General features: G+C 42.2%; 1 protein-coding gene and 3 long non-coding RNA genes across 5 annotated transcripts in view; 3 read left to right on the plus strand and 1 right to left on the minus strand.

The window, feature by feature from the left end:
* Positions 1-760: 760 nt before the first annotated feature.
* LOC129620933 (uncharacterized) lies at positions 761-159,037 on the plus strand. The gene is made up of 6 exons (XR_008698879.1): positions 761-817; positions 43,371-43,412; positions 87,423-87,702; positions 101,955-102,052; positions 112,243-112,406; positions 158,715-159,037. It is a non-coding gene; the product is annotated as an uncharacterized LOC129620933 (long non-coding RNA).
* Positions 159,038-234,792: 75,755 nt separating this feature from the next.
* LOC129620964 (uncharacterized) lies at positions 234,793-240,407 on the minus strand. The gene is made up of 3 exons (XR_008698959.1): positions 240,222-240,407; positions 236,368-236,418; positions 234,793-234,897 (listed from the first exon to the last, which is right to left on the minus strand). It is a non-coding gene; the product is annotated as an uncharacterized LOC129620964 (long non-coding RNA).
* Positions 240,408-241,876: 1,469 nt separating this feature from the next.
* The window catches only part of LOC129620857 (leucine-rich melanocyte differentiation-associated protein-like), a 745,168-nt gene continuing 712,989 nt past the window's right edge, over positions 241,877-274,055 (plus strand). Inside the window, exon 1 of one of the 2 annotated variants that reach the window (XM_055536634.1) lies at positions 241,877-242,127. In XM_055536634.1, the coding sequence (XP_055392609.1) occupies positions 241,958-242,127 (170 nt within the window). In that variant the 5' untranslated portion in view covers positions 241,877-241,957. Of the gene's footprint in view, positions 242,128-263,374; positions 263,516-274,055 lie in introns of those variants that run through there. The other variant, XM_055536625.1, reaches the window with a different exon arrangement.
* Positions 242,176-250,601, plus strand: LOC129620917 (uncharacterized). The gene is made up of 3 exons (XR_008698859.1): positions 242,176-244,026; positions 245,177-245,279; positions 249,945-250,601. It is a non-coding gene; the product is annotated as an uncharacterized LOC129620917 (long non-coding RNA).

The raw sequence follows: 274,055 nt of genomic DNA on the forward strand, positions 1-274,055 counted from the left end.
ATGGAATCTGTTCTGGGGCAAATTGGTGACTTTCCCAGTGACCACCTTAGTCCTCCCTTGTACTTGTTCTCAGAGCCCTCCCTGTTCATGTAGTTATCCCTTCCTATCAGTGAAGAAGCTTCCTGATCTATCATGGAAAGCACTTCCTCCTGTCTCAGAGTGAACCATGATTGGTCCTAGCAACTCTTTTCTCCTCTTCTGTGATTGGTTTGGGCATGGGCATATGATCTTATTATGGTCAATAGTAAAGAGAGAGCCTTCACTAATTGTGGTTGTGTCTACATATGATGCCTGGAATTGCAGAAGCCATGAGGGGAGGTTTTGTGTTGAGGGTGGTAGAGCAGAAAGATGGGCAGCATCTGGGTCCATGGTGATAGCATGAACTGGTGACCTGACCTTAGAAAGCATCTTACTTTGTATTTCTTTTGGTGTTATATAATAAACCCTTATTGTTTAAGCGAGTTTTTTGTTTGTTTCATATTCTGTTACTTGCAACCTAAAGCATCCTAGAGGGTGCTTGAAACAGTTCTTTGTCCAATGCACTTCATTTAAGATCTGTTCAAATGCTGTCTGAAAGACCTTCTTCAACTCTGTAAAAAAGGACAGAGGTGGAACTTCAACTCTGATAACGGGTTAAAAGTCTTGCACACGCCTAGGTTTAAACTAGGGCGTGGCCTCCATCTGTCTTCCATGCCCAGGAAAGGAGAGCATGGGTGCTCCTTGGTGTCGTTTGGGACTGAATCCCCCTCCCCTGCTGTCTGCTCAGGTCCATCTTCATAAATGGTGATTTCAGGAGCTCATTGGCTCCATGTAAAAGGTGAGTGACTCTGCTTATAATAAATTTCCTTGTGGTGTGTATGCTCTCATTCCCTTCGTTTGACCTTGGTGGGACGGGCTGATGGATCAGTGATAAGTACAATATGAAAAATGAGTAAGCAGAGCACAGTGAGCGGTGAATCCATCTTGTGTGTGATTAGCTGTGGAAAATCTCACCAACGTGACTCAGAGGACACTCTTCTTTCTCTCCTTTCTCATCCCCTCTTCCTCCTCCCACAATACCTCATCAGCCACCCCGCAGGCGAGCTTTCCCACATGTGACTGTCTCATCCCCACCATCAGTCATTGGGTCCTTACAGGGCTTCTTGGATCGACAGCTATCAGGTAGGGAAAGGGGGCTCGGACGAGGAGAATCATCTTTTTTTTTTTTTTTTTTTTGTGGGGGGGGGAGGATAGAGAAGCAGCTAATAGATCTCATCTGAAGCCTTAGGGAGTCCCCTCCAGGGGCGCATTGAGAAGACATGAGTGTGACAGAATGACTCAATAGGCATTGTAAATCTGCAATTACACCCGAGGACTCAGTGACTTGTGGTTGAGGTCTCCATCAGTTCCATTCGCAGAATCAAGCCCTATAAAAACAGGGCGACAAGATGGTAAATCAAGCTTCTAGGGGAATCGTGGGATCCTGCCGCAGAAGGCCTGAGCATGTAAAACAGAAACTTGCCTTTAATGGCAGTGGCTCTTATTGCCACGCTGCAGAAGCCACCTTGGTGACACATCAAGGGGCTTTTGGAAGAGAATTTCCTCCTGCATTTGGGCTCTTGTGGGGATGGTCTGCATTTGTGTCCCATTTGTGGGGCACCAGTGTGTCAGGAGGCAAGCGGGGTGATGAGTGGCTGGAGGTATCTCATCATGCTAACCCAACTGGGCAACTTAGATCACTGTTCTATCTTCCTGAAGAACATGAGATGTTGCCTTCCTGGCCTTCCAAGCAGAGAACATATTCATCCTAAGGGCCAGCACAGGGAAGAGTGTGGGTAGGAAATGGGCACTTGCTAACAATTCCTCTGATGGGGGATGATGGAAGTGTCATTCCTTATTGTTGAGTTCCTGCCCATGTGTGCTCTGACCTCTGAGTAAAGGTCCGTACTTGAGATAGGTGAGGTCAAGCTTCATCCTACTTATTGGATAAGAAATTAAGCTGTAGATTTTCAAAATATTTTACTGTTTCCAAACGTAGTCCTCAGCTGGCAGGGAGAGATTCTTAGAGGATGTGTTAAACTTGTACTTGAAAGAACACATTGTAATTAAAAAACTTTTCCTGTACATGGTCAATTTTGCTCAGGGTGGCCCAACATGACCCTGTAATCTCAATCGCTCCATTTATTGCATGTGAGCCGTCACAGCAACAATGCTCCTCTCAACAAATCATTTAACACCTGGTGGCATTTGGTGATGAGTAGTTATTGCTACATCTCAAGACTGCAGATGCACTGGGGAAGCCCTACTTCATGTAACAGGTCTGTGCGCTGGTCTGCCTGCTCTCCTCCTCGTGTCTGTTTTGTCTGGAACCAACAGATGTCGGAGGCTCACAGAGGAGATGCATGTCCGTGTAGGGCTTAGGTTCAGAACTGGCCCCCTTCAGTCCATGTCCCATGGTCCTTATGAGGTCCTGTGTGGCATGATGATATGACACACGGCATGTACACGGAGGGTGAAAAACAGACCAGTCTTGCAGCGCGCTATTATTATCATTGGCTGTGGCATGTAGGATTCTGGTTCCTGGACCAGAGAGTGAACTTGCACCCCCTGCAGTGGAAGCCCAGAGTCTTAGCCATGGACCACTAGAGAAATCCCACCCATACTTGTTTAGTCTGCATGTAGTTTATTAAGCACCTCTCACGAACCTTGTTTGGTTCTCCATCAAAAACAGGACAGAATTCCACTTCACTCTTATCCAAAACTTCTGTCTTAGTTGACCAAATGAGATTGTACAGTAAAAATAGTGTGGGTATTTAGTAAAAGTATACCAAGAATTAGAAGTAGAATTTAGAAATATGAGACTGATCAGTATTGTTGGGACTGATGGGATCAGTCCCATCATTGTGTGTTCTTTATTGCTGCAGCCGGATTAATAGTCATGTTTATGATAGGTGGTTGCTGACAAAAAGGGTAAATATTTCAAAGAGGACAGATACCTCCATCAGTAAACATTTGCTCCTATCCTGGGTCTTGGTTGTTGATTTTGGTTATGTGACTGACTTGAGCTTGTGGAATAAAGTGAAGCAGGCTAACAAATCATCAGAAAGAGCCCAAAGAGAATAAAAAGAGAAATAGAGGAGGGTAAATTTTCATTTGGCATTCATTTCCCCAAAGATGTAGTCATACAGCAAACATTACAAGATTGACAGTTGGGTAATAGATGCATAACATGTCCAAACAGTTAAGCTATTCTTCAATTAACACCCAGCCCTGTAATGCCATCTGGTCTATTGGGTTTAAGAAGGATGTAGGAAATTTGGCTCAAGTCCAGAGGAACTGTAGAGATAACAATAATTTATGAAATGATATATCTGAAAAGCTTTATGGGCTTGGCCTTATTTACCTAAATAAGAGCAGCTAGAAGAATATTCTTCTGATGTATGTGAAAGTGAAAGTTACTCAGTTGTGTCTGACTCTTTGTGACCCTGTGGGCGGTAGCCCACCCAGATCCTCTGTCCATGGAATTCTCCAAGCAAGGATACTGGAGTGGGTTACCGTTTCCTTCTCCAGTAGATCTTCCCGCCCCAGGGATAGGACCCAGGTCTCCTGCATTGCAGGCAGATTCTTTACCATTTGAGCCACCAGTGTATAGGGTTGGTTTTATCTGAGAAGGTAACTGGTGCCTTTGCATTTTAACCAGGAAGTGAAAAAAAGGAAAAGGTTGACATTTAGGTGTGTTTAAATTAAGTTAGATCTGCAAGAGAATTTTGCTAACTTCTCAGGTTTTGTAGTGGTGACCCAGAATTGTTTCCAAGTTGTGGAGTATATCTCCAAAAGAGATTTAATTTTTAACTTTTTAAGTGGAAGAGAAACTAGTTCTCTTACAGGAGGTCATGTATTATTCTCCCTGGAGGCAGGGAGTCTGAACCTTTCTGGGAATCTGTTTCTGCATGTTGAAGGAGAAAGTAGGCTCTCACACAGCATTTTCAGAACACTGGATGAGGTAATGAAGGTGATAATACCCTCTGGTCTGGTTCCATCTCCTTCCTATCCTGGGAAGGCCATGATCTATCTACTCAGTCTGAATGGGTAGCACATGGGTTCTATCACAGAGAGCTGTAAAGAGTGTTTGAGAACTTGACTTTCCCAGGGAAATGGAAGGTCCATTTTCCCAATTAATTTATAAGCTGGATATGTTAGAGATCATTTGAAGGTTCTTAAGGGGTTCCTTTCTCTGTATATTTTAATGTTGTGGGGTTTATGTAAAGGCCTCTTAAATTAAGCTGAAGCTCAGAATTCCTCTGCACATCTCAAATACACATGTACAATATATTTCTTCTCTATTTAAAATAAGATTCAAAATTTAACAAGGAAAGTGGCAAATTCTTCGTGTTGTTTTCCACTTAACCCTCAATTACCGTACATCATACTCCAAGATCGTTTTCTTAAAATTTGCAGTAATATAGATTATCGAGTTTATGTCTCATCATATAATCCAAAATTTGAGAAGTCTGCAATAGTACATTAAACCTTAGTAAAATATGAAAATTATACACATGGGGAAGGAACGAAAAATAAGCAGTGAATAAGATGGCACAAAAAGGAAGCATTTGGTGTAGTGGAGAGGATGCGAGTGCAGGAAACCTAGAATTTAGTTTCTTCCCCAGTGGTAATGAGACCTTATGTGAATCACTTACCAGCATGTCTTGGTTTTTCCATCTGTGAAATAAAAGACTTGGATTAGGTCTTATGATGCTTGTTGGTTCTGAAAAGACCTTTGATCTATGGTTAAAACTCCCTTGGAGAAGATGAGTTTGTTTTCTTATGCCCATTCTATTATTGAAAATCCTCTCAAAGTAGCAGTCTGTATTCAGCTTAATTGACTGGTCCTCAGGTTAGTTAAGGATAGTGTGTTGACTTCCGAGTTCAGAGTCATGAGTTATCAGCATTTGGACCATCTCTCTCACTCCTGTGCTGTCAGTCCATGTGGCTAATTAATTATGGCATCTTTTCCTGTTGAGCCAAAGCTGTGCCTCTGAATCCTTCTCATTACAGCCTGCCATGACCAGGGGGGTAGAGTTGGTTCCTCAGATAAAAACCTATTTACTCACTCTGGCTTATTGTGTGAAGACTTCGGAAGATGAAGACAGTGTAATCTAGGAGAAATAGGTGCCCACCTGAAAGACCTTCCAGTCTAGAGAAATGGTCCAAGGAGCATGAGCAACCATGGTGGTGGGGGGCAGTCACTGTGGGCAGGAATTAGTTTGGATTTTCATCAAGATGTTTCAAATTATGGGCCTGTTTTAACTGTGCTGTCTCATATTGTGGGTACAGAGAATGCTGTGGAAGATAGGTTGAAGTGATTTAAGGTGTTTGACTTTTCAACAAATACGTGTTTGAAAGTCCATAGTCTTTTGCATAATCACTTCGTGTGGGCTCTGATATGAGGCTGCTTGTAATTTACAGCATGTGTGACATTAGTCTTCAAACTTAATAGTTTCAAAGCAATCCAAGATTTGGGAATTTCATTTAATGCCATGGATAACTCTCTGCTCTGAGCATCTTTTTTTTTTTTTAATATCATAGAGGGCATTTATTCATTTACACAGAATGTTTCTTTAGTTCTGATCATTTCTACAAATGTGCACACAGAAATAAGTCAAATATGTGTCTCAAACTGAATCCTCCAGAAATTTAGGTTCATATTTGACTCTATAATTATATCTCAAAAACTCCCATCAACTCCTCAGGTCAACATATCCTTCTGCAGTCCTGCACCCCGGCTGGGTCACCTTTGCTTTTCTTATCACACTAAGCTGATATCTGAAACCAGGTGTGTGTTTTCCCATCATAATGTGCTTATGTCCTAGATTTCAGTTTTCAAGTGTCCAGAAGAAAGCTTTTGATAGAAGCAACCAACTAGGCAGGGTATTACAATATTATGTATTGGGACTCAGGTGCTCTGAGCATCTTTGAAGACCAGGCTGAGAGTGGGTAGAGATGGGAATAATTTTGTATTTGGTGGCACAGAGACGGAAACAGTTTTTATATGGGTATATGCATATTAGAAACATAGCGTATGTGTAATTTCTGTGTATTTTAGGAGGAATTTATTACTCTACATGTGCCCTATTTGAAATTTATGGTAAGAATATGGCAAAAGAGAAAAATATATTAACATTTGGTGTTTCATTGTATTCATAAAATGCTGTTGTCACATCCCTTGACTTTTTACAATGAAAGAAAACGTTCCTAGTGATGGAGCATTAGGGTTTCTGGATCAGGCTTTAGAATTTGAGCAGCACTGGGCTCATCTCTGTTCCCTGGCTCAGTTATGCACAAAGGTCCTTTTCTAGGTGACATATCATGTTGTATTCCAAAGTACACTTTCTTTTAATTTACAACTTAATTTTCAACCTAATTCAGAAGATTGATACCATAATGCTATTTGCAGAAGTATTGAAATGTCAGTAAGTTTTATTGTAGTAATAAAGAGTATTCCATATATCACAGACTCTATAGGGATCCTTGCTTTTTGCATAGATCTTCATAGCAACAACCAGTGGCTAAATGCTGGCAATCATTAATTTTTAAAGAAGACATGGTTATGATGAGTTGAGGAATTAAGGCTGGTAGTGAAGAATGAACTTTAATTTTTTGTCACCTTTTTTTTTTTTGGTTGCATGCTTAGGTGAAGCGACAGCAAGATGATAAAAAATGGCCCAAATCCCAGGTTCCTAATACTTAAAATGCTGTCTGCTCATAAAAAGATTTCAGTTAGGGAGAGGCCATCTTTGAGCTCCCGGTAACAAATGGGTATCAGTGGCCCATGAAATAATCAATGCCACTAATCCATCCTAGGACCTGCCAATATGTTAATGGCCCTGGTGCATCGTTATTGCTACAAGACCATAAATCATTCCAGGACCAGAATGCATCGCTGTCGAGGCCTCAAACCCCTTGCCTAGAATAAAATGCTGCCTCCTAACAATTAATGTCCAAACATTTTGCAGCTTTGTGCCTTGATTGTTTTCAGATGCTAAAAAAGTAAGTAGGACAGATTGTAAATCAATAAAACTATAAGACAAAGTGTTTTAATAATAGGAAGGTTCAGAGTAAATCATAGTTCTGTGTTTATTATTGCTTTTGGGGTTATAAATAAAGTTACTTTCTACTACCCAGTGAGGCTACTGAATTAACATGGGTGACCAAGGCCAGGGCTAACCTCTCTGAATGGGGTCCCCTTCTCTTATATCACCCCGAGAAGCCAAATCAAGCCAACTGGAACCACAAACCCAACTTTATATTGGAGGGCAGTGTTGAGTATACAGTGGATCTGTTTTAGAGACAGTCCCTCTTGGAAATGGCAAAAGTAGCTCAGTATAAAATGGTTTCTTTGGGAGCATCAGATTTCAAATATCCAGTATGGTGAGGTTTCAGTGTATAGTTATTTATTAGCCATTGCTAATATGGGTGATGGAATAATTTTTACATTGGTACCCAAGTTAGCTTGGAGTTCCTAGGGGCTTTCACTCATGCTTCTTTCCATTAAATTATCTAACTTAGGAGGTTGACTTTGGCCATAGAAATACACTGTTGCCAACCACAGGCAAACCTGAGAAGATCTTACTTAGGAAACAGAGTTGCATCCAATTGATCTGCTTCCCTTTGGTCAGTGTCAATTTAGTTTCCTATTGAAGGTGTGGAGAAGCACACAGGATAGAAAGTCATTAACTCCATCTTGTAGACACAGAGTTTATTTGCTCCCATTATGGTGTTCCTTGTTTTGCAGCTGTACTTTCGACATGACGAAAGGTAGATAGCCATCCTGGAAAGGTGGGCTTGTCACTTGCTTGGGGAGTCACAAATCAAAGGACAGCGGCTTGTAGTGTTAACCATGAACTGGCTGGCGAGCGGGATTCTGACTATAAGTGGAATTGAGACATTGAACCTGGTTGAGCCTATTTCCTGTGTCAGGTTGAATGTGGTAAGGAACCAAGAAGGTAAACAACCAAATGAAAATAGTGGAGCGTGGGGTTTGGGGGTGCCTCTAGCATTCAGTTAGAGCGATGATGTTGAAAAGACACCACGTCCCCACCACATGCCCTGAAGTGCCGTGCTCCCAAACACGCGTTCAGCCACTGTCACGTGGCGGACACCCCTCTCTGGCACTCGTATGTCCCTTGCCCCCAGTTCTGGTGGGTGTTTGTAGTTTATTTTGGTGCTCAGGAAATAGCACAGGAAAAGGCCAGAAAAACAATGGCTCCGTATAGACAGAAAGACAATTAAAACTGATATGACTCTTAACAGAAGTGGCAAGAGCAGGCAGGATGGAAGTAATTTATTCAACGAATTGTCCAAATACATAAAATTGCGCTGATGTATGGTGTAGCGGTGGGACAGTGGAAAATTTGATAGTCATTTCCGTCGTATGAATTACTCAGACAGGATGCCTTTGTGAAGTATGGGGGTTTGTTTAATGTTCTGACAACAATTTAGATCCTGTTATGGTTATTGCAGTGTAATGCCGTAGTAAAAATTGAACATGACACACCAGCAATTTATTATTTGTGTGTTTTTTAACCTTGAGTATCGGATTGTTTGTCCAAGCATATCCTTTGATTTGCTATGAAATTTATTGTTGATAAAAACAATCAGATTTCCATTAGAAGCAAAAAATATTATTATTATTTTTTTTTTTGCCATGAACCATGGATTTAGGGAAAAAATTCAAACTAGGCTACAGGACTTATGACAGGTAGACTCATGACATTATATGGTAATTCAGCATGAAAGAATAATTGTGACACTCTACTTGGTTGTGGAGTATAATCGTGCTGTGAGGTTCAATTCACTGAAAGGCCAAATTATCTTCAACTACATTAGTCTGACAACCTATAATGCTTTGCAGAAGCAATTTGTAGACGTTTCACAGAGTGCCAGCAAACAGGGCTCCCCATTATGCCACCCATTAACAAATTTGTGTAGGGAAAAAAGTAACTTTTCCATTTTCCTGACTGTTTTCAAGCTTTGCAACATAATAAATAGCTAATAGTAGTATTTGCATTGCCATTTACTCTCTTCGTTTTAAAATTTATCTAAGGCATGGGAGGAGAGATTTATATTTGCAGCTCTGCAGCCTGAGAAATATTGATAGTTTCTTTGACTTAAACAATAGCATGGTGCAATGGAGAGAACGTGGCGTTTGGAGGTGAGTGGTCTGGATTGTTGTTGAAATTCATCATCTGCCCCCCACCCACCCCTGACCGCCCCGGCGAGACTTTTGTCTTGCCAGGTTTTATAACCTTATTCACTTTGGACCTCAGTTGCCCCATCTCTAAGTTGGGGATTATGTTCCTCTCACCTAAGAATCTCTGTCTGGGGATTCCAGCCACTGGGAAGTCTATCTGGAGTAGTTGTGGAGTAGGGGACTGTCGCCCCTTTTGTACTGCTGGTTTTAGGGAACGGAACCACGGGATGGATGAGTATGAGGCGCTCTCAGCCCTGTGACTCAGCTAGAATTTGCTCCTGAGCGTGTTTTGCTTGACTGCATCCATCTGTAGAGGCCCATTTCCGAGCAGAACCCAAGGCCATGTCAAAATAGATTGTTTAACTTTTATATTCTCAAATACAGAATAAGCAGTTTTCTTAAAAAAAAAAAAAAAGATTGAAAAAGCTACCCATGTGCTACAGAAATTCAGGGACACAGCATACAGCATATTTGATGAACTTAAAAAAAAAAAACTTTCTTCATAAAGCACGTTGGATGAGTACTAAAAAAAGTTGGTTTTGTTTGCAGGTGCTACTGCATGTGGAGATGTACAGAGCTGTGTGGCTCCATGTCCTAAATATTTAATAGAGCTTTTCCATTTTCACCTGGATTTTGGGCACTGGAAGAAGCCAGGTGTGTTTCTCCTAAAGGCCGGTGTCACTTGTATGTTTGTTCTTTTTAGTTCCTGTGATTTGCTGCTTATTTCCCGAGCCGGGCACTCCTGGATTGAAATGGGACTTACAGGAGGGATCGGTTTGCAGAGAAAGGCTCAGCACCAGGAATGGTCCCTCCTTGTCTTTGTCCCCTCCATTGCAAGGGTTTCCATAACAGTCTCACACCACCGGAGTGAATGGGCATGAGGATAAATCACTCACTATCTTCAGTGATGGATTTATAATTTATGATTTTAAGAACCATCAAACTTTCTCCACCATTTTTGAGAAGGGGTGGTATGAATCCCTCTGTGTCACACGGTGGTGTTAGTTTCCTCATCAGAGACTGGCCCTTCATTATGACAGGCCATTAGGCCTCATACCTGCTGCTTTCAGAGGAGGTGATGGCTTTTCCTAAGGGTCAGTTTGAATTCAGCCCTTCCTGTTAGAATCTAAGAGATAAACCATCTTTTTGGTTTTTTAACTTGATCTTTGGCTTCCCTGGTAGCTCAGATGGTAAAGCGTCTGCCTATAATGCAGGAGACCTGGGTTCAGTTCCTGGGTTGGGAAGATCCCCTGGAGAAGGAAATGGCGACCCACTCCAGTATTCTTGCCTGGAGAATTCCATGGACTGAGGAGCCTGGTGGGCTACAGTCCATGGGGTAGCAAAGAATCAGACATGACTAGAAAAAGAAATAGGATGATAAACTTAGTAGCTATTTCTAAGGACTTGACCTACCCTTCTTGTTTGACTGGGTGGGAGGGTTTTTACTTGATTATTAAAGCTCTTTTTTATAGTTAAAAAATGAATTTATTTTTATTTTTGACTGTGCTGGATCTCTGTTGCTGTACCCGGGCTTTCTCTAGTTGCATTGAGTGGGGGCTGCTCTTTGTTGCAGCACACCAGCTTCTCATTGCCGTGGCCCCCCCTTGTTGCCAGGCACGGGCTCCAGGGTCCACGGGCTTCAGTAGTCGCAGCACATGGACTTAATTGCCCTGCAGCATGTGGAATCTCCCTGGAGAAGGAATCAAACCCATGTCCTCTGCATTGGCAGGTGGATTCTTAACCACAGGACCACCAAGGAAGTCCCTAAAGCTCTTTTTATTTTAGTGAAACTTAGAGGATATTTCTGGACTCTTGGAATAGAGATGTTGAATCAGTGGTCCTCGGTTGACTGTTTCTCCCTTCATAAGTTGAAAAAAAAAGTGTATGTTTTTCCTGCCTGGTGGCCCTATGCTCTGGGGAATTGCTTTTCCAATGTGTGACTAAACATCTCCAGGCGGACTGTAAAGAAAGTATAAGGAGTTTAGTGCAATCAGTCAACATTACTGCAAGCATCACCTTTACTGTGGAGGGAGAGTTAGTCATCCTCGCTTTGGTACGAAGGGTGACCCATGGGCAGCAAGCGCGGGTGAAAACAGGAGGGGCCTCGCGAGTATGGAGGCCCTTAGAGTAAGCATGAATGCAGTTACAGTGGGAGAATACATATGGAGAAGGAAAAGAGTTGCAGGGGGGTTGTTGGTGAGTGGGGGTAATGGATTATTCTGAAGGTCTGGGGTCCCAGGAGTATAGTTACGGACAAGCTGGAGCATCCATGTTTACGCATAGTGCTCTTCAACCTAATTTTGGCTGAACTGTTGCTGACTTCCTTCATGTTCCTTGGTCACCCACCTGCAGAAAGGGCATGGAGGGAGATGATTGTTGACTTTATGGTTATGGAACCCAGCTAATCGGTGCTCCCGCTGGGCTGTAACTTGTTATGCCTGAGTAGTTCTTACACCAGGTCTGAAGATTTTTTACTGGCAAAAGAGGAAAAAAAAACCCACTCATTTCTCATGACCCAAGGCCCCTACTGGGAGGGAAGCTCTCATCTCACATGGAGGGAAAACACAGTGATACCTCCTGATACAGAGGTTTCTGGAGTGATTTAAATATGACCAGTGTAGCTCCTTAGCCCTGCTTTGGAAAACCATGGGGTTTCACAGAATGAACGCTTGTGCAGCCCTGTTTGATAAGCCTGCAGTGGAACAGGAGACATCTTGCTTGCTGTGTTCTAGGGTTTTTGAGTCAACATCAGTAACTGCCCCCCCTCACCCCCTGCAACCCACAAGCTGGGGAGCCAGTGACAGGTACCTGATCCACTTATAGTCATTCTTCATTCAGAGCTGTAGTTACTTTCAGACATGGAGGATATTTTTGTTCTGGTTTTCTCAGGGTTGGATCACCCAGGGTTCTAGTCCACACAGAGGCCAGCATGTGGCCAGCATGTAGGTGGTGTAAGTACCACCTTACAAACTGCTTTGATCTTTGGCGTTCTGGTAAAGGCTGGTTAATCTGGCACTGTGATTGTCTGCTGCACCAGCTCTCCACTAGCTTTCCTCCCTTGAATGATTCTGTGAAACGTCCCCTGCGTTCAGGTTCTACTTGCTTCTCTGGTATGTATCGTTGTCATCCTTTACCCCATTTCTCCCTGTGCTGATTCTGTGGTCATGTTTTTGTGGGATGGAATCTCCATCAGATAAAAAGCTGGAGGAGATAGGAAAGGTCAGCACGACAAATCTGTCCTCTGAGCGCCTGCGAGTGTGTTTGGGTAGCTGAGCTCAGCTGACCACGAAAGACAAATAGGAAATATGAAGGTGCTTCCTCACCAGCCTTAAAGTTGAAAGCCAAATATCTACTGGGAGAAATAGGAGTGTTAGAGTCTCATATTGGAGATTCAGGAGGAGATACATTCTTGCCTTCATTTGGAAAGGTCACAGGCTTTATTTGCAGTAAGACATGCATATGGTTATAGCTTGCTTTTATTTTCCCTTTTAAAATGTGTATTATATGTCCACACCATGTTTACATTACAATTGTGTATTTTAACAGCACGCATAGTCTTTAACGTGACAATACAAAAAAAAAACAACAACAAAAAACAACTTCAAATGTTATTTTAGCGAGTTGTTTTACATAACGAGAGACGATGATAATCTGTGGGTGTTTCTGTTTCTCTCGGTTAATTTCTTTTCTGTTTTTATTTTGTGGAATTAAAAAAGGACATTTCTAGTGATGGTGTAAAGCTCTTCTAATTTAATTTTATTGTTGTATACCTGTCTCCACTAAAAATGCAAATATCTGTTAGAAGCTGTGTCTTACATTTCATTCTGCTTCATAGATGGGTTTGTTTCATGGAGTTATCTGTTTTGGGGGAAAACATTAGACTCAAATTTGCAGTAAGGCCATCTTTGATTTCTTTTTCCCTTAATAAGAGAGAAAAGGGAAAGCGAACATATTTTTTTTAATGTCTGCTATAAGCCAGACAATAACATGCATTATTTCATTAAATTTTCATAATAACCTTTTGAGGATGTTATGATCCCAATTTCACAGATGAGGAAACTGAGGTTTAGAGAGATGAAATGACTGGCCAGGGGAACACATCCAACAGTGAGTGAAACCGACTCCAAAGCCTGTGCTATTTTCCACGGCACCAAACTGCACAGTCTTCCCCCTAAAGGCACAACTTCTCTTGCTGCCATTGAAGAGATCCATCACTCTGAAAAGTAGTAGGGAGTATATATAGTCTTTCATAAGAAATTACCACTGTTGTTAAAAAAAAGTCTCAAGTACCTTTGAACATATATTATGTGCCTAGTTCTTTCTGTACTTGGATCAGTACTGTGTGTGTGTGTGTATGTGTGTGTTTAGGATGCTGATACAGAGAAAGTGGAAACTGGAAAACAGGGTCCATGTCCTCAGGAAGGGCAGAGAAGATGAATCTGAAACTTGAATGAAGGGTGAACACCAGTTTACGAAAAAGGCTAAGTTAAGGGACAGGTCAGGGTGCCCTGGGGAATGGGTATTGTGGTACAAACCCAGAAACTCTATCAGAGCCTTAGAAAAAGAGTGTCAGGTGATACAACCCTCAAACGAGTGGCTTTGCTTCTAGGACTGGGATGCTTTAAGCCTGTGTGGAGAAAGGGATGATGAGATAGTGGCTGTTGGGGGTGAAGTGTATATTTAGGGTAGATGGAGAAGTAGGTCTATGGATTTGTGAGGCCAGGGTGGTGGTGGTCTCACCAGTTTCTCCATCCTTGGACGTCAGCCATGCTGAGCCCCTCTCTGTGTGTCTAAGTCCCTTCTACCTTCTCACCTCTGGGCCTCTGTATCTGTTGCTTTCTCTAGGTAACTCCTCTTGATCACCCTCGAGGTCTAAGCTAAAATGTCCTTTCCTCTGGGAAGGCTTTCCTGGTTTCCCCCATTACATCTGGTTCTTTGTTCCCTTTGACTTCTCTATTCCCCCATCATAACATTGATTATTGTTGTTTAGTTGCTAAGTTGTGTCTGACTCTTTTGCCACCCCATAGCCTACCAGGCTCATCTGTCCATGGGATTTCCCAGGCAAGAGTACTGGGGTGGATTGCCATTTCCTTCTCCAGGGGATCTTCCTGACCCAGAGATCAAACCCATATCTCCTGTATTGACAGGCAGTTTCTTTACCACTGAGCCACCTGGGAAGCCCTATAACATTGATTATATTTTAACAACTCATGTACTTGTCTTTCTTTCTAAACAGTAAGCTCCAGTAAAGGGAGCACAGTTAGCAAAGACTCAGGCACATAGATAGTAGGTGAGCAGATCATTTTTGAATGAGTTAATGAATGAGTGAATATGTTTAAATTTCATTAGTCAACTCATGAAAGCCAGGTCGGTCCATGTGTCTCTTGAAGTCAGAAGGAAGGTTTATTTGTTGTTTCTCTGTCAAAGGAGGGCATGCTCCCCAGATGAGACAGACTTGTCATCAGGTCCCCAGGTTTATCCTTCAGTATCCTCTCAGGAGTTTTATCCAGTGGTCGAGGTACTGTAATGAGAGCTCCTGGTATGGATACTAGAATTGCTCAAGCAGTTTAAATGTAGTCACAGGGACATAAAAGTGTTGTGTTTTTGCTGGAGTGGGAGGGGCAGGCAGAGAAGCCAAGTCATTAAAAGTGAGGGTGGGTGGGGGTTCTTGTGCACGGGGAGTGTTAACTTCTGTGGGCCCTCTGGCATCTCTGGTGACATGTCGTGATTGAACAAGGACAAGACACTGTAGATTGGCCTATGACAAATAAAGTGATGGGATGAACCCCCCCAGTCTTGTGCATCTGTCTGCTTTTAACTCCTCACAGTGCCATCCTCACTTTCTCATAATGCATCACTAAAAATTTCCTTTCATATTCTACCTGAAAGCCACCATGGCGCCAGCTTCCTGGCACAGTCACTGAATTTATTTTTGGCTGCACCACAGAGCATGTGGGATCCTCGTTCTCCCTGCAGAGATCAAAGTTCCCTGCAGTGGAAGCATGGAGTCTTAACCACTGGACCACAGGAAAGTCCCTAGTGACTGAACTTAATGACCTAGACATTTTCTTATTTGAGGTGATAAGAACTCAAGTTGTTCCATAGAGCACTGTCTCTCTCTTACTCAAAGTAAGATTGATCTTGTAGGACCTTTCTAGAAACTGTCTTGTGAACTCTTCGAGCTCTGTTTATGCCTCCCTATTTGGTGTCTACAAAGACAATTACGTGCTGCTCCTCCCAGCATTGACTCATTAGCAGATGCACAGTGGTCATGGCCCCACCACTCAGCCCTTTAGGCTGGCCGCGACTTGTCCCACCCCACCCCGTGTGGTGTGGACACTGGACACCTGATTCTGGGTGAGCTGCTGTAGCTCTTTGAGTACTACTAAGGTGAGTTTTGCTTTTCGCTTCTCTTCTTTTCACAGCTCTTTGTAAGGCCTCCCCAGACAGCTATTTTGCTTTTTTGCATTTCTTTTCCATGGGGATGGCTTGATCCCTGTCTCCTGTACAATGTCACGAACCTTAGTCCATAGTTTATCAGGCACTCTATCAGATCTAGGCCCTTAAATCTATTTCTCACTTCCACTGTATAATCATAAGGGATTTGATTTAGGTCATACTTGAATGGTCTAGTGGTTTTCCCTACTTTCTTCAATTTAAGTCTGAATTTGGTAATAAGGAGTTCATGGTCTGAGCCACAGTCAGCTCCTGGTCTTGTTTTTGCTGACTGTATAGAGCTTCTCCATCTTTGGCTGCAAAGAATATAATCAATCTGATTTTGGTGTTGCCCATCTGGTGATGTCCATGTGTAGAGTCTTCTCTTGTGTTGTTGGAAGAGGGTGTTTGCTATGACCAGTGCATTTTCTTGGCAAAACTCTATTAGTCTTTGCCCTGCTTCACTCCATATTCCAAGGCCAAATTTGCCTGTTACTCCAGGTGTTTCTTGACTTCCTACTTTTGCATTCCAGTCCCCTATAATGAAAAGGACATCTTTTTTGGGTGTTAGTTCTAAGAGGCCTGGTAGGTCTTCATAGAACTGTTCAACTTCAGCTTCTTCAGCATTACTGGTTGGGGCATAGACTTGGATTACTGTGATATTGAATGGTTTGCCTTGGAAACAAACAGAGATCATTCTGTTGCTTTTGAGATTGCATCCAAGAACTGCATTTCAGACTCTTTTATTGACTATGATGGCTACTCCATTTCTTCTGAGGGATTCCTGTCCACAGTAGTAAATATAATGGTCATCTGACTTAAATTCACCCATTCCAGTCCATTTGAGGTCGCTGATTCCTAGAATGTCGACATTCACTCTTGCCATCTCTTATTTGACCACTTCCAATTTGCCTTGATTCATGGACCTGACATTCCAGGTTCCTATTTCAAATTTCAAATCCTGAAAGATGATGCTGTGAAAGTGCTGCACTCAATATGCCAGCAAATTTGGAAAACTCAGCAGTGGCCACAGGACTGGAAAAGGTCAGTTTTCATCCCTATCCCAGAGAAAGGCAATGCCAAAGAATGCTCAAACTACCGCACAATTGCACGCATCTCACACACTAGTAAAGTAATGCTCAAAATTCTCCAAGCCAGACTTCAGCAGTATGTGAACCGTGAACTTCCTGATGTTCAAGCTGGTTCTAGAAAAGGCAGAGGAACCAGAGATCAAATTGCCAACATCCACTGGATCATTGAAAAAGCAAGAGAGTTCCAGAAAAACATCTATTTCTGCTTTATTGACTATGCCAAAGCCTTTGACTCTGTGGGTCACAATAAACTGTGGAAAATTCTGAAAGAGATGGGAATACCAGACCACCTGACCTGCCTTTTGAGAAATCTGTATGCCGGTCAGAAGCAACAGTTAGAACTGGACATGGAACCAGTCAGACTGGTTCCAAATAGGAAAAGGAGTACGTCAAGGCTGTATATTGTCACCCTGCTTATTTAACTTCTATGCAGAGTACATCATGAGAAACGCTGGACTGGAAGAAACAGGCTAGGATCAAGATTGCCAGGAGAAATATCAATAACCTCAGATATGCAGATGACACCATCCTTATGGCAGAAAGTGAAGAGGAGCTAAAAAGCCTCTTGATGAAAGTGAAAGAGGAGAGTGAAAAAGTTGGCTTAAAGCTCAACATTCAGAAAACGAAGATCATGGCATCCGGTCCCATCACTTCATGGGAAATAGATGGGGAAACAGTGGAATCAGTGTCAGACTTTATTTTTTTGAGCTCCAAAATCACTTCAGATGGTGACTGCAGCCATGAAATTAAAAGATGCTTACTCCTTGGAAGGAAAGTTATGTCCAACCTAGAGAGCATATTGAAAAGCAGAGACATTACTTTGCCAACAAAGATCCGGCTAGTCAAGGCTATGGTTTTTCCTGTGGTCATGTATGGATGTGAGAGTTGGACTGTGAAGAAGGCTGAGTGCTGAAGAATTGATGCTTTTGAACTGTGGTGTTGGAGAAGACTCTTGAGAGTCCCTTGGACTGCAAGGAGATCCAACCAGTCCATTCTGAAGGAGATCAGCCCTGGGATTTCTTTGGAAGGAATGATGCTAAAGCTGAAACTCCAGTACTTTGGCCACCTTATGCAAAGAGTTGACTCATTGGAATAGACTCTGATGCTGGGAGGGATTGGGGGCAGGAGGAGAAGGGGACGACAGAGGATGAGATGGCTGGATGGCATCACTGACTCGATGGACATGAGTCTGAGTGAACTCCGGATATTGGTGATGGACAGGGAGGCCTGGCGTGCTGCGATTCATGGGGTTGCAAAGAGTTGGACACGACTGATCGACTGAACTGAACTGAACTGAACTGAAGGTGAGTTTTTTCCAGCTCATCATAAATGCATCCTATTGGGACCAGGCAGAGTCCTGCTGTAGTCCAGGTGAATTGCTATCTATTGCTTCTCTCTTATCTCCTCAGCATGTCACTCCATCATAGAAGGAAATTAAATTGGCTTGGCATGGGTTGCTCTTCACAGAACTTGCTAGTTGTTCCCTATACCTTGGGCTTCTCTAGGTGATTGCAGATTGATTGCCTTATGATTTATACACCAGAGCTGAAAACTTTCCTTTTGAGACTTGAGGTTCTTACACAGATCTTAAGCTGGAACCTTTTTTTTTTTAAAGAAAGAAAATGAATTCTTTTTTTTAATATAAAATTAAATATATGGGAGACTTGTTGGGAAGGGGAAAGTGGAAGAAAAAATGTCCAAGCCCACCTCTGCTCATACTAATCTATACTTTTTAGCAGTTATATCTGAGAGAGTGATTTATTTACACTGACAGCTTGTTACTTATGGTAGCTGCTGCCAGCTTCTGAAGTAATCTGATAACGTCAAAATGTGAAGAGAAGCTATAGGCTTTGCCTTGACTGACTTGCTATAAATCATGTACATTGCTGGTGTCTATATGAGGATGCTTGGGTTGATACTGATGGAAATACAAATCAAATACAACACATGGTAACCCAATTCAGAGCTAGAGATTTTGGATTAAGCCTATTGGATTCATATTTTTAAGTGAAACAGAGCAGACATACCTGGTTGTGTATTGAAACTTCGAAACTGTCTACTCTGGTAAGTTCAAGGACAACAGCTGCCTTTGAAATGAAAGTACAGACTGGTGGGCTAGCATGGATTTTTATTTCTTTATTCATTCAACAACCATTTATGGAACACCTACTATATATATATATCAAGGGGAACGTATGTAATTTAAATTTTTTCTTGCAAATTTGTTGGCTTATGTAAGCTTCATGAGGGTAGAACTTTGTCTTGGTCATCACTGTATCCAGTTCTTAAAATAGTGCTTGGCCCACAGTAATTTCTCAGTAAATATTTGTTGAGTGAGAATAGGAAGCCCAGAGTCTGAATATTAGTGCTGTCAAAACCTGGAAGTTACTCTCTAGGCAGAAAGAGTCATTCCCTTTTCTGGACTCTCTATGGAGTCCTCTCTAGTCCTTCCTATAGATTTCTGGCAAAGTATCTTTCATGCATGCAACCACGGTCACTTGCTTGGTTGTGTCTGCCTCTTTGCAACCCCTGGACTGTAGCCTGCTAGCCTCCGCTGTCCATGGGATTTCCCAGGACGAATATTGGAGCGGGTTGCCGTTTCCTACTCCAGGGGATCTTGCTGACCTAGGGATTGAACTCATGTCTCCTGCAGTTTCTGTATTGGCAGGCAGATTCTTTACCACTGAGCCACCTGGGAATCCCTAAAAGCATATTTCATACCATAATGTAATTATTGGTTTATACACTATTCTCTTCAGCCATAGCACAAGCTTTGTCTAAAAGGGCAGAAATCATGTCTTACTCACCTTGGACTTCCCAGTGGCCTGGCATGTGGGTGGTACCAAATAATTGCTTATAGCCATGGAATGACATAATTCTTATAAAATTAACCACCTATATCTCTGTGTTTTCACGTGTACATAATGGCATTTAAAAAACCCTGAAGTACAAATACTGCTGCATGCCCACAGTGCTCATTTTGTCAAGTTCTAGAAAAGATGATTTTTATACCATTCCTTTTGTTTATCTCCTTTTTCTAATTTTTCTAGGTTAAATATTATCTGTGAACTTTAATAATAAAGGGGAAAACCTTTAGTGTCTTTTTCTCTAACCACTTCACATATGAAGAGATGAGTTTGTGAGATTTTGTGTGTGTGGCTTTCCTGGTGGCTCAATGGTAAAGAATCCACCTACTGAGTGAGACACAGGTTTGATCCCTGGGTTGGGAAGATCCCCTGGAGAAGGAAATGGCAAGCCATTTCATTAATCTTGCCTGGGAAATCCCATGGACATAGGAACCTGGAGGGCTGTAGCCCACAGGGTCTCAAAAGAGTTGGACATGACGTAGCAACTAAGCAACAGTAATAATGAATTTTTATCAGTTGGTTCAACCAAACGCATCAAGGGAGTTTGCTGAATAATGGGATCCTTTAGTAAATGGGGCACCTACTCTCAAATGTGTCTTTGGTATAAAAGTGTATTTTTATATAAATCTGGACACCCAACTATTGGGTTTGCTTAAAGGGAGGCACGCCTGTGTTGAAGAGGAAGCATGAAACAGCGTGGAGTCTTAACCGTGATGAGAAACGTGAGGCAATGGTCAGATTTATTCCTAACATTTACAGATTCTTGGTTGAGTACAAGTGGAAGGCTGCATACCATATATCTAATTATGTTATATCTTCTTGTCATGAAAAACATGTTTTAATTAATGACTTGAAATTCCAGATTTTTTTTTGATGATTTTTTTAAATTTTATTTTATTTTTAAACTTTACAATATTGTATTAAAACCCCAAAGAGGTGAAGAATTCTAAACTGAAATTCCGGATTTCAGTTTAGAATTCTTCACCTCTTTGGGGTTTTAAGCTGGAACATGGCAAAAGAACACAGCCTACCCTGGGTCCACTGCCTGTTCCCCTTCTTGTGTACCCCTAGCTGTCTTATCCTGTAAGGAGCCTATTGCATCTGTGTCTGGAAACTCCTACATGTCCATTCTCAGCTCATCATAAAGAACCATCTCCCATGTTAAGGTTGGACACTGGTTTACTTTTCCAGGATGGATCAGGGATGTGCAACTATAGAAGTGAGTTCTGGGTCATCTGGGCAGAGAGTGGCGGAATTCTGGATACCCAAAATGCATCTTAGAAAGTAGACGATGTACTCCGGAATGTTTCTAGGCCTGTATCCCATGGGGGGAAGGCACAGCCTAAGGAAGGCTGAAGCCAGTTCAGGGAAGCGGCCTCCTCTAGCTCAGGCTTAGGAGTGTTGCTGCCACTGGTGGACATGCACTGGAAGACTGCTTCATGGCTCCCAATCTAAAGACAAATCCATGCTTCCTAAATTACAGGCACAAAGATCACCTTAGATTTGGACCAGTGTTAATGATCCAGTGGTCTCAAATTTTAACATGTGTCTGAGTCTCTTGGGAATGGATCAGAATGAATACTCGGTCTATGCTTTGATGAACTGCTGATGCCCCATGAATAATTATGACAGCCATGCCCAGGCCACTGCCAAATTCCCAACCTCGAAGAGAACATGCATGGGAGATACTTAGCACAATGGTAAGCCCTTAATAATTGGTAGCTGTCATTATTGTTATTATTATTACAATTATTATGAGTTGATTCCCATGTCTTACCATCCAAGAGAGGCCAGCAAGTTTGTGTAATTTTCGCTTGCTGAGTGAGAACTAAGAAGGAGTCTGTATGTTTCACATTTGTCACTGTCATACTTGTCATGCTTATCTGTCGTCATCAGGTAAACTGTCCCCATCCTATAAACATGTTATTCATCTCCTTGCCCTAACTTCATGGGCAAGCTCACTTAGCCTTTCTATTTTGGTGCTACAGTTTGACTTCGTTTTCATATACAGAGTGGACAAAAATTAGTGGGGCTTTCTTATTTATTTATTTGTTTTTAATTTAAGGGACTCTCTTATTTAGATGCCCATGACTGAGGCAGAATGAAGGATCATGTGTTAGTTTCTTACCTTGAAGTTTAGTTATTTTTGCTTTTGCTAGAAAGAAAAGGAAGTGGGAGGAAAGTTCTTTCTTGAGGAGTTATTAAGGAGGAGGGAAGCAATTTTCCTTCAAGAAACAGACTCATCTTATAATGTTCTTTGTCTTTAAGGAGGGTGGTGAGTGGGGGAGGATAGGATGTTGGAGATAACCAGAGCTTTCTGTATACCACTGGATTTGTCATTCAAAGTAGCTGATGGATCATGAGGCCTAAGGAAGGTGTAGAAATGGACTTTCCTTGTCAACATTCTTCTGGGAAATAGGAATTTTCAAGAAAGAGACTTCTCAAACGCTTTCCCTTTAGGATTCTTAGCTTTGTCTGGAGCTGACTCTGATCTTTGGCGTGTCCAAGAGACACAAAGGAGAGGGTTTCTGGATTTATATGTTAGTTGATAAGTCCAAGACAGCAAGCTTCTTCTTCTTTTGACTGTCTATGGGGTATTCGGTTGTCTTCTGCTTTCCCCTTTGTGTCAAATGCTATATTTGGTTTGCTTAGATGATATGAACCTGGAGGAGTAAGGAAAAAGTTAAAAATAGAATGGGGAGGGAGGAGGGAGGAGGGTTCAGGATGGGGAACACATGTATACCTGTGGCGGATTCATTTTGATATTTGGCAAAACTAATACAGTTATGTAAAGTTTAAAAATAAAATAAAATTAAAAAAAAATAGTAGGATTTAGCTCAAAGTGGAAAATAAGTAGTGATTATTGAGGAACCAAAGTTATACACATGGGGAGACAGAGAACAACCAACAGGGCCGTGTTGGAGGGATAAAGAGAACTGCCATCCTCTGAGATACTCTACCGTGTTAAAGAGTAAAAGTCTTGTCTCTGAAGAGTAAAAAGTCATATGATGAGTACTTAGGAGAACTATAGTCTAGAAAGTATCACTTCTGCTCTAGGTTGATTGCCTCTTTGTTGCAACCAAAGGATCTTTCATTTCTTTTCAGTTCTAAGAATGTTATTTTTATAAATATATTTTATATAAGACATATGGTAACCAGAAAGATCTTTTGTGTAGCAGATACACAAAAGATTAACAGAGGATCAAATCATACTGCCACAAAAGTCATCAAATCACAGAGCAAGGTAGCAAGAGAAGAAGCAAGGAACCAAAGAACTTGAGAATAGCCATAAAATAATGAACAAAATGATAATAGTAGGTCCTTATCTATCAGTAATTACCATAAACATAAATGGATTAACTTTTCCAATTAAAAAAATGGCTTAGTGGATAGATAACGTAGATCCAATGATATGTTGCTCACAAGCTGAGAGTCAAGGGATGGAAGAAGTTATTTCAAACAAGAGATAGCCAGAAGAAAGCAGGGTTAGTTATACATACAGCAAACAATATAGACTTCAAGCAAAAACTGGTCAAAAGAGACAAGGAATGTAGTTATATAAGAAAGAAGTCAATTCATTAAGAAGGTATAACAATTGTAAATATTTATGTAGCCAACATTGGAACACTTAAATCTGTAAAGCAAACACTAACAGAACTAAAAGGAGAAATAAACAGCAATAAAATAATAGTTGTGGGCTTGAATGCCTCACTCTTAAGAATGGATAGATAATCCTGACAGAGAACCAATAGGGAAAAGCAGATTTGAACAATACTATAGACCAAATGACTTAATAGACGTATGCAGAACATTCCATCCAACCAGAGAAGAAACACATTAAGTGCACGTGGAACATTTTCTAGACGAGATCATGTGTTAGATCATAAAGCGAGTCTCAACAAATTTGAGACGGTAGAAATTATATCAAGTGTGTACTCTGACCACAGTAGTGTGAAACTTGAATAGCAAGGGAAAGCTGAAAAATCCACGGATATGTGGGAACAAAACAGCACACTTGTGAACAACCGATGGATCAAGAAGAGAAGGGAACTACACATTGTCTTGAGACAAATGAAAATGGGAACACAGTGTATCAAAATTAATGGGATGCATCAAAGTCAGTTCTAAGATGGAATTTTATAACAGTAAATGTATGCTTCAAAAAAAAAAAGAGAGATCTTAGACAACCTAACTTTACACCTCAAGAACCAAAGAAAGAACAAGGTAAGCTCAAAGTTACCAGAGAGAATGAAATAATAGATGAAAGCAGCAATGGGTGAAATAGAGAACAGGAAAACAATAGAAAAGATTAATGAAACTAAGTTGTTTCAGAAGATAAAGCATCAGACCTTAAAATAACCAAGAAAAAAAAGGACCCAAATCAGTGAAATTATAAATGAAAAAGAGAATTACAATGGATGTCATAGATATACAAAAGTTCATGAGACTACTATGAATAGTTATATACCAATAGTTTGCCTGACCTAGAAGAAAACAGTTGCTAGAAACATACAACCTGCAAAACTAATACAATTATGTAAAGTTTAAAAATAAAATAAAATTAAAAAAAAAAAGAAACATACAACCTATCAAGACTGAATCATGAAAAGTAGAAAATTTGAACAGACCAAAAACAAAAGATTGAGCCAGTAATCATAAAGTTTCTAACAAAGAAAACCCATGACTAGATGGTGTCATGGTGAACTATACCAAACCTTTAGAGAAGAATTAATGGCAATCCTCCTCAAACTTTCACAAAAAAGTGAAAAGAAGGGAACATCCCCAAACTTGTTTTGCAAGGCCAACAAAGTCAGATAAGATCTTCTTCCAACAAGAAAAGAATGCTACAGGCCAGTATCTCTGATGAACATCAGTGCAAAAATTGTCAACAAGATACTAGCAGACCAAACTAAGCCACACAGTAAAAGTATCATAGAGTGTGATCAAATGGGATTTATCCGTGGAATGCAAGTTTGGTTCAGTATATGCATTTCAATATGTGCAATGTCATACATCACATTACTGGAATGAAAGATAAAATCATATCACTTCAATCAATGCAGGAAACACATTGGATGAAATTCAATATCCATTCATGAGAAAAAAAAACTCTGAGCAAATTGGGTATAGAAGGAATGTAGCTCAAGGTAATAAAGGCTGATATGACAAACCCACAGCTAACACCAGACTCAGTGGTGAAAGGTTGAATGCTTTTCTTCTAAGATCAGTAACAAGACAAGGGTGTCTGCTTTCACCAGTCTTATTCTGATAGTAATGGAAGTCATAGCCAGAGTAATCAGGTAAGAAAAAGAAATAAAAGGCATCTAAATTGGAAAGAAAGAAATAAAATTGTCTCTGCTTGCATATAACATAATCATATATATTAGTAGAAAATCCCAAAGATCCCCCCAAAACCGCTAGAACTAATAAATCCAATGAAGTTGCAGAATGTGAAATCAACACACAAGGATCAGTTTTATTTCTATACACTAATAACAAGTTATCTGAAAAAGAAGGAAAGAAAGCAGTCCTGTTTATAATAGCATCAAAAATAATAAAACCTTTAGAAATAAACATAACCAAGGAGATAAAGGATCTGTACACTGACAACTATAAGAGATTGATGAAAGAAATTGAAGAAATAAATAAAATATACTATGTGCTCACAGACTGAAAGAATTAATATTACTAAAATATCCATACCAAAGTCATCTATAGACTCAATGCAATCCCTATCAAGATCCCAATGGCATTTTTTAAAGTAGAAAAAAGATCTTAAATTTTATATAGAACCACAGAAGACTCCGAATAGGCAAAGCAATCATGAGAAAGAACAACAAAGCTGGCAGTGTCACACCTTCTGATAAAATGTCGTAATCAAAACCCTATGGTACTGGCATAAAAACAGACACACAGACCAAAGGAGCAGAATCACAAGCCCAGAAATAAACCCATCCACATACAGACAAGTAATATTTGACAAAGGGCTCAAGAATACTTACAGACTTCCCTGGCGGCTCAGATGGTAAAGAATCCACCTGCAATGCAGGAGAGCCAGGTTCGATCCCTGGGTGGGGAAGATCCCCTGGAGAAGGAAATAGCAACCCACTCCAATATTCTTGCCTGGAAAATCCCATAGACAGAGGAACCTTGTGGGCCACAGTCCATGGACTCGCAAAGGGTCGGGCACGACTGGGCGGCTGAGCATAGTTCAAGAATACTTAATGGAGAAAAATAGTTTCTTCAATAAACGGCGTTGGAAAAACTGGATATTCAAGTGCAAAAGAATGAAACTGGAGGCTTATATTATTTACTTACAAAAGTTCCTTGATACTGATCTTGGCAATGACTTCATGAGTATGACATGAAAAGTACAGGGGGCAAAAGCAAAAATCTGTAAGTGGAACAGTATCAAACTGAAAAAACCCTGTTTTCTTCTTTTGAACAACAAAAGAAATCAACAAAATGAAAAGGCAGCTTATGGAATGGGAGAAAATATTTGCAAACCACTTATCTGATAAGGGATTAGTATCCAAAGTATATGAGAAACTTAGAACTCAGTAACAAAAAAGCAAATAATGCAATTGAAAAATTTACAAAGGACCTGAATAGACATTTTTTTTCCCAAAAAAGTATTCAGATAGCCAACAGGTACATGAAGAGGTGCTCAACATCAATAATTATCAGGAAAGTGCAAATCAAAACCACAAAAATGGCTGTTATCAAAAAAATAAGTGGTAGCAAGAACACGGAGAAAAAGGAGCTCTTCTTCCCCACTTCTTCATTCCCACTGTTGGTGGGAATGTAAATTGGTTCAGCCACTATAGAAAGCAGTATGGAGGTTCCTTGGAAAATAAAAATTGAACTCACATATGACCTAGTAACTGCACCTCTGCATATATATCCAAAGGAAATGAAATAATTACCTCAAAGAGATATTGGCACCCTTGTGTTCAATGTGACATTATCTATAATAGCCAAGATGTGGAAACCTAAGTTATTGATGGATGAATGGGAAAAGGAAACGTGAGAACATATGTGTGTATATATGTATATATTTATATATGTGCATTATAAACATATATGTATATAAATATTATTCAGCCATAAAAATAAAGAATTCTTGTCATTTGTGACAAAAGGGATGAACCTTTTGGGCATTTTGCTAAGTGGAATAAATCTGACTAAGAAAAATACTATATGATCTCACTTTATGTAAAATCTAAAAAAAAAACTGGACTCATAGAAACAGTATATATCGGTTGTTGGTGGAGGTGGTCTGGTGGGGGAAATGGGTGAAGTAGTCAAAAGGTATAAACTTTCAATGATAAGATGAGCAAGTTATGGGGGATGGAATGTACATCCTGGTGACTAGTTAACAATACTATATTGTATATTTGAAATTTGGTGAGAAAGTATATATTTAAAGTTCTCCACACACACCCCCATACACACACTCACACACATAAATTAAAATGATGTGAGGAGAGCAGTGTGTTAACTAACCTTGTATTAATAATTTTACAATATGTATATTAAATCGTAAAGCTTCTTTATCATGTGAGACACCAGGGAAGCCCAGACTTGTAAAATGTTGTATGTCAGTTATATCTCCATGAAGCTGGTGGGGGGTAATTTATTCATAAAATATTAATTATACCCTTATTTAGGGGATCATTTCGGGTGCTGTGAGTACAGAAACAAGTTACTGTCAAATCACTGTGTGCTCGTTGACTCTGAGTGTTTGTGGAGTACCTGCTCTTTTGTAGGCACAGTGCTCCTTGTTGGGATACTAAAGTGATTAGAGATATGGATTTTGTTCCCATGGCTACTGTCCCATGTTGCCATGTAGCTACTGTCTTGCAGGAGTGCCTGTCCACTCAGTGTATGCTGATCAATGGATCTTGGTATCAGAAAATACGGTGAAGGGAGTGCCTGGAATTAGGAGAAGAAATGTTAGTGATTTAAGGCATTTACCAAGCATTTTTCATTCTTTTTAGGTTTTGGCTCAAATAATCACCTTCTCATAGAAGCCCACCCTGGCCACTTGATTTTGTACTACAGTCTCCACTCTTTGAAGTTCCTGATCCTCATATTCTGGTCTTTTTCTTCTTCCCTTACTACTGCCTGTTACCACTGATTACTTTCCAACATGTGATATAATTTACTTATTTATTGAAATTTTTGGAGATGATTCGTGTACCTTGTGCTAAAATACGTGTTCCACAAAGGCTGAAATCTTTGCCCTCCTTGTTCAGCAATGTATCCCAAGTGCCTCAAAGTGTAGTGGGCACTTGAAAGATATTTGTTGAATGGATTAATAAGTGACTGCATGAATGAGGCATAGAGTGTTATTACACTGTTGGAAGACACTTGGTGTATTATTCAGTAAGTCATTAATCTTGAGACATTGATGGGCATTAACCTACTAATGTGAAAGTCTTTTGTTTTGAGGGGCGATGATGTGTAATGGCAAAACAAGATGTATTTTCTTTGGTAAAGTATGGCTGACCCCCGGGTAATTCAGCATCTAGCTTTGCTCAGGGAAAGCCCTCAGCTGTTGACTTGGTTAAATTGGGCTGAGCTGTCAGAAATATCTTTGCTTCATATAAATTTTAGGATTACTTGTTCCTAGTTCCATGAAAAATGTCTTGGGTAATTTGATAGAGATTGTATTAAATCTGCAGATTGCTTTGGGTAGTATGGCCATTTTAACAATATTAATTCTTCCAATCCAAGAGCATGGGATATCTTTCCATTTCTTTAAATCATCTTCAGTTTCCATAATTAGTGTTTTGTAGTTCTCAGGATATGTCTTTCACCTCCTTGGTCAGGTTTTATCCCTAAGTATTTTTTTAATGCAATTTTAGAGGGGATTACTTACATTCCTTTTGTGGTATTTCATTGATAGTGTAAAGAAAGGCAACCAATTTCTGTATGCTAATCTTGTGTTCTGCCAGCTTACTGAATTTGTTGATCAGTTCTAGTAGTTGTGTGAAATCTTTAGGATTTTCTTTATATAGTATCATGTCATTTGCATATAATGACAATTTAATCTCTTCCCTTAAATTTGATTACCTTTTCTCTTTACTCCTTTGTACCACAAATAATCACCAACAGCACATCATCCAGCCCAAACTCTTCGATTAGTACTGATGTGTTCTTTTGACGAGGATTGCGGTGATGTGTTGTGTGTTGACTCTAGGCTAGCCACCCTGAGAGCCCCATGCTCCTGCATGATGCTCTGACTTGAGCTCCAGGTCCCATATTTCCTGGTCAAAAACTTTTCTTCATATTAACGCAGAGTATACTTTTCATTTTGCTGAAATAAAGTATTTCTCCTCTCTTGGTCTTATATGATGTGGTTATACTTGCCACCAGGCAATAGAAGGTGTTATAAGATGTCCTCTCAGCTGAGATTCCCAGTTTTCCCCTGCGCCCACTCTGAAGCATCATGCCCTAAACCCATGAACCTACTCACGTGTTTGTGAGATGCAGAAAGCCTGATACACACCACTTCTTAGAAAAATCTCATACCTTTGATCACTGTAAGTTGCTTACACGTTAATTGTAAACTGTGTGTGTGTGTGTGTGTGTGTGTGTGTGTGTGTGTGTGTGTGTGTATGTGTGAGGGCGGGTAGGAAGATGGGCAAGACTGGAGAGAGGGTGGCCAAGAGTAATTCTAAGTGACCAAATACATCAGCTTCCTCCCCAAACTCTCCTCCTTGTTTAGTAAGTGAAGACACGTGAAAGTGGAACATTTGGCGCTTTGCACCAATATTATGGTGTAAAATTAAAGTTAGGAATATTGTGTAAAAATCGTAATAGTTTGCAGTTATAGCTATGGTGAGAACAGCAGGCAAGACTATAAGCTTTAATTTATGTTGTGCTTTGGACATTTTTCAGAAACTATTTACCCATTACCTCTTAGGTCAGTGGCCTAATAATGCAACAAAGCACTTTTTGAAATTGCAGATAATTTTCAGTGCTCAGATCTCTGTGTAGTATTGATGGGGAGGGTGGTTGATTAGGACCTTGGGAATTGTGCTTGATGGGAACAATCTGGAAGGAGTGAAAAATTATTAAACACACACAGCGGGAGATGGAGGATTTACCATTGTCGTGCGGTGCTATTAATTCTCATTGCTCGGTACAGCGGCTTGATTGCATACTGTGAATACTGTTTATTGGAGAATGGGTACAATTTTGCTGCAGTTGTTGTAATGTAATACTAAATGCTAATTAGGCTTCTAACAATAATTAGAACCTCTTGCCAGACTTAGAAATAGAAACACTCAATTGAATTTACAGAAACAAAGACCTTTAAGCTATGCCAGTAGCAGCGTCGACTTCAAAAGTTTTTTACGTTTTTAGTTACAGAATTGCCAACACATATATATTTTTTTATGGTGTGCATAATGAGTTCATTTATGTTCTCAATAGGATTATTTTTAAAATGAGATAAAGCAAGCCTCCTCCTCCCCATCTGATGAAGAAAATCTACAAACACAGGTATAAACAGAAATGCACCTTTGTTACCATGCAGATGGCAAGTACGGTGCTCCTGGGTGTGTGGGGAAGGCGGGGCTGCGCTGGGAGCTTGGCTGATGGGGGTTTTAGCTCCATTGTGGATACTTTTCCCTTGAACCCATCCATGTCCCCTCTCTACACAGACACAGACATGCACAGACACACACACAGACATACACACACACACACACACACACCAGTTATCACCTGATTGCCTGAGTTATTTCATTCTTTTTAGCTGCTTTGCTTTGTCAAACTTCTCAAGTCTACCAGGATGGCAGAACTCTCAGCAAAGTAGGGAGTATGTCAGGTTGAGCTGTGAGCAGTAATTAGCTGAGAATTTCCCTGGCATTCTTTGGGCCTTGTGGTTTTACCGCATCACTGCTGGGCTGGAGGCTGGGGCGGCTCCCAGAAATGTGGCCATGGACAAGTCAAGAAGGTCAGCAGGACCTGGACGTGTTTTCTTGGCCATGGACACTGTTGCAGCTTGTGACCTGGGTTTGTTTGGCAGCACTTGACGAAGGCCATTGTTGTTGGGGGTCTCAACACTATATTTAATCTCCTCATCTTGTTTTGTTTTGAAACCCAGAAGTACAAAAACTTAAGCAAACTTCATTGAACCTCCCTTCGTAAATACATCACGTGAAACAGTGGAGAATGCCTCTCCTCCTTTTAATTTTAACCGAGCTGAAGTTGATGAGCTGGTCTTTGGTGTGAATAATTAGCTGCTTGACATGATGTATCATGTTACCCTTTTGTCTGGAGCCGTCAAGGTAATAGAAATAGAATCCTGAAGCCCTGTTCTGAAACAGTATTAAAACAATGTAAGCTCTGCTGCTGCACAGGTGCCAACTTTCTGGTTTAAGTGAGTTCTCACAGGTTTCACTGGCTATGGGGAAACAGGTTTTATGATGGAAACACTGGAAGCCCAGTTTTGTGCCAGCCTCCAGCATGAAGCATGGCTAGCAAAGAAGCAGTTTCTGATGACTCTCTGGTTTTGGTTAGAGTGGTCATTTATAGAAGCTGTTAAAAACAGTAAAGAAAAAGAATGTTCATAGAAACTTCCATTTTCATGCCTTTCTTAATATTTCACCAAGTTCTCATCCAACTTAACTCCTTCCCCCAATTAAGGGAATCAATCATTCCTGCCCCCAGCCCCACCCTCCTCTGGTAAATTTTTGTGGTTTTTTGGGTTATTGTGTGGCTTCCTTTGAGTTCCTTTCATTTTTGTTTTTGACCTTCTCCACTTGTCTCCTCCTTACCAAGTGCTCCCCCTACTGGTGGGGCCTTTGCCTTGTGGGTGGGCATGTGCTCGTGCTCGTGGCTTTAGTTGTGTGGCCTCCTTGTGACCCCATGGACTGTAGCCCGCCAGGCTCCTCTGTCCATGGGATTTCCCAGGCAAGAATAATGGAGTGGGTTGCCATTTCCTTCTTCAGGGGATCTTCCTGACCCAGAGATCAAACCCAAGTCTCCCGCATTGCAGGCTGAGCCACCGAGGGCCCCAAATCAGAGCTGCTTATTCAGGTTACCCAAGCCAGGTTCTTTTCTCAGAAATAACGTGATCCATGTTCTTTCTCTACTTCTCATTGGGTTGAGAGAGGTTTCTCTTTCTTTGTGTCTCTTTTGGATTCCCCGTGGCCTGTATGAGTTTGGTGACACGACTTGATTCTGTCCTCTGCCTGATTCTTAAACAGTGGTGGTGGTGGTGGGGGGGGGCATCTCATTGTTTAACTGGGAGAAGGTCAACTGTTTATAGTGATCTCCTGATTTCACACCAGATCATATTCAGGGTGGAAGAGGGCATCAATCAATAGTCAATGACCCCAAATCCTTGAGTCCAATGGCCAACTGCCTCCGTACCCAAGAGTGCTGCATGAGATGAAGCAGCCGAAACCCATGTTTGGTCCTAATGGGGTTAAATCCAGCTCCGTGACTGGAGGCGGGTGGCGTACATTTGCCTGTCTGGCAGGTTCTACGAAGTATGCCAATGAAATTTCTAAGGAGGCACTGTGGGAGCATTTTAGTTGGCATTTGAGCAAACACACTGGATTGCCAGAGGTGCTCACGGTGTGGCGGTTTCCCTTTCCGAGGAGACAGTTTTGCTCACTCTGGTCTGCAGAGCGTCTGTGAAAGATGGGGCCTGAGCGAGTCCCATGCTCGCTTTCTCTTTTATGGTTACATTTTTCTCGTTCACAAGTCAGTGGCACCTGCAAATGGAAGGCTCGCTGAGGTAGCACCTGGCTGATTAGCAACTTGTGCTTGGTCCCCTGTCACACACTGCCCATTAAATCACCTCTATGCTGCGGGGGCCCGGCAGCCGCCACCCAGGGGCCGGCAGAGGTCACTCCAGCATGGCGGCCACGGCCTGCGTTTTCCCCCAGCCTGTCACATGTAGCCGGCCCGGCGACTTTGACAAAGTACCGCAGGGTGACCTGGTAGTCTCGGGTCAGAGTGAGAGAAATTGGTGTTGTACTAAGATGTATGTTAATACATATATTATTTATATGGGCATTAGCGAATGCTATTGTTGCCTCAGCACAAACCCAGGCCCAGGGATTGGCCTTGGGGGTTCGGCAAAGCCCACTTTCTCATGTTCCCCCCCGCCCCCTCCTCGCTCATGAATAATTAAAAACTTAAATTACTTGCCATGTACAAAATTCATATGCTGGGGAAAATAGCTACATGAAAATTAATTTTCTGTTCTGTGAGACTGACGGGAAATCAATTAATCTTGATGTATTATTTTATGCAGAACAGGGTGCGAGAACCTGCAGAGAGAATGACTACAGCTGTTCTTGTTGGTCGGGCCATATATTATCGTTGGCGGGTTTGACAGCTTCTGAAGGAAATGGCTGAGGGGTATCAGGCAGGTGAATCAACTGTAAAAATTTATTGGAGGATACAAACTGTTTCCAGGGGACTGATATAAAACTCACACTTGAGAACTGAAGTATTGAATGTTTTTGTGACTGAAGCAGCTTGTTGTCAATATTTATAGCTTTTCTCTTTGTTACATGTCCTATTTGTTTGATTAACTAGTCAGATGTTAGTGTCTGTCTGTAATTTATCTGTTGTGCCTTCTGTAGCATTTTTGATACATAAAGATTTACCACTAGATAAATAAGGCAGCTCACACAATGCAATATGCTAAATAAAATGACAGAGCTGTTTACAGCATGTTACAAGTTTTATAACTCACGAGGTAGATCAGTAACTTTTGTTTACGGGTGTCAGTTAGTTGAAACCTGTCTCAATGTATTAACTACTATGGGGGTAAACAGGGCCCTCTTAAATAAGCAGAGATTATAATCAACACATACCTCATGGTAAATCATTTAAGAGGCTCTGTAAAAACATTTATGTACAGCCATACATTATGCATACGTTTCTGAAATAAAATAAAATAAATGTGTGCTTTTAGAATAGGATGTAGTTACATTCCTTTGCCTTGCCGTCGTCATCAATTTCCCCCATGGATGATGGAGATGCGGTGTTCAGACAAATGCTGACGCAGACAGACGGGAGCAGGCTGCCGAGGGGTGGTGGCTGGCAGGTGACTTCAGGAAAGGCTTCTGGGAAAGCTTGTGTGTGCCGGGGGCATTACCCGGCAGCATGGTGGCTGGTGGGGCTGGGCAGTCACAGCTTCTCATCCTCCTTCAGCCCTAGGGTGGGTCCTTGAGGCTGATTACATGGCCCTTCGGGAGCCCCTGCATGATCTGTGGATCTAGGGAGACCCCATGAGAGCCAATGTACAGAATGCTTCACCAAGAGCCCCCGTGTGACTACCTGCTTCTCATCTGTCACCAGGCAAGGTGGGGGCTAAGAAGCAGGAAGACTGTTGGCCTCCTAGGAGATTGGCATGAGCACCAGGGTGCCTTCATCCCTACATCAAGGGTCGAATAGTTATCTCGTGCTGGGTGGGGTACTCTCCAGATGTCAGGCTCAGGGAGTTGCAACTAAGAATTCCAACTCCTATTGGTCAGTGTCAGACCGCCCTCAACAAATAACCTTTGAAACAGATGACATGATTTGTTATTCAATTTCTAATAATTCATAAATGGCTTTCATTAATAGGACTTAATGTGGAGGACATTATGACAGTTTACCACCTTTCTCAATAGAAGAATAGAATGGGTCGTGAGAGGCACACTGAGGGTAACTTGCGTTGGTCTACTCTTTTTACTCTTTCTGAAGCCTCTCATATATGTGGAATGTAATTAATCAGGATATTAAGGTATGTTTGCTAATTTATAAGAGGGACTTTTTTCGTCTAACCAGTTTGAGGGCAGTGGTTGGGGGTGGCTCTGTAACAAATTACCGCAAACTTAATGGCTTGACATTTATTTATTTAATGTTTATTATCTGTAAGCGAGGCAGTCCTGCCTAGGTTCTTGGGTTAGGTCTTTTAAGGCTGAAATCAAGATGCTTATCAAGATGCATTTTTCACCTGGAGAGTCTGGGAGCTCAACTTCTGAGCTCACTCGGGGTGTTGGCAGAATTCAGTTTCTTATCTTTGCAGGACTGAGGTCTTCATTTTCTTGGTGGCTGTTTGCTTGAGTTCACTCTGAGCTTCTGGAGAATACTCTCAGGCTCTTTCCTCAGGTCCTCCTCTCCCCCCGCGCCACTTCTTCAAGTAAGGTCCGTCTCCTGTTGACGCCTCCTTACACTTCAAGTGGTTCTGACTTTCTCAGAGAAAATCTCTGCTTTTTAAAAAAAATAAAAAGCTCACATGATTGGATTATCTAGTTAATTCTCTATATCTTACAGCCAATCGATGAGTAAGTTAACTGTAGCTGCAAATACACTTTTACTATTTGACATAATCATGGAAGTACAACCAGGGGGCAAAGGCTGTGGAAGTCATCCTCGAATACTATCTACCAAGGAGTATTTGCTGTGATGTTTATGATGTGGATTTTTAGAGCAGTGCTGTTCTTAGTCTTTTTTGCCTGATGTACTCTGCATGTAAGTAAATGGGGTGACAATAAATATAAGCAGGCTTGACATACTCCTTTCCCAATTTTTAACCAGTCCATTTTCCCAAGGTCCATATAATCAAAGCTATGGTTTTTCCAATAGTCATGCACGGATGTGAGGATTGGACCCTAAAGAAGGCTGAGCATCAAAGAATTGATGCTTTCAAACTGTGGTACTGGAGAAGACTCTTGAGAGTCCCTTGAGGTATCAAACCAGTCCATTCTAAAGGAAATCAACCCAGAATATTCACTGGAAGGACTGATGCTGAAGCTCCAGTACTTTGGCCACCTGATGCAAAGAGCTGACTCATTGGGAAAGACCTTGATGCTGGGAAAGATTGAGGGCAGGAGGAGAAGGGGGTGACACAGGATGAGATGATTGGATGGCATCACCAACTCAGTGGACTTGGATTTGAGCAAACTCCAGAAGATAGTGAAGGACAGGGAAGCTTGGCGTGCTGCAGTCCATGGGTCGCAGAGTTGGATACAACTTAGGGACTGAACAACAACAGTTCTTAGTCTTTACCTTTCTTTTTGAACCCACAACCTGGCCTGGAAAGAAGAGGGCCAGCTCTGTGGGTTCTGTCAACAAATATATGTGGAATGCCTGCTATACATAGTGAGCCCTATGAGCAGGAGCTAAAAATCTCTGTAAGATATACATTTCTGTACTCTCTCCACAACAAAGCTTTTCATACACATACACTCATCCTGTGAGATCATTAACCAATCAAGGCACTTAAGGACAGGTGCGAAGTGAAGTGGCCTGGAGTGGGAGGGTAAACCCCTGCAAAGTGAAGTGGACAGGAGAAGGCTTCAAGGGAGCATGTGGTCAGCAAGCTGTGAATCAGCCACACAGTTGGACCAGCTGGAGAGGAAGGGGCCATGGCACAAAAGTCGCAGAGAGGTTACTGTTGGGGAAGCAGTGGGAAGTTAAGTGGAGGTGGAGTAGGGAGTATTTTCCCACTTTTGATTAGACCTCTACCGACTTGTGGAGGTGGGTGGGAGGTACACTGCTGTTGGTGATGTTCAGCCAAAGGAGGACAAAGAAATCACGTGACATTCCTTACTCTTAAAGAAGCGTCCCGAAGGATCCACACTCTCCATCCTTGCTGACAAGCCTTGTGGTGAGCCTCGCTATTCCTGGGGTACAGGGTACTCAGTGTGATAACTTGGTGTGTACCAAAGGTTTGCAGTTTGGGCTGCATGATATAATCCCATGGGAAGCTTGGAAAAAATTTACTAATGCTCAGAACAAAATTGTTCTGGATGGGGTGGGAGATCAGCGTTTTATTGAAAAGTTCTCTGGGAGGTTTTAATGCCACTCAGGCAGGGTGAGAACCACTTTACTGTCTTACAGGGATGCACAAAGTGCTGGGGGATCCCTGCTGTTCTCTGTGTATACGAGGTGACTTTGGAAGTGGGGCCTTGAAACTTGAGAAGGACTTCACCGAGTTGACAGCGGGGACGGGGCATTTCAGGAGAAGGGGGAAGGAGGTTTACAGTCTGCATGGAGACTAGTGAGAGCCCAGTGGTTCATGCACAATGGAATTGGGATGGCTGCTGAGAAACAAAGCCAGAAGGATGGATCCGGGTGAACCTTGAAATGAGTACACTTGCATTTTGCAAACAAAACAAAACAAAACAAAGCAAAACTCTTTACTCTCAAGGCTTTGTGTTGATCCAACTTGACCTTCCCCTACAAGTTAATCCAAATGACTGAGGTTTGACTCCCATGTTCAGTTTCTCCAGGACTGGCTTTGATTTTTCTCAGAAGTAGAGCTGGTGTTTATTCTCCTAGCAGCTCTGTGTACACACACTGCCCATGGAACTGCCTGAGCTGAGCTGTGGTCCCTCTGAGAACTGCTTCCTGTTTGGTATCTCCTAAGCCTGCCTTTCTTTCTTGCAGTCTGTAGTTGTAGAAATATGCAGTATTTGAAGTTTGGAGGAGATCAATTTTTCATCCTTTCCTTAGTGGGGTGAAGAATATTTCAAACACCACTGGAGACCAAAGAGCTCTGAGAAGTTTTGAAAAAGCTTGGGAAATAGGCCACATGCTTCACACTTCATTTTCTTTTCCCTCTCTTTTTTCATTGTTTTACTTAATTAAAATATTGTAATGCAAGAAGGAGAGATGAGGCAAATATTTAGAGAAAGGAAAGGAAGTGGGTTCATTTTTAAACTGACTTGAAACAGGCATGGCGTTCATTATTTCATGGTTTGAAATAATTCTGAGTGTTTAGTAAGGTAAATCCCGAAATGTTCTTCCTGCCTGTGAGGCAATAAAAACTGAGCTGGAGCCGGATTGTTCCTGAAAACCCTCGCCAGCGTGCCCCCCCACCCCCCATCTCCCTCTCCCAAACCAACGGAAAAATTGGAACATTTTTGGGTCCAAGTTTCACAGATGTTAAGCATTTTGTGATATTACTTAGGGGGTTTCCTGAGCTACATTAAAGTTGAACCACTAGGGTGTTGAAACAGTTGGGCCCATAATAAATAAAATATACATGAAAAGGAATTGCGAGACATTGGCTGTTATATGCTGGTGACAATTAGGTTACTGCTTTAAAAAATACATATCCTGGACACATCTACAGGAGTTTTTTAGGGAATTTTGAGTAGAAGCAGAGTAAAGGCGGTTGGTAATTTCTCTGGTTGCCTCTGGCAGGTGGACATAATTTAACAATACCCGTCAGATATGACAAATTGTTTGTGAGTTACATTAGGGCCTTAATAAGATCACATCTGTTCATATATCCTCCTTAACCACAGAGCCTGATTTAGAGAGTTTTCATACTGGTACAGTATTGTTGTTTAAATATTTAGAGGGGTCTAGACATGTATCATAAAAGAATAGACTCTTGTGTATAAAAACACAGCCCTTTTATTCTCAGTGTTTTTGCTTTCACGGACCTGCATCATTCTCTCAACTCGAGTGAACCACATGTTGCTCCCGAGAGCCAGGAAACATATTTCATCCCCTGTCGGAGTTAGCATCTTAGAGCTGGAAGAGGCCTTAGAGACCATCCTCCACTTCCCCTCCTTTTCGGGGTGGGATCTGAGACGGAGGCTGAGTACGGGACTTGTTGAGGGATTCTCACCACACTTGTGGTAGAGCCAGAGTGAGGACTTAATCTGCCAATTTGTACGGTAAGTCCCCTACATATAAACCTTCAGGTTGTGGACTTTCGAAGATAACAAAGGTGCCCCTGTATGCCAACTCTTGTACTGTAACACTGTACAAGATTAAAAATGTAAGATTTTTAAGCTGCACTGTAAGATTAAAAATATTTTCTGTGTTTTTTTGTGTTTGTTTTTTTATGTATTGTTTGTGTGAAAAGTATTATAAGCTTGTTACAGTACAGTATTATGTAGCTGATTTTGTTATTTGGGTACCTGGGCTAACTTTGTTGGACTTACAAACACATTGGACTTATGAAGGCACTCTTGGAACAGAACTTGTTCACGTGTCTGGGACTTACTGTATTTCTCTGATCCTTCCATTATGCTCAAACTTCACTCCGGGCTAGAAAACGAGGCATCAGCTCAGGAGGACTCGGTCATGGGTCAGTGTCACTAGCGGCTGCAGAGCTCTTCCAGAGGACGTTGCTGGCCACTGGGAGGCCGGGCTCTGTGTCATGGCTTAAACTTCAGGCCTGCCCACAGCCCTTCTGTGAGCAGGGTGTCCTCTGTCACTTGCCTGCCCCCTGACACAGGTGAATGCCCGCCCCGTCCCGACCACATGGGGTGTGTTCCCGCCTTCACTCGCCCTGTCCCCTTCTTCTGCAGTATGTGCTGCCTGCTATCTCCAGTTCCCTTCATATCCAGCCTGGAGAGGTTACATTTCATCATGAGGTCTTCCAGTCCACAGCTATTGATTACGTTGACTCATATGAAAATGCTGGTTTGTAGGTTGAAAATAGTCAAATGATGGCAGTTTCATAAGACTGAATGTAAGCTTAGTGTCTTAAACCCCTGTACCTCTTACTGACCTATTTTACTTACCTTCTTTCTCTCTGTGTATGGGTGTATTTGTGTGTGTATGCATATGTGTTAATCGGAGTGAAAGTCACATAATTGACTTCTTTTTATAATAAACTTTGGAATAACTGATTTTATAAGAAAATTTCAAATTCGGTACAGAGAGTTCCTATAAACCTCTAATTCAGTTCCCCAATGTTGTCTTTTCACCTCAGCAGAGTACATTTGTTAAATTTAAGAAAACAATTTTGGAACCTGATTAACTAAAACCCCAAGCTTTATTTGGATTCCATCAATTTTTCCATGAATGCCCTTTTCTGTTCCAGCAGCTGATTCTGCCTCCCAGGTACCACCTCGTGTTTTGTTGTTGTGTCTGCTTAGTCTCCTCTGGTCTATTAATTCAACCTTTTTTATTTTTCATGATCTTGACAGTTTTGAAAAGTACTAGTCAGCTGTTTAGTAGAATGTCTCTCAACTTGGGATGGTCTGCTCTGTTTCCTCATGATTAGATTGGGCTATGGGTTTTCAGGGAAAATATCACCTTACATGGTTTATTATCCCATTATCTCAAGGGGTCATGATCTCAACTTTGCTTTTCCTGGTGATGTTAACGTCATCACTTGGTTAAAGCATTTGTTCAGTTGTTGGCCAAGTTTCTCCTCTGTAGAGATACTATATTCGGTCTCTGTTCATTTTTACATGTCACCACCAGCTAGGCTAACAGTTCTTCATTTGGGAGCAGAAGCATGTTAATTCCTTTTGTACCTTTCATTGTACCTAATGTTTTATACAGTGTACATGCTCACAGAAGTTAGTTGAGAGGTCATTAAATTCATGATTTAATATCAGTCTGGTGGAGGTGTTTTGTTTAAACAAACCAAATCAGCAAAATCCCATCCCACTGCATTCTCCTTACAACTAGTTTGGTGGTCTTTGTTCCCTGTACTTAAGGGGTAAATTGTAAAATGACTTTAAATATTTTTCATCTAAACTACTATAAAGAAGGGATTACTTGCTGTCTTTGCTAAGATCAGAATTTTGAGGTCAGAACTCAGGAAAATCTAAGTGTAAATTAGGCATACACGCACGCACGCACACACACACACACACACACACACACACACACACACACATTTTGTAGCTTCTGCTGACTTGCAGCAAGGGTTGTCCCTATATGCAGAGACTCAAAATATTTGTCAGAAGTTTAGCTGATTCTTGAATGTGTTGCCCACAGGATTCCTAATGGTGCAAAGAATTGCCACTGTGAATGCAGTTATCAATCATTTTTAAGCTATTTATCTATAAAGGTGTTTTGCAGGGCATGGGTGCCATGCTTTTGAGGGACTTAAATCTGATATGGCACTTGAAGCTTTTAGGACCTAAACTAAAGGAAAGCAAGAATATTATATTAGAGTTGAAAACTAAATGCTGTAAAAGTCAGACAAGAGGAGAGAGGGAGTAGTTCTTTTACAAATCCCTTTGACAGAGACCTTACCAGCTGGCCTTGTAGGGTTGATTCTTCTTTCTGCTGTGATTGAAAAGTTGGTATTCTATTCTGATGATTTAACCTTGGTTTGAAAGTTACACACAGGAATTAGTATCCCCTGATTTATTACTCTATTTAAAGAGGTTTCTTCTTTTTATTTAATTTTTTTTAATATGGGTGAAAAAATTCTGGCTTTTCAACAGTGTAGAATTAGTTCATGCTAGTTTTTCAATCTGAGAGTCTCATGATAGCTACACTTGCTTCATGCTTTATAATGTAATTTAATTTTTCATAACTTTCTTTTATTAGCTGCAAAGTAGGTTTAGAAAAAATAATTAGATTATGAGGTTAAACCATAGTTAAGATAAAAATGATGGTTCAATAAAAATAATGTTCAATAATTCCTATCTTCTGAAATAAAATACAGCCACTAAAAGATTTAATTATGGTTTTATTCAAGTAAATTTTGCCTCTACACTGAAAATACTCAAGAAAGAAACCCCAAGAAAGGCACTTGGTTAGCATGAAAAAAGTACTATAATATATAGAATTGTAATTTATGAGATAGGATAGGAGCCAGACTTGAGAAAGAGTAACACACCCGAGTGGCTTGTCTTCCATGGAAGGGGATGCACTGGGATTATTTGAGTTGTTGTCATGGTGAGACTCCTAAGCCTGGTCTGACTTTTTATGTGCAAAATTGGGAGTTTTCACCATTTGGGTAATCTTGGAATGCAGTGTCCCTTCATTAAAATTATCTGAAAATCACCACCAGATATTTCATAGTCACAGGGTCCTAAAATACTATGGGTAGAAGATGCTCCAGACTCTAATCCTATGTTTTACCTTAGAAGAAAGCAAAGCCCCAAAGGGTCAAGTAACTTTCCTGAACTCACCGTGTAGATGACAGATCTTCAGGGCCTCCATCTAGTGTTTTCTCCATTACATTGGATTGCCATTAGGATTGAAATTTTTGATTAAATAACTTTTCTCAAAGTAAAGCATGAATGTGATTTAAAGAGTCAAATAATATCCTTATGCTTAAGACTTAAGATGAAAATGAGTTCCACTCCATGTCCTATTCTTCCTTAGCTCTGAATCCTATCCCAACAGGAAACCACCTTGAATTTTTTAAACTTATCTTTGGCAATGGCACCCCACTCCAGTACTCTTGCCTGGAAAATCCCATGGGCAGAGGAGCCTGGTGGGCTGCAGTCTCTGGGGTCGCTGAGAGTTGGACACGACTGAGCGACTTCACTTTCACTTTTCACTTTCATGCACTGGAGAAGGAAATGGCAACCCACTCCAGTGTTCTTGCCTGGAGAATCCCAGGGACGGTGGAGCCTGGTGGGCTGCCATCTATGGGGTCGCACAGAGTTGGACACGACTGAAGCGACTTAGTAGCAGCAGCAGAGTCGGACATGACTAAAGTGACTTAGCAGCAGCAGCAGCTGCTACTTAGCTTCATACTCAGATATTTAAATAGAGGCTTTTACTGTTCTTTAGCAATTAAAGAAAAAAAATTAGACATCTATCAAAGTTGTTTCCCCTTATATTTCCTTTACACAACTGAAGTTGTACATTCTTTTGCAACTTGCATTCTTTTGCAATTCTTGCTGTCCCATTATAGAAATTCTATTTATTTAGCAAACATTTAGGGCTAAACTGCTCATTGTTTACAACTTGAGGGGGGTGGCATGAAATGCCAGCCGCTGTCTGGCTCAAGATGACTCCGTCGTTTTCCTGCTTATGATTAGAATTCTTTTAATTCAGTGTTTTTCAAGGCGGGAGTTGCAGCCTGTTAGCTGTAAAATCAGTTTAGTGGGTTGTAGTCAACATTATAAAAATAGAAGAGAATTGAAAATATCAGAGTTCAATTTTTAAAATGTTTGATATAACTTTCATTTTTAAAATAAAGCCATTAAGAGGTATAATTGTGGCACATAATTAGGATAAATATTGGTTTATGAAGCTTTCATACTAGATATACACATTTGTGTGTATATATACACATAAATATACGTATCAGAATATTTATATTCTGTATTTGTATGTATACCAGTCAGAATATTTGTATTCTGTATGCGTGTGTATGAGCTTCCCAGGTGGCATTAGTGGTGAAGAACCCGCCTGGCAATGCAGGAGACAAGAGATTCAGGTTCACTCCCTGAGTGGGGACTATCCCCTGGAGGAGGCATGGCAACGCACTCCATTGTTCTTGCCTGGAGAATCCCTCGGACAGAGGAGCCTGGAGGGCTACAGTCCATAGGGTCGCAAAGAGTCAGCTGACACAACTGAAGTGACTGAGCGTGCACACTTGTGTATATATATATGTATGTATATATTTTGTATATTGGGTCCAAATGCGTTAATTTGAACATATGAAATTGCTATTTCTGTAGGTAAAAGACAAATATGGGGAATTTCATATGGTTTAACCTACTATGTCTTATCTTAGGTCATGGACAAAATGTTTGGGAGACATTTAATCTCAGTTGTCTTATGCCAAATAATGAACATTGTTTTTTTTTTGGCTAAGTTTCTTAATCTTTAAAATACGAATTATAATTGTATCTACCTCAAAAAACAAAGAATGGACACAAGGAGACTTTGGGAGATGGTGGGATATGTTTATTACCTTGATTATGGTGATAGGAACTTGGAGTATGGATATATCTAAACTCATCAAGTCATTTATATTAAATATGCAGTTTTTTATGTGTGCTCATTGTATCTTAATAATGATGTTAAATTTTTTTTTTACCTACTTCAAAGAAAAGATGTGAAGATGAAATTACTTATGACCCTTTGCCTATAGTAAGTACTCATGGTCATTAACACCATCATCCCTTTACTTACTTCCCTATGATGATCTTTATTTCTCATTTACTCTTGAGAGATCCTTTTTCAGCCTCATCAGAATTATTACATCCATTGCTTCTCTTCTTATATGGGTACCTCCACTCATCTTCAGTCACCGAGTAGTAGAGCATTAGTGGAGACCTTCAAGATTGTGTGCTGAAACCAGTATTGTCCAAGGTGGGATATGCATCTACATTTGTGCAAGATGGCTTGAGATGGCACACAGGCAGGGCATCCGCCGGCACGGGCCCCACCATGGAGTTGTGAACTCCTTTTCAATTTGCTTGCAATCCTTTTGGTTCATCCAGGAAAAAGCACCAGTTTGGTGCTGGTCTCTCTTTAATACCTTCCTAACACTTGGTAAGTTGTTGTTGTTTTTTTTTTAAGCAGAGATCAGGTTTTAGGCTCAGAGCCTTCAGTACTCATCTAAGAGCATTGCCTAGAATTTAATAATAGGATTTTGTTCTCATGTTGCATATGTTGTTGTTGTTCAGTCGCTCAGTCATGTCTCACTCTTTGTGACCCCATCGCCTGCAGCATGCCAGACTTCCCTGTCCTTCACCATCTCCTGGAGCTTGCTCAAACTCATGTCCATCAAGTTCATGATGGCATCCAACCATCTCATCCTCTGTTGTCCCCTTCTCCTTCCACCTTCAAACTTTCCCATCATCAGGGTCTTTTCTAATGAGTCAGCTCTTGGTGTCAGGTAGCCAAAGTATTGGAGCTTCAGCTTCAGCACCAGTCCTTCCAATGAATATTCAGGGCTGATTTCCTTTAAGATTGACTGGTTTGATCTCCTTGCAGTCCAAGGGACTCTCAAGAATCTTCTCCAACACCACAGTTCGAAAGCATCAATTCTTTGGCGCTCAGTCTTCTTTATGGTCCAACTCTCACATCCATACATGACTACTGGGAAAACCATAGCTTTGACTAGACAGACCTTTGTTGGCAAAGTAATTTCTCTGCTTTTTAATACACTGTCTAGGTTTGTCATAGCTTTTCTTCCACGGAGTAAGTGTCTTTTAATTTTATGGCTGTAGTCACCATCTGCAGTGATTTTAGAGCCCAAGAAAATAAAGTCTGTCACTGTTTCCATTGTTTCTCCATCTATTTGCCATGATATGATGGGACCAGATGACATGATCTTTGTTTTTTGAATGTTGAGTTTTAAGCCAGCTTTTTTACTCTCCTCTTTCACTTTCGTCAACAGGCTCTTTAGTACTTCTTCACTTTCTGCCGTGAGGGTAGTGTCCTCTGCATATCTGAGGTTATTGATATTTCTCCTGGCAATCTTGATTCCAGCTTGTGCTTCATCCAGCCTGGCATTTCACATGATGTTCTCTGCATATAAGTTAGATAAGCAAGGTGACAATATACAGCTTTGACATACTTCTTTTCCAATTTTGAACTGGTCTCTTGTTCCATGTATGGTTCTAACTGTTACTTCTTGACAGGTATACAGATTTCTCAGGAGGCAGTTAAGGTGGTCTAGTATTCCCATCTCTTTAATAATTTTCTTTAGTTTGTTGTGATCCACACAGTCAATGGCTTTAGCCTAGTCAATGAAGCAGAAGTAGATGTTTTTCTGGAATTTTTTTTTTTTTCTTTCTGTGATCCAGTGGATGTTGGCAATTTGATCTCCAGTTCCTCTGCCTTTTCTAAATCCAGCTTGAACATCTGGAAGTTCTCGGTTCATGTACTGCTGCAGCCTAGCTTGAATTACATATGTGGATGTGTATATAACTTTTGGATCATTGGCAAATGATATTGGCTTTCATTTTGGAGATGATACAAAATTTCTTCTAATAAATTTGATATCAAAATATTCCACAAATAGTATATGTGGTATACCTGAATATAGTCAAATACAGTGTACACTAATCACACAAGTCTAGCCCAGGCTGATTTAATCCTAAATGAAGTCCAAGGAGGTTAAGCGACTAACCCAACTTGAGTGAGAAGCAGAACCAGGGCCAGCCTTATCTTGGGTGTGTTCTCATCTCTCTCTGTAGTCATTGTGTTAGACTTGACATTCTAGGATGGTGTTAGAGAAAGCCTGTGTTAAAATAATGTGCTGCTTTCCTTCTGATGTGCTTTTTTTGTTTAAGAGTTTGTTGTTTCTGGGGTTTGCCTTGAATCCACTCACGCCTGCAATTCTGATATCCATTCCAGTCTGAGTTGGATCATGGGTAGCTACTTTGAGCTATCACTGTCTACACGCACCTTATCTCTATTTTTCTCCTAGTTGCACAATACTATCCATCTTCCAGTATTGAGTTGTTCTTTGCTTCTTAGATGTCGTCTGGGATTGTATCAGATTCACAACCTGGGTCCTTGGTAATAGGAAAATGGCACAGATGGTGTTAAGAGCGCACTGCGCTGTGTGCTAACCGTTACTGAAGAGGGGTTGACTTTTTCCCCTGGCTCTGTTCTTCTCTATGTAAAATGGGTGGGGCTGGGTAACCTTGAGACCTGTTCATCTTTATCACCCTCTCATCTCATTGTTCAGTCATTCTGCAGGTCTTTATTGAGCACCTTCTCTGTGCCAGGAACTTGTTGGAGCAGTTGAGAATGCTGGGCATGTACCAGTGGATGGGAGAATTTACATTCTCGTTGGGGAATTTATAGTTGGAGAGGATGATGAATAAATTAAAAAAAAATTTAAATGGGAAAATTTCCTATGGTCCCAATAAAATAGGAAGGTGGATTAGAGAGTGACTTGGAGGAAGAGGCCTGATTTTGACAAATGGACCAGGAAAGGCCTCTTCAGAAAGGCAACTCTTGAGTAAAGATGCAAGAGAGGCAGGTCAGGCAGAAGTAACAGCAGGAGCAGTGACCCCAGGCAAGTTCAAGGGAGAGAAAGACCAGAAGGGCTGGGTAGTAATGTGGGGAGAGGAAGGCTGAAGGAGGAGAAGGGGGTCAGAGCCAGTTTGGAGATGGTGAAATCTGGTAAGGGGTTTGTGTGTGATTCTACATGCTAAGGGAAGCCAATGGAGCCGGTGACAGGTTTTGAGTAGTGGAATGATGGAATCTGATTGGTGTTTTTCAAAACCACGCTGACTGCAGGTTGGAAATCCAGCAAGCAGAAATAGAAGCAGGGGTCCAGTTAGAAGGTCATGGTGGTAACCTCTGAGATTAGATGTGGTGGTGTGAACTAGGGAGTGGGCAGTAAAGACATAAGGAAGTGGAGAGACTCAGGCTGTGTTTTTAATATCAATTGAGTGCTTGTAAGTCGATTGGCTGCAGGAATGGAGGAAAGACAGGAATCAAAGATGAGTCCTAAGACAGTGATGACATTTATGGCTCTGGGAAGACAGAGCTCCTTTTGCCTTTGAGGACCTCCTTGTGCCGTCAGTTTGCCTGGTCTGTTTATGCACATTGCTGTGTCTAGCCTCTTCCAGGGAACAAGAGTCCTCAGGTGCCTCTGGCTGCCTTGAAGGCTCTCAAATTCTTCTTTATCAGACCTGCATTCCTCATGCTGAACATTAGGCCTGGGTTATACCCTCTGAGGAGGTGGTTATATCGAGGTCCTAGTGGGCAGGGCAGATGGCACTATTAATTCATGCCTCTGTTATGAGAATTGATGGCCAGTAGCCAGGATGCCCTGTTGATATTTATGACTGGTTTCTATGAGGAGTTCAGGCTCTCAAAAAATGCATTGTATTCTGTTTTCCAAGGAAAAGTTGAAGAGGGGCTATTTTTTTCCCCCTCTCATTTTCCCCACATATAATACAAGTTGCATTACAATAAATTCAGTCGGTTCAAATATTTTTCATCTGAAAAATTGAATACATTCCTTTTTTTTCCCCCCGCCTAACTGCAAGGGGTGAACTTTTATATTTTTATGAGCTTTGTTGTTTTTACTTGTCACAGTTGCTGGTATTAGTTCACTAGTAAGTAATGACTTTTCTGTATTGAGAAAGACAGATGACTTATTAGATGTCAGAGGCCATCTGAAACATTTTCAACTCAGCATTTTTAATAGCTGTTCTTGCTTTGATTTGTTTTCCTTTTTTCTCTTGTTTCCCCTCCTCCAGCTCGCCTGCACTTTTTTGTCCCCCACCCGGCTCCTTTCTCCTTTTCTCCCTCAGTCATCAGCACTTCTGTATATCTTTTGCATGTTTCTGCTGTATCATATCCCCTAGTCCATGGGAACCATAGACAGTTTGTAACTTTTCCTGCAGTCATATTCCCTGGACTTCTTGCAGAGGACATATGTGGGTTTGAATCTATCCTTTAAAAAAATACATATATGTGTGTGTGTGTATACTATACATACTGGATTGTGTCTGGGGCCAGCATATACTCCTGACCTCATGGGCAACTTCTTTTAATCCTCTGACTGCTGTTCGCTTTGGGGGTCTTTGGATGACCTAAAACAGTCTCTCCTCCCTCCTTTTCATCTACTGTTAACATGGATTCAGTATGTTACTCTACCAGACTCCTTGATTGTCATTTTGTTGTGCTCAGAGTCTCAGGAAAGTCTATTGATTAAATGGACATCATTCAAACAGAAATGTCAGTGTGGGTACAGTCCGCTTATGTAGTAAACATGGACATTGGGTGGGGCAGTATCATGTCGTTATGTCATTGTACCTAGCACACACCAGGTGTTCCGTGAATATTGTTGTATTAATGAATGTCCACTTCGATGATAATTAGGAGTTTCAGTGGGTGGGATCGTTTTAGGAACAGTGAGTAAGACGGACATTCCTCTCATGGAAACATGCATTCTAATAAGGAAGGAGACACGCAAACAAGATAGATGTCAGAGAGTGATGAGTGCTAGGCTGAGGGTTGAGGTAGGGAGATGTGCTGTTTGTTAGGGAGGGTGTGACCAGGGGGTCAGGGAAAGCTCTGATAAGACGGTGTTGAAGTCTGCGATCTGAGTGACAACAAGGAGCCTGTCAAAGGAAAATCCAGGGAAGGAGAGATTCACGTCCAGAGAACAGACAGTGCTGAGGCTCTGGGCGGGTATGTTCAGTGTGTGACTGAGGCAGCAGCCAAAACCAGCCCCGTACTGCTGTGGGAAGCGGCCCACTGTGGCATGCTGGGGGGGTCAGGGAGGTGCACAGAGCCAGACCAGGTGGGACCTTCTGCCCCAAATAAATCCACACTCCTTAATTTGATTGGCAGTGGGAAGCCTTTCAAGGGTTTTAAGTGGGGGCATGGCTCAAATTTTTAACATATCACTCTGGCTGGTGTGTGGAGAATGGATTGTAGAGAGGCAAAGTAAAAACTGCCATGGTATGTACTGGGTATTTGCATTTTAAGGATTTTTTTTTTTTTAAGGATTCACCAGAACTTTGGATGGGGAGTGTAGTTTGCTTGCTTTTACTCATTGTTGTGCTGAGGAAGAGACTCTGGTTGCTTCCCTTATTATTATTATTTTTTACCTTATTGATTCTCTCTATCCTTTTACTAACAAAACCCTTGGTTTTCAGCTGTGTGTACTGCCACCGCCTCCTCCCTCTCAGCTAGGACCTAGATGCAGCCATATGAAAATATTATGGGGAGCTTCCAGAGAGTTGTTTTAAATGGGATAGGTGTTTCTTTTCTGTTTTCTCCCATTCTGCCGCATGGAACTGGTCGTAATGGCTGGAACACCAGCATTTCTGTTGGATCATGAGGACTAGGGCCACATGCTAGGGATGGCAGAGCATAGAGTTGGAAGGAACTTGTGTCTCTGATGACCTTTTGGAGCTTCCATGCCAGCCCTGGACTGGCACAGCTTTGGACGTCTTTTGTGTACCTTTGGACTTCTATTCTGCAAGAGAGATAAACTTGTATCTTGTTTAGGCCATTGATAATGTACTGTTTTGTTTTTGTTCCAAACGTAATCCTGATACAGGTATTCTTTTGTAAAAGACTTAACAGGATAATGAGAATAGTAGTATTTGGGGTTGTCTATGTGCTCATCACTGTTCTAAGTACTTTACCAATGTTTTCCCTTAAATCTCACTAGAATTATTTAGTACTTATATCTAGGACTCCATGGCACAGAAATGCTTAGTAACTGGCCCCAGGTGACAGAACTAGTAAACTGCAGGACCTGATTTCAGCTCTGGTTCAACTGAGTCTGGACTCTTCCTGCATTACTTTGCTAAACTGCTACATTCTTGGCAATGACTCTGAAACCTCTTTTTCAGTCATTTAGAGGCTAAGGCCAGAGGGGTGATTCAGCAGGCAGATTGGTATCATGTATCTGTCAGGGCAGGCAACTGCTGTAACCAAAGTTCCAGGGCTTAACACAATAGAAACTGATTTATCACTGACATAAAGTCCAGCTGATTTGGGGGATGGAGAGAGGTTGTGTTCCACACAGTGACTCAGGGACCCAGACTCTTTCTGTCCTTTCCCGCTTCCTTCTGACTCCCTTCTCCCCATGACTGGGGCCTCAGAATTCTCTGCTGGAGGCTTTTCACCAGTCAGCACCCAGAGGAAGAGGGAAGATGTGGAAGGGACTCTCTGGGAAGTTTTGATGGGCCAGGCTTGGAGGAGGCATATGTCACTTCCCACCTTCTGTTGGCTGGAGTTCAGTCATACGCAGGGAGGCTGGGAAATGTAGTCCAGTTTCATGCCCAGGATGTAGAATAAATGAACTGGGATGAGCACACAGTAATCTCTGCCCCATGTGGCTGTTAGGAGTTGGGGTTCTGACATCAGTCCCCTTGCATTTATATCCCTGCCTTGCTGCTTATTAGCTATGTGACCTTGGGCGAGCCACTTAACCTCTCTTTTACTTCTGTTTTTTATATGTACAATGGAGATAAGAGTAGAGCTGTTTGGGGGATTAAATGAGTTATTGTGGGGTGTACAGTCCTAAGAGCAGCGCCTGAGACATGGGACGTGCTCTGTAATTGTGAGCTGTTTTTATGTAAGACAGGGCACTTTACTCAGACCTAAGTTTGTGGATCTCTTTTTGAAGAAAATTTTCTTATTGAGCCCTGGTGTGGATGTGTACCACAGAAAATACCCTGGGGACCACACATCCCATTTTAAGGGAAAATGGTGTGAGAGTGTCAGGGGTCCTGGGACTTGCTCTTCTCTCCCCTATGTGAACGCCCTCAGCCCCTCTGGAAGGGCCGGTTACAACTGCTTCCTGGTGCTTGATCTGTAGGTGGAGTTGGAAACTGAAGTCTCATGTCCAGTCTCTTGCCTGCTGTGAGGAAACTGGCCCAGGCAGTTCCTCCCACTTGGATCCCTTCTAGGACAACCAAAATCTCACGTGCTCTTGAAAGCCCCAGCTCAGTGTCATCTCATTCTTAAAGCCCTGGTTGGAGCCTGCCCAGCACTGCTTACTCCCTTCACTGTGATCCTTCTAGTCCGGCACTGACCGCCCCCTGTCGCATGGGGATGTGTCAACTACCAGACTGTGTCCAACCAAAAGGAAGCTTCCTGAGGGCATATGTCCACCTTCCTCTTCCCCATGTGCCTCGTTTTCCTTGTATACAGGGGAAAGCCCTCCATAAATGCTTGTTGAGTTCAAGTATTCCTTTTACTCTGTGCATACGTGTAGAGTTTTGTGAATGTGGTCTTTATTCTGAATCAGTGCCAGATAAATTGGTAGGTAGTTGGGAATAAAAATGAGTGGATTCTTTTTTATTTACACTGTTTAATATTCGTGTGGGGATTTTTGCCTTCCTTCAGCTCAGCGGTTGTAAAATTCTGTTTTAATTTCTGCCATTATCATAAACAGCATCCTCTGGTTATTATCTGGGTAGAGGATGCTGCAGCCTAGGACTCTGTTGAATTAAGATGAAACAAATGACCAGGGGAGGACAGAGAACCATTGTCCTTATTGCTTTGCAGTTCGTTTCCTTAGTTAGGAAGTCCACTCGGTGACTGGTGTTGGTACACTTCACCTGTGGGTTTGGGGTCCCATCTATGCACATCTATCTGTTTTTGGTAACTCACAGGAAAGCTCTCACCTTTCTGTCTGAGTATTTGTATATACACACATCTATAAAAATAAAATTACCAGCAAAATCACTGAATATAAAGGTTAGCAAATCCTGTTCATGGAAACTGCAATATATAGTTTAAACAGGAAATGGAGTTTAGTTATTAAGCTTGTGTAGATTCCTTGGTATACTGAATATTTCTTGCGGTTCTATTATTTGTATTTTATTCTCAAATATTTTAAGAAGATAAGCTTCTAAATTCACTTTGGGGCTCTGTGTCATCAAATCTCATCACCAGTCACTTAGATCCCTAATTAACTTATACTCTATAGACCCATTTCTTTGCTTCTATTTCTCTCCACTCTCTCTAATGTGCTGTGAGTTACACTGGAAGGAACAATAAGATTTAAGAGAAGAATTAATTTAGAAAGTTAGGAATAGAAGAGATAAGGGAAAATGAGAAAAAGCGGCTTAGTATTTTGTCTTGTAAATGGCTTTCCTCTCGTAGGCTAAGAAGCCCATTTATTCAAGGAGAGGAGGAATGTTAATGAAATAGATCATGAACATAGCTATTACAGTAATGAATTTTAACACTCACTTTGTTATGTGATATTTTATTTATGAGCTCCTTGATCATTCAGATAAAGACAAGAAGTTTATGGCACTAGATTATGTCTTGTTTTCATAAACATATTCAGTAGTTTAATAAACATAATTTATTTTTTTCTCCTTAAAAATAAGCAAAATTTATGAGAGATTATCTTAGGGTTAATGAAGTCTAACATTAAGGAAATATTACCCTATAATATTGGAGCCTTCAGAGCTGGAGTTGTAATTGCTTAATGCTTTTTTCTACAGGCTATTTTTATAAAGTACATGCTTTGTACCATTAATCCAGTTTTTACAAGTTACACTTAGACCAATTCATTGGGAATTATGTATCCATGTTTATATTTTTCAGTCACTGCTTTCATTAAAAGATGTAGTAAAGAGTTGAAAATTTAATGTAGAAAGAGGGGGGAAAAGATAATTATGTGTATTTGCTCGTGGGAAGGTGCAGCGCATATATTATCACCGCTTTCCGTCTTTGAAACCAATTCCCCCTTGTGGCTGTCTTCACTACAGGTGAGAATTTAGTGATTGGTGGTCCCCAGGAGGACAGGAATGTAAATTCCTATTGAAAGCCGTCAATAGTTAAAATTTGGAGCCCCATTAATATAGTTCAAGTCAGAATGCACTTAAGTAATGAAAAGCCCAGACGGTGGCCTGGAGTTTCCCCTTCCTCCATCAGGCCTGCCAATTAGGCCAGAGTAATGGATGCCCAGACCCCAGGACAGGACTGAGAGTGGCTGGAAAGGGCAGCTGGGGAAGTGCACTATGGATTTTGGTCATGTGTATTTAACTGTGTCAGCTCATTCTTTTTTGAAATTGAATTTAATGTGTTGAAAATACCCTCTTGATGAATTAATGAACTAAAAGAGGTATTGATATTCAAATAGCGGTGGAAGCAAAGCCTCCCGTCACCATCATCACCCTTCTCTGGCCCATCCCCATATTTTATAATAGCCTAGCATGGGCAGAGCGGAAAGGAATCTTGGCTGGTTTCTCACTCCTCACTGCTGATGCGTAGATACAGAAGGATGAGGTGGTGGATAAAGACCTCAGGTCCATCAGTGAATCTTTCCATCTACAGATGATGCTTTACTGAGTTTTCCCCACACCTTTTCATGCTGGCATTTGTACTATTTTAATATTCTTTGGCATCAAGGTAAACATGTTCCTGGGTGTGTATTTGTGATAGAGAAAAATCAGGGATCGGGGAGGCTGTGTAGACTTGAGCTGTACTATAGGCTCTGTGAGGAGGTATGTGCTATCTTGTCCCTCACCCTGGAGAACTAGAGTTTGATTTGATCATTCATTCATTTATAAAAATAGTCATTGAGAATTCAGTGAGAAATTTTATTGCTCTAGACCTAAGGATCCAGTTTTTAAATTATTTTAATTTTTTTAAAAAAATTATTGAAATATAGTTCATTTACAATGTTGTGTTAGTTTCGTGTGTACAGAGAAGTGAATCAGATATACATAAATGTGTAAGGCTTTGTGTGTTTGGAACTCACTATTTAGGTATGTTCAAACAGCATTTAGAAGTTAAAGAAGCATTCCTCAAAAAGTTAAAGATAGGATTACTGTATGATCTAGCAATTCTACTTCTAAGTATATATCCCCCCAAAATTGAGAACAAGGACAAGAACAGATACTGATAGACCCATGTTCATAGCAGCATTATTCACAATAGTTAAAAGGTAGAAACAATCCATATGTCTGTCTGAGGAAATGATAAAATGTAGCATGTACACCCAGTGGAATACTACTCAGCCATTAAAAGGAAGAAAATTCTGATACTTGTTACAGTGTGGATGAGCCTTGAACATATGCTAGGTGAAGGAAGCCAGATTCAAGAGGACAAATGTCGTATGATGCCGTTTATATGAGGTACCTAGAGCGGTGGCATTCATAGAGACAGAAAGTGGAATAATGGTTACCAGTGGTTGAGAGAGGGAGGATGGGGAGTTATTGTTTACTGGGGACCGAGTTTCTGTTGGGCATGATGAAAAAGTTCTGAAAATGAACAGTGGTGATACTTGAAAACAATGTGAATATATTTAATGCCATTAAACGGTACATTTCAGAATGGTTATGATAGTAAATTTGATGCTATGTATAATTTATTGCAATATGAAATGGAGGACTATCTGAGAAGGAAGTGTGTTAGGAAAATGTAGCCTAAAAAATTATTTCCCAGAGGTTTTGGCATACCTTTTTGAAGGATATCAAAGTTTTGCTTCTCAAAGAGCAGTAGGTGAATAGGGTAATGTAATGGCACAAGGGCTTAGGCGTTCTTTTTAGTCACTGGGTACGTGTCAGAGTCATGTTTAATAAAGGTGTGCAGTGCCTGGGTTCTTGATTGGGGTGTTAACACAGAGGCCTGGGTCACATTCATTTTGTAAAATGTTATTGGTTTTGGAGCCAGATCACCTGGATTTGAATTGTGGCTCCCCCAGTTACCAGCTGCTATACTTGAACAAAGTACAAACTTCTCTGAGTTACAATTTCCTTATCTGTAAAATGGGCTTAGTAAGAATATCTGTCTTTCAACAATGTGGGGATATTAAATAAGGCAACACAGATGAAGTTATTAGAATACACAGTACACAGCGCCAAAGAATTGATGCTTTTGAACTGTGGTGTTGGAGAAGACTTTTTTTTTAAATTTTATTTTATTTTTAAACTTTACATAATTGTATTAGTTTTGCCAAATATCAAAATGAATCCGCCACAGGTATACATGTGTTCCCCACCCTGAACCCTCCTCCCTCCTCCCTTCCCATTTGGGAGAATGGCATTGAAACATGTAAAATATCATGTATGAAACCAGTTGCCAGTCCAGGTTCGATGCACGATACTGGATTCTTGGGGCTAGTGCACTGGGACGACCCAGACGGATGGTATGGGTATGGAGAAGACTCTTGAGAGTCCCCTGGACTGCAAGGAGATCCAACCAGTCCATTCTGAAGGAGATCAGCCCTGGGATTTCTTTGGAAGGAATGATGCTAAAGCTGAAACTCCAGTACTTTGGCCACCTCATGTGAAGAGTTGACTGATTGGAAAAGACTCTGATGCTGGGAGGGATTGGGGGCAGGAGGAGAAAGGGGCAACAGAGGATGAGATGGCGGGATGGCATCACTGACTCGATGGACGTGAGTCTGAGTGAACTCCGGGAGTTGGTGATGGACAGGGAGGCCTGGTGTGCTGTGATTGATGGGGTTGCAAAGAGTCGGTCACGACTGAGTGACTGAACCGAACTGACTGAGTAAACCCTCAATAAATGTTATATGTTATTATTATTGTATGGGTAACTAACTGTGTATAATCTCAACTATGATCAGATTTATTAAAAACTCCAATGTAACCTGTTCATCTACTTTCTACCACTGTCTTTGCCAGAGAGGCTCTGTTTTATGGGCAGTGTTAATTTGACCAGAAAGAAGGGACACCTCATTTCTTCCTACCAGCAAAGAATCTGACTCCCTGAAGAAATTACCATCTATTTTACTTCAATCAGCTGATGGGTGTGCATACATTATCCCATTCTTATTTAAGTTTTCAAATTTTGCCAGAATGCCCAGGAAACACGGTATCTTTGATAATTTAATTTTCTGACTAACCAATGCTTACGAGATACTACTTTCACTTCAGGTTTTCTTTGTGAGAAGTTTTTCTAAAATCCAGCAATGATCTTTGTTTCCTTAGAAAGTATAGTGGATAATACAATTTAATCTTCCCTTGACAATGAAAGATTTCAGAACCATTTCAAAAAATCTGTTCATATTGGCCAGAAATATAAATGTTCATCTAGAAGATTGGGCTGCCTGTATACTGAGTCAGGACTATCCAAAGACAGATTTTTAATAATGCCCTTTAAAAAACACAAACTCAGTCTTTGTAGCTTTCCCTTAAAATTGGAGTATGGACAAAAAATCATGATTGCTAGTTTTGAATTTAGTTTTCTTCTTAATACATTTTGGGAAGATCTTTCTCATCACAGCCCTTCAAGTAGTCACAGATAGTGGGTGTTGCCTTGAAAAGAATAACTGCTTTATTATCAGAATCAAAAATGAGAGTGAGGAAAATGTTTAATACCTGGGTAAACAAGAGACACCCAGTCTAGTATAATAGAGTTAAAATAAGAAATCTTTCTTATTCCCCCATGCAGCAAGTTCTACCAAATTTCAGGTCAATATAAATGTTTATTTTTGGGGGGAGGGTGGGCTGAGTTGGGGGAGGAATCTAAAGCCTGGTTGGGAGGGGTGTTTTGCATTGGATAGAGCATTGGAGTTGGGGAGCTTGAATTCCAACCGTAGTCCCACCTTGCTTGGCTGTGTGACCCTGGATGGCTGGGGTTCTCCCTGAACCTCAGCTCTTTCTAGCTGAAGGTGCAAAGGTGCTGACTTGATGCTTTCCAAAGTGCCTTTTGCTTGAACATGTAGACTGAGCATTACTGTGAGGTATCAAAGTTGCTGTCTACCTTTACTCTTTCATAGTAATTTGGAGCCTTCTGAAACCAAATGTCAATGAATCTGGCTTCATAGAGTTGTTGTGCGAGGGGCTGGCAGAAGAATCCAGATTCATTTCAGTCTTGCTTTCCCTATTCTTCAGTCTCGCTCCTGCCTGGTTTAGCCTCTCATTTTCTTCCTCTCTTTCTTCAGTCTGCTTACTCCTTCCTGCTCTAGGCTCCTCCTCAGCCCATCTTGATTATTGATTAGAAATCACCAAATAGTTTCCGTAACCGTGTCATCAGTGACTGCCAAGGCTCTGGTCATTATTCCAGCCACACAGGGGGAAAATGACTGGGGGGAAATGGCATTTTCCAGCTCAGGTGCAAAGCATTCTAAAGTGTGGCTTAAGCTGGCGCTTTTCACTTAAACCTCTTCTGAAAGTGCTTATGCAAAAGCAGCCGACTCCAGCCAGTGAACTATTTCCCAAAGCCCCCAGTTTAGATTCTCTTAATTTTCCATATTTCTTGAGCTTGCCCTTGCTGCTTTCCTGCCTGATGCACGCTAGAGAGGAAGTACACAAAGGAATTGTGCAAAGTTTGGAAGCAACTGGCAGGTGGGTTTGCATTTTTCCAGGTTAATTCACTTGATGAAAAGCTGCTGTGGGTGATGTGTCATGTATCAAAGGCAGGGCATCAGTAATCTTTGCTCAAGGGCACGGCTAACAGACAGATAGACGGGAGAATGAGATGGAAAAAAGCAACTCATCCTTTTCTGCTAACACCACGAAGGAGATAAAGGAAGATTTATGAGTCATCTCGGACCACATACCAGCAAGCAGCATACCGTATTTTTCACATGTTCCCAAAATTGGTGGTGGAAGGCAGTATGCTTGTCACAGTGTCCATCCGGCCTTTTTGAAAACAATGGGATCCTTGAAGTCTCTAGCTGTGGAGTCAGCTCTTTGCCCTCCCTGCAAAGAGGTGTTAGAGTGTGTGTGTGTGTGTGTGTGTGTGTGTGTGTGTGTGTTCAAAGCATCTTTGCCCTCTCTAAGCACATGGTATCATGATCTGTAGTTTAATAATGTGACCTCTACAGAATAAAAAATAAGATTCCCTGAAACAGACATGACTGATTTGCAGGCACTTAGATGGTGACTCGGTAGACTTTTTCAGCTGCCTCTCTCCTAGTGAATTTCACTTTGGTGATAGGCAGCCTCACATACGGACTGCTTTGTGGTATAAGGAAGCTGAGGAGATGATTCTGTTGTTTTTCTTTTCCTTTCCTACCTCTCAGATGAGTCAACCCCTGCCGGATACAAACAAAGATTTGTAGCCCAGGTTGATTTGAATGGGCCATTTTGTGTGGAGTTAACCAGAACACTCGTTCTTGGGAGGGCTCAGAGCTTCTTTATTCAGGCAGCTGGCAGCTGACTCGGGAAGTGTTGTGTAGAACAATTGATGGGAGTGGGAAGAGGTTTCTTAATATTACTCTCCCCAGCTTTGAAAAAGGCACCTGGATTGCAGCTGGATCACGTCTAGGACTGTGACTATTTACTTCACATAGCAGTTTTAAAAGTATGGTGAATTAAAAACAAAACAGATTTTGAATTTCTTCTAAGGCCTCTGCAGTATGCTTTTTTTTTTTCTTTTTGAGAGGCACACAATTAACATTCTGTGCAGAAGGGCATGATTGATTCTGCACAGTGGTGGCTATATGAGCAAACCTCATTTAGACAGCTGAGTGAAATATACAGGGTAGAGGAATTTATGGGACCCAGAGAAGCTCACATGCAGAATGAAAAGGAGCCACCTTCCCCTCTCCTCTCCAGCCCCTGCATCCCCATTCTTCACGTGCTCAGAATGGCTCCCCTCCAGCCACTAGGGTGCCCACTCGGTGTGGAGATGCTGAGCCTGACATGACCCGGCAGAGAAGATGGAATGCCACTTCATCATGCAGCCCTCCTGGGGGAAGCATGGAGTGTGTAATCAGAGAGATAGGAGGAGCTCTCAGAATCCGTTATGTGAGGCTGACAAGGTGAGGAGGTAAATAGTGGCGGCTCTAGGTGCTACACCATATCCTGAAAAACAGCTTGCCCATGTGCTCTGGGCTTCTGCACTGACCTTTGCAGGATAGATCGTTGGGAGGCTTGAGTGTCTACCTCAATACAGGCCGCTTTCTTAGGAAAATCACCAACTTTGTTTTGCAAAGGAAGTTCAGGAATCGATTTGGGCATGTGAGTATCTGCCACATAGTAGGTCCTCTGTAAACAGTTGCTGCAGTGAATTGACTTAATTCTCGTGAGGATGTGGCTCTCACAAGAGGAAGCACTTTTATCCATTCTCTTGCATCCTGTACATAACATTTGCTCAATAAGCGTTTGTTGCAAGGAATGAAAGAATGAACTTGCAGATTGATGTTTGGTAGTCAGGGTTTCTCATTTCCCTTGTGGCTTATGTGTAGGATGGCTCTCAGCTAAGGTAGAAAATGAAAGGGAAGTTTGTCTGTTTTTTATTTTGAGCCCCTCCCTGGGGTTCAGATCCTTCTCTACTGCCTTGTACCTGGCTTTCATGCACCTGCTAGGGTCCTCTGCTAGGCTCACCTTTAGGTTTTGATTTCTTAAACCAAATTCATGTCCATTTAATGACTCTGTCTTAATGCTGCCTGGAAGACTGATAACATTTATTCATATCCCAGCATAAATTAGGGTATGAATTATTGTGATTTCTACTTCAAGGAATAATTCAAATTTTTAAGAAGCTTCTTTTCCTGATCTATTTGTCCTTTGTGTTTTTGGTACCTCTGGTAGACTTTAAAATGCCCTTCCCCAAGATGTGAAATTTTAGTCCCGTGAACCTGTAAGCACTACCTTACATGGCATTAAGTTCAGGTCCTTGAGATGGGGAGATTATATCCTGGGTTATCTGAATAGGTTCTAAATTGAATCACATATATCCTATGAGGGGCTTCCCTGGTGGCTCAGTGGTAAAGAATCCGCCTGCCAAGCAGGAGATACAGGTTCGGTCCCGGGGTCAGGAAGATCCCCTGGAGGAGGAAATTGTAACCTATTCCAGTATTCCTGCCTGGGGAAACCCATGGACAGAGGAGCCTGGAGGGCTACAGTCCATGGGATTGCAAAGAGGTGGACACGACTTAGCAACTGAACCACCACCACCATCCTTATGAAGGGGAGGGGCAGAAGGATATTTGATCCATGCACAGAGAAGGTGATGTGAAGGCAGAACAGAGACAAAGATGCTGGCCTTGGAGATTAGAGGAGGTGGCAGCAAGCCAGGGAGTGCTGGCAGGTGTCAGAAGCTGGAAGGGGCATGGAACAGGTTCTCCCCAAGAGCTCCTGGAGGGAGTGCGACCCAGGTGAAATCTTGATCAGGCCCAGTGGCACTGATTTCAGACTTTTTGCCTCCAGAGCTGAGGAAGAATACATTTCTGTCGTCGGAAGTCAACATGTTGGTTGTTTGGTATCCCAGTGATAGGAATCTCATACAGCCCCTAAAGGCCTAGAGGCTGAATGGGTATCAGTATTGGGCAGCTCATTTTCCCTCATTGCTATACTTTATAGGTGAGGCCCATAAAGAACAGAAAAGGGGCAAATTATTGTACAAATAGCCTTGGTAATTTCTCTGCTATGCTTTATCATTATTTTATTCCCTTAAGAACCTTGTACTTTGGGTGGATAATAACCACCCCATTATACAAGTAAGGGAACCACCAGGTTGAAATATATTTAAGATATTCAGCTGGTAAACACTGAAGTTTGTATTTGAATGTAAATATTCCAGATCTTACTCCAGTGGGTTACTCCTGACATGCTGTTAATTTTCATTTCTGTTCATGTACCATTTTTCAGAGTCTTGAGCTAAAGTCAGACACAGATATTTCTCTGCTTTGTCCCTATTCTTAGATTGTAGTCCCTCAGTCTCAGCTTCTGTTACATTAAGTCAACCTCACTGAACCTAGAAAAGTCTACCATTATGTCACAATGTCAACTCTGATAGCCAGGTAGCTCTTTGGGGTTCTTTAGTGTGAAAAGCAGCTGTGTTATATAGTAAAATCCAATGGGGTGTGTGTGTGTGTGTGTGATTGGGGTTGGAGAGAGAGGGAGATTTGGAATAAATATATAGGTATAATTGTGAGTTGCAAACTAAAAATGCTTTTGTTGTTCAGTCACTAAGTCATGTCCAACTCTTTGTGACCCCATGAACTGCAGCACACTCTTCTCCCTTATCTTTCACTATCTCCCAGAGCTTGCTCAAACTCATGTCCATTGAGTTGGTGATGCCATCCCACCATCTCATCCTCTGTTGCCCCCTTCTCCTCCTGCCCTCAATCTTTCCCAGCATCAAGGTCTTTTCCAATGAATCAGGGTTATAATTTCTTTTTGAACTACTAAACATAACTGGTCTCCTAGACAGCCTTTTTTTGCAGATAGCTAGCTTTTCTTGACCCACTCCAGTGTTCTTGCCTGGAGAATCCCAGGGACGGGGGAGCCTCATGGGCTGCCGTCTATGGGGTCGCACAGAGTCGGACACAACTGAAGCGACTTAGCAGCAGCAGCAGCAGCTTTTCTTGACCCAGCCAGTGCTTGCAATTCAGACCTGAGATATCAGTGTTGAAAGAACACTTACTCTGAGGAGAAGTCAGACTTAATGGAAGCTGGAACTCATCAGGGACGGGCCAAGTGTGCATGTCCTATGAAACCTGTGGGATTTGACGGAGTGTTTTGATTGCAGAAACTGCAATCAGAGGTTTGCTGCAGCCTTCATGCTGTCAGATGGGGGAAATTTAACTTTGAGTACAGCTACTCGAGACACACAAATCACCATCTTCGCGTGTGGCAGTCTTTGTCACTTCCAGCAAGTTACAAAATTACATCAGAGGAGCGGGGTGTGATACCACTGCTTGGATGGTTACTTAGAAGAAAAACGTTCCAAATCTGAGAATTATTAAGAAGTGAGAAAATCCCTTAATTGCAACAAGTTACCCACTGCACAGAAAGACTCTGTGGCAGAGAAAATTGGCAGTGTTCTGATGATCAGATTGAACAGCTGGAAGACTCCTATTCAAACTACTTTTCGAGTAATAAAGCTAATAATTTTTCTCACAGACTGCTGCGATAGCCATAATTCTGTTTTGTTAAGATGTCTGTTCTCTATACTTGATTGAATACACACATGCTTATTTTTGGCCCATCATAAGTATAAATAATGTGTGTGTGTGTGTGTAACCGTAGTTTTCAATTTTTTTGTATTTTATTCCTTTTCTCCTTTTATTTTTTTATGAAGTGTCTCTCTCCCGGTATTTTAAAGTTTTTAATACATCAAAAATGGCTAGGTGACATTAATCTTTGTTTTCAGTGGCTCATGCCAGGCAGAGCACCTTCTTTCCTATTTATCTTGTGTATCTATTCGATCAAGAGCTGCATTATAAACATTTAATTTAAAAATTTACTGAAAAACATTGTTTCCATGGTGGTAGTGGTTGAACTCTACAGTTAAAGATGGTTAAAATGGAAACTTCTGTTATATATATCATACCACAATTGAAAAAATAGTTATATGTGCACAGTGAAAAATGCAAAAGGTATCAACAACAAAAAAAATCTTTTTTCCCCAACAAGCTTCCCTTTCCCAGAAGCCAGCATCACTAACAACTCTTGCGTAGCCTTCCAGAAACTTGACGTTTCTATTCAAGCATAGGATTATGTTCTGAAAGAATTGTGTAATGGGAAAATAAAGCCAGATTGGTTCTGTGCAGGCTAGGGTAGAGGAGGGGAGGGAATGATGGATGAGAGAGGGAGATGGGTGGGGGAGGTGAGACTGGTGTTGACCAAGTTCTAATTCTGAACATTTGTGTAAACCCTTCTCCATGGTCTCACGCCATGCTGTTTCATCAAGGGTTAGGGAGTGGAATTGGGAAGTTGTGGGAAGCCAGGAAGAGAATGTGAGTTCCAGAGCTGTTGTTTGTTGTGGTCCAGAGGGAGAGAGCTGTGAGTAATGGGGCGCAGTTAAGCAGAGAGGAATTTAGGCTGGGAAAATCAGGACAGATTTCACAATGGGGAGAGCGTGTGGACATACCCCTGGGGAGGTCAGGGAAGCCTTGCCATTGGAGGGGCTGGAGGCAAGACTTGACACAAAGCACGAGAAAATGGATGACAGGGAGCCATCCCTGGGGGTTGGTGCAGTGACCTTAATCAGGCTCTTTCCTGCTTAGCTCTGGATTCACTGATTCAATCTCAAATGATCCAAGGGAGAGGAACAATTGCTTGGAAAATGGCCTTAGGGAATGATGGCTATTGACAGTAGATATCAAAAGACTCTCCCACACAAATTAGCTCCATCTATCCAACCATCCATTTACTCACCCGTTCATCCATCTATCCATTGTTCGTCCATTTAACAAATAGTTTTTCAGTGTCTACTAAGTATCTGTATTGAAGGTACTTTGAATAGGCTGATGAGAAAAGTCACTTATACTGATACTTGTGGATCAGATGGAAAGAACTGGAGATAAACATTTCAGACACATGCGAAGGCCACAGGGTATGAGAAGGTTTAGCAAGTTTGAGGACCAGAGATAAACAAGTGAAGAGATTGAAAGAGGTTTAAGATGAAGAGGTCAGTTCAAAGTGAATCTTTTCAAGATATGATGACTTTTGTTTCTTTATGCAAACTCAAAGCTGAAAGTACTCAAATAGCAAATACTTGGATAATGTGTTACCTAGCTTTGGAAGGTCACAAAGTGTACAGAGTACATCATTGGCTTTCAGTATCCTATATCTAGGTTAATACAAAACTAGTTAGTATCTAGTTGAGTTTAGGTCTGAATATATGACTTGCTTGAGTGGAGGACACATTTCATAGCTGGAGTACCCCCTCTCCTCCGTGTACCCTACTTATGGGGCAGGAGCACGTGGGGTGGAGTCATCAGAGCTGCATGGATCAGGCAATCTCACCATAGAAAGCACCTTGGAAGTTGAGCTGAGCTTCCTGGAAATTGATGGTCAGGATCAAGTTTAAGAAAGTGTTCCCTCATGTAATGTAGATATATTCAGAAAATATTGAGAATGTTAATATTCACTGCATCACAGTCTCACCAGTATTGATATTGTAGGCTGAAAATTATTTGTTGTAGGTGGCTGCCTTGCTCATTTCAGGACTTTTGGCTGTGTGCCTGGTCTCTACCCACTAGATAATAGGAACACATCCTCCTGTCCTTAGTGACAAAACAGAGATGTCTTCAGGTATTGTCAGTTGTCCCTTAGGGGACAAAGTCCCTCCTGGTTGAGAACCACTGATCTCAGCGTGGCACAGAGGGTGCAATGGAAAGGTTGTAATATGTCAGGTAGGTGAAGGGCATGGCCACTTCCAGTTCTGACTGATTTGATGGGCTCTTTTTTATTTTATTGTATTTTTTAAAACTGAAGTATAGTCGATTTACAGTGTTGTGCAAATCCTTGTTGAACAGTAAAGGAACTCAGTTGCACACACACATACATTCCTTCAGTGAAGGAACTCAGTTACACACACACATACATTCCTTCAGTAAAGGAACTCAGTTGCACACACACATACATTCCTTCAGTAAAGGAACTCAGTTGCACACACACATACATTCCTTCAGTAAAGGAACTCAGTTGCACACACACACACATTCCTTTATACATTCTTTCCATTATGGTTTATCACAGGATATTGAATGTAGTTCCTTGTGCTGTACATTAGGACTTGTTTATCCATTCTAAATGGAATAGTTTGCATCTATCAACCTCAAACTCTTAGTTTATCCATCTCCCTCCCACCCTTCTTGGCAACCACAAGTTTATTCTCTGTGTCTAGGAGTCTGTCTGTGTTTTTTAGATAGGTTTAGTTGTGCTGTATTTTAGACAAGGGCTTAATTTCCAAAATATACAAAGAATTCAAACAACTCAACAACAACAAAAACAACACAAACCAGTTGAAAAATGGCAGAAGACCTTGGCAGACATTTCTCCAAAGAAGACATGCAGATGTCCAGTAGGCTCATGAAAAGATAATCAACATCGCTAATAATTAGAGAAATGCAAATAAAAGCTACAGTGAGGTACCGCCTCACACCAGTCAGAATAACCATCATTAAAAACTCTACAAATAACAAATGCTGGGGAGGGTATGGAGAGAAGGAAACTGTCCTACACTCTTGGTGGAAATATAGTTGGTACACACACTGTAGAAAATAGTATGGAGGTTCCTCAGAAAACTGAAAATAGACGCGAGCATATGATCCAGCAGTCCTACTCCTAGGTATATACCCAGACAGTACTATAGTTCAAAATGATGCATGTACCCCTGTGTTCATAGCAGCACCATTCACAATAGCCAAGACATGGAAACAGCCCACATGTCTACTGACAGACGAATGGATAAAGAAGATTTGGTACATATATATAGTGGAATACTACTCAGCCATAAAAAAAGAATGGAAAAATGCCATTTGCAGCAATGTGGATGGACCTAGAGACGATCATACTAAATGAAGTAAGTCAGAAAGACCAATACCAATTTATGGGCTCTTAAAATAAGCACAGTCGTGGGAGCCAGGGGTGGGAGTTTCTGACTCATACAATGATGAACCTATTAGGGTCCCTCCTGTTTGGGTTTGAGAAGCAAGTTGAGTGAGACAGGGACCCTGGGAACTTTAAATTCCAAGTCAGATGGGGCTCTGAGAAGCAGGGAGAGAAGCAGTTTGGAAGGAGGAGTCAGATGGATGCTCTCCATGCTTTTGACCTGAGGGAAACCTGAGGTCCAGGCCTTTGGGCCACTCCTTTCGGTGTGCCTTTCCCCCATATTTGCTCAGCCTTTAGGCCTGTATTGAAGCTGCCTCTCCTACTGGAAATACCACTGGCACTTCTTTTTATCTTTCTAAACATGGTTTTACCTTTAGGATGCAGCTACAATTCTAGCTCTTGAGTGGGGCAAGAGCTTAGTTCCTCTGGCTCAAATTTAGTTATTCCTGCTCTAACCTTGTATATTACTTACTCACTTACTAGTAGGTCTCACTTGAGCATTTAATACAAGACTTTTTTCATTATTTTAAGATTTTATACACCTCTGTTGTCCCCACAGTAAGTTTTCAAGCTCGTCTGAGTCTGAATCTTCTATTATATCCTTCATGTTACATAATACAGCATGAACTCAGTAGGTTCTCAGTCAATTCTAAGTGAATTGCAGTAAATTGCAGTAAATCAGCTTGTTCCTCTGCTCAGCATTGTTTGTATCCTGCAGATCCTCTCCACACACTTGAGCCACAGCTCTTTAAATAGTTTAAGAAGACAGCACATTGTTTGACATTTCCACAAACATAAAAAATAATTTAGCTCACACTTAATTTTTATCAGAACATACGCTTAATATTTTCAAGCATTACAATTTTATTTTAAGTTCTTACATTCTTTCTGTTTCTCTTAATGTCATTCTGGCTTCAAAGGGTATAATTTTGAAATGATGAGTACTGTTGGACTTGTTAGTATTTCTTCTTTTGTGTATATAATGTTTCAAGAACTGTTGATGGCTAAATGTCATTTTTATACTTTTTAGATTCATAACAGTTCAATTCCACTCCAAAACAATTAATAATATTATGTATCTTAGAAATAGCTGTCATGTATCTTCTGGTGCGTATGACATATTGTTAGATATTTTAAGTTAAAAGTTCTGTATCCAGTCCAAGTTTAGAAAGATGAGGAGCAGACTGTTTCATAGACAAGCAGAAGGATATAGTAAATTTATGACAAAGCGTATTACCATAATGTAACCATGCTTGGAAAACTGTGAGGCTTCTCAACTGAAAAAAAAAAGATAATAAAATAAACCAGGGATCAGTAGTCTATCTCAAACACTTTTTTTTTTTTTTTGGTTTATTTATATCTGGTTTCATTCTGAAAGCAGCAAGACTATCTGACAAGTCAAAGGAGAAGATATTACCACTAAATACAAACCACTCCAGGCAGTTTTCCCAGATTCTTGAGAGATGCTTTCTCCAGCTCAGACATATTGGCTCTTTGATTTTTCAGAACTTAAGCTGGGATGAAAGCTCTCCATAAAGGGTCATTGTTTTCAGAATGAAGCTCTCTGGGCTGGAAGGAAGCAGAGCTCTCAAGAATGATGTCAGCAGTGGTAGTAGGGATGGAGGAGGGCCCGGGGCCCAGCCCTACTCAAGAAGTGCAGTTCATCTACCTGTCCACTGGGACGAGCTGAACATCAACCCCGTCTTCACAGAAGTAAGCCACTTTGTGGCTTGATCTTTATCTTCAGAGATTTTGTGAGTCCCCCCATTCCCCTTCCTCCCCACTTCCCACCCCCCCCCCCCACCACTGACAGGGGCCCAGCAATGACATTAGGTCTGTTCAGTTGAGGATTTTCTAATATACTTTCATAAAGGTCAGATTCAGCCTCATTCTTTAGGTCTGTCGCACATGTGCACTGGATATTTTCCTCTTGTTACACATTTTGAGGTCTTTGGTTTGCCAAAGTATAAGTGACGACTCTGTGCTTATTCTAGCAGTGTTTTATATTCAAGTATCAGAAAGTTCCCAGTAGTCAGCGTCGGTTGTGGTGTCCCATGTGGGGCCTTCAGCACGGCCTGTGTGGACCCCCCTCCCCAACCATGGATGAGTTGTATGAATGAGGTGATAACCAGTCCTTGTACATGGGGAAACCTCCCAAATTTCAGTGAGTTGGGTCTCTGCGGGAGGGGCTCCAGAGCCATCTCTTGATGACTCCATAGAAAGTCCTCTTGTTCCTACTTCAGTTCTTCTGGCCTTGTTCATGGGAAAGTTCCTGCTTCTCTTTGAAGGGACTTTTTAGGAGCTTTAGGAATCCCTGGAAATCTCCAGCATGAGGTAGAATTGGAAATAAGACAAGCACAGGCCTCAAGGAGCTGGCAGAAGATTCTGAGGCAGGAGAGCCTTGTAGAAACACATACTTCCTGCTCCCCTCACAACTGCCTGGGAACTGGGATGCTGCACCAGCTGTGGATACCCAGCCAAGGACCTCAGTTTCGTAACTAGAGACTTATCGTTGCTTTAATGTTGCCTCTTTCCCTTTGCTATTGATGTAGTTAGCCCTGCCCAAAACTCGAGGAGAAGTGGAGAAGAAGCTATTTAAAACTACCTTTTCTATTATTCATTGACTGAAGACCATATCTGTTCAGCAGAAAAACATTGTGGACCAAAGATAAAGCAAGTGTTTTACTCATTTTTCACTTTTTTTCTTCTTGAGAATCGTGTACTTTTGATTCTCCAAGAAACTCACAGAGATGATTCAGTTCAGTAGTTCTCAAAGTTCTAGAAATCTTTTGGAGGCCTTTTAGGGCAAGAAGGTGGCTGGTCCTCCCTCAAGGCTTTCTGGAGTTTTCCTGTAGTCTGTTGGCCTGGTATTGGAGAAGAGCTTCTACGTGTCAACATGAGCCTAAAATACAACCTCGATATTTTACAAAGAGGAAGACTGAGGTCCATGGGCCAGAAGGAACTTAAGACAGCAATTTTGGGATTGTTGCCCATTTCATCTTTGGCAATGTACCTGTCATATTTTCCAGAAGTGCTACTTTTAGATTCTTACCAGTTACCAGAGGTCATTTTCCCGGAGTGAATGATTTGGACACTATTAACAAGGGAACAGCATGCTGTACATTATACACTGTCTTAGAGAGAATAAAAGGTCCTCTCTCCTGTTTGCATATCTGCACCTGTTTAAACCTTTCCATAGAAAAGTCTGAAAGGTAAACAGTTGGTTTTGGAGCAGCTATAACGTGGTATTGTTTAACATGGCAGCTTATTGATGATTGTCTTTAATTATGGCCATGCTGTCAACTCCCGAAGCCCCTGCTCTTTGTTGTTGATCTGATATGACGTTTGAGGTTTTCAAAGCTGCAGAGATGAAAGAAGGAACCGTCAAATAACTGCTCGTTCCGATATGCTTGAGGAGGGAGGAGGGGACATTGCCCATAAGGGCTGAGAGTATGGGAGAGAACGCCACTGCCCCCTCTGCTTTTGATGACAGCGTCGATCGCGAAGCCCTGGTTTGCTCTCCGTTTACGGTGGAGCAGGGCCAAAGCTGGAGGAAACGGAAATGATTTATTCAGTAATGGGAAACAAGCGAGGGGTGTGGGTTGCTGATCTTCTCAGGGCTGGTGGGAATGCTGTCTGTCTCTTGCCTTGAGCCATTTTTACATTAGAGATGTGAAGCTCAAAACGGACCCATCAAGGCTTTCTGGAACCTCTTCCCACCCTCTTCGATATCCTTTGCCTTCAGTGTGTGTGTTCTGAAGCCCTCAGAGCTGTGGGACTGTGTGTTCCCGGGCCCTCAGATGCTCCTGCTGTGCTGGGCTCTAATCCTGGGATAGTCCCATCTCAGACCAAAGGTGTTCGCTTAGGAGGTGGCCTCTGTCCAAGCTCCCGTTACTGTTAAGGAGTGTTGCACCAGCTCTCTTCTATGTAGGGGCTGCCCCTTGCATTTGTGGCTGCTGGATCAGTTCCCTGCTCCTGCTACTAGCTCCTTTGTTGAAGGGCTGTCTCTTTAGAGTCCATTTAAGTTGTAAGCCCTTCTGCCAGATACTGTTTTGGCTGAAGGCTTACTTTTCTCACCTCCGCTCCTTCCACTTAAGAGACATTATAACCTCATGGCTGAGTACATGGACTCCAGAGTCAGACTGCCAGGATCTGACTCCTGGTCTTGAGACTTACTAGTTCTGTGATTTGGGGCCAGTTAACCACTCTGGGTTTCAGTGTCTTCATGGTAAGATGCTGATAACAAGAGCATCAATGTTGTGGAGTTGTGAAGACTAAATGAATTAATGTGTAGGTAATAAGACCCTTAGAATAGTGCCCAGTACAAAGTAGTACAAAGCAATTTGTAACACATGCATATTATATAACTTATGCTATACCATCGATAGCATATAATTTATTATCATGCCTTTGTACAACTATGAGTAAGCTTTGCTGACCCAGCTGGGAAAGGGGTATGATAAAGAGACCACTAGTTGTTTATTTATGGAGGGATCCATCAAATCCCCAGAGTGGAGATGAAGCCTCCCATTTTTGGGGCCCATTTCTTAAATATTTCAACTGCTGTTTCTCCTCTCTCTGCATGTACCAGCTAACTTTCATACTAGCCCACTAATTTGTTGCTGGAGGCCAAATCTTGTCTTAGTCACAGGAACTTTCCTTCCTCTGTTTTCTCTGTGGTTGTCAGTGAATTTGCACCTTTGGTCAGTTTGGCACTGTGCTGACTCCTGTGGAGTTTATAGAAATAGGATAAGGCACAGTCCTGTATTCAGAGAGCTTTCAACCTAATTGAAGGATCAAAATAACTCTCCTCGAGTATTTAAGAGCAAAACCAAGCTGGTTAAGGAGATTAGCCAGTTCATCTACTATCTTGGAAGCCATTTCCGAGAAATATACTAATATTAATAGTATCTAAAAGAATGGACTAGGGAAAAGGGAGAAAATGCTCGGGGGTCATCAAGACCAGTGGTGAAGACCATGGTTGTGTGTAATCTTAGCTTTCATCTTGCTCCAGAAGAGAAGAAGGTCCAGGTGGGAATACATTGGCCAGTTTATAGGAACAAAGGGAGTTCACCTTTACCCAGTAGCTGCTATGATCAGAACACTCAGCTAAGCTTGTGTCTAGTTTCGTTTACTCCTGAAAGGCACTTGTGGAAAAGGTGGCATTTACTCCCTTCTTCTAAAACATAAGAGAACTAGGGCTCTGTGATAAAAGGTGAAATTCAAAACATTGTAGCTGTTGAGTTTAAGAAACTCAAAAATTGGAAATTTAGCCCAAATCAGTATGACTTGAAACCTGGTGTACTTTTGCAAGAGAGGGGCACTAGCTACTGTTTTTCTTGGTTCACTTTTGGATGAATGTAGCTGGAAAGCATTCACATTTGACCCCTTTCTCTCTCTTCCCTGCCCCAGTAAAAGCAAGAACTAACTCACACTGGCCACCGCATTGTCCTCTGAGACCTGTAGAGAAAACAGCGATGTTATCAGCAAAGCCTCATGACACTCTCCAGGGAGCACACGAAACCTCCCAAAGAGTCATATCCAGGCCAAGCAAAGCTCTGGGAGAAATTCCTGGGACACTCAGCATGAGCCACCTAAAAGGGCTTTTGAGCAAAAACTGAACCCAAATGAAAACATTGCCTGTCAGCCCTGGGCTTGTAAACAGTGTTTGGATTGCAGGAGGAGGGCACAGGGCTTGAAGTAGTAGCCAACTCAGGCTGGGCTCTGCTGCTGTAACAAATTAACCCTGAAATCTCAGTGGCTTCACACCACAGAGTTTGGTTTTCTGCTCACTGTATATGTCCAGGGAGGGTTCATGTTGGGGAATTCTGCTTGACATGGTCCTTCTGGGATCTGGCTCTGACATCAGGTGACTGCACCACCTGGATCCTAAAATGGGAAGTGATGGTGTAAAAGCGTTAGTTGCTCAGTTGTGTCCAACTCTTTGTGACTCCATGGACTGTAGCCTACTGGGCTTCTCTGTCCATGGCATTCTTCAGGCAAGAATACTGGAGTGGGTAGCCGTTCCCTTCTCCAGGGGATCTTTCTGACCCAGGAATTGAACCTGGGTCTCCTGCATTGCTGGTAAATTCTTTACCATCTAAGCCACTAGGGGAGCCCTTTTAGTTCAGTTCAGTTCAGTCGCTCAGTCATGTCTGACTCTTTGTGACCCCAGGGACTTCAGCATGCCAGGCTTCCCTGTCCGTCACCTTCTCCAGGAGCTTGTTCAAACTCATGTCCGTCAAGTTGGTGATGCCATCCAACCATCTCATCCTCTGTTGTCCCCTTCTCCTCCTGCCTTCAGTCTTTCCCAGCATCAGGTTTTTTTCCAATGAGTCAATTCTTTGCATCAGGTAGCCACAGGGAAGCCCTTGAGGGTGGGTTAAATATTGACACCCCCCCACCTCCGCCCAGATACACGCCTCCCTGGAACCTCAATGTGAGCTTATTTGGAAATAGTATCTTTGCAAGAGAGAGAGAGGATTCTTTACTTAAGAGATCTTGGATGGATCCTAAATTATACTGCTTTTAGGGTGAGATTTAAGCCCTAAACCAGTCTTTTCATGAGAAAGGAGAGGGAAACTTGGACACAGACACAAAGAGGTGTGAAGGCCGTGTGAAGACAGAGGCAGAGTTTGGAGTGATGCTGCCATAATCCAAGGAACACTGAGAGTTGCCAGAAGCTGGAAGAGGCCATGAGGGATTCTCCCATAGAGTCTCTGGATGCACTGTGAGTCCAGTGACACCCAGGCTTTGGACTTCTGGTCTTCATCAAGGTGAGAGAATAAATTCCTATTCTATCAAGCCACCAGGTTTGTGATAATTAGTATAGAAAATTAGGAAACAGATACAGAAAATCTGCACTGATGTTTTTAAGGGCCAAGCCTGAGAGTGGCTCATGCCCCTTTTTTCTTGTATTTACCAGAACCCCAACTGTCAGGGAGGTGATGAATCGTTGTCTCTGTGCCCCGGAAGAGGAGAATGAAGCAAGACTTGGTGAGCTGAGCATTATGCTTGCCTCACTTGTGCTGGAAGTACGTACAGGGAGCAGGAGGCAGGGGCATGGAATAGAGAGCCACCCACAGTAACAGATGGTTTCAGGAGCCATTGGGTGGTCCATAGGGTCACTGCAGGTCAAAGCAGGCTGGCTGAGGGAGAGAAGGCAGAAAGCCGGAGGACAGAGCTCTCAACTCACAAGCGGGTGATCCGTGGTCGCACCAGAAGCCATAGATAATGCAACAGTAGGGTCAAGCAAGAAAGCAGGCACCCACATCAGCAAATTGGGTGTGAAGGGCAGGGTCAGAGGCTAAGCATGAAGCCAGAGTGCTGCTCAGTGGGGGCAGCTACTCACAGAGCATGAAAGCAAGTAAGACCACCAACTCCCCTCCCCGAGGGAGTGTTGGAATACTCTTTCTCATGGCTGTGTCTCCAGTTCTAGCACAGAATAGAAACTGCAAACACGGCAAAGGTTCATGAGTCCAGCCTTCCATCAGGGGATGTTGCTAAACCATGGGCCATATCAAAGTGGTTTCAAGCTTAAACCTCCCCATCATCTCAAGGAGTAAGTCTTCAATCTACAGGGTGTCTTTCTTTTCTTCTTTATTTCTTTATTATGATACATTTTATCAAGTTTTGTTTATTTTCTAATGCAGTGATGGTTTTCCATCCCCAAACTTATAATTCACAATAATGAAACCCATAGACTAAATATCATTAGATGCAAAGAAAGTATTCATAAAACTCAATATTCATTCATGAAAATAATTTTTAGAAAATATATGTAAACTATTTTGCATATCATATTTTATGAAGAAACATTGAAAACAGTAACTTCCCCTTGTCCCTGCTGGAGCATGGGATCTCTCTTGGGCCCCTGTACCTTTGCACCTGGTATTCTCTCCTCTGAATGACCTTTCTCTTCCTTTCTACCTGTTGAGGACTTGCGCATCCTTGAAGACCCAGGTCTCATGTCGCCGTAGTGAAATCTTTCCCAAATTCCCCAGATTGTCATGCCTTCCCTTCCTGGCATTCTTAGTACCCTCTGCACTTAACTCAGGTGGTGCCGCAACATTGAAATCCTTTCTTGGTTTGTCTGTCTGTTCTACTTGGGTGAATCGTGCATTTTCCATTCACTTCCTTGTCCCAATGCCTGGTTCATCATAACCTCCAATTTGTTGTGAAAGAAACATTAAGTTTCTGATATTTCTTCAAAACAGCCGCAGAAGCAACTATTAACAGTTATAAGGAATAAAGATGACATTATGATTTTTGATAAGTTTATGTTTATTGATTCATTATTCACTATAATAAATACAGATGGGAGAAATAAATAAGCAAAAAGATCAAAATGGGTTGGAATATTCCATTTCTGGAGAACAACAGTAACAACCACAAATGTTTGTGCAGATTTAAAACTGAAAGTGCTTTCACGTTAACATGATCTTGTTTGTTCTCACTGAAACACAGTGAGTTCAGTTCAGTTCAGTCGCTCAGTTGTGTCTGACTCTTTGCAGCCCCATGAATCGCAGCACGCCAGGCCTCCATGTCCATCACCAACTCCTGGAGTTCACCCAAACTCATGCCCATGAGGGGAGTATGCTATTGGGACTGCTCTCCTTTCAAGTGGAGGACATTGAGGTTCAACATGTAACTTATCTGAAGCTTGCTCAGTTGCACTGGTAGTTAAGGGTCTATGCCAGGAGTCACAGCTTAGCCTGGTAACAGTAAATCTTGTGTTTTTCCTGTACCTCTTCTGGACTCCTTTCTCATACAAACAGGTGAGCCAAGAGGAGAAGAAAGGGAGGGGAAGGGGGTTTAAGTAAGGAATAGTTGCTTTATTTAACACAATTTTTAATATCTACCAATAGCTCTGCAAAATAGACATTACTGTATCCATTTTGCAGATAGGATAAGAGTTTGGGGAGGGAAGAATAACTTGCTCCAGGCCTCGCAGCCTATCAGTAGCACAGGTTGGATTCAAACCTGGGTTTTCTCCCTCTTTGAAAACCGTTCCTATGCTCTGCTGCCCGAGTCACCTGCTGGGCTTTGGGGTGACAGGAGAAAAGGTTCTATCTGTGTCTCTCCTGTCCCCCACCTTCCTTCCTATGGGAATTGGTTGGAGGTTCAGAGCTCCAGGGATTTTTTTGTTTTATTTTTAAATACCTTGTCCTTTGTGAAGCATGTTAGACCCATACATTTCATCTCTGCGAGATTTAAAAGGAATCGCTGATGACCTGCTGAGGTATTTTCATTTTGTTCCTGAAAATGATTAATCTTAAGGCTTTGTGATGGCTCTTGTCACAAATAGCTTTCCTGAAGCCATAATTTCCCCACTTCCCTTTAAGGTAACAGTTTACATGTAAGTAATAAAAAGAAGCAGAATAATCCTGCTGTGAGGACATATTTATATTGTATATATGGTACTGATCAAGGTAGAACTTTACCTAAAATGAATTGGAAAATTGTGTGTTTTCTTTTAAAGCTCAGTTTTTGTCTCTTATGGTCACTCTGTTTCTGTCAACCCCTACTCTTTCTTGTGTTTTTTTTTTCCCTTCTTCTTTTTCCCTAGCAGATAGGATAAAATGTTTGTTTTGTCTTTCCTAGGTGATTTTTCAGATACTCTTGCATTTTGTACTTAGTCACTTAAGGTCCTGCGAGACCAGTGATTTTAGCTTGCGGTCTCCTGCGATCACGTGATTTGGGACAGAGAGGGAGAGGATGTTTCTTCCTAAGGCTGGGAACCACATGCTCCCAAGCTCCTTTTTACTCTTCGCTGCATGTGCAGTTCCAAGTAGGGTCAAGGTAACGCAAGGGCACTTTTAAGAAGAGAACTGGGGCGCAGCTCTGAACAGATGTTCTTTGATAACTACTGAGCAAAGAGGATCTGACTGAGAGGCCTGTGGCTTTCACTCATTGAGAACCTTTAACCAGTGCCCACGTGTGCGTTTAGTTTTATTCTTTTCTCGCCCTTGCCCCCAGAGCCATGGCATACCTGCTGTCGCTCTCAAGCCTCTTGCCAACAGTGGCATCTGCTCAGTGTAGCCATCAAGAATTTGAATGTCAATATCTTTGCCTTGAAATGAATGGAAAAGTATTTGTCACTCAGCGGCAATCATTCTTCAAATAAAAGGTTAGCCAGACAGGGCCCTTAATCAAAGAGTCGGTCTTTTCTGTCAGCAGTGCCTTTTAAATAGCAATGATGAAGGCTGGCTGTCAGGGTAGGACTTGATGAGCCAGATGATTGATCTGCATAAATCATTTTCTTTTAACATTGTCAGTGAAGAGTAAATTGGTGGGACATTTTGGGTATTAGCTGTATTGAAATTAATATGCAGTACCCTAGGTGTGTCCTCGTTCACGTAGCCCTCATGAAAGAAGGTAGAAATTAAAAAGAGGCTTCTTGGTGTGCATTGTTCCAACAAGAAAGTTGCACCATTCTTACTGCTGTGGTCATCATCTTGCATGCTAAATTCGGAAGTTGAGTGTGTAGCACATTTTACAAGCTCTGAAAGGAATCTAGTTAATTTGGGAATTAGCTAGAGTCAGTAGCATTTAACAACCAGTAAATCTGTAAAGACTCACTGCTCAGAGGGGGAAAAAATCTAAGAATGGTTTCTGGTTTTAAAGAACAGGATATCTACTACCCAGCATATGCTGTCACAGACATAGCCTCTGCTTCAGGTCAGGCTGTGGCTTAAGTCACCATCATTCCTTGGTGAGTCTCCTGGACCAGGATGCTTAACCTTTCTGAGTTTGTTTCTTTGTCTTTAAAAATGAGATTGTGTTCATTACCATTGTTGGGTTTGCTTTTGTATTAAAGAGTGGTGTAGGGAAAAGCACCGTGGATAGACTTGGCATCTGGTGAGGAAGCACTCATAACATTAATCTCATCCCTTTCTTTTGGTCAAACAGAACTCCTGACTAGATGTCTAGAACCCTCACTGAGATGTCTGTATGAAGCTCATGCCCACGTGGTCAAAATAAACATTAAGTTAACTGTTTAGGGTTACTTCTGTGCTTGCTGGGACTTCAAATGGCCATTTCAACATTAAAAAAAAAAGTTTCAAGGGAAAAAAAGAGACTTCATTGCAGATTACTAGGGGTAGGATATGAGGTGGAAGACATAGGGGAGAAATGTGGCCAAGAACACTTAGAGGGTTTTTCTTTACCATTGCTCTCTGCATTATATGTTGGGATGCATATGGTTCACCTTTGGAGTAAACAAGTAAATCCTATGCAATATAGTGTTGGGTTAAAAGCAGGACTGGCAGAGCCGAATTACTGGGTTAGATCCCACATCTTCTACGTAATTGCTATGTGACTGCAGACAAGATAATTAATTGCCTTTCTAAGCCCTGGTTTCCTCACCTCTATTAATAAAATGGGCACAGTGATAGTACCTATCTTACAGCATGTTAATACATAAAAAACAAATCATGTAAAAGAGTGTCTGATATGTACATGGTAACTGTGGTTACTGTGAGTGAATGATTGGTCAGCTGAGAAAGGTAAATATTGCTAAGATTCAAGTGAGCTGAACGTATCAAAAGAAGAGACATATTTTAATATAGAAGTTCATGATAATGGTATACCGGGGTGATACTTGCTTCATTTTGGAGAAAATTCCCTACTGGAGGAATTTAGAGCCGGAATGATTCTAGAAATATCCATGTTGCAGCTGGACCTGACCAGCCCTGGCCCTGACTCTGCTTGGGCCTTGGTGGAATCAACTTCACTGAGTCTGTGAAGTGCTAGAAAAGAGGTATCTTAGCCAAAGGGGCAGCCTCATTACTCCTCGGCTGATTAGATAGTACCTCACTGCCAGTGAGTTATTCTAACAATACTTAATGTTCAGTTACAAGATGGATATTTCTAGAATTATCCTGGCTCTGAATTCCTCCAGAAGGAGGAAAATCCTTCTTTTCCCACTGGAGGAGCAAAACTGGATTGAGGTGATTCTATGGTCAGAATAACACAGGAGAGGATGTTTTGCTGGTTTATTTATTTTTTTAATGTTATTGATTGAATATCTAACTCATTGAGAGACTGGTTTGTAGGCTGTTCTGGTAATTGGTCTATTTGCTGTCTGGAATGCAGAGATTAAGGGAACACTGGTCACCCAGGTTCTCCATGTGCCTTCTATGTTGGTGAACTCATGTCAGTCTCTGCTAGTGGCAGCATGGCACGGATTTGTCAGAGCCTTTGTAACACGTGTGTGCTGTGCCCCTCTGTTAACAAGTGTTGCCCAAAGAGCACCTCTGTCCCTTGAACATTTAAGATGTCTTCATTCTTGGAGATTTGCATTTTTTTCTCAGGCCAGTTTTTAGCTGATATGATGAGTTTGTATTTGGGCCTTATGTCTTTCTCTCTCCCATCTTCTCAGTTTATTCCATTTTGAGAAGCGTCTTCCCGCATAGTGAGCGAAGTTGCTGCAAGAAAGTCCCAGAGACATTTCCCCAAACATTAATTCAATGGAAGTCCTCCAACCGGTCTGGGGTCTGGAGGCAGCAAAGGTCTCCCTGTTCTTGGGCGGCCAGGGATGCAGATTTGAGCTGTCTCCAGTCTCAGCTGTTGGAAAATGCTACTAATTAAATCCTCAGTATTGGTCATTGTATTGCTTTTTGGAGGACATTGTGAAACTGTTCTGTATCTCCTCCAAAGGCATAATGCCTGTACTGAGAATTTCTAGAAAACATTCTCTGCTGCTTTGGCCTGCAATGCTGTGGGTTGCAGAAGTGATGAAATTGTTCCTTAGACTCTTTCCTGATTTGGTCTGTATTAGATGAAGCACAACCTATGTTATCTAACTGGCTACTTCATGGAGTCCAGCCATACTGGGTGTGATATTCTGCTCAAGATTAATTTCCTGTAATGAAGATCTGAAACACGATGTTTAAGAGCCCCTCTAATGTTTCTTTTATAGCAATCTATCAAAACGATAGATATTTAGCCTTCTTTATTGGTTATGAAACATTAACTTAAAGCCAGTGCTGCTTTCTGTTTTAAATACCAATATCCATCATGTGTTTCTCACGGTGAGCATCTCTTACCCTTGCCCTCCATTCATCAAGCATCATGAAGAATCTGCTGCCACTTCCCAGGGGGCACATGTCATGGGCTTGGCCCTTAGGTTACGATTATCTGCACCTCGGACACCTGACCAGTCCTGGCCCTGACCCTGCTTTGGCCTTGGTGGAATCAACTTCAGAGTTTGTGAAATGCTAGAAAAGAGGTATCTTAGCCCAAGGGGCAGCCTCATTACTGCATAGCTGATTATTACATGTTTTTTCAGTGTTAGCTGGAGAGTCTTAGAAAAGTCTGAGCTGCTTTTCCTCCTGACACCTTCCCATTTTCGATAGTATGAGAAACATGGATTTTCATCAATTCTGATGAGCAACAGGAATCCATTGTTTAGCTTATGAGGGCACTTAGTTTGGTGTTTGAGGCCGTAGAACAAGTGCCCAGGCATCTAATTTGTGCACATTTAATGTTTGTCCAATTTATGAATGAAAGAATGAAACTTTTCCCATTTTTCCTTCATCATTATTACCCATGAATGTAGTAATATTCTCTTCTCTTTCCCAGTTTTTTTTCTTACTACTTTTATTATTCACTGAAAATGTATATTAAACACTCGTTGTTTGCCATTTTCCCTTATGGAATGAATTGTTCCTAAATTTTTTTCTTTTTTCTGCCTCAAATGATGTCCATCCTTCAAAGCCTGGCTGAAGACTCATATCATGCACATACCATAACTGTATTCTCTCTGTGATTTTTTTCCATTCCTCTTTGCTTTTTTCTTTTCTGAATTCTTAACCACTAAGGTAGGTATATGTATCCAATATTAGATGGAGGTTCTCTAGGTATTGTTGTCTATGCACAGCTTGGCTTCTTTTAGAATGTAGCACCTTCAGAAACAGGGATCTAATAAGCTTGGGGCTTCCCTGGTGGCTCAGATGGTAAAAAAAAAATCCTGGAATCTAGGAGACCTAGGTTCAACCCTGGGTTAGGAAGATCCACTGGAGAAGGGAATGGCAACCCACTCAAGTATTCTTGCCTGGAAAATCCCATGGACAGAGGAGCCTGGTGGGCTACAGTCCAAAGTAAGCTTAGCCACTCTTCCATGGCACACATCCTACTCTTGGACACAAAGGGTATCACATGGAGCCTTGTGACGTGACCTGGTCAACCACTTTGCAGTTACTTCTGCCCTGTCTTTGTATAAGACAGGGCAGAAGAATCACACAATGATTGGCTTTGCAGTATGTCGCTCTCACTGTAATCTTTGTGACCACCTGGGGGGTTTGACTGTGAAGACACCACTAGGCTGTGCTTTCCCCAGGGACTTTACTAACCACAGAGATTGCTGTGTGCAGCCCTTCCTGACTATCTTTGGGCCGAGAGACTCAAGTGGCTCCCTGTTTTCTTGTTCTTCTCAATGCTTGCTGGTTCAGTGCTCTGTCTTCTGCTTCCTTGTTCATGCTTCTGGGGTCCCCTTAATTGGGACACCCTCACTGTGAAGCCCCTGCTGTTCGAGCCAGGAGGTGGAGTCTTGCGGCTCTCCCTCCTTTGGCGGGTAGGCTTCATGGGCGTTTTCTTGGATTGGAGACGTCAGCCTGGCAGTACATCCTGTGCTTCCCCATCACCTGCTGTGTGTTTCACCCAAGGCTCATCTCAAGAGGCTTTGAATCTTGTTTGGCCAGAAATCTTTTTGGCAGTTTGCAAACTTGGTTGGATTCCAGTCTATCCCTCTTATTTTCAGGACATGCCCACATTGTTGGTTTGCGTGCCAGGCATGTGATTTTCCCTGGTCTCCTTTTTCCCTCTGGCTATGATCCTTAGATACTGTTGCAAGAATTGACAACTAAGGACCTAACCACTAGACTTAAATTTTTTTGGTCCTGTTTTGTTTGCAAATAGTGCTGAAAACCTTTTCCCTGTAAAAGGTACATGTAACAGAGAGGTGAAAGCAAAGTGTGAGGATCTCTGCACTAGTTAGCATGTAACAAAACTAAAACCATGAATGGCTTTAAAATAGGAGTTTTACTTTCTTTTTTCCAATGATGAAGTAAGAGTCATGATTTAGCTTCATGAGGTCAGCAGAAACAAGGCTTCTCTTTTGTTTCTCTACATTCTTTCTGAATCATCATCATTTCCTAAGTTGCTTCATGACTCAAAGTAGCTTCTGGAGGTCCAGTCATATCTGACTTCCAAGCAAGATGAGGAAAGAATGGAAGAGGGGGGGAAAAAAGCACATGCCACTTGTCCCACTTGCAAAGAAGGAAAAATAGCTAGTCATGTGCTGGAGCTGGTTCATCCGTGGTTGTGAGAATTGATGAGGTTTTAGGAGTTTTTGTGAGCCATTTGGCCTCAACTTGGTAGCTTGAAGTTGGCCATAGTGGGAAAATTTACCCCATAGAAGTTGGTGTAAGGAAGAGCTGGTTGTTAAACATATATCAGTACTTACCTACCCCTGGCTGAAAGGCAAACTGGGAGTGCAGCCTTTGCTGGGTGCCCTGCCACCCTAAGTAAAATCAGTTTTGTTACTAAGGAAGAAGGGGGAACATCTAATGGGTAAGCAAAGTCCTTTTTTCCACCTTCCCCACTACTTTGAATGGAATTTTCTCATTCCATAGCATGGGTCTGCTTTCCTGTTTAGATTGTTTCCTCTTTCCTCCTTTATAGATTATGCAATAGTAAACATTTTGTGGCATATATACTTATATATGTATGTGGGGTGTATGTTTTTCTGCATGTGAACTAGTGTTTGTAGATAATAGTTTAAGGTGGATTTGCTAGGTCAACGTGTGTGCACACTACTTGCCTCTTTACAGAGGGTTCTATTTCCTCCTGTTATAGAGTAAGGTGAAGAACAAGACTGGAACCAGACACACAGGGTATGAGCACTCATTCTGACCCTGCCTAGCTGTGTGACTCTGGCCAATTTACTTAACCTCTCTGGGCCTCCCGTTTTTCTCCTGTAAAATGGGGGGATAGATTCTGCTTCTGTAGGGGTTCTTTGACATTGAAATGAGATCATGACTACAAAACACTTAGAGCAGAGCCTGGCAGTTTGTAAACTCACAATGAATGTAACTAGGGGTCTTTGCACATGGAGAAATGTGTTCATACAGATGTAAAACATTGAGAAGAATTAAAAACAAAAACCAAGCCTTGAACATTAAAGCTGGAATCATCATGAATTGTAGGGGGAAGCATAAGATAGGGAAGAAGTGAATGTTCGATACACAGATTGGAAAGTTATTTCACTGACTCAAGGGGCAGCAGTAGGTTTAATTGATGGTTGGAAAAACCTCTGAGTAAATCAACCATGTCCCCAATTCATACCTGCACATTATAAATATATTTAAAATCATCTTTATGATTGTTTAGTTTTAAATTTCCTGGGTGCATCAGATGCTTGAGTCATGGAACTTGACAAAAAATCAACATAAATATTCTTTTTCTCCCCCAACTATATTGAACATCGCACAGATGTGTAGTTAAGTATTTATTATGAACATGCAAATATTGATATCCCCAAGGCCCATTCTTTGATTTTCAAACTGCTGCTGCTATATTTGGAATTGTTGATTAATACAGGTCTTTGCTCTGACACACAGCATGTCTGACTTCAGGGCCGCTGACAGCAGCGTCGAGAAGAAAGGGGAAACCAGGGCTTGATGTTCATGGGGTTGGACACTGTTTGAGGATGGGAGTTGCTTTGGGAAAATGGCAGTAGGCATCCAAATCTTGAGGTAGTTAAGGATGTGCCTTGCACAGAGCTTTGCCCATGGTAGGTTCTCAGTAAGTCTTTGCTAACTTAAGGAGGCAAAATATATGGAGAATAAACAGTCCTGATTGGGGGGAAAAATTCACAGTAGACTAGAATCTTGGCACTATGAACATTTTGGGCTGGATAATTCTTATTGGGGCGACTGTCCTGTGTATAGTACAGTATTTGTACTATACAAAGCTAGAAGAGGTTCTGAAAAGAGTTATTAATGCAATGGTTAGGGAAGATGGCTTCCCTTGTGGCTCAGATAGTAAAGCATCTGCCTACAATTCTGGAGATGTGGGTTTGGTCCCTGGGTCAGGAAGATCCCCTGGAGAAGGAAATGGCAACATATTCCAGTACTCTTGCCTGGAAAATCCCATGGACAGAGGAGCCTGGTAGGCTACAGCCCATGGGATCACAAAGAGTCAGACATGACTGAACAACTTCACTTTCATTTTTTTCCTTGGCCTCTCCTTATTAGGTGCTGGGAGTGTGGCCCTCCACAAGTTATGATCAGAAAAAAGGCCTCCAGACATTGTTAAATATCTCCAGGGCGGAGGTCAAAATCATCTTCAGTTAAGAACCAGTGGGCTAGAAGAAAGGATTAAACAATTATTAGGAGTTATTAAATTATTAAACAACAAGTGCGTACCAGATGTTTAACTCATTTAATCCTGGCAGGGGTTGCTGAAATCATTTTTGAAGGAAGGAGAGGTGGAAAGAGGTTGAGAACATGACCCAGCGTTGGCCAGAGGGGGTCTGATTATGGGATGTTCTTTTGCTTGTTCTTCTTTCTCCAAATAAGAGTCTCTTATCAAGTACCATACGAGCTCCTACTGTTCTTCTTGGTGCCAATGACTCAGACCTCACTTCCTGATGAAACACTGGGAAATGCACTGTTTGCAAAGAATCTTGCACTGCTTATGTAGGGGTCGTTGATATGGTTTGGTTTCTTTTTTTTCCTGTTTGTTGGTTTTGCTGAGAATATGAACTGGGCTGTTTGTTCTCCAGTGAGGGGCCACTGATAGATAAAGGGACGTGTAGTCTTCTTACTCTTTCAAGTCTCCAGAGAAAACTCAAATGGGGCCCATGGGGAATTTCCTTTGGGAGGGAATTAACCAAGAACCAATGATGTCTCCTGTGGGGAAGGGGCTTTTGCTGTAATGATTCTTGGGGATATTTAGTAAACTAAATGGAGTTTTCTTCTGGGGAACACTAAGACTAGCTGTTTGCCTGTATGATCTTCTTCTTGTGATAAATTTAGCTGATTGTAAACTCTGGTCCAAGCAAAGGGGGCTTCATTTTGAGCCATAGGTGCTGATTTTGTGAGGTGCATTGTGGGGGAAGACCCTTCCCCTTTTGGGGTGTACAGCTAATTATTAGAATTATCAGAAAAAATAATAACCTCCCATAATCACATGGGAATGGAGCACTAGATTGCTTTCTTCACAGAGTTGGGATAGTTTAGGGGGAGTCAGGAAGTGAAGGAGTAAAACTATTGTTCATTTTTCCTCCCCCTTTTTATACCATCAAGAGAATATAAACCAATAAAAGAACTAAATGTTGGCAATCCATAAAATTCTATAGTGGTAATAAAGAAAAACTGAAACTATATTGATATACAACCAAACAAGGTAATTATCATTATTTTTTAATAAAGCCATTTATCATCAATAAATACCAAGGGGGATAGGAAAAATTGCAAGCACAACAATGCCATCTTCCATAATTATAGCTATTAACAATTTAAAGCATAATTATGTGAGGAAGGAAAAACTTTTAGGAAAGCTTTGTGCCATTTTCTGCACAGAGAAGCCAAATTCTCACATTTCCAAATAGTCAGGATTCTATAAATACTACTGAATTGATAGAGCTTGTCCCAACTTAGAGTAGCTCATTTTCTAATGATCTGTAATTTGGGTGTTTGTCTCCATCTCCAAGCTGGCCAGCAGCCCTGGAGGAAGGGCTGGGATCCAGAAAAAAGTATATATGGTAATTATCTGTCCACTTCCTAAATGCCAGTAGTCAAGAGGACTTTATTTAGCAGAAAGTTTGGTTTTGAGGAATCAAGGGTGTCCTTTATCTCATCTAAACAAACCCTGATTTAAGCAGCTGATCCAGGGAGCACAGGAAGGAATGAGATGCTGTCTTTTGCTGCTGAACACCTTACACTCTCAAAGGCAGACGGACCTGTCTGCTCTTAGGGTTTGAATGCAGAGTGGAGTGGTTAAGAGTGTTCCTTTGGACTTCCCTCATGGTCCAGTGGTTAAGAATCTGCCTTGGGAGTGCAAGGGACACAGGTTTGATCTCTGGTCAGGGAACTAAGATTCTGCATGCTGCAGAGCAACTAAGCCCAGACACTGCAATCTAGAGAGTCCATGAAAAGTGAAAATGTGCAAGCGTTAGTCGCTCAGTCGTGTCTGATTCTTTGTGATCCCATGGACTGTAGCCTGCCAGGCTCCTCTGTCCATGGGGTTCTCCAGGCAAGACTACTGGAGTGGGTTGCCATTCCCTTCTCCAGGATAACTTCCCAATCCAGGGACTGAATCCAGGTCTCCCACATTGCAGGCAGATTCTTCATCATCTGAGCCACAACGAAAGAGCCCACGTGCTGCAACTAAGACCCCGTGCAGCCACATAAATATATAATTATTATTTTTTTAAAATGTGCCTTGAAGCTACTAGCCATATCCCAGCTCTCCCATTCACCACCTGTGGCATCGTGTACAAATTAAGTCATGTCCCTATGCCTCATGGTTCTTATCTGTAGAATAGAGATGATACTAGAACCTATCTGTCAGTTGATAAATTGAGCTGAAATTTAATGAATCAATAACATGAAACCTGGCTCCTGATGAGTACTGTGTAAGTTATCTGTCATTTAACCCAATGGGGTAAGTTAACTACTGAGATTAAATACCTTGGATGTGATGTGAGAGCAGCCATTGGGGTTGTTTGATCCTTGGGTCTGATGCAATAGTAGTTAAGTTCTCTGTGACTGGTGATCACAAAAAACTCTGGATAGGATAAGGACTGTACTGAGTCTTAAAGGGTGAGACTAGTAGGAAAAAGGTATTCCTTACAGTGAAAACTCAGGAGCTAGTAGTTTGGATGGAATCCACCAATGGTATGATATGCCTAGGTGATTATAAGTGTATTCCAGCATGACAAATATGGAACCAGGGGCAGAAAGAGATGAGGCTTCAGGGTTTTGGAGGTTTGGCAGAGTCTGGATTACAGTCTTGGTTTTTTCTTGAGGACTAGAACTCCTCTTGAGAATATTAACCCTGTAGGTGGTGGTTTGTCAGATTTGCCATCTAGGGCCATCACGAGGACAGAAAGCAATGTTGACTTGTTTTTAAATACTGAGATTAGAGCCAGAGGGAAGGGTCAGAGGCATCTTTTAGAATTTCTAGGATTAGGACTTCCACCCAATAGGACAGTATTTCAGCAGAGTTATGCATGTTTGTTGGAAATAAACACCTGGATTGATTGATTCTCAGTGTAATTGTGGTAGTCATTAGTGCTGTTTGACAAATATCCTAGTCCTGCTCAACTTACAGGAACATATATAAATAAATGGTGGGGTTGTATTCTCTGGTCCCCTTGTGAGAGTGGAGCCATGGGAAGAGCTCTGGCTCAGGAGTTATGAGGAAAAGTGATGCATTACTTTGGAGCCAGATTATTTAATCACTGGTGAAGATCCTTCAGAGCTTGATCATTTCCCTCACCACAGTGACCAACGTCATTACTGAAGTCTGTTCCATCAGTGGGTCCCACAATGAGGATGACATGGAGCAGAACTCCTAGCTGTCGCCTGATTAAACATGGAGTATGAATGAGCAATAAACCTTGACAGTTTTAAGCCAGGAGTAAAAAAAAAAAAAAAAAAAAAAAAGCAAACTTTGTAAAGAACTGGATAGAAAATATTTTATTAGGCTTTTAGTTTTCAGGCAATCTTTGTCCATTTTAAAATTGGGTTATGTGTCCTTATTATTGATGTATAAAGTGTTCTTTGTATATTGTAGCTGCAATTCCCATATCAAGTGTATAGTTTTCAAATATTTTTGCTCAATCTGGATCTCGTCTCTTAAGTATTTGTAATGGTATGTTTTGAAGTGTACAATTTTTAGTATGGATGAAATACAGTAGATCAGCTTTTTCGTCTTATGCATAACGATGTTGGTGCTGTGTATAGGAAATTTTGCCTAACTCAAGGTTGTGAATATTTTCTCCTGGATTTGTACATTTTATTAATATTTTAAAAGAACCACATTTTGGCTTTGTTAATTTTCTCCATTATCTGTCTTCTATGGCATTAATTCTTTCTCTTTTTGTATGTTTTGTGGGTTCTTATAGCTTATTAGTGTGGAAACTTAGATCATGATTTTAAACTACTTTTCCAATGTAAGTATTTAAAAATATAAATAACTTTCTTGGACATTCATTTATCTGTATCTATTGATATATTGTACTTTACTAATGTGCCATTCAAAATATTTTCATGTTTTCCTTGTGTTTTTGTTAATCCATGATTTTTTTTTAAAGGTGAGCTGTTTAGTTTTCAATTATTTTAGGTTTTCTAGGTATTTTAATTTTTATTGAATTCTAACTTGTATTGCTCTCAGAGAATCTACTCTTTAAGATTTCACTATTTGGATATCTATCAAGACATTTTATGGCTCATCACATGGTCTGTCTTCATGAATATACCTTTTGTACTTGCAAACCATGTGTATTCTGCAGTTCTTGATATTGTGTTCTATAAATGTCAATTAAAGTTGTTCAGTAGTGTGTTAAAATCTGTATCTTTACTGGATTGTTCTGTCATGTGATTCTATCAGTAACTGAGAGAAGAGTTATGCATTCCCCAGCCATGGTTGTGCATCTGCCAATTTCCCCTTTTAGATCTAATTTTTACATCATCTATTTTGAAGCCTTGTATTTACATGCACACACATTTAAGCTTTGTATGCTTCCAGATGACCTAACCCTTAAATCATTACAAAACATTCATTTTAAAATCTTTCATCATAGTTTTTTGTCTTATAGTTTACTTTGTCTGGTATTAGTGCAGCCATGACACTTTTTAATATTTGTATTTCCCAGAGTATATATTTTTTCATCTTTTTACTTTCAACATTTTTTTGTGTATTTACATTACCATTGCACCCTTGTAGACAGCATTCAGTTGAGCCTTGATGTTTTATTCAGCTCAGTGATCTTTTCCTTTTAATCATAGTGTTTTGTCATTTGTATCTCATCTAATTATTGATTGGGGCTTCCTTGATAGCTCAGTTGATAAATAATTCTACTGCAATGTGGGAGACCCTGGTTTGATTCCTGGGTTGGGAAGATCCACTGGAGACGGGATAGGCTACCCATCCCAGTATTCTTGGGCTTCCCTTGTGGCTCAGCTGGTAAAGAATCCACCTGCAGTGCAGGAGACCTGGGTTTGATCCCTGGTTTGGGAAGAACCCCTGGAGAAGGGAAAGGCTACCACTCCAGTATTATGGCCTGGAAAATTCCATGGACTGTATAGTCCACAGGTTTGCAAAGAGTTGGATTATTGATGAGTTTGGGCTTAAGTCTACCATTTTGTAAGGGATTTTCTATTTGTCCCAACTGCTTTTACAGTTTTGTTCTTTTTTTGCCTTCTTTTAGGTAAGCAAAATCGGAGAAGGCGATGGCACCCCACTCCAGTACTCTTGCCTGGAAAATCCCACAGACGGAGGAGCCTGGTAGGCTGCAGTCCATGGGGTCGCGAAGAGTTGGACACAACTGAGCGACTTCACTTTCACTTTTCACTTTCATTCATTGGAGAAGGAAATGGCAACCCACTCCAGTGTTCTTGCCTGGAGAATCCCAGGGACGGGGGAGCCTAGTGGGCTGCTGTGTCTGGGGTCGCACAGAGTCGGACACGACTAAAGCGACTTAGCAGCAGGTAAGCAAAATACTTTTTAATATTATATTTTAATTTCTCATTTAGCTTTTTAATAATTTTATTTTTTGGGGGTTTCCAAGACATTTAATCAGAATCAATTTATTCTTTTTTTTTTTACTTTACAATATTTCATTGGTTTTGACATACATCAACATGAATCCACCGCGGGTGTACACGTGTTCCCCATCCTGCACCCCCTTCCCACCTCCCTCCCCGTACCATCCCTCTGGGTCATCCCAGTGCACCAGCCCCAAGCATCCTATATCATGCATCAAATCTGGACTGGTGATTCATTTCATATATGATATTATACATGTTTCAATGCCATTCTCCCAAATCATCCCACCCTCTCCCTTTCCCACAGAGTCCAAAAGACTGTTCTATACATCTGTGTCTCTTTTGCTGTCTTGCATACAGGGTTATCATTACCATCTTTCTAAATTCCATATATGTGCGTTAGTATACTGTATTGGTGTTTTTATTTCTGGCTTACTTCACTCTGTATAATAGGCTCCAGTTTCATCCACCTCATTAGAACTGATTCAAATGTATTCTTTTTAATGGCTGAGTAATACTCCATTGTGTATACATACCACAGCTTTCTTATCCATTCATCTGCTGATGGACATCTAGGTTGCTTCCATGTCCTGGCTATTATAAACAGTGCTGCGATGAACATTGGGGGTACACGTGTCTCTTTCAATTCTGGCTTCCTTGGTGTGTATGCCCAGCAGTGGGATTGCTGGGTCATAAGGCAGTTCTATTTCCAGATTAATTTATTTTTTATTGAAGGATAATTGCTTTACAGAATTTTGTCGTTTTCTGTCAAACCTCAACGTGAATCAGCCATAGGTATACATATATCCCCTCCCTTTTCAACCTCCTTCAACTATTTTCTTTTTAGTTTTTCATGGATTAGATGTTGCATCCTCAGTTATAACTAATTCTCCATAGCCTACTCAAAAGTTAAAATTATACAATGTCATATAAATGTAACAACCTCACAATAGTTTAATTCCATTCTATTTACCTTCTCCTCATTTTTTGGTGCTGTTTTGTCATTTGTTTTGCATCTACATGAAAAACCAACCTCATGATATATTTTTTGTAATTTTTGTATTAAGCTGTCAGTTTACATTTAAAGAGATATTGGCAAAAGATAACTTTAATATAAATATTTCCCATTTCATATGCTCTTCATTCTCCCTATAGATATGTTTTTGCCTAGGAACACTTCTGTTAAGTGTTAATAGAAGCATAATTTAGTATAATGAAGGTCATCTGGTAATAAATTATCTCAGCATTCATTTATCTGTAAAACTCTTGTGTTTTGTCTTCATTTTTGAAGGATATTTTTATTGCACATGGAATTCTGGATTGATGGTTTATTGTTTCTTTTAAAGATACTTTTTTATTGACTTCTCACATTCATTGTTTCTAGTAAGAAGTTGGCTATCAGTTGCTTTGCTGTCTTCTGAATTAAATGTGTCTTTGTCCTTTAGATACTTTTTGAGCTTTCTTTCATTGATAGAACCTTGGTGTAGTTTTATTTACATTCATTCAACTTTAGTTTATAAAGCCTTTTTGATCAATATGTTGTTGTCTCACAAATATGGGGAATTTTTGCCCATGATTTGTTCAAATGCTGTTTTTGCCTCATTCTCTCGTCTCAGCTTTTGGGACTCCAGTTACATGTATATCAGACCACTTATTGTTCCATATTTGACTGAGGCTCAGATCAAGTAAATAATATTGATCTTCAAATTCTAATGGTCTCTATTCAAGTTGAATAGTCCCTTTCCCCCATAGCATTCCCATCTGCTGTTAATATCATTGAGTAATTTATTTTGTCTTTTTAGATACTTTACTGTTATAAATAGAATTTGGTTCTTTGTAGTTTAAAATTTTATTTTGAAATTCCCACCCCCCCCTTTTTTTTAACTGATTTTGACTCTCTTTGAATTCCTTGAAAAGATTTATAATAACTTTTTTAAAGTCTTGTTTGCTTATTTAAACATTTGGATTATCTCAGGGTCTGTTTATCTTGCCTGATTTTTCTTTTGACTATGAGTCATTTTTCTGTGTAGAATTTTTTTTTTTTTTTTTTTTTTTTCTGTATACAAGATGCAGTGTTAACATGTTGCTAAGACTCTGGATCCTCTTATATTCCTCTTAAAACTGTTAACTTCTGTTGTAGATTGATATTTGCACTTACATTACTGGCTGATAACCTTAAACTTCTGAAGTCTTCTTTTTAGATCTTCTTAGGGAACTCTGTTTTAATTTTGCTATTGATCTTAGTGCAAAGTCCTAATCCTGGGGCACAGTCTGTACATCTAAGTGTTTCCATTTGAGGGTTTTGATATAAAGCCAAGGTATTGACCAAGTCACTTCACCTTGTCAGAATTACAACACTGAACTCTGATCCCTCATGATGGGCAATTTATGAAATGTCTAGAAGCTCTTTCAGCCTTTCACTTGTTAGTTTCTGCCAGGCTACTTGGAATTTTCCTGGGAATCCTCAGTTAAGGAATGAGCTAGGGATTTGTGAAGTGGTATATGCAGATTTCCTATCTCTGTAACTCCTCTCTTCTGGGATTTCCCTTTATAACTTCCAACCACTTGGTCAACCCTGATCTCTGGCTCTTTAAGGTAGTGAGTTTACAGATTTCATTTTGAGTTCTAGCTGCCGTGAGCAGTGCAGATTGCAACATGATTTCAATGGAAAAGCCATTTAAACATTGATATCACCTGATATGGTTCACTTCTTTAATAAAGGTCATTGAATTTCTCCATTTTCTGCCTGCTTTGGTAGCTCTCCAGTGCCTTCAATTAATTGTTGCTTATGTTTTCCCCAGAGTTTATAATTTATATCTGTGAGAGAGTTGATCTGACACAATTTACTTCATTGTTATCAGAGTCAGAATAGCCTTCTTATATATTCTTCTATAGGGCTGAAAATAGGGCTAGCAATATGAAAGAACTTTGGGGTTCTTTTTGCTCTTCTTATTTTGGGACTTGGGTTATTTTGATTATGCAAACCCCTTCCAGTGAGCATAGGTCTTCAGGTGGACCCCTGGCTCACCTTACCTCTATTTTTCCTGGTGAATGTCATTTAATAAGAGTGACCTCCATGCTTATTGGGGGAAATCTCCAGCTGTGCTCTCTGAAGATGCTTGGAATTAACTTTGATGCTTTGACTATTTTCATCACTGATTTTTAACTTTATTTTTTCTTGCACATCTGGATGTATTCGTCCATGGTAGATTGAAAGCCTACTGTGCATGAAGCACAGTTTTAGCATCTGTAGTTCAGCAATGAATAAAAACAAACAAACAGAAAAAACAAAGTCACCATTTCCCGAAGCTCCCTCTTTAGTAGGAAGAAGCAGACAGTAAACAAATAGTAAACAGCTGTCATCTTGTGATCAGTGTTTTGAAGACAGAGGAGTCCAGTCAGGAGCTGGTGGGTGTGTTTGTGGACGTGCTCAGAGAGCATGGTAAGGTAAGAACTTGCTGCTGTGGTAAATCCTTGTGCAGAGAGCAGAAGAATGAGAACAAGCCTCCCGTGGGAGGATTTAAGGAAGAGCACTGCAGGCAGAGGGAACAGCAGATGCGAAGCCCTGAGCAGGAGTGTGGTCAGTGAGCTTGAGGAGCAACCAGGAGACGTGTGGTCTGGAGTGAAGTTGACATTTTGGTTCCTTAGAAGCCATAGTGAGTACTTTGGTATTTACTCTGGGAGAGACGATAGAAAACTTGGATGGTTTTGTATAGAGAAATAACGTCATTATTTAAAGCCTTTATCTTAGATTCTAGGGAGTAAGAGGAAAAGCAGGGAGACCAGTTGGAGAGCTGTTGTGACTGATGACAGATAATGAGGATTGATTTGTTATTGTTGTGTAGTTGCTAAGTTGTGTCTGACTCTTTTGTGACCCCATGGATTGTAGCCTGCCAAGCTCCTCTGTCCATGGGATTTTCCATGAAAGAATACTGCAGTGGATCCAGAGGATCTTCCCCACCCAGGAATGGAACCTTCAGTTGCTGTATTAGCAAGCAAATTCTTTACCACTGAGCCACCAGGGAAGGATTGATTTTGATCAAATGATATTATTTGCTAAGAGCTTCTTCTGTCCTCTGGGTGATGCTACCCACAGAATCAGTTGTGTTCCACACTTACTTCTTGCCCTCGCAGTAATCAGATCTTGAAGAATCTCCCACTACATAGGAAAATACACATGATAGGGAAGAACACTTGAGTCGGGGAGGCAGACCTAGCATGAAGCTTTGGGCGTGGTGAAGTATTAGATTATGTGTGTGTATAGCCACATACCTCTCTGGTTAAGTCATAGCAAATGTCATCTGGCTAATGTCCATTAATGATTAGTTAATTATAAGATTGCCATTTCTGTCCTTGGTCTGACAGCTGGTTTACTTTACTGAAGGCAGTGTCTTTGGTAGGGTGTTCTTTTTTTTAATCACATTACAGAGGATATTATTTCTAAAAAGTGATAGTTTCAAAAACAAAGAAGATTAGGTACTTTCTATCAAATAAGAGAATCAAGTCCAGAACCTGGCACTTAGTAAATGTTTAGTGTTACTTGAAATTAGATTTACTGCTTTGTTTGATTAAAAATATCCGCCCCTGCCATTTAATATAGTAAGAGCAGCTAAAGAGAGCACCAACAATCAGTTAAATAAACAGTAACTTAGGTTGAAACTAGAAGTAGCAACTCATGTACATTTCTTAATTCAGTAATTACTTAAGCTGCTGGTGATCCTGTCTAGATGTGTGCATTGATGTGTGTACTTTCCCAGCTCCTTTACTTCTGCCTCCTGGTTCTCCTCTTCTCCTGCCTTCCCCTGCCCTTCCCCCTCCTCCCATCATTTGTGGAGGACCGCCAAGCCATACTGACCATTGGTTCCTGACAACTTGAGCACAGAGACTTCTTGCAGCCTTCAATTTTGTGTGGTCATTTGAGAGCATAACTGGACAGTCAGACCCACTGGGTTCTAATGCATTCTGTGAGATCAGAGAGTTTATGAAGCCTCTCCAAGACTCAGTTTACTTATCTATAAAATGGTTTCAGGGTGTGAGTGAGAGGGTGTAAGGTCACTTAGCTTAGTACCTTGTAATATACTCCCCAGGTCTCATGATCATGCCCCCACTCCCCACACATGAGGAAGCCGAGACCCTGGGAAATCCCAAGACTTGCCCAGGGATACACAGTATCTCTCAGGTCCACCAGCCCCCTGCTCTTGTTAAAAGGGAACAAGCACGTGTAGCGGAGTGCTGCCAGGCCAGCACGAGGGGCAGCAAACTGTGATGTGCAAGAGCACACCTCAGTGGGTGAAGGTCCTAGCCCTGCTGCTTACCAGCTGTGTGCCCCCAGGCTAGCTATTTAACCTATCTGTCCCTCAGTTTTCTCACCTTTAAAATGGGGCTAATGATGCCACCTTGCATAGAACTGCACAGAGGATTAAATGAAGTCCGATGTGCAGAGTACTTGGAGCAGCATTGAATCACTGCCTGTTAATATTGACATTGATTGTGAAGTGTAATTGATCGTTGCTGAGAGGTTGTGTTTCCATCAGCAACCAGTCCAACTGCTCACTTCCTCTGTGGTGGGTTCAGACACCCCCTTTGCCATCCCCCACTCTTTGCCCCGGGTCTCATTTTTGTTTGATCGGGGTACTCGTTTTTCCCGGGTGCCCCATCACTACCTTCCTCCCTGCTCTCACGGCCCCCCCCTCTGGTTCTGGTCTGCCATCTGCTGCCCTATTTGCCACTCCCACCAGGGCAGAGACCGCGAGGGCTTCGTGGGGTGCCCAGGCATCATGTCATGTCCCAGCGCTGTTGTACATCTTGTTTCAGAAATATTCTGCTGTAATGTTCTGTGACCTTTTCCATTGAGTGAGGTAGTTGGAGAGGCACTCAGTAAGGGAAAATTGAGCTGTTTTATTCCTCCCCAAGGAGTCTCCTGTTTCCTTTCCACCATTCATTTGAAAGCTATCATTTTCTTGATTTTATAGCTGAAAAACACCATTGATTCACTGGGTGTTAGATGCTAAGAGTTCTCCTATTGACATGCCTATTGACAGTTTTCAGTATATTCTGCGTCTAATTATCACTCTCGGCTAAATGATACACCTTGTGGACTTGAGCGATGGAGTCGATAGCTCTCACCACATTGTTCCAGCCGTGCCTATTGAGCCCAGTGTCAGGGTGATGTGATTTATGTGATCAGAAAGAAAATTTCTGTTGGTGTGCTGCATAATTAAAGCAAGTGCGGAGTGACTGGTGACAAAAAAGCAAGTCTGCTGATGTCATCCCCAAAGGAGGAGAGATTTCTATGGTAAGCAGCTGTGACAGTGAGGGATCTCTTCTGGCATCTTGTGCTTTGCAATTTTCAGGGGTGCGATTATTTTCTTCTCAGCCCCAGCTGAGGATCCCTCCACTCTGACTTCCCGTCTCCTCATGTTCGAAGCCCCAGGATGTGCGCGCTCTTGCTCCCCAGGACTGGAGCCCTGGGGCTAGCTCTGGGAGGGGCTTACTGTTGGGATGTGTGTGTTTTAGGAGGAGATGATTCATTGAATTGAGGCAGGTAGAAACCCATCATGAGTAGGAAGGATATATGGTTTAAGAAAAAAAAAAAATCTTGTCCTTTGTTTTGGCTAGTTTGAGTTTCTTGGGTTTAGAGTAAGGGTTGAGAAGGCCATCTTCTCCATGCCTGAGTTGAATCATCCCTGTGTGTGGATAGCGTGCTCTGAGGGGAGTGGATGGAGGGTCTTGCCAGCTGCAGACAGGAAGGCTGGGGAAGTGTAGGAGGCTGACAGGAGGTAACGCTGGCTTGTGGTAAGGAGAGAACTCTGGTGTAAAACACACTTCCCTCCTCTTGTACTGCCTTTCTGGTGATGCTCTTCACAAATGCCCTTCAGGGACTCTGAATAGTCAAGAACCTATTTCCTCCAGTGCTGGTTGAAGGACATTTTCTATGAGGCCAAGGGTCTTATTATTTAGCCAGTATGGACCTCAGTTTTCTTATCTGTAAATTGAACCAGGGAGCCCATTTAGCAGTCAGGTACAGAGGCTTAGTGAGCTAGAGGCTTGAAGAAGGGGTTGGAGAAAGTACTGGTATTAATCTGAGTCATTCTTGGACGAATTCACTGATGAGGTCATGGTTGGTCAGAAAGAAGTATGGTTTACCTAAGATGCACAGTCTGTATTTCATACAGGACTAAAGGATCTTTTAAGAAGAAAATGTATCACAGTGAGACATATAAGGATAGATGTGAATGGAGCATCTGAATCAAAAGGAAGGCATCGATATTTCCAGGCACCTGATTTGGCAGTAAATTTGGCCTGGTGGCTAGGAAAATTCACAAGTAGAATTGGCCTTGGGAGTTGGTGGGGTGGTTGAGGCCATGCAAAGGGATCAGGAGTCTGGGTATCTATAAGGTGGTGATGAAAGGGGCTTTTGAAGTCATTGATTCCAGACAGGTTACTTTCCTGGAAGCCACAGAGGCCTTATGTGATTTCTGTAACCATCAATTCTTACTGAATGAACCTCTGGATGTGGTACTTTTGCAATTCAGATTTTTAGAATGAGAGTGAGAGAAAAGCAAGGAGGGAGAGAGGGAGATTAATATTATGGCCAAGACATAAATAATTTGATTTGAGAAGGCTCACCCCATGCACAAGACCAGAGGCATCGTGATTTAAGTTCATATTTTCATAATTGGAATTTTTAGAAGATTTATTTATTTATTCTGTTTTTTGGCTGTGGCAAGTCTTTTTTGCTGCACCCAGGCTTTCTCTACTGGCGGCGAGCAGGGGCTACTCTGTGTTGCAACGCATGGACTTCTCACTGCAGTTGATTTCTTTTGTTGCAGAGCACAGCTTCTAGGTGCTTGGCTTCAGTTGCTGCAGCGTGAGGGCTCGGTGGCCGCAGCTTCAGGCTCTAGCGGGTGGCATGGTAGTTGTGCCCATAGGCTTAGCTGCCCCGTGGCATGTGGCGTCTCCCTGGACCAGGGATCAAACCTGGGTCCCCAGTGTTGCAAGGCAGATTCTTAATCACAAGCCCAGCAGGGAAGTCAGTAATCAGAATTTTTTAATAGAAAAGTTTTAAGACCACTGTTATCTTTGAGAATTCACTGATGTTTTGTGATGGGAGCGGCAGCAAAGTGCTTTGTCCTGAATGTGAGGTAAACCATGCAGCAGGGTTACTGAGAACTCAAGAAATCGCCTAGATTTTATTTCTTGTTAATCATTCATATTTATTTAGATCTGGGCTAATTCTCAAGCTGTTGATGGTCCTGGGAATGGGGAGACATCCCTCTACAAATATGGAAAGCATCTTTGAACATTCTTTTAAGAGTATGGATTTTCTCTCAATCTGTCTGTCGTAACAACCAAACACACTTCTGTGAAGACATGAATATATTGAGGTATGGTTACTGTAGCACGGCACTGCCGGAAGATTCTGGATGGCCAATCAGGGTAAAGTTGATCACCTTTCTGTTCAGGTCCTTTTTTCCCATCCTTGACTTGACAAGTGATCCAGCTTACAAGCCCTGACTCCCCCTAATAGATCACAGGCTACAGTGATCACCTGTGGTTTTGGGATAAGATGGTTGCATTGTGTGCTGGGATCCCGTGTTAACCACGGTTGGTTTATTTAGACAGTGGAAATTAGGGGAGAGAACGTAGCTTGGGGTTCCTTGACCCACAGTTCTTCCTGTTCAATGTCCTGGGCTTCTAAAATGCCTCTCCTTCCTGTGTCCTGCGTTTCTCTCCCTCCAAGACCACCGCCTGCTGGCAGAGGTGTCACCTGGTGGATTTTAGGGCGGTTCCAGAATTGTTCTCATTAGGTTGATGTGTACTTTGCGTTTCCTTGGGCTCCTTCTGGCCTCTCCATGTTTAAGCTCTGGGATCCCTGTTGGGGGGTGAGTGTGCAGAATATGTCCTCACCTCTCAATTCATTGTGACTTTAGCTCGAGGTCCATCCTGTGGCTGTTGCTGCTGTATTGAATCGCAGTGAGTGGAAACAGCATGGAAGATGGAGCGAGCAGTGAGCATATGGCCGGGGTTTGTGTGTGGAGGGGCGTGTGGGGCATGGATGGGAAGCTGCATTCTCTCTCCGGGATTGTCAGGAGAGGTAGAGCCTTCTGAGGAGATGATGCAAAGGCACAGCTAGCCCGACGGGGGTGTGGGCCTGGGCAGTCCTGGGCTCATCTGCTGAAGGGTGAGGTGGAGTGGGCGACATGGCTCGGCCCCGCCATCTACAGAGAGTCCAGAATTCAGGGCTTCCCTCAAGCAGCCCAGATCCTTAAAACGGCAAATTATTCTTTTTGTTCTTTCCTGTCTTTGGGATTGTTTATGCATCTCAAATGAGCTGTAAAGGGAATTTTGTGCATCCGACAAACTTTTGCTTTAAAGGAGGCAGGTTGGAACAAGGCGCCGTCACATTAAATGCTGGCTATTGTGCTTTTCATCAGCCTGATGAACAGTGGCCGAAAATGGCAGGGGATTAAATTGATGTAATGACAAGAATTCATATAGAAGACTGTGGGAATGGGGCAGAATAATGCCGAGGCTGTGCAGTATTGTGCCGTTCTTTGATCGGCCTTACATGGAAAACATAATATACCTATATTTATGCTGATTCTAAACAGTGAGTGCATAAAGAGAGGTGTGTTATTTTTCCTACTGTCTTGGAGGTGAAATTAAGGAGCTATCCATTTTGAGCAAGGGACATATTTCTGAGTAATGAGTTAAGTGCAGTTTTTGAACATTCGGATCGTATTATGCATCACAATAGAGTGTGTTTTTGTTGCTCAGTTGGGTTCTTGTTAAGCAGGCCTGCCATACATGGACATTTGTAAATTATTTATTTGTTAAAGGACGTTCCTTTTATTTTTTGGAAAAAAATCACCCTTGTCTTGGTGAATTTAAGCAGTATCAAGCCCGAGTAGAGAAAACACCTCCTTTCTCAGTCTAGGTCTTTGATGCCAAAAGTCACAGATGAGATGGTCCTGCCTTCTGGAGAAATACATATGTGTCTTTCATCTGGGAAATGTCTTTCTGGGGTAGTACCAGCTGGAAGATGTCAACTGGGATGACCAGATACTTGATGGATGGATGAGGGGTGCGGCAGAGGTGGCTGAGGGCCATTCACATGCAGTGTGTTTGAAAGCACTTTGAAAAGTATAGTGTGCTTAGCGTGCATTTGTATTCGGCGCACTATTTTTATTCGGCGCACTTCAACATATGGTTCCAAAGAAGAGGAAGGTGTTGCACTGTTTTCAAACTTTACTCGTGTGTGTGTGTGTGTTTTCCTCCTGTACACAGAGAAGCATCTTTAGGCATTGATTCCAGTAATGATGTTTATCCTTTCTAAGGCTTCGGAAGGAATTGCCCTAATTTCTTAGAACACTGCTTCTGTTACCTCCACACTCACTTTGGGAAAATGTGAAATTCCTAGCCCACTTTTAAGGCTTTCCACAGTTTTGACTGACTCTACCCTGCAGTGACGGAGAAGGCATTGGCACCCCACTCCAGTACCCTTGCCTGGAAAATCCCATGGACAGAGGAGCCTGGTGGGCTGCAGTCCATGGGGTCACTAGAGTTGGACATGACTGAGCGACTTCACTTTCGCTTCTCACTTTCATGCATTGGAGAAGGAAATGGCAACCCACTCCAGTGTTCTTGCCTGGAGAATCCCAGGGACGGGGGAACCTGGTGGCTACCGTCTGTGGGGTCGCACAGAGTTGGACACGACTGAAGCGACTTAGCAGCAGCACCCTGCAGTGAAGCCCTTGTGTCAGAAAGCCCTGCCTGCCATCATTTTCACATTTCTACTTCTGTTCATATCATTCCTTCTGTTTGAGCCCCCCTCCCCTGACTGTAGCCCCCCAGATGTGGCCCATCCTCTGGAGTGCTGCTGGCTCAGCTCCTCCTCAAGGCCTCCTACAGCCTGTCTTAATAGTGGACGTGTTCTCTCCGCAGCCCCCTGTGAGAATTATCCATGGCCTTGCTGTGTAGTATCCTCATCTGACGTGCTGCTTTCTTGGCATTAATGGTACAAGGTATTGACGATAATGGTAATGGAGATAATAAAAATACTTATTCAAAATATTGTCCTCTTTGTGAAGATTCAAATATTGCGACTCAGAGAGGTTAATTAACTTTTCCAAGATCACACAGCTAGCAAGTGGAGGAGCCGGGTTTTAAAGCCTGATAATTTCAGTCCGGGGCCCAAGCTCTTAACCACTCTGCATACTGCCTTCCTTATGGCTTCCTCACATCATGTGCAGCTATTTGTACTTAGTGGGTCCTTAGAAATCCCTTACTGAATAAATAAATATAAAACATTGGATGAAAATAGCAGCATATTCCCATATGAATAGGAGATTTTTGGAGGAGGTCCTAAGGCCTCAACATGTGAGTAAACATGGATGGAATTTAGATGGTTGGCTTCCTGGTTATTTTCATAGCACTTTTCTCCTCTACTGTTAAGTACCATCCCCGTCCCTTGCTGAGGTCTGAACTTTGTACATAGCCTGGGCTGACATGACAGCAGTTTATCCTGCATGAGTCAATTGATAATGTATCAGGTGCTCTTTGCAAGGTACTTGGGACTTCCCAGGCAGCTCAGTGGTAAAGAAGCCATCTGCCAAGCAGGAGACATGGGTTTGACCCCTGGGTAAGGAAAATCCCTTAGAGAAGGAAATGGCAACCCACTCCAGTATTCTTGCCTGGAAAATCCCAGGGAGAGAGGAGCCTGGCAAGCTATAGTCCATGGGTTTGCAAAAGAGTAAGACATGCCCTAGTGACTAAACAACAACAATGTTCTTGGGGTGAGGTTTTTTTTTTTCCTCAGTATAAAAATGTGTTTATTACAGAAAATTAGGCTCAAATAGACATAAGAAAAATAAGTTTTAATCATAATAACACTTTAAAATAAAGATTGCCTAGTCATACTTCTGCACAAAAACATACATAAATCTTTTAAAATGTATATCATAATATCACTAGTAAGAAGATTGAATCACTAATCAAAAACCTCCCACAAAACCAAAGTCCAGAACCAGAAAGTTTCATTGGTCAATTCCACCAAACATTCAAAGAATTCTACCAATCTTTCTAAAACTCTCCAAAAAATAGGAGGAGAGAGAACACTTCCAAACTTATTTTACAAGGCTGGTATTACATTGGTACCAAAAACAAGCAAAGATAATATAAGAAAAGAAAATTACAGGTCAATATCCCCATAACAGAGATGGGAAAATCTTCAACAAAATAAATTATATGATACATTAAAAGAATCATATACCATGATTAAATGGAAGTTATTCTAAGGATGCAAGAATGGTTCAATATCTACAAATCAATCGATGTGATACACTACATTAAAGTAATAAAGAATAAAACCTACATGATCATCTCAATAGATGCAGAAACAGCATTTGATAAAATTCAGTATCAGTTTGACTAACTCTCAACAAAATGGGTGTAAGAGGAAACACACCTCAACATAATAAGGGCCATATATGAAAAGCCCACAGATAACACCATACTTAATGGTGAAAATCTGAAAGCTTTCCCCCTAAGACCAGGAAAAGGATGTCCACTTATTGTGTTCTTGGGGTGAGTTTTATATAATTTTGGCATTTTAGGGCTAAGAGCTGGCTTGGCTGCTGCCATGCACATTTCTGGCAACCCTGGAGCACATGGCTAAGTCACCAGGACACTCTTTCCTGCTCTGCTTGGATGCCAATTCAGAATCCTACTCAGCACAGGACCCCTTTCCTTTTAGGATTCAGGAGACTGAGATCCAGAGAGGTGTTACTCCAGCAATCAGAGTTAGCCTGCAAAAGTACATCTATGTGCTCTTGCTGGTCTAATAGGAAGCAAAGAAACTAGACTCAGTCTCTTTCCAGGTATGGAAGCTGAGGGCCTGGGGCAGAGGGATTCCCTGCTCATTGCTGGCAAAACTGCAGCCCACACCCTCATCTCTACTTCCTGATTAGTCTGTGATCCCTCCTCGGGTCTGGAAGCAGATACACTTCCTGTACCAGCTCATTCAGTAAGACTTAGCACATTTGCTTGTGTGCATGCATTTTTCATCAGCTGCCCCCTGGAAATTCCCTCATCATGAATGTGGACAATGAATTGAGTGATGTGGATTCTGTTTTATTAGGGTTGCCTTTTGATACAACAAGTATTTATATAAGGCTTCCTGGTACTCTCTGCAATATTCACCCTGGAAATACAGTATTTTATTCTCTGTGCCCTTGATGTTGAAACGAAGCATATTGTTTCCCTTTAGGACGCCATTAAAAGTCGATGATGACCTTTACAATGACTAATAGTTTTCACAGGCTTTAATTGTGACTTTTTTTTTTTGGCAGAGCAGCATCCATCCACTTCATACATCTTTTGTATCAGGGAATCAATAAAAACTGCCGCCTTTTGTTGATGCTAAAGGAGATTTTATGCCGACGACAAGGGATTTGATTTAATATTCTCTTTAAATAAGATCAACACTGCTGCAGTTATAAACTCTTCGAAAAATTGTCAAGTCCATCAATATAGCATGAAACAAAAAGTTAGCAGCCTGGTATAAATTAGTACACGCACTGTGTCTTTGGGAAGGGCAGTAGATATTTATGATTGTATGCTGAAGTATATATATATTTAGAGATTTCTTTCTGCTCTTTCAACCGTGAGTAGGAATTGCAGAAGAGCATTTCATTACTACCATGTTCCAAACTGCAAACTTTCTTTGCCAGTTAATGATTTTCTGGGGGCAATTCTGAATGTGGTGACATGATATAAACAGGTATTTATGATCTGTGGTACAATCCTTATTGAGTATGGATTTATAGTTAAATGGTGAAGTGGGAATTCAGCCAGTGATTATTGCCAGAGCTTCTAGAATCTATATATATATTTTTGTTTCCATTATTCACATACACTTTCTTCTGGGGCCTGATTATCTCTGTGAGTCTGTTTTGCTAGTTTAGTTGAGAGGTGAATAGGAGACTTTGCAATTCAGGGCCATAGGCTCTGTGTGTTTGTCAGCAAGTGGGACACCTTGTCCCCATTACTATTCCCTCATACCTCACCATTTTTAGACTGTAATTATGTTATATGATTATTCCATCTCTTTGGCTCTCTTCTAGGTGAACAGGTGACCCAGTAGGAACAGATCTGATTGACAATAAATAACCGGAGTGAGCTTGTGTCCACAGGTTATGGCTGTGTCCTGGGGAGAATCCACAGTGCCCAAGATGAGAGACGCTGTGGCCCTTGGAACAAGAGCCAGCTTCCCCAGAACAGCTTCAGACCGGTGAGCATGTCACATGTGTTATAGATAGCCTGGGTGACATGGGTCACGTTAGCAGAACAGGAATAGGCAAGAGGCTGAGGCCTAGGCAGATCTGAGGTCAGGTGATCCGGGGGAGCAGGGTGTGCAGCACACCAGGGAGATGACAAGAGAGCCATCTAGAGCCCCAGCAGAAGGCAGTGGAGGCCTCTGATTTTATGAGGTTCTCTTTTAAGAGCAGTCTACTCAGAGTTGTCTGTGGCACCTGACTCATGGGGTGAAACCATTAGACCAGAGTTTGTTGAGGAGTAGTCCATAGACTGCTTACATCTCAGTTACTTGGGACTTTAATGAGACTCTTTCATGAAGAAGCTGAGTCTATGTTTTGAAAAGCTCTCCAAGTAAGTTCCATGCATATCAGTAAAGCTTTAGAACCATTGCTCCAGATGTAAGGATGTTTGCCAAGCTAGAACAAGCTCAGATCTCCTTTTAGCTTTTTCCAAAAGATTCAGGATTCATATTTGGAGAGAGTGATATTCTTTGAGTGGATCTGGGATAGAGATGTTTTATTCAACAGGGCTGTTTGAGAGACTGACGTTCTTAAGAAAACACATAATACGGTTGACCCTTGAGTATCTTGGGATTGAACTACAAGGGCCCATTTCTAGGTGGATTTTCTTCAGTAGTAAATACTACAGTACTGCATGATCTGAGGTTGGGTTGAACATGTGGCTAGGGAATCACAGATATGGAAGAACTGCATAAATGAGTGGCCCGCTAGAAGTTACACAGGGCTTTTCAACTGAGAGGAGGGTCTGCACCCCTAGTGTTGGTGCTGGTCAGGGGGCAAGTGTACCTGTGTCCTTTTCTTGTCCTTAATGTCTCATGGACATAAATGTGCATGTAATTTCAGATGTCTGTGGTACCCTCATCATGAATCCTCTGTTGAAAATTCTTGATTGGAAGGCAAGGTTGTGTACTTGTTACTTTTCACTGATCACCATGTGCTTGTTCCAACAATTGAGTTGAAGGCGTGATCAAAATGTCACCTCTCTGTATGGTCCTAGAGAAAGCTCTGATCGATGGAAATGCCAGATTTTCATCGCCGTGAATACTTCGGTGAACACTGTAACACGCGGCCCCCAGTGTAGATAATTAAGCCGTTTGTCGCCATTGGGAAGCATTGATGTTCTTGAATTTCCATTTGTGTTCTCCTTTGAATGGGTCCTTTCTGTAGCCCTAGTCCTACATGTGCGGACCAATTGTGTCACTTGTGCAGGGGGAAAAGTGAAGAACTTCCTTCTCTAGGACTCAGAGCCCTTGAAGATCCCGCTTTTTGGTCTGGTGGATAGGGCTCTGACATGGAGTGACTCACAGAAGCATGGATTAATGTTTTTTTTTGAGAGTTCCTCATCGGCATGAGTCACTCACCAGACCACACATCAGCTGTCTTCTGCCCAGTGTTTTTGTCATTGTGGAGGAGAAGAGTGTAAACTGATACTATCTCTGCTCATTTTCCTGGGTGGTACTTAAACTGCCTGAGTGTTCCTTTTTGGGATTTATTAAAGATTTTCTTTTCAATAAACATTTATAGCATGTTCAGTGAGCTTTCCTAAGGAGGGGAGGATCATTTGGCAGTCTCTTCAGTTATTGGATCTTTTTTTTTTTAATCTTGGGACACCCTTTTCCCACTGAGTCATTCAGATGTGCCTTCCTCTCCCTAGACTTGGCCCCACTGCCTGAAATGTTCATGTGTTTTGCTGTGAATACCAGCTGAGTGCAGGCGCCCGATTGACACAGCCAGATCAAAACGCTTTGAATTTTGAAAATGATCCCCCTCTTGGTATTGAGCCCAGTGATAAAAGCAAAGCAGTTGTCATCTTGAAAACAGAGCTGTATACATGGCAGAGCCTTTCCAATTAGCACACTTAAGATGCATGTTAGAAGTGACGGGAAGTGGGATGTTACAGAGCGAAATGTGGGTAATAGGGCTTTAAATTTTCATGTTTCAGTTGATTTTTTTTCTATTGCAGTTTGAAGAAAATTGTTGCACATTATTGGAGCTCCTAAGTGCATTTTAACACTGCTCTTTCAGTTTGCAATAATATCTTCCAAAAACAACAGAAATACTGGTCACAAAAAACGCTTGTGTCCATTGATTTTCCAAGTAGAGAGAAAGTAATATATTATTTAAAAATTACTACTAAATAACAATCAGTTTACGCCATTCTCCACGTACTTTTCTGCCTTTTGCCAAGCAATTGGTTTGATGGGATCCTTAAACTGAACAACCTGGCATTTTTGATGTTCACCAGATTCAGCATCAAAAATGAATTCTCGCCATACACATGTGCAGAGAAATTAAAGCCACATGTCCAGCGTAAAGCAAGGGGTTTGTTATCTGCAAGAATCCTATCAGAGTTATTTACATATGTGACATACCCCCTAGAACGTGGGTGTCTAGCATAGGGTCTGATATAGAGTGATGATAGTAGGACGTAGTCATGGTCAGTGTCTCTAGTGCTTACCACTTTCCATTTCGGGTTCTCCTCTCCTTCTTTGTACATAGGAGAGTTACACCTCCCTTCCCTCTTGAAGTTAGGTGTGCCTTGCTTTGGTCAATTCAATGGAGTAGAAGTGATTTGTGTCACTTCTAGGTGGAAGCATTTAAGACCCAGTAAACGGTGCACGTTTCTTATGCTATGGTAAACGCTAAAGCCTTTTATTGAGAGACCAATGTTATAAGATGCTGGAGACTCTGTAAGCTTGGTTTCCTAAGTGGCTGCAGTGACCAGAGCCCCCCTCCCCACTAGCCAACCCACACTAGACATGTAGAATGAGACAGAACCCACCCCTTGTTGCTTTAAGCTGCTGAGATTTAAGGTTTGTTTGTTCTTAAAGAATAATCTAGTCTACTTTGGCTGATGCACAAATTGACATTTATTCAGTGCTTTGTGCCAGGAGGTTAAAGTGCTCTCTGTGTATTAATTCATTTAATCATCACTTATAACTAAAGGAATGCTGGGCTGGAAGAAGCACAAGCTGGAATCAAAATTGCTGGGAGAAATATCAATAACCTCAGATATGCAGATGACACCACCCTTATGGCAGAAAGTGAAGAACTAAAGAGCCTCTTGATGAAAATGAAAGAGGAGAGTGAAAAAGTTGGCTTAAAGCTCAACATTCAGAAAACTAAGATCATGGCATCTGGTCCTATCACTTTATGGGATATAGATGGGGAAACAGTGGAAACAGTGTCAGACTTTATTTTTGGGCTCCAAAATCACTGCAGATGGTGACTGCAGCCATGAAATTAAAAGACGCTTACTCCTTGGAAGGAAAGTTATGACCAACCTAGATAGCATATTCAAAAGCAGAGACATTACTTTGCCAACAAAGGTCCATCTCGTCAAGGCTATGGATTTTCCAGTAGTCATGTATGGATGTGAGAGTTGCACTGTGAAGAAAGCTGAGCGCTGAAGAATTGATGCTTTTGAACTGTGGTGTTGGAGAAGACTCTTGAGAGTTCCTTGGGCTGCAAGGAGATCCAACCAGTCCATTCTAAAGGAGATCAGCTCTGGGTGTTCTTTGGAAGGACTGATGTTAAAGCTGAAACTCCAGTACTTTGGCCACTAATGCAAAGAACTGACTCATTGGAAAAGACTCTGATGCTGGGAGGGATTGGGGGCAGGAGGAGAAGGGGGCAACAGACGATGAGATGGCTGGATGGCATCACCGACTCAAAGGACGTGAGTTTGAGTGAACTCCTGGGGTTGGTGATGGATAGGGAGGCCTGGCGTGCTGCAATTCATGGGGTCATAGAGTCGGACATGACTAAGCGACTGAACTGAACTGAATAACCAATGAAAGTTACTCCTGTTATCTCCATTTTTTTTTTTTTTCCCAGAAGAGGTGCTGAGATGTTAAATCACTTTCTTAAGAATGTACTGGTGAGGAACAGAAGTGAGATGGAACCCAGGCAATCTGGGGAATGCTCAGTAAACATGAAATGATTGATTCAAGATCAGAGAGGGTTTTATTGGTTTGGTAGAACATACAGTCTTCCATGTGGTGTTATTGGAGAGGGTACCAGTTGGCATTATCTATCCCAGATGTCTCCAGCTGTCTGTCATTTTGCCAGTATGGTTACTTATTTTTAGGTCTTGAAATGTTGGGGCTTTTTAGTTGAAGATGGTTGGCAACACCCTATAAAGGTTTTATAAGGTGAGGTGCTCCAAAAGAGCCTATGAGTCACCAGAAAGGAAGTCAGGGACCCCAGGGGAAAGTAAGAAGGAACCAGGGGCTATAGTTGCTCTTTGGCTGAGGGTTGCCCTCATTAGGATTAGTGTCTGCTGTGTTGTGCTGTGTGCTCTGAGAAGCTGAAACTCTCATGGGACGTCCCACCTGTGGGTTGATTCAGGCTCTCAAAGGGAAAGTTGGGGATAGGATGACTGCAGCTTTGCTTAACTGTTTATTGCTTTTGAAAGATATGGGTCCATTTTCTTATGTGGGCAGAAAAAGGAGTTATGGTGTGGCAAGGGAACTCTAAGTAGTGTGATTTTGTGCAATCATTCTAATATATTTTAGTCAAGGGTAGTAGTTAATCCATCCCATTCCTTTGCCTGCAGCTGGTTTGTCTCAGAAATGACTTTCATAAACACTCACACATACTCTCACAGAGTTAGCTGAAGAGCCTTGGCCAAGGTTCTTTTGGTTGTAAGCGACAGAAACCTACTCGGAAACTTAGTCCTTTTGAAGCAAAAAACAGGAATTGGTCTAAAGATGTGAGATAAAGAGTCATCTTACGGAACCCCAACACTAAATGTATGGCCATGGGGGCAGGGACAGGAATCTAGAAAGCTCTGCAGAGCTACACCTCCTTCTGCTCATAGAAGTTGTGTGGAGGTCTTCTCTATTCTCTCAGTACATTTGCTTTCTCTGCCTCCATTCCTTTGCCCTGTTAGCTTTTTCCGCTGTTGTATGTTCATGGACAAACAATACAGTTCCTGAGCTTATGGACCTTCAGTTCACATTTGCATTTGGAACTGATAAGCAGCCTTAATTCCCAGTTCTACAAACTGGGAAGAGAAAATTTGAACCATGTTGAGTCTGTTCTTAGCTGCTATAGGCGATGTTGACGGGGTTAGATCTCTCATGTGTTTAGGAGTATAGGTGCCGAAGATGGTCAAGAATCTGCCTGCAATGCAGGAGACCCTGCATTCCTAGGTCGGGAAGGTTCAATTCCTAGGTTGGAAAGATCCGCTGGAGAAGGGATAGGCTGCCCACTCCAGTATTCTTGGGCTTCCTTTACAGCTCAGCTGGTAAAGAATCAGCCTGCAATGTGGGAGACCTGGGTTTGATCCCTGGGTTGAGAAGATCCCTTGGAGAAGAGAATGGCTCTACCCATTCCAGTATTCTGGCCTGGAGAATTCCATGGACTGTATAGTCAATGGGGTCGCAAAGAGTTGGACACGACTGAGTGACTTTCACTCATTTTACGTGCCTAGGACGTAACAGTCACAGTGTTAAATGCTGGGGACACTGATATGGATAAGGCAATGCTTCTGTCTTTGAGATAGTTCTACTCTGGAAGGGGATGTGAGTCCAGAACTCAACCCAGAATATCCAAGGGTTGGATATAACCTAATGGTTATAAGACTCCTTACAGGAGTCACATCTTGTTTCAATAAAAGATTCTAATAGAGTAATGAACTGCTCTTTTAAAATGGCAAACTCCCTGTGCTGAAAGTATTTAATCTGAGATAGGCTTATCATCTCTATTGTAGGATGTTACCTGAGTTAAGTCTCTCCCTATCCAGCAGTTTAGACTAGATGACCCTTGTTCTCTGATTCTATTATTTTTATGATAAACCTTGTGATACACAACCTCTGAGGGCTATAGAAATGAATGGGGAAGAAATGGTACATTCTAGAAGTGATCAGAAAAGGCATTTTAGTGTAATTGTGCCTTGAATTTGGCTCCAGAGAAAGGCGAAAAGGTGAGTAGACAAGGCAAGAAGAATATATTCCAAGTTGCATGGCAAAATGTGTAAAGACCCAAAGATGATGAGTGTGGTGTGTATGAGAGACAAGAGACACATGTATTTGGGGTCTGTCAGGAAGCTGAGGCAAGGCAGGACAAGTTGAATTTTAGGAAGGTGTTGAAATGATGAGATTAGGTAGTTGAATTTATATTCATAATACTGTAGAACCAGAGGGCATTGTTGTGGGTAGAATACTCTTTACCATAAAATAAGGCTCAAGAAAAAAGGGTTTAAGCATGGAGGACATCTTTATGTCACAAGAAAAAAGCTAAGTGAAGCAGTTAAGGGCTTGGTCCAGTGATTGACATCAAGGATCCAGATTTCTTCCATCTATTTACTGGCCGATTTACCATATTGGCTTGGTGCTTAGGCTTCTGTCCTCATAGCCACAACCTGAGTGCAAGTGTTCCATGAATCAGAGACAGACACGATAATCTAATGTTGAAGAGTTGGGAGGGATGTTTCCTTCTGTGTGTCCCTTTCAATTTGAGATAAAATGTCTCCCAGAAAACATCCTTTCATGTCCTGTTGGCCACAGATCACTACCCATGCCTTAGCTTTTGGGGAGAACGAGAGGGAAAGGTCACCTGTGCCAGCAAAGATGGAGATGCTGCCCAAGGGCTGTGGAGTTAGCTGCCAGCAGCATCTCCCCAGCCAGCTCATGCAGGACATCTTGTATTATCGCCTAATTTCACAGATAGTGACATGTAATAGCTGTCATATACCCAGTATCCTTATATTGTCAGGGACTCTGCAGTGTCCTGTTTTTACCCTTTAACAGTAACCCTTCCAGGTAGGTGGAATCATTCTCACTTACTGTTGAGGAAACTGGCTGTGTGTGGGTAACTGGGTTTAGTTAGTGTCTAGAGGGATAAGACCTTTTTAAATCACAGTCATAGTCTTGGGTTTGAGAGTGGCTTTAGGCCAGCCTGCTGCCTTCCTCCAAAGGTGCCCCCCTCCACTTCCCATGTCCCTGCCAAGTGGCAGTGGAGCCAACCCTTGAATGCTTGTAGGGACAGAAGTTTCCTAACTGCTGGCCCCATGTTCTTTCCAGTCCACATCCCTGGCAGAGCACAGACGTGTCATGGATTGAGGAGGACTCCTGGTTTTCTTCTGTTGCTCCCCTTCTTCCCCCAGGAGGTATCTTTTATAGAGGCTGGCTGCTAGTTCTGGTGACATCATGGCACTGGCATCATGGGGCATGCTGAAATCCCTCAGCTGGTGTTCTCTCCTCTCACAAGTGAAGAGGGGGCCACGTGAAAACTTAGTTTGGCCTCCCCAACTTCCTTAGGCCTGAAGCCCTGTGCCAGGTATTGCTCTTTTCTATTTGCTAAATGTGAGTGGAAACAAAGCTGTTTTGTTTGGTTTGTGTTTCCCCGTGGAAAAGATTACTTTAGGCACATTTTAGAAAATGCTTTTAAAAAGAATCTTGTGTAGGTTGAAAACATAGGGAAAGAAAGCAAATGTCTTGATGGCTTTTTATTACAATAAAAATTGTAGTGAAAGCTCTCTCAACTTCCTCCCTCCTTCTATCCCACTAAACAAACCTTTGTTTGTGGGAGGAGGATTAGGTTTAAACAGCAGGAGCAGAGAAGAAATAGCATCATTTGGGGACCCTAGTACTGAAAAGGTCACCACCAGTGACATTTCCTGAATGTTTGTCAAAATTCAAGAGGTTCTTTAAGAGTAAGACTTTGCTGTTGGTGGTAGTGGGAAGGGGATACCCGTGGATCCAATAGGAAAACATTTTAAGTCTGTCACATGACATTTGAGGGGTAGAAGGAGGATGGTGGAGAAGGCAATGGCAACCCACTCCAGTGTTCTTGCCTGGAGAATCCCAGGGACGGGGGAGCCTCATGGGCTGCCGTCTATGGGGTCGCACAGAGTTGGACATGACTGAAGCGACTTAGCAGCAGGGGGATGGTACTGGTGATGGTTTAGTCACTCAGTCACGTCCAACTCTTTGTGACCCACGGACTATAGCCCACCAGGCTCCTCTGTCCATGGGATTCTCCAGGCAAGAACACTGGAGTGGGCTGCCTTCTCCAAGAAGGAGGATAGAGACAGCAAAATTCAACCAGTAAAAAGTGTTTTCGTTGCTACTGTTTTTGGGAAAATGCTTTTCGTATTCAGCTGCTCTTCTCAAGTGCCTTTAAATTTGTCTTCCCTTTTTTGACTAATAAGAAGGGCCTCTTGTAGAAATCCGTCAATTATGTGAGATCTTCTCTCTATAAGCCTTCTCTGAAGTTTGCTGATTGGTGGGCAGGTCATTGTGTTGGCAGCTGCAGTACCGCTGATGTCCTAGATAGGTCTATGGCTTGGGACCCATCTAGGCAGGGGATGATGCACTTAGCCCTTAGTGGTCAGGAGGACCCTGACTGCTGATGTCCTAGATAGGTCTATGGCTTGGGACCCATCTAGGCAGGGGATGATGCACTTAGCCCTTAGTGGTCAGGAGGACCCTGACTGTTTCTGCACATGACACCTGCAACATGAAAGGAAATGTTTAGGCTAGAACTTCACTGTCAAATGTGGTAGCTGCTAGTCACATATGCCTGTTGAACAGCTGAAATGTGGCAGATTGAGATGTGCCATAGGTGTAAACCACACTGAGGACCTAGTGGGGAAAGAATGCAAAATTCTCATCACTGCCCTTTAATTTGGATTACATGTTGAAATGGTAATGTTGTAGATACATTCAGTTCAGTTCAGTTCAGTCACTCAGTCATGTCCGACTCTTTGCGACCCCATGAATCGCAGCATGCCAAGCCTCCCTGTCCATCACAAACTCCCGGAGTTCACCCAGACTCACGTCCATCAAGTCAGTGATGCCATCCAGCCATCTCATCCTCTGTTGTCCCCTTCTCCTCCTGCCCCCAATCCCTCCCAGCATCAGACTCTTTTCCAATGAGTCAACTCTTCGCGTGAGGTGGCCAAAGTACACTGGAGTTTCAGCTTCAGCATCATTCCCTCCAAAGAAATCCCAGGGCTGATCTCCTTCAGAATGGACTGGTTGGATCTCCTTGCAGTCCAAGGGACTCTCAAGAGTCTTCTCCAACACCACAGCTCAAAAGCATCAATTCTTCAACGCTCAGCCTTCTTCACAGTCCAACTCTCACATGCATACATGACCACTGGAAAAACCATAGCCTTGACTAGACGAACCCTTGTTGGCAAAGTAATGTCTCTGCTTTTGAATGTGCTGTCTAGGTTGGTCATAACTTTCCTTCCAAGGAGTAAGGGTCTTTTAATTTCGTGGCTGCAGTCACCATCTGTAGTGATTTTGGAGCCCAGAAAAGCAAAGTCTGACACTGTTTCCACTGTTTCCCCATCTATTTCCCATGAAGTGGTGGGACCGGATGCCATGATCTTTGTTTTCTGAATGGTGAGCTTTAAGCCAACTTTTTCACTCTCCACTTTCACTTTCATCAAGAGGCTTTTTAGTTCCTCTTCATTTTCTGCCATAAGGGTGGTGTCATCTGCATATCTGAGGTTATTGATATTTCTCCCGGCAATGTTGATTCCAGTTTGTGTTTCTTCCAGTCCAGCGTTTCTCATGATGTACTCTGCATATAAGTTAAATAAGCAGGGTGACAATATACAGCCTTGATGTACTCCTTTTCCTATTTGGAACCAGTCTGTTGTTCCATGTCCAGTTCTAACTGTTGCTTCCTGACCTGCATACAGGTTTCTCAAGAGGCAGGTCAGGTGGTCTGATATTCCCATCTCTTTCAGAATTTTCCACAATTTATTGTGATCCACACAGTCAAAGGCTTTGGCATAGTCAATAAAGCAGAAATAGATGTTTTTCTGAAACATACATTAGATTAAGTAAAATACATTATTAAAACTATTTTTGCCCATTTCTCTTTACGTTTGTAATGTGGCTACTAAAAAGTGTGAACTATCTTTGCATTTCTGTTGGATAACACTGGTAGGTGAGAGTTCAGCAAGTCAAGGCCTGTTTTCATAAATAAAGTTTTAAGGGCCACGAGTGCTGGTCAGTGTGTTGTCTGTGTCTGATTTCATGCTACTATGGTTCACAGAGCCTAAAATATTTATTTTCTGGGCTTTTACAGAGAAAAGTCACTAAACTGTGGTCTAAAGTATTCTGGAAAACATGGCAGGACCTAAAAGCAGTCTGACAAGCCCTGATTCTTACTCCCGCAGGCAAGGAGAGAGAAGCAAGGATGCCTTGATGTCTCAGAGGTGCTTCAGTTCAGTTCAGTCACTCTGTTGTGTCTGACTCTGCCACCCCATGGACTGCGGCGCACCAGGCTTCCCTGTCCATCACCAACTCCCGAAGCCTACTCAAACCCATGTCCATTGAGTCGGTAATGCTATCCAACCATCTCATCCTCTGTCATCCCCTTCTCCTCCTGCCTTCAATCTTTCCCAGCATCAGTGTCTTTTCCAGTGAGTCAGTTCTTCGCATCAGGTGGCCAAAGTATTGGAGTTTCAACTTCAGCATCAGTCCTTCCAATGATATTCAGGACTGATTTCCTTTAGGATTGAGTGGTTTGTGCTTCTCTCTCTCCCCAGCCTGTTCTCTTTAAATAAATGTGAACCTCAAGCCCCTTCACTACTGAGAAGAGAGATTGTAGAGCCAGACAATTAACTCTGGATGAAAGGCAGAGTTTGAACCTTTTACCATCCAGTAGAGGGGTATGGAAACGTTGCTCCTGATTGCTGAATCTCTAAAGGTTTTATGTTAGAGACACAGTTATGGCTGATAAGTAGGATAATGACATGGAGTGAGTTAAGTGGCCTACTTGCTCCAGTGAGCTGCCATCAAAGTGCAAGTGTTTAGTCGCTCAGTCATGTCCGACTCTTTGTGACCCCATGGACTGTAGCCCATTGGGCTCCTCTGTCCATGGGATTCTCCAGGCAAGAATACTGGAGAGGGTTGCCATTTTCTTCTCCAGGATAGAATCCCTACCCAGGGATTCAACCTGGGTCTTCTGCATTGCAGGTGGATTACTTTACCATCTGAGTAACCAGGGACTTGAGCTGCCATAGTACATGTCAATAATTTGGGGCCCTAAAGATATTTTACACCTAAGAGCTCCCATCAGCAAGAAGCTATTTCAAGGAAGTATGCATTCTTCCCTGGGTTGGGGAGATTTTCTGGAGTAGGAAATGACAACCCACTCCAGTGTTCTTGCCTGAAAAATCCCATTGACAAAGAAACCTGGCAGGTACTGTCCATGGGGTCGCAAAGAGTCGGACACAACTGAGCTACTGAGAACACACTAAGATATTTTACACCTGAGAGCTCCCATCAGCTAGATGCTATTTCAAGGAAGCAAACATTCTTAAAACCTTGGTTATCACTTGATACCTTGGGAAATGAGTTTTTACCTGGCTGAGTATAAGTTTTGGAGAGTGGTAAAAACTAGAGAGGTGAGATGGATGGACACAAGGGCAAATGGCACAACAGGCCAGAGCTGACGCCACCCAAGCTAGAGCATTCTCCTGGGGCCACTGGTGGGCAAGGGTCTCGGGAGGGTAACAGAGTCTTTGTTCCAAAGTGCAAATTGGTGTGGCACTTCCTTAAAATTCCTTTCTACTCCCCCACCCCAATTTAAATGCATTTCCTAGGATAAGACCCCGCATCAGAGTCAAATTCCCCACAAGCTTTGGGTGGTATTAATGCCGCCAGCACAGGGTGAACCCTGTTACAGTGAATGGAGCCACAGTATTCAGGATGAATTACAGGATGTTAGGCACGTGATTTACCACCTATAGTAAACAGGGCTTCACACATGGTGTATTTCTGCTGCATGGGTTAGTTATTAACTGCAAAAAAAGGGGAAATTCATTTAGAAGACATGCCCATTTTTTATGAGGTAAGGCTGCCTGGAGATGCATGGCATTTTAAAGCAAACAAATTCCTGGGAGAGCCTGAGCTTACCACCCAGAAATGTGGCAAGGAATAAAAACATTTACACCAGTTTAATATGAATGGTTGAAAAAAATATCTATTGCACATTGAACGAGATATATGAAACCATAACCTACTCTTGTGTAGTAAGCAACAGAACCATTCACCTAACAGATGACTATTCGAGTTGACATTATTCTGCATCTTTTCGATCTTCTCTTGCCAAGTGCTAGAGACTGTCAGGGAGAGCCTGCCAGATACATAGGCACTGTTGGCCTGGGGGTTGAGAGCTCGTAAGACTCTTGAAGGTGGAGGTTACCCAGTGATCCTCGTGCTGCAAACTGGAGTGGAAATCAAGGGATGACAGCCAACATAAACAGCGGCTGCATGTGGAATGTCAAAGTGAAGACGGATAGAGGTGGGACTTGCTCGGTCTCCTGCTCCCTTTCTAGTCTATAAAATGGAGCTTATTTCCTATCTTCTGGTAGAAGAAAAAGTACCATATGACTTTTGGGGGCCTCTGAAGTGATTCTCAGTTCATTCTTATAACATAGGTGGAATTTGACCTCCTCCAAAATTATTCAGGGGTGATTCCTGCTTAATCCTACCGTGATTTATCTACTACACACGAGCTATTAAAGCTAGGAGGAGTCTTGAGAGATGTTTTTGTGTAGCTTTCTTCTTTCACAGACCAAGAAATCGACACCTCAGAAAGGTTAATGAATTGCCTAAAGTTAAGTGCTAGCTGAGTGCAAGCCTGGTCCTAAGAACTCAGAGCTCCTTCCATTCGACTTCCTGTGTCTGTTCACACACAGAAAGTTACGTGGGATCCCTGATTTTAAAAAGTAGTGAAATTAAAAATGTCCTCAATCCCGTCGTTTGATTCGTAAATGACCTAGGTCATTTTCTGTGTCAGGGTACCTTACCTGGCTGGTTCAGGTTCCTAATGTTTTGTGATGCCTGGCCTGTGGAGCTTTCTTTTAATTAGTGTCTTGAAAGTTTCAGAGTTCAATTCACTCATCTCCTCTGGGGATGATAGTAACAGTTTCATATTTGGGAAGATTAATAGAATTTGGGAATTTTAGAGAATTAACTTTCCTGTCCTATACACTGGCGGCATGTTGAAATAAACTTGAGAGGCCATTCCTTGTGAAAGCAAAAGAGTTTCTTTGTAGAGTGCAATTTATGGGCTTTGACATTTCTATAATATTTAAACTCAAGAATCTTACTCTGATGGTGTGTCTGACATCCCCATACTCTTTAAGATCACTGTAGAACTCTTGGTTTGTATTAATTCCATTTCATTTGTGTATTTTATGTGTTTAGTGGTCATATTTGAAAAACATCTCTTGTGAGTGCTCCGCATAATTTTGGCAGAAAATTACTTTTTTTGTGTTTCTGCGATGATCCCCTGAGATCATTTTTGCATAAATCCAGCCTTCTATTTTCAGATACAAATCTGTTGTACAGATGATTCTTCTTAGAAGAAAAGATGCATTTGTAGCTGAAAAATGTAAATTACTTTTCTTGGAAAATACCTCTCTGGGCCCCCATTTCCAAAATGTGATGATTGCACATTGCATGTTTTTGTGCGTGCTCAGGAGACTGTTTTCCTTACAATTAGAAAACTCTTGATTGTGTGGCAGGTACAATATAGTGACATGGTTGCTTCAGCCACAAGCAAGTCAGGGGTGGGGGTGGGCAGGTAAGGGGAAAAACAAAAGATTCAGTATGGATGTGGTACTTAGTTAAGGGGAAGGGGTTTTGGTTTTGAAGTGGAGGGGTGGGAGTGGAGGGTGTCATGAGCATTCTTTAAAGGATAAGTGTGTTAGCAAAGGACATTTCTAACTGGGGTCATTTAAATATAATTACAATCCCCCATTTGCAGTTCATCTTTGCTTTTGCTTTTTCATTGAGGATTCAGTTTTATTGGCTACCTTATGGAAAGGCTTTTGGGCCAACTACCCTCCCCATCACAAGTATCACGAAATGAGGAAGGCCAGCAGACACATCTTCCTAGAAAGTCTTCTCTTCACTCCAAGGGTTACTCTCTGAGGCACTCTGGGGGCACTGCTGTAAAGCAAAGTGTAAAATCAACGTATTCAGATTTGTGCCAAAGAAAGACTCAAGTTTGAGAACATTTACATCTGTTTTCAATAACTCCTCACATATGCTGCAGAATGTACGTTATCCATCTTGTTATCCAGGAAATAACATTTGTTGCAAACAGTTTGCCAATTCGTAATTTTATTGAATTTGTTTATCATGCTGTGGCTTCATATGAGGTCTGAAAGATGGTGATCTTTGGTGTTCCAGCTGTTGTAACATTCTGCAGTGGGGCCTTAATTCTGGGCTTGCCTGGGATTCTTTGGAGGGTTTGGACTTTCTTAGAACTGTAGATGAAGAGCTGGCGTTGTTGATGGGCAATTATTTTCGGAGAACACAGTAACTTTACTCACACACTCCTCAAACCCATTTTCATTTCTGGCTTTTAAATACAGTCTTGGGACTGACGTGTTAAATAGAGCTCCTTGTGTGCCCCATACCATCTCCTTTGAAATCTGCACAAACTGTTTTCATGTTTGTTTGAGAAAACATTACTCCTTGGCAGGGGGTGGGGCGGGGCGGGGCGGGGGGGGGGACTTGATTCTTAAGCACTGACCCAAACTATCTCAAGCCTAAAAATAGGAAAAATTTCTTTCTGTAGGGAAGCTATGAAATATCTTTTTGCTGCATAAATATTATTATTTTCTTAAGATGTTGTTGGTAGATGAAAAGCAAGTTCAACTAGGTCTAATTTTATCATTTTCCTATTTTCTTTAGCCGACGTTTTCTTCACTGAGGTTTATATTGTCTTTGCCAAAACTGAGAAGAAGAAAAAATAATAACCTTGAAAGCTCTTTCGATCTGAATTACTCCTAAATGTTTTTAACAGTTTGTTATAACCACACAAATGTGATCTTGGGGCCATTTTGAGGTTATTGAGTTTCCTTGGAGATGAGACTTGGCATTTTCCAAACCAGAGTTTGCTTTTGTGGCCTAGAAGTTGTGAGGCGCATATATTTGGAGGGCTAAAGATTATTCCCCACCAAGAAGTTTTGTCAACCTGACCTTCTCCACTCTTCCGATGCTGCGCACACAGCAGTAATCTCTGCAGAGGAGAGCAAATAAAGTGAAGAAATATAGCAGTACGTGTTATTTTTACATCCTAAAGTAAATTCTCCAGCATTAAGGTCGACTGGGAATTTTCATCTCAGAGTCCTCATGAACGCTGCTCCACTTCGCCGTTGTCCTCTTGAATCTCTCTTTATTATAGGTCTTTGAGGGAGGTATTTCTTGTAGTAATTTACTCAGCCAGACAGATAAGTGAGATGTGGAGCTGTGGAAATATGGGGCTGGCAGAAGCCTTAGGGGGTCAGCTGGCCCTGCCATTCAGCCTGCAGGAGTAGGTGCCATGGCCAGCCAAGTTGAAGGACTTGTTTCATTATATTTAGAGAACCCGTGTCACCTAGAATCCCTGTGACAAGGTGACCTCTAGCACTAGAGTCTAAAGTTAGTCCCAGTGAAATGAGCGTTCTGTGGATGTTGTTTGAGCCAAATGACTTTAGATAGTCTGCTGAGCCCTTTCTGTGAGGTGATGGTCCAAGAATCACAGACATCTAAGTTAGGACTTAGAAGGTTATCCTTTCGAGCTCCCCATCCCAAAGAAGGAATCCATCTGATGCTACCCCTGTCAGTTTATCATCTCTGGTTGGAGCCGTAAGCAATTCAAGAAGCAGCTGGGCCACTGATGAAAGGCTGTCATGAGAACTTTCTTCTTTCTTTTGGTGGGATGTCTGTGGCCCTTCAACTTTTCTCCACTGATGTCAATTCTGAGAGACACAGATTTTAAAAATCACTCTTCAAAGGGTAAAAAAAAATGAAAAAGTATAGGACATTAAAAACAAGCAAACAAAGTCACTTTTTCCACTTAATTTTTTTACTCCATTCTGCTGTTCAAAATCAACTTTCAAGGTCAATTGTGTCAGTTTTAAAGAAAAAATAGATTTATTTATTTTTCTTTTTTAGAATATGTTAGTAAAACAAGAATTCATTCATCATTTTAGGTTTTCCAGAAGGAAGATTCAGGTAAATTAAATTGATCAATTCTTCCCTAAGTTCTTTGTTTTTAAGTTCTTTTGGTTGTTAAATCATGTTTGCTAAGTTACTTCAGTCGTGTCTGACTCTTTGCGACCCCACGGACTGTAGCCTGCCAGGCTCCTCTGCCCATGGGATTTTTCAGGCAAGAGTACTGGAGTGGGTTGCCATTTCCTTCTCCAGGGGATCTTCCTGGCCTAGAGATCGAACCCATGTCTCTTATGTCTCCTGCATTGGCAGGAGGGGTCTTTGCTACTCGTGCCACCTAGGTATTTTGGTTGGTAACTAACTCATCAATCGGCCTATAAAATAAATGCTTACTGACTAAATGTTAAATATATAATTCATAAATTTTTGAATAAGCAAAACCTTTGCTGCTGAGAGATGTCAACTGACTCATATCTCATCTTTATTTGATTGCTTATCATGAAAATAATTTTACTCGCTATTGCCTTCAAGAGTGTCTACTCAGCCTGTGTCCAGTCAAAAGGTTTTTCTCCTTCCAAATATTTCTCATCACAAATATTCTATAATCAGTTATCACTGGATCCAGTTATTTGGCAGCATGGTAGATTGGGAAGTATTTTGGGGTTTCAGCCCATCCACCTACCTGTTTATGAAGATTACCAGGGAAAATGTGTCTAACCTCTTTGTACCTTCTGCTGAGGGACTCCTGTGAGCAAAATGATCTGTGTAATGCTCCAAGAACCTAACAGATACTTAGGAGTAGAGATACCTATTTTTTTGCTTTAGTCTACTGCAGTTGACCTTAGGTTTCTTACTGATCTTCATGTATATCAAGGATTTGAGTCTTGTCTCCAGATGCCTGAATTTTTTTATGAACTTTGATTCTGAGATGCCAAATACATCATCACATTCTCTCTAGTTTCCTGGATAAATAAGGTGAGCGCATATCACAGAATTTCTGTAGCAGTCTCATTGTAAAATATTTCGTCCCTTTGTCCCCTAAACTGTTGGAATGTCTTAGAAATCTGAACATTTTGATATCTAGTTTTGGAATCTCCTAGCCAATCTCTTGTGTCAAAAATAGCATAGAAACAGTTGTCTAATGCTTTCTAATTTAAATCAGAAAGTACCAATTATCCTATTTCTGACATGCCATGGAATACCTTACTGGCATAAGACAAAGAAGAGTTTTGAAGAAATAGTGCAGCCAGATATTAAGGCATGAAATGCACTCTGGAGAGCATCTCATGTTTCAAGATCTCTGCTTGCTAGGATGGTATAGCAAGAAGATAAAGATGGTTCCTCCCTACTTCCAAGGGCTGTGATCTCTGCATAAGTAAGATCACTTGTGGTGGAGGCCTCCTCCTCTGGTTGCCTTTTCTCTCCCTGATTCATTAATGTCTTGTCACCGCTATTACAAAGTAGTAGGACAAAACAACACAAATATACTCTGTCTTTGTCTCCCAAAGAATTATGCCAACCACACGTAAAAAAACACATTAACCTATTGCAAGGTCCCCCAAAGTCTTAACTTTTACAGGTTCAAGTCCAAAATACCATCTAAGTCTCATCAGCTCAAAAGTACCAAATTTCATTACCTCAGTCATCTATATGAGCTATGAATGAAGCTTGGAGTAGAATCCATTCTGTGGCAAAATTACTCTCCATCCATGGACTTGTGAAGATAGAAGCAAATTCTCTGCTTCCAAAATGCAGTAGTAGGAGAGATGAGGGGCTTCCAGATGGCGGTAGTGGTAAAGAACCTTCCTGACAGTGCAGGAGGCATACGAGATGCAGGTTTGATCCCTAGGTTGGAAAGATCCCCTGGAGGAGGCCATGGCAACCCACTCCAGTATTCTTGACTGGAGAATCCCTTGGACAGAGGAGCCTGACAGGTTACGGTCCATAGGGTTGCAAAGAGTTGGACACAACTGAAGCAACTTAGCACACATGCAGGATAGACGAACGGTACCAGTTGTAGACATTCCATTCAAAAATGGAGAAAGGAGTAATTTACCATCCCCAAGCAATTTTTAAATCCAGCAGAGCAAGCTCCATGAGGTTTTCAGGTCTGGGAATAATCCTCTGTGGCTTGAGGCTCTGCCTTACAGGCCTTTGGCTCCATTGTCTGGGTCATCCTTCCTTTTTTCGTAAAAGATGGCATGTGTTTACAGCTGAGTAGTTACATTAGTGTGTCTCTTGTTTATAGAATTGTGGTTACCTGACAGAGTTCTTTCAGTTCATATTATTTTTCCTTTCAGTTTAAGTGGTGGTATTTCTGCTGATGAAACATTCTCAAAACCCTTGAGGTCTCCAGTGTATGTTATGGAATTCATTCTGTGAGACAAGAGGGTCATCCACAGATCTTTTCTGGGTAATCCTGTCTCTGTTTCTGACTTCTGCTGAGATGGGAATTCATCAGAAACATGCTTAATCTCTTCAAAGAGCCCTCTGTGTGATTAAATACTCTGATCTTTTGATCCTTCTGAAGCACTAGCCAAAGGTTCTATAGTTATACCCTTTGTTTTCTCTCTGGGGCATCCTTTCTTGAAGGTATATCCTTAAATTTAGCATCTTTTGTGATATGAATAGTCTGAGAATTTCCCAAATCATCAGGCTTTGGTTATTTTTTGCCTGACAATTCTTTCTTTAATTCACATTTTTCTTGTATGTCACTCTAAACATTGAGAGGAAACCAGGTTTCACTGTCCGCATTTTGCTTGGAGGTGTGTGTGGGCTCAGTTGCTCAGTCGTGTCCAACTCTTTGCAACCCCATGGACTGGAGCCCACCAGGCTTCTCTATCCATGGAATTGTCCAGGCCAAGACTACTGGAGTGGATTTCCATTTCCTTCTCCAGGGGACCTTCCCAACCCAGGGATTGAACTCACATCTCCTGCATTCTTCTGCATCACCTGGGAAGCCCCTTGCTTGGAAATGCTACTGTGCTGTGCTTAGTCGTGTCTGACTCTTTGTGACCCCATGAACCATAGCCTGCCAGGCTCCTCTGTCCATGGGGATCCTCCATGCAAAAATACTGGAGTGAGTTGCCATGCCCTCCTCCAGGGGATCTTCCTAACCCAGGGATCGAACCCAGTTCTCTTGTATTACAGGCAAATTCTTTACCATCTGAGCCACTAGGAAAGCTCCTTGGAAATATCCTCAGCTAAATAGGAACTTCACTGCTTACAAGTTATGTTTTCCATCTAACTGTAGGACATGATTCAGTTAATCTTTTTTGCCACTATGTGAAAATGATTCCCTTTCTTCAGGTGTCCAATAATGTGTTCTTTTGTTTCCTTCTGAGCATTCACTAGCAGCACCTTTAACTTTCATACTCCTATCAACAGTCTGTTTATTACTGTTTAAGAACTCCCTAAGAGAATATTGGTTTTCTCTACCACACTCCTCACTTCCTTCTGAGTTCTCACTAATGGACTCACTAATGCTAATATTTTACTAACCATCTGCTTAAGGCAATCTAGCTCTTCTCTTACGTTCTTCAAAAGTTCTCCACTCTCTCTACATTGTCAAACTCCAAAGCCACTTCCACATTTTTAGTTATTTGTCACACTAGCACCCTGCTTACTTCCCTGTTGCCATTGCAATAAATTACCACAGATTACTGGCATAGCACAAATTAATTATCTTATAGTTCTGGAGGTCAGAAGTTTAAAGTGAGTTGTACAGGGCTAAAAGTAGTGTGTCAGTAGGGCTGGTTCTGTTGGGAGAGTCTGAGCGGAGAATCCGTTTGTCTTTTCCGGCTTCTAGTGATAGCCTACATGCCTTTGTTTGTGGCCCCTGCTCTCTCTTCAAAGAGTATCACTCCATCTGTTTTTGTCATCATGCCATCTTTCTCTGACTTTGGCACCTCCTGTGTTTCTCTTAGAAGGATCTTTGCAAATACATTGGGTCCACCTGGATAATCCAGATCCGTTAATGTCCCATTTTCCATGTAAGGTAATATTCACATGTAAGGTAATATTCACAGGTAAGGCAATATTTACAGGTTCGGGGATTAGGATGAAGACTGCAAAAAAAAAGTGCATCAGTCACTCTTTGTGACCCATGGACTGTAACCCACCAGGCTCCTCTGTCCATGGAATTCTACAGGCAAGACTACTGGAGTGAGTAACCGTTTTCTTCTCCAAGGATCTTCCTGGAATTGAACCTGGGTCTCCTGAATTGCAGGTGGATTTTTTTTTTTTTTTTTTTTAACCATCTGAGCCACCAGAGAAGGCTTAGGATAAAGACTAACTGGGTGTTATTCAACCTACCTCACTGCTGTTTTTTCAGTTCTTCCAACTTTTAGGTTGATAAACACCATGTAGTTGTGGAAAGGACTAATTTAGGAGTCAAAAGTCTAGATTTCACTCTCACTTGTCCAACTAAAAGTTCTAACTAAAAGTTAGAACAAGCCATTTTACTGCCTCAGACCTCAGTTTTGTCAACTGTAAAATGAGGGGATTACACTGAGTGATTGCCAAGGCCCTTTAGGACTCTTCACTGTTTGAATTCTTTGGTTCTGGGCTTTCGCTGCAATCACATACTTCTTGAAAAATAAGTGATGATGAGTTTCCATTGTCAGAGAGTTAGGAGTGAATGAGCCCAGGTGGCACTGCAGTCTGGTGCTGAGTTTCAGTTGAGGTGACTTCAGTATGCTGTTGGTGTTCTTACCATATTGTGGACCTGTGACACTCAGCACCTTGAAGCAAAAGCATTCTCAAGCATAGTTTCTCTTAGGAGGTGCTTGGATGGAATAATGAGGAAAGATCATACTGTCTAGTGGACAGAGGGGTTGCTGCTGCTGCTGCTGCTGCGTCGCTTCGGTCGTGTCCAACTCTGTGCGACCCCGTAGACGGCAGCCCACCAGGCTCCCCCGTCCCTGGGATTCTCCAGGCAAGAAAACTGGAGTGGGTTGCCATTTCCTTCTCCAATGCATGAAAGTGAAAAGTGAAAGTGAAGTCGCTCAGTCGTGTCCGACTCTTCGCGACCCTGTGGGCTGCAGCCCACCAGGCTCCTCTGTCCATGGGATTTTCCAGGCAAAAGTGCTGGAGTGGGGTGCCATTGCCTTCTCCGGACAGAGGGGTTAGGATGACTTAAATGGTAAAAACTAAGGTCTGAATAAAGAGTGTCTTATGCTCTCCAGGGTGGATAGTGTGGCTGAGAAAGGCTGCAGGTAATGCAAAGGTTTGTGTCTCCTATTGGAGACAGAGACCTTTAGAATGACTGTGTATTGGCTTTTGCTATCTTTCTGCAGCTGCAGAATGGGCTGCAAGAGCCAACACAGGTTATAGAACTCCAGAGAGTTGGAGGTGGTGTCGGGCTCTGAGCCCTCCACAAGCAAAAGAGGAAAGTTAGCTCGAGCTGAGACCTCAACAAATCACGTCGTGAAGTTTAAGCACTGAATCTAGGAGAATTCAGAAGAGGAAATTAATTTTTTTCTCCTGTCCTCTGGGACTCTGTGCGACTGGGAACTCACAGGCAATGTTTCCTCTTGTTTCTAAAGGACAATACGCATGATAATGAGAAGTTAGAAAGAGGCGCCTTTGGTAAGGACATAGGATTTTCGAAACTGGCCTGTAAAGCTGGCTTAAATCCTGTGTTTTTAAAAAGAGGAATTTCTCCTCTTCATTCAGATGATGGAGCCTTCATAATTTTTCTTCTGTTATTTCCTCTGCCTGGAAATTTTTGCCCATGTCTTCACATGCTAACACTATTCTCTCTCCTTTAACTATTGGCCATGTTTGTAGATAGAAAGTTTTATTTCTTCTCTCTCCAAATGATTCTTTCTTTTTCTTAAACTCCTATTGTATTTCTAGCCTTTAATTTTTAATGGGATTGGTCATAGTAGGTATTGAATGTATGTTTTTCTCTCAGTCACATTATGGTGTCAAAGATGAATTTATTTGTCTTTGTATCTCTTATAGTATCTCAAGCAAGGGAAGGGGCTTAATTAATGTGTTGAAAGAATTAATAGAATAAAGATCTACTTACACTTAAGCTTAAACTTACTGGATATGTAAGATACAATAAATGAGTATATTGATATACTGATATTGATATCCATATTGATAGAGAGATAACTTAGTGTTCAGAGAGTGCCGAGTATAGATAAAATGGGAGATATGAAAGAAGTCTAATATGAGATCTGAGGCCTTAGTAAAATCATGTTATAATTGTAGAGAAGATCCAGCAAAAGGTCAATGAGCAATTGTGCTGGGTAGGGTTAAATTATACGGCACAGATGGTCACCCTGCCTGTGTTTCAGAGAAGAGGATGATGCGAATGGGCTAGGGTTGTTAGGAAGATCTTTATGGAGGAGGTGGAATTTAGTGGGCCCTTGAAGGGTGTTTGCATCCAACACTTAAGGGTTGAAGGTCTTTTTTTAAAATGTCAGACATTTTCATGTTTGCCTACATGACAGTAGTTACATCTTTACTTTTGCTTGTTTATAAAACAAAATAGAATGGACAAAAATCAGTTGCAAGTTGAAGATTAATTTATACCTATTTTTACTGTACATTTTTTATTCTGCCTCCAACCAAGCTTGTGACATATATGGATCCAAGGGCTCAGGAAATTCCAATGCTCTTTGGTGGACTGTGGTCCTCAAGGAACCTGTGAAGTACTGCCTGATAAATACTTGTGTATTGTTGATGGATTCTAGTTAAGAGTTCTTGATTTATGATTTTGACCCATTCTTCACAGCGTCTGCTAAAGTTTGGCTTTGTTGTTGGGTAGGTATGTTCTAAAAGCATTTTGTACCTGATCCCAGAAGATTTTTTTCTCAATTAGATGGAACTGTATTAACAATTTAGTTAATGAAGTACATAAAAACCACAGCCACTAAATGGGACATTTTAAAGAAGGTTAGGAGAAGGAGAAGCAACAAAATTTGATGACTGAAATGTTTTCCTTGAAATGTTTGTAACATTATGAGGAGGGGGAAAAACCAGATACCACTGTGGTTGAAATCCGTGGTAGGATAGTGAGGCTTTATGGAATATATGCTATAGTTATTCCATTTGTAAAGTGTTGGGCAGTGCAGGCTGAGTCAGGTGCAATTCAAATACTAATGCAATAAATTCAGCATTGCAAATACCGAGAAAACCATATTATCTTATGAAATGGAATTTAAACTGATTTCCAATGATTCTGAATATTTAATACAGAGGAAATAACTTCTTCTTCATTTTTTTTTTTCCTTTTCATGCTTCTGGTCAAATGACAGGAATAAAAACAATCACTTGAAAATAAATTCTGAAGGATTACTTCTCAACATATTATAATACTTTTGTTGTTTTGAACTCTTGGATTCTAGCCTGGTTTCTGTGGCTCATTCAAATGGTGAGTTCAGATTTTCCTGGGGTGAAAAAATTGAGTCTGTTTATTTGAAGTTTCTGAGTTTGTGATAACCTAAGTATCACTTTATTTGTCAAAACTAAGTAGGCATCTTGGCTTTCTTCTAGAGAACTGGAGAAAATTACTATCGCTCAATTTAATAAGTATATATTTATTTCCTCCTCTCTGATCTAATATGTTTTAAGCATTCTTGGTAACACAAAGAGTAGTTCCTAATTTCTTGATAACTTACTAGTTGAAAGTCTTGCCCAACAAAGAATAAAGAAAGGCACATATTTAAATACCATGCTGTGTGATAGAGATTCCAAGAGTGGTAGGTGATTAGAGAAAGGAGAGGAAATCCATTGCTAGGGTAGGATTCTGTAGGTGGACCACAGCCAATGGTACTCTGACCCCAAATATTCTAGGCAAGGTCTCCCAGCATGCCCTCTTCAGGACCATGGCTAGTGAGTGTAGAAATACAATGCGTGGCGTGCTAAAAATTTCTGGGGGAGTCAAAGGGAAGGGGGAAAAAATCCTCCAGGCCTATCTTTCACTTAGCTTTTTATTTTTAACAAATGAAAGATACGCAGAGCAGTTGTCATTTGTTAAAGTGTAGCAGAAAGAGCGAAACAGGCCAGTGGAGGCTTCATCAAGAACGCTCATTCAGAATGATGAATGTGGCTAAACACACATTTGTTCGTAAAACTTGCAGAGTGGCTGAGCATCATTAAGCATGAGGAATAGGTGCAGCATGCTGAGAAGAGAGTGGAGCAAACAGATGTTGTGAATTTTCACAGGCATCCTTCATCCACCAGTCCATCATTAATATCGTTGAAGGTGATCCTTTCTTTTTATTTAATAAGCACAAACAAAGTGCATGTGCTCTGATTCTGCTGAACACACTTCTTTTTCTGTGGAAGGAAGGGCGTGGGAACAAGGGGGCAGTTATCTAGGTACATCAACTCTCTGTGTGCTTGTATGTGATACCAGCCTGGGGGCTACAGCTGGAGCAGGGGACCTCTTTTATTTTCCTTTTTTTCTCATCCTGCAGAAACCCAAACTATCCCATCACCTGGTTTTGTTACTTAGAAGATTGTCTAGATTCATTGGAGAGGAAAAAGCTATATGGCTCTTAAGTTTGATATTTGCGTGGAATTATACTTCCTTCGCATGCATCCAACTTTTGCAGGGAGGTATTAGAATTTATTTTCTGAAATCGGTTGGACAGAAACATCTTGTTGTTGTTGTGCCAGATTTCTTCAACTTTACCTGTATCATCCAATTCTACTTCTTCTCCTTCCTTCTCTTCCCTTTTACTTTCCAGGCCTTTGAGAGGATAGATTGTGGCCTACATATACTTAGAGGTTTTCCTCTACCTCTGTGTATAGTCTAAGCCACTGATCTTAAACCCTCAGCCTCTTTTACCACCAAAGAAATAGGGAGCCCTGTCTTTTGTAACCTCATTTTCCCAGTCTACTAAATGAGGAGAGTAATGCCTTCTTGCCAGGATTGGTCCAAGTAAAAGCATTTTGTGAATTCTGAAAACCACTCTACCATAATTATGAATGTTGTTTTATGATCAATTGAACAATGAGTTCTCCTTGTAGAGTTTTCACTTAGGGGTAGTCTTTATACACTTAAATTCTTGTGGCCATTGGCATCAAGCTTCCCCTTTAGTGCCAGAGCTATTGGGCCTTTGAAGTTATATGTGTTGTTGCTATGTATGTATATGGTGTCCATGTGTATCTATTTATCTGTTTATTCATTTTCAGACCAGATTAGATATGTTTAAAAAAAAGCAATAGAAAACAATGAAAGTCTAATGCAGATTTAGGGACAATATACTGCTTTATTTTGCTACTAATGAACTATGAAGAATAAAATAACTTTACAGTTGCCCCATTCTTTGTACAAATTATGCATTATTAAGACCTTGAATACCTTCAGGCAGGAGTGAGGAACTCTATATTAAGTCACTTTAGAGCAGAAAATACCTGCTGGTAGTCTCATACCTGTGCAACTTGGTATATTTACTCTTTGACCATTGTTGGTGGTCTGCATCTGCATTGATCTGGTGTTGCAAGTTTAAGTGTGTTTGTGTGTGCTTTTGTTAAAGACTTGTATCTGTACTATTAGAGGAACCTGTCTGTGTTTTAAATGCTCATGTTGCCAGGGCTTTGTGATGATGCCCACATATTCAATAGCTCTGGGTACTGTGTTCAACAGAATTCATCAACAGCCCTGCTGGAGACGGAGTTTGAAGTCGAGAAGCATTACTTTAGCTAACATTGGGTCCATGTTCTTTCTGGAGGTAACACTCAGTTCTTTAAGCCTTTCCAGCATGACAGAAGAGCACATTCACATGGTGGGTGTGTTTTAATTATCTTCCTTAGGCTCTCTAGCTCTTCACTATAGCACTTGTGTCCTTGGAAACTTACAGTAGCCATGGATTTCTTATAGTTTATTATTGAACATAAATATAACCTGAATTTCGGAATGCTGTTTTTTGTCTGTGTGAATAGTTGCCCTCAGGAAGAACAAATGTACGACATAGGCTCAAGCTGATCTCAGGAGACTGGGTCATGGCTGTGTTTACCATGTGCTGCCACCCAAACATTGAAAACCTCACAGGATGACAGGGAGTGTCTATGAGACTCCAGATAGAGTGATTTGTTCCATTTAATTCCCTTTAGGATATGCAGTGTGTGTGTTAGTTGCTCAGTCATGTCCAACTCTTTGTGGTCCCATGGACTGTAGCCTACCGGGCTCCTCTGTCCATGGAATTCTCCAGGCAAGAATACTGGAGTGGATTGCCATTTCCTTCTCCAGGGGATTTTCCCAACCCAGGGATCAAACCCAGGTCTCCTACATTGCAGGCAGATTCTTACCGGCTGAGCCACCAGGAAAGCCCAAGGGATATGAAGAAACTTACCTGCAAATGAGCTTCAGTGGTCTTTTATGCTCCATCCCAGGTGATTTCTGTTCAGGGACTTTGAGATCCAAGTACCCTGCAGGTTGTCTGTGTTATGGCCAAGAGGCAGGTAGGGTTGGCCTTGGCATTTTGTGTTAACCTGCATGGTATAAGAGAAAATGAGTTTATTAGAATCCATGGTAATCTCTGCTGGTGCCTCTGGAGGAGTGAGTGACTTGTTCCAGAATTGATCTCATTTTTTACCCCTTGGTCATCTCAGCTAAACCCTCTCATTGTTTAGATGGGTGGAGTGCACCTAGCCCGGGCTTGGAAGCTTTTAGGCAAAGTCTCCTTACACTTCTGCCTGGGTTTCATCCTTGATAAGATAGAAAAAATGGGACCAATGGCTTCCCAGGTGGCATAGTAGTAAAGAATCCACCTGCCAGTGCAGGAGATGCAAGAGACACAGGGTCGATCCTAGGTCAGGAAGATCCCCTGGTGAAGGAATTGGCAACCCACTCTAGTATTCTTGTCTGGAAAATCCCATGGACAGAGGAGCCTGGCAGGCTATAGTCCATGGGGTTGCAAAGAGACAGACATGACTGAGTGACTGAGCACATACACACAATGGGACCAAACTCAGTTTGTTGAGAGGCTTCAACTGGAAAGTTTCCCAGTTATTTAGATACTTACCTTTTTCTGGCTCTCTCTCAAGCACCCATTGAAGGTGTTCTTTATACCCAGCATGGCCATGAAATAATTAAAGTCTAAGGATTATCAGTAAAAACTGGTCTTGCTATAAGTTCAGTTCAGTCACTCAGTTGTGTCCAACTCTTTGCAACCCCGTGAACTGCAGCACGCCAGGCCTCCCTGTCCATCACCAGCTCCCGGAATCCACCCAAACCCATGTCCATCGAGTTGGTGATGCCATCCAACTATCTCATCCTCTGTTGTCCCCTTCTCCTCCTGTCCTCAATCTTTCCCAGCATCAGGGTCTTTTCAAATGAGTCAGTTCTTCGCATCAGATGGCCAAAGTATTGGAGTTTCAGCTTCAATGTCCTTCCAATGAACACCCAGGACTGATCTCCTTTAGAATGGACTGGTTAGATCTCCTTGCAGTCCAAGGGACTCTCAAGAGTCTTCTCCAACACCACAGTTCAAAAGCATCAATTCTTCGGTGCTCAGCTTTCTTTATAGTCCAACTCTCACATGCATACATGACCACTGGAAAAACCATAGCCTTGACTAGATGGACCTTGTTGGCAAAGTAATGTCTCTGCTTTTTAATATGCTGTCTAGGTTGGTTGTAACTTTTCCTTCCAAGGAGTAAGTGTCTTTTAATTTCATGGCTGCAATCACCATCTGCAGTGATTTTGGAACCCGGAAAAATAAAGTCTGACACTGTTTCCACTGTTTCCCCATCCATCTGCCATGAAGTGATGGGACCGGATGCCATGATCTTAGTTTTCTGAATGTTGAGCTTTAAGCCGACTTTTTCACTCTCCTCTTTCACTTTCATCAAAGGCTCTTTAGTTCTTGTTCACTTTCTGCCATAAGGGTGGTGTCATCTGCATATCTAAGGTTATTGATATTTCTCCCAGCAATCTTGATGCCAGCTGGTGCTTCCTCCAGCCCAGCGTTTCTCATGATGTACTCTTAATATAAGTTAAATAAGCAGGGTGACAATATACAGCCTTGATGTACTCCTTTTCCTATTTTGAACCAGTCTGTTGTTCCGTGTCCAGTTCTAACTGTTGCTTCCTGACCTGCATACACGTTTCTCAAGAGGCAGGTCAGGTGGTCTGGTATGCCCATCTCTTTCAGAATTTTCCACAGTTTATTGTGATCCACACAGTCAAAGGCTTTGGCATAGTCAATAAAGCAGAAATAGATGTTTTTTCTGGAACTCTCTTGCTTTTTCAGTGGTCCAGCGGATGTTGCCAATTTGATCTCTAGTTCTTCTGCCTTTTCTAAAACCAGCTTGAACATCTGGAAGTTCACGGTTCACGTATTGCTGAAGCCTGGCTTGAAGAATTTTAAGCATTACTTTACTCGCGTGTGAGATGAGTGCAATTGTGTGGTAGTTTGAGCATTCTCTGGCATTGCCTTTCTTTGGGATTGGAATGAAAACTGACCTTTTCCAGTCCTGTGACCACTGCTGAATTTTCCATATTTGTTGGCATATTGAGTGCAGCACTTTCACAGCATCATCTTTCAGGATTTGAAATAGCTCACCTGGAATTCCATCACCTCCACTAACTTTATTTGTAGTGATGCTTCCTAATGCCCACTTGACTTTACATTCCAGGATGTCTGGCTCTAGGTAAGTGATCACACCATTGTGATTATCTGAGTCATGAAGCTCTTTTTTTGTACAGTTCTTCTGTGTATTCTTGCCACCTGTTCTTAATATCTTCTGCTTCTGTTAGGTCCATACCATTTCTTTCCTTTATTGGGCCCATCTTTGCATGAAATGTTCCCTTGGTATCTCTAATTTTCTTGAATAGGTCTCTAGTCTTTTGCATTCTATTGTTTTCCTCTATTTCTTTGCACTGATCACTGAGGAAGGCTTTCTTATCTCTCCTTGCTATTCTTTGGAAATCTGCATTCAAATGGGTATATCTTTCCTTTTCTCCTTTGCTTTTCACTTCTCTTCTTTTCACAGCTATTTGTAAGGCCTCCCCAGACAGCCATTTTGCTTTTTGCATTTCTTTTCCATGGGGATGGTCTTGATCCCTGTCTCCTGTACAATGTCACGAACCTCCATCCATAATTCATCAGGCACTCTGTCTATCAGATCTAGTCCCTTAAATCTATTTCTCACTTCCACTGTATAGTCATAAGGGATTTGATTTAGGTCATACCTGAATGGCCTAGTGGTTTTCTCCACTTTCTTCAATTTCAGTCTGAATTTGGCAATAGGAGTTCATGGTCTGAGCCACAGTTGTATATGCTATAAGTATATACACTGTAAGTTAGGAGTCAGCAAACTGTAAACTGCTCCCTGTTTTCATGTGACCATTAGCTGAACATGGTTTTGACATTTTTAAATAGTCTGAACAATAAAAAGAAGAAGAATATTTTGTGACATGTGAAACTTACATGAAATTCAAATCTCGGTGTCCATAGATAAATTCTAGTCTTCCCATTTTTAAATTTATAAAAAATATCAGATCAGATCAGATCAGATCAGTCGCTCAGTCGTGTCCGACTCTCTGCGACCCCATGAATCGCAGCACGCCAGGCCTCCCTGTCCATCACCAACTCCCGGAGTTCACTGAGACTCACGTCCATCAAGTCAGTGATACCATCCAGCCATTTCATCCTCTGTCGTCCCCTTCTCCTCCTGCCCCCAATCCCTCCCAGCATCAGAGTCTTTTCCAATGAGTCAACTCTTCACATGAGCTTAATTATAATATTTTGAATTTTCATCAATAAAAATATTGTGGAAATTTTTTTTCTCTTCTTTGTGTCTACAGAAAATCTGCAGTTATACTGCTTGGTCCACAAAGCCTAAAATATTCACACCTGGCTCTTTATGGAAAGTGCTTACCAACTCCTGATCTAGGTCATTTTATAATCTCACTAGTTGAGTGGTTTTCAGACTGTGGGTCAAGATCAACTATTTGTTGGTGAAATTAATTTATAGGGTTGCAAGTAGCATTTTAGAAACATTTTATAAAATAAGCCAAAATATTAGAGTCCATTGAACATAGTCAGGTTATATGTTGCTTTATGAAGCTGTTTTTCTGAAGGTTTTGTGTTGTGTGTACACACAAGCTGAGTTACCACATCAGATCTAGTGAATCATGGTCAAAGAGTTGGAAAGCCAGAGCACAAGACTGTAAGCTCTGTGGGGGCAGAGAGCCTATCTTACTAATCTTTTTTTTTTTTTTTTTCTTTTGTTGTTGTTGGCCTGGTATATTGCCTGGAGAAAGGAATGGGTGTTTATAAATGTTTTGAAGAGATGACTGAATTCAGGGAAGAAATAGCTTTATTAATTAATTAACTATCATGGACCTAACTGTCATGGCAGTCTAAGGGTGGGTTGGAAAAAGAATTTTCAGACACAGAGTATTGCAGAAAGGAATGAATTTATTAAGAACGAAGAGCAGAGATAATGTGAACATCACTGGGTTGGCAGGCCAACCTCCTGACAGAGCAGGGAGAGCTGATGGGACACTGTTAGAGCAGCGGGCTGGCTCAAGGGAGAGCCAATGCTTTTTGTGGGTTAGTAGCCAATTTTTATAGCCTCAAAAGAAAGAAAATTCCTGCTGGAACGACAACATTAGGTGATTGGTTAGGACGCTATAGGGAGAGTACCAGGCTGAACATTTTTGCCTAATTTGGATCATGAAGCTGCCCTGTAAGGACCAGGGCAGCTTTTGGCAATAGTTACAAGGGGGCTAAGTCAGTTCCGAAGAAGACCTTGGTTCTGGGCTCTGCTTCTGTGCTCTTGATGCACGGTCTTGCACCTGTGGCCTTGGGATAGGACTCCACACTGAATAAGTCCTAAACATATCTTCATGTTTTCAACTCAATGCCTATAGTTTCCTGTAACAGGACATACATATCAATGGGTGGACAAATAATTTTTCTTTTTATTATAGAAGATTCACACAAGAAGCCAGTTTTGAGTTCCATCCTTAAGGATAAATATGCCACATAATGAGCATGGTGAACAGAAGGGGTCCAAGCCGTGAACTGGGGGTCCTGAGTTCTGATACCTGTTCCTTCTTAAACTGTTATAACTCTTGGACTAGTCACCTGTGCTTCTTTATCAAGTTCCTTAGACCCAGGGGAAGTCAGAATGATAATAAGGATTATTGTACACCTGAGTTGTGGGGTTCAGATGGAGGAATGTGTAGGACAGCACATTGAGAAGGGTGCATCCCCATGCAGAGGCAGTGTTCATTATTATGTACCTTAAAATATTTGTATCAGACCCCTACTCTGGGCAAGGCTCTGTGGTGGGCACCAGAAGTTCAAAAAAAATAGAAGTTCAAGCAAGAGGGAAGTTCCAGTAGAAAATAGGAGTTGATATTGATTGTTTACCATGAGGACTGTAAGGTCCTTATAAGATCTTTAAGGGTAAGGACCCTATAGTCATCATGGTAAAACTAGTGAACAGATGAATAGCAATGTAAGACTTAAAATGAGGTGCTAGCAGAGTGGGTGTTGTAAGGCCACCCCTTCCATGTCATTGTTCAGACTCCAGAAAAGAGGTGTTGCCTGTATGTAGAAGGGTAGAGCACAGGCAGAGGGAAGTAGGGAGGTGGTGAGAGGCAGTGAGTCTTGGATGGAAAGGAAGCGAGGCCTGGCCGTGGTGGTGGCAGCAGAAAGGAGAAGCCCCTGCGGATGAAAAAGTCCCTTCTGAGTGAGTGACTCCCTGGGCTAATTGGTGCATTACTCTCTGTGATGGGCCTGATGGTGCTGAGATAACAAGACAAAAAAAATCAAATGAGAAATGGAACCTGAGAGTCTAAAAAGTTAGTAAATTTTGACATTAGAAATATAATCAAATTTCACCAGTGGTTTTCTGTAGTGACAGCCAAATCCATCCATGTCAGAGCAGCCGCCTATGGAATGTGGTTTCATGTGGCTTTTCTTCCCTTTTTTTCTCTTTTCCTTTTGCAAAATCAGCATTAGGCTATTTGGAGGACAGGCGAGAACTATTATGTTAAATTGTGCTACCTACAACTTAAGCTTCTGTCTTTGCTAAAGCTGCCAGTTTTTATAAACAACAGAAGACAGAAAGGGTTTACTAAGAATAATGTTGAAGCCCAAAAGAATCCTACAGCCTATAAATCTTAATAGAGGTTCTGAGATTCCAGCAGCCTGGATGTGTCTCTTTTACCCAGGCTCACTCCATCTTGGCTCCCCTGTGATGACTCAATTTTCTTGAAACACAGGCACGGTGCCTCGAATTTACTTGTGGCACTATTTGCCTACAAACAGGAATACATGCATATAACCTATGCAAATCAATAAAAACATGTCAGGACCCCTTAGATCGCACCACTCTTCTAAAATGCAATTTATCTTGCTGCAAATGAGAGTAAGGGCCTAGGTAACAAATAGCGTCTGATCATTTAACTAGCACCTGTTGTCAATGCATTTGAAAACTGCATTTTTCATTTGACATACAGTAAATTGCATTTTCATATATATCGAGTGGAAAAGGGAGGTGGGATGTACATATGCAGCCCTTTATGAATTTTATGAACAATGGATATTTTAGAGCTGTATGTTTAAAGGGGGTCACGTCAAAGGCTGCAAATCTATTCCTTCCTCCTAGCGTTGGTTGTGAACACACTGTACTTTTCTTTTGGCTGCGTGTTGAAGCTCAGTAATGCTGAACGTATAATTATAACGTTCATGTTAGGGGAAGGACAATTACTATAATTTTTGTATAAAATTGAATATAACTTAAATGTATAAATGTGAAATATTAGTTTTGAAAAAAAAAGTTTCTCAGGGGAAAACCGTTTTTTATAAATTACATTTTGTAGTCATTCCCTTTGTCGGCTTAAATTATGAGCCACAGGTTTTTTTTTTTTAATGCAATATTTTGTTTGCAGATGGGTGGCTGTTGCACAAATTCAACAACACTTAGGCTTATCAGCAACAATGGTTTTCACATTAGTGAGCATGGTTTGGCAATATTATTTGACATCTGGAACAAGCTATATTATACCAGACATATCAAGTATAACTGAATGGATCATTTAACTGGCATTTGTTTCAAAAACTCCCACTCTTCAGCTTTTGCCTGGCTGTCATGATATGCCGGCAACGAATACTGCTTTCCCCAGCTTCCGAGTCTCTCATCTGCTTTGACAAGCTCACCGCAATTCCTACCTTAAGTCAGGCATTTTGTAATAGTGGCCCTAAGGTCATGGTTTTGCATCTTTCTTGCATGTCCATCATTTTTTTTTTTTAAAGAATGTCATGACGCCAGGCTGTGGCAAAGGCAGGGCCTTTGTGGCCGTAGCAGGACTCAGGCCATCAGTGGAGCTTTTTCTCTGATTTTGAGATCTTGATTGTGGGTCCTCTGGCATGTCTGCATTTTTTGGTAATTGTATCACTGGGAGATCTAGTTTGTTAAATTTCATGTAACTTAGATGGAGAGAAACAAAAAAAGGGGAAGGGCCCTCTTGCATTTTCCCTAAGTGAAAGAACCACATGGGGGCAGAGAGGGGAGAAGTTGGAAATAGGAGAAAATGGTAAGAGCAGAATGTTAGTGCTTACAGCCTCTATTCGTCTGTTTCGTTAAGTTCTCCCAGCACTTCAGGGTACACAGTCACAATTTAGGGGCCTAGCCCCCCAGAGTTTCATGGCATTGCTGCTGCTGGTATACCTTGTTGCTCTGCCTAAGGAATTTACTTCTTAGGATCTCAAAGCCAGGACTGTGAAGATGTCCATAGAGTGTGAGAATGTCATGAGTGCCTTCTACATAAGAAGTAATGCCTGGATTGCATGAGTGTTGCTATGCTGTTGTTTATTGTTCAAGTTTATTTATTTGTTTTGTGTGGGAGATTCTCTCCTTTAACTCAGCACGATACAAACAGATTCCACCCATCTTACTGAGCAAACTCATAGCAACCACTCAATAATTAAAGGGAAAGAGGGACTTAATTAGATAAAGTGAATAATGAGCACATCTCAAATGAAAGGCAAACATTCAAACAATGGAAAAAGTTATAGGCTTAGTCTTGTTGGCATTGTGTTTGGTAAAATTGTTTTTTATCAACACAAACAAGTCAAGTTGAGGCTTGAGGCTGAAAAGGTCTTTATTATCAATACAAATGCCATTGAAAGGAACTAGCCAAGGTGGTCTTACTGTTGGAAAGAAAGCATTCTCAATCCTCTTAACATTTCTTTTTAATTGGAGACAAATTCATTCAGTTAGTCTTTCTTTCATTCTACAAATATTTCCTGATGATGGAACGTTATGTGAAAAGCACTGTGTTAAGCATAGAAAGGAGGCAAAACCAAACAGAAACAACAGTAACAGCAGCAGCTTCTGCAAAACAAAAAGTGAGAGAGAGCGATCTCACTGACAATGGCACCAGGAAGAATAAAACACTGGGGGATATACTTAACCAAGGAGTCGACAGATTTGTACACTGAGAACTATAAAACATTGCTACAAGAAATCAAAGAAGACATATAAATGGAAAGCCATCCTGTGTTGGTGGATTAGAAGACTTATTATTAAAATGTCCATGTTCCCCAAAGCAATCTGAAGATTCAGTGTAATCTCTGTCAAAACCCCAAAGGCATTTTCACACAAATAGAACCATCCCAAAATTTACATGGAATCTCAGGGGACCTTGGATAGCCAAATCAATTTTGAAAAGAGAACAAAGTTGGAGACCTCCCACAGTTCCTGATTTCAAAACATACTACAAAGCAATAGTAATCAAGACAGTGTGGTACTGATTTAAAGACAGACATATAGACCCTTGAACAGAACCAAGAGCCCAGAAATAAACCCTGTGTAGATGATCATGTTATCTTTGACAAGGGTGTTCAGTTACACAAGGGGAAAAGGACAATCTCTTCAATAAATGGTGTTGGCAAAACTGGATATACATATGCAAACGAATGAAATTGGATGCTTATTTTACACCATATACACAAATTCAAGAAGAATTCAAGACCTGAAAGTAATGCCTAAAACTAAAACTCCTAGAAGAAAGGACAGGGGAGAAGCATCAGTACTGTGGATTTGGCAATGATTAGATGTGCTTAGATATGATACGTAAAGTAAAAATAGATGCGACTGCATCAGACTTACTTGACATCAAAGGAAACAATCGACAGAGTGAAAAGGCAACATACAGAATGGGAGAAAACATTTACAAACTCTGTGTCTGATGAGAGGTTAATAATCACAATATATAAGGAACTCCTAAAACTAACAGGAGGAAATGGCAACCCACTCCAGTGTTCTTGCCTGGAGAATCCCAGGGACGGGGGAGCCTGGTGGGCTGCCGTCTGTGGGGTTGCACAGAGTCGGACATGACTGAAGCGACTTAGCAGCAGCAGCAGCAAAACTAACAGACAACTGAGAACCTGATTAAAAGATGGGCAAATTATTTGAATAGACAATTTGTAATGAAGGTACACAAATGACCAACAAACATACAAGATGCTCATCCTCACTAATCATAAGGTAAATGCAAATCAAAATCACATTGAGATATTACCTCAGACCCATTAGGATGGCCACTATCAAAAGAACAGAAAACAGCATGTCTTGTTAAGGATACAGAGAAATTAGAACCCTTGTTCCAATTGCTTGTACTGTTGGTGGCAGTGTAAAATAGCGCAACCATTATGAGAAACAGTATGGAGATTCCTTAAAAAAAATCAGAAATCAAATTACCATATTATTGTGTGTGTGTGTGTATATATATATGGATACAAAGCACACCTTGAAGAGAGATACTTGCACATGCATAGTCATTGCACTATTATTCACAATAGCCAAGAGGTGAAAGTATCCTTGATTAGATGAATGGATAAAGAAAATGTGGTATATACACTTGATGGAATATTATACAGCATTGAATGAGAAAAAAATACTGTCACATTCTACAATGTGGATGAACTTTGAGAACATGAATCTTATTGAAATAAGCCAGACACAAAAGGCCAAACACTATATTATTTCATGCACATGAAGTATCTAAAGTAGTCAGAATCATAGAAATAGAAAGTGGAAGGTGCTTGTCAAGTATGGGATGAGGGAAGAGATGGGAAAGGCAATTTGTGTTTAGTGGATACAGACTTTCAGTTTTGCAAAATGAAAAGTTCTCAAGACCTGTTGCACAACTATGTGAATAAACTTAGCGCTGCTGAACTGTGCATTTAAATGGTTAAGATGATAAATAGAACATTATGTGTTTTTATCACAGTAAAAGTAACAGCAGGAAAACCAAAGTATGTGTTGTCCCTACCTTTGAGGAGTCTAGGAATTTAGTGAAAAAAAAAAAAAGTAATTGTAGCTAACTTGTACTAGAAATTGTTGTAGGCAGGGAATGCCGAGGTCCAGCCCCGGCTGATCCAGGGAGTTCGAAGCAGGGATGGCATCGGCGAGGATCAGGATACAATAGCTTCAGTTAGATATGAATTAGAGATGTAAAGAGTAATAGAATAAGGATAGCTCAGTAGGAAAATTCAGAGGCTGAGTAGCTTGGTTTACGCGGGAGATCAATAAAACTTCAAGACAAGAAGTTTGCACCACTTACGTAGGCCGCAGGCGTCCTTCCGTTCTCCCGAAGGAGAGGAGACACTGAGGCCTCCCTGGTCGGATCTTAGAAGCCCAGGCAAAATTAGTAAGCTTGGTGGGTTCCGTGCTCCAGATGGAGACTCAGCCAGAGTTTGAGAGAGAGAGCGACATGGGGAGACCAGTATTTCGAGAAACTGATCCCAATTCTTTATTTTCCATGGTCTACTTTTATACACTGAGATGTTATGCAAAAGTCACGCGGGGTCAGCAGTCCTGACTTTTATCAAAGTCAGGTGCTTCATACAAATGTATACAGAGGTCTTAGGGGTGTTACATCATCTTCTGGCCAGGGGGCCTGCTGACAATTTATGACCCTCTCCTTGTGACAGCGGTCAGTCAACCAGGACACTTATTTCTCCAGGGATGATTATTCTTAAAAAAGACTCCACCTTACAAAGGTACCAGATAAAGTTACATTCCTATAGGGTGAGGGTGTAGTGGGTTTTAATTAAGGAAAGAATTTACTTAGCCTAAGGTCTAATGTGATTAATATCAAAGGTTAATACTTTTTTCTTCTATATATTCATTAATATGTATGAGGGCAGGGGATGTGGAGACTTAGCAACAAACATTGGCTCAACAAATGAAAAACTCTCCACCAATACAATTTCTAATCAGCCCACTATACTTATACTAATGGTTTTCTAACTTTTCTAAGGAACCTGTTTTTAGAAGGTTTAAAGCATCTCGTGCCTCTCACAGTTGGGAGGCTGTGAGCAATCACATGTGGCCGGACAAGCCTGTCAGGCAGGCTAGAGAACCTTCAGAGTTTGTAGGTTAAAACACTCTTGTCATACCCAGAAATTTTTATTAACTGGAGCTCTAAGTTAACTCCTTCTCCGAAAGAATTGGTGGGGGACAGTCCCCCGTAAAGTCAGAGGTGTAGGTGAGAGCACAAAGTAGTAAACGAGGCAGACTCTGGTTATGGGGGTAGATGCTCGAGAATTTCCAGGGGGACTCCTGAGGCTCGATCCCGCCTTTGCGTATGTTGAGCCTCCTTCCTCATGACCTTTGCCACGGGTGGAGGTCCTCCCGCCGGCTCCCCGCAAGGGAAGGCTTCCTTGAGGAAGTGGGTCTTGGACCTTGGTCACTGCAGCCCTTGATCCACTTAGTGGGCCTTTTTCACCTCTGGCTGCTGCTGGGGCAGTTCAGGTTTTCATAACACACAGCTAAAGTAGGGAGTGGATCTTTGAGGCAGTAGAGGGGAGGCCTGTTGCTTCACCAGCTAAAATTAGCAGCTTTCTACCCAAGGTCATTGTTTTTCTTATTTTTGGCCTTGCTGTGTGGCATGTGGGATCCTAGTTACCCAACCAGGGATAGGACCTGCACCCCGAGCAGCAGAAGCATGAATTCCTAACCCCTGGACCGCCAGGGAGTGCCCCCAAGGTCACTGTTAATTCAGCCTGCCTACACACATGCCTCTGTGCTCTGCGGAGGCCCACTGATGGGACCCAGCATCAGGCACCTATCTGTAGCTACCTTGTCTCTTGCTTTCTTCCTGGGTTTTCATGCACATCTGCCTATTTACTTTCAAATTCCAAAGGCGAACTTGGCTCATAAATCTTCATGATACCCCAAAATGAAATGATAATTTTACCCACTAGAGTTGTTACCTTAATGCCTCTCTAATTATCGTGTGTACTCAGACTTTAGATACTCACTGGGGAGGAAAAGCGAGAGCAGGGGCAGGGCAGCAGCCTGCGTCTCTCTTCTGCTTCGGTGTCATCTGGCTCAGATGTCTTCCCTTGAGAAGGAGAATGGGGCTCCTTTTGCCCTCAAAGCCATCATTGCCCTGCTTTGCTCTCTGTCACAGGGGCCGTCACCTGTGGGAGCATTTCTTAAACTTTTTCACAAGCCAGCTTCCTTTTGGGTTTGACCAGTGGGAGACTCTGACAGGAGACTGGAAGGCAGGAGGTAGGAATAAGCCAATGTGCTTCTCTCCATCCCACTCCACCTCTGTGGCTTCTCTGTGGGGGACTAAATCCCTGTTGTAGTCCTGATTCCTATAGGATAAGGCTTGCCAGGCTTTGGGCTTTGGTTAGTGACCTTGCTGTGGCTTCTCCAGTATTTGTATGTCCAATTCCCTGCATTAAATTCCTTCTGGGGTAAATATTAGAAGCAGTGCCTGTTTTCTACTATTGACCCTGACTGATGCCGTTCTCTGGTACCTGACAGCTTCTTGGTAGTCTATGGGCTTTCAGAAAGCCCTGATTTGGAAACAAACATCAGTTTGGTGTGACTGCTGATTTCAGTAATGGGTGTAGAGGAACACTGTCTGCTGGATCTGAACCCAAAGGTGAAAACGATTGATGACGGTGTGAAGGTAAACTGGTCTGTGCTTAATGAGTCTTGCTTTACCCATGGTAGCACGTGAATTGTGAAATGGGATGGAAAGAAATGCTGGACTCCTAGACTTTATTTTAGATCATAAATATGATAACATAGGATTTTCATATTAAAGAAACTTCCATGAACCAGCACAGTTACTCTGTCCAGTTTAATAAGGCCATATTTATTATATGGCCACCTTGACTGTTGGGCATCAGGCCAGACATATCTAGAAGGAGAGCCCAGACTAAGATAAAAAAGGGTGTTTGGATTGGGAACTCATCTGCAGACTATATTTATATTTGTAGCCATTTTTGCATCTCGTTTGAGATAAAACAGTATAGTGGAATTAATATGAATGTTTCCAGTGATGGAGCCGTTTTGTTTTAGGAGGTTTAGAGTCCTTTAAGGCTGTGTTGGAGCTGTCCCAATAAACTAGTGAAGCCCTCATTAGCTTCAAGAGTTGAGTATTCCCATTTAGACTTAGAAATGTTCAAAACTTGATATCATTTTCAACTTTTTTCTCCCCCTTGATTTTTTCAGCTGCTGAGAAATACTGGGTGAGTAAGAAACAAGTATTTTCTTGTTATCCCTGTAATATCATCTAGTTTTCTTACAGGGGAACTTGGAATCAGAATTTCTTGCAGGGGAACTGTGGTGGTATTGTTTAGTTGCTAAGTGGTGTCTGACTCTTTGCAGCCCCATAAACTGCAGCACACCAGGCTTCTCTGTCCTTCACTATCTCCTGGAGTTTGCTTAAACTCATGTTCATTGAGTTGGTGATGCCATCCAACCATCCCTTCCTCTGTCACACCCTTCTCCTCTTGCCCTCAATCTTTTCCAGCATCAGGGTCTTTTCCAATGAGTCGGCTCTTCACATCAGGTAGCCAAAGTATTGGAAGAGCTTCAGCATCAGTCCTTTCAATGGATATTCAGAGTTGATTTCCTTTAGGATTGACTGGTTTGATCTCCTTGCTGTCCAAGGGACTCTCAAGATTTCTCCAGTACCACAGTTCAAAAGCATCAATTCTTTGGCACTCAGCCTTCTTTATGGTCCAGCTCTCACAGCCATACATGACTACTGGAAAAACCATAGCTTTGACTATATGGATGTTTGTTGGCAAAGGAATGTATCTGCTTTTTAATACACTGTCTAGGTTTGTCATAGCTTTTCTTCCAAGGAGTTGAGTCATATAGAAAACATCAAAGTCAAAGCAATAACATATTCAACAATATTTATGCACCAGAGACTTGAGTCCTGGGGTTTAGCATCTAAGAAATCTATCAGTTCCTGCTCTCATGAAGCTTGTAATCCTCTAGAGGAATAAAGTCATTTAGGACTAGAACCAGGGAAGTTCAGGGGGTTGGAGAGCAGAGAAAAGGGTATCTAGATAGACTTGATAAGTTGAAATTTGAAAAATGAGGGAATTCACTAAGCATCAAGAGAGAGGACATCTGGTCACAGTATGCAGAGGTCTGGGAGGCATGAACACATAAGGTATTGCCTTATGGGAAATAACACAGAAGTATTTTAAAGTTGGATCTTTCTGAAAGTAACATAATAGCTTTTTTTTTTTAATTGTTGTTGTTATTTTCTTAACCTCACCTAGGAGAAGATCATTTTAGTAGAGGTTGTTGTTCAACATGATTGAATATGATTGGGTATTATTACTTGCTGATGGGACTTAATTTTCTCATGTTTAAATGTGATCCATTATCTTGTGTCTAGAACATATTAAAATGACTTTAAAATGAGAAACAAGGGAACTCTGGTTATTTCAGTGCAAACGTACTTGTTTATTGAACTAAGCTGAAGGGTGCTGGGATATTTGAATACTAACATTATGTAGATGCTCAAATCCCAGGGTTATACGGCTAGATTAACCATTGGTAATGCTGAGGCTGCCCAGGCTGCAGTGGGAACTTGAGTTTTATTGTCATTTTTTAAAAGCCTTATTCTGTTTGGTTTTTCCTGCTGGCTTCTCTTTTTCATTCTTTCATTCCTTCTCTCCTTCCAGCTCAGAACTCATCAATTTGCAATACCCCTGACAAAACTCATTTATAATGCTGACCAAATTTTCTAGCTTCAGCCAGCTGTTCAGTTTTTTTTTTTTTTCCTGGTGGAAGGCCCTAAACTCTTCTCACTACTTGTTCTGAAGATAAATTAGCGACTTCTAAATAATGCAGTGAACCCTAATTCTCTTTGATTAGTAGCGAGTTAGATGATAGCGACCCATTGAAATTGGCCATCAGCATAAATAATGAGTGAATGAACTGATAAAATGCAAAGTCACTGGCCGTCATAAATCAAATGAAATCCACTTTCTCTGGAAGTCACTGAAATTAGAAGTCCATGCTCCTATTAATTATTTTGCCTTCTGAAGACGACAGTGTTATAAATCAGCCTTGAAAGGCCCTTCACTTAGGAAGCTGAAGGAGTGCGGCTGCCTGCAAATTGCTTTGTGTACGCACCTAATTGTTTCTTAAGTAATCCACCTTTGTAGCATGGCTTTGGGAAACGAAGAAGGTCCTCTTTGGTGGTGATCCACGAAAGTGGGCTTAAGAAGGGCCTTAAAAAGGGTCCAAGTGCAGTAGGAAGTTATCTGTCTTCTTCCCTAGAAAAGATATCCCCAGGGTCCCTATTATGCAGGGCCAGGCACTGTGGGAGTGGTTTTCCATGGCAGGGACCAGGAGGCTGGCTCTAGGCCCCAGGCCATTTTATCATCCTGTCCCAGCTCAACTTCCAGCCAGGCCAGAGAAGCCAAACTTCACACGATTTCAGTGAAAAACAAGATTTTTAAACTTGGAGGAAAAACAGGGATGGAAAACTTTGACTTCACAGGTTCATTTTAAGAGTCATTGTAATCCGCATACGTGAGGTGTGAAATGACACATAATTTTTACTGAACGGTGGGTGGGAAATGATATTCATTTAGGAGCCGATTTTGCGACCGACATTGAAACAAAGCAACGTTCTGTGGAAAACAGGTTAATTATCTGGTAGGATATGTTGTAAACGAGTTTCTTTTTGGACCACTATCTGTCGTAGGTGAAGTCCTGAAGCTGAGACGACTGTGGAAAAAACAGTTCTCTCTGGGGGATGGTCTCAAAATTTGGTCCAGCTTTCCCATGTGACCCTGGATGGTTAATGAATCTGGACAGAGCTCTTAAGAACATTCTCTGCTTCCCACTGAGGATGTGTTATTTTGTTGGCCTCTGTGGAAACAATGATGACGGTTTTATGGAGGTGAAGACAGACTTCGATAGGAAGTAGTTCTTGGGATGTTGGGCTCTAGTCAAGGTACAGCGAGTGTCCCCTTTCACTCACTTCGCTTCAGTGTGGCACTAGAAGTATGGTTTGGGGATAGAGTTTTAAGGGAGAAAGAAGTATTTTTCTTTCTTTTCTCTTTCTGTCGACTTTTATTTCTTTGGCTCTTTGGAGTCTGAGTTGTGTCTTGTGGGATCTTTTGTTACGGTGCGTGGACTCTCTAGTTGTGGCCTGTGGGCTCCAAAACACACGGACCTAGTTGCTCCACGGTATGGGGATCGTAGTTCCACGACCAGGGATCGAACTGCATCCCTTGCATTGCAAGGTGGGTTCTTAACCACTGGACCGTGAGGGAAGTCCTTCTTTTTATCAACTTCTTATCTGCTGCAGGCCTCCTGAATTCACTGGAGGGCCAGTGCACTAAAGGTAACTATGAGCCCTGAAGAATTTAAACTGTCTCCTGGGTTATGTGTGGAAGCATATCCTCCTACTCCTTTGTGATAATTTGGGTGACCTAACCTGTTCTGAATCATCTGTACAAAGAAGGGGTGTGTGTTTTCTCATACAGCTGAAAGAACAACGTAGTTGTTGTGAGTGGTATAAATTCTCCTGTGAGTATGTTCTGATGTTGGGTAAGTTGCTGCCAGATCATTTGTGAATGTGAATAGCCCATTCTGAAAACTAAACTTAATGATTGTATACATGAGCATTATGTCATGGGGTAGAAAGGAGCAATTATTCCCTGGAATATTGAATCTGAAATGCAAAGATGTTCTGGGTTGTGTCTTTGAAAGCAGTCACGTCCGTAGTTTCACAGTGGTTCCATGGGCTTATTCCACACCAGTGTCTCAATCCCTGGACACCTCCACAGCTACCTAATCCACAAAGCTGAGCCTCCTTAGCTCTTGGCATCTTCCTCTCACGTGGTAGCATTCTGCTTTTGTGGGAGAGGATTCAGGGAAGCAAACACAGCCCATGATCTTCCCTACCTGCTTCTGGAAATCCAGGAGGCACCTGCTGGTGTTCTGTGCTCCAGGACAGAACAAGACCTTCATGGTGACTCCTCTCCTAGAGTTGATTCCTCATGTATCTGTCTTGGTCTTCTCTTCACTTGGCTTCAATTTTGAAGTTGTGGAGTGTGGTGGGAGTTGCAATAAAGACTGGTGGATTGTTGGAGACAGTAAGAGCAGGAGAAGAGTTCATTTGTGTTCGTAGCTCCAGTATTAGTTGAATTTCCCTTTGCTTGTGAGGTTTATAGAGGATAAGCTAGATCCTGACCATCTATACAACTGTGTCCTTCTGGAATGAAACATTTATCACTCATGGTTTATGGATTTTAGCTCATCCTTCTTTTCCTTGGGTGATGTTCCCTTGGGTGGCACATAATCAAGGTGACCGTATGTCCTGGCTTCCCAGGGAGAGTCTCAATTTATGCCTATTTTTCTGATATAATTATTAGTGATCCCCGTCCTCTGTTGATTCTTAAAAGTATTGAGATTTAGATGATCACCCTATATATGATACTTGAACTTTTACATGTGTTTCCTGAGCCTCATAGAGACTGTGGCATATTGAGAAAATCCAAGTTTTGGAAAGTGAATTTATCCCTTAGTGTATGACCTTGGGCTACTTAGGTTCGCTGAGCCTCTTTTTCTTTATCTATAAAATGAGGTTCATTTATCTATAAAATTTATCTATAAAATGAGCTTCATTGTACACCCTCATAGATTTGTGCTGAGAATTAAATAAAACAGCATGTAAAGAACCTAGCAAATTACTAGCCAGATAGATAGGTGGAAGATAAAACATTTGTTCTCTTTTATTCCTCAGAATAAGCCCAGAGAGGGCAGACACTTTGCCATGCTTCTGAACCTGATTTTGTGTTGCAAACAATTAAGTCAGCATCAGCCCATGTGACAGAGAGAGAAGGAGAAAAAGAGAGAATCATCCCCATGTGAAGAAAGACCCTCTCCCCAAACCTCTTAGAATGCCCCCTATAAAGAGATGAAAAAGTCACATAGGAGAGAGACGCTGGGTTTTCTCTTCAGGTGAACAAATTGTGGATTTGTTGTTTGTAGCAAAAGGAACAGAAAGAGATACAGTGAACGGCATTGCCTTTCAAATGTAATGTGGCGGTGAACATAATCTACTGATCTTGAAGAAGCCTCTGTCTTTTCATCTGTGAAATGGGGATTAAAAAGATTGTAGTAGGAATTAAATGGGGCCAACATGGACAGGAGTCCTACAACCTGTGCCAGGCTGGGCACACATGGTGGGTCATGGTTTTCCTGCTCTTTGCAGAGCTGAGGCACCCAAACACCAGAATGCTGGGTCAGGAGTAAAATGACCACGGGGAGCAATGCCGTTCCGTGTCCTGAGATTCCCATGTCCTTTACAATGACGCTCAGTAACACCTCATTCTTTCTCTGAAGTCTCAGGAGGGCACACATAGCTCTGTTGAACTGGCCCAACAGGGACTGGCATTTTTAAAGCAATTTGTATAGCTTTATGGAGATTACTCTTTTTAATGTTTTTAGAGTAAAAAGAGTTTATTTTCCTCAAGATTTCCAGCCCAGATGGCTCAAAGTCTGTAGAAGAAAGTTATAAATGTTAGCAGCCAGGACTGACTGTCAGCTGTGACCGGCTCCAGGTGACCCCCGTGCTGATGGGGTGCACAGACTCTGAGGCCCTCTGTGCCTGGCCACTCTCAGTGCCTTAGCCCCTCTGTCCACTCAGGCGAGGGAGGCGCCCAGTGGGGACCTTGCTTCACCTCGGTGAATGGCTGTGTACAGATCACACCGGGCCGGCTGCAAAGGTACTCGTGGCTTGTAGGAGCCCTTGGTAGGAAAAGATAATACATATCTGTGCATTTGCATTCTTGTTCCTTCTGGTACCTTCCTCCCCACCCCCACCCACCCACTAATGATCACAGAAGAGTCTGGTAATGGGTAGAGCCCTCCACCTGACCTTAGACCTCAGCGGGACTCCTGTTGCGTTTAGTAGCTAATACTTTGCGTAGCACTTAATATGTGCCGAGTAGCGGCAGCGTTTACTGAGAGTAGCAGCACAGGCTCCTGTGGTGTTTGTGCTGGTGCTCAGCTGTGTCTGACTCTTTGCGACCCCATGGACTGTAGCTCACCAGGCTCGTCTGCCCATGGAATTTCCAGGCAAGAATACTGGAGTGGGGTGCCATTGCCTACTCCAGGGGATCTCCCCGACCCAGGCATTGAACCCACATCTCTTGTGTTTCCTGCCTTGGGAGGTGGATTCTTTACCAATAGTGCCACCTGGGAAGGCCCTATGGTGTTTCTATCTCCCCCAAATTCAGATGTGGAAACCTAATCCCCAAGGTGTGGTGTTAGGAGGTCGGCCCTTTGGGAGGTCACGAGAATGGAAAGGTTATAAATAGAATTAGTGTCCTTATAGAAGAGGCCCCAGAGAGCTCCCTGGACCCTCATGCCAGGCAAATGCACAGGGAGAAGTGTGCGGCCGGGAAGAGGGCCCTGATCCCAGGCTTCCAGCCCCCAGAGCCGTGAGAAGCACATTTGCGTATAAGCCACTCAGGGTATGACATTTTGTTACAGCCACTGGAACAGACTAAGCCGTTGGCCAGGTCGCCCACCTGAGAGCGGCAGAGCCCGAATCTGAACCTGGGCCAGCTGGCACCCCATCCCTGCTTGACACCAGTTTGCTTCTCATCCTCCTTCATTATCATCTTTTCTTTTTGTCTGTTGGGTTTGTTTCTTTCTTTGCTTGCTTTACAAGTTTCAGAGAAGATTATGAACGCTTTGGAGAATTTCGGCAGCAGTGGGGGTGGGGGGAGATTGCTCTTCCATGTCCTTTTGTTTACTGAACTGTATAAGTACAGTATCCTCCATGCTAACGGCTAAAGCTCAGTTCTCTCTGGCTGACCTTCAGCCTGACCCACTCTCTTCCCCAGATGTAATAACATCAGGGCTTTGCTATATTTACTTTTCTTTCTTCTGTGAATTTATATACCCCCATGCATAGATACATATATATACATACTAAGAATTTATGGTGCTATATAAGATAACTAGCTTGCTGTTCTCACTTGTTGGTATGTCTTAGATATCTTCTGATGTCATGGAGATATATTCACCCTTTTTGACTTGTGTGCAGTATTCCATGCTGCAGATATGCCGAGGTATAATTAGACTGTTAGCTTTCTGCGGGTATTTAGGTTGTTAGTCATTTCTCCTTATCACATAGATAATGAATGGCCTTGTTATGAGTCTCTCTGTGTACATGTGGAATTGTTTCTCTTGAGTGTATTCTAAAAAGTGAAATTGCTTAATCATAGTGTATGCATATTTTCAGTTGTAATAGACAGGATAAAAATTGTCCTCCAGTGATTTTTATCACTATTCACTTTTACTAGTAGAAGTATCTTTGACCTGTTTCTGCAAAAATTTGATATTAGCATACTCTCAAAATTATTGCAGACTATTAACTATAACACAGTGTATCTCATTGCCAATTAAGATTTTCATCTGCTTGCCAAATATGAGAATCATTTTATATATTCATCATCTAGTTTTTTGTTTTCTATGTTTTGAATTGCTGCTGTATATCATGTGTCCATCTTCCTATTGGCTTGTGTGACCCTTACTTACTTAATGATTTCTAGTGAGTCTTTACTGAGGTATACTTGGCTTCAATCTCTCATTTTGCAAGTATTTTCTTCCTTCTTCTGTTGCCTTTCAACTTTATGGTGCTTTTTATTACACACAGGGTTTTAATTTTGATGTTGTCAGATTAACAAGTCTTTTCCTTTATGCTGTTTCTGTCTTATTGCAGGCCTTACCAACCCTTAGGTCATAAACATATTCTCCTGTATTTCTTTGAAAACTCTAATTTTATTTTTTGGGTATGGATCCATTGGAAATAAATAAATCTCTCTCTCTCTCTTTCTTTATATGTATATATGTATTATATGTATATATATATATGAATACTTTCATGTTGAGATAAATTCATATATATTTATGAATATATATGTATATATACATGTATACATTTCTTCCCCACCCCCCCAACAATGGATAGCAAGTTGGCCCAGAACCATTTGTTTTAGGCCATTTTTCTAGCCATTTTTAAATGCTATTTCTTACTATCTATAAAATTTCTAATTAGGCACAGATCTGGACTCTATTCTTTTCACAGATCTGTGACCAGAACAGGATTATGTTAGCTTCCTATGTCTTGAGAAGCTAGGCTATTACAGCATTTCTAACTCTACTCTTAAAGCCAACTATTGCTTGTGTGGCCCATCTTATCACTAACATTGGGTAGTTCTCATGGGCTCTAAATGAGGCATAAGAGTCAGCATGATTTTTGGCAGTAAGATGTCCATCAGAAGATACAGGTTCTAATTTTAATTCTGCTGTACTCTCTGTGGCCACAAATCACTTACTCTCTCTGTTATATGATGGGGAACAAATCAGATTGAGTAGGCTTGAAATCCTGACTGGTGCCTGCCACTTAATGACTGTGGAGTTTGAGGATAAATGCTTAACTTCTCTATCTCTTCTATTAATAGGGGTATTATCATCTACCTCTCAGGATGGTTTTAAGGCCTTTTATACAAATAATGTGTTAGGGAACATTTTGTTAATTATAAAACACTACAAAGACTACACTGCATACTAATATGTACAGGCCTTGATTTTATTTTGGTCCAGTAAAGTTAATACATCTTTGTCTCACCTACCTCTGAGAGCTGTTCTGAACATCAAATAGGATGTCCTTTGATAAAATTGAAAATGTCATAAAGATTATTTATTACTGATGAATCCCAACAGGTAGGCTGTAATTGACACATATTAACCAAGCCTGTAGGGCTCTTGTAGTGAAGGAGGGTCATGTTAATAGAGTATCTTCAGGCAAGATTTGGTGGAGCCAGATTTATGGCGTCCCTTGAGTCTTCACCTACTGGAGTGAAGAAAGGTATGGTGTTGGTCCTTTAGAAGGGTGCCGGTGGTCTTTTAAGTGTGAATAATAGGCAGAGTGAAGACTGTGTGAGTTCTTGTGCTAAGATGATCAAAGGGAGGATGGAGCTGACCGTAGGTTCCCTAATCTTATCAATGGCTATATATAGTTTTAAAAAATGAAAAGTTTGACCTTTATTTGTTTATAAGTTATTTAGTCCGTCTCTCTTTCTTTCCCTGCCTAAATCCACTTTCACACTGAACCCAAGTCTTTAGCACTTAAGAAACCGTCAAAATACTAGGTCATTGAATATTAAAGTGAGAGACGAGAAAAAAGGAAAAAGAAAACATGAACGGGGCTCTTGTTATAATATTGGCAAATATTTTTCCTTCTGCGGGCAGCAGTGCCGTCGTGATGCAGTGTTGCTTTGGTGACTCTAAGTAGCCATTTCTCCCTGTGCGCACACCTCGGTATAGTTCTCTTCCGTGATGACTTGGACTGGCCCGATGGGACATTGACATGTGTGGCATGCAAGCAGAAACTTCGTAAGTGCTTGCACCTTGGCTTTGGTTTTGGAACATTTGCACTTAAAGCCCACCTGACAGGTAAAGAATCTCAAGCTAGCCATGTGGAGAGAGAGGTCACAGCCCCCAGTCATCGCCCAGACTCCTGACATGTGAGTCGAGCCACCTTGGACACTCCGTCCCCTGTGACCATCTGACAGCACACACATGAAGACTTGAAGTGAGAGCGGTAGAAGAACTGCCCAGCTGAGCCCTGTGAGTGCACAGTTATAAGCAAATAAAATAGTGGTTGTTTAAATCCACTCCGTTTGTTGTATAGCAATAGATAACACACACACACATATTGAACTCCCGTTTAATGTATGAGCATTCACCTATTTTTTATATCTGAGAAGTTGGTGTTTTTAGATTTGAGTTCAGGCTATTTTACCTGAAGACAGTCATTTCTCTCCATAATGTAGTCCACTCAAACAGCAAGGTGTGAGGCGTTGCATTTAGAGCGTGTCCACTTCATAAAGGAAAAGGTGGTGTACGGAGCATTGTCTGTTTCCTGTTTAGGCCAGTTCCCTTCCCATTGGGCCCCCTGGATCCAGAAGGGCCCATAGGAGAAGGTGTCTTGGTAAGGATATTTATTTCTGCAGCTCGCGTGCACAGGGGAACCTGGGAGAATTTATAAATCCATCATTTCAAGTCATTAGGAGGCATGTTGGTCAGTGCAGGAGACTCTCTGCTCGTTAATTCAGGAGAGATTTACTTGTGTCACCCTCATTAGTATTTATGGGATTTATCCACATCAATCGCTAGTGCATTAACAGGGAAATAACTAAACCTCCCAGGGTTTGTTGGTGCTAATAAAATGAGCTGGAAGTTCCAGAAATCACCGTGATCAGAAGTATTCTAAACCGGGGCCTGTAATTGATCCTTTCAAAGTACCCTCAGGATGTTTGCCTATGTGCTTCCCATCCAGTGGCATTTGCATATTAGCACAGTATCTAAGGCCTTCTGTGCAGCTTTCAGACTAGAGCCCATTTTGTACCATGAGATGATGGTGGGCGACCCAGTTGAAAATATCATTGTCGAACCAGAGAACCTAGGTAAACAATGGGTTAAGTTTCTTATAATTCTTCTTTGTTTGGTCCTGGCTTATGAAAAAAAAAAAAAAAACCCACCCTGCATGTAAATATATTTTTTATGTATTCTGAACATAAAGATAGCTCTGTCCTACCATATTGATTTATTAGATTCTCTGACATTTTAGTTGTGGTCGTTATGTTATATTTATGAGATGAATGTTGGATTCCCTCATTATGTTATCCTCATTTATTTTACATACTTTTATGGCTGGTTGTGCATCGCTTTACAGTTAAAGCTTTATTGCAGCTGTTAGCGTTGGGGGGAGGGGAAGGCAAGTAGTTATTGATCAGAATTTACATGTTTACTGTTGTAATCATGATTTATTTAATCTGTTTGCACATATAAATATAAGCCCGCTCTCTGAAATAAAAAATATATACTGTATCTATATTTTAGGAGCATTCTTGTCACTCTCATATGCTTTGGAGTAGAGAATTTGGGGTTGATCCAGTGTTCTGTAGATGAGCAGTTTCCATGCAGCCTGTTGGTGAAGAGTGTGGCCTTTGGAGCTGGACTGTAATGGGTTCAAATCCCATCTGGACGGCTTACTGCTTGTGTCTTGGACTGTGAGGCTTACCCTTCCATGCTTCCAATTTTCATACCTATAAAATGGTATTAGTACTTATAAACCATTGTGAAGATTGGAAGATTAATATAGGTAAAAGTACTTGGCACAGAGAAATTGCTTATTATCTGCTAGTCATTAAAACTCTAGTAAGTAGGTGATAAGGTAGGTATATTGGAAAGACTCAGTTACGTTCAAGTGGGAACCTAGAATTTTTTGTGAGGGGCTGGCTTCCCTGGTGGCTCAGCGATAAAGAATCCACCTGCAGTGCAGGAGCTGCAGGAGACTTGGGTTCAATCCCTGCATCGCGAAGATCCCTTGGAGGAGGGCATGAAACCCACTCCATTATTCTTGTCTGGAGAATCCCATGGACAGAGGAGCTTGGCAGAATCAGTCCATAGGGTCACAAAGAGTTGGATGTGACTGAAGTGACTTAGTACACACAGCAGATGTATTTAGGGGAAAAGTAGGAGATAATATAGGTATAAAGCTCTTAGATATTTTCATTTTTCTCAGAATTTTGTCTTTAATTCAGGTGATGAATTGTTTGCAAAATTATCTTAATCAGACTGTTTAATCTAGATATCTGGATCACAAGCTCCATTTGGAAGACAAAACTAATTTGCTGAATGAGTGAGTAAATGAATGAATGCTGACCTATAGTTTTCAAGGAAAACCTTGGATATGTTTGACATGTGTTTTATTTTTAAAATTCTTGTTGGAATATAATAGTTGTATTCACTGTTTCTGCTGTACAGTGAAATGAATCAGCAATAGGTATACATATATCCCCTCTTTTTTGGATTTCCTTCCCATTTAGGCCATCACAGAGCACCGAGTTCCCTGTGTATACAGTAGGTTCTTACTAGTTATCTATTTTATACATGAAGTGAAGTCGCTCAGTCATGTCCGACTCTTTGTGACCCCATGGACTGTAGCCTACCAGGCTCCTCAGTCCACAGAATTTTCCAGGCAAGAGTACTGGAGTGGGTTGCCATTTCCTTCTCCAGGGGATCTTCCCAACCCAGGGATCGAAGCCGGGTCTCCCGCACTGCAGGCAGACGCTTTTCCGTCTGAGCCAATTTTATACATAGTGGTGTCTATATGTCAATCCCAGTCTCCCAATTTATCCCACCCTCCTTTCCCCCCTTGAATATATTTTTGATTGAACAGATCAAGAATATTCAGAAGTTTTGCCCTGGCCAAGAAAGAGAAGGATTCACTGAAGTCCAAAATTTAGTCTGAAGATTTATTTTCCTATATATTATCTTAAAATAGGTTTTCGTTCCAGGTCTGCCATTAGTTAGCTTTAAAAGATCAACCTCACTCTGCCTGTCTGCTCATCTATCACTTGGGTTTAATAATACCTGTTTGTCAGGGTACTCAAAGCTGGTGCACTGGGACAACCCTGAGGGATGGGATGGGGAGGGAGGTGGGAGGAGGGTTCAGGATGGGGGACACATGTACACCCATGGCTGATTCATGTTGATGTATGGCAAAACCCACTACAATATTGTAAAGTAATTAGCCTCCAATGAAAATAAATAAATAAATAAATAATACCTGTTTGTGCTTTGTGCAATGCTCAGTCACTAAGTCGTGTCTGACTCTTTGCAACCCCATGGACTGTAGCCCACCAGGATCCACTGTCCATGGGGTTTTCTAGGCAAGAATACTGGAGTGGGTTGCCACTTCCTCCTGCAGGGAGTCTTCCCGACCCAGGGATCAAAGCCACGTTTCCTTCATTGGCAGGTGGATTCTTTACCACTGAGCCACCTGTGAAGCCCCCAGTACCTGTATAGAGTACAATATAATAGCGACATGGACCCTGGGTTAGAAATCAAAAGACATTTGACAGCCCCAAGTCTTCCACTGAATAGCTGTGGCAAATGGCTTATTTATTTATTTTTTTGTAAAGGGTCCGAGTCTCTTTCTGCAGGATTATGTTGAGCATCTGATGACCTGCTCTTGGTGATAGGACTCCAGATACTGTAAAGCACTACATAAATGTTAGGAACTGTTAATGATGCCACCTAACAAAGGTGTTGCAAAGACGAGATGCTAAGTGATTTGGAAAGGCTCTCAAGAAGCAGCATGTGCTTTGTGACTATTGAAGACATAGGGAAGACTTGGCTCTATGATCCCATTATGTTCTGGGTGAGAATCCCAACTCTGCCCAAGAGATGAAGGCCTAAAAGAACCCCAGACTCCCTGGATCCTTGGTTCCAAGGAATGCTACTCCTTTATTCAGCTCTTGTGCTACTATTTGCCCATATCCTTAGGGAAAAAATAAGTCTTGCCTTTGTAATTTCCATATTGTTTGTTGGGTACAAGACTGTGTGTTTTATTTGCAGCATTTAATGTAAGTCACATGTTCTGCCCTGGTGCTGGCGACTCAGCATTTGCATTTTACACTTTACAATTTGGCAGTGATTCTTTGAAATAATTTACTTTTATCGTCTTGCTTCAGATTTTCAAGTAATAATCCATCTAGCAAAGCAGTTTATCCGTTCTGTATATTCACTTCTGTTTTGAGGCTCTTGAGGAGAACGAAACGATTTTTAATCATATTTCTAGGCCACTTATCATAATTAAGTTTAGAATTATGAATTGTGTACACCTCATCATTACATCATACCTCTCTGTGATAAGTAAGTGAATCAGAGATCATCACAGGATTTTCAGAGCCTTTCAGGATGGTTTATGGCTTTTAAAGAAAAACCTCCAAATTTCTCCCAGTACCTTAAAATATTCTAGGAAAACCTGCAGTGTTTCCCTTCTTTTTATCCTCTATCTGGAAAAGCTGTTGCTTATTAAATCCCCCTAATCACTTGAACTCTGAAAATTTGATAGAAAAAGTTAATCAAAACTGAACTTCAAATATATTCTGAGTGAAATAAGTCATGCACAAAAGAGTACTTACTATATGTTTTCATTTTTATGTCATTCTAGAACTAGTCTGGAGTTGCTTCTAGGGGACAGAGATTAACTTGTGAAAGTTGTTCAGTCGTGTCCGACTCTTTGTGACCCCATAGACTCTACAGTTCGTGGAATTCTCCAGGTCAGGATACTGGAGTGGGTAGCCTTTCCCTTCTCCAGGGGATCTTCCCAACCCAGGGATTGAACCCAGGTCTTCTGCATTGCAGGAGGATTCTTTACCAGCTGAGCCACAAGGGAAGCCCAAGAATACTGGAGTGGATAGCCCATCTCTTCTCCAGTGGATCTTCCTAACCCAAGAATCCAACCAGGGTCTCCTGCATTGCAGGCATATTCTTTACCAACTGACTTATCAGGGAAGTCCAACTTGGTGAGATGGTGTAAATTAGAAATGTTCTAGATCTTGATAGAGGTAGTTAAATATACACACAAGTGCCTGTATTTGTCAAAACTGATTAAATTGTACACAGAAGGTCTATGCATTTCTCAAACACATCTCAGGGGTTTCCCTGGTGGCTCAGGGAAAGAATGGTAATGAGTTCTTTACCAGAGTTTCCTGGTAAAGAATCCACCTGCTAATGCAGGAAATATGGGTTTGATCCCTGGATCAGGAAGATCCCCTGGAGAAGGAAATGGCAGCCTACTCCAGTATTCTTGCCTAGGAACTCCCATAGGCAGAGGAGCCTGTGGGCTATAGTCCACGGGGTCATGAAAGAGTTGGACATGACTTAGTGACTAAGCAACAGCAACTACATCTCAATAAAAAAATTAACAAATTAACTATGACCTGTTGTTTTCATATGTCATTTTACGTGCACTTTTACTGATGACCATAAGCTATGGAATTTGAGGCAATATGGTGCCTTTTTCTTACACCTTCTAAGTCAGGGCTTGAAGGAAACGATGTTGTATCACAATACCAGTTCTTCTAAGTCATTGGAGGTTTGAAAAAAGTAATTTGCCAGCTCTGTTAGCCATGGATATTCAAGTGGGTACCTGCTGTCTGTTAACTTTTATAAGAAGCCGTTACTCATTCTAAAAATGTTCCCTTCTTCTGCCATTTGACTTATATGGAGGAATAATTTCTTGGCTAATTTTTTTGGGAGGGTGCACGCTTCTGAAATACAAATCCACTTCTAATGAATCATTATCATGTACTACCATAAAGGTTATTCACTGAAAGCTTCAGAAAAAAAGCAATGAAAACTAATTTTGATTGTTAATGGAAATGTATTTTTAGTCTTAAAGAGCTTCCCTCGGCAATAATTATAGTTATGCCTCTTGGGTGTTTTGGGACTTTTAAATTTACATCAAGTAGCTCTTTTTCATTTAGCAGTTAATCTTTTAACAGAGCTCAGCAAATTTGTTCTTCAGTCTAGTGTTAGGGAAGGATGACATAGAGTTAAGTTTTCTTTACCCGCTTCATAGTCCCTGCACATGCCCAGGCTGCTCTTGTTCTTGTGTTAGGCTATGTCCTGGGGTAAGTGTGGTGACATGGGCAGGTGAGGCTGGCAGAGAGAGGCTTGAGATGCAGGCCTTGCTTTCCTGCTGTCAGCGGGCATCGGGACACAAGTAGCTGCCTCTGCCTTATGCAGCACAGAATTGCTGCACAGCAAGCGAGCTCCTAGAATGCTTTTGCTGCAAGTGGGCAAAGCTCAACACTGCAGCCTAAGGATTGGAAAACACAGCCTGCAAGGAGACTGGCTTGCAGCTGCCCTGCCTCTGGTTTCAGACTCCAAAGCATCTGTAGGAAGATTCAAAACAACAAGATGCAGAGCTAAATTTTAGCAACTGAGACTGTTTGCTGGTTGTGCTGATTCTTGGCTGGTTTCAGAGAGAGGCAGGGACTGCTTAAGGAAGTGGGAAGGGGTTCTGGCAAGAAGTTTGCTGAGGTTCTGCCCTCTTGTTAAAGAACAGAATGGTGCCAATTAACCCAGTCACCTGATTAGAGAAAGCTCAAGCCACCACTGAGAATCCTTCTCCTGATGAAAAATGACCTCCCTCCCCCCTCCGTGAAACTAGGGAGCAGCCAGACATTTGGGTATTTGCAAAGCAGCACTGAACATTAGGGAACAGTTTAAATTAATCCTGTGTACTGCGGCTCCGAGAATGGAAGCCAGCCCCACATGTCAATAAATCTAGATCTGTTTGAAGCTCATGTCACTAAATCTTCGTCTTGACTGTTTGCTGGTGGTGTCAAGAGCTGCCCTGGAAGATGAATTTGAGGGGAGGATGAAAAAGGAACCATATTAAACTGCAGCTCTGATAAGTTTAGTTAAGAGGCAGGAGATGTGTCCTTGCCATGACATTCAGTGGCTGATATTTGTTTCCCTTTAAATAATATGCTGTACATCTGTGAGAATGATGGTTTAGGGCTGGTGACATTGCATTCCCACCAAGGTTACTGCCTTCTGGACAGGCAGGCTCTCTCCTTTCTTTCTCTATCCCACACCCTGTCAATAAATATCCTCTTGTTGGAGGAAGTGAGATACAGATTTTAGAGGTAACACCAGAACGTCTTCATTTCTAGAAGCAATGAGGTTCAGCCCCTATGTAGGGAAAGGGTGAAGGGGTGGAGAGAAATTAAAGGGACCATGAGAAGCCGTTTTCTTTATGGAAATGTCCCAGGGAGCCAATAGCACCCAGTGGGGAGAGCTTTGAGAATACCAGAGTTTTGAGAATTTTCCCCTGAAAACCTTGTTTTCATAAACCAAGATACGGAAAATCTGGGTACTCAGGACTTTGTGTTCTATTTTTTCCTGCAATTCCCCTATCCAGTTATCTTGTTTTTTCCTTACTGTAATTGCAGATCTATGACTTATGGCAGCAGTCAGCAAACTTCTTGTGTAAAGGGCCAGATAGTAAATATTTTCAGCTTTGTAGGCCAATACAGCCTCTGCTGTAACTATTCCACTCTGTCCTTGCAGCCCAAAAGCAACCCTAGCCTTCCATAAATGAGTGGATGTCTCTGTATTATGGCCACTGACACTTTTTTTTTTCTGTGACATTTTAAAAAGTATTTTTTAATTGGAGTAAAATTGCTTTAGAATGTTGTGTAACTTTCTGCTTACTACAACATGAATCAATTGTAAGTACACATATATCCCCTCTTTCTTGAGCCTTCTTCCTACCCATCCCCACCCTACCCCTCTAGCTGATCAGAGTTCTAAAGCTGAGATTCCTGGGACACTGACATTTGAATTTGATATCATATCCCTTGTCATGAAAGATTATCCCTCTTTTGATATTTTCAGCTATTTAAAAATATAAAAATCAGTCTTAACTTGCAGGCTGTACAAAAACAGATAGTGGACTGGATTTGGACCATGAATGTAGTTTCCTGACCTCTGACCTTTTTTTTTCTCTGTCTTGTTGCTTTCCTTTTATCAGTGTGAAAAGAGGATAGCTGTCCCTTTCGGGAGGACGGTATTGCCAACCTGAAGATTAAGTCCATGGCTGTATTCAGCCAAGATGTTATGGATATGGATGAAAACAAAGCTGGCTTTGAGACAGACAACCCATGTTCCCACACCAACCCTTTGTTAATACTTACTAGCTGTGTGACCTCAGGTGGTTCAGTTAACCTCTCTGAACCCCAGTTGTCTTTTTATTTTTCTCTAATTGGATAATTATACTTTCCTTGCCTATATTGCATGATTTTTTTTATAGATCAAGTTAAGAGAAATGAGAGTTGTTAGTAAACAATAAATCATTGAATATAAGACCTTGGCGTTGTTCTCAGTGCTTTACCCACATGGGTTCTTCTTGTTAACTAGTTTGTTATTAATATTAAAGGATTATACCTTCTCTATTTTAGCTGCGAAAATAGAGCTAGAATTTGACTTGTAGAAGGAAGAAAACAAATATTCTTGTTTCCCCATTTTTCTTAGACTCTCATGTTGGCTGTGTTATATCTGAGCCTCTCCAACTTTTTAAACTATTTCTCCTGGTACATCAGATGCTCAGCCTACATGAAATGATGCAGTTTAAGCTGTCCCACTGCTCAGAAAGCTTTGCCTTCTCACAGTTTGGAAAATCTTCAGTTCAGTTTACTTCAGTCGCTCAGTCGTGTCTGACTCTTTGCGACCCCACGAATCGCAGCATGTCAGGCCTCCCTGTCCATCACCAACTCCCAGAGTTCACTCAAACTCATGTCCATCGAGTCGGAGATGCCATCCAACCATCTTATCCTCTGTTGTCCCCTTCTCCTCCTGCCCCCAATCCCTCCCAGCATCAGAGTCTTTTCCAATGGGTCAACTCTTTGCATGAGGTGGCCGAAGTATTGGAGTTTCAGCTTTAGCTTCAGTCCTTCAATGAACACCTAAGACTGATTTCCTTTAGAATGGACCGGTTGGATGCCTTGCAGTCCAAGGGACTCTCAAGAGTCTTCTCCAACACCACAGTTCAAAGCATCAATTCTTCGGCACTCAGCTTTCTTCACAGTCCCTCACATCCATACATGACCACAGGAAAACCCATAGCCTTGACTAGACGGACCTTTGTTGGCAAAGTAATGTCTCTGCTTTTTAATATGCCATCTAGGTTGGTCATAACTTTCCTTCCAAGGAGTAAGCATCTTCTAATTCCATGGCTATAATCACCATCTGCAGTGATTTTGGAGCCCCCCAAAATAAAGTCTGACACTGTTTCCACTGTTTCCCCATCTATTTGTCATGAAGTGATGGGACCAGATGCTATGATTTTAGTTTTCTGAATGTTGAGCTTAAAGCCAACTTTTTCACTCTCCTCTTTCACTTTCATCAAGAGGCTTTCATTTCCAAGGCAAACCATTCAATATCATAGTAATTCAAGCCTATGCACCAACCTGAAGAAGCTGACGAAGATTCTTCAACCAACTTCAGCTGAAGAAGCTGAAGTTGAAGGGTTCTATGAAGACCTACAAGACCTTTTAGAACTAACACCCAAAAAAGATGTCCTTTTCATTATAGGGGACTGGAATGCAAAAGTAGGAAGTCAAGAAACACCTGGGGTAACAGGCAAATTTGGGCTTGGAATAGGGAATGAAGCAGGGCAAAGGCTAATAGCGTTTTGCCAAGAGAATGCACTGGTCACAGCAAACACCCTCTTCCAACAACACAAGAGAAGACTCTACACATGGACATCACCAGATGGTCAACACCAAAATCAGATTGATTATATTATTTGCAGCCAAAGATGGAGAAGCTCTATACAGTCAGCAAAAACAAGACCGGGAGCTGACTGTGGCTCAGATCATGAACTCCTTATTGCCAAATTCAGACTTAAATTGAAGAAAGTAGGGAAAACCACTAGACCATTCAGGTATGACCTAAATCAAATCCCTTATGATTATACAGTGGAAGTGAGAAATAGATTTAAGGGGCTAGATCTAATAGACAGAGTGCCTGATGAACTATGGACAGAGGTTCGTGACATTGTACAGGTGACAGGGATCAAGACCATCCCCATGGAAAAGAAATGCAAAAAAGCAAAATGGCCATCTGGGGAGGCCTTATAAATAGCTGTGGTCAATCTTAGAGAACCTTTTAGGTTCACCTGAAGTGCCACCTTATCCAGGAAATCCTCATGGGTGTCTTTAACCCATGCAATCCTGTCCTATGTAAATGACTTGACCACACCAGGACCATACCTCTAGAAAGATATCCTTTTCCCCAAAAGTCATAGAGCTTTAAAGAAAAGGGCAGATGCAAGGAGGCTGCTGGTCACCCAAGCAGAATGCTTTTTTGAGCAGGGTGTCTTTTTATTGATTCAGATTCCCTCTGAAATCATTTACTCCTGCCTCGTGGGAGAAAGGTCCAGATATGAAATCAGGAAATTCTGGGGAAGTTACTCTGACAAGTGACATCACAGTACTGTTTTTTTCAGCTACAGTATTCCATCTGTGTAGCCTGTTACACTTTTCAAACATGTTAATGTCCACTAGCTCTTTTGAACATGCCAGTAAAGTAATGCTTAAAATTCTCCAAGCCAGGCTTCAGCAATATGTGACCCGTGAACTTCCAGATATTCAAGCTGGTTTTAGAAAAGGCAGAGGAACCAGAGATCATTGCCAACATCCGCTGGATCATGGAAAAAGCAAGAGAGTTCCAGAAAAACATCTATTTCTGCTTTATTGACTATGCCAAAGCCTTTGACTGTATGGATCACAATAAACTGCGGAAAATTCTGAAAGAGATGGGCATACCAGACCACCTGAACTGCTTCTTGAGAAACCTGTGTGCAGGTCAGGAAGCAACAGTTAGAACTGGACACGAAACCACAGACTGGTTCCAAATAGGAAAAGGAGTACGTCAAGGCTGCATATTGTCACCCTGCTTATTTAACTTATATGCAGAGTACATCATGAGAAACACTGGGCTGGAAGAAGCACAAGCTGGAATCAAGATTGCCAGGAGAAATATCAATAACCTTAGATATGAAGATGACACCACCCTTATGGCAGAAAATGAAGAGGAACTAAAAAGCCTCTTGATGAAAGTGAAAGAAGAGAGTGAAAAAGTTGGCTTAAAGCTCAACATTCAGAAAACTAAGATCATGGCATCCAGTCCCATCACTTCATGGCAGATGGATGGGGAAACAGTGGAAACAGTGGCTGACTTTGTTTTTCTGGGCTCCAAAATCACTGTAGATGATGATTGCAGCCATGAAATCAAAAGACACTTACTCCTTGGAAGGAAAGTTATGACCAACGTAGACAGCGTATTAAATGCAGAGACATTAATTCACCAACAAAGGTCCATCTAGTCAAGGCTATGGTTTTTCCAGTGGTCATGTATGGATGTGAGAGTTGGACTATAAAGAAAGCTGAGCACCGAAGTATTGATGCTTTTGAACTGTGGTGTTGGAGAAGACTCTTGAGAGTTCTTTGGACTGCAAGGAGATTCAACCAGTCCATCCTAAAGGAGATCAGTCCTGGGTGTTTGTTCATTGGAAGGACTGATGTTGAAGCTGAAACACCAGTACTTTGGCCACCTGATGCGAAGAGCTGATTAACTTGAAAAGACCCTGATGCTGGGAAAGATTGAGGGCAGGAGGAGAAGGGGACAACAGAGGATGAGATGGTTGGATGGCATCACCGACTTGATGGACATGGGTTTGGGTGGATTCTGGGAGTTGGTGATGGACAGGGAGGCCTGGCGTGCCTCGGTACATGGGATCGCAAAGAGTCAGACACAATTGAACAGCTGAACTGAACTGAAAAAACCTTTGAAGCATAAGGAACAAATTTCTAATTCCCATGTGATGCCGATGAAGCTTCTGCCCAGAGAGGTTAATTTAACTATACTGGCACCACGCAGATGGTTAATGACAAAGTTGAAACTGGAACCTAGTACTAGTTACCATACTCCACTCCACTCTCAACCCCAAGCTGCTATAAGCCCTGACCATGGACTCTTGCTATGTGTGATATTCAGATTCTTGAAGGTGAGAGCACATTTGTGTATGACTGTATTGAACTAGCTGTTCCCCCCCCCCCAAATTTTTTTATTTAAGGATAATTGCTTTACAGCATTTTGTTGTTTTCTGTCAAACCTCAACATGAATCAACCATAGGTATACATATATGTCCTCCCTTTGAACTACCCTCCCCATCCCATCCCTCTAGGTTCCCTGTTTGAGCTTCCTGAGCCATACAGCAAATTCCTGTTGGACATGAGTTTGGGTAAACTCCAGGAGTTGGTGATGGACAGGGAGGCCTGGCATGCTGCGATTCATGGGGTCGCAAAGAGTCGGACACGACTGAGCGACTGAACTGAACTGATCTATTTTACATATGGTAATGTAAGTTTCCATGTTACTCTCTCCATACATCTCACCCTCTCCTTCCCTTCCCCTATGTCCATAAGTCTATTCTCTATGTCTGTTTTTCCATTGTTGCCCTGCAAATAAATTCTTCAGTATCATTTTTCTAGATTCTGTATATATGCATTAGAATGCGATATTTGTCTTTTTCTTTCTGACTTAGTTTCACTCTGTATAGGTTCTAGGTTCATCCACCTCATGAGAACTGACTTGAATGTGTTCCTTTTTATGGCTGAGTAATATTTCATTGTGTATATGTACCACACTTCTTTATTCATTCATCTGTTGATGGACATCTAGTTTGCTTCCATGTTCTGCTGCTGCTGCTGCTGCTGCTAAGTCGCTTCAGTCATGTCCGACTCTGTGCGACCCCATAGACGGCAGCCCACCAGGCTTGCCCGTCCCTGGGATTCTCCAGGCAAGAATACTGGAGTGGGTTGCCATTTCCTTCTCCAATGCATGAAAGTGAAAAGTGAAAGTGAAGACACTCAGTTGTGTCCGACTCTTAGAGACCCCATGGACTGCAGCCTACCAGGCTCCTCTATCCATGGGATTTTCCAGGCAAGAGTACTGGAGTGGGGTGCCATTGCTTCCATGTTCTAGCTAATGTAAATAGTGCTGCAGTGAACAATGGGATACATGTGTCTTTTTCTATTTTGGTTTCATCAGGGTATATGCCTAGGAGTGGGATTGCTGGGTCATGTGGTGGTTTTATTCGTATTTTTTTAAGGAATCTCCATACTGTCTTTCATAGCGGCTGTATCAATTTACATTCCCACCAACAGTGCAAGAGTGTACCCTTTTCTCCACACCCTCTCCAGCATTTATTGTTTGTAGACTTTTATGATGGCCATTCTCCTGTGTGAGGTGATATCTCATTGTAGTTTTGATTTGCATTTCTCCAATAATGAACGATGTTGAGCATCTTTTCATATGTTTGTTAGCCATCTGCATGTCTTCTTTGGAGAAATGTCTGTTTAGGTCTTTTCCCCACTTTTTGATTGGATTGTTTGTTTTTCTGGTATTAAGTTGTATGAGCTGCTTGTATATTTTGGAAATTAATCCTTTGTCAGTTGTTTCATTTGCTAATATTTTCTCCCATTCTGAGGGTTGGCTTTCCACCTTGCTTATAGTTTCCTTTGCTGTGCAAAAGCTTTTAATCAAGTCCCCCTTGTTTACTTTTGTTTTTACTTCCGTTCTTCTAGGAGGTGGGTCATAGAGGATCTTGCTTTGATTTATGTCATCAAGTGTTCTGCCTATGTTTTCCTCTAAGAGTTTTATAGTTTCTTGTCTTACATTTAGGTCTTTAATCCATTTTGAGTTTATCTTTGTGTATGGTGTTAAGAAGTGTTGTAATTTCATTCTTTTACATATAGCTGTCCAGTTTTCCCAGTACCATTTACTGAAGAGGCTGTCTTTGCCCCATTGTATATTCTTGCCTCCTTTGTCAAAAATAAGGTACCCATAGGTGCATGGGTTTATTTCTGGGCTTTCTATCTTGTTCCATTGGTCTATATTTCTGTTTTTGTGCCAGTACCATACTGTCTTGATGACTGTAGCTTTGTAGTATAATCTGAAGTCAGGAACGTTGATTCCTCTGGCTCCATTCTTCTTTCTCAAGACTGCTTTGGCCATTTGGGGTCTTTTGTGCTTCCATTTGAATTGTGAAATTTTTGTTCTAGTTTTATGAAAAATACCATTGGTAATTTGATAGGGATTGCAGTGCATCTGTAGATTGTATTTGGTAGTATAGTCATTTTCACAATATTGATTCTTCCTACCCAGGAACTTGGAATATCTCTCCATCTGTTTATGTCGTCTTTGATTTCTTTCATTTGTGTCTTATAATTTTCTGTGTACAGTTCTTTTGTCTCCTTAGGCAGGTTTATTCCTAGATATTTAATTATTTGTTGCAATGGTGAATGGGATTGATTCCTTAATTTCTCTTTCTGATTTTTCATTGTTAGTATATAGAAATGCAAGTGATTTCTATGTATTGATTTTGTATCCTGCAACTTTGCTAAATTCACTGATTAGCTCTAGTAATTTTCTGCTACTATCTTTAGGGTTTTCTATGTACAGTATCATGTCATCTGCAAACAGGGAGCACTTTACTTCTTTTCTGATCTGGATTCCTTTTATTTCTTTTTCTTCTCTAGTTGCTGTAGCTAGGACTTCCAGAACTATGTTGAAAAATAGTGGTGAAAGTGGACACCCTTGTCGTCTTGTTCCTGATCTTAGGGGGGATGCTTTCAGTTTTTCACCACTGAGAATAATGTTTGCTGTAGGCTTCTCATATATGGCCTTTACTATGTTGATGTAGCGGAGAAGGCAATGGCACCCCACTCCAGTACTCTTGCCTGGAAAATCCCATGGAAAGAGGAGCCTGGTAGGCTGCAGTCCATGGGGTTGCTGGGAGTCAGGCATGACTGAGCAACTTCCCTTTCACTTTTCACTTTCATGCATTGGGGAAGGAAATGGCAACCCACTCCAGTATTTTTGCCTGGAGAATCCCAGGGACAGAGGAGCCTGGTGGGCTGCTGTCTATGGGGTCGCACAGAGTCGGACACAACTAAAGCAACTTAGCAGCAGCAGCAGCATGTTGATGTAGGTTCCTTCTATGCTAATTTCTTGAAGAACTTTAACCCATTTAATAAATAGGTACTGAATTTTGTCAAAGGCTTTTTCTGCATCTATTGAGATTATCATGTGGTTTTTATCTTTCAATTTATTAATATGGTGTATCACATTGATTGATTTGCATATATTGAAGAATCCTTGCATCCTGGAGTAAGCCCAACTTGATCATGGTATATGTGGTTTTTGATGTGTTGCTGAATTCTGTTTGCTAAAATTCTGTTGAGAATTTTTGCATCTATGTTCATCAGTGATATTGGCCTGTAGTTTTCTTTTTTTGTGTTGTCTTTGTCTGGTTTTTGTATCAGGGTTATGGTGGCCTTGTAGTTTCGAAGTGTTCCTTCCTTTGCAATTTTTTGAAAGAGTTTTAGAAGGATAGGCCCATCTTTGTGTGAAATGTTCCCTAGGTATCTCTGCTTTTCTTGAAGAGATCTCTAGTCTTTCCCATTCTGTTGTTTTCCTCTATTTCTTTGCATTGATTGCTGAGGAAGGCTTTCTTATCTCTCCTTGCTATTCTTTGGAAATCTGCATTCAGATGCTTATATCTTCCCTTTTCTCCTTTGCTTTTTGCTTCTCTTCTTTTCACAGCTATTTGTAAGGCCTCCTCAGACAGCCATTTTGCTTTTTTGCATTTCTATTTCTTGGGGATGGTCTTGATTCCTGTCTCCTGTACAATGTCACAAACCTCCATCCATAGTTCATCAGGCACTCTGTCTATCAGATCTAGCCCCTTAAATCTATTTCTCACTTCCACTGTATAATCATAAGGGATTTGATTTAGGTCATACCTGAATGGTCTAGTTGTTTTCCCCACTTTCTTCAATTTAAGTCTGAGTTTGGCAATAAGGAGTTCATGATCTGAGCCACAGTCAGCTCCTGGTCTTGTTTTTGCTGACTGTATAGAGCTTCTCCATCTTTGGCTGCAAAGAATATAATCAGTCTGATTTTGGTGTTGACCATCTGGTGATGTCCATGTGTAGAGTCTTCTTTTGTGTTGTTGGAAGAGGGTGTTTGCTATGGCCAGTGCGTTCTCTTGGCAAAACGCTATTAGCCTTTGCCCTGCTTCATTCCCTATTCCAAGCCCAAATTTACCTGTTACTCCAGGTGTTTCTTGACTTCCTACTTTTGCATTCCAGTCCCCTATAATGAGAAGGACATCTTTTTTGGGTGTCAGTTCTAAAAGGTCTTGTAGGTCTTCATAGAACCCTTCAACTTCAGCTTCTTCAGTATTACTCATTGGGGCATAGGCTTGGATTACTGTGATACTGAATGATTTGCCTTGGAAACGAACAAAGATCATTCTGTCGTTTTTGAGATTGCATCCAAGTCTGTATTTCGGAATCTTTTGTTGACCATGATGGCTACTCCATTTCTTCTAAGGGATTCCTGCCCACAGTAGTAGATATAATGGTCATCTGAGTTAAATTCACCCATTCCAGTCCATTTTAGTTCGTTGATTCCTAGAATGTTGATGTTCACTCTTGCCATCTCCTGTTTAACCACTTTCAGTTTGCCTTGATTCATGGACCTAACATTCCAGGTTCCTATACTAACAGAAGCAGAAGATAGTAAGAAGAGGTAGCAAGAATACACAGAAGAACTGTACAAAAAAGATTTTCAAGACCAAGATAATCACGATGGTGTGATCACTCACCTAGAGCCAGACATCCTGGAATGTGAAGTCAAGTGGGCCTTAGAAAGCATTACTACGAACAAAGCTAGTGGAGGTGATGGAATCCCAGTTGAGCTATTTCAAATCCTGAAAGATGATGCTGTGAAAGTGCCGCACTCAATATGCCAGCAAATTTGGAAAACTCAGCAGTGGCCACAGGACTGGAAAAGGTCAGTTTTCATTCCAATCCCAGAGAAAGGCAATGCCAAAGAATGCTCAAACTACCACACAATTGCACTCATCTCACACGCTAGGAAAGTAATGCTCAAAATTCTCCAAGGCAGGCTTCAGCAGTACACGAATCGTGAACTTCCAGATGTTCAAGCTGGTTTTAGAAAAGGCAGAGGAACCAGAGATCAAATTGCCAACATCTGCTGGGTCATTGAAAAAGCAAGAGAGTTCCAGAAAACATCAATTTCTGCTTTATTGACTATGCGAAAGCCTTTGACTGTGTGGATCACAATAAACTGTGGGAAATTCTGAAAGAGATGGGCATACCAGACCACCTGACCTGCCTCTTGAAAAACCTGTATGCAGGTCAGGAAGCAACAGTTAGAACTGGACACAGAACAACAGACTGGTTCCAAATAGGAAAAGGAGTACATCAAGGCTGTATATTGTCACCCTGCTTATTTAACTTATACGAAGAGTACATCATGAGAAACACTGGGCTGGAAGAAACACAAGCTGGAATCAAGATTGCTGGGAGAAATATCAATAACCTCAGATATGTAGATGACACCACCCTTATGGCAGAAAGTGAAGAGGAACTAAAGAGCCTCTTGATGAAAGTGAAAGAGGAGAATGAAAAAGTTGGCTTAAAGCTCAACATTCAGAAAACTAAGATCATGGCATTTGGTCCCCTCACTCCATGGCAAATAGATGGGGAAACAGTGGAAACAGTGTCAGACTTTATTTTTCTGGGTTCCCAAATCACTGCAGATGATGATTGCAGCCATGAAATTAAAAGATGCTTACTCCTTGGAAGGAAAGTTATGACCAACCTAGAGAGCATATTCAAAAGCAGAGACATTACTTTGCCAACAAAGGTCTGTCTTGTCAAGGCTGTGGTTTTTCTACTAGTCATGTATGGATGTGAGAGTTGGACTGTGAAGAAGGCTGAGCGCCGAAGAATTGATGCTTTTGAACTGTGGTGTTGGAGAAGACTCTTGAGAATCCCTTGGACTGCAAGGAGATCCAACCGGTCCATCCTAAAGGAGATCAGTCCTGGGTGTACATTGGAAAGACTGATACTAAAGCTGAAACTCCAGTTCTTTGGCCACCTCATGAGAAGAGCTGACTCATTGGAAAAGACTCTGATGCTGGGAGGGATTGGGGGCAGGAGGAGAAGGGGATGACAGAGGATGAGATGGCTGATGGCATCACTGACTCGATGGATGTGAGTCTGGGTGAACTCCGCGAGTTTGTGATGGACAGGGCCTGGCATGCTGTGATTCATGGGGTAGCAAAGAGTTGGACACGACTGAGCGACTGAACTGAACTGAACTAGAAGGATAGGCATTAGCTTTTCTTAAATGTTTGATAGAATTGTCCTGTGAAGCCATCTGGTCCTGGGCTTTTGTTGTTTGGGAGATTTTTGATCACAGCTTCAGTTTCACTGCTTGTAATTGGGTTGTTCAAAATTTCTATTTATTCCTGGTTCAGTCTTAGAAGATTGAACTTTTTTAAGAATCTGTCCATTTCTTCCAGGTTATCCATCTTATTGCCATATAGTTGTTCATAATAGTCTCTTATAAGCCTTTGTATTTCTGCTTTGTCTGTTGTAACCTTTCCTTTTTCATTTCTAATTTTGTTGATTTGATTTTTCTCTCTTTTTTTCTTGATGAGTCTGGCTAGAGGTTCGTCAGTTTTGTTTTATCTTCTCAAAGAACCAGCCTAATTTTATTGCTGTTTACTATTACTTTCATTTTGTTTTCATTTATTTCTGCTCAGATATTTATGATTTCCTTCTTTCTACTAATTTTGGGAGTTTTCTGTTCTTCTTTTTCCAGTTGTTTTAGGTGTAAGTTTAGGTTGTCTGTTAAAATGTTTTTCTTGTTTCTTGAGGTAGCATTGTATTGCTATAAACTTCCCTCTTAGAACTGCTTTTGATGCATCTTATAGGTTTTGAGTTGTCGTGTTTTCATTGTCATTTGTTTCCAGAAATTTTTTAATTTCCTTTTTGACTTCTTCAGTAACCTGTTGGTTATTTAGAAATGTGTTGTTTAATCTCCATGTATTTGTGTTTCTTACAGTTTTTTTTTATTGTAATTGACATCTAGTCTCATAGCATTGTAGTCAGAGAAGATGCTTGATACAATTTAAATTTTCTTAAATTAATGAGGTTTGATTTGTGACCCAAGATGTGTATCTCCTGGAGAATATTCCATGTGCACTTGAGAAGAAGGTGTATTCTTCTGCCTTTGGATGGAATGTCCCTAAAGATATCAATGAAATCTATCTCATCTAATGTATCATTTAAGCCTTGTGTTTTCTTATTGATTTTCTGTTTTGATGATCTGTCCATTGGTGTCAATGTGGTGTTAAAGTCTCCTACTATTATTGTTTTATTGTCAGTTTTTCCTTTTTGTCTGTTAGTGTTTGTCTTAAGTATTGAGGCACTCCTATGTTGGGTGCATAGATATTTACAATTGTTATGTCTTCCTCTTGGATTGATCCCTTGATCATTATGTAGTGTCCTTCCTTATCGCTTGAATATTTTTTATTTTAAGGTCTATTTTTGTCTGATATGAGGATTGCTCCTCCAGCTTTCTTTTGTTTCCCATTTGCATGCAATATATCTTTCCATCCTCTGACTTTCAGTCTATATATGTCTTTAGGCCTGAAGTGGGTTTCTTGTAGACAGCATATATATGGGTCTTGTTTTGGTATCAGCCAGTCTGTGTCTTTTGGTTGGAGCATTTAATCCATTTACATTTAAAGTAATTGTTAATATATGTTTCTATTGCCATTTTCTTAATTGTTTGGGGTTGATTTTGTATATCTTTTTTTCTCCCCTTGTATTTCTTGACTATATAAGTCCCTTTAACATTTGTTGTAAAGCTGGTTTGGTCGTATTGAATTCTCTTAACTTTTGCTTGTCTGGAAAGCTTTTTATTTCTCCATCAATTTTGAATGAGATCCTTGCCAGGTACAGTAATCTTGGTTGTAGATTTTTCCCTTTCAGTACTTTAAATATATCCTGCCATTCCCTTCGGGCCTGCAGTGTTTCTGCTGGAAGATCAGCTGTTAAGCGTATGGGTTTCCCTTGTATGTTACTTGTTGCTTCTGCCTTGCTGCTTTTAATATTCTTTCTTTGTGTTTAGTCTTCATTAGTTTGATTAGTGTGTGTTTTGTCATGTTTCTCCTTGATTTATCCTGTATGGAACTCTTTGCGCCTCTTGGACTTGATTGACTAGTTCCTTTTCCATGCTGGGGAAATTTTCAACTATAATTTCTTCAAAAATTTTCTCATACCCTTTCTTTTTCTCTTCTTTTTCTGGGACCCCTATAATTCGAATGTTGGTGCATTTGATATTGTCCCAGAGATCTCTGAGACTATCCTGAGTTCTTTTCATTCTTTTTACTTTATTCTGCTCTTCAGAAGTTATTTCTACCATTTTATCTTCCAGCTCACTGATTCGTTCTTCTGTTTCAGCTATTCTGCTATTGTTTCCTTCTAGGGTATTTTTGATTTCAGTAATTGTGTTGTTTGTCTCTGTATGTTTGTTCTTTAGTTCTTCTAGGTCTTTGTTAATTGATTGTTGCATTTTCTCCATTTTGTTTTCAAGGTTTTTAATCATCTTTACTATTACTGTGAATCACTTTTCAGGTAGTTTGCCTATTTCCTTTTCATTTATTTGGACTTCTGTGTTTCTAGTTTGTTCCTTCATTTGTGTAGTATTTATCTGCATTTTCATTATTATTATTTTTAAATTTATTGTGTTTGAGGTCTCCTTTCTCAGCCTTCAAGGAAAGTTGAATTCTTTCCTTGAAGGCAGTTGAATTCTTTGTTCCTTTTGGTTTCTGCCCTCCTAAGTTTGGTCAAGTGGTTTGTGTAAGCTTCATATAGGGTGTGATTTGTGCTGAGTTTTTGTTTGTTTTTCCTCTGATAGGCAAGGCTGAGTAAGGTGGCAATCCTGTTTGCTGATGAGTGGTATTTTCTTTTTGTTTTATTAGTTGTTTAGATGAGGCGTCCTGCACAGGGGGCTACTGGTGTTTGGGTGATGCTGGGTCTTATATTCAAGTGGTTTCATTTGTGTGAGTTCTCACTACTGATACTCCCTAGGATTAGTTCTCTGGTAGTCTAGGGTCTTGGAGTCTAGACTCCAAAGGCTCATTCCAAAGGCTCAAGGCTTGATTTCTGGTCAGGAACGAAGATTTCACAAGTGGTTTGTTATGACATTAAGTGAGATTAAAACAAATATCTAAAAACGAGAAACCAAAGATGAACCCCAGACATATGGCAGTTACAAAATCAAGCAAATAATAATTAAAATAATGGAATATATATATATACATATACACCCATGAGCAAAGTCAAAACAGCCCAACAAAAATAAAGTACAGTAGATTGACCCAGTGAACAAAAGAAATAAAAAATTATATTTACCAGTTAAGAACAAAACTAACTAAAGCACAAACTGGAAAACAAAACTAAAGCCAGGTGCCAAGTGGGGAATAAAGCAATGAAAACAAAACTAACAAATATGTTGAGAGGGAAGGAAAAGAAAGGAAGAATAGATATTCAAAGTTAAATAGAGGTAGATGAAGAAGATTTATATACACTAAAGATTAACTGCAAGGGGAAAAGAACAGCAGGAAAGGCAAACAAAGGAGTAAATGTAGAAAAAATGTAATAGGTTTAAAAAATTAGAAATTAAAATTATAAAAAAACAGAGGAAGAAAGAAAAAAGGACAGAAAAAGGGAAACTCCACAGAACTGCAAAAGCCCAGTGTAGAGGCAGAGGTTTATAGCAACAATAAAAAATGTGACTGAGGAAAAAAAGAAAAGCTCAAAAGCTTAATTGAATTTCATAGTGCCAATAAAATCGACAACTACAACGGGGATGGGAGGGGAGGAAAAAAAGAAAAAAAATCCAAATGATTCTATAGAACAAGTCAAAAAATAAGAATAATAAATGTTTTTCTTGAGCTGCTACTGTCAGAGTCCTTTCCCTCGCTGGGAGTCACAGTCCATCTTAGCCCCCCTAGGATGCCCTCCAACACTGTGCTGATCTCTGGGCCTGCTGTGGGGGCAGCTCATATTCTAATCTGGTCCTCTTCCTGTATGTCCTCTTCCTGTATGTCCTATTCCTCCAGTGTCCACAGCTATCTGAACTAGCGTGTTTTCTTTTGTGGACGCTCTCAATGACCTTTTATATATTCCACCGACACGGAGTCTGCCTAGTTGATTGTGTGGATTTAATCTGCAGCTTGTACAGCTGGCGGGAAGGTTTTGGGTCTTCTTCCTTAGCCACACTGCCTCTGGGTTTCAATTGTGGTTTGATTTCCACCTCTACACGTTGGTCATCCACTGGGGTTTGCTCCTGAGGCTGCCCTGGAGGATTTGGTTTGCCCCCGTGAGGGCCAGGTGTGGAGGTGGTGCAGCTGCTTGGGTTGCGGGGGTTCCGGCAGCTCCAGGTCCTCAGGGGAGTTGGAGGCTAGGGCAGCAGGAAATATAGTGCTCCAGAAGGGTATGGCAACCAGTATTCTTGGCTGGAGACCCCCCTCCCTGACAGAGAAGCCTGGCAGGGCACAGTCTACAGCGTCGCAAAGAGTCAGACACAACCAAAGTGACCCTGTGAGCACAGAGGCAAGACTCTTTTTGCCTGTGGCAGCTCTGCCCCACTGACAGTTGAGGGTGAAAGTGGCACAAATGCTTGGCTTGTGGGGACCCTGCAGCGCCAAGTGTGCAGGGACACGGACTGCCTCTGCTGCAGGAGTTACGGCCCTATCAGAGTCTTTTCTCGAGCTTCTTGTAGCTGGCATCAGAAGGCCTCTTTGGCCAGTCTTTCTCTGTAGCTCCACCCATTAAGGCAGTTAGAGGGCTCCCTTGCCTGGGGTCCTTCTCTGTTGTTCGGTGCATCAGGCACATAGAGGGGCGTCCCTGGCTGGGGTCCTACTCTGTAGTTTCACGCATCAGTCACTTAAAGGAGCACCCTGGGTGGGGTCCTACTCTGTACTTCAGTGTGTCAGGCATTTGATGGGCCAGCCTGTCTATTGTTCAGCTACCGATGCTGGTGTGTGGGGAGAGAGGCTATGGTGATGGCGCCACCGCCTCCGCATGACCCAGCAGTATCTATCGCCTTGCTTCCATGGCTGCCCGGCTTTCCTCCACAGGCATTTCCCCACACACTCTCCTCCCTCACGTCCCCTCGAGCCGTCTCTCTGCAGTCAACAGCAGCCCTCACCTTGGGATTACTTCACAATCCCTAAACTCCAGCTGCCAGCCAATGCACCTTCCAGGGGACCAGCATTTCTGTCCGGGGTATGTATGGCTGCAGCAAGGACTGTCTGATTCTCATTCCATTTAGGCTGCAACAGATCAGCTGCTTCACTCTCAGCCTTAAATGTTTCTCCTCTGACTCAGACAGTCGCCTGGATGTGGGACTTGGACTCCTGATTCCATTCCCCCCTCCACTGAGGGCAGGTCCAGTCCTTCTCACACTCCTGTTTTTCCCCCAAGTTCCTTCATCGTATCGAGTTTTGTGTGGTTCTATATATTCTTTTCCACTGGTCAGGTACTCCTGTCTGCTCTCAGCTGGTGTTCCACATGCACTTCTGTGTCTGAAGGTGTATTCCTGATGTATATATGTAACTATGCATATATTTTATCTACTATTTTATCCGTGGAGAGAGATGTACTCCACATCCACCTACTCCTCCACCATCTTGTTCTCTCTGAACTAGCTGTTTTTGAATGCGTCGGCTTTTCTTATCTTTCCTTCCCAGAATGCATCGGGTGGGGGGGCAGTGATCGGTTTTTGAAAATGAGAGTTCATTATTACATGTTTTCACTTCTCTTCTGGTCAGACCTGCATGTTATAAATATGCATATTCAGAGTATCTGCTTTTTTATTGAGTCTGGTGGGGAGACCCAGTGCATCACCAATCACTTAAACACCTTTGGAAGCTGCTCACTACTCACCTGATGGAGTGTGACCTCTTTAGATTGGCATTCCTGATCCTCCACTCTCTGGTTCCAGGTGCTCTTCCCTCCTCACCTTGCATCTCAGAGGAACCCATCAGCCTTTTTCTTGCCAGGCTCTTCCTGCATCCTGTCTCCTTCTTCCTCATCTAGGACTTTGATCCACCAGTTTCTTCCAGTTTTTCAAGTGTCTTCAATTTTCCCTCTCCAAAGAGAATTTCCCCCTGACCTCTGTCACTATGCATATATTTTATCTGCTCTTTGATAAATTATTGACCCTAATTCTCCCTGATGATGTCATCTCCTCCTCGCATATCACCTCTTCATTATTTGAGGTATCAAAGGCACCCCACTCCAGTACTCTTGCTTGGAAAATCCCATGGACGGAGGAGCCTGTTAGGCTGCGATCCATGGGGTCGCTAAGAGTCGGACACAACTGAGCGACTTCACTTTTACTTTTCACTTTCATGCATTGGAGAAGGAAATGGCAGCCCACTCCAGTGTTCTTGCCTGGAGAATCCCAGGGATGGGGGAGCCTGGTGGGCTGCCGTCTATGGGGTAGCACAGAGTCGGACACGACTAAAGTGACTTAGCATAGCATAGCACCAGCATTTCTTACCTGGGGCTCAGGTGGTAACTACATTCTGATGTCCTAAGGTGGGGACACACCATGACCTGAAAACCAAATCTTGCCCATCATCTGCTTTTCTTGGGCTCAGGAACTAAAAGTATAGTTCCTGCAGGTTTGTAAAGCTTGAAATAATTTTAAAAAGAACAATTATTGACACATGCAAATATATGAAATCCAAATTTCAGTGTCTGTAAATAAAGTTTTATGCTTGCATAGCCACACCGAATGTTCTTGGTTATTGCTGTTTTGGTGCTACAAAGAGTCGAGTAGTTTCAAGAGGCCATATGCCTTTTTATAGAGTAAGTTTGCTGACCCATGTACTAAGGCTTTGATAGTAACTTCTGTGTATTTAGGAATGTCTTAGATGTGTACCACCCATGAGAGAATTGAGAAAGTTGTCACAGGAAGCACATTCTGTGATTGATATGATGAACCCTCGTGGAAAAAGACTGACTTCCTCTCCCTTATTCTGTAGACCTTGGTCACCAGGTAGCCTGGTGGAGGTCTGGGACATGTCCTTGAAGCTCTTCTCTGATTCTCAGTCACCTCACTCAGTGGGTGCTTCTTGGTCTTTATTATCCATCCTCTCTGTCCTGTTCCACCTTGTTGTCCAGACTCTCATTCCTGAAATTCTCTGTTCTCTATTTACTTTGACACTGTGATTTCTCCTGTTTTATCATCTGTCTTCCTTTTCCACTCATTTCTGTAATTTCTTTAGTTAATGAATTTCTTTAGTAAACATTTCTTTAGTTTCTAACCATTACTTTTTTTTTCTTTCTTATATAAATCTCTTAGCAAAACTGTGAATTCAGCTACTGTCTCTATGCTGATAATTTCCAGTTCACTGTCTCCCAAACTATAGTCTTGTATTTCCATCTTTCTCCTGGGCATCATCTTCTCTTAGCTGCTGTTTTCATGTTCACTTAGCCTTCTGTTCATGACACCATTTCTTCTCAGTCATGGAGGTTTAGAATCTCAGTTATCTATGATATACCTCCTGAGCTCCACACAGTTCATTAGTTGCTTAATCCTTGGTGATGATTTCAACATCCGTCTTCTCTTCTCCAGTCCCACCATCTTGTTCAATTTCCCATTATCTTTCTCTTTCCCAGGCTAGACAGTGATTGTTCTTCTTGAGTCTTTCTCTTCCACCCTGCACTGCATGCAGGCTGCTGCCTGATTCCAGCATTTTTGAGGCCCCTGTCACATCCCCTCAGTTCACCTCTGGTTTCAGTCACAGCTGCATTGCACAGTTCCATGAAGCTGGATGAAGCACAAACTGGAATCAAGATTGCTAGAATAAATATCAATAACCTCAGATATGTAGATGGCACCACCCTTATGGCAGAAAGCAAAGAGGAACTAAAGAGCTTCTTAATGAAAGTGAAAGAGAAGAGTGAAAAATCTGGCTTAAAACTCAACACACACAAAACGAAGATCATGGCATCCAGTCCCATCACTTCATGGCAAATAGATAGGGAAACAATGGAAACAGTAACAAACTTTATTTTCTTGGGCTGCAAAATCACTGCAGGTGGTGACTGCAGCCATGAAATTAAAAGACACTTGATCCTTGGAAGAGAAGCTATGACAAACTTAGCATATTTAAAAAGCAGAGATATTACTTTGCCGACACAAGTCTGCCTAGTCAAAATTATGGTTTTTCCAGTAGTCATGTATGGATGTGAGATTTGGACCATGAAGTAGTCATGTATGAATGTGAGATTTGGATCATAAAGAAGGCTGAGTGCCGAAGAATTGATGCTTTTGAACTGTGGTGTTGGAGAAGACTCTTGAGAGTCCCTTGGACTGCAAGCAGATCAAACCAGTCCATCCTAAAGGGAATCAGTCCTGAATACTCATTGGAAGGACTGATGTTGGAGCTGAAGCTCCAATATTTTGGCCACCTGATGTAAAGAACTGACTCATTGGAAAAGACCCTGATGTTGGGAAAGATTGAAGGCAGGAGGAGAAGGGGACGACAGAGAATGAGATGGTTGGATGGCATGACCGACTCGATGAACATGAGTTTGAGCAAGCTCTGGGATTTGGTGATGGACAGGGAAGCCTGGCGTGCTGGCAGCACATGGGGTCACGAAGAGTCGGGCATGACTGAGCGACTGAACTGAACTGATGTGCATTCAGACTCTTGCTGGCAGTGTCTCACCTCAAGTTACTCCATCAGTCTTTCTACTTTCCTACCCTAGGATCTTATCCAGAGCCATGTGACTTTGTGCATAAGCTAAGCTCAGCCTGAAAGTACAAGGGAGCCAGTGCCCCCATCCTGGACAGCCCTCAACCAATGAGGAACTGAAGCTGATAGCTAACTGCTCAGCCTCCTGTCCATCATACAGGCAGTTCTGGGAGGGGTTCTCTGTGGTCCTTAGGTGTCCTGGAAAGGGATCATGCCCCACTTCTGGAAACAGTGATCTTGACAATGCACCCTGATAGTGGATTTTTCCTTTTCCATGCTCTCTCTCCTGCTTTCCGGGATCACCTTCCAAATAAGCTCCCTGTACCCAGGTGCTCGTTATAGACTCTGCTTTCAGAGGGATTTGAGCTGAGACACAGAACAGTCTTCTAGAAGCTGCTGCACAGACATCCTCAGTGGCTTCAGAGGCCTCCTCATGTAAGAAAATTTGTTTTCCGAAATGCTAGGCTGGCAGGTTGGCTACAAGCCTGTCTTTCCGGTGCTTTCTTTCCTTTTTCACTTTCACCCTCTGTTCCAGTCAAGCTGAGTTCCTTAAGACAAGGGACTCTGTTGTTCATCTTTGCCTGCATTATTTTGCTCAGTATCTAATATATGAGGAAACTACTTGTCAGTCTGTATTTTTAGTGAACGAAGGGATGTCTTCATTTCATATACCCATCCTTCATGACTTTTCTCCCTGCCGCTTGGTAGTGACCTTTACTGCCTCTAAATTTACAAAACCTGCGTCTATGCCCGTGTGATGCTTTTTGCTTTCTATTTTTTTTTAAATTTATTTACAAGTTTTCACTGCTAAGATGCTAAGATGCAGATTCCTCAAGGGAAGTGACTTTGCTTTATTTTTTTTTTACATTTCCCAATAGATCTTATGGGTAGATGGATAATCAATACAATTTGGTTGAATGAGAAAATATCTCCCAACTTTTCCAGGCATGCTGGCTCCTTTTGGTCGGTTCTGTTCTCAGTTTTCTAAATATGTCCCATGTTTTCCCATGCCCATGAAATGAGGCCATTTATTCCTTTCTTGCTCCTTAAACATTCTTCTGCAGTGTTTACCTATGGACATTTTATCCATCTTTCAAAACTCATCTCAAATGTCCTCTTTTTTTATAAATTCTTCCCCAACCTGCCCCCTTCACCCACCTCTCACTTCTTGTATGTTACACATTTGGATGATGGTATTTAAATTAACACAATTTTATTTGGCTAGATGCTTCTCTGGTGTCTCAGATGATAAAGGATCAGGCTGCAATGTGGGAGACTGGGTTTCAATCCCCTGGAGAAGGGAATGGAACCCACTCTAGTATTCTTGCCTGGAGAATCCCATGAACAGGGGAGCCAGACACGACTGAGCAGCTAACACGTCCACTTTTTGCTTTCCCTTCTTTCTAGGAGATGGTAAGCACCTTCAGGGCAAGGCCAATTCCTTACTGTGTCCAGTAGCTTGCTCAATGCCCTGCAATAGATATATATCTGTTGTAATGAGTTAATTTGAATAGATTGAACTATACCATCATGCCTTTTCATTCCCAGGATATTAACCTGTGCCCCCCAACCTGTCTTTGTATGAATTTCTGGTAATGGAAGAAATTTAGAGCATTGGGAAAGATATATATCCAGAGCCAGTCAGCGTGATCTACTATGTTTGAACATGAATATTGGGACATAACTTACATGAATGCCATTTCAGTTATTTGTAAAATATTTAAATAGTATAATCCAATTTACATTCTATCATTTCCAACAGCTGTAAAATTTACTTTTCACCAAAGTTAGCTCAATCACTTTAATTCAGTCTGGAAAAACAGTACAAATGAAAGCTTAATTTGTATTTAATCTCCCCTTTTGTTTCTACATTATTGCCTTCGAATCATTCCTTTTAGTGATTGAGATTTAACCCAGAGAGTGGAGAAAAGGCTTGATGAAATATTTGAGAAGAATATAACCTATAATGAAAAGTTTGGAGTAAATGTTTAAAAAATTCAACTGGCTTTGTTCTTTGGGGTTTCAATTCACAGCAGTGTCTTTGTTATAAGCCCAAGGTATGAACTATGTGGGTTACTTTGTCAGAATCATACGACAATGACTCTCAGGCATTTAAAACCAGGTGATTCATTTGGAGCGGGTCACATTTATACCCTGTGTATGAAGATTGGCAGGGAATACAAATGTGAGTAATTATTATTTAGTGTGTTGATCATGCTCATATATTTCTAAGTGGCTTTATGATCATTTTGGTGAGTTTTCTCTCTGATCTCTGGCAGTCTTTCAGCTCATGTCATCAGCAGGGAGTAACAGCAAGGAGAAGTGGCAGAATTGTAACTAACCATGATTTTTCTGTCTTCATGTAGCATCACATCTGACTTTGGGAACATGAGAGAGGCAAGTCCCAGGAAGGGTTTGAAAGACCAAGTGGTATGTTCATGGTCAGAACAAAACACCACTTTCTTGTCCCTTTGTCAGTTGGTGAAATTTATAGATGTGTTATAGAGCCCTATTTGCATCTTCTCCCAAGAACTCTCCTGCATCCCCGTGCTCATCATCTCCCTCTGACCCCCAGTAAGCCTCCAGAGATGGCGAGGTGCTTCAGAGAAGGGCATGTGTGAATGAATTAATCTGATTAATAAGAAAGAATCAGTGAAGTAAAGGAGGGAAGAAGGGGTTCAAGCTGAAGTATAGCCAAAAAGCATTAGAGGAGACAATCACATGTTCACTAGAAACGTCTCAGAAGGATCGGTGTGATCTCATGAGCCTGGGTTCTGAAAGGTGAAGAAGCTGAAAGGGAATGCTGCAGTTCCATCTGTTACATTATTTTGTCAACAAAGGTCTGTCTAGTCAGAGCTATGGTTTTTCCAGTAGTCATGTATGGATGTCAGAGTTGGACTATAAAGAAAGCTGAATGCTGAAGAATTAATGCTTTTGAAATGTGGTGTTGGAGAAGACTCTTGAGAGTCCCTTGGACAGTAAGGAGATCCAGCCAGTCCATCCTAAAGGAAATAAGTCTGGAATATTCATTGGAAGGACTGATGCTGAAGCTGAAACTCCAATACTTTGGCCACCTCCTGTAAAGAACTGACTCATTGGAAAAGACCCCGGTGCTGGGAAAGATTGAAGGTGGGAGAAGAAGGGGACAACAGAGGATGAGATGGTTGGATGGCATCACCAACTCAATGGACATGAATTTGAGTAAACTCTGGAGTTGGTGATGGATAGGGAGGCCTGGCCTGCTGCAGTCCATGGGGTTGCAAAGAGTCGGACATGACTGAGTGACTGAACTGAACTGAACAATTCCATCACATTCTCAGAAAAAAAGAAAAAGGGCAAGTTATCAAGACACAGGATAGGGTTTTAAAATGAGGCAGAGGTCATTGAAAGGATGAGTTATATTCACAAAACCCATTCTTCTCTATTATGTCAGATGACCTCATAACAACACTGATTTTGGTCCAACATGAAGTAGTAGTGACCTTACAGATGAGGAAACTGAGGCCAAAGAGTTTTAGGGACTCGTCTAAGGTCACACTGCTGCTGCTGCTAAGTCGCTTCAGTCATGTCCGACTCTGTGCGACCCCATAGATGGCAGCCCACCAGGCTCCCCTGTCCCTGGGATTCTCCAGGCAAGAACACTGGAGTGGGTTGCCATTTCCTTCTCCAATGCATGAAAGTGAAAAGTGAAAGTGAAGTCACTCAGTCGTGTCTGACTCTTAGCAACCCCATGGACTGCAGCCCACCAGGCTCCTCCATCCATGGGATTTTCCAGGCAAGAGTACTGGAGTCACACTACTAATAAGAAATATAGTTAAACTTCAAAGAAACCCAGGTACTTTTGTCTCTATAATTTAATGCTCCTTCTGTCATCCTGCACTCTATAATATTGGCAGAACTTTTTAATGGTACTGTCAGATGACCAAAACCACCCAGCAAGCTGAGAGTTGTAAAATATATAACAATACATAATAGTGGCAAAGGATAAATGACGGAAGATTAGTTCCCCCACTTCACTCACTGGGATGAATGGAAAAAAGCAAAGCTGCTCAACTCACATTTTGACTCTCATCTTTTCTGTGAATTCAGCCAGGGAGCTGGAGGACACAGGGCTGGCCATGTGCCGTACCTGTGAGTGCATACGCAGGTGGACATGGCTGTAACCTTGAGTATTTATTCAGTATCAGGTCTCCATCTATCTAAGGCTCTTGTAAGCCATTATCAGTTACTTGACCATCCGCCAGCCCCAGTCTCATTAGACAATGCAATGTGTAAAGCTGCCAGGATTCACTTTACAGATCATATGTTTCTGGGGTGAAAGAGTGGTGGTTATCTGGAGGGTCAGATTCCTGACCACAGTCTCAGCCTTCCATTATGCAGGGCCAAGACTGGTGGAACTCTTTACCTGCTGGGTTCAGTATTCCCCTTCCTCCCTGAGGGAAATTGCTTTTCTTGTTAACAGCTTTCCTGCATCTCTTGAATGCATCTCCTGAAACATAGAGTCTTACATAGGGGGTTGGCATCATGCCTGAGCAGAGGAGGCATCTGCTTTCTTGCTGTGATTTCAGATTCTCCAAAGCATCCCCCTGAATTAAAATGCTTCCCCCACCAGGGACGACATAACCCCTCAAATTCCCGTCAATGGAGTTATCCTCTTAAGGTAAAGTTCTCTCTCTAGGCTGTTTCCTGGTTAGTGTGGACATTCCTGGAGGGTGTGGACTGTTTGCTATTTGTACTTAAACGTCCTACATTTAATGCAGTGCTTGGCTCATGCTAAATGATCACTAAATTAAGTAGATAAACGAGCCCATTAAATATATTACTTAGAGAGCATATACAATTACACCTATTACCTGGGTTTGGATTAATCCAACAGGCAAAAGGCAAAGTAGTTTAGACGATAATATGAGATAAGCTTTGAATACTCAGAGATAGTATAAGGAAATGCTTCCTTACCAGTAAAAAGCAAAACGTAGAACCTTCTGCTGTTAATGGGATCCTCTCGAAGCGGGGCGGGGCTGATGCTTCTCTGGCCCCAGTTTGCCTGTGTTTGATGCAGCCATATTGGTCCCCAGTATAAGTTTTCTTCTCATTGTGTCTTAACACAAATGAAACAGACTGGGCCAGGTAACAGGGTAACAGAGGGATATCAAGAAGGTACCAGGAGTTGAGCTGGTCTGGCTTACAGAGCCCAGGATTCTGATTCCGACCTGGCCAGCTGCCTCCCAGGGCTCTGGGCATGGTCAGGTTTGTTTCAGTCCATCAGGGTCCCCCTCTTGGATTTTGTTCTCATGTGGTGGATGCTTTCTTTAGTTCATAGCAGGAGGAGAACCCTTGTAAACACTGGGATTTCCAGATCCAGGCCAAGAGCAGTGATATTTCTCTTGCACCCACCTAAGTCAGTCCTCTTAGCTATTGCTTCTCATTTGGAGATACACCTGTTCTTCAGGTGACTACTAACAGGGATAGCCTCACTGTGAAAGTGAGCCCTGGTTCCCTTGCCCTCGGGGGTATGACCTGATCACCAACCCCTCACAGTATCCTAATGCAGTGGCAGCAGCTGTCTCATGATGTGGGTCATGGGGTGGCAGATGGTTTGAGGAGGGGGTTGGCATTTCCTCATGGAATCAGAGAGTTCAGAGTTTAGGGACCACAGGGGTGAGGCGCCAGGAGGGGGACCCCCACTTTGCTTGTAGTAGCCCCACTTGCAGTTTCCTTTACCCTTGGAAATTCCCTCTTCCTGCCACTGGGTTCCTACCATACAATGCGAGTAGCCACACTTTAATTATCAGCTCCCTCAGGCTCTGGGACTTACATCAGCAGTCTGGCGTTCATGATGGTCATTACTGCCTCAGATTCTAAGTAACACAGTTGTGCTGATGGAAAATGCTGCTGGGGTCCCTACGGATGTCACTGCTTGTTGCTACACTGATGTGTACACGCTTGTTTGCAACTGGACATGAAGTCTAGGGGAGGAGATCTGGGAGAGGCACAGGATTCGGAGCCTCCTGGCCCTGTGTCAGTCATTTTCACGTCAGGACATGATGTTTGGGTGCCTTGAGGTTGTTATGAGAAACCACTGGGATTGGGATTTTTGTGGGGGAAGGCTTTTATTTATCTTTTCCCTGTTTGGTGATTCTCGACTCTGAATATACCTTTCTGTATCCACATGCCATGCTGATTTACTTTTTCCATTTCTTGGAATGATGCAAAGTGTCTGGGTTACCAAGAATATGGGACTGTATTTTCTGTATTTCCTTTGTTGAGTATCAGAAAGTTACTTGAACAAACAACTTATTTGCCATTCCTCCTTATAATTTCCTATTTTGATTAGCTGTTTTACACATGTGATTCTTAAGAGAAATATAAAAATTCCATGAAGCTAGATTTGAGCAGTAGATATATTTAAATCAGTTACAGTTTTTTTTTTTTTTTAAATCATTGCTGTTTGGCACTCTGATTCTTTTGTTTGCTTGTCATTGGTGTCCAATGAATAGTATGCATTTCTTCCAGTCATTGTTAAAACTCAATGTATGGAAACAGTGTTTATACCAGCAGCTGTTACAAATCTGGGGCTATGGATTAATGTCAGCTTCTGAATGTAGAGTGCTTTAGTTAATTCCACCCAAGGACAGATGATATCATCTAGGAAGAAAGAATATATTAGGTAACTGTCAGCCAGAAGGTAGTAAAAGGAGGTGATATGTTATAAGGAGTACTAAAAGGTCATTCAAAGAAGAGATATTGCTAATAACTCAATTAAAATTTTCACGCTGACATTTTACAAATTTCTGTGTAAGCCCTAAAACATTTTCGAAGCTAGCTAAATTCATATCCTAGATTGGAAAAACAGGGGTCAAATAGGATTCACACAGTTCCTTTGTGAGCTGAACAAACTGGGATAAACTCCTTTTCCAGGAAGTTCTGGTCAATGCTTCAGTGAAACTCCTGTGATATGTAGGTGAGAGAGAGGAGCCTTGGAAGTATTTCCTATCATTGGGAGTTTTACCTTTTCTTGGATAGGCTTTGGTGCAGAACAGCCAACTCATTCTGGTCCTCAGCTTCCAGGAAACCAGCGTTTGCCAGGCTGGTGCTTCCTTGTAGGTCCTTTCTGTGTTTCTTTCTGCTACCTGGAAAACAAAAAGAATCCATGTTCCTTTTGGGAGCCAAGAGGCACAACAACAAGGTATGAAAGCTGTTGGGTGAACCTACACTTGAAGCAGTAATGCGTACAGACAGGGAGTGGGATATGGCCACCATGGCGGAACAGGACAGGAAACACAAGAATGGCAGGCTCACGGAGGCCACCTGACACATCTCTGCACGGCCCTTTCTTGAAGATGTTTTCACCTGGTCCACTGCCTGGCTCCTCTTGGTAGCATTGTTTTCTAGGTATTGCATCATTGTTATGGTCATTCATTTCTCCTTCCTGTCCAATGAATGTGAGTTTAGTTCATTTCTTGGCATTTTTCCCATAGTCATGGAGAACTGTTACATCTGTATGTATGTATGCATATACGCATTTATTCACTCATTGCTTTAGCTGCCTGCTAGTGCTTGGTGCGAAGGGTTTGGTAGTCAGGAAGGGTTACATGACTGCCTCTCTCGTGGGGGTGAGGGTTGCTAAATAATCAGTTCAGTTCAGTTCAGTATCTCAGTCGTGTCCAACTCTTTGCGATCCCATGGACTGTAGCATGCCAGGCTTGCCTGTCCATCACCAACTCCCAAAGCTTGCTCAAACTCATGTCCATGGAGTCGGTCATGCCATCCAACCATCTCACCCTCTGTCATCCCCTTCTCTTCCTGCCTTCAATCTTCCCCAGCATCAGGGTCTTTTCAAATGAGTCAGCTCTTCGCATCAGGTGCTCAGAGTTCTGCATCTTCAGCATCAGTCTTTCCAATGAGTATTCAGGACTGATTTTCTTTAGGATGGACTGGTTGGATCTCCTTGCAGTCCAAGGGACTCTCAAGAGTCTTCTCTAACACCACAGTTCAAAAGCATCAATTCTTCAGAGCTCAGCTTTCTTTATGATCCAACTCTCACATCCATACATGACTACTGGAAAAACCATAGCTTTGACTAGATGGACCTTTGTTGGCAAAGTAATGTCTCTGCTTTTTAATATGCTGTCTAGGTTGGTCATAGCTTTTCTTCCAAGGAGCAGGTGTCTTTTAATTTCATGGCTGCAGTCACCATCTGCAGTGATTTTGGAGCCCAAGAAAATAAAGTCTCTCACTGTTTCCATTGTTTCCCCATCTATTTGCCATGAAGTGATGGGGCTGGATGCCATGATCTTAGTTTTTTGAATGTTGAGTTTTAAGCTTGCTTTTATACTCTCCTCTTTCACTTTCATCAGGAGACTCTTCAGTTCCTCTTCACTTTCTGCCATAAGGGTGGTATCATCTGTGTATCTGAGGTTATTGATATTTCTCCCGGCAATCTTGATTCCAGCTTGTGCTTCATCCAGCCTGGCATTTCACATGATGTACTCTGCATATAAGTTAAATAAGCAGAGTGACAGTATACAGCCTTGAGGTACATACTCCTTTCCCAATTTGGAACCAGCTAAATAATCACACAAACACAAACACTAACACAAAGAATATCACATCACAACTGAAGTTGAGCCTGGGGAAAAGGACATGGTGCTATGTTGAGATCTAATTTTGACTTAGGGAGCTTTGGAAAGACTTCCTAGTGAAGTGATACCTCACTTGGATGCTGAAGGAGGTGGGGTTATTTAGGAAAGAGAAAAGGGAAGAGCCCTGTTGGCAGAGGGAGCCGCAAGTACAAGAATCTTGTCCGGAGGGAGCTGAGTGATGGTAAGGCACTGAGAGGAGGCCAGTGTGGCTGTTGGAGAGATGGTGGGAGAGAGAGAGACAGAGCTGGGCCTGGGGCAGGTGGGGAGGATCAGTCCATGGAGAGTTTTACAGTCTATGGGGAGGAACTTGACTTTCAAAAATATTTATTAATTATAATAACTAGGGCCATGCCAAGCCAAACTTCCTCTTCTCACAGTAACAATTCCAGTTCCTTTCCTTTTCAACTCTGGGGACCTATATTAAATTTTGAAGCTGGGGATTTCAGACTGACTTTCTTTTCTTGGAGATTTCTTCTTGAAAGATGATTGGCATAGAACCGAAAGCAGCAGCTAGAGAACACCTAAAGGTTTGCTCTGGGCATCTCAAGATGGGGTGTCTTAGAGTCAGACCCTGTTACCTGCTTGTCAGGAGAGAGAGATGTATGTCTTTGCTATGTATTATGTACGTGGGAGGCACTTAATAAATACCTGCTGATGAATCAGAGGTGACATCCAGCTCTCAGGAATGCAAGACTGAATTTTATCTTTCGCAGCCATCTGAGTGATGTTCACAAAGACTGCCTGGGGAGGAGGGATGGGTTCGGCCACATCTGCTTCGTTGTCCTGCGTGTGTGCTTGGGCCACCTGATGCCAACTCCACAATGGCACATTTGTCTTCTTAACTGTACGCCAAGCCCTTTCCTTCTCCTGAGGCCCTCCAGACGGTGGCCATGGAAGACAGGGACGTGTGGCTAAAGCCCCGTTAACGCGGTCTGTAAAGGGAGGTGGTGGCTACTGGGGACCGCTCAAATGAAGACAAATGCATTGTTAAGTTTTTATGGACCAAGGCTGCACTTTCATTAAGCGTAATTTACATAACATAACTGATGCTCAAGGCCAAACAGTCCTTGTGGCCTAATGACAGCCCCTGACAACCCATGGATGGCAAGGCCTCCTGCAGAACTCCTCAGGTCAGGAAGCCGCCTCCTTCCCCTGCTGGCTCAGCATGCTGGTAGCTCGGAGCTCTCTCTCTTTGACCTCTCGAGCTGCCTGCTGGTGACATCAAAGCTGCACCTTCTTCTTTGCAGTGGGCCAGCCCGGCTGCCCTGGGCAGAGCTCACTTGCCATTCCTTTCTGTTTCCCCGTAGGAGTGGTTTCTGGGGTGAACCCTCTCATAGCCCTGGCTGGGGATTTTCTGGGGTTCATCTTGGCGGGGCAAGAGGTTCCTGGTTCAGGGTTAAGATGTGGGAGCAGAGAGAGTGGACTTTAATTAGAGCTGTCTGTGGTTCCCAACAGCACACTTGGGAGGTGAGGGTGTCTGGTGGCCGGTTGGCTGGTGGCCTTTGTCTGTACCCATCTTCATAACCTGTTTATACCACCAGAGACACTTTGAGGTCAGCTTCTCCACCTTGCACAGCAAAGGCAATTGTCATTTCCTTTTGCTGCAGGGGTGAATGTTCGGTATCACATGATGGATTTTTGCTGGTAATCAGAATTTTGTGCCCATTGGTCTTCAGGACATACTTTTGTGCTGACATTTATAAGGGATGTGTCAGGCAGAGCTGAGGTGCGGAGTGAGAAAATGAAAGGGGGAGGGGGTGGGAGGCCATTATATTCAGTTTAATGATGACAATTTCCCTACATTTACAACTTCCAGAAGTAAGAGACAATAGATATGTGTCTTCTGCTTGCATGCACACTGAAGGAGATGACACAAGGAGATTCTGTTAGTGGGGATGGTGATATATGGCCTTAATGATTTCATTGCTTGCCAAATGAAAGAAAAATTCTCGCTGTGTGGAGAGCCCTGTCCTCATCAAGCTATTCATTGTGAGGCATTTGTTATGAAACTGCAAGGCCTAAGGAGGAATTCTGACCTTCCGTAAGCTGCTTTCAGGTTTTTATTGTTTTCTCAGCTACCTTGACAGTCTGGTTCATCTCAGTTTACAGGACATGAATGAGCATTTGTAGGTCTAATATTGATCAATATTTTTGGAATGGAAGAGCTCTTAGGTTTGAGCAGGTGGGTATTGAATCAATGGAAACTTTCATACTAGAGTTCAGCGAAAGCGCTCCTCCACTATCACACTGGTGGTTGGAAGGGCAGGTGACTGTGTGTGTGTGTGTGTGTGTGTGTGAACGTTAGTATGTGAATTGTGGCTAATTTGAGCAAATCCCAGTTACACATGAGAGATTAAAGCTGAGGTGGGATCCTTGGCTCCAGGTAGGATCTAGAAGGGTCATTTCCTCAGGGCTACTGGAGGCTGGGCAATATGAGTTGTAGACAAGGAGGGGTACGAGTCTTAGTGGGAGAATAGCACCAGGCGACAAGGCCTGTGGTCCAGGCAAGGTGGATGATCAGAAGCTGGTAGGACTTAGGGCCAGTTAGGCTGAGGTCACGGATGTGTTTGTGGCTAAACCTAGAGCTCGGAGTGTTAGAAGCCTCTAGATTTCATCATCATGTGAACTGACTACCTCTGTTTAAAAGACTGATGCAAGGCCTGGTTGTAATGGCATGATTGCCACCCACTTACTCTGTGCAGTCTGATTTTTGCTAGTAGGCTACCTGGATTTTCAGAGCAGCGTTAGCATACCTAGTATTCCAAAGTCTGCGTTTCCACAGTAGAGCTTAAGAGCTGAAAGGGACTTTTAAGACCATGGAACTCATGAGGTCCGAGGGCCTGGAAAGGATAGCGTCCTACTCAAGGCTAGTTAGGGCATCACCAGACTTCCTCAGCCAGCAATGTTGCCATCACACCTTGCTTCCATGTACTTGTTTGCAGCAGTCCTGCAGAAGCTGGGTTGTTGATATGCCTGGCAGGCCCCCTTCCCAAATGTGCCAGCCAAAGCTGGACCTTGCCACACAGCTTCAGACATAATGCTCTCAGAGCTTATTTTTACCTGCTGGTTGTGTGACTTTGAGTGAGTGACTTCATCTTTCTAGGTGCTGGTATCTCATCAGTGCAATGTTAGAAGGTCTCAGTGGACCCTTTCCGCTTGAGCATAGCATATTCTATAACAACTGCTGAGTATGCAAGTGGGCCTGGTTGGAAGCTTTTGGGTGCACCATCCATGTGATTAAAGGAAGCTTCAAAGAACCTATGGGCATAGAAATTATGCCGATGCTTGCATTCTGTACCCACTGGAAAGATCCCGTGGAAGAGTCCTCTAAGCTGTGAGCTCCTTGAGGACAGGGACCATGTCTTGTTCTTTTTGATACTTCCAACATTATCAGATTGTCTGATGAATATCTGATCTTTAGTAAGTTTTGACCGAGTATGGGGAAGTGATGTCCAGTTTTGTGTAAGACACACCATTTCTACCCTTAAGGGAATGAACATTTGTAAGCACATGTACCTAAGACATATTTCTTCTAAAGAAACTCACCGAGTATGTTGGAGCAATGGCCAAATCTGTGTTATTCACCACTGGTTTCCAAGTGCTTGAACACTGTCAGGCACATAGAGGTTGTTAATAAATGTTTGTTGAATAGATGCATGCATAAAAATAAGACAAAGAAGATTGGTAGCTGGGCTTCCAAGGCTAACTGGAAGTAAGGAGAGAATATAGGCCTGGAAAAAGAAGAAAACAAGCAATCGGTAGTAGTGTATGGAATTTCGTTTTCCTTCCACCTCTAAGCTAGAACTTACATCTCTTCTGCAGATAAGAATGTAACAACCAGGGGACTGTGTTTACTTGTTGATACTGGTCTGCACATGGCTACCGGTTGGTGACAAGAGAGTACGGAAACGGAACAGAAGCAGTCAGAGACTTTCACAGTCATTTGACACCCAGGCCTGTGATCACTGGATTTGTCTTGTTAAATCGTATGCAGACCAGTTTGGAAGTCATCAGACTTGCATCAGAATCACACGCAGTGTACCCTGCACTCCAGTCATGCACAGTAGGACCATGGACTGGCCCAGGAGACACTAGGGAGATAAGGTCCTTCCGCACATCTCTGGAAAGAAGCCAGGTGAATTACCTGGCTTTATAGCCCAGTAGTTGTAGTTATGTTAAAATGTTAATGACATTGTCATAGAAAGCTGTTTCTGACTTCCTACCATCTCATATTCTCTGTGTTGTTGATTTGAGAAGGACTGAATGAGCTGTAGTCCCTCAGTCAACCAAGCTGAGTTATAACCTGTGTGACAGTGTTTTTCTCTATTTAAAACTATCTAGCTTTGCATGGCTATTTAACTTGCTCCTTTGGCCTCAATATTATCCTGTAATCAAATGAGCTAATTAAGCTGTTTTCTGTCTGCTGATCAGAGTATGAAAGCTTGAAGGTGACTCTGGCCATCCTCTGATTCAACCTACTCGTTTTTCAGAGGCAACCAAGGCTCAGAGAGGTTAAATTATATGTCCTGGTACTACAGTTATTTAGCAAAAGAATTGGAACTAAAACTTTAAGATCCTTTACTCCTAGGTCATGGTGTATTTCCACTTTACCTTGAAGTTCAATAAAATCCTTTGGGATTTTGTAGTATCCAAGGTATATTTCTGCTGTAGTAATTTATGTACCTCTATTTGATAAAGGACCTAGAATGGACAGATTTTGTTCACCAAATAATTACAGATGGTTTACATTTAAGATAACTCAATGTTTGAAATTACGAGCAAGGGAAACAGCAGAGGTATTTATATATAAATGTTCACATCTATAATATGTACATATGTTACATTTGAATATTGTATTTGTATATACATGAAATATTCATATTTATAAATATATAATGATAGCAAAATAATGTACTTATTTATGTAGTCCTATAACAATGCTTGTTCTGATTGGAAGGCTATTGACTACATTCATCTAGTTCAGTTTCAAAATGAGGATAAAACTTCACATAAAAGTATGTATTAATGAAAAAAAAGGATGCAATTTAGAATGTATTGATTCACACACACATTCAGAAATATATTTATTAGAGAAATGAGATGTCTTTTTACTTGTGAATTAAAACAGGTTAGTGATCGAGAGTAGGAGAGTTCATTTCTTCCCAAATATCATCCCTAACTGAGCAGGTTTCAGTGTGGTTTAACTCTAGTGCTGGCAGACTATGACCCATAGACCAAATCCTGCAGCTGCCTGTTTTTATCAAGTTTTATTGGCACACAGCCATGCTCATTCATTTACGCTCCTCTGTGGCTACTTCCATGACATAACTTCAGGTTTGAGTAGTTGGGACATATGCTTTATGGTGTGCAAAGCCTAAAATATTTACTCTCTGACCCTTTACTGGCCAAGCGCTGGTCTGGATGCATATCTGTTCCATAACTCTGATTCTAATACAACCAGGCAAGTTGTCTTTATTTGGAATCACACCTAGCTGAGTTTTGATAAGGAAGGAAAGAAATGGACTTTAATCCTCTTGTCCCAAAGCCTGTTTTAAAACCTTGTCACCAGCTGCCAGTTTTCAGTCTACATGTGACCTTTTGGTGATCCTGGGAGAATGAAATTAACCTCCTTAGGAACAAACATCCAGTCTTTTTATTTTTTCCAGTTTCTTGGAAGAGTAATAAATATAGTCAATGACTCTGGATTCTATTACTATGTAAGAGCTCTTTAAAAACATCTAACCGTCTGCTTAATGGCCAGTAATATGTTTCTAATGGTCACTCTCAATAAGACACTTTTAGTTCACTGCTGTGTAATAGTCATCCAGCAGCCACGAGGCTCTGAAAGTAAGAGGATCAAAGGCCAGTTTCCAGCTCTGTAGCAGCTGCCTGCAGATAGTTTTAAAGAGAAAAATAGAGGTCTTCTGTGAGTTATATGTGCAAACTCTATCCAATGAGTGTGTGTTCTGTCCATAAGTAGTTTTGACTAGTGCAAACTTAAAACTTGGAAATGTTTGGCATTTACACATCCAGGTTAGTTGCAGCTGGAGGTCAGCGTAATTAATATCTGTCCTTCCATTTAGGATGACATACGCTGAATTACTGTCACTAAGAATCCTGCGTCTCTGGTCTGGGCCCAGCAGCTGGTGACAGCTTGGCAAATTATGAGTTTCCTAGCTTAAAACAGACTAAATTGCAGACAAAACAAGCCATTAGCTGAGTAAATACTGTATTTCTGGTTGGCTTCTATAAGGAAGAGATTAGCATGAGTGTTTAGTGTTCATAATTATTAGTAGGAGGCAAATAGTAGGCTCAGGCTGGCTGGAGATTGTTTCATTATATCCAATTAACACCCACTTGATTATTCTTAATTACTTCTGCTTCATGACAAGAGTAAAGATGGCATACTTCAAATGTACAAATAACAACTGGGTCATCAATATACACATATTTGTATTGTCAGATCCTGCTCGTTTTGAGGCAACTATTTAATATGTCAGAGGGATGGAAAATAGAATGTCCACTTGTCAAGCTCTTATGAGGGAAATTAGCAAGATGCAGAAAAATAGATATTAGGATAAAAATGTGTTTATCCACAATCTGGTTTAGAAATATTTTCTTTGAATACATCTTATTGCCTGTTTGTTTGGGAACACCTTTTCATTTGTCTGTTCTAACTGTGGTACAGAAGCTTAGGCTGTAAGCAGAGAGAACAGAGGTTACAAAGAGAAGTATCTGAATGTAAACTCTCTAGGAATGAATGAGCCATATATATGTCAAGTGGTATGAAATGGAAATCCCCACTCCTAGGGGGTTTATGGAAGTTTGAGAAGATGACACAGAATCAACCTCTGCCCAAGAAAGTTAATGACTAATTTGGTAAAGAATATGAAACACGAGCAAGTGATATAATCGCAGAAGCACATACAAGGGGTGAACTCAATGAGCCAGATTTTCTTAGTTTTAAACCTGAAATGACGACTACCATTAGTAACAGTAGTAGTCATCTTCTCTTTTCAAGATTTTGGGAAAAAATGAATATATCCTTCCCCTTCAGTTATTTTCTTGGGTTGAGAAGAGTTGCTGTGGTAGCATACATGGGGAGAATTCTTTGCTTTTCTGAGTAGAGGGTATTACAGTGTTGAGTTGCCTCCCTTTCTTGCTTATGGTGTCCGTGATCTTGGACTGGAAACATTTGGATTGTTATTTTTTTCCTGGATCAAATTTAGATATTCACTCATTCTTAAGTACAGAGGGAAAGAACTTGGCAAGCAGCAGAGAATGGTGAAGGCTTGGTGACTGTTCCAGGGCATTCTTGGAACTGGCAACTTGCTTGAAGATCAGAGAAGAATGCACAGTGGCAGCAGGTTGGTACCAAACAAATCCCCTGTCACTCTGGAAGTCAATCCAGAGTTAGTACTGAGTACTTGCTCACACACAGCATCAAAACAGACATGGACGGGTATGGAATGGACCGAGTCCTCCCCAGTTGGGGAGACAAGGTCTTCCTATTACATGGTTGTGTTTAATTAATTACTCAATTGCATGGTTAAAACTAAGGGCTGTAGAGGTTCAACAAAGAGGGCTTGGCTAAAATTGTTAAGACCAAGACTTGAAGACTGAGACCCAAATGGCAAATAGTCTTTAGCTACTTAGGGTATGTTCCAGTTGGTGGTGGTTCTAAGACTAGTGGGAGAAAAGCCTGTTCCAGGTAAGCAGAAATATGACCCTTTTGGTCTGTGACGCAGGCTGTCCTATGTCCATGCTCAGGTCCAGGGACCAGCGACCTTGGTACATCTCATAGCAAACATGGGGCTGAATCCCAGGATGAAAGGCCATCTCAAGGAGAAGGCTCCAAGAAGATAGAGTTAAATGAAGATGCCCTGGAATCTATTTCCATTATGAGGGAAGAGACATTAAGCTATCTGTTAAAGTCAAAAATTCATAAGTATATTTAAAGATTTAAGGCTAAAATGGAATATCTTAGGCAGTCATTTGAAGTCTATATATATGTGGCAGCTGATATTTAAAAGGCACACAAAACATTTAAAAATGACCTCAAGAATAGTGTACCCTCCGCTGAATAATAAAAAGGGTAATATCTGGGAATGGAGTGGTGTCAGAGTATAATCGATTCCAACTTGACAAATGATCGTCGGGACCATCTTTGCTGGTGATATGAGAATCCCATGCCAGTGTCCCCCTGAGTGGACAGAAGGGGTTGGGCAGTTTGTGTGAGAGTTGTGAAATAGTTAAAATCTTGGTAGTTTTGTATTCGTGTGTTTTGTGCGTGTGTTGTGTGTGTGCGTGTGTGGTGGTGGTGGTGGTGGTAAAGGTGGTCTGCAGGATCCTTCACAGGATGCAGCAAGATTGACACAGAGTACACAGGTAGTGTAATAGAGCGTGACCGTGTGTGGCCCTTAGCACGCAGCTGTGGGTGTGCATCATCCAGAAATGCCACTGCTGGGACCATTTTACGTGCATGTTTGACCTGTCATCCTTAAGTCTCGTGAGTGCTTGTTCATGGCCATGTGCAGGTTGGACAGTTGAAGGGCAAGCCCTGCTCTGCTCTTCCTATCTGGTACAGCCAGCATCTCAACCAAGCAGGGAGGACGTGTGTGAAGCGAGATCATGGGACTGAGGAGCAGGAGATCTGGGTTAGATGTCAACACCTTCCCATTGGTCTTACCTGTCTGCATTTCCTGTATCATAGAATTTGTACTGTGGCAGTGCTTTACTAACTAACCTTTTAAAGCTATAAAAGTGTACAGTCATGCTTGATTAATTTTGAGTGGTAGAATCATATAATGTAACAATACTGACTTTGATGTCAAGGGTTTCCCTGAAATAGAGGCACAAACTCTTAATGTAAGAGCAGTTAATATTTGGCATGTGCTGACTATATAAGTATTCATTTATACTTTCAACAAATTATTCCTCATATGTCTGTATGATCTAGGTGTTCAGAAATAGCAGCGGCTGAAACAAACAAAAAAACTCAAGTGTCAAATGTGCTCCCAGGGAGCTGACTTTGTCCTGTATGGTGTGTAGAGAGACAATAAACACACCTGTCTATGTCAGTACAGTTCAGTCGCTCAGTCATGTCGACTCTTTGCGACCCCATGAATTGCAGCACGCCAGGCCTCCCTGTCCATCACTAACTCCCAGAGTTCACCCAGACTCACGTCCATCGAGTCAGTGATGCCATCCAGCCATCTCATCCTCTGTCGTCCCCTTCTCCTCTTGCCCCCAATCCCTCCCAGCATCAGAGTCTTTTCCAATGAGTCAACTCTTTGCGTGAGGTGGCCAAAGTACTGGAGTTTCAGCTTTCGCATCATTCCTTCTAAAGAAATCCCAGGGCTGATCGCCTTCAGAATAGACTGGTTGGATCTCCTTGCAGTCTAACCATTGTTGGATCTCCATGTCTATGTCAGGAAGTAGTAAATAGAATGAAGACAAATAGAGCATGAGGGGAGAGGTAGAGAATGAGGAAGTGTGGGATGTGATTCATAAATGGAGGTCTGAGATAGCCTCTCTGATGAATGTTGTTGCAGGGAGGAGGTGAAGGGATGAGTGATCTGGATGTTCGTGGAGGTATCAGCACATGCTAAGGCTGGAGGCAGGAGCTTGCTTGGCACCTGCCATTTGGCAAGGAGGCCATGGGGAGAGGCAGGTAAATGATGGGGGCACCACAGCCGGTGAGGTCAGGAGCTGTTTCAGAGGCTAAGTCACAGAAGGTCTTATAGACTCTGGTCAGTCAGGTGTCTGGGTTTTCTTCTGTATTAGAAGGGAAGCTATTGAAGGCTTTGAACATAATTTGACTTGAATTTAAGTCAAATTGTTCACTATGGTGGTGGTGGTTGAGGAAACCAGAGAATATAAAGTGGGACCAGGGTGATCAATAAGGATGCCATTTTGACAGTTCCGATAGGTGTGGATTAGAGTTAATTACTGTGAGGGTGGTGAGGCCTGGTCACATTCTGGATGTTTAGAAGGAAGGATCTAAAGGATTTGATTTGAAATGCCATGTAAGAGGTAGAGAGTTACAACAGGAAGAACAGAGGTGCCGTTTGTTGTCATGAGGGAGTGGGCTTGAGCTAATCACTTGCTAGGTTTTGGACTTGTTAAATTTGAGATGCCTGTTAGCCATCCAAACGTAGGTGTCAAGAAGGTTACTGAATTGGGAGAAGTCAGGCCTGGGGATAGAACTTTGAGAGTTTCTGTCAGTCTGTAGGTGATACTTAAACTCACGGGGTGGGTGAGATCACTTTATTCTGCACCAGACATATGGAAGGAATGAGCATGGCAGTGGTGATCAATGTTTTTTTTGTGATCATGGTGGTATTACTAGAACTTAATCAGCTCTAATGTTCTTTAATTCCATATAGCATGGTCACTCATTATCTTCTCTGTCTACTCTAAATTTGAGTGCATTTTCATGTCCATCAATGGCAGCAAAGCGAAGCAAATGTTATCTACTGAACTCGTGGGCTTCTGTCTGTTCAAGTTCCAGTGCTCACCAGGGGAACTCTTCCTCCTTGCTGGCCCAGATGAACTTATCACCTTGAGCTGGCTTAGCCCAGAGAGCTGTGGTTTGGGGTGGGAGGGAGAGGGGTCGCTAATCTTGACCAACTCTCCAGGACTTCAGTACAAAGCAGGATAGATAAGATATTCCAACTCATTACTTACAGGTGTTCTTTAAGGGAGTGCTTAGGAAGTTTTACTCAATTTAACTTAAGACATAAGTAATGCCATTCCCAATTCAGGGCAATGGCTTAGAACCTGACTCAATGTCCTTTTTACTAAGTAATTATCCAGATTTCCTTACTAAATGTTATTTTATGTATTATGTTTAATAGCCTCTTTCTTTTGGCTATGGAAGGATGGTAATAGCAGCTGATAATGGATCACATACTCATCTTAAGCGCTGCCTCTGGCACCCGTGGCCAGCGCGGAGGGAAGCTTCTAGTCAGGGCTCAGATCGATCCCATGGCCCTACTCACTGGTCCTTTGCTTTTCGGGGGCCTAAGGGATCACAGATAGCTTTGTAACTTTTAAATCATGGGTCATTTTTAAAGATTCACAGAAGCCTAAGGAGTGCTTCTGGCCAGACTTCTCACTGGCTTCAGTTCAGAGCCCCCTCTGGAGAACTGTGGCTGATGGAGAGGTAAAACCCTAGCCAGGAGGAACCAAGTGGCAGAAAGCTTCAGATGATGGTTAAGACATCACAGATACCTGACACAAATTAAGAAACACTGTCATTGTGCCCTCAAGGTAGCCAGTTCCTTTCAGGATCTTGATCATTGATTCTCAGGAAAGGTTTGTCGGATTGTACTCATGTTGTAGCAGCTATGTTACTGATGTTTGTATGGGGTTTTGTGAGACAGCTTGTACATTGACTTCTTAGTGATGACCTACCTAGTTATGCAAACAGTCTTCAGATAACTACTGAGCGCCTACTTTTTCCTGATTGTATCCCCAGATAGTTCCTGTGGGCTCAGCGCGTGCTGGGCATCACTGAGGCAATACCAGAATTGTGTCATTCATCTCCATCTTTCGTGAAATTATGTTCTCTGGAGAGTCAAGATGAAAACCCATGTCAAAAATATATATGATGACCTGAGGATGGGGTACACCATTGGTCCAGGTCTTTATAAATACGCTAGACTTATTTCTTGCCCTCAGAGTCCCTGGTCTATTTGGGAGGCAGGGTACGCCATATGAAACGTCAAATTGCAAAATAATGCTTAGTGTTCGTCGGAAAGTTGGAGACGTGATAGAGCTTCCAGGCACCATGATGATGTGTGAACCTTTTGGCTACACATCAGTCACCTGGGCAGCATTTGAAAATGAGGGCACCTAGGGCCCCAGTCCAGGCCCACCAGGCATCTGTATGTTTAAAGATTTCCCTGATTTTGATTGTGTTGCATAATGCAGCATGAAAACCACTGTTCTGTAAGAACAGGTAGGATTTAGGTGTTGTTGGGAGCAGCCTGGAATGATACAGATGCAGGCTCAGGAGGAGTGCAGCAAGACTCCTTGGTACAGTGATTGTCATCCCCTGCCCTGGATGGGGCTAGTAGATGGGGCTTGTTTGGAGGAAGAATCGAAATGCAGGGGGAAAGGAAAAGCTTTCAGAAGAGTTTAAAGTCCTGGAGAAGAGATTGGACTTTATCCTGAAAGCTACAGAAGAAGTCCTGTGGTCACCACCATACTTTATGTGACCTCATTTTCAGACAGTGAGTATTTGGACTGTTTATCACTAATGACGTACAGCTTTTGAACCAATGAGAAACTTGAGGAAAGTGTTTTAAGCTGAATTGTCAGGTACTACAGAGAAGGCAATGGCAGCCCACTCCAGTATTCTTGCCTGGGAAATCCACTGGACGGAGGAGCCTGGTAGGCTGCAGTCCATGGGGTTGCTAAGAGTCAGACACGAGTGAGCAACTTCACTTTCACTTTTCACTTTCATGCATTGGGGAAGGAAATGGCAACCCACTCCAGTGTTCTTGCCTGGAGAATCCCAGGGATGGGGGAGCCTGGTGGGCTGCCATCTATGGGGTCGCACAGAGTTGGACACGACTGAAGCAACTTAGCAGCAGCAGCAGTCAGGTACTAGGTGGATTCAGGAAGAGGGTATCTGGAAGTAGATATGAGCTAAGGACTCAAAATGCTTTCTAAAATACCATTATCAACAAAAACAAACACTGATTGAGCCCTCACTGAGTGTCAGGTGCTATCTTGAGTCCTTTACATATATTATATTTTTTAATTTCCAAAAAAACTATGAAGTAGGTAGTCATAGTATGTCCATTTTACAGATGTGGAAACCAAGGTACAGACAAGTAACTTGCCCACAGTGACAAAGCTAGCTAGCATCAGAGTCTGGATTAAAGCCAGACAGCTTGATTCCATGATGTGATGGGCTCTTAAAACTCCTAGGACTTGAACAGTGGTAGTGGACTTGGAAAACTGAGATATGCTCTACAGAGTAAACTTCAAGAGTTTCAAGGGGTTGGAATAGCTCAAGCATGCCTAGGATAATCCCCAGTGGAGAAGAACACCTTGCACAAAGAAATAGAGAAGAATTCAGAATGGCACAGGGGGATGGCAGAGAGTCTCGCTGAAATAGTGGGTCTGTATTTAGAACACGAGAGAAGAAAGAATAGGAAGTTGCTAGCCCAGTAGCCCTACATTCACTTAGCTACGAAGTTCAGAGACTGAAAAGTGAGTACTGTAAAATGGGCGGAGGACTGGGTTTTGAGTCAGACAGATGTGGTGTGAGTTTCAGTCTTCTCGTTAACAACTTTGTGAGCTTGGGCAGCTCACCTAACCACTGCGTCTGTGGTCTCATGTGTACATTAAAGATGATAAAAGCTTCACTCTTGTTGGCATGTTGCAAAGATTGAGCTAATGGATACAAAGCACGTGTGAAGTACATAATGTGTTCCACCAATACCAGCCATTATTACCATTACAATTCTCATTCTTATAGTAATTCATAGGCATTGGAATGAAATAATGATAGCACTATTTGGAATGAATACTTTGGCACTAATGGATACAAACATTAGTGCTGCTGGGAGGAGCTGCTGGGATTCCAGTTCTGGTTCCATCACCTGTTAGCTGTATGATTTGGGGTAATTTACTTTACCTGTTTCTCAGTTTCTCCATCTGAAAATAGTGCCTACTACCTTGTGGGTTTATGATGATGATTATGTAAGATAATATGTGTAACATACTTAGAATAGTGCCTAGTGCACTCAGCTGTTTATTAATAGTTTTTTTCTTTTAATTGTGGCTTCTTCCTCTTCACTGTCTGCTGCCTCTGAAACCCTTAGACCTTCTTGCTTTCCCTGGCATGTACTAGGGACCGGTGGCCCCAAAGTGTCGTCCTGGCTGAATCCTATTTGAGTTTGAGAATGTGCCCCCAGTCATAGATTCTTCACTGCACAGAGTGACCGTGACTTCTTTGATATTAAATGAGGGTGCTGACGGCACACAAGGGAGTCAGGCTGGGCTGCAGGTTTCTGGAACCTCTGAACATTTATCCAGCCCTCTTCTCCCTTATTGGTACTGCACTGAGGCATGAACACTGCTGCCCAAGAAGAAAACTGCTGACTCTGGGGGCATGCAGTGTGTGCACGCCTGCACACACACGTGTGTGTGTTTGTGAGTGTGACTGAGAGAGAGAGAGAGAATATTTGTAGCCTAAAGGTAGTTCTTATGGTGCATTGCTTTGTTTCATTTTTGGGGGGGTTGTAAAGTTGAATGAAAGGCACTTAGTCCAAAACTTTAAAAAACTGCTACCGGGCAAAGTAATTTTGTGTCAGGCTTCTGTTCAGGGCAGATTTACACTGGTTATAAATCTCTGAAATTAAGGTCTTACTGTAGAAAAGCTGAAATGTATTCAACATTAGCAGACACCCAGGCTTGCTCTGAACCAGGGGCTGTTCTCCCCCCATGTATAATAAGAATATCTAGCTATGTGTTTGGGATAATAATGAGTTCAAATATGCCTCTTAGGATGGGTAATGGCGGTCCGATGAGTAGCAGGATTCTCTACCAACAATTCTTTCCCTAGAACCAAAGGTTAAGTTGAAGAGTTTGATTTAATGACAAATTTAATTAGGCCTTTAACATTATAGGGTTCTTTCCTTTTGTTTTCTAATCAAGATCATAGTCTAGGGTCAACACCCTTGTAGAAGTGGGGGAACTCATGCTTCTGTACACTGCTCTGATGTCTGGAGAGGGTTGGAGTAAGACTAGGGGTGATTAGAAATCTCTGAGTTGACAAAGAGCTGGAAAATGCTTCCTGGTCTTCAAGTACTTTTGCCTCACCTTCACCAAACCTTAGATTTATAATATCCTTGATCTGTTAGGTACTTGAAGGGTCATCCGGTCTGTTCTGTCACTTTACAGCTCAGCTTGGGAAACTGAGACTAAGGGATTGAGGAATTTATCAGTAGTTGCCTAGGTCATTTGGAGCAGGATAATGGATCCTCTAAGGTCAGCCTGTCTCCTCCTTCTGGTCAAAATGATCTGTCTGCCAAGACGCACACTCAGGGAAAAGCAAAGCCTCTTTTCGGCTTATGGGATATATGCACCAGTTTGCTAGAGCACTTTTTCCTACTACTTTTCAAGGCAGATGTGCCCTGGTCTCATCCATAGGGTACCAGTAAAGTCTCTTGGTTGCAAACAAAAGAAATTGCCTCTTGCTCTCTTAATCTCCACTCCTTTCCTAGACAGACAGACAAATAAGAAAATACCAAAAAAAAAAAAAAAAAAAAAAAAAGGACATCCATTACATACAAGGCTCTTAGAGTGGACTGTAGGATGGAGGGCCTCGTGAAGAGAAGAAACACCACAGCATGTTCAGTGTTGCAAAAAATACTGTGGTGGTCAGAATCTGAGCCTCCAGTGCTTGGCACCACTCCGACACAAGTGAGTGGTCATCACCCTGTGTCTTTGTCTCATGTTTTCATGATTCAGATCAGTGCAGGTAGGAGATGTCCAAGAACTGAGCTGAGGGGCTTGTTGATGCTTTGACTGCCAAGAAGGCAGGGAGAGGGGAGATAGAAACTCATTGGCTTCTATTGAGACTTGGAGTGGCCACTGCCCACTCTAAGGCCTCACACAATAGGGAATTACACAAAAACAAGGAAAAAAAAATGCATGTCAGGTTTTGGATAGTCTGAAGCTCTTCATGTCCAAGATGAAAGGCTTCATATGTCCCTCTGAAGCCTGACCATGCTGTATAAGTCTGCCTCTATAGGAAAATATATTCCAAGTTACAGAATTGATAACTTGGGGGAACAATTTACTTCTGGGCTTGGCCTGCTTGAATAGGGATGTGCTGGTCCGCAGCTTTCACCTTGAAGTGCAGCTATTACGGCAGGACTCGGGGACAGTATATAGGAGATAAGATGTGAAATACTTTTGGAAACACTGACTTCAGGAATGCTTAATCATTAATCCATGCATCTTTCCACTTAGGAAATAGTTATGATGACAAGCTACATGCCTGGCAATGTGCTGGGCATTTGTTACGGAGACATGGGCCGAACGGTCGTGTTGTGCCCTCCTGCTGCTTGGGCTTAATTCGGGTTTGGATGCAGGGTGCTTTGACTTCACACTTGTGAAAGTTTCAAATGCAAAGAATATATATATATATATATATATATTTTTTTTTTTTTTTGCAGTAGATCAGTAATTCAGGAACATCAACCCCCTCTAGCAAACTGATGCTCTTTCCCAGTAGTGATCCTTCTTCCAAAGTTGGTTCAGAATTTTCAGCAAACATTTCTTATCAGTCATGGTGCCAGGGTAGGTGTAGCCATGAAGAAGTTTATAATCCAGGGGAGAAAGCAACTTTGAAATGAATCATTTCTGTGTTGAGTTCTGGGACAAGAGTATGCCCAGAATGTTATGTAAAAACAAAAACCTAAAATTGTTCAGATGAGCTAGTGTTAGGAAGGTTTTCCTGTAGCTTGTCTTACTCCTGGAGCTGCAGTTTAAACTCATCTTTTGTGTTCACCTGGGTGGCTTGTGCACAGACATTTTTTGAACAGTTGTTACCTGCCAGACCAAAACTGCACAATTGTTGTTACTGCACAGTTGCACTCATCTCACATGCTAGCAAAGTAGTGCTCAAAATTCTCCAAGCTAGGCTTCAACAGCACGTGAACCGAGAATTTCAAGATGTTCAAGCTGGATTTAGAAAAGGCAGAGGAACCAGAGATCAAATTGCCAACATCCGTTGGGTCATGGAAAAAGCAGAGAATTACAGAAAAAAATCTACTTCTGCTTTATTGACTATGCTAAAGCCTTTGACTGTGTGAATCACAACAAACTGTGGAAAATTCTTAAAGAGAAGAAATTCTTAGACCACCTTACCTGCCTTCTGAGAAATCTGTATGCAGGTCAAGAAGCAACAGTTAGAACTAGACATGGAACAATGGACTGGTTCCAAATTGGGATAGGAGTACCTCAAGGCTGTATATTGTCACCCTGCTTATTTAACTTCTATGCAGAGTACATCATGTGAAATGCCGGGCTGGACAAAGCACAAGCTGGAATCAAGATTGCTGGGAGAAATATCAATAACCTCAGATATGCAGATGACACCACCCTTATGGCAGAAAGTGAAGAAGAACTAAAGAGCCTCTTGATGAAAGTGAAAGAGGAGAGTGAAAATGTTGGCTTAAAACTCAACATTCAGAAAACTAAGATCATGGCACCTGGTCCCATCACTTCATGGGAAATAGATGGGGAAACAATGGAAACAGTGAGAGACTTTATTTTCTTGGGCTCCAAAATCACTGCAGATGGGGACTGCAGCCATGAGATTAAAAGACGCTTACTCCTTGGAAGAAAAGCTATGACCAACCTAGACAGCATATTAAAAAACAGAGACATTACTTTGCCGACCAAGGTCCATCTAGTCAAAACTATGGTTTTTCCAGTAGTCATGTATGGATGTGAGAGTTGGACTAGAAAGAAAGCTGAGCACTGAAGAATTGATGCTTTTGAACTGTGGTGTTGGGGGAGACTCTTGAGAGTCCCTTGGATGGCAAGAAGATCAAACCAGTCCATCCTAAAGGAAATCAGTCCTGAATATTCACTGGAAGGACTGATGCTGAAGCTGAAGCTCCAGCACTTTGGCCACCTGATCCTGTGGCGGATTCATTTTGATATTTGTCAAAACTAATACAATTATGTAAAGTTTAAAAATAAAATAAAATTAAAAAAAAAAAAGAACTGACTCTTTGGAAAAGACCCTGATGCTGGGAAAGATTGAAGGCAGGAGAAGAAAGGGATGATAGAGGATGAGATGGTTGGATGGCATCACCGACTCGATGGACATGAGTCTGAGCAAGCTCCAGGAGTTGGTGATGGACAGGGAGGCCTGGCGTGCTGCCGTCCATGGGGTAGCAACTAGTCGGACACAGCTGAGCGACTGAACTGAACTGATACAGTGGAAACTACAGGAAGCTAAGGAATAGATGGAATCCACTAATGGTGTGATATGGCTAGGTAATTATATGTGTATTCCAGCATGACAAAAATGGAACCAATGACAGAAAGAGACGAGGCTGCAGGGTTAGGGGAGCACTGTGTAAACCCACATTGGGCCCAGAAGATAAATGTGTCTTGACAGACCTCTCTCTATTAATTTGCATAAGCATTTGTATATGATCTTATTTACATTGGTGAGGCAGAACAGTAAGTTCTTGGGCTTTGATGTGTGTGAGCCTTGGAGATTAGAGCTGGAGCCCTTCCTTTGAGAAAACAAATACTTTTGTGTTGGTTTCAATGAGATATAAATCATACCCAGGAAGTTTACAGTTGAGTAAGAATGGTATAATTACTGATTGTATACCAGAAGAGGACGTATTTATGAAATGACTTGAAAAAGCTTGTAATCCCTTCCCGTATTTTGAATAACTAATTGCTATGTCATTGTGGCATATTTGCACCACAAGAGTTAAGTCTGTCAAACGTTTCCCTCCGAAAACCTTGTTTTAAGGGATTTCTAACTTGGTCGTAAAAATGTGCTCCAAGTTGGAGCTGACTTGATGGCAGTCTGTGCTTGGAACAGTTGATTTGAATGGTGCCAGTCAGAGTTAAATTACAGGCTGGGAAAAAGGAAACAAATTTTTTGAAAAGGAGGTGTTTATGGTTCCCGGCTCCCCTAAGTACTTCTTGAGGATCAAAATAGCCTCTTTAAAATAAATTGCAGACCATTAGTACACGATGGAGGAAACCCCTTTGAGACTGGGTTGGGGGAGGGTAAAAGCAAGGGGAGCCGATTTAGGCCACTTTCCAGTAGTGTGAAAACAGCGTACCCTGCTCATGCATCGACCCCCTGGAGCGGCCTGTGCACACGGATGGCGCCTCCTCTACCCACGAAGGACGTTTCTGTCAGGCTGAGTGGACATCTCCGCAGACCCATTCTAACTCAATCCTAATGGGCATTTGAGTGTTGTGGAACAAGTTTCCCTTTGCCCTACCTCTGTGTTTTCTTTTTAAATAAGCAGAACACTGTTGCCTGTCTGTTTTATGCCCAAAGAGATCATAAAGGCCTCCTACAGAAGACCTCAAGTTTGTCCTGTTTGCTGAATAAGAAAGTACCTCTTTGATAAGCATGTTTGTCCAGAAATCTCCCCATGTCTCGTGCCTGACATTCAAGCCAAAAAGGTAGCCCTTGACTAGGAATACTCAGTTGATACCTTACCTAGAGCTTAGGTATCTTTCCTTTTGGTCAGCAGTGGAAACTTCAAGATAATGAGAAAAAGAAAGAAAGGGAAGCAGAGGCAGAAAGTGGTATGGGGGTGGTGGGGGGAGAGAGAGAAAGATTGTTTCTGTTTCTGTGTCAGTCACCTTGAACCCCACTGGTCTTGGGTATAGCCTCTGTTCTCCAGCCCCTGTGGTCAATGGAAGTGAGACAGATTTACAGTCTGTTTCGTTCAAGTCAGATTTTCTTGTTTTCTTTTTTTTTTACTTCACTTATGGCTTAATGATACTTTTTTTAAAATGGAGAAAGCTAATTGCATTTGTTTCTTCAAGAGGCATCACTTTAAACAATCCATCCTGATTGTGAAAACAAATACATGCCTGACTTATTTTATTTATTTTTCCCCCAAAACCTAAATTAGGATAAAGCCATTTTGGATAAGAAGACATGTGTGTTTCTTTGTCACATCTTTTATCATCACGACTGCTTTTCCAAATAATACAACTTGTGACAAATGTGAACATTAATTACAGTTAACAAAGAAATGTCATGTGAAGGCTTCATAGTGGGGCGGTGTGTGGGGGGAAGTGGAGAAGAAGGAAAAAAAGTCAGACAATCAATGAGATTACATCTTGTAACAAGCTTCAAGTCAAAGTGCAAAAGTCAGAAATCAAATACCATCAGTTATCAGATTATGTTAATGATTCTAATGAAAGCTTCTGGTATTTTGTTCAAGAATGTGTTGCTATAATGGTAACTAATAGAACAAGGGATGCTGATTGCCATGAATTAATTAGAACTGACTGCTGGAGTTTCCTTTTTATTTATTTATTTAAATATTGACAATCTGTTTAGAACCCGAGGTTTTTCTGTGGTCCTTTTCTTCCCTCCATAAGTCATTAGTTGCAAAGTGAGAAGGTAATTGCATTTTCTTATACATCAGGTACCCCTCCCCAGACTTTTGGCCCAAACCAACAGCAGACAAATTAAACTAAAGGATGGACATGAATATCCATGCACAGGTCCATCCCTAACATTTGTGGAGCTCAGGGTGAGAGTACAAATCAAGTCCCTTCCCTACTCTTTCTACTCCTGATTTTATTCTCCTCAACGGGAGGCCTTGACAGATATGCATATGGACACCCAGCTTTCCCACCCTAGTTGCATCCACCAGCTGCTGCTGTTTGGCTATTGCTTGGACTTAGGGGCACAGCCCCTGGTGGTACCCTCCACTGTCGGGAGGTAGGACCCAGAGAAGAGATCTTTGCAGGCCCTGGAAAGATGCTCAGGGATATTTGTAAAGGGAACTTGGAGATTTTATGCACCTGTCACGTGGTTTATTAACTGGGTGATAGGCTGTAGATTAGAAAAGCCCTAGGCCATGGACTCCTTGTCTCATAGTGGTAGGGAGGGTCATAGCAGGCCTTCTAAAGTGCTTGGTCTAGGTAAAGCGCTCTTGTTACTTGGATCTAAGAGCAGTATTGCCCATGTATATTCCATGCTTTTGAGTGCCTGAGTGTGTACATCTGGAGCACTCTCTCTCATTGGAGTCTCCTTTATCCTCTGTTGTTGTCTATTTCTTTATTTCTTCATTTATTCAGCATCTGTTCGACACTTACTGTACCAAGCTCTGGAGACAAGAGAGAAAAATGAGATCTCCATTGTCAAGGATCTCATAACTTTTCAAATTTGTAGCTCGTAATAAGTACTAGACAGAGATCTGTTGAATGCTCTTGGCCATCCAGGTCTGTCTTGTATCCTGTTCTTTCTTACGCTTCTTTCCTCCCTGTCATAGCAGCAAATGATTATAGATTCTGTAGAGGAGAATTGAGGAGCAAATACCTTGAACTTAGGAGAGGTGGCTACCCCAGCTTCTCGCAGCAGCTCTTGGGCATGGTGTACTCTTGGCCTCCTTTGGCAACCCTCGTCCCCTAGTCCTTCAGAATTCCCACCATCTAGCCAGAGACATGCCCCCACTGAATCTAGAACAGAAGCAGATAAAAGGCATAATCTGGTGGAGGGCATCCATCCCTCAGAGAGTCTTCTGAGCTGTTCTGAAACCGCTGGACCCAAGGAGCTGATGACCCCAGGCAATCCCCTGCCTACTTGCCACAAGGCCCTTTTGTGGGGCTCCTGCCTGCAGAATGAATTACATCCAAATGAGTATATCTTGTTTGCATGTTAAAGTCACTCTCTGTATTTAAATCACTAAGGACATTTCCTAGATCTTTCACCATGGAGTGAAGGTGGTCATTATCTAAAGGATATTGACAAGCTCGTGCTCTTGGAAAACTAACCATGACATCTGGGTGACTGAGCGCAGGTCAGTATCAAAGCTCTCACTCTGGGTGTTGGGAAGCCCATCAGACTGTGTTGAATTCCCTTTGCTGGCTAAATTGGTACATTAGGGTAAAAACGATTTCCACATTTGCATAGTTGATTTCATTACTATCGCCATTATTGATGCCCAGCTCCTCTGAAAGAAAGGAGCCATAAAAGCAAATAAAATCACTTTGCGATTCCATTATTGGATAAATTACCACATTACTGTCTGCGTTTCAGGGCTAAAGCCATTCCCCACATTTGCATAGTTTATTTCATTATCATTATTAATAACAACAACAATAATAATGATGATGACTAGGATCCTTGAATGAAAGGAACTAGAAAAATGCCACAGCCTGGAGCAGTCTTTATGGACTAGCCTGGATCACTAAGAGTCCCTTTATCTGCTGTGGAAACACAGCTACTTCCTGGAGTGAACCAAAAGCTTTTAACAGATGCCACATGAAATTGAACTTGTGGGGCTGGCTTGCTGGTCTGAAGAAGTGGCTGGTTACTCATTGTGACTATTGAAGATTGAAGTTGGGAGTCCTTGCTTAGTGACTTGTGTCCCTTTAGGAATGGTGCTCAAAATGTACAGAACCTCAGCCTTCTTATCAAGGGAATGGGCATTATGATGCTTGCTTTGCAGTGAAGAGCAAAGGAAATGGTGGATGTGAATGGATTCTGTGGAGCATGAAGCTGTCCACAGGTTTCAGAGACTTATACCTTTATATTGAACATCGAAGTGGCCGCTGTGGCTGGCATGCTTTCTAATGCTGTGTCATAGTGACAGGAGACGTCCTAGTCCGTCCCTTTGGCTAGGAGAAAGCTCCAAATCCTCCCTTACCTCTCTAAACCATTATATCCTCTACAACAAGTAGGGAGAGAATACTGAAGTTACCAATTGGATATTTACAGATAGCTCCTCTGGTCACAAACATTCCTGGGCTGATTGGGTGGCCTCAATAGTGCTTTTTCTTACACAGCAGTTTTCAATTATGTACATCTTTTCTCGTTGGCTGTGGAGCCAAGAAGTCCAAAGTCTTTCTTGTCTATTAACTCTGAGGTCCTATTGCGAAAGGAAGGTCCACTGGTGGCCGTCTCTGGTTCACTGGAGAATTTTCCCTCTGGTTTTGTTTTTATTATTTTATTTTATTTCTGCTGCACCAGGGGCTCCAAAAAAATGAATGTGTCAGTAAAGGATTTGACAGTATGTTACGACAGTCATCAATCCACCAAGCCCTGTAGCCATAAATAAGCTTCATACGCTGCCACACTAAAGAGGACAGTTTTTCTTCTCCAGGACATTGAAAATGTCACAGCGAGGGAATTGTTTGTCCCCGTCTCCACGGCAACGCCACCAGCACTTATCATTAACTTTCACACCAAGATTTTAATCAGCGCTCTTTGCGGCCTGAGACCAAGTCAACATCAGCCCAAATTTTCAAAGCCGTTATTCTAATTATGACGAGAAAGCTATAGATTGATGAGCTGAGTTTTCTGCAAGGACTGGTGGCAGTTAATTCTCATGACCTGCGTGGCTCGGGGAGTCTCTCTTAGAGATGGAGTCTTGAAAGTTCGATTATTAGTGACAGCTTGTAAGTGAGAGGAGCCTTATCTCTCCAGAGAGTGTTGATAACTTGAGACAAGGTTTAACTAGGAAGTAGTGAGACAGTGGAAGGAGGGGAGAGCGGGGGAGGAAAGGAAAAAGAAAGTGCACACTCTATCTGCAGCCTGCACCCAGCGTAATGAGAAAATACGGACAGGCACAATTTCACAAGTTGTAAATTCTGGTAGCCTTCAGTTGTAAATTCTGGTAGAGGCTGTTTTACTCGGCTATCTGATAATGTGTGAAAATATTTGTCCCTTTGCTTCATAGGCACGGGCAAGCACTGTGTTCCAGAAAATGCATTCAAATTCCCAGCTCTCACTGCCTTGCATTGCTTTTCAGTTTCCTTTGGTCGGAGACCTCTGGAAACAAAAATGGGGATTTGCCATTGAAATGAAGCAGTAATTAATTTTTTAAAAAGACTTCTTTCCATTTCTCTTAACTGACTCTCACCCCAGCTTCTTTTAATAGTATCAAATTTCTAGAGCCTTCAGGTTTGTGATGAAAGGGTAGTTAGAGTAGCCCTTAACAACTCTTTTCCTTTCTATTTCTGGTGTGTTTCATGTTCTCTGCCCTCATTCATTTGGTGGATGTATGTACTCACTTCTTGGTCTTGTGTAGATGATACCTGGGCTGTTGACTCTACGCCTTCTTTGAGTTTGCATTTGTGAAGTGGTGTCTGTTTCCTCTCCAGACTTAAGACATTCAGCTGAGCCATCAGTCTGATCAAGACAGGGCTGGGAGAGATGGTCACTGTGTCATTGAGGTCCCACTAGCCAAAGTTTCTTTTTTTTTTTTTTTTAATCTCCTCATACATTCTCCAGCCTTTACCCAAGGGAGAGTGCTGGGAGGCAGCATAGTGAGGTCAGAAGAGCCTCATCTTCGATGTTCTGAATCTCACTTTTAATCCCAGAATGAGCCTCTCTTTCAAATGGTGATGATAATATTTGTCTAGCCTACTTCACATATCAAAGGAGAAAATAGTAAGTAAATTGCTGATACTTAATGTGATCATTGCATTAAATATATGCATACATGAGGGTTATCAGCTGTCTGCTTTTTGGGTCTGTCTTCTCTATAGCTAGAGAATGATGATGCTGTTTGTTTGATAGTTTTTTCCCCCAAATTATCAATATTTTCACATGTTTAATGTGCTCACAGTTATCTCCATTATCTTTGTTAACCCCTAAGAACACTGAGGCACACACAGAGAGGTAAAGCATTTTCTTCTGGTCACACAGCCAATTAGAGGCTAACTCTGGTATGCAACGGTCATCTTCAGGTTCCCAGCATGCGGCTCCTTAGACCACACTGCTTACCATATTAATAGGCTGGGATTAACGAAAAAAGCAAACCCAATTAGTTTCTGTTGCAGCCCTTTTACAATCCTGTCTTGTTTCCCCGTGTGTTTATATGTATGTTTTAATAGCATTCCCTGCCTTTTATGCTGAGGTTGCTCGAGGTATGTTTATAATGGTGGCGTAATTATAATAATAAAATACAAATCCATCCACAGAGCGAGCTCATTACCGACTGGCCAGGTAAAACAAATAGGCTTGGCGCTGACGCCAGAGTGAGGCAGTTTATTTCTAAGGTGGCGCTGCTTTGAAACACAAGATGCTTTGCACTTTCAGCAAAGAGGCCCTGTGTTCTGAACATAGCTGGAGTTTGGGGTTCAAGGTCAAGCCGGTAATTGAGATGTCCGGCCGAGTTGCTTTAATATGGTCTGGCCCTTTTAATCTCTCTTTTTCCAGGGGCGAGATGAGAAGCAGAAGGGGAAATCATTCCTCCTTGTTCTATGTAGCTATTAGATCTTTCCTTGAATATCCAAGTAGGTCCTTGGGCATTCAAACTTCTGGACATAGAGTTTCTAATGTGTACAAAAGGGAAAGTTATTGTTATGAACGGAGCCATAGTAGAGAGAGAGTGTGTGTTTTTTAAAATGCCTGTCTGTCCTTGTTAATTAGAAGTGCACATATTGGGAAATTAACTATGAAATACTAAAAATGATAAATTATTCCTTATTTGAAAGTATAAATTAAAGGTTTAGTGTATATAAAATTTGTCATGTTTAATTGCAAGTTCAATTAAAATTCAGGGTAATGATGATTTATACAGGTTTCTGTGTAATTTGATATTCATTAGCTTAGCCAGACACATGCTGATATTAGCTCGTTAATTATGTTTCCTTTTGTTGAAGGCAGCCTTGTGAAAGCAATCTGCTCAAAGTTTTCTAAACTCATTCTGCTAAATGAATATTTGGCAGCTGTTCATGTTATTGAGATGGTCACTGTGGCTTCATTTCACTCATAGGCAGCATCAATCATACCTTCTCTGTGACAAACAAGGGTTTCTCATTACAAACCCATTTATGAAGGTTATGGCTGACATTAAAGAGTGATTGCCTGGTCCTCTGCTGTTACTTTACGGTATCGTTGGAGTGGAGCTGCCTTTAATATCTGTGCCTCCCACATGGTCAGACTGTTTAAAACACAGGGAGAGGGAGGCAGAACCACCACCGTGGTGGCCTCAGTTCTGTTTCTGACACCACTGGGCCAGACTTGGGAACCAGAGCCTGGGTCTCAGAAGAAGGACCCAAGCCCCTGCTGAGGCTTTCAAGGCGTTCCGTATCCAGTTAATAGGTGTGCTTGTTGAGTTCCACAGAAGTTCAGAGGTTCTCTTGTGGAAACACATTGACCCTGAGCAGTGGAGTTGGGCATGACTCTTGGAGAAGTGAAAGTGCAAACACTGGGCTGACTGAAGGGTGAAGGTTTCCAGAAGCAAGCATATCGACCATTATGGTGATGAGATGGAGGAATCACCAGTTAGCTGGAAAATGCTGTGTAACAGACCTGTGGCCTGTGCCTTTGGATGATTTTAAATATCTTATACACTTTTCAGAGCTGTTATCACATGATCTGCATTTTGGAAAGGCAAGTCTTGTCTTTTAGGTAATAGCATTCTTCCCCACCTGGCTATAAGGCAGGTATCGTCTTTTCCTTTTGACAAGTGAGGGGAACTGAGGCGTAGGGAACATGATTGCCTTGTCCGTCGTCACTTACGCGGATACAGAGAATGGCCAGACCCGGGGCCCTTGGCTTTCCTGCATGTCACTGTGTTGCACTGAGGCCTCTCAAAATAAAGTGCTTGCTTCCAATTATGTTTTTTCTCCGCCAGGATCCTCTTGTAGGGAGGAGCCAAACACTTGGTAAAGGGTAGGGATGTTGACTCTAGGCTGACCTGTATTTTAGTTTCAGGCCATTTGCATGCCCATAGGTAGGGAGTCTGGTTTATGATGGGAAAATGCAATGGAAAGCCCTTAGGTGAGATTGTAATTTTGTGGCTCCATAGCTGTATTTATACCCTTGCACATTTTTAAGTTGAAAATTTTTAATGACTCTTATTTATTTATTTTTCTTTAAGAGCCATGTCTTATGCACTGGGTCTTGCTTTCAGGCGTCTCTTTCTCTTGAAGTCATTGTGGAACAAAGGGTTGACAAGCTGTCCACCAATGCCGTCCTCTTCCTACAAAGGGACCACAAGCCCTCCTGCTCTGAGGAGAGCCCCGTGACCATAGGCTCTACATGCTGTCTGTGCCCAGCTGCCAGTAAGAGGACAGGACTCGGAGGCATGAGGGTTGGTGCAGTCACAACATGGAAAGAGCCTGAGTCACTGTGTGGAAGGCCAGCTGTTAGACACATATTAGATTGGACCTTTTGTAAGAAAGAAGTAAACATCTGTTCTGTTAGGTCCCCAAACTTCATGGTTTATCTGTCACAGCAGCTCACCTTACCTTGTGTGTGTACATGTGTGTTAGTTGCTCAGTAGTGTCTGACTCTTTGTGACTCTGTGGGCTGTAACCCACCAGGCTCTTCTGTCCATGGACTTCTCACTAGAGTGTGTAGCCATTCTCTTCTCCAGGGAATCTTGCTGACCCTGGGATTTGAACCCAGGTCTCCTACATTGCAGGCAGATTCTTTACCATCTGAGTCATACCTGTTACTTTATTTATTCATCCTACAGATATTTGTTGAAAACTTTAGGCTAAATGTTAGGGACTTAAAAGTGAAAAAAAAAAAAATGTTACTCTTCCTGCCCTCGGGACCTCAACAATAAAGTAAAGGAGCTACGAAGTAGAAATAGTTCACCCTGCTGTAGCAAGTGCTGTCGAATGGGTTTAAGAGAAGCACACCCTAAGAGAATTATTTTTTTTTTTCTGAAATGTCTCATGAAGTAGGAGATTTTAAACTTTACTATTACAAGAATTTTTTTATTCTAGATTAGATCGTATGTGGAAATCTCCAATTCATCAAATAGAAATAAATTGAAGAGGCTTTGGTAGAAAATGGGGCGTGTAGCTCACAGAACCTCCCTTTGCACCCCCTTGGCCTCCTCTGGGAGGTGTCCCTGCAGGTGTGGAACCCTGGGGGCTATGGAATGCCATCTGAGAACCTGCGGAGAGAAACACCAGCCGTGGTACAGCGTCCTTTCAATGGTTTTTTTTTTTTTTTTTTTTTGCATTTCTCTAGGTTAGGGTACACAGTGGCTCTTTTTATAAAACGCTTGTCTGTAGTCAGTGGAAGTTTGCTGGTTGTTGGATGGATAGTGTTATTCCTGAACTTTTTTTTCGATAATTGCTAGCTGCTTGACCTTGGACAAATTCTCTAACCTCTTCTAACCTCCTTAGTTTCTTCATATGTGAAACAGGTATCATAATGGAGTCTATCCTGTAGAAGTTTTGGAGAATCGAGCAAGTTAACATACACAAAGTTAATAATATACATTTTTACCAAGCTGTCGTGTGGTAAATGTTCAACAATATTGGCTATCCCCACCCCAAGTATGAAAAACACATTATATTTGTGAGTACTTCAAAATTTTTACCAAATAACAAAAGTATACAAGAAACTAGTTCAGCATTTGGGGAATGATATTTTAGTAACAAAATGCTGTAACCTCTGATAGCTAATTTGTGATTTCCTTTTGATTCTATGCATCAAATTCATCTGATGGTTTTCTGGGACTTGGGTAGGTTGGAATTTTTCCTCACTGTTTAATGTAAGGAAGTGCATCATAGAAGAAACTCAGTTTTTTTTTTTGTTGTTGTTGTTTGTTTGTTTTGTTTTTTCTTCGTTATTTCACTTCAGCCTTCAGGCCCTTATGGCTATAGACTATGTAACTTGGAACTTTTTATTTTTAAATTTTACCACCTCTGTCTTATTAATACATTTTGTCAGTGTGGAAAGCCCTCTGGTGGTCAAAGTCATTCCTCTGTAGCTCTTAGAGACAAGTGGAATAAAATAATTTTCATGTTCAAGATCTGTGTTCAAATTCTATTTTTCTCCTTTGCTGACTTCTTTGTCTAATTAAACCATAAAGTAATTTTCCATGGGAACAGTTTCATTCTCAAGGTGTCTGGGGACCAAATAGCAGTAGGCCAGTTTGCCTGGTCCAGATGAAAATGTGTTAGTGAGGGTGTTAACATTTTGGACGGTTAATGTGCTCTCACCCTGGGAATGAAAGCTAGTATCATACACTGTAACATGAGGATTCTGAGACCTTTATATTATGTTAAAGCTGCAAGGAGAAACTTGGAGATTGTCCATTTTCTAGAAAGGGAAACTGAGGCCCAGGAAGAAGTGATTGGCTTAAGATGTTGTCATCAAGAAGTGGAGCTGTGAGTCGAGGCCAGGTTTCCCGGATGCTGTTTCCTGTGATCTTTCAGCCATGGTGCTAGCAAGGTGACATAGCTGCATCAAGCCTATAAACCCCTGGTCTCCTGACAGGTCTCAAGGTGTCCAGGTCTCATCAAACTAAGCCAGATGAAGCACAGCTCATACACTGTCTATGGGTTACTCTGTCTCTGGCTTGGAATAAGACAGCATGCAGGATTTTCTTTCTCTAGTTTAGCGTTGAAACTTGGTTGGTTGTGTCAGCTGGAATGATCTGGCATGAACAATCACCCTCTGCATATCCTTGCCATTAAACAGCATTTCTTGGAAGGGATGTGCATTAATCTTGACTGTGTGCTGGCCACTGCAACTCATCATAAAGATGAATGACTGATGGGTGACCTATGTCTGGTGTCCTAGGAGGGTGGATACCTTGGAGATGCAGAAACATCTGTTCTGCTCTGAAATTGGCAAGACAAGCTGGCTTGTCCCTCCCTTGCCTGATGCAATTGCCTGAGCTTACATTATTTTTCTTTAAGGCTTTGGCTATGTCTGATGTCGGCTGGCCCTGAGGCCATTTCTTTCTGCACCCATTGTGGCATGGTATGAGCACAAGGAAGCTGGAGGAGTGGGATGGGGGGTGGTCCTCGAGCACTTCCAGTATGTTCTCCATCCCAGTTCCTGGGTTATAGCCAGTACCACCTGGGAGGCTTCCCTGGTGGACTTCCCTGGTGGCTCAGATGGTAAAGCATCTGCCTACAATGTGGGACACCCAGGTTCAATCCCTGGGTTGGGAAGATCTCCTGAAGAAGGAAATGGCAACCCACTCCAGTATTCTTACCTGGAAAATCCCATGGACAGAGGAGCCTGATAGGCTACAGTCCGTGGGGTCGCAAAGAGTCGGACGTGACTGAGCAACTTCACTTTCACTTTCTTTCTTTTACCTGGGAGGCTGAGGTGCCAGAGGCTGTGTGAAAGTTGCAAATTCAGGGAATTGCCCAGACTTCTGTTGTGTTCCTGGATTGTTTTTCTGGATATAGATGCATTTTCTTGAGAAGCTATTTAATTGCTTACACCTTCATTACTGTCTTCATGGTTAAAACTCATAGGAGCAGGGTTGGTGTGTAATGCTTAAATGAATTAGATAGCATTTGTGAAATAGTAGCTAATAAAATGGGAATTCAGTTTATTTAGCATTGTCTTATTTGGGGGCAGGACTCTGAGCTAAATCACTCACTGTTCCTCAACCAGCACACACAGTTTGAGTCCCTATACTGAAGCTAGGCCCTGAGAAAGTTACATGTGGCCCCTGGCTTCATGGAACTTGAACATGATTTCCTTTATGTGAGAGCTTCTTGCATGCCTGCTGAATGCACAGGATCCTACTGGGTGACTGAGGCTGTAGAAGTCCATGCTCTCTGGAGCAGATGCTGTCGGTCTCCCCTGTCCCCTAAAGTCTTAGAGCTTCCACGCACACCATCCAGTGACCAGCCACAAGCACCTGCAGCTGTTTGTCTAAGAGCTTACTCTGGTCACTGGAGCTCCAATGCCTGTGGGAGGGTAGGCTGGAGCTGCCAGAGAATGAGTGCCCCTCAGCAGCAGCCTCACCTGCTCCAGTGATTGACAGGGGTCGGGAGATAAACACCCTGTCTTCCTCAACTGGGAAAACTCTGTGGCACATTCTTTTCTGTCTCAGTGTCCCTGGCTGCAGTGAGCTCCTGCTGGCCACCGTGGTAACTTGCTCGATAAAGCACCATGCACCACTATTCACTTCCTTCCCTTCCCTGTCTCACTTCCCTCTTCCCCGACTCCTGGGGTCACCTGCCCCCAAATATTTTGACTTGACTCTTTGTCTCAGCATCTGCTTCTGGGAGCACTTGGACTCAAGAGTCTTGCATGGTCTACAAATCCCTTCGGTAGAAGTCATGTTCTGATGAACCTGGCAGAAGATATGCAAAGTGCTGGGGTAGAGTAGGAGAGGGCAGGATATATGGTTCAACAGAGACATCTGGGAAGATCCTTGGAAAGGTTACATCTGAACTAGGCTTTTAAGGATTGTTAGGGTTTTTGTTAGGGAGCTCTGATAAAGGGAAGGCATCCCAGGCTGAGAAAGCAGCTTTTGCAAAGGCCTGGGGGTGGGAGGAATATGAGGTGTACTTGGTGAGCATCTGGTATGGCTGTGGTTCAGAGATCATCGGGTAGGATGAGGAATGTAAGGAGAGTTACTTGGGGATCTGATTATGGGTTTGAATGTGAGGCTGACACACACAGGCTGTTTTGGAGGCAGTGGTGAGGCTTCCAGTTATCTCAGCAGTGAGGGGTAATATTGTCTTTAGGGATGAAGGAACAGGAGTAATAATACACGAGAAATAGAAACTTTGTAAATGTGAGGCTATGCTGTGACCTCTAGTTGCTGGGGATTTCAAACCGAGGGAGAGAAAGTGTTACTAATCAGAGTAATCAGGGAAATACCAGGGAAGGGGTAGAAATCAAGTTGAGTCTATTTATACACTGAATAAAGGGAAGTTAAGAGAAGGCAATGGCACCCCACTCCAGTACTCTTGCCCGGAGAATCCCATGGACCGAGGAGCCTGGTGGGCTGCCGTCTATGGGGTCACACAGAGTCAGACACGACTGAAGCGACTTAGCAGCAGCAGCAGCAGCAGAAGCAGGGTAGATAGCATATGCAAAGGCCTGGGGGCAGGAATGATCTGGAATAAGGGACTCTTCTTGACTTTTATGGGTTCCAGGCTCTTTGGCCCCCTTCCTGCATAGAGTAATCAAAATAAATGATGTAAAGACAGATCTATTAATATTATACATTAAAACCTGTTATTTGGGCCTAAAGTTTTTTTTCCTTCTGCTCCTAAAAGAAATGTAAGCATGTTCCGTGGTCGCCTGAGGTCTCACGGGCTATCCGTGGCGTGCTCTCTGTGCCTGAGGGAAAAGTCAGCCCTGCCTGACTTCAGGGGAGCCTGTTGATTCTGTTTCTCTGAGGCTGAGCTAAGCTGTCTCACCTCTTCTCATACTACTGTAGGGTTTCAGTATTAAAAGGAAGGAAACCTCTGAGTTCCTGATCCAAGCCCTAAAAGTCCTGAAGGAACAGTTCAGGACAGCCTTTCTGGGTGCCCCAGTAGCCCATGTCACAAAGTCCCCAGGGAAGAGTGAGGGGATGGGAAGGAGTCACGGAGCCCAAAGAGTTATGTCTGAGTTTTTGTCGGTTTAGGTCCGTAAGCAAGCTTGGATTTGCTGGTCTTCCCTCTCAAATACCTTCTGAACTTATCCTTCAAAGGCTTGTCCCTCTGTGCATATGTGGACCCTCTGCCTTGGGCTGCATGCCCCGACTGTGCATTTCCAAGGTCAGTGGTGCTGGGGAAGCGCCTTCCTGCCTTCCTGTGTTTCTTCAGAAATGATGACAGAAAAGGGAAGGTTTATAAGTGAAGTAATATCATCTGAAAAAAGGTGTCTGCAAAAAGCAACCCTCAGTGAGAAGACTGCCTGAAGTTTTTTTTTTTTCTTTTTTTTTCTTCCTCCTTTTCAAAAAATAGTCAAAACACAGGCAACACATACTTGTAAAAGGATCAAAAAAGAGAGAAAATTGCAGCTGGCGGTTATTTTCTCCACTGTTATTTGGTTGCTGCTTAGCTTCCAGCTGTTGAAGTGGCGCATTTATAATCATGGGCGCTTCACTTCTCCTGGCAGTGTGTTGTGTTTTACTCTAAGTTTAAAAATGAACTTATGACTTCATTAATCCCATGTGCTGGGAAAAGAGAGGTGCAACCTTTTCTGTCATAAGATTTGCTTCCTACGGATGTACATCTCTTGCCATGTAAATGCACAAAATTAGGATTTTGGTGAGCAGGGACATACTTTAACAGATATTTTTAGTTCTCTCTCCAAAGTTAAGAAGCATAATTTGATGTGAATGTTTTCTCCAAATATCTGAGCCCCATTTTCTGGTGAGATAGATCTGTTTTATTAGTACTCCCCCACCCTCAGTTATCTGTGGGGAATATGTTCCTAGATGGACAGAAGTTGCCTAAACTATGATTATACTGAACCCTATATATGCTATGTGAAGAGCTGACTTGTTGGAAAAGACTCTGATGCTGGGAGGGATTGGGGGCAGGAGGAGAAGGGGATGACAGAGGATGAGATGGCTGGATGACATCACTGACTCGATGGACGTGAGTCTGGGTGAACTCTGGGAGTTGGTGATGGACAGGGAGGCCTGGCATGCTGCAATTCATGGGGTTGCAAAGAGTCGGACACGACTGAGCGACTGAACTGAACTGAACTGATATATGCTATGTTTCATCTGATACATACACATCTATGATAAAGTTTAATTTATAAACTAGATAGAGTAAGAGAATGTTAGAATTACCTGTATCACTAGTCTTATGCTTGGGGACCATTATTAAGTAAGATAAGGATTACTCAAAACAGGTGCTGTGATACTGTGACAGATGATCTGAAAACTAAGAGAGGCACTAAGTAACTGTAGCTACTAGTTACCTGTAACTGTAATAACTGTAGTTACCTGTCAATAAGTGACAGGTAGTGTACGCAGTGTGGATATGCCGGACAAAAGAAGGACTCACCTTGCAGCAGGAAAGGGGTGAGATTTCATCATGCTACTCAGAATGTCATGCAACTAAAAACTTCAGAATTGTTTATTTCTGAACTTCTTAAGGTTTTTGGACCACGGTTGACCTCAGGTAACTGAAGTGGCATAAAGCAAAACCACAGATGAGGGGAACTCTCTATAGTTTCTTTGTATGGATCCAAAATTATGAGTGATGTATCTTTGTCAAGATGTCAGCTAAAGTACAGATTTCATAGTTAGCTAACATTTCTTGTGTCCTTCTTTACAATTGCTCTTTCTTTGTAAACTGGGTTGACTTCAGAGTATTTGGTGCCTGAGTTACAAACAGCTTTCTCAGTGGACAAAAAGTCTGCTAAGTAATTACTTTAAATGAGGATGAGATGGTTTGGTGGCATCATTGACTCAGTGGACATGAGTTTGAGCAAACTCTGGGAGATAGTGAAGGACAGGGAAGCCCGACATGCTGCAGTTCATGGTGTTGCCAAGAGTCGGACATGATTGAGCAACAAGTGAAGAACAACAAGTCATTCAAATGTATTAGTAAACAGGTGTTATTTTGGAAACACAGGGAAACAGAACCTCTAGTGTCTGTGGCCCCATGAAGAGGTCAAAGGCTATATGGTGAGATTTAATGGCAAGAGAAAAAAGTACCCCTCCCCACCAATAAATACATATTAGACCATTTTAAAAAAATGTTTGTTTTTTTTTTTTCATCTGGCTGGATTAAGTTAGTACGTCATCCTGGCCAGAACTATCATAGCTTCGTATTATAAGGCCAGAGAAATTTAAGGCTGACATGGACCTTAGCAATTCTTGTGTGTCACTTTTTTTAACAGTTGAGAGAACTTGGGGTTCAGAGATTAAGTGGCTCACCCGAGATCACAGCTTGTAGCATCAGCTCGTCGTGACTGTGTTTGCATTTCCAAGTTCGGTGTCATTTTTAGAGTCAATATGGCACCCCACTCCACTACTCTTGCCTGGGAAATCCCATGGATGGAGGAGGCTGGTGGGCTGCAGTCCATGGGGTCACTAAGAGTCGGACACGACTGAGCAACTTCACTTTCACTTTTCACTTTCATGCATTGGAGAAGGAAATGGCAACCCACTCCAGTATTCTTGCCTGGAGAATCCCAGGGACGGGGGAGCCTGGTAGGCTACCATCTATGGGGTCACACAGAGTCAGACACAACTGAAGTGACTTAGCATAGCATAGCATAGCACCCTGCCTGATTCAGGTGGCAGAGGCTGAGGAGATGAGTGGATTATGGAGGTGAGTAGTGATGATCTTTTCAAGAGGTTGCCTATCCCTGTAGTCCTGCAGGGCCTAAGAGAAGAATGCAGAGAGCTAGGATACCAAACCATCAAGTAGGTGTCATGGAGGTGGCCACACTCACTATGGACATAATGAGGGAGACATTCCACCTTGTGATGGTAACAGAAAAGGCTTCTTGGAGGATGCAATATTTGAAGTAGGTCTGGAAGTAGGTAGAGTTTTTATAGGCACTGGAGTGGACCTTACTGGTGCCATTGGTGTTAATCCTGTCCAGGGGCACACAGATCTGTAGAGGAGTTCAAGGGGCTTGGCGGCTCTCATAGTCCTTTTTCCCTGCATCTTGGCATTCAGCTCTGGGGGAATGGATGCAGGCAGCTCCAGGCCTTGGGTGTGCATGTATGTGCATACATGTGTCCTTACCACCTCTGCCCACGAGTTTCTCCTGTGGATGCTATCTCTGCAAGTACAAAGCACCCAGGAGGTTAGGCTGTGGCTGTGGGGAGGGATTGCAGGTGCTGGCAGCAGAGGTTCTCCGGCCCATGTGGCTCTTGCTGACGAGGCCAACCCTGGAGCTCTGGGCTGGCAAGGCTGAGGCAGCAGAAGTGGAGATGGCCCCCACCTGGAAGCAGTCCTTGCCTCCCCAAGCCTCATCTCCAGGAGGTCACCATCTCCAAAGATGCTGTCTTGTGTCCTGTGGATGGACTCAGAGCTGCCTTAAAAGAAAGTGAAAGTTGCTCAGTTGTGTCTGACTCTTTGTGACCCCATGGATCAGTCCATGGAATTCTTCAGGCCAGAATACTGGATTGGGTAGCTGTCCTCTTCTCCAAGGGATCTTCCCAACCCAGGGATTGAACCCAGGTCTCCTTAAGGAAGACTGCAAATGACTTAAAACCCACGCCATCCCTCTAGGGCTGCTTGGCACACATCTCCTAGTCTGCCCTGCTTTTCTGAGTCTTTAAAATAAGTTTTCATTAATTTGAGCATGGAGCAAAGGGAAGTAACCTGTGGCTTATAAATAATGGCAACAGCTTTATGGAAACACCTAAAAATCACCAGGGGCACATAATAAGAAAGTTCTCCATCTCCAGGTGCAAAAACATGCTGGTGATTACTTGTTGAGCAAGACCTTGTCAGCTTTTTTATTACAATACATTATTGGGTAATAGTTTTAAAATTATTTATAGAAAGAAATGGAGCTATGTAGAGAATTCCATCATTTAATATGTTGTCTGTGAATCTCATTAGCCTTTTTAGCCTAGGGTTAGGAAGAAAAATAGAGAGTTGGCTGTATTTTGAAGATGGAGCTCTATATATACTTTTTGTCTGGGGGCTTGTTGACCTTCTGTTAAGTTGCTTCTTTGTGAATCTTTCTGTGTTACAGCTCTGGTTTCCATGGTATTTACATAAACCTAGCAAGAGTTTGCTGTTTAGAAGTGGTGGCAGGAGCTACGATCTCCTCATCCAAGGACTCGGAGCAGGATAGGATGCCTGCTCTGAGGGCCATATGTAGAAAATGTCTCTTCCAGGTAACTTATGAGTATATAAGGATTGTGGGGGAGCAGCGGGGATGCCAACGCCACAAGGCATGTGGGTGGCCTCTCCCCTGTCTCCCGGTGACAGAGGCAGGCCCAGTGTTCTGTGTTTTGGAAACCCATCCTGAGAGTTCTCCCATACAGCAGCACAGCAGAGTCTGGATGTAAGCAGCACTGGGGTTCTGGCTTCATTGTTGCCCTGGCCATGTTCTGTAGTTCTTGACAGAATCCCATCCTGGGAGTGGGTTACTGTAGAGAACACAGCTCTGTCCTTTCCATGGTCTGTGCTACATGCTGACCCCAAAGCTGGCTGCCTGAGCAGGCCTTGAACGCAGCTTCAGCTGACACATCCCAAATGCTCCTACTAAATGGAGGGCTAGCTTCCTGTATCCAGGGATGTTAGTGAAGTCAGATGAAGGTTGAAACTGGAATCCAGGGAGGGAATCATATATCAATTATCATTGTCCAGTGTAACATGTCTACTAGCCCCGTGCCAGGTGCTAAGAGAAAGCCCTGCTGTGGAGGCAACTGGACCTGAGATCAAATACTGGCCCTGGAATGGTGTGTTTAGTCCTTCATAGTTCACAACAAGGCATAAAACTGGGGGAAATCTACTTTAGAAGCATTCATTAGAAGCAAACACAGTTGAAGGCAGAAAGAGGTAACTTGGAGCACAGTGACTGTGGGTAAAGAAGCCTCTGTAATCCTCAGTGTCTTTGCCTGTAGACTGGGAATAATGGTATGCACCTCCTAGGTTTCTGAAAGGGTTTACTGAGGTAATGGAAATAAAGTGCTCAGAGCTGTGCCTGGCACCTGGGTAGCTAGTGGTGGGTAAATGTGGAGGCTCACTAGGGCCCAGTGAGTGGAAGAGCCAGGGTCTGAACCCAGGGAATCTGGTTTCAGAACTGCTGCCTTACTTCTGTGATATGATGTGGCCCAGGGCCTAGTGGACCAGATCTCTTGAACTGAGTTGTGAACAATGGCTTGAATCATGCCAGACAGAGAAGAGGGGCTTTGATCTGGGGGGTGACAGCATAGTGTAGGGGAGCATGACTGTAGGCGCCTTCCTTGGGACCAGCCTCATTCTTGTCTTTGCACACCCATTTAATTTACAGACATTGACAGACACCTGTTATATTTCAGGGCAGGCACTGGGCATAAAGGGAACAGACATGGATAAGACAGTTCCTTCCTCAAAGAGTTGGCAGTGGTGGGAGGACAATGAGGACATTATTGATGTGAAGAGTTTATCCTACAGGGTAAAAAGAGAAAATAGTTGTTCTCTGAGGGCTTACTGAGTATCAGGCATGGTTTTATTATGTTTTACATGTCTTAACTCATTTAATACTCACAATGACCTAGGAAGCAGGTGTCATTATGATGTCCAGTTTTGAGAAAAGGAACTCAAGTTCAGAGAGAGGTTTAGTAACTTGATTGATGTCATAGAGCTAATAAGGGACAGAGCTAGGATGCCAGGCTGGGCATCCTGGTCCAAGTTCCTGCTCCTAACCCTTACTGCATGGTCTTATGTGAGGCCCATCATGGAAGCCCCAAAGGTAAAAGGAAAGTTGAATTTTGATTTACCGAGGAACAGAAGGACAGTATAGGCTCATTTCATTTGCCTCACTGGTCTGCATATCCTTATTCTTTACATTATTTGGAAAGTTGTTTAGCAGTGTTGATGACTTCATCTTAAAGATTTTGTTAGGTGCATGTCCTGCAGGTGTCTGTCCAGACATCAGTGCAGAAGCTGTTCAGCACCTGGTGGTTCAGGGTTCAGCTTGCTTGTTCTTGTAAAATGCAGGAAGCCCTCAGTATGGGGGAGTGACAGTGGGCTTTTAGATTCATGGAATCTCAGTGAGGGAGTCTTTGGAAAGACTCATCTCATGAAAACTCAAGGAAACACTTCTCCAAGAAAGCGTTCTGGAATCTTTAGCACATTCTGTAAAATTGTTGCTATGGTAAAAAGATGGCAGCTTTTGCAGTGGTATGTGTGTGACTGGATATGTTTCCTCACTCCCTGGGATTTGTGGTCTGGAGGAGATCCAGAGGCAGCCCCGGGGATTTGGAGAAATGCTCGTTTGCTCTAGTCCTTGTGATGCCTCTCTGCCATGTCTGAGCAGGCAGGATGTTTAAGATGTTAATTTTCAAAAATGCATTGTCCTTGAGTTATTAATAAATCTCTCTCTCCCCTTCCGCCTTCCTTGTTACTCTTCTCTTTGTTGCAGTCTCTCCCTAACCCTGAAAGTCATCATCAGCTTGACCAAATCCCTTGCATTGACCTTAGTCTGTTTCATTAGTTTTCTTCTGCTTGTAACTGAGCACTTAAGCTTGATTCTCCTTGTGGGTGGTATTTGGGGTACTTGTCTCCCCCTGCTCAGGCCACCCCCACATTCCCAGGCCCTGTGCTTGGCAAATACATCCTTTTGGACAGGGTCTCTCCATTCATTGCTGACTCCATCAGTTCAGTTCAGTTCAGTCGCTCAGTCATGTCTGACTCTTTGTGACCCCATGAATTGCAGCACGCCAGGCCTCCCTGTCCATCACCAACTCCTGGAGTCCACCCAAACCCATGTCCATTGAGTCAGTGATGCCATCCAGCCATCTCATCCTCTGTCATCCCCTTCTCCTACTGCCCCCAATCCATCCCAGCATCAGAGTCTTTTCCAATGAGTCAACTCTTTGCATGAGGTGACCAAAGCATTGGAGTTTCAGCTTTAGTATCAGTCCTTCCAAAGAACACCCAGGACTGATCTCCTTTAGAATGGACTGGTTGGATCTCCTTGCAGTTCAAGGGACTCTCAAGAGTCTTCTCCAACACCACAGTTCAAAAGCATAAATTCTTTGGCGCTCAGCTTTCTTCACAGTCCAACTCTCACATCCATACATGACCACTGGAAAAACCATAGCCTTGACTAGACGGACCTTTGTTAGCAAAGTAATGTCTCTGATTTTTAATATGTTATCTAGGTTGGTCATAACTTTTCTTGCAAGGAGTAAGCGTCTTTTAATTTCATGAATGCATTCACCATCTGCAGTGATTTTGGAGCCCCCAAAATAAAGTCTGACACTGTTTCCCCATCTATTTCCCATGAAGTGATGGGACCAGATGCCATGATCTTCATTTTCTGAATGTTGAGTTTTAAGCTAACTTTTTCACTCTCCTCTTTCAGTTTCATCAAGAGGCTTTTTAGTTCCTCTTCACTTTCTGCCATAAGGGTGGTGTCATCTGCATATCTGAGTTATTGATATTTCTCCCGGCAATCTTGATTCCAGCTTGTGCTTCTTCCAGCCCAGAGTTTCTCATGATGTACTCTGCATATAAGTTATATAAGCAGGGTGACAATATACAGCCTTGACGTACTCCTTTTCCGATTTGGAACCAGTCTGTTGTTCCATGTCCAGTTCTAACTGTTGCTTCCTGACCTGCATATAGGTTTCTCAAGAGGCAGGTCAAATGGTCTGGTATGCCCATCTCTTTCAGAATTTTCCACAGTTTATTGTGATTCAAGCAGTCAAAGGCTTTGATATAGTCAATAAAGCAGAAATAAATATTTTTCTGGAACTCTCTTCCTTTTTCCATGATCCAGCAGATGTTGGCAATTTGATCTCTGGTTCCTCTGCCTTTTCTAAAACCAGCTTGAACATCTAGAAGTTCACGGTTCACGTATTGCTGAAGCCTGGCTTGGAGGATTTTGAGCATTACTTTACTAGCATGTGAGATGAGTGCAATTGTGAGGTAGTTTGAGCATTCTTTGGCATTGCCTTTCTTTGGGATTGGAATGAAAACTGACCTTTTCCAGTCCTGTGACCACTGCCAAGTTTTCCAAATTTGCTGGCATATTGAGTGCAGCACTTTCACAGCATCATCTTCCAGGATTTGAAATAGCTCAACTGGAATTCCATCACCTCCACTAGCTTTGTTCATAGTGATGCTTTCTAAGGCCCACTTGACTTCACATGCCAGGATGTCTGGCTCTCGGTGAGTGATCACACCATTGTGATTATCTTGGTCGTGAAGATCTGACTCCATAGAGACCTTCAAAACATCTTCAGGCTAGAAAATGCTACCTTAAGCAAACCTACATGGTATATACCACTCTCAAGATGTCCAGATTGGTGATTACTGATATGAACCGTTTTGTTTATGAAACATTGAGCTCACAGTGTAACCATTTGTAATTTTGTTCTTGTGAGCCCCTCATAAGCGGCGTTTGGTGATGCCCATGACTTTGCAGGTGCAGAAGAGACAAAGACAGAAGTCACGTGTCCAGTATGTTAGTGGCTTTGGGATGACAGACTTGACAGAAATCTAAGAGTCTGATGCTGGTCAGTTTATAATCTGTCCATTCCAACCTTCTCCGTACATTTTACAGATGAGGAGGCCAAAGTACAGGGAGGAAAATTGCTGAGGAGAGTCACATAGCTGGTTATGGCAAAGCGTTGTTCAGGATCTCTGTGCTCACATCCTTAGCACTGTACCATATCTTAGACCTCCTTCCTTCTGGCACTAAGATTTTCTACCGTTCTTGAAGAGCCAAAAAAAAAGAGAATGGAGAATACACACAGCCCAGCCTGGGTTTTACAATAGCAGTAATAGGAGCTGCTCAATAAACACCATGCTGAATTCCCAGGAAATGCCGCTTGCTCTCTATGCGTGCAGCTTGGAGCAGATGCTGGCATGATCTCACCCTCCAGGGACGGGTGTGAGGGTGGGAGGGCGGACCGTCTTGTTTCACTAGAGTAATTTCCTAGAGAGAGGGGAGCTCATGTTGTGTGTGGTCTGTCTAATGCCTCTCACATCCAATAACTTTAAGACCAGTCAAATGAATAATGTAGGGCGAAACAAATGGAGTCACTCTTTAGATATTTAAACAGGGATATTTCTGCCACGGACATGTAAATCTTTAATAGGACAAGAGATTTGGTCCTACAACAAAAAAACAGTAAGTAAACAAAAATGCCAAGTTGCTGGAGTCCTGGTTCTTTTGCACTATTTTAGGTGCAATGGCAAGCCTCTCCAGTACTCTTGCCTAGAAAATCCCATGGATGGAGGAGCCTGGTAGGCTTCAGTTCATGGGGTCGCTACCAGTCGGACGCAACTGAGCGACTTCACTTTCACTTTTCACTTTCATGCAATGGAGAAGGAAATGGCAACCCACTCCAGTGTTCTTGCCTGGAGAATCCCAGGGATGGCAGAGCCTGATGGGCTGCTGTCTATGGGGTCGCACAGAGTTGGACATGACTGAAGTGACTTAGCAGCAGCAGCAGCAGCAGGTTCAATCATTACTGATACTACGTTCCCCAAGTAGACAAATTTGTTGAGGTCTCACTTCATAGGGAGTGGTGTGTTTTCAAGACTGGGTCATAAAGTAGTGTAATACATGAGCTTTAGGGGTATCTCTCTAGAGGTGTCTCTAGTGGTATCTGCTTGGGTGGTAGACAAGACAGAGACATGCAGAAAGATGCTTACAGATACGGGCCGGGGAATTCCCTGGTGTTTCGGTGACTGGGACTCAGTGCTGTCATTGCCGGGGCCCAGGGCTTAATCTCTGGGCAGGGGACTAAGATCCTGCAGGCCATGCAGTGTGATGAACAAAGAAGCAGCGAATACTGGTCAGGATGTGCCAATCATAAACCTGGTTCTATGACTACTCTGCTGTCCTGCCATTCGGGGAGGAAGGGATGGCATGTATTATCCTTTAACAGGGGAATTTATGCTATGAAATAGTTTCACCTGGGCAGAGCGTGTAGGGCTGAATCTCCACTCCTGTAGGAGGCAATCTGGAGAAATTTTTGAATAGTTGTCAAAGATCTCCAAATGAGGTAGGAAAAAACCATGTGTGTTTTTATGTAGGCATGCACAAACCCATGTATCGATGAGCTTCCAACCTAGAGGGACTTCCTGGGGTAAGAGTGAGGCTCCTTTAAAGTTAGCTTAAAACAAAACTGAAGTGTGTTTTATTTCCAAAAGCTAAAATTTTGAAGTGCTCTTGTGGTGAGAAAGTTTTTTTCAAACCGTATTTACATATCGCTTTCTAGCTGATCCTTGCAGACCAGGAATTTAATATCGGTAAGCTTTCTGTTTTGTCATGCAGACCTATTCATATGCCTTAGAAGTGAACTCCTTCATCCTCCAGTGGCTCCACCCCTTGTCTCTCCATTGACCTGCCTCCTTTTACTTCTTATCTCTTTCTTTTCTGTTCCTGCTACTGAGGTGAGTAAGAAAAACCAAATGTAAAATTCTTCCAAGTCTATTCAGAGTTGACATCTGTCTCCTCTCTACCCAGGAAGCCAGAATTTGCAACAATGGGGAAAAATCATGGCTTCTGCCTTCTTGCCGGCCATATTTCATCAAATGAACTACTTTTGGGGACCAATTCCTTCTTTTCTGGCAGAGCTTTCACATTGAGAAGGGAGAGTTAATCCTACTCTGAAGCTTTCAATTGTTGCCACCTTAATGATTTCTTTCCTCCTTACCAGGCCTAACAACATGGACCTGACTGGGCTTGTCTTCCTTGATAGGTCGCTATGGTTCAGATGACCTTGCTTGGTGCACTGGGCATAAACGCCTTGATCATATACCTGAGACCAGGAGAAGGGTGTGCATGTCCTTGTTGGGAGCTTGGTTCTTACCAGTCGGCTTGGAAGTTGCCTTCTGCCACCTCCTTCTCATTCATATGGTGAACTGTGAACTCCTTACTCTGATTTCCATCCATGCATTATGTTCGGCCTTTGATGAAGGGTCCCAACATTAATGGGTGTATTTTCAATTTATATATTTTATGTCACCCTGAACTGATCACTGTGGGCATGTCACTGAATGAATGACTCTTCCCAGAATTTGGATGAAGACTCATAATCTTTCTCAACAGTGTTCTGAAGGGAGCCATCAAATGACCAGATTTATTGTGAGACTTGAAACCTATTTACTCTCCCTGCTTCTAGTTCAAATCCTTGTTTTCATCTTCAGCCCAGACCCTTTGGTAGGACTTTTTCCTCCCTCTTCTTTCCATGTTATTTTCTGCATTCTGTTCTTCACCTCCTGTTGGTGGTGGTAGTGGTAATGGTGGAGAGGGTGGTGATACCCAGTGTTTATTAGACTCTAACAGTATGCCAGAATGCACAGAGTACTGTGCATGGATTACCTCATTCAACTTTTATAATAAATATAAGGCATACTTACCTTCATTTTGCCAATAGGAAGACAAAGGCCAGGACAGCTTAGGTGACTTTCCCAAAGTCACAGAGTAAACTGTCATCTGAGCTTCACCTTAAACACACTCTGCCCTTTTCTTTCTGTCTCAGTACCAACTTCCTTAGCACCTCATTACATCTTCCATAGTCACTGAATTTTATTCTTTATCATCGTGGTGAACCTAAATACTGACTGCTTTGGAAAAATTAAAATTATGGTGTCCTTAATAAAATAACTTTGGAGGGGGTGTAGATGTCTGCACTGGGAATAGTTTTTGTGTGTGAAACAAAAATTCAGCTTGTTATAGTCCATGAAGTCAATGGTTCAGTTAATAATGCCCCTAATGGCGTAATTCTGCTCGGTGCCAGTGATGGATACCTTTAAAAGCAGAGACTAGAGTTAATGGCAAGACATGGGGAAATCAGTGCTGTCAGAAATACAGCTGAGCTGGGAACGACATTGGAGAGGAAAACCCCCAGAAGCCACTTGATGTTACTGGTTCCAGTCTCATAAATCTCAGTCTCCAGTCCTTCCTGTATATCCCCCATCCATCCCAGCAGCAGCCCAAGCATATCCCGTCTTTGCAGGGCATGTTGCATTTCCACTTGAGTCTTCTGTGCTCAGAGGTTTGGTGGAGATCAGGGCAGTTATCCATATACACCGGTACTTGGAATTGCTCCGTTCTGTGTGCTTGTTCCAAACAGGAAGAGAATATTTTTAAATACTCTTTTTTAGGATGTCTTAAGACTCCTCTAAGTACGATGCCCTTCAAAGGAATGACCTTCTCTTGTACAGATTCTCCTCCTTTGCGCTTCTCCCCACCTCCTTGTATTGGAATAAGTCTCCAGAGACTCACTGTGGCCTAGGACCAAGATGTAGGCCAAGTGGAAACACACCAAAGTGATTTAATAGAAAAGGTAATTCCTATTCAAACGGGATGGTCCCTTATTCATTTCCTCGGATTATCATCAAATTTATGTCACCAGCAAAGGAGCTTTATTGAGTTTCACAGAGATATTCCTTTTGCTCTCATTGTCGTTAGTTGGCACCCTGACATTTTCATATGTGTCTCAGCTAATGCCTCAAAATTACTCCATCTACAAATGTAACAATTGAACAGATAATTTTAATAAGATTCAGCTTGACTTCAGACTGCACTCCTTCCTTTCTTTATAGAATGCAAATTGTAACCTGTTTTTAAATCCGTGCAATGCAGTGAACTTTAATGGGATTTGACAACATCATATTAAGCACAACAACTACGCATAATGTACCGAAAAATTGGACGTGAAATTGGAAACATAGCTGAGAACAAAGTAAATTTACATGGTTTGGTAGTTTGAATGTCTGATATCATATTCTCTCATGCAAGCCCCATAAAAAAGCAAAGGATTTAACAATGGATATCAGCAGAAAGTGCTTTTAAAGTTAAAACTGATGGATGGCTTGTCAAAAAAAATAATTGCATTGGTTGGAAAGTCGGGATGCGTGCTGAGGGGGAGAGAACAGGATCTACAGAGAGGATGATGGGAAGTGACAGTGGTCTGTCAGGAAGGACTGGCTGCCCAGAGGAGTGTGAAGCCGGAGCTATGAGGTGGCAGAGTAGAACAGGCTGTCAGAGCGGGAAAGTGGCTTTAATACCCTGAAAAGCAAAGGAATCCGCCTGTCAGCTTTGCTCAGCCGTGCTGAAAGAGGAAGGGAACATGGCATCGAGTTAGAAACATGGAGCAGGGGTGGGGTGGGGACAGGGAGCAGCGCCGGGGAGCATGGGCGGACAGTGAGCTGGGGCTGGCGAGGCTGCTTCTGTGGGGCTTTGCTTTTCTACTGTAATGTTTTCTCCTTGTTTTTCAAGGGCCAGTGAATTAAATTGGAGGGGCTGGGGTTTTTGCTGGGCCTTTCAAAAGAATGGCAATTTAAGGAAGGCACATACATGTCCGAATGGCCACCTGCCAGACCAGTGGAGTGGGTGGCTTTCTCGCAAGGATGCCTAGGCATGCCCTGGCTTATTTCTGGCTTTTCAGATCTCTAGCCTCTTCTGCTGACCTTTTCTTCCCTTGAAGTCATGCTGTCCATTTTCGTGGGCACACCACTGATAGTGAGTCACGCTGGGACTGGCTTATCTTCTGCCAAAGTACTTCGAGAGGACTTAAGACTTAAGCCATCCAACAGGATCATGATTAAAATGCAATAATCTGATGATTTTTCCATAAATATTTTTTTGCTCTGTCAGCATTAGGTTTTGAATAATTTATTATTCTTCCTTAATATACTCCTGGCAGTGAGGTTAATTTGGTCATCTTGCAGGGGCCTGGCTGGTAATGAACATTTTTATATCAGGCCTTGGAGTACTTCCTCCGTAACACACATCATGTCTTTACGATTTAATTGCCCCAGTTGCTTGGGAGCGTTAGTGCCTAGGAGGGGTTAGAATATGGTAGTTTATCATATTAAAAATATTTTGTATATTTGACCTTAAAAAAAACTTGTTTTTAGGACTGTCTAAAATTTTAAACTGCATACAGCATCAAACAATTATTTTGTGCCAGGCAACATTCTGGATGCTTATATATACATTAACCCCTTTAACTCCTGTAACAACCTTATGAGGTAGGTTCTATTAATAATGTCACTTTGCATAAAGTTATTAAGTTGAAAGCTATATATATATATATATCACTTTGCAGACTAGGAGTCTCAGGCCCAGAGAGGCTAAGTAACTTGGACAAGGTCACACAGCAAGTAAGTGGTAGAACTAGGATTCTCGTTCTGGTAGTCTGGGAATAGAGTTCATGCTCTGCATAAGTGTGCTATATGTGTGGGGACACTTGTAGATGCCAACTTTGATTCCTGTTTCATCTCTGTTATTCTTGTGTGTCTAATGCATTCTGAGATGGATTTTATTAAAATTAGGCATCAACAATAGGCGGAACAGAGTGACTGTCTGCTGCTGTGGCTGCTGCTGCTAAGTCCCATCAGTCGTGTCCGACTGTGTGCGACCCCGTAGACGGCAGCCCACCAGGCTCCCCCATCCCTGGGATTCTCCAGGCAAGAACACTGGAGTGGGTTGCCATTTCCTTCTCCAATGTGTGAAAGTGAAAAGTGAAAGTGAAGTCACTCAGTCTGTGTCCGACTCTTAGCAACCCCATGGACTGCAGCCCACCAGGGTCCTCTGCCCATGGGATTTTCCAGGCAAGAGTACTGGAGTGAGGTGCCATTACCTTCTCCGAGTGAGCTGTCTAGGAAACGGCAAAGCCCTAGAGTGATTTTCCCTGAGCTGTTATCAGTGTTAAAAGAAGGGCAGGGCAGGGAAAAGATCCGGCAGGCAAGGCCCTTGTGATCACAAAGGCAGCCCAGCTTCCATGCCAGGAGGAAAGCACTTATCTGAATGTTGTGGTCTCCTGCTGGAAGACAAACATGAGCCTACACACACAGCATTCAATCCTAGGTTGTAACCCGCCAGTTTCCAGAAGATCAGGACCTCTCTTCCTGGTTTTCCTGGGACCTGGCTGGAGATGTGAGCTGGTAGCCTGCCCTTCTTTTTACCTCAAATTCACACAATGTAGTAGGAAACTGCTCATTAAATGGATTACTGACTGGGTATAGGTGCGTGTAAATGACCATTCTGGATCGTACTCACGTCCTCCATTGTCCAGGCGCATCTCATGGATTACAGCGTGTGCCACCACACTTCAGTGCCCGGTCGTGTTGCCATGAACCTGCTTTCCCTGGCCTGTAACTTGCTGTAAACAAGCAGAGTGGGTTTCTAGTTTGCGGGCTGTTTACCTCCCCCAGCGGGAGATCTTCTTGTTTCTTCTCCTGGGAATCTCTGGTCTTGTTTGTTTGTTTGTTTCATTCTGTGTGATACCAAGAAGGGAGGGAATCATTCTTTGTTCTACATCAGAAGGCACACGCCATCCTGTGACACCCAGCTTGGTATGGTGTGATTTTTTAAGAAGCCTTCCTGGTGTCCCCCTCCACATTCTGGCTGCAGCAGATCTAAAAGCTGCACAGTGACACTGCTCGTCGCAAGTTGGATTTTCAGGAACATCACCGAGTTTTCGATTCTTGAATCAAAAAGCTCCAGGGTTGGAATGGATGGAACTTAACGGAACTCTTCATTGGCCGCTTTCAAGGGTCTCCATTGATGGGGAGCTCACTAGCTCCAGGAATAGCACAGACCGGCTTAGCTGAGACAAGTAGGAAGTTTGTTCTTAGACTGAGTCAGATGTATTCCTCCGCAGTTTCCTTCCGCTGGTCCTTGTTTTAAGTCTCGGGACTATATGCATTCCAGGTATATAATGAGTACATCGTATCATCCAGTGGAAAACTGTGAAGGTGCAGGCTGGCTTGTCTTCTCCCTCAGCTGCTGGTGCTGTGTGTATTTTGGAGACCCTCATAGCTAGAGACCTCTCAAAACTTTCTCCTCCTCCTCTCCCCTTCCTCCTTCTACCCTGCTTTCTACGGTACACTGATCCTTGCACCAGATCTCAGTTTCTTTCATTACTGTGAGGTAGCCCTGAGCCCTGAGCCTTTTAACATTGAGGTAAGAACTCAAGTGTTAAAGGAAGGACCTCTTGACTTGAGGCCGAGGAGCGAGACTGATTCCCCACAATGAGACTGCAAGCTGGTGATGCTGTTTCCATTTTACAGTTCAAGACAGTGAAGCTCAGAAAGGTTAAACGGCTTGCCCAAGGACACTTAACACGCAAACAGTGGAGGAGATTTGGACTCAGGTCCACAGACATCAGCACTGGCTTTTTAGAAGGCAGGTCTGGTACACTTGTTCTTAGTGCAGGCTCCAGGACCCAGCAGGCCTGGGTGCAAATCTTGCCTCTACCACATACTGATTGGTAACCTTAAGGGAGTTGTCCACCCTCTGTATGCGTCAGTGTTTCATCTGTGAAATAGTGATAACAGTACCTGCCTCATGAGATTACTGTGAACATTAAGTGAGAGGATGCATGTAAAGCCCTCGGCACAGCAGCTATATGCACTAACAATTCAATAATGTAATGACATCATCATCACCACTGGCACCGCAGATACTTTCTGACTTCATAGGGCGTACCAGAGCTTTGCACTGTGTTGGTTGCAGCGGAGCCTGCAGTGTGGCCTCCTAATTCTTGTAAGATGGGTGTCAGCAAATTCATGGGGTGGGTGCAAATAGCCCCTCATGCTGATGCTTTTCAATTGAGGTTGGGTAGGGTCTGGGAAGTGTGGCAGTCACTTTTCTTTTTTTTAGTTTTGTTTTTTTACACTTCAAGAAGATTGCCGCAGTTATCTGGAAATCTATTGCTCGGGCAAAGGCAGGATTGCGTGATACAATTTAAAAGGCCGGCAGTTGCATTTCATCCTTTTCACAAGAAAATAACCCCTTACTCCAGTGAAGCTAAAAATAAAAATGGCAGTACATTTGGCAACCACGCTTCTTCCTTTATTACCTCAGCAGTATCTGAATAAAATGTCTTATTAAGCAAGATATAAGGGCAATGAAAGGGAGAGTAAGTCAAATTAGTTGACATCTAAAGCTTGGTGTATCATATACAGTGAGGGTAGTTACTGTTTAGTAAAATGGATTTAATGCTTAATATAAATGCTGATATTTAGATGGCTATATTTTGGCAACTCAGGGGAAAGAGTGGTAGCTTTTGAGCCTGTAGATCTAGGTTTTAGCTTCTGCCCCAGCACAAACCACTCGTGTGGCCCTGGGTGATTCACTCTTTTCGCCTTGGACCCCACTTCCTCCATATATAAATGAAGGGTGTTGCCTGGAGCCCAGAGGCTTTGTGGCAGGATCTTAGGGTCACATGGGGAGGAGACAATAAGAAATGGGGCTCTGGAGGCCCACCCCATTTTAACTGATGCAATGTTGCCTATATCTGCAACAATGTCTGGGTCCCTGAATGAGTTTTTCTTTGAGGAAAGGATTGTGACAATTAAAAAAATGCATTTTAGAGGCAGAAGATTGGATTATTTCTAAGGAGCCTTGTGATTCTAGCTCTCTGAAGTTCTGTGATGCCCAATAAGAGTTAGCTTTGGATGCAGTCTGGGCTCGTTTCGCTCTACTACCATCTGTGATCAGAGGGACCTTGGTGCACAGGGGACAGGGCAGTGCCCTAGAACATGGCACAAGGTGAGTATGACCAGGAAAGAAAAATGGTGACAAAGCCTTTTGCACAAATATGGATGTGGCAGGTTTGTGTGTGGGGGATGAATGCATACCTGAGCATGTTACTGTGTGGAGTGTCGGTGTGAATAAGTAAAATTTGTGCATGAGTTGGTAGAACTTACCTGTAAATCTGTGTCTCATGTTTGTAAAGATGTGTGCCTAGCCCTACCTGTGCGGTCTGTGCACTTGGTACTTCCCATGGCCTCCTCTTGTCTCTTTGGAACTTGCCAGCGCCATGGTGGCTTAGCCTTTATCTTCATGCTTGAAATGAAGAAACTGAGTCTTAGAGAAGCTGAGTAATTTTACCAAAGTTACACAGCTAATAATTTGCAGAGTAGCAGAGAGGTTTTATAGCGTCTTTGTTTAATGTATGTCTGGGATATGCCTCCAGCAGTTAGGCAGGTATTCTCCTTTATCTGTGCTAACCTTCTGATGGCCTTCCTATTTGAACGTGGGTTACCAGTTTGGTAGCCTTCCTTTGTTCAAAGAAATGCGATCTCAAAGCCAGAGACAAGGAAAATTAAGCCTCATATCAAAAGGTCCTTTATCTACACAGCCATTCAATTTCTGTATAACAAGAAGCTTCTCCAAAGTCTTTTAGAGCATTGTGTTTTGTTTAAACTTCTGCTCTATTACTTTTGGGTATAGTAGCTGAGGTAATGACATATCGGGGATTTGCTCAGACCTTACTTGTTTTTGAGGCCTCCCTTCCCAAATTTCTGCTGTTATAGAGTTGGGAGCCTGTTGAAAATTAAGGCTTAGTCAGTAGCATGTACTATGCAAATCCATTCTTAGATACTACTGGAAAATAACTGAATGCAATTTCTACCTTGAGGTCTTGGAAAATCTCGTTACCTTTTATTCCTACCATGAAGCTCATTGAAGACTTTGTCAGTCATTCTACTTCCTTCGTAGCCTGAGAGGCTTTTATTCTGAAGAAAACATCATAGAGCTCCAAGTAGATTTATGCTCTGCTTCTGATGGTTCATAAAGTCTAAGCATAGCTAATAATAGTTCTTTCACCTGCTTTGCTCAAGACTAAGATCTTTTATAAACATGCCCACCAGAACCATCAATCACTGTTTAGATATTTAAATTTTAGTAGGTAAAATGAGAATGGATTAAGGGCAGGCTTTTGCGGTTTGGAGCTTAGGCCTTTCAGAGAGCATTCTGTGGAATTTCTTGGTACCATATTTGGAGATGAGGGGAAACTGGAATCTTTGCACACTGCTGGTGGAAGTATAAACTGATGCAGTCACTTGAAGAAATCTGGAAATCCTGGTAAAAACAAATATATGTCCTCTACAACCTAATGGTCCTACTCCTGGATTCATAGCTCAGAAAAGTTCTGCAGTAAGTGGACATTAGAAAGAAAGAAAGTGAAGTTGCTCAGTCATGTCTGACTCTTTGCCACCCCGTGGATTGTAGGCCGCCAGGCTCCTCTGTCCATGGGATTCTCCAGGCAAGAATACTGGAGTGGGTTGCCATTTCCTTCTCCAGGGGATCTTCCCAACCCAGGGATCAAACCCAGGTCTCCTGCATTGCAGGCAGATGCTTTATCCTCTGAGCCACTAGATGAAGGTGCCAAATTTGACCTTGCCCAGACTTATAAACAACCATTAATGTATCCAAGTTGTTTCCACAAATTGAATGGCATTTCCTGTTAAGGGCTGTCAGTTCAGAATCTCCATTGCTCTAGGAATATCTGTAGCCTCATGGAGACCCAGATTTCTCAGCTATCAGCTAGGGTACCATCTAAAATGATGGAAGATATCCTGGTTCCCCAACTGTAGACAGAATTGCCAAAATACTTTTGAGAATCCCTATTGGTCTTATAAGGCAAACATGTGAAATCAGAATCTGCACTATTTTCTTCCTCTCAGCCTCTTCTCGAGGAAATTCACCCAAGAATGCTTGCACCTCAATGAGACTCTCTAACGGAGAAGAACTTCAAGCCTATCTGGGGCTCTTAACATCCTTTCTTATCAGCATTACTGAGCCACCTGATTCTCCTTAGGGGGCATTCCTGTCCTTGGATCTGCCTTTGCCAGCCATGTAACTGCATTCAGGGTACCAATGTTTATTAATTTAGGAGTCTGCAACCAAAAACCATTGTGCTCTATCTTGTGGTTTCTTTACCTTACCATGTCGAAGCTCTGTTTGGCCACAGAATGTGAGACCTTAGCCACACACAGACTGCACAATTTAACAACAAAACACAGGCTCACGAAGTTGCCTTAGCTGTGATTGTGAGAACTGGGAGATTCTGAACCATCTCAATAACCAATCATTAGAAATTGTACCAATAATGGGCTTCTTTGAATTATCATGTCCAAGCTTGATTATGTTTGTGCATCTGGGATGTCTTTTGTTCTTTCCCTGTGACTATACTTGCCTGTAAACCTGGAACACTAATAAATATGGATGCTCATTTGCCAAATGATTTTGATATAAAGCATTCTGAGTTCTGCATGACCTGAAAGATCAAGCTGTACAACAGCAGATAACAAGTCTCGGCTTCTCTTTCCAGTTGGTTGTAATAGAAAGGATGACCAGAAAACAACTCGATAGGGACCAATATGGTCTAAGCAACTAGCCTGAGTAAACTATCTGCCCAACCACGACCCTTAAAAATTCATGTTGTTTATTCCAAAGGATAGTCATTATTTTCTCTTGCCTATATTAGATACAGTACTTTTTGTGAATTTTTTGGAAGTGACAAGAAGTTACATTTGGGTGTCTAGAATGGATTATAATTGTGAAGAATGTTAAGGATAGTATCAAGATCCTTGGCACAATATACTGAAAATGGTATATGTGAAAGTTACTTGACCAAAATCTTTATCAAGAATCAGCATTAATTCTATGGAATTATCCGGACATAGACTCCTTTTCAAATGACTCAAGATGCTTGCAGATACTTTACTTCTAGCCCATTCTGAAGTAATCACAGGTGCTTTCAACACATGGCTTTCCAGACACTATCATTTCTGACGGTGGGTCTGAACTGAAGGAAGTTGTGGACGGGAACCTTATCTTAGCTGTCACCATCCCGCCTCATCACCTTCAAACAGAGTGATCAGGCTCAAAGGATGGGCAGGCTACTGGGATGTCTTAGGAGAATGCTGGAGGAGATCGGTCAATGAGATTCACCAGGCTCTTCATCCCTCAACTTGTCACTCCGTGTTCAACCATGGAAATCAGTTCTGATGCATCACTAGTAGGGATTTTGCTGAAGACTTGCTTTGAATACCTACAACCGTACTTGAATGAGGACTTTGAGAGCAAGAACATATTCCAGAAACAATGATGGCTGTGTTGTAATATGCATGAAAACAAAATAAGACAATCTTTGTTAAGAGAAGTGGAGCCAGCCCGTGGCTGTTTCCTGACAGTAATTGAGGTCATAGAAGTTCCGGAGCGCACTATTGGCCCCTGTAAAATGCTCTAGGGCCATCATGTAGATTAAGCAATAATTCTTTTCTGGTATGCCTCTGCTAGAATAGTGCTTGGGCCCACTATTACTCATAGAACTAGCTTTACAAGTTGTGTGGAGGATTGGTGAGATGGATGGGAAGGTGTGAGGCAAAACAGGGACAAAGTAGTGATTTTGGTGTTTTTGGGTGCCTTTATATTCTTGCTGGGGACATCTTTGTAGGTGCCTGTAGGTGTACCCTGTTATATAGGCTTTGCCTAGAGAAGTTTTTGCCTGTAAAAGGGTTCTTGTAGAACACCTGCTTCTCCCTTTCCTATCCCTTCATACAGGGTTGTTATGTCCAGCTGTGCAGGTAATCGACTGCACAACTGTGAACAAAAGCCCTAAGAGCAGCATCAAACATAATCACATCAGGAACATTCTCAGGGCTCCCCATAGAGTTAATGATTGGAGGATCAAGAACCCCAGTCTTCATGGTTAGTTCTGTGGCCTCAGACAAGCTATATAGCAGTAGTGGGCCTTAATTTCTGCATCTGTAAAGTCTATGTTTGTGGGTTCAGGAGTGGGGAAAAGCATCACTTACTGATCTAAGGAATGATATAAGGATGAGTGGTTTTATCATTAATTCATCATGGCATAAACATTTATCATTATGCTCATTAAATACCCGAGAGTACTCTTTCACCCTTAGCTGTTTCCTTTGTATGAACCCATTAGTTTTTAAGGACTGTTTTTTTTTTTTTTTTTGTAAAAGGAGGGAGACAGATTTCAGATTTTATGCATGCACTGAAATGCCTTTATGGGAGAGAGGAAAGGCCAGGAGGGGTCTGGGTAGCCAGCAGGACCCCGGCTACCTTTGGGGGAGTCCCTTTTCTGAACTTGAACTGAAAGCTCTGGATTTCCATGGCTTCCACAGATCTGGGGTGGGGGGCAACCTATATACTAGGCCATTTTTTATAAGGGACTTGAGCATCTTCAGATTTTGATATCTGTAGGAGATCTTAGAGCAATGTCTCATGCTGACAATACATTGAAGTAGAAGGCCTGAATCTCTTCTATTTAAATATTTTCCTTCCAACCATGCAGAAACCTGGGTGGTAACAAGCACCTCGAAGCAGGTGGTGGAGGCGTCAGAGGTTAGTCTGCGGCAGGTGGGGAAGGGAAAGCTGCTCAGCGTGCAGGGCCCCAGGACTGTTGACCAGCTCCATGGGGGCCTCCGTCAGCACCCTCTAATGGTGTTGGGATCTGTCCCGGGTTGGCTTGGGAATTTCTTGGCAACACATACTGGCTTGTTTCCAGCTAGGCAGCCACCTGGAGGGGGGGCACATTCTTAGAAAGTCAGCTGCTCCCTTTCCCTTTTAGAACGGTTTTCCTTTTTGAGAGTTCTGTATGACGATTGGCGCCAGTATGCTTATAAAGAGGCTTTACTGAACATGATGGGCCTGTGCTCTCATTAAGTCCCTCCCAGGAATTGTGCCTTATGAGTACTTCTCATGGCTAGAGGGTCTTCTGGCTTAAGAGGTGCTCTGTGTTTAGGGCTCCACACCCTGGTCCAGTCTCTTGGTTCACTCTCATTTTCTCACAGAGAAGGAACTTACTTGCAGTCACTCCCACAGAAACAAAGCTCCTTATTCTTTCCTTTTCTAGCCCCTCCCCTACACCCACATCACGGTGCTCCCCTCCTTTCACCCCCCAAATTCCCTCCAAGCATTGAGAGTTCTGAGGAAGAGAAGGGCAGGGGTGAAAAATTTGAAACTGCCCAAGATGGATAGCGAAAACCCCATGCATAAATAAATTACAGCACAGCCCCCAGATGAACAATGATTGTGTGGTTGAAGACCTGGCTGAATAAGTGTGTCAGGCACTGATTGGAAGCGTGATAAATGCAATGACCTAACAAAGGATTGACTTCTCCTGCAGACAGGCCCCTTTTAATGGATGGAAAGGGAGGAAGCTTCATTTAGAAGGGAAAGGCTGTTTGCTGTGCAGATATGACAAAGGGGAAGTAGACAACCATTGATTTACGTTTGGGAATGACAGTTGAAAAATTCAGCAATAATCATGACAAATGAGAAGAGATGCAGTCAGAGAAAAAAAAATGCCAATACGTTAAGCTTGCAAAGAAATGCCAAGGTCACCGAGAAAGGTTCCCAAACTTCTGGTTTTGACAACCTTAATGGAAATAATAGAAAAGATGAGGGTTCGGGTTAAAAGGGATGGCTTGGCACGAAGGGCTGCAGGTGTTGGTAATGAGCGGTGAGTTTGGAGAGGGAGTGGCAGGAAGGCCTCTTCACACCACTGGGGAGACGCTGTCCACAGGCTTCTGAGATGCTTCCTGCTGCCGCCAATCCTGCCCTTCTCTCCAAGGTTTGGAAAATCAGTGAGTGATTTTAATGTCCATAGTAACAGCAAAAAGGCAAAATGTGGGCTGGGTGTGCCTGTGGTGCTGTAGAGGGGACACCAAATCAGATGTTTTGTTTGACCCTAGTGTATTGCCTCCTTTAATTCAATTTTGTGAAAAAGACGGATTAAGATAAGAGTGAGAAGGTGACGAGTTTTAGGTCATCTGCCTGATTAAGATGGGTAGGGAGTCTCCTGTTTTTTTTGTTTTGTTTTGTTTTTTTAAATTTTATTTTATTTTTAAACTTTACAAAATTGTATTAGTTTTGCCAAATATCAAAATGAATCCACCACAGGTATACATACGGTTTTGTTTTTTAAAATCATCTTTGTTTTGTAAGGCAGCCAGTGTGCTGGGTTCTGTATTTTTTATCCCAGTAAGAAAGACACATTCTAGAAAGTTCTATCTGTGGATGCGAAAAGTTGATTTAAAAATGTGTATGCATGTGTGGGGAGGCAAGTGGTGTGGAGGAAGCACCTGCGGGCTGGGAATCATCGGGCCTGGTGATAGTTTCCTGCTTGCTCCCTGTGTGGACGAGGAGAAATTCCCTCCCTTCTCCAGCATGCCGTGTGCTCATGTTCGAAATGAGGAAATTCACCGTGATCCCTTCCTGGTATGATCTGAGGGGTCAGTATTATAGCCAAACATGGCTGTGTGTGAGCCTGTATATACATACAAGCGTCCATCTAATTTGTATGTTCATACATATGTATCTTATATTCACCCAGCCCCCCCATTTCAGTAATTTATATAGTAATTAGCATTGCAGTATAATCTTTATTTTGGTTTTCTCTCCTCCAAATGTTGTTTATGAACTAAGCCCCCACAATTAAAAAGAAGGATTTTACTTGGATTAAATGAAATGTCATAAAATAATCATAAGGGCCAGCAGAGGTAGGGGAAAGTCCTAACACCCTCAAAATATGTGTATCATGGAGCCAGTCACCACCAATATATTCTCCATGGGAATTCCTCAACTTCAGAAACCATTTGAACTATGATTACATTTTTTGCTTAATTCGTGAGATAAATATTTTTTAAAAAATCTTATTTATGTGAAATGAAGTGTCAGGACAAGCTTCAGCAAATGTGTCTTAATTTGTGAGTACTCCTCTCTAAATGAGAAATTATTAAGCTAACTAACTCCCCTTAGCTAAGCCTTGAAGGAAGTTATCTCATGAAAAAGTATGATGCATTTTGGAGCTGTGTTGTATTACAATTGCTCTTCTTAACCGTATAGTTATGGAGGCCTGCCCTGAAAGGGTTAACCCCAAGCCTCATGTCATCAGGGGCCTGTGGCTATTTTCATTGGAATTGTCTGCGCATGCGAAGGTTCAAAATAAAACAGGTGCTAGGTTTAAAAACAACCCTCCATCGACTCAAACATATGAACCATCAGGTTGCCAAAAGCTCTCCAACTTCCATCAGTGAAGACAGGCTATAAACTGTAGAAGTGAAGGAGGGAAGGACCAGATTATAAATGAGTTGGGTCTGGTATGTGAGATAATCTTGGGTCTATAACAGTTTCTGAGGATGTCATGCCTACCTGGGGCTGCAGAGTGTGTGTGTAAGGAAAGGAGCCTCTTTAGATTAAACATTTTCTAATCAGCTTTATCACTCATATCTGAATTTATCTTGTTTGAGGAAAATGCCAATATATTAGCAGGCATGTATGATACACAAGGTGACCCTACCAACTTAATGACATAATACATTATCCTTAATGAAGTCAATATCTTGTCTTTTAGCTGTCTGTCTATTGGGGCGATTAATTGCAGTGTCATTAAAGTTAGCTCTCTTTTCATTTGAGCTTGACAAGTCGCATAAAACTAATGTTCTTAGTTATCAGCTACTGGAATAGGATGGAGGATGGAGGAAATTGTAGGACAAATAAGGGGGTACTGCTACAGCTAACTTGAAGGACTTTTTCCAATGACTGTTTCCTTAGGTCTCTCCTTACCCAGGCGCTCTTGTTAGTTGAAATTCCAGGCAAAGCTACAGGGCGCTTATTCAGACCAGGGTTTGCAGGTGGAGACAAGAGGGAACAGCTTAGAATTACACTTGGTTTGGGAGACTTGGAGCCATTTAGTTACAGGACCTTGGATACTGGAAAGGATTCTTCCCTAAATAAATTTGTCGAAGTTACCTCTTGAAATGTTGTACGGGAGCGGAGCTGATAGCCTGTGAGAAGATGCAATAAAGAACAGTTGAGACCATATTTTCATTTTGCTTTGAAGTTTTTCTAATTTAATGGGCTCTCTGGCAGAAAGGGAAGGTTGAGGGTGGGGGAAGGGATTTGTGTCTCAACCACACTTTGCAAATGTTTCTAATAAACACCAGCTGATTGTGGGCAATGCCGGAGTGATAGCACCTGGTCCACTGCTAATTGTGAAGCCAAAGCAAGCCTCCCTCCCTGCCGTCCCCCTACCTCTGAAACTACGAGACAGGATGGCTGTAATTTACAGTGTGTTATCTTTGTCTATAGCGGCGAGATGATATGAAGTAAATCAAGGTACGAGTAATGAAAGACTGAGAATTTATTCCTTGGAGCACACTTTAAAGTGTAGTATCTGTTATAGTGGCACTGCCTGAAGACCCTGAAATGAGACTTGGATGAAGGGCAATAAAGCAGCATAGAGGCTCATGTTAATGTTGTTTGTCTGAGGTTAGTAATTGGGTTCCACTGATGAGTTGTGTGAAGACAAAGTGAGAATCCCAGCTAGTATTGTAAATCTTACATTGTTGGAACAAGAAGCAATCCTAACAAATATTGATCCTCTCCGTGCCCAGAGGCGAGGAGGGAAGCAGTGAACTGCAAAGCACTGGCTTGTTTCAATAGCACCAATTACCTTAGTGAAACCAACGCTCTGCATGAAATCCCAGGGTGGCCGCAAACCGTGAATTAGCCATGATTAGGCTTTTTGGTTGGATCCCCCCAAAATCACACTGGCTTAGCATTCTGTCTCAATTATCCTTGTGGTTCTAAAACCATATTCCACAGAAGCAGTTCCTTCCAGTTATTAAAGGCCCTGGTCAGGTATGGATGCCAGTTACGGTTATGTGACCGACCACTGCCTTATGCACAAAGAGCCAGAGTGAATGTGTCTGAGTTTGACCCCTAGAAAGATGTAGCTTTCCACGCTGGACTTCACTGAACCAGCAAGTAGGGGGCCCATATCCCACATGTAATGGACTTTGTTGTTGTTTGATTCTCCCAACCGCTATTTGTGTTATAAATCCTAAAGATCCTTGGAGAAATGATCTCCAGGGAAGAAAAGACATCTCAAGCTCTGTGTTTTGTGAGACTGGCTTCCTGTTCTTCATTTTAACTGTGAAGATATGTGTTCATCTTATTTGAATATCAAGCTTCCTTCCTTGGACTCTCCCCTGAGTTCTCATTGTGGAAAATTTGGGCCCACGGGAAGAGATAGAGTTGATAAAATCTAGGAGGTCACGCTTCACTTTGTCTCTTCCCAGAAGCGAGCTCTTGTTCTGGGCATTCCTTGACACTGCCCTCTCCTCTGTTACCCTGGCTGTGAGTGTGCAGTAGTTCCTGTCATTTCAAAGGCCAGATCTTGACTTTGGGCTAGGTGAGACTAGGAGATATTTGGCTTATGGGCTCCTGCCAACTGTGGTTCATCAGCTTTCTTCATGTTTTCCAGCCCTGTGGCCTCCCCTGGGAGAAGAGAGGGAGCCCAGAGCACCTGATCTCTGATATGACACTTGAACGTATGTGTGGCAATACTTGCCTGGAGCAGAAGAAAGGTGAGGTGAGCCCCACGGAAATCAGGCTGAGAGCCAGGGTTTGCATAAAGAGAACCATGCACCTTCTGGACCTAAAGTGGGGTCCAGGGTACCTGTCTAGGAGCCCATGGCACCATAACTAATCAGGTCATTACTTCAACCAGCATTTATGGAGTGTGTGACGTAGTGCCAAGCAGCGTTCTGGATGCATAGTTCAATAAAACAGTTTACATTCTAGTGGCAGGGCTGGTGGCGATGGAATGTAAACAAATGCGGCGATTTCTGATGTAAACTGTAAAGAATACAAAGAGCTATGGGGATAGAAAGTGGCTCGGGTTGAGAGGGGGCTTCTTGAACTAGACTGGTCTGCTCTCCTCACACTACACACCAGACACAGGACCTGAATGTTTTCCTATGCCCTCTCCACCCAGTCTTGTCTCTGCCCAGGCTCCCATTATTCTGGGCAGCCCTAAGATTCCTTGGGCTCCACATGTCTAGTTTCTGCTCCTCCCCAAGGTCTAGCTCAAAGAACATCTCCTCCAGGAAGCATTGTTTCCACCAACTGAAAATGAGTGTTTGTACTCAAAGTTCCTATGCAGCGTTCCATCCCTCCTCCAACCTGATACTTGCACTTTTCATCTTATAGTAGCTCGGGTGTTCATCTCATCTCCAGTCCTTGCTGTGGGATCCTTAAGTGCAGGAACCCGGTATGGTTGACGTCTTGTCCCTGGTAGCACTCAGCAGTGTCTTGTGCATAGTAGGTGCTCCATAAATGTTAATTAAATGAAAAATTATGGGGAAGACCTAGGAAAATCTGTTGTATGGGGATAGGAAGTGGTAGCTTTTGAAATTGTCTAGAGTTGATCTGATATATAGAAATGCCTCAGTGAAACACCAATTTACTGCCATGTAGCTATTTTACCGAGCAGGCTTATTATATCTGAGTGGACTGGTGATGTCTGTTCACTTCTCCAGGCAACAAACACATTTTGGAGGGATTGTTAACTTGAAGGTTGCAATAAAACCTTTACCATTTTGAACAACTAGCTTTGGTGTCTGCTGAGGGCAAGCAAAGGCATAGAGTGTTTCCTCTGGTGAAAATGGTTTGACTTTAAAAAAAAAAGTTTTGCAAATATGAATAATCTCAGTAAATGCAGGCCAGCCACCTTATGGATTTGGTCTGAGCCCTTCACCCCTGTGTTGGTGGCTTGAATACCTGCAGCCAGCCTGTCCAGTCTGTGGGCCAGCTCCCACCCTTCCGCACAGGGAAAGGGGAGCAAGCAAGTCCATTGCCCGTTGGCCTCCTGAGACACCTCTGAGGATTAAATAACTAATGACCAAAAAGTGCTCTGTGGAAAGAGAGTGCTCTATAAAGTGTTATTGTTGGGGCTGTTAAAAATGGAAAACGACTTTTAATTTAGAAAGAGAACACTCAGTGTAAGGAGGGGTAGCTGTAAAGCTTTTATCGCCACTTGCTTTCCCGAGGCTTCTTAGCTAGCGGTGTTGGCACCATGGCTTGCTCCCCCAGGAGTCCTCCCAACCTGCTTGCAGAGTTTAGGAAAGATGCCGACATCTCACTGGCATGATGCCACCCTGGTCCCCTGCTTGTGTCACAGCCTCTTGGTCAGAGCTGTGCCTTGATGGGCCTTGGGATGCTTTTCATTGATGGACTTTGCAGGCAAGGATCTTTTTTCTGAGAGCCAGCTAGCTGGAATAGAGAAATTTTGGGGATTGGGGCAGCTGCCGAAACCACATACCAGTTGTAAAGATGGAGGCTTATGCTTGTCAGGCCCTATGGACAATAGCCTGCCTTCCACAGACAGTCCTTCTGTCCATTTCTTGAGAAACAGGACTCATCTCCTCTTCCTGTTCAATGATAGTTTTCCTTTTTTATTGAATTTCACCAACTGTTCCTAGGCTTCCTGTTTGCATTCTACTTTCTCCATGTCACGTTTGTGTGGTTGGGAGGTTTAAAATACATTTGTAAACCTTCACAGTCTGTAATACTTGTTCATGTCTTAATGCATTTTCTATGTATTTTTAATCCCAGTGTTTAGGATTTACTTGGGCAAGCCCTTGTTTTAACATGCAGTGCTGTGAAAGGGAAGGGGACTCTCTGTCTTCTTTTTTGTTGGCTTCTTTGACTCCTTTGACGTGCAGGACTCCCCAGCGACCTGCAGCCCCTCTGGGAGAAGAGCCCATAAACTCAGTATTTATCATACAAATGCAGTGCTGTGTCTGCATTTTTACGACCCTGCTAAGTGGTGAGTATTCATTTGTACCACCTCACCCCAGATGCCCATCCTGAGGCTGAGCTGTTTATCATGTTCTCATCTCTTTCCCAAAGCTTGAACAAGGAGCTTGGGAGCACTATAAACATGTTCCCTTTCATTAAAGGGGAAATTATTATCATGTACTTTTGTAATGACCAATAACATTTCAAATTACTCACATTTATGGCTTACAATCAAGCTTATGCTTAACCTCTACTCTTCATGAAGCTGGTAATGATGGGCTCGTTAGTTAACCACTTACAGGAAGTTAAGGCAGGTAGAAAGCCATGTGACTGGTAGTTAACCAAGTAGCAACTCATTTCTGAGATTATAAACATCTCACTTGGCTTACATTTAATTGATAATGAATGAAATAAGCCCCATTGGTTTTGTGGTGACCCATGGGGGATTTGGCCTTGGGCAGCTTTTCAGTGATTCATATCATGAAGGACGCTGGTTGTTGCACCTTGGATTTTGGTTCTGGGTCTTTGTTCCAGAAGCTGAGTATTTGGGGAGATTGGTTGCAACATAGTTGATGGCTAGCATTTGAAGCCTCCCAGAGACTCTGTAACCATGTGTCCTGACTGGTTTTCATCTTCCTCTTATTTGAAGTCCCATCATCCATGAGTCTAATGTAGAACTACTGTGAATTATGTGCTTACATTCACTTTTGAGTTGACACACTCATTTGGAAGAGAGGCTCATATGAAGAAATGGTCTGGTTTGTGGTCAGCGCGTCTTGCTCTGCCAGCAGGTTGGGAACACAAGTTCAAGGGATTGTGGTTTCATGACAATTTTCCTTAACTGGGGAATGTACTTAGCGGGCTCTGAATTGGATGGGTTAGCAGAAGCACTCATTAATATGTCCAGGAAAAGAAAAAAAAAAAGAATGTAGAACAGAATCATCCTGAGTCCACTCTTATTTAACTTCTTTGAAGATTATCTTTTAAAAGTTCATTTTAATTATTAAATTATCTCACCAGAGCTTGCCTATCATCACTCATTTAGGTTCCAGGAACTTTATTGATATTTTCTTATTTAATCATACCAACAACCCTATGATGAAATTATTATTTCCTGCATTTTACTGATGAGTAGACAGAAGTGTAGAGAACTTAAGTGACTTGCTCTAGGCTACACATCTAAAAGTTACAGAGCCTCACATATTTTTTCATTATAACCGCCACACTATAGTGTTACAATTTTGTTTTACATAACCATGTATTGATGAAAGAAATTGCAATAAGAAAATATAGTCTTTATATTTGATTGCATATTTGTAATTTCTTCTGCTCTTTGTTCTTTTTTATAGGACAGAAATTTCTTGTGTGGGTGCATGTATGTGTGTGTTTTTTTTTTAAGCTTTCCATTTCTTTTCTTTTTTTTAAATTAATTTTAATTGCAGGATAATTGTTTTGCAATATTGGTTTCTGCCATATATCAGAGTGAATCTGTCATGATATACATATGTCCTCTCCCTCTTAAACCTCCCTTCCATCTCCCACCTCATCCCACCCCACCTCCCACCTCATCCCCCCCTCTAGGTTATTACAGAACACTGGATTTGAGCTCTCTGTGTCATACAGTAAATTTCCACTGGCTATCTAACTTTACATATGGCAATATATATGTTTCAATGCTACTCTCTCAGTTCATCCCACACTCTCCTTTGCCTCTGTGTCTGTAGAACAGAAATTTCATCTGGTGATGTTTCTTTACAGCATGAAGAATTTCTTTGAACTTTTTAAAAAATTATTATTACTTAGGTCCCTGGCAGCAAGTTCTATTTTTTATCTAAAGTTATCTTTATATTGCTTTCATTTTTAAAGAATATTTTCACTGAATATGGAATTTTTTATTGTTTCAACAGTTTACAGAGGTCATTCCATTGTCTCTGGCCTCCATTGCTTCTTATGGGAAGTCAGTTGTCACTTTTAACCATGGTTTTCCTGTGTGTATATAATGTATCATTTTTCTCTCTCTGTTTTCAAGATTTGTCTCTCAATCTTTGATTTTCAGAAGTTTGACAGTGATGTGTGGAGGTATATTCCCCCCCTCCAAACTTCTAACCTCATAGATGTTTCTAATTTTCTTGTACAAGTCTTTTTTTAATGTTTATTTTTACTGAATTTGGGGATATTTTTGACCATTTATATTCATATTTTTTTCTGCCCTATCCTCTTTTTTTTTTCCTCCCACTGAGAATCTAGTTACCTGTATTTTAGACCATTTAAATGGTTTCATGGGCCACAGAGTCTCTATTGTTTTGTATAATATTTTTCCCCTCTTTTTCTGATTAGATAATCTCTATTGATCTATTCAAGATTACTGACCTTTTTTCCCCCCAGTGTCCATTCTCCTGTTGAGGTCATCTAGTATTTATTTTTTTCCATTTTGAATATTTTCATTTTAGCTTCCATGGCATCACTGACTCGATGGACGTGAGTCTGGGTGAACTCCGGGAGTTGGTGATGGACAGGAGGCCTGGCGTGCTGTGATTCATGGGGTCACAAAGAGTCGGACACGACTGAGTGACTGATCTGATCTGATCTGATCTAGTTTTTTCTTAGAAAAATTATTTGTTATGAGATTCCCTTTTAATTCATCCATTCATTCATTATAATTATATTTTCCCTTTACACCTTGGTTATGTTTATTATAGCTACTATAAAGTACTTTTGTATCAATTCCACAATCTGGGTCATCTCATCATTAATGTCTATTGACTTTATCTTGACCATGGGTCCTATTTATTTTTCCTTAAATTGTCTAGTAATTGATTATTGTATCCTGGACATTGTGGATAATACATCATATATACTGATAGACTAGTTTCTGTTATTTAAAAAAATGTTTGTGTGTAATACATATGCATGTATCTATATTTATAGCTATATATGGTTGATTTTTTTTTTTCTAGCAGGCAAGTAATTTACCTAGACTAAAATTACAAATTGTGTCACCTCTATGATAAGCAGCAGCTGAGGTCTCTGTTCAGTTCTTTCAGACTTCCAGTTAATTTTCACTTAGCTTTTTGTAATCTTCCCAGTAAATATGCAGCTCAGGATCACTCAAGAATTTTTGTGTTTTTTGTGGGTTTTGAAACTTCACCTTTTGTTGCTCTTTACTTTCTGGGGTCTCTCCCTTTACTTTCCACTGTTCTGTCAGTGGCAGCATCCATCCAAGCACTGTTTCAGCCAATAGGACTGTGACTTTCTGCTTGTATTTTCACTACTCTGCCATATAGACTTTTGTTAAGAGATGATGTCCATTCATTTTCTGCCTGATTTTGATTGCTTTGCAATGCCCTCACATAGTAGTTATAAAAAATATTTTCTCCAAAATTCATCAATATCATTTATGAGAAGATCAGTCCAATGTAAGCTATTTCACCATTCCTGGAAGCTGAACAACAGATCTCAGTGTTTAAGAGAATCCAGAAGTAAGAATTTTTATATGAAACCTCTTGATTATTCATTGTAGGCCACTACCTTGCTATTTAAATATCTTGTATGAACCAAAAAATCCCAGTGATGCCTATGGGTCAAATATGGCTTATTCGCCCACAATTTGCAAATGTTTAACTAGAGCTAATGTTTCTGATTCTCAGTAAAGTGTTTTCTCTCTTGGGCCAAGTTAATGTCCCTTTCTCTACCTGCTAGAAGAGATGCTGTGGCACTGATGGGAGACATCAGGGAGGCATCCTTGCAGAATATGGAGATGCAGTAAAGCCAGCTGGAGAAAGGAGCACCATGGCAGGTGACTACTAGGCTGCTTTCTCTTCTTCCACTTGGCCCACTATGTGGTACTGGTACAGAGAGGACAGGCAGACTAACAGGCTGAATCCAGTTCTCTTCAAATCTTGCCTACATTTAAGATTGCCAATTCATCATTGGGCCCATGTGAGCTGTTTGATGTTCTAATCCAAAGCACTGTCACACTGGAGAACTTTTTCCTGAACTCTCTCCTGTCACAAATGTCACTGCATCCAGACAGACGTGGAGCATGTGGCTGCACCTGGGGCCTTGGGATACTTCCCTCAAAAATGGCAGATTTAGGACCAGACAAGGAATTGCTACTTGAGTCATAAATTCTGAGAAGGATAATGCCAGTTTCATTTGGCTGCTGGCATTTGATTTGTGAGTGTGCTAAAGGTCTCTGAACCTCTTAGAGGAGTCTGATGAGAATAATGTAGTTCAGACTGCCCATTCCCTTTTTTTTTGTTGAGCATTGCATACTCAACAAGTAGGTGGGTAGAAGCATTAAATATTTGGGCTTCCAAGTCTGGTCCTTTCCAATTTTATAACTTTTATAATTTTGTCTGGAAATGCTGATTTCTTTTTCCTGGGCTCTTTTCCTCTTTTCTGAGGGATTCCTCCTGCCCATGGCATGCTTCTCATCCCCTCATGGTGTCACTCTCAGGACAGCATCTGATGTCAGCCACAGGGTACAGCATGGTAATATTTCAGAACTGGAAAAACTTTTTAGGACTTGTGGTTCAACACCTTCATATCACAGAGGAGAAAACAGGTGGAGAGGAGAAGGCAGGTTACCTGAAGCCATAAAGCTGTTTGGGGCAGAGACATGGCAAGAACTCTGTTTTTTAGGCCCTTCCTCCCCTTGTCTTGGAGAAGGAAATGGCAACCCACTCCAGTAATCTTGCCTGGAGAATCCCAGGGACAGAGGAGCCTGGTGGGCTGCCTGCCGTTTGTGGGGTCGCACAGAGTCAGACACGACTGACACGACTTAGCAGCAGCAGCAGCAGCAGCAGCCTCCCCTTGTCTATCACCTTGCCTCATCTCACTGCAGCATTTTAACTTTGACATGAAATTAAGGCATAACATTTTTCTTGGGTAAAAATCCTCTCTACCTGAGGTGGATGGTTTGCCCCAACTTCTTCTGTCCTTAATTCTTGTGTTGTACTAATTTGAACAATATGGAAATTGCCAATATTTGACCAGTTTTGACCTACAAAATGGCAGTTTTATATGGTTCAAGCTAATACTTGGGATTTGACATACAGCCCAGGACACCTAGGCTTTTGCTTTGGGTGAATGTTGATTTGGAGGTTGGCAGTGCTGATAGACTGAGATCATAGGTCCTAGGACTGTGTGGGCTTCTGAGCTTGTCCCCTTCCCGTGTCAGATGGCAAGCCTTCCTCTAGGTAGTCACCCCAACAGTGATGTTCCAGATGGGGCTGGGGGTCACAGTAAGAGGAAGCTGGTCGCCATCACCGACGGCTGCAATGGTGCAGTAGAAGGCAAAGTAGCCCTCAGTGCTTGTGAGCCTGACTCGGAGTCTTGGATTCACTCCTTTTTTAGCTGGTGACTTTGGACTTAAGTTCGTTGGTTTTTAAGTTTCTCATCTTAAAATAGGAGTGAAAAGACTTCCTTCACGGTTTGTGAAAATTAAGTGACATACTATGCAAAAGTTCTTGGCCAGTGCTTTTCATGTACTGGGGGCTCAATAAACAGTTATTTTGAAAAAAAAACAAAAACAAAAACACACATTTGATGATACCAAGCTGCTAAGCCAGTCATGTTACCTTTAATTCTGAAGAGCTCCTTGTGCCAGTTAATAGGTCTCCCCCTATTCTGTCCATATATTTTCAACCATTTGGCTGGACATTCAGTGTTCTTCATAGATAATTGGATTCTATAGATACAGTTTATCCTCCTAGGTACATTCTATTTTCACCAAGGGTGTGTTAGTTGCTCAATTGTGTCTGACTCTTTGCGACCCCGTGGGCTGTAGCTTGTCAGGCTTCTCTGTCCACAGAATTCTCTAGGGAAGAATACTGGAGTGGGTTGCCATTCCCTTCTCCAGGGGATCTTCCTGACCTAGGAATCGAACCTGTGTCTCTGATGTCTCCTGTATTGGCGGGCAGGTTATTTACAACTAGTGACATCTTTTGGGACCCCCACTTACTGGTGAATAAAACTCCTTTGCAGACACTCACATACCTGATGTGTAAATTAGTGGAGATTCTCTAGTGCTGTTTGCATAATGTTATGCATTCCAGCCCCACATTTAGTGCTTGGTGACTGTGAGGATTAAAGATGACTTCTCTTACATCATAGGCTGCCTGTTAGAGTCTGACACCATTCTATGTCTTTGCAGGGAAATGCTGCTTCTAGCCATAGATTATTGGGAAATTCCAGCCAGGTTCCAACTTCCCTGTGATAATGCAGTACTTTGTTTCCCTAGCAGGTTAGGAACTGATATCCCCATTATGTAGCATATCATGAAATGAATGCTATTGTTAAGTATAAGGACAGAACATATTAGTGGTATCTTTTATTACACAGTTCATTATAAAAGAACAGCTATTGCTAGAGTAGTCCCCATTTGATAGGTAGCTTGACATTGTTCTTGTGCTGTTAGCTCTGATTAAGGCTGGGATAATGCACTGTTCCTGCCTGTTACGTCCATCAGGAAACAAGGCAGACCGAGGTAAAATAGATGAGCATATGTTGGCAACAGATTAAAAAGACTGGTATAAAGTCCATTAATAATTCTCATATTTAGGATTTGCTTTCTACTGTACCTACTGAATCTGCAACATTTAATCTCTTCTCTGCAAGACCAACTAAGAGAACCTTTTTCCTCTTCTGAGTGATAGGCCTGGATTTTCTGAGACAGAGCATTTGTCTGTCAGGGCCCATGGCTGCTCTGGTGATTTACTTGCCGTCAGATGATGCTGGTGTCCGGTTGGTGATATAGCCTTGCTGGATATGGGGAAATTTGTTACCTTTAGCTTTGACAGGAAGATAATTGCTGATGGTTAACAGAACTGAGCCGAATCCATTGGTTTTTCAGTAACACAAGCATAGGACTGGCTTTGAGAACCCTATTTTCCCCTGCATAAATGTCAGTTTCAATTTTTTGTTTTTGTTTTTATTTTTTTGTAAAATATGTATGTGTGTGTATCTTGATGGGAATGTACTAGCTTCTTTTTTAAATGCTAGCAATATATTAGCATGAGGGTTGAGGTAATACTTGTTCACGCTACAAAGAATAGATATTACAGGAGATTTGAAAGACAGCATAGGTGGAAATGTGTGATGTGGTTTGTGTGTGTGTGTGTGTGTGTGTGTGTGTAGGAGGGGTTTGGGGTTTGGTGTCCTGGAACACCAGAGGCAGCCAGCCACTTGCAGAAGAGGCTTATCATCAGTGGAACATTGTTTTGTTAGGCACCTCTCCTAAGAATATGTGAATCTGGGCCTCCGTCATGTAGCTTGTCAATTTTTCTTCACACTGTGCAATTAAGTGATTGCTTCGACAATGCTTTATAATGTTTGGGCCTCAAGGGCTTCTCAGTAAAAGTCTTAAAAGAATAGGAACAAGCTTGAAGCACCCCAGGGAACAGAAATGTGCTTCACAGAGCAGTGGGCAGGTTTTGGATGTCAGAGAATGCTGGACACACACAGTTCCCCTGTAAGACAGGGGAGGGTACAGGCCATGGGGTAGACTTTGAGAAATCTCTGAAAGGAGTGTGGAGAATGGAATAGAGCTGGCCTCTAGTCCTTATTTTGTCATCCTCTGGCCATTATAATGCCAGGCCAGGCCCCTGAGAAGCCCTGGTGGTGTTACTCTCCCTTTTGGAGACCTGGATTAGGAAGTTGAGATATTCTGCGTCAGTGACTTGGTAGGCTTTGAAGATGTCAGTATTCAACTACAGGGAAGCTTGCTTTCTGGGAACTGAGTCTTCTAACCTACAGTTGCATGCTGAGAGTGCCATTCACCTCCTTTTTCTTCTGCATTTTGGGCAGTTTCTAACCTGCCCCAAGATTTTAAGTGGGAGCAAGAAGTGTGGGCACTATCAAGTCACGTATTGGTGTTACAGCTTTTTCTTGGCAACAGTAATATTCTTCCTGAAAGCTTAGGAAACTCTAGGTCCTTCAGTTTTTCAGGAAAGGGTCTCCTGAATCATCATGGTGTGTGGAGGTAGGAACTTAGAAGAGCCTTTATCAAGATGCTGAAATTTCTGAGAGAAACCAGATGTTGCCCTCCTTGTTCAACCATGTGGCCATGTGTATGGATGACTGTAGCCTTTGGAGGCTGGGCTTAACACTCATTCCCATTCCTCACATCTGTCAAGTCACCAAGCACTCCTTGTCCTTTGCCGATAGAATGGTGACATCCCTCCCCTTCTTTCTCTCTCTGTAGCCACTGTCCTCGTCAAATCTCCCCTTGGCTTTTGTAATGGCACCTTAGGTAGTTTATGCTGTCGGCTTTCCTTCCCTTGAACATATCCTAGTCATCAATGCTATACTTACCTTTCTAAGACATTGAGGGGACCATGGCGCTCTGATAACAATGTGCTCTTTTTACACTTGCTACCTGTTCAGACTGGCCCCCTCTTTTCTTCCAGACTGCACTCTGCTTGGGTGATAGGTCAATATTCTCGTCTCCTAAAATGTTTATTCCTCTCATCCCTGCCTATTATGTTCCCTTATCATTCAAAGATCCACCTTAGTGCCATCACCCCGTGAGAGTACTTCCTGTTTACCTAATTAGAATGAAGTCCTCTTTGGAAACCAGTTGTTATATTAGTACTACGAATGCTGTTCCCTGTGTTCTCACTCAGGTCTCTGTTACTTCTGGCTCATAGCCCCTCGAAGGCTAGGGCCAGGTCTTGCCTCTCCTCTGCCTCTCTGCACCTGGGACTATCCTTTGCATAGTGATCGTTCAACCACCTGTAGTGTAAGGGAATGAAGTTAGAGTTTGATGGTAGACTCACTGAGTTGTTTATTGCTAATGACTGGCAAATGACTTAATTCTTAAGTTAGTTAGTTTTATTGAGAGCTCCCTGTACATATGTCAGTGTTTTCTCCAAAAATATGGGAAAATACATGTAGATCATGACTTCATGATTCCATGCCCAAGACAGACCTCCAGTATCTGGTCTCTGCATTCTCTGATATTGTTGTGAATTTGACTCAGCAAGTTGGTCCGGGAAGCTGCTACTTATTGTTTGAGTCAGATTTGGAAGCCAAATTCCTGCCATCCCCAGTTCCATTATGGTGAGAGGTCCTGAGAGGGCTATCATTTTCCTTTCCCAAGGATCCTTACAGTTCACAAAGGAGATTAAGTGAATATTTGTAAAGTACTTAGTATGTGAATCATTTAGAAAACAATACAGGACACTAAAGGTTTCAAGGAACTCAAGATCTTCACGACCCACATAATCACGATGGTGTGATCACTCACCTAGAGCCAGACATCCTGGAATGTGAAGTCAAGTGGGCCTTAGAAAACATCACTACGAACAAAGCTAGTGGAGGTGATGGAATTCCAGTTGAGCTATTTCAAATCCTAAAAGTTGATGCTGTGAAAGTGCTGCATTCAATATGCCAGCACATTTGGAAAACTCAGCAGTGGCCACAGGACTGGAAAAGGTCAGTTTTCATTCCAATCCCAAAGAAAGGCAATGCCAAAGAATGCTCAAACTACTGCACAATTGCACTCATTTCACATGCTAGCAAAGTAATGCTCCAAATTCTGCAAGTCAGGCTTCAACAGTATGTGAACCATGAACTTACAGATGTTCAAGCTGAATTTAGAAAAGGCAGAGGAACCAGAGATCAAATTGCTGGCATCCGTTGGATCATCGAAAAAGCAAGCAAGCTCCAGAAAAAATCTATTTCTGCTTTATTGACTATGCCAAAGCATTTGACTGTGTGGATCACAGCCAACTGTGGAAAATTCTTCAGGAGATGGGAATACCAGACCACCTGACCTGTCTCTTGAGAAACCTATATGCAGGTCAGGAAGCAACAGTTAAAACTGGACATGGAACAACAGACTGGTTCCAAATAGGAAAAGGAGTACGTCAAGGCTGTATATTGTCACCCTGCTTATTTAACTTATATGCAGAGTACATCATGAGAAACGCTGGGCTGGAAGAAGCACAAGCTGGAATCAAGATTGCTGGGAGAAATATCAGTAACCTCAGATATGCAGATGACACCACCCTTATGGCAGAAAGTGAAGAAGCATTAAAAAGCCTCTTGATGAAAGTGAAAGAGGAGAGTGAAAAAGCTGGTTTAAAACTCAACATTCAAAAAATGAAGACCATGGCATCTGGTCCCATCACTTCATGGCAAATAGATGGGGAAACAATGGAAACAGTGCCAGACTTAAAATTCTTGGGCTCCAAAGTCACTGCAGATGGTGACTGCAGCCATGAAATTAAAAGACGCTTGATCCTTGAAAGAAAAGTTATGACCCACCTACTACTACTACTAAGTCACTTCAGTCGTGTCCGACTCTGTGCGACCCCAGAGACAGCAGCCCACCAGGCTCCCCCGTCCCTGGGATTCTCCAAGCAAGAACACTGGAGTTGGTTGCCATTTCCTTCTCCAATGCATGCAAGTGAAAAGTGAAAGTGAAGTCGCTCAGTCATGTTCGACCCTTAGCGACCCCATGGACTGCAGCCTACCAGGCTCCTCTGTCCATGGGATTTTCCAGGCAAGAGTACTGGAGTGGGGTGCCATTGCCTTCTCCAATGACCCACCTAGATGCATATTAAAAAGCAGAGACATTACTTTACCAACAAAGGTCCATCTAGTCAAAGCTATGGTTTTTCCAGTAGTCAAATGTATGGATGTGAGAGTTGGACTATAAAGAAAGCTGAGTGCTGAAGAATGATGTTTTTGAACTGTAATGTTGGAGAAGACTCTTGAGGGTCCCTTGGATTGCAAGGAGATCCAACCAGTCCATCCTAAAGGAAATTAGTCCTGAATATTCATTGGAAGGACTGATGTTGAAGCTGAAACTCCAGTACTTTGGCCACCTGATGTGAAGAACTGACTCATTTGAAAAGACTGTGGAGTATTACTCAGCCATTAAAAAGAATACATTTGAATCAGTTCTAATGAGGTGGATGAAACTGGAGCCGATTATACAGAGTGAAGTAAGCCAGAAAGAAAAACACCAATACAGTATACTAACACATATATATGGAATTTAGAAAGATGGTAAGGATAACCCTGTATGCGAGAAAGCAAAAGAGACACAGATGTATAGAACAGTCTTTTGGACTCTGTGGGAGAGGGAGAGGGTGGGATGATTTGGGAGAATGGCATGGAAACATGTATAATATCATATATGAAATGAGTCACCTGTCCAGGTTTGATACAGGATGCTTGGGGCCGGTGCACTGGGATGACCCGGAGGGATGATACGGGGAGGGAGGTGGGAGGGGGGTTCAGGATAGGGAACACGTGTACGCCCGTGGCAGAATCATGTTGATGTGTGGCGGAACCAATACAATATTGTAAAGTAATTAGCCTCCAATTAAAATAAATAAATTTAAATTAAAAAAAAAAAAAAAAGACCGTGATGCTGGGAAAGATTGAAGGGAGGAGGAGAAGGGGATGACAGAGGATGAGATGGTTGGATGGCATCACTGACTCGATGGAGATGAGTTTGAGCAAGCTCCAGGAGTTGGTGATGGACAGTGATGCCTGGTGTGCTGCGGTCCATGGGGTAACAAAGAGTCGGACACGACTGAGCGACTGAACTGAACTGAAAGGATTCAGAACTAAATGGCTGTGTGTGTGTGTGTGTGTGTGTGTGTGTGTGTCTGTGTGTGTGTCTGTGTGTTGGGGGGTAATGACAGGAAGTTATAAGGGGAGCTTAGAATTGAGAGCACATGCAGGGCCAATGCAGTCAGAGAGAGCTTCCTGGAGGAGTGAGTCTAAGGCTCCATTGAGAGGACAGCTGTGGCAGGAGGGGGAACAACCTAGGCAACTACTCAAAGAAGGCAAACTTGGAGAAAGGAGAGATTTATATTCTTTCTCATGGTCAGGCAACCTCTAGTGATGAAGAGGCCAGAAGTCACAAGGCCTTGGGACTCTGCCCACATTCTCCTTGACTTGAAAGCTGGTGCTTATCACCAAAGAATCCTTTTTAAATTCTTTACTGTGAGCGAGCATTAAAAAAATCATCATTCTTGAAATCTGCCTTTAACCCCCAGATCATCTTTTTCCATTTACACTCTCTGGACAGTGAAAAACGGGAAGATTTCTGTGTGTGTGTTCTGCTCTCCGTGGGCAGCCTCTCTTCCCGCATGATAAATACACATTTGAAAATATTGATTTGCTGCTATCCCTTTGAAAAGCTTAAGAAGGCTGACCTCTGCCTCGGTGCTCTCAGACTCGAATTTTTCAGAGTGACCAATCGACCCTGCGAAAGGCTGAGAAACGTTACCTGTGGTCCTGGAGGGCCTTTCCGGGAGGCTGAGGACGCGATGGTGGCAGTTTGGCAAATGCCTAAAAGGAAGGCCTCTTAATAAAATGCGGTGTGTCCCTTGCTCCAATCTAATGACTTTTCAATAGCTCATGGGAATAGGGGAGTCTCCATTGTAGAACCTGTGAGAGTCATCCCAAGGGAAGGGGCATTTTCCAGACTCTCCGAAACCCTGGGGTCTCCACGCCCAGCAGGCGTGATACTGTGTCATGCCTTAAAGTTGGTTTCTTCTCTGCCTCCTACCCCCACACCCCACCAATTGTGCTCATTTTATTTTCTTTCCTTGGTTTTACCACTGTGTGACCTCGTGTTGTATTTTTTCTGAATGACAATGAAAGTAATTGAAAATATTGATTGGCAGTACAGTTAAGTTGTCAACACAACCATTTAATTTGTCAGGAGGACTTGTTAAATTGTCAAAAATCATATAAAAAAACTCCTTCAGTCACTGATGATATACATTAGAGATGTTCATGAATCAAATGGGCCATTTTGGAGATAAGTGTTGAAGAAGAATTCTAAAATGGTTTTCTTTGGCTCTGTGTTCTCCCTCTTTCTCTCTCCTATCTTTTGCTCTGTCTCTCTGATCACATGTGAAGAAGAGTATTGGGAGGATTTGGGGGAGGTTAGGTGTGAGGAAGACCTGGTGAGTTGGGGCCTCACTAAGTGTATTGGATGGTGGAAGATCATTTTATATCAATTCTATTAGGATAATCTGAGGCAGGTACCCCAAAAACGGCTTGGAAGGTTTCTTTCCTCCCTTATGTATAGGATGTAAAATGTGAATCTTGGGAAATTTTTTTTTAAAGAAAATTGTCTTTTAGGAGTTCTGGACTCTTGGCTCTCCCAGCCCTGTGTGAGGGTGGGTGGGCAACAGCCAGCTTCCTGTTTAGATGCTTGAACCACTACGGGACGCTTCCTGCCTTTCACTGTTAATTTAGGAACATAAAAGCTTATGTTCCCAAGTGGGATTGGAATTAGTTTTATTTAGATTAATATAAGACTTATGCTCTCTGCTACCCACTGAGCAAAGGGTCAAAATAAGTAACCTGAATATGAGTAAATAAGAATAACCTGGTCAAAATGAGTCAGGTTGTTCTTGATATTGTTGGTTTTTAGCTCTCCTTAATAATATCATAGTGTCTTAGGTCTCAGAAATCCAACTTGATCTGGCTGAAGATAATAAAGGATTTTACTGGAAAGCTATTTGGGTCACTCCCATAGTTCATAGGAGGGCTAGTGTGGCACACAGGTTTCTAAAACTGGCCCCCCAAAGATTCCTTGCTCTCTAGTCACGAGAATTGTGAATGTGATCTCACTGCCATGATTGTGTTAGGGTATAATGCACAGTAGACTCTGAAAACAGGAGATGATCTAGGTGGGCCTGATCTAAACACATGGTTCTTAAAAGCACAGAACCCTCCTTAGCTAGTGGAAAAAGAGGACCTCATTGATATTTCAAGCAAGAGAGGAATTTGATGTGCTATAGCTGGCTTGATGATGGAGGCTCACATGAGAAGATACCTGGATAGACCCTAGAAGCAGAAAGAGTCCCAGCAGGAAGCCAAGGACATCAGATCTATAGCTGTAAGAATCTGGGTTTTCCTGGTAAACCTGAATGAACTTAGAAGATTTTTTTTTTCCCCCTTAGAGCCACTGGATAGCAATCCAGCTGACCAACACTTTATTTATTTATTTTTAATTTAAATTTATTTATTTTAATTGGAGGCTAATTACTTTACAATATTGTATTGGTTTTGCCATACATCAACATGAATCCGCTACGGGTGTACACATGTTCCCAATCCTGAACCCCTCTCCCGCCTCCCTCCCAATACCATCCCTCTGGGTCATCCCAGTGCACCAGCCCCAAGCATCCAGTATCCTGCATTGAACCTGGACTGGCGATTCATTTCTTATATGATATTATACATGTTACAATGCCATTCTCCCAAATCATCCCACCCTCTCCCTCTCCCACAGAGTCCAAAAGACTGTTCTATACATCTGTGTCTCTTGCTGTCTCGCATACAGGGTTATCGTTACTATCTTTCTAAATTCCGTATATATGCGTTAGTATACTGTATTGGTGTTTTTCTTTCTGGCTTACTTCACTCTGTATAATAGGCTCCAGTTTCATCCACCTCATTAGAACTGATTCAAATGTATTCTTTTTAATGGCTGAGTAGTACTCCATTGTGTATATGTACCACAGCTTTCTTATCCATTCATCTGATGATGGACATCTAGCTTGCTTCCATGTCCTGGCTATTATAAACAGTGCTGCGATGAACATTGGGGTACACATGTCTCTTTCCCTTCTGGTTTCCTCAGTGTGTATGCCCAGCAGTGGGATTGCTGGATCATAAGGCAGTTCTATTTCCAGTTTTTTAAGGAATCTCCACACTGTTCTCCATAGTGGCTGTACTAGTTTGCATTCCCACCAACTCTATGACCCACCTCCCAGAATATTGGAAATAAAAGCAAAAATAAATAGATAGGACCTAATTAAAATTAAAAGCTTCTGCACAACAAAAGAAACTGACCAACACTTTAATCTTGGCTTTGTGATACCCTAAATGTAGAACCCAGCTGAGGGTTGAGTGAATGCAGTCCTAGGATTACAATTATGTATCCACTTCTGTGGCCTGAAGCCAAGGTATATCCCATGATAGGCGATGATAAAAATCTATGTCTAAATTAGTCTAAAAGAACTATTTTAATAACTATGAAATAAAATTCAAAGAGATTGGAGAGTGTAGTGTTTCAGTTTAATAGCTTTGTTTTTCTCAGTAGTGCATAAAATTGTGGAATATTAGAATTGATGGCATATTAGATTCAGCTAATTTTAAATAAAACATTTTTTGTGCATTACACATTAGTTATCTTACAATGTGGGGATGTTTTACTTGAGGAAGTGGAGATCAGAGTTTGGCACTGTGATTGGCTATAAAAATATGTATCTTTTAAAATTCAAAGTTGCTAAGGTGCCTCTAGATTAGAATCCGGGAGATTGGGTCATGGAGCCTGACCTGGATTAAGATCATGCTCGTTCTGTGCCTCAGCCTCTCCACTCCACAAATGACTCCCGCTCTTCTCTGCCACCTCACATGCCCCTGGGCTCTCAGTTGGAATTTGTGGTCAGACAGGAGTGGGTTGAGATGAGAGGATTAGGACCCAAAGTGGTTGGAGTAGGTGCCCTTGGTATTTGTAATGTGGCCCAACTTGGTATTCCGCTTGAGCAAAAAGAACATACAAGGCCGCATATTTGTAGCATTTTTACCGTTAAGTAGCTGTGAGACCAAGGTATCAGCATTCATGTGTCGTGGGGTTCTCTGTTTCTACATTTTTTATAATGGGAGCACCAAATGAGCATATCAGCTCAAGTGCCGATGACAGCGTGAGCATTTTGTTTCCACAAAATTTGCTCAGTGCCTCCCTGTCTGCATGGCTTTAGTTTCCCATTTCTCTGAAAGTTGGCTCTGAGTTTTTGAGTGCCTGTGGCTTGCTAAACCCTGTGCTGAACTCTGCACAGGAGAGAAGCTAAGATGTGGTTCTAATCCTCAGGGAGCTTACATTTTCATTCCAGGGAGAGGACAGAGATCTGAAATAAGACTAGTTGGAAGCATGGTGAGTAGCTAGCAGAATGAACACTGTGGACCATTGGAAACTACAGCATTCTGGAGTGGAGTTTGTTTTGTTTAGCAAGGAACAGCTGGAGGGTAAGGGGTAAGTGGTCTGTAAATGTAAATAAATCGGGAGTTCTTATTGTGTTTGCTGGTGGGGATCTCAGAATTGCCTCTTGTTTGTCCTCACTCTGGGCATTTAATGAGCTGATGTTAGGTACAAAACACGTAAGGACCTTGAAGGCAGCTCTTTTCCTCTTGGGCTTCATTCAGAGGCATCTGAAGGTCATGATGGAAATTGTGGATGTCTGAGTCCCCTTTCTTTCTTCACACAGGTCTCAACTGAGCCATCAGGGCTTGGGTCACTGCCTTAGCCAGTTTAGGGTCATCTAGTACCCCTGGTCTTTCTGCTCCCTGAGCCTGGGAGGACCCAGGCTCTCCCTTTCTGGTTGCTCTGCCATTCTTTCACTCGTCCTTGTCTTCATGGCCAAAGCTGACTCACAGCAACGTGGACATGCTCCATTCCATGGGAGGAAGGGAGGCAGCATGAATATGGCCAGCTTCCACTTACAGGACCTGCCGTGACCTTTGCATGCCCCACCTGACTGATGGGCTGTTGGCATGATCTGAGTCACACAGCAGCACTGAGCTTGAAGGGTCTCTGGGAGATGTAGTCTCCAGCTGGACTGCTGTGTATCCTGGAGCAATTCAGGGGGTATGGGGGAAAAGAGGGGAAGTGCTGGGGACAGTTAGCTTTTTTTGGCTTCCCTTTCACTCAGCAGTGAGCTCTTTGTAGCCAGCATTTACACTTTTAACCTCTATGACCCCAATGTTTATACTAGAACTTAGTACATAATAGGTGCTTAAAAAATGTTTGCTAAAGGAAAGGGCACATCAGTGAGTGAGTGAAGAAGGGGATCAGGGACAGCACCCACAATCTGGGGGCCTTCTTTCTTTTGTGCCCCCAGGCCATGTTCTTTGTATTTGAGCACTTTTAGCTGACCCATGAGTGGGCTGTGCTGAGTTCAGTCTGTGAGAGGCCGCTTGGCTTACACCCGCCACGCAGTCTTTGAACCCAGGACTGGGGAGATGGAAGAATATTTCATTAATCCTTGCACCATTTAGGCTTCTTATCGAATGGCCCAGACCTCTTCTTTGTTACGGACAACAATGAAGGGTGCCTTTAAGAAATCTCCAGTGAGTCCCGAGGCATTGCAGATTAGGTCAGTAGCACCGCTGCTAGGTTGAACATGATGGATGAGCAGGAGAATGAGTTTCTGCTGCACGGTATTGTGAAATCTTTTCATTGTCACCAACGGGCCTATGAGGAGCTGATGAATGAGGGAGCAAGTGTCAGGAACGCCCTTCCTTGCCCCAGTACAGTTTTAATATCTCCCTGAGCTACAGGATGAGTATTGATAAAAGTAAAGTTTAAAAATAGCCACGGAGTGATGGGTAGCCATGATTTAAGGAGAACAGCAGTGGGGTTAGAGAGGGTTCATTTTCCTGAAAGCACATGAGAGGAAAGAGAGCAAGAAGGAGAGAGAGGAGGAGGAGGAGGAGAGAAGTGGCAGAGCCGGCATGCGAGGGGAAAGAGCAGGAGGCTTTTATAAGAAGCTAATGTGATGAGGATGACGAGGGCTTTGATGGATGAGTTAGATCCATCTGGTCGCAGTATATGTAATAAATAGCTGTGCTCGGGTTTGACCTCTCCCACTTACCAGACACATCTTTCTCTTTTGGGATATCCAGGAGGGAGCTTCCATTAGAGGAAAGAACCCGTCATGAGCCGGAGCCAGGGATGTTTATGGCCTTGTGCAGAGGGCAAAAAGGAGATGGGATCCGAGTTACAGGTTTATAAACTGAAAACTGGAGCCTGCGCGCCTTGCCTAAGATGGTGCTGGTGCCGGAAATGCATTTTCAGCGCTGCTGATGAGAGGAGAGCATGGGAAGGAAGAGGGCAGGGGGTGGGCAGCAGTTCACAGGGCCGTGTGAGGGACAGCTTGGTTCCCTGCTCACGGCAGAGCCTGGCTCCCTTGTCACAGCTTCCCTTTGCTGTGAGCAAGAGTTTAATGAAGCTAGAATTGCTGGAGTCTGTAACTAGCTGTGCAGCTCTTAACTGGGATGCTTTGGGAGTGGGGGATTCTGGTCAATTCAATTTTCCGGTTACCTTGTTGGAAACATTATAAAATGTGTTTGTTCATATTCCTACCTTAGGAAATTCATAAGAGTGAGTTTATCATCACAGGCTGCTGTGTTGGTTTTGGCTTATCATTTTACACATCAGTGATTGTCGTCTTCCCCTGGAGACAGAAAATGTGTCCTAGGCCCAGAACACCCCTAGGGAATTCAAGTTAAAAAGACTAACCTGATTTGTCTAATATGTAGAGAGTTTTTATTTTTTTTTAAAGTGGATAGCTGAAGTTTTTAGAAACAACACTTCATGCTCAAGAGACAAATAGGAGGGAGGTGGTACTTGCCATGGGTTGTAGGGCTGGGAGCACATTTGGGAAGAGAACAGGTCTGTTTTCAGGGCTCAGTGGAAAATCTGAGAACATCAGCAACTTGTTTGCTTCCTTGTGACCAAAAGGATGTTCGGGAAAATCCAGTTAGAAGGTCCACCCTGCCCCATGGCTGGACCATGGGGGGCAGGTCCTTGCGGTGACAGACCCTGTGAAGTGTCACCTGTGGGCTGGGTAGGGGAGGGAGGGCTGTGTTCTTGCCAGCACGGTCCGAACTTTTCTCCTTGATACAGGGAACCTCCTGTGTGAGCATCTGAGGTGTGCACATCTTGGAGCCTGGCACAGCACACATTTGAGTCAGAGCCCTCATCCCCCAGCATAGTAACTCTTGTCCCTAAGAAGCTGGTCAAAGCCATGGACCCTCTGCCCAGAAACAGGCCCTCAGGTGCACATTTCAGCATATAATTTAGGTGAATTTGCTACCCTTGCCCTCTGAATTCTTTACCTGGTTCAGAACTCAGCTGAAAGCCTGTTACTTATACATTTAAACACACCCACCCAGGTATGTAGATGTATGCCCCCCACGTTTGCTTATACATGTGAAATGACTAACAAATTTTCAACTCTTGTCCAACTTGTTAATGATCAATATTCAGTATCAAAAGAATATCAAAACCCTGCCTGCTTAAGGGTATTTGTTATTCACATAATTTAAAAACAATTGAGGTGCTTCTGTTGACTTTGAACATTAGTTACAAACTATAGCAGAAAGTCTCCTTTTGCAAAAAAAAAAAAAAAAAGGGATTAAGGCTACTTAAGCAGGGCCATGTGACCGCACTCTAACTCGGGTTTAGTTTGCCTTTGCTGCATTCCTCTCACCATCTTCTCTCTTTCCTTTTCTCTACTGTTCTATTTCCCAAATGCCCAACACCCTGTCCTGGTCACTGACCTCTCTTTGCAAATGCCCTTGTGCTGCAAACTCACTTTCATTTATCATCTCTTCAAAACTTCATTTCTTCAACTTAATTGTCTTAGCTGGGTATTAGGAGGAAAACAGTGCTCTAAAGCTAATTCGCACTAAAGTGTGAACATCTGATCACTTCAAATTTCCCATAGATAATCATATTTAAGGGCTTGGCTCAGCTGGTACAGAGTGCACCTACAATGTGGGAGACCTGGGATCAATCCCCAGATTGGGAAGATCCCCTGGAGGAGGGCATGGCAACCCACTCCAGTATTCTTGTCTGGAGAATCTCCATGGACAGAGAAGCCTGGCAGGCTGCAATCCATGGGGTCACAAAGATTTGGACATGACTGAATGACTACGCATGCAGTCATATTTAAAAGAGGACATGTTTTAACCCAAATAAAACCCCAGCTACTGAATTTTGGGTAGTACAGCAAAGGGAGAATTTTAAACAGTGATGTTAAAACAACCAAAAAGATTAAAAACCTGGTTATAGAAAAGAAAGCAGCTGAAGAGACAAAGGATGATAAATGTGGGTATTGTTCTTCAGGGAAGAACCACTTGGAAAGATTTGAAGAAAAAGAAATTTACCTCAGGCACCAGGGACAGAAGGGGAGAATTTTGCATAATTTCACAACCTCTAACTGGAGATTTCTGTAACAAAGAAGAAAGTGGCTTTTTAATAAACTTAGTCTCCAAAGTGAAAAGGACCTTCTTCCTTGCAGGGGCAGATTGTCAAACCTTTGGCAGATTTTAGGTGATATCATTGAATGAAGATGGAAAGAAACAACGGAGCCGAGATGAACAATGAATAGTTGTGAATCTCAGGAAGGGATTCCCCCACCCCTAAGATACCTTCTCTTTATGAAAATAATTGATGCTTTTTACAGAAAACGCAAAATAGAAGAAAAATGGTTCCAATATTCTTGCCAGCCCCCAAATTAAAAACCCGTAATATTTTGATATATTTCTTTTCAGCATTATTCTACTTTTTTTAATATACAGTATTTTATATCTTGCCTTTTTACTTGATTTTATAGCATGTGTGTTTTCCATATAATTATATACTCCTAATGAAAAGTACTTTAATGACTACATAATCTCCTTGGAGCAAGGTTTTGTTTCACCTTGTATTCACTATTACTCACTTCCCAGGAACATGTATTTCCCCTGCGTGGGTCTGAGTTTCTTTTAAACCCTAAAAATAAAAGTGCTGAGTCAGAATGGGAGCATGTTGAAGGGTCCTGAGACCTCTCACCACATGGCTTGAGAGAGGGGTTAGTACAGAGTCCACCCCTGTTAGAGCCGGGTCTTAGGCAAAGACTTGGGAAGACAAGGGAGCCCTGGTCCTCAGCTGAGGAGTGTAGCAAATCCCTGGGAGAGGGAGAGAGGACTGGGACTCCTTCATAATATCCACTCAGATGAACTTTGGACTTCTCTCTGATGGTCTCCTATAAAAAAGCATTAGTCTGATGGGGCTGCCATAACAAAGTAGCCCAAACCGGTGACAGAAACAACAAAAATTTATTCTCTCACAGTTCTGGAGGAGAGAAGTTTAGGATCAAGGTGTGCAGGGTTGGTTCCTTTGAGGACTGCGAGGGAGAATTTGTTCCCTGCCTCTCCCCTAGATTCTGATGCTTGCCAGATGCTTTGCCCTGTCTCTGTGGCATTCTCACATGGCATTCTCTCTGTGTTACGTGTCTGTTTCTAAACCCTCCCCCACTTTTTATATGGACCCCACTCATGTTGGATTAGGACCACCCTAATCCCTCATCTTAACTAATTACATCTGCAATGAAATAAGATTATATTTTAAAGGTCCTGCAGGTTAGGCTTTTTAAATATGAGTTTGGTTTGGGACATAATTCAACTTACAACAGAAAGGATCCATCAGACTTCAGGAAGTGAATCACTGAAGACTGGCCCCGAGAGAGTCACTTCCCTTCTCTTGGTCTCTAACCCTTTAATATGATGGTGTTAGACTAGAGCAGTGATTCTCCAAGTGGAGTTCTCAGACCAGCAGCATGAACATCGCCCAGGAACTTGTTAGAATGCATATATTTTGTCCCCACTCCAGACCTACTCATTCAGAAACTCTGGGGTTGAGGCTCAGAAGTTAGTGCTTTCTCAAGCTTTCCAGGTGGTTCTGCTACACACTGAAGTTTGAGATCCCCCAGACTATGTGATTGTCAGGATCAGAGAGTTCTGAAATGCCCATATGGTATCAGGAGCACACGCTGAAACACACCCCGCTCCCCCCCCCCGGCCTGTGTCCTGCCTCCAGGGATGCAGATGTAGCAGGTGACCCTAACCAGCTTTGTTTTGTTTTTTTCTGAAATTCTGTTTTCTTCTATGTCTTTTTTGTTTTAATTTATTGAAGTATAGTTGATTTACAATGTTGTGTTAATTTCTGCTGTACAGAAAAGCGAGTCAGTTGTTGTTTAGTTGCTAGGTCATATACATGTGTGTGCATATATATACACTTTTCCATTATGGTTTACCACAGGATATTGAATATGGTTCCCTATGCTGTAGTAGGACCTTGTTGTGGATCCATTCTGTACAATAGTTTGCCTCTGCTGGTCCCAAACTCCCAATCCTTTTTACCCCCTTGGCAACCACAAGATCTGGCCTCTGTGTCTACGAGCGTGTGTCTGTTCTACAGGTAAGTTCATTTGTGGCATAGTTTAGATTACACATATGAGTGACCATATGGTATTTGTCTTTCTCTTTCTGACTTCACTTAGTGTGATGATCTCTAGGTCCATCCATGTTGCTACAAATGGCCTTATTTCACTTTTTGTGCCTGAGCAGTATTCCATTTTATATCTGTACTGCATCATCTTGATCCAGCGCTTTGCTGATGTACATTTAGGTTGGTTCCACGTCTTGGCTACTGTGAACAGTGCTGCAGTGAACATTGGGGCACATGGATCTTTTCAAATTATGTGTTTTTTTTTTTTTTTTTTTTTTCTGGATGTATGCCCAGAAGTGGGATTGCCCAGCCAGGTTTTTAAACACAAATGATAGACTGGTTTCTGTCCTAGATGAGTAGCTAAGTAACTAATTCCAGCAGTTTTGTAAGGCCCTTCTGTTTTCCAGTCTGCATACTATACCCTCAGAAAAATACATTCATTCAAACTAAGGTTTATTGATGAAAAAGAACCGTATCAGGCCTTGGGCTCACATTTTTAAACACTATTCCTTGTGCAATAACATGACTTTCATTTTCTCCAAACTTCAACTTGTCCCTTCCCCCATTTACTCCTTTTTCCTAAGAGATACTAATGGCCAGCACAGTGGATGGTCCATGGACCTAGATATAGAAACATCCTGCTATTGATGTATGGATTGTATGTGAAGACCTAATGGAGACTGCTGTGGGGTTCAGGGAAGACCAATTAGGGAATTAATTCATTAGAGTCCAGCAAACACGCTGTCATATCTATTTATTTATTTAAGTTAATGTCTTTAGCTTATCTTCTTACAGCCATAAGTACCTGTCAATAGTTGATAATGTACTTGAATTTCCTTAAGTATATTAAACTTTTATATACTGGACATTCTATAGCAGGAACCAAAGTTTACTTTTGACTTTGGCATCCTGATATTTAGGGTCTTATTTATATGAATAAAGTAATACAGATGTAGAGTCACACACTGGCCAATCAAGTTTTTCTGCCTCTGACATTACCTAATAGACTATTTTGAGCCATCCTACCTGTACGAATGTGTTTGTAACCCTGGTCACAGAACAGAGCTGTGCGTAGAAGGCTGCGTGTTTCTCACATCAAGTGCTGCTTAACATCTTCTTTGTCTGTCCTTCAGTCCCTGGTAAGACATCTTATTTATCTCTTCTGACTAATGATGCTTTGTCCTTTATGTTTCGTACCATGACTAGGAAGTCCTTGTCACTGTGCCTGTGTGGTTTATCCCAAAGAAAGTTACTTTTAATGAGGAGATCATAGATCTGGATGCCAGAAGGCTTGGGTTCCAACTTCAGTTTGCTGACTCACAAGGTCCATCCAGGAAGGTCACATCTTTCTCTTTTCTTGCAACCCCAGTTTTCAGCTGGAATAAGGCCTGTTGTCCATAGCTCTGAGTAAGGGCAAAAGGGATACAAAAATGAAATAGTGGATGTGACACTGCTTTGGAAACTAGAAAGCAGTATACACATAGATGCCAGGGATTCTGTGCATATCCATGCACATTTGAAATTCTTGTCCAGTTCACATTAAAGACAACTTTATTATTACCGTTAAATCTGCTTATGAAGCAGTATGCTAATGTGTGTGTGTTTCGTGGTGGAGGGCTCGCTTTAATCCTTCCTGCTTTGGGGTGCTGCTACGTTTCATTTTCTGGCGATCGGGCCTGGTAATGATCAGCACTGATATTTACCACATTTTATTAATGTTATTTTTATGATCCTGCAGGAGATAATTAGGATCGGGTTTGTTTTTTGCATTTCCATATTGTGAAATTTCAAGCTAAACAGTGACATGGTGGCAAGGAATGAAATAGCACAGAGAAGGAATGTGTTACAAATAAATTCAACCCAGAAACCATATTTAACATGAATTAAAATTAATGTAGCCCTGTGTTCATTATTTATATCTATTATGTAGAAAATACATTACTGGACTCTCAAGAATAGATGTTAAAAAATGTTCTACGCACCCTCTTTGGAAACCCTCCAATTAACACATGACACAAAGGGAAAAATTTCAGGGGTTGGGGTAGACAGGAAATGTTTTCTTTGATTTATTTATTTTAAAGCCTTCATTTAATTTCTAACATTTAATAAAATCAGACATCGACTGGATTGAACTAATTAACTTTCTTTATATCGGTGTGAGAGTTAATTTCAACCCAGCCTCTGTTGGCCTAGGCTTATATTTTGTTTCCTTTTAAGGAACCCTCTTACACTGTTGGTGGGAATGCAAACTAGTACAGCCACTATGGGGAACAGTGTGGAGATTCCTTAAAAAACTGGAAATAGAACTGCCTTATGATCCAGCAATCCCACTGCTGGGCATACACACTGAGGAAACCAGAAGGGAAAGAGACACATGTACCCCAATGTTCATCGGAGCACTGTTTATAATAGCCAGGACATGGAAGCAACCTAGATGTCCATCATCAGATGAATGGATAAGAAAGCTGTGGTACACATACACAATGGAGTATTACTCAGCCATTAAAAAGAACACATTTGAATCAGTTCTAATGAGGTGGATGAAACTGGAGCCGATTATACAGAGTGAAGTAAGCCAGAAAGAAAAACACCAATACAGTATACTAACGCATATATATGGAATTTAGAAAGATGGTAACAATAACCCTGTGTACGAGACAGCAAAAGAGACACTGATGTATAGAACAGTCTTATGGACTCTGTTGGAGAGGGAGAGGGTGGGAAGATTTGGGAGAATGGCATTGAAACATGTGTAATATCATGTATGAAACGAGTTGCCAGTCCAGGTTCAATGCACGATACTGGATGCTTGGGGCTGGTGCACTGGGACGACCCAGAGGGATGGTTTGGGGAGGGAGGAGGGAGGAGGGTTCAGGATGGGGAGCACATGTATACCTGTGGCGGATTCGTTTTGATGTTTGGCAAAACTAATACAGTGTTTCAGGTTTAAAAATAAAATAAAATTAAAAAAAAATATGTTCTTTGACAAGTAGGTTTGTATATAGCACAAGTTCTCTCCATACGTAAAATGATCGAAATAATGGAATTAGGAGGACAGTTCTGTGACCATAAATGAGATATTGGTAGGAACTGTTGCCCCCTTATATGCATAGAGAAGGTTCCCTGCAAACTTTAGTTCATGGAGGCTGGATAGGTCCTGGCTAAGAGTCGCTGAATCAAGAGTCACAAGACCTGAGTTTGAATCCTGGTTTTAACACTTACTATCTGGTAGCTGTGGACAAGTTAACTCTTTAAGCCTCTGTTTCTTCATCTGTAAAATGGGAAAAATAATAGTACCTAACTTGCATGATTATGGCAAGTTACATGAAATGCCATTGCATATACGATATTTGGCAGAGTGCCTAGTATACAAAAAGCTCTCAAATATTAGCTATTACTATTGTTGTTTGTATTGCCCCTATGACTATAGTAATAATTTAATGGAGTGAAAACATTACTTGCTATATAAATTAGGTGGGTACAGAGTTGCAGGTCACAAGACAAGTAAAGGGTTTCAACCTTCAGCCAATTGAAATCAATTAGAAATTATAAAAATGTTTTTTTAGAAATATATTTTACATTCGTGGAAAATGAGCTTTCTGTTAATGAATATGATTTAGAAGAAACATTTAGGACTTTTAAGCTGTATAAATGAGGTATACTGAGATGTATAGCCATGTGGACACCACGATTGAGCTGTGTCTTTCTTCATTCACACTCGTGACTTAGAGGGTGACCATGAAGCAGAATCTACCTATTGGGCTCTCTGATGTTGTTATGGACTAGCCTGGCTCCGTTCCCTTACTCCCTTTTTCTGAACAACTTGAGGACATTTGTACCTTGAGTCTCTCAGGATATTTCTTTAGTAAGATTCTGCATAGCTGCAAACTCCAGCACTGGGCTTAAACCTTTCAGTGAACCGGTAGATCCAGACTCTCTCCAAAGTGAGAGTTCTTGACTGTTGTAACCAAGCCATGGTGCTCATCCTCCACCATCCTTAGCTCCATGGCACTAGGCTTTCATTCATAACTCTGAGAGGCCATGGATTGAAGCCAGGCAAAACCCAGACATCAGCCAATCAGCAGCAGCTTTTCCTGGTTTGCCATCAGTTCAGTTCAGTCACTCAGTCATGTCTTACTCTTTGCAACCCCATGAATCGCAGCATGCCAGGCCTCCCTGTCCATCACCAACTCCCGGAGTTCACTCAGACTCACGTCCATCAAGTCAGTGATGCCATCCAGCCATCTCATCCTCTGTCGTCCCCTTCTCCTCCTGCCCCCAATCCCTCCCAGCATCAGAGTCTTTTCCAATGAGTCAACTCTTCGCATGAGGTGGCCAAAGTACTGGAGTTTCAGCTTTAGCATCAGTCCTTCCAAAGAAATCCCAGGGCTGATCTCCTTCAGAATGGACTGGTTGGATCTCCTTGCAGTCCAAGGGACTCTCAAGAGTCTTCTCCAACACCACAGTTCAAAAGCATCAATTCTTTGGTGCTCAGCTTTCTTCACAGTCCAACTCTCAC

This window comes from Bubalus kerabau, chromosome 1 (assembly GCF_029407905.1).
Source record: "Bubalus kerabau isolate K-KA32 ecotype Philippines breed swamp buffalo chromosome 1, PCC_UOA_SB_1v2, whole genome shotgun sequence".
NCBI classification, from domain to species: Eukaryota; Metazoa; Chordata; class Mammalia; order Artiodactyla; family Bovidae; genus Bubalus; species Bubalus kerabau.